Source organism: Trichosurus vulpecula, chromosome 1, assembly GCF_011100635.1.
Source record: "Trichosurus vulpecula isolate mTriVul1 chromosome 1, mTriVul1.pri, whole genome shotgun sequence".
NCBI lineage: Eukaryota > Metazoa > Chordata > Mammalia > Diprotodontia > Phalangeridae > Trichosurus > Trichosurus vulpecula.
This window is the reverse complement of record NC_050573.1, coordinates 392,642,751-392,931,108: the sequence shown is the minus strand read 5'-3', so window position 1 is coordinate 392,931,108 and position 288,358 is coordinate 392,642,751. Positions and strand designations below refer to the sequence as shown.

Here is a 288,358-nt window from a genome sequence, read left to right as displayed (position 1 = left end):
ACAAACGAACCAAGTTGTGCCTTATGAGAGTTACTCGTGTCAGGCAGATTGAGATTCCAGTAGTTGGCCTATGAGTAGAGATAGTTCCAGCTAACTCCCCTGAGGAGTCGCTTGGGTCAGGGAGGGAAGTATTTTAGTACTTTTGAATCATCTTCATCTCCTTCTCCCACCCTTGACCAGAGGAGGACTTCATGGACAGCGAAGATCCAGAGAACCTCCCTTCGATGTCCTAGTATTGTCCCTGGAACAGCTGACTGCCATTTCTCAGGAGCTGAGGACAGACTGGATAAAGATTCACACTTTTTGAGTACCTTTGACACATATATTCTCTAACCTTGAGTCCACTGTCTCTGGACTCTGTATATACAGATGGGAGCTTGTGCTACAGACTTTTGAGGCAATGTTTCTATTAACTGTTCTTACTATACCACCCCTTTCTAAAAGCTACTTTAAAATAAAAATTAAAAGAAAAAAGCGAAGTAAGGCTCTGATAAATTTGCTTCTGCTGATAATCTAGTTTCAGGAAAGAGGGGAGCAGTCCAGCAAGGGCTTGTGAGCTATAATATCACACAGACAACCACTCAAGGCCACCCATGGGACTTTAAGAGGTTGTAGTGGCCATGCTTGGGCACCTGCTCATCAGGATGATTGGGTATTGGGATAAATGCCTCAGAAATGTGCTATGCTTACTGTGGGATAAATAGTACTGACCAGAGTGATATGTGGTTTCCTATTCCCTGCTGGGATTTCTCCACACAGGACACTACTGCTTTCATTCCTCTTTCCTTGGAGTTTTGCCTTTTGGGTGTTGGGTGGTTTATGTTCTCCCTGGGACTTTGCCTTAGGTTTCCCCTTTCATGTCACTACAAATGGTTTCCAGTCTATTCACATGTTCTTGTGCTGACTTCTCTAGTGAAACTTCTTTATGTATACATTCAGCTTCTGGCCATGACTTTGATCAGTCTTGGGTTGAATGAAAGAGCTTGCTGAAGTTTTGTGTTGCATTTTGAGAGTCATTTGAATGTAGTGATCTTTTAAAGAATTGCTGGAATAAAGGTGGGAGAATTGGGCTTCTTTGTGATCTTATCAACTATTATATTAACCAGGAATTTCTATTGTGGTAAAAAAAATCATGGAAAATAATAAAGATAGTCTAGACCTGGAGATGCTAAAACATCGGCACAATTTTTGGAAGAGAGAGAAGAGATTGGAGTCATTAAATTATAGGTCAATGAGTTTGGCTTTTATTCAATTTTTAGGATGAATTACTAAATAAATAGTTAAAAGTTAGAAAAGGATGTGGTGACCACTTAGGGTCTGCATGGATTCATCAAGAACTAATCATTCTTGACCTTACTCCCTTTATTGACAGGGTAACTAAACTGGTAGATCACAGGAATTCCATAGATATATAGATATAATATGTCTAGCTTTCAGCAAGGCATTTGACATAACTTCTCATGCTATTCTTATAGACAAAATGGAGGCATATGAACTAGATCTCATGTTGATTCAAAATCGAGTGACTGGACACAAAAATCAATGAAATGATGAAAACCTGAAGGGCTCAAATAGAAACCCATTGGGATCTGTCCGTGGTCCTATGTAATTGTACTTTATCAAATGAGAACATCTGAGTAAAAATACTTTGCAAACATTAAGGTGCTATCTAAATGTTAGTTATTATTAGCTAATATTACTAATGATTAGGATGAAGACATAGACAGCATGCTTATCAAGCTTAAAGATAATTGTAATATCCAAGTCACAAATGAGCAAAAGTAAACCAAAAAGGCATCTATTAGATAACAGAGTGAGGGTCAAAAAGTGTCTTGTCAGGCTAGATTAATAGTTTGACCCTAGTAAAATTAAATTAAGTAGGGAAAATATAAAATTCTACACCTGAGTTTAAAAAAATGAACTTGTCAATGGCATGTTGGGAGGCAGATTGGCTAGAAAACAAACAGTTCATATGCAGATCTGGGAATCTTAGTGGACTACAATTTCAATATGAGTCAAGAGTTTGACATAGCAGACAAAAAACTTAATTATAATAGCTCATATTTATGTGGCACATTCAAAGATTAAGATGTCAAAGTAGTTACTTTCCCCAAACAGCAGCAATCTAAAAAAAAAACTCTGAAAAAAGAGTGGCCATATACAGACTAATTACAGCTGTATTGCGAGATTAGAAGTTAAATAAGATTTTTTAAAAACCCCACCAACACCATATGAAATAACATCAGTGGACTTTGTCAGAGCTCCCTAACCACAACTGTATAAGCTGGGGCTATTTTACAGTTGCATCAGTTGTGTCAACTGAGTCTCAGAGTTTAACGGACTTGCCCCCCATGGTTAGACACTATGTGTCTGAGATGGGCTTTGAAACCAGGACTTCTTGATTCTGAGTCCTGTGTTTTCTTCATTCTGCCACACTGCCATACTGAGCTTAGAAAGCAGTAAGAGAGGCAAACTGTCTAGAACAAGGGAAATGCTAGTACCTCTGAATTCTTCCTGATTAGGACACATCTTAAGTATATTATTTAGTTCTGAACACATTTTGGAAGGACATTGATGAACTGGAGTGTTCAGAGGATAGCAACTGGGGTGGTAAGGACCGTGGACACCATATCATAACAGGATCAATTGAAGGAATGAGGAATGCTCACACTGGAAACAATTAGGAAGAATATGGTATGAGGAGTTTTCAAGTATTTGAAAGACTGTCAGCTAACAGAAGGATTAGGCTTGGTCTGCTTGGCCTCAGGGGATGTAACTAAAAGTAGAAATTGCAAATAAACAGATTTTGGCACGATATAAAGAAAGACTTCCTAATTATTACAATTGTTGTAGTTGTTGTTTAGCTGTTTCAGTCAAGTCATAGTGATCCTACATGAGGTTTTTTTTGCAAAGATATTGGAGTGGTTTGCTGTTTCCTTTTCCAGATCGTTTTACAGATGAGGAAACTGAGGCAAACAGGTTTAAGCGACTTGTCCAGGGTCACACAGTTAGGAAGTGTCTGAGGCCAGACTTGAACTCAGGAAGATGAGTGTTCCTGACTTCAGGGCTGGCATTTCATTTACTGTACCACTTAGCTGCCCCCAAATATTATACTCTAGGTGGCCAGATGTGAAATGGGCTGTCTCAGAAGGGCTTTCTTATCACTGAAGGTCTTTGAATGGATGACCTCTTGTGAAGGAGGGTTGTAGAGGGGAATGCTGTTCAGGTGTATCTGACTAGGCCATCCCTCAGGTTTCTTCTTCCAACTCTAACAGTGTTAGAGTCATCAATGAGGTCATCAGGTAGAATGCAGATAAAAGAACTAAACTGTAATCAAATTGGATGTTATTTATAATCAGATAATATTTATAAAAAGGCACTTAGTAAAGTGTCTGATATAGAGTAGGCAATATACAGATGCTTATTCCTTTCCCTTCTCCTAATTGTGTATGAATAGCTCGTCAGGGGAAAGATGATTTGTAGGATGCTTGGATTTTTCAAGTCATTTCTAGTACCACTACTAGAGATTATATAAGACTTGGGACTTCTTCACCCAGCATCTTCCCTCTAACTGTGCTGTGCCTTACTAACTGCACTTGGAGTCAGTCCACTGTGAGTGGTGTGTTTTTCTGTGAACCACACACATGCACACACACACACATATACACATATATACATATACACACACATATATACATACATACACACACATATATATATATACACATAAGTACACATATGATGGTGAATGTGATAAAAAAAATCTTGATCTTATCACTAGATTGTTTACATCGTGTCAACGTTGATACACTTGAAATCAGAAGACTTGGGTCTAAGTCACGGTGAAGAGGAGAGAGGGCTGTATTTTGAGTCGGAGGATCTGGATTCAAATTTAAATTCTACTTCTGCTCCTTATTTCCTGCAAAACACTCCTCCCACCTCTCTAAGTATAACTTTTCTCATTTGTAAAATGAAGGGATTGGATTAAGGGATCTCTAAGGTCCCTTTGAGATAAAAATTCTATTTTTCTACTGGCTCTAAGGTCTTGGTCAGTTTCCTTAACCTCTCTGAGCCCAAGTTTCTTCATGTCCCAAATGGGAACAGTAATGCTTGCACTGTGATCTAACAGGATTATTTGGATGATCAAATGAGGTAATGCATGTGAAAAGAACATTCTAGGCGTGTCAGCTATGATTATCAGCATCAAGGAGATTTAATCAACAGATTTAGTTCATTCCCTCAGTTCAGTGTCCTTCCCATGACTTTCTCACTAGTACACAATTTTGCACGTGTCTCCTTCCATCAGTTCTGCCAGGGGCTATATACCCCAAGAAAAGGCCCATTCTCCCTTTATGTGACTTCAAGATAACTGGAGAATGAGAACAGTGAATTCCCAGATAGGAAAATGCTTTACCTAGTTCCAAGCAGGTGGAGTGGGCTTTGCTGCCGTTCCTGGCCTCAACAACCCTTATTATTTTGATTTTTAAGGTTCTTGGAACTGTTAAAGGGACATTGTGTTTGCTGGGAATGAGCTATTTCTGAAAAATATCCCACCCCCCACCCCCCATGTGTGCCTTTTGTTAACCATATGTTGTCTTCTCATTCCAGTTTCTGAATCTAAATGTGGGCCTCACTCTGTAAAGGGAAAAGATACATAGAAAAGGCTCAAAAGATACAATTCGCAATCATAGCACCATTTTCTAAATGAAAATGCATTGAGAGAGGAAGTCAAGCAGAATGGATGATAGAAGGTTGGTTTCAGAGTCAGGAAGACTTGGGGTCAGGCATGGCTTCTGACACATGCTGACTATTTGATCTTGGCAGGTATTCTAACTTCTCAGGGCCACAGGCAACTCTAAGGTGCACAAAAGATGCTGATTTCTATTGGTAAAGAGAGTCTCCTACAGCAAGGAAATCATAGGGGGCATGTAGATGGCACAGTGGGCCCTAGAGTCAGGAGGACCTGAGTTCAAATCTGGCCTCAGACACTGTATCACCAATGCAATATTCACAGTGCCTATGGGGGAACTATGAATACTATGAATATGCTGGCATAGTTCTGAATTGCAAAACATAACAGACTCTCTATATGGAAGATGGAACCAAAACATTTATTCAAACACCAGAAAGCCAAATCCTAATGCCAGAAACCGAATCCATATATACATTATCACTGTAGGGAGGACCACCATCCCAAAGCCTTTCCCCTGCTCCAGACTTCCCACAAACAAAAACTCACAGTTAGCTGCCTGCTTCGTGTCTCTCCCTCAGCTCTAACTGCTCTGACTAGCTTCCTCCATTCTGCTCCACCCTTCCTGTTCCACCCATTCAGCAAGCTTCTCCCACTGCAGGCTTTATGTGACTTAGGCTTCCATGTGACTTAAGTAGGTCACATGGGCCTATTAATGGATGGGGAAGATCTTCAAATTAAGCAAAAATATATTAACAATACAGACACTTACTAGCTGTGTGACTCTGGACAAATCACTTAACCTCAATTGCCTCCAAAATCAAAACAAAACAAAAAAGAAATCACAGGTCCAGAACAAAGAGAAAATGCATTCAGAGGCTCAAATGAAATAATAGAATGTATGCAAAGCACTTTGAAACTTTTAAGTGCAATATAAATGCTAATTATTATTATTTCACTTTTATAGCATAGAGCACTGAAACAGGATATGTGACTTGCCCATGGTCCCACAACTAGTAAGTGTTAGATCCAAGACTCAAATTAAGTCTCCTGCACCTGACTCCAGCAGTCTCATCCACTTATTTATTTATTTTGAACATTTTTTTTTCAGTTTGATAGAAATTGTTGGTTTTTTTTAAATTTTCAGTTATAAATTCTCTTCCCCCTACTTCTTCCCACATCCATAGAGATGGTAAGAAATATTATACCCATTACACATATGAATGCAAAAAATATTTCTACATTAACCATTTAACATTAATTTTTTAAATTTTTTGAGTCCCAAATTCTCTCTTTTCCTCAGACCCCTCACTCACCCACTGAGCAGACAAACAATATATCAATTATACATGCGATGACTCCAGTAGTCTCTAGCTTATACCAACATGTCTGTGATTTAATTGTATAAATCTGAAGCAAGACTAACTGCCTAGTGACATGGATGAAGGTGTGTGGGTTAAACAGCTCATAATACAATTGTAATTCTGACCCCCCTATTTGGCATCCTTGGCTGCAGTGATGGATTTATGTTTGGCTATTATTTTTTTTTGAGGGGGGAAAGCAAGGCAATTGAGGTTAAATGACTTGCCCAAGGTCACACAGCTAGTAAGTATGTCAAGTGTCTGAGGCTGAATTTGAACTCAGGTCCTCTTGACTCTAGGGCGGGTCCTCTGCTCACTATGGCTGTTTCTTCTAAAGGTTGTGTGGTAGAGATATGTTTCCATGCCATACTTCTCAGGAAAAATCAAAGTCCAATCCTGTATTATGTAGGCTAATGGAGAAAGTTCTAAGCTTAAATACTTACAGATTCATTATGCAAATACACAGTCAAGTACATGGTACCTGGGTTGGTGCTGAACAATTCTAGCAATAAATCTGTGTGGAAAACAAACTCCCGAATTTGAAACTATTTGAGGAGATGGTTTTATAAGATTAACTCTTATGCACAAAGAATAATGGAAGAATTACTCTGGGATTGCTCCAAGACACTACGGCTTTCTCACTATCTTCCAAGCCTTAAAAGACCCAATTTTTAAAGAAGTCTTTTTTTTTGACAGATCCATCATAAAGCACATAAATTTGGTTGATGATTAATTTATAAGCATTGGGAACTGATCACTTAGTGGATCTGTTTCAGGGCTGCAAAGGAACAGGACAGAATTAGTCAGGAGAGGCTAGGTCCAGATTTTAAGACAAATGGGAGGGGATAGAATTTGCTATAAGATGGATTGTTAAGTCCAGGAAAGTCAGTGAAGGCAGAAAGAAACAGGAAATCACTATGAGTCTATGTAAGGCCTAAACCCTGTGTCTCCCATCCACCCTACAAGAGGTAATAGATGTTGATTCTGTCCAGCTACTCAAAAGAAAGGGAAAGTGACTGGAAGATGTGGGCAGGCCAACTTTTAAGTTCAGAGGGGATTAGTCTTAATTTCTCCTTTGAACTCCAGTGGCTTAACTCCAAAAGCCTACAGACAATCTTTACCTGAGTATCCTACCAGCCCCTCAAATTCATCTCCCCCAAAGAACTCAAAGGATCCTAAATATAGAGTCGGAAGGAACCTCAGAGGCAATCTTGTCTAACTCCCTCACTTTGTAGTGCAGGAAACCAAAACCCAGGGAAGTTAAATGATTTGACCCAGGTCATAAGGACAGAAAGCAGCAGAGCCCAGGAGCTCTGACTGTAGAACCAGTCCTTTGCACTGCCCCCATGCTGTCTCTAGTAATTTAATAAATGTAACTGCTTCAGATTGGGTTCTGATGAAGGAATCCTTACTATAGAAAGCTTAATCATATTTCATTTTCCTGAATCTTAACTCTTGGCTAATGTTCACTAGTGTTTTCTCATATTATCCAAGTCCTATTTGCTGTCTATCTCATAATGGCTTCAAAATACCCCTCATCATCATGGCGTTTTGTGCTAGGTCTATTTCATAGGTTTATCTCTGTTCTCAGTGGAAATATCTTCATATTACAAAGTGTCAGAGCAATATTGTTTTGTGGCAAGATAAACACTCTAGGAATTAGGAGTCTTGAGGTCTAGTCTTGATTATACCACTATCTCTGTGCATTTGGGCAAGCCCCTCAATCTTTATGGGACTCAGTTTCCTCCACTGTAAAAGAAGGGAGTTGCATAGATGATTGACAGCTCTAGCATTCTATAACACAAGATATCATTGTCACCCAAGAGTTATGAACTTGTAGGAAAGATACCAACCCAAAAAGCAAATAATAAATAGAACAAGAAAAACAAACAAATGAATAGAATGGTCTATATGAGGTGGGAAGAGCTATTGAATGAGAAGGTGTGAGCAGTTTTTCTGTTTCCACTAAGGAGAGAACAAGTGGGCCCAATCTTGAGTTACAGTAAATGGAATTTAGATGAGATTTTATAAAGGTCTTCAAGATACTGCAGCATATTTGTTCCCAAGGACATTTTGAAGCTTCCTTCTCTGGATGCTGTAAAAAAGAGAGGGTGGGCTTGTTATTTTTAGGGTAAACTTAGAAAAGCAACCTTTTAAGATCTCTTATACTATATAGGATTCCCTCCCTATATCTGCAGCCACTCATGGATGACTTCCATCTAGTCCTCACTGAAGAAATCATCAAACCTCTTTCAGGATGTTATTCCTGAGGTGGCCCTCCTCCCTTAACTTCTGAACCTTTTACCAGTTAATCCACAGAAACAATTAAACATATCCCTAGGGAACTATGGATCTCTTGGAATATTGGAGTCTTAACAAGTTTAACAGGTAACACTGGCAAAAATAGGGAACTTAGTAAAAAAGTAGATTTCAGGAGAAAGATGGTAAGTTCAGGTGATGAGTTTGAGTTTGAGGCACTGATCAGATTTTCAGGAAGAGATATTTGGCAATTTGGAAAATATACTTTTAGAGTTTTAGAGAGAGGTCAGGGCTAGAAATACAGATCTGAATAGCAATGATAGTTGAAATTACAGGAGCACAGGAGATCACCAAGGAAGAAAGTACATAAAGGAAAAAAGGGGGCTAAGGAAAGAACGTTAGAGTAATGATTACATTGGGAGGAGGAGTCAACAAAGGGGACAGAGAAGGAAAAATCAGAGAATGAGTGGGAGAACTAGGAGAGTACAGTGTCTCAAAAGCCAGGAGAGAAGAGGGTATTCAGAAGGATGGAATTAGAACTCCAAAAGATGAAAGAGGATGAGATAAGGCAGCCAGATTTGCCAATTTCATGATCTTGACCTCAAAGAAGGATATTTCAATAGAGTAGTGAGGACAAAGGGGAAGGTTGAGTTTGAAGAGTAAATTGAGAGGTGAGGAAGTGAAGAAAGGACATCTTTATTACTATATGAAGAAATTTGGCAGTGAACTGGAGACAAAAATAGCAGCTTGAAATACCTAGTAGTTTGACAGGGTCGTAAGGTCAAAGGGATGATGTTTTGGGGATGAAGTGTCAATAAAAGATGGTCCTCATCGAAAACAAAGGATCAACAGCAACAACAGCCAACAGATGAAGCCAGCAAAGGGGGAGCAACTAAAGTTGAGGGAAAAACAAGTCTTAGGGTAGAATGAGAGCAGGGGCATAAATACAAGGATTGGCCAAAAGGCTAATTGACAGAAGAGGATAGAATGGATGAAAACAGAACATTTAAGGTTGTGAGATGAGGACTTGTGGGAGCTTGTGTTTGGCCTGGATACATCCAAAAAGCATGAAAGCAGGCTGTCAGCTGTGAGTGTGGGGGAAGAGATGGGTTTGGGGACTCATTAGAGAGAGGGTTTGCAATAGACACTGTGGGGAATTTGGAGGAATTCGACATGTGGTGAATAAAAGGATGTTGAAGCAGCACTGAGTTTATAACTCATAAATTTATTATGTTTGGAGTCAGCCTGGTTTCATTATTTTCTCTAACAGCACTCAGCAGGCCTGCTGGAGGGTGGGGGTGGAAAAAGTGGCTGTCAGATCCATAATAAGTTATCTCAGGAAACTCAGATGTCCTCAGGACATCCCTAACCTTTGAGGCTGAGGTCAATTACAGTAGCCCGTGGTTCTAAATGGTACCACACATAGGCTGGGCTGGGTGATCCCTGTGGCTGACCCTCGTGTCAGGTATTTTGTTTTAAAAAGTCCCATAAGATCATAGATTTAGAGCAGAAGGAACTTTATACTTATTGAGTACAACCCCGTCATTTTAGAGATGAGAACTTAAATGCCTTTCTCAGTGCCTCACAACTAGTAAGCATCTAAGACAGGCTTGAACCCAGGTCCTCCTGACTCCATGTCCAACGCAACTAACCACAATTCTTCACTGTCACAGCTTTCCAGTAATTGGCCTAATGGATATATGAACTCATGACCCCCAATTTAAAGACCAGTGCTCTGTTCCCTGAATTATGAAGACAAGTATGGAATTATTGTCATTGGTCACCAGGAAGCAGTGACAAGGAGTATTTTGTGTAAATTGCCCATCTGGCAGGGACCTCATAGTATTTGCAATGGAGAAGGATTGGTTTCAGATGGAATTCTATGTCCATTCCACTATATCTGTCCATGCCCTTGTCAGCTTGTACTATTGCTACATACTTTGGAGTCCACTGTCCGGTTGAGGCATTGAGGTATGGGCAAGAAACAATTTGAGAACAAACAAAGTCTCTTGGGAAGGGTTGAGTTGTATAGTACTGGCTGTAAGAGTGATAGGAGTTCAGAAGAAGAAGGCACCAGTGAGGACTAAACTGGTTGTAGAGTTCATGGAGGAAGAGCATATTAAGAGCCTTAAAGGATGGAGAGGACTTGGATGGGCAGGGAGGGTTTTGAGTAGAAGGTATAATGAGAAGAAAGCTGCCACAAACTTGAAGATGTAAATGCCTTACTCAGTGCCTCACAACTAGTAAGCATCTAAGACAGGCTCGAACCCAGATCCTCCTGACTCCATGTCCAATGCGACTAACCACAATTCCTCACTGTCACAACTTTCCCATAATTGGCGTAATAGATATATGAACTCATGGTGTGCCTATACGTATTCATAGGCTTTTGTTCTGACCAACCAAGTATCCTCAGCAGTGTTCAGAAGCCCAGGAAAGGAGGAACTGTAGTTGTATGTGACAGGCGTTTCTGAGACAGGGCTAGCCGGGGTAGAGTTTGCCAAAATTTCTTATTTGCAACTGAAATTCAGGACTTCTACAGACATTCTCCTGCTTTAGTATGATGTGGGAGGAGGAAGTAGCTGACAAAACCAGTCTGGCAGCCTGGGTTCTAATCCTGCTTTGCCACTAACTTGCTTTGTGAGTTTAGATAAATTGCTCATCTCCTGGAGCTTTCCTTTTGTCATCTGTAAAATGAGAGGCTCCCTGATCTCTCTTAGAACTTTTTAAATGCTGAGAGGCTGCCCTGGGCATCCATATTCTAAACCTTCCTCAGTTTCTACATCACTTTTTGCTTTATTGGAACAAATACTTAGGTAAAAGACAGATTTGGGACAAAGGAGCATAAGTTCTTTTTCTCTTCAGAGAGCCCACATCCATTGGTAATAATGGAAACCAAGGGAGCCATTTTGGAAATGAAGGAAGTGGAGAGGAGGAGGAATGACAACAGAATTTACTGGAGACTGTTGAGATGGTATAGTAAATGACCAGTTCCCTGTCAGTTTAAACTTGATTTCAATGAAATGAGACACTGGTAGGTGACTCAACAGTTAACAAAAAGCCATTTACTTACAGTACAGTATAGAAAGGCTATCTAAGGATACAAATTTGAAGGGCCCTGACTTAGTACATGTGGGCCTTTGTGTGCCCTAAGATGACCAGGAAGCCAAGTCAATAAGGCCAGAGACCACCTGCAGACTCCAGGCTGAGCCTTAGTTAGGCCTCTGAGTCGATAAAGCCTTGGGGATAATTTCTTTGCCTTTTAAGGTAAGACGTGAGCCTAATGCAGGGGCTGGTGCAGGGAAATGTAGGTAGATGGTGATCCTGGTATTCAACAACAAATTAAACTCAATAAATGTGTATTATGCACTTACTATATTCTGGATCCTGTGCTAGTTGCTGGGAATAGTATGATCAAAACAACCATTTTTGACCTCAAGTACTTTATATTCTTCTCAGAGTGGGAATGCCCATAATAATATAGGGTATCCCAAAAGTCTTCATGCAGTTTTAAGTTTTAATAGCTTAAAATTTTAATAATTTAATAGCTTAAAAGTTTTAATAGCTTTAATTAAAAGTTTTAATAATTTAATAACTTAAAAGTTTTAATAGCTTAAAACTGCACTAAGACTTTTGGGACACCCTATAGCTAACGTTTGTATATTACTTTAAGGTTTACACAGCATTAAATAGCAAGACAAGTAAAATACAGGGCAGGGCATCAAGGGAGCAAGGGAAAGAACACATGAGGAATCACTAATAACTGGAAATCAGAATTGGAGATCAGAGGAGGCTTCCTGGCTGAGCCTTGAAGGAGGATAAGAATTCTCAAAGGTGAGGATGCATAAAGGATGAATTCCAGGCATGAAAGCTGAGAGACAGCATGGCTTACATAAATACAAGGAGGTGGGAGATGGAATGTTGGGTTTGGGGAATAGTTAGTGATCTTGTTTAGCTGAAACAGAGAATATATGAAAGTATGTACAACCAATAATTACAATACAGGCAGTTCTGCTTTAAGTGGGCATATGTTTTCCTAAAAATCAGGGAAGCATGCCAAATCATGCCATAAAAACCACAGGACTTATGGGGGAAATGGGGTTAGTCCCAGAGGAAGCCACTGCAGCCAAGACAGCTTCCCATCATGATCTGAACAGCAGACAACACCACACAGCTACCCAGTGATGGGCATACAGAGGATCACTCTGAGACTGAAATAGGAGACCTATGGCAGGGCCTTTTCCATGAGATGCCTTGGGGGCTTCTGCCAGGCTTTTCTGGGGCAGATGGTTCAGAGGTGAAGGGGGTCAAAGGGGTCAGGTCATTTTTGTGTCTATTCTGGGGTGGGGGGAGTCCTGGGGATCTCCCTCTGTTTCCTTCTCCTGCCTCTCAGGGCCTCTATCTCTTGCTCCCCTCCAGGGGTATACCCCTCCACCTCCAGTTCTCAACAGCAACCCAGGACTACTCACCCCCAACCTGTCTGTAGAGATTACCCACCTGATACATTCTGGCTATCCTGGTGTAGTTTTCCTCAGAAATAAAGTCTGCATTAAGCCAGAGCAAAATTTGAGTTATGCTCAAACTGCTTTCTAATATATCAATCAAGTTGGAACGACTTCTCATTTTCAATACAAGCATTATAGCAGAACTGTGTGTACTTCAATGTCTGGAGGATTTATAATTTCATTGGGATGGCTGTTCCCTTCTGTTTCCAGTGATTACAACCTTTCTGTAAATTAGGAGATGGTCTCCGGGATTTTCTGTGGCAGAAAAAAATCATCACCCTGCTGTCAAACTGAGGATGAAATTCTTCAAACTAACTAAGCTGGCCTTCAGACAATAGATAGATGTGCATCCATCACCAGGTCCAATTACAATAATTCATGTCAGTACTTTCTTAATAACGGCACTGGAAAGTGGGAAGAAATATTATTATCCTTATTTTATTGATGAAGAACTGGAAAGAACTCTGAATTTGGAGCCAGAAGATTCAGATTCAAAACCAGATTCTGTTGTTTTCTATGTGGCTTTGGGAAAGTCATTTAACTACTCTGGGCCTCAGTTCCCTTATCTGTAAAACAATTGGTTTGGAAAGTCATACATCTTAAAAAGCACTGTATTTAGAAGTAATTTTGGAGGCAGAGTACAAGGGTTTCAATCCCAAGGTATGTCACTTATTTCCTGTACGACCTTGATAAAAATCACTTAAGAAAGGTATCATGAAAGACTGGATAGGCTGCTGAATTTAGTATCAGGAACACCTGGGTTCAAATCTTACCCTAGATGCTTACTGGCTATGTGATCCCAGGAAAGTTTTTAAAAACCCTCTTGGTCTTAGCTTCTCACCCATAAAATGGCAGGCATGGAGTGGGGAGGATTTGGTCTGGATGGTCTCTAAAATCCCTTCCAACTCTGAATGCATTATTTTATGACCCTCTGACAGATGTGTGCCTTAGTTTCTCCATCTATAAAATGAAGAGATGGAATCCATGTCAGACTGGTGGCTTAAAACTCCAAGTATGGGAACCAGAACAATTGGGAAATGTTTCACAAAATAAACACAAACATAATACAATATAGATAATTTAATTTGTGATTTTCTAATGTAATATGCTGCCTGCAGAGATCTATTTCTATTTGAGGTTGATGACATCCCTAGTATAAAAGACTTCTAAGGTTCTTTTTTTGCCATAAATCTGTGATCCTAAAATTCTTTGATTAGATTAGCTCTAATCCCTTGTAGTCACTTCTAGCTCAAAATCCTATTATTCAGTGAAACTGGGACTCGGAGAATGATTTACCTATGATCCTACAACTAGAAAATTGGAACTAGGGTTCAAGCCCTCATTTTCTGCTCTAAGTATAGCACAACACTTTACTGTACCATCATGTCCTCCCCTCTGCCTCTCCCTTTCCTTCTCTCTCTCCTTGTTCCTCTCCGCTCTTTTCCCAGAGCTTGATTGTACATTGGTGTATATTGTTTGAGGTCCTGTCTTCTTGACTAGCTTTTAAGCCCTCTTAAAAATATTTTATTGATGATGGGCTTTTTTTCACATCACTGTCCCTTCTCAATAAATCCCTTCTTTTCTCCATCGCTTGTTGTAATGCCTGACTATGGCACAGATTATGATAAAATATGCAGGTAAAATAAAAGAAAAAGGAGAGTTTGCACCAGCTTTCTGTGGTCTGCAAACAACGCCAAACAATAGAAGGGCTGTCATGATAGAAATGGAACATCTTTTAGCAGTATGGTTCGAAGCTTGCAGTTAACAACAAGCAAACAAAACAAACACATTGGTCGGTAGCAAGGTAGATAAAGGACCCAGAATCAGTAAGACCCAAGTTCAAATCTGGCTACAGGCACTCATTGTGTGACCCTGGGCAAGTCATTTAACCTCTGTTTGACTCAGATTCCTCATTATATAAATGGCTGCCTCCCAGGGTTTTAGTGAAGATCAAACTAGATATTTGTATAGCACTTCACAAACCTTAAAATGATAAAAATTATTCTTGTTACTACTGCTACATGTTCCTCATTTCATACCTATAGTCTACCACCTCCCTGCTGAGAGTCAGAAAGTATGCTTTCCTATCTGTCCTCTGAAGGCATAATTGGTCCCTGAATGGATTGCAGCTCTTAGTTCCTTCGGTAATGTTTTCTTTTCTATAGTTAAGTTGAAAGCAATGTGAGTTTGACTACAGTGAAACTGATTTAGTGTGATTATAATGTGATACCAGGTCACATTTAATGGGAGCCAAAATTAAACTCATGTGATGCATGGAGCTAGTTGAGGCTTTTAACATGGCACTACACCATCAGTCCCCACTTATCTGTTGTGTTATGTGGATATGACATGCTGCTGTGTACCATCAGTTGCGCTAATTATTGTCTTTTAAAAGCCTTTAACAAAATAGTCAAAAGGAAGAATACTTGAGATAGAAACTCTGCAAGTACAAAGAATTAAGGTTTGGGGTTTTTTTTCCTAATTACCTTAGAGCAAAAATTTGATGTAATTGAACTGCCCAAGCATGGTCATAGTAATTCTAAAATAGAAGAAAATGTTGTAATGCCTGACTATGGTACAGGATATGATAAAATATGCGGGTAAAATAAAAGAAAAAGGAAAGTTTGCATAAGCTTTTTGTGGTCTGCAAACAGCATCAAGCAATAGAAGGGATATCATGATAGAAATGGAACCTCTTTTAGCAGTATGGTTTGAAGCTTACAGTTAACAACACATTCCTCTTAGAAGAACAGCCATTCAGACGAAAACTGTTTATCTAGGGCAGTAACAGAAAATGGAAATGAAGTGGGCAGTGAAAAACTTTTACTGAAAGTGTTGGTTAGTTCAGTCAGTCACTTTCAAAATCAAACCCAATTGCATAATTACATAAAATAATTGGAGAGGTAGCCAGTGTGGCTAAGGATACAGCAGCTAAATGTCCCAATATTTTGAAGAAAATAATCTAAAAAGGTGGATTCACTGATGAACACATTTTTAATGTAGGTGAAACAGTACTATTTTGGAAAAAAAGCATGCCCTCTGGAACTTACATTTCTAAGAAATAGAAAAGTAAACCCGGATTAAAAATGTCTAAGGATGACCTAGCACTTTCATTTGGGGGTAATGCAGAAGGGGATTTTAAACTGAAACCAGTGCTTCCTTATTGGTCTCAAGATCCTTGTGCTCTGAAAGGCTACAATCATCTATCAAATTCTAGTTCTTTGGTGGCTGAATAAGAAGGCATAAGTTACTTAAGCTGTTTTTGAATACTAGTTTTCATTTTAGTTCAGCTGTTCAAAAAATATTGCAAGGACAATAATATTGCATCTAAAGGATTCCTGACTTTAGATCATGCCCAGGTCATCCAACTGTTTTAACAACCCAGCCAGCAGCTTCTGTGGGGGCGTAAGATTCCCCCCCCCCCCACAGCCAGCACTTAGGAGGTTGCCGGCACCCAGGAAGCTGCCAGGATGCCGGGAAAGCACAGGTTCTCTTTATCTGCTTAAACAAGGAAAGCACAGTGAAGGGGTTGACCAGCTTACTTTAATCCAGCATTCAGTTAGCATACAGACAACATTCATTTAGTTCAGGGGGAAAAACGCCAGCATTCAGTTAGCATTCAGTTAGTTCAGGGGAGCAAAGAGACAAACATCAAGAGACATACTTCAGGGGAAAAAACCAGCACCCTGAGGTTCAGAACTTCATTTAGTTTGGGGGAAACAAACCAGCAACCCGAACCTCAAAACCAAAATACAAACAAATTACAAATATCAACAGACAGACCCAATACAATTCATAGTTACCAACATCTGGGCTCGGCCTGAGAGCAAGGGCTGGCCCAGAGTCACACTTGCTTGCCGCTGCTCCCACACCAACCGGAAAAGGAAAAAAGGAATCTTGAAGCTGTCCTCTCCCATCTTATAGAGTTTTTGACATCATCAAGTGCCGCCTGAATGACCAGAGCCGATTGGTTCTTGAGCTGGCCCCTCCCCCTAGCGTAGACCAGGTTAACACCCAATAGGGTGTGGCTCTGGAGTTAATACCTCCCCTCAGCCAGCCCCATGACTCATCACACAGGAAGTTCTCTGATTCCTGGCATGGTTGCTGGGCTTCCTGCCCCGGAAGAGCAAGCCACAGCGTCCAGAGGCTCAATGAGGTAAGCTGAGTCATTCAAAGAAAACAAAGGCCATTCTGGTTACATTCCACCCCTCACAATGTTCTAGGATGCACAATCCAATCATAATTTAAATTAAATTATATATCCTAGAACATTGTGATCCAATTATGCAGGAAACTAAAACATATCATTCACAATAAAGCAAAACATACTGGTGTCTCAGGCAACTCTCTCAACCTGTATGTTATAGAACAGTTGTCATTGTGCATGGAGACTCATTGTGCATGAAGACCACAAGCTATTCATTGGCTACATTGGTAGCCAATAATACCAATAAAGTCACATTGGGGATCACACACAGACAAATACACAAATATTATATAAATATATTTATATATACATACATGTATACATATATATGTGTATATATATACATATATATATATATATATATATATATATGTATATGGAGAGAGAGAGAGAGAGAGAGAGAGAGAGAGAGAGAGGACTGGGCATGGAGTCAGAAAGACCTGAGTTCAAATCCACCCTGAGACACTTGCTAGTTGTGTGATCTTGGGCAAGTCACTTAACCTCTGTTTGTCTTAATCCACTAGAGAAGGAAATGGCAAACCACTCCAGTATCTTTGCCAAGAAAACCCCATGGACAGTATTGGCATGCTATGTTCCACAGGGTCTGGAAAAGTTGGACACACTTCAACAACAATATACAAATGCATACATACAGAAACATGTGTATATATGTATTCACGTGTTTATATGTGAGTATGCACACATGTGTGTGGTTGTGTATGTGTATATTGACTGTACCCACATGACCTAGATAGATAGATAGATGGAATCTATATCTATCTATCTTTATCATGTGGGTATAGTCCATCATATAGGGAAGGAGAAAAGTCCCTTTTCTCTTTTCTATTAGTTTTTCCTCCTCTAGTTGAGTGTCCTGTGATAGACTGCAGCCACATGACATGAGTCTGCTGGTTTTCTAATTGGTCCATAACACATGGCCTTTTACTATCCTCCATCTGTCCAAGATTTAATTATCTGACTTTATTTGCTGCCAAGTGTAAATAAAACAGGAGTTTCAAACAATTTTCAAATTCAAGCCCAATTTGAAATGATATATTAATTCCATTCATGTGTATGAGTGTGTGTGTGTGTGTGTGCATGCATGTGCATGTGTGGTGTATTAGAGAGGGATCTTGGAGCAGCAACACTATTACAACTAATCCCTGGTGTAAAAGCTGAGGAAGATTTTGGTTACTGTAGCAGTATGTCTAGGCTGGCCTTGGTTATCTTAGAGCCTCTCCTCACACAGCATTTCTATTAGCCTTCCATGGTAACCGTGTGCCTGCAATGAAGTAGAGAAAATGCCCGCACAATGCACGAGGGCAGCTTAGACTCCTCTGAGCAAATAAAGCCCAGGCATTCTGTGGAAAAATTTTGAATCTAAGTACGCAGGTTTCTGTATTCATCAGAACCAATTCACATCATACTTTATGGAATCTTGAATCTTACACAATCACAGAACAGATGGGCTGCAGCCATGATTCTGTACAAACGTAAATCATTTTTTAAAAATGAAATGGGCTTGAGAAAGACACACCAGGTGCAAATTTCCCATGATGGTTGGGTTGGGGGTTGGGTGGGAGGGGACAAGTCAACTCAGGGAACTCTCATTATTTGCTCAGCTGGTTGTACATGCCAGTGTTTTGAGAAAATCTATCCCACAGTCTCAAGAACAAGCAGGAGTGGTAAAATGTGCTGCATGGTCTCCTCTTTCTTTCTCGGCCCCTGTTCAGCAGCCACCAGCAGGGGAGAAACCTCAATATTTCTTGGACAAGGTCCAGGAAGGCTCAAATTCCAGATGCTTTTTTAATAGTGTGTAAAATTCCATCTACTCACATACGTTCAAATGCCCGGTCACGCTTAGCCTGGGACTGGAGGGACTCAAGAAACAATATTAACTGAAAATGGCTCTAGCATTTAAGACTTTGTCCCAACACACACACACACACACACACACACACACACACACACACACACACCCTTAGACCCTGAGTTTGGTTTTTCCTTAATGATTATGGTGCACTCTGCAAAATCATGAAGGTGCATGCCTACAGCTTTCCTGTGTCAGTCTGTGTTTCTTACAGCTCTGGAAAAGGGGAAAGGCTGCAGGAGTTGCTAGTTCTCTAGTGCAAAATGAAGGGTATAGGATGTGGGCTGCCCAGAGAACAAAGGGAACCCAATGGGCAAGGAATCCAGAGACAGTGTCACACATCCAAAAGAAGCCAATCAGAGGCCTGGTGTGCAGGCCAGCCCCTTGCCTGCGTGTGTCCAGTGCTCCACAAAGCAGCATTCTCAGTGAGACCACTTTGACTCATATGAAGAATGGGCACCGTCCTCGTCAATGCTTTTCTCCTGTGGTTTTTTACGTCAGTGGTTCACAAACAGAATGAAAAGGAAGAATGGATGGCAATTTCTTACTTGCTTGCCGAGTACTCATCACTGAAGATTTAAAAGGGTTGTAGATGAAAACCAGTTTGATGAATAGTGATAGCCCACAGTCCTCCAGGAAGTAAAGAGCCATTGTTATCACCCCATTGTACAGATGAAGCAGCAGAAGAAACAAGGCTTGCACACTCAAAGCCTCTCTTTGTGAAGCACATGTTTAGGGAAATGCTGCTTCTGGGTTCTGGAAATGACATGCTGCGATAAAGCACAGGGCTTTTGTTGTATCTCAAAGGGATTCAGAATAAGATTAAATACTTATGAAAATATTCAATCCTTCTACCTCACACTTACATTAAAAGGATTACTGGGAGCTCCAGAGAGAAGGAGAGTCTTTTGTGAAGGAGAAGGATATTACCAGTGCTGCTGATTCAAACATATTGAAGATGAGAGGAGTATAGGAACACTACATTTATCCAAAGTTGCAGGGAAGAAAGGATTCCCTTTAAGTGAACTTTCCAGCAAATCGAATATAAGCTCCTTGAGGGCAAAAGCTGTTTTCCATCTTGGTCTTTGTGTCTACAGTATCTGATACAGTGCCTTGCACGTAGCAGGCCTGTAGCAAACACTTTTTAAATTTAATTGAATTTGGTTATTACTTTTTCTAACTCAGTAAATTAATTTTTGGTAGGTTAATTGGGATGTCATTGAATATATTAATTAGTTTAGGTTAAATTGTCATTTTTATTATATTTGCCCTGTCTACTCATGAACAATGAATATTTCTCCAATTACTTAAATCTGATTTTATTTGTATAAAAAGATGTATGTTCTAAAATACTTACAGCAGCTCTCTTTGGAGGGGCAAAGAACTGGAAATTGTGGGGATGCCTGTCAATTGGGGAACGGCTAAACAAGTTGTGGTATACGATTGTGATGGAATACTGCTGTGCTATAAGAAATGAAGAACTCTGATCTTAGAAAAATATGGATAGACTTGCAAGAAATAATGAAGAGTGAAATGAGAAGAACCAAGAGCATATTGTATACAGTAACAGCAATATTGTTTTAAGAACAACTTGGAGCCCCTAAGTCATTTTGTCTATTATAGTTACCCCAGTTAACTACAAAGGACCTATGAAGGAAGATGTTATTTGAACTTATAAATAGATGTATAGAATAGTTTTACGTACACACACATATTTGTGTCTAATGGTAGCTATCTCTAGGGTGGGGAAGGGGGAAAGCAAGAAATAAAGGGAAAAAAGAAAGTTACATAACTTTATTATATTTCTAAAAGTAATAGCAAGTTGTACATAAAAGATTTGCAGTTTCATGTGCAATCATCTTTTTTTCTATTCTACCATGGTATAGAAATGCTTGTCTTAAGTTCAGAATAAAATGAAATTTTTAAAAAGAGATAATAAAGTACAATTAAAATTTTAAAAAATGAATTGAATTTATTTATATTATATTGCATATTTCTTGAGTACCCAAACTCTTCAATATTGATTATTAGGTATTACGCTGTGATAGTGAAGGAGTTATCAAGGCATATAGAGCAATTAACCCTATATTGTTGTTGTATTGTCATTTAGTAGATTAACTCTCCATGACCCCATTTGGGGTTTTCTTGGCAAAGATACTAGAGTGGTTTGCCATTTCCTTCTCCAGCTCACTTTACATATTAGGAAACTGAGGCAAACAGGATTAAGTGACTTGCCCAAGGTCATATACTTAGTGTCTGAAGCCAGATTTGAACTCAGGTCCTGCTGACTCCAGCACAGGCACTATATCCACTGCACCCAACTGCCCCAATCCTACATTAAAAGACTCCTAACTGCCTATCAGTTTGCATCTGCTTCTCACAATTTTTTTTACTTTCTCCCATACCGTCAAACAGCCAAGCCATCACTTCTAGTTGCTGTCAGTACACTTGTTTCTAGTAGCCTTCTCCTCTTTCCCGAATCCTTACTTTTCTTGTTCCCCACAGTAAATCACTTCTAATTTACTGCTTCTGATCTCCTGTGGGCTTGGAATCCAGTTTGTGCAGTATGTTAGATCTAATAGTCACGAGGCCTTGAAAAGAGTGCCGGATTGGGAGTCAGAGATCATCCGTTCAAATGCTGGCGCGGCCACTTCCTGCCTATGTGACCTTGTGCACAAGGTCATTTAACCTCTCCAGGCTTCAGTTTCTTCAACTGCAAAATAAGGGAGTTAAGACTAGGTGACCACAAAGGTCTCTACCAGCTATGAACCTAGTCTCTGTTCATATGCTTTATGACACTGATATTTACCATTCAGGTGAGTTGTTTTTTGTTCCTTTTGGATCAGAGGCTGACTTCCAAATTGTTGATGCTTCCAGAAAGGTGATACCTAAGTGAGGTATTAGTTTCCCATCTTTGCCCTTCTGTGCCTTTCCCCCTGCCACCTCATCTTTCTCTTGCTCCTCATAAGATCCTTGGATATGTTTGTTCCTTGGAACATCGAAGTTCAGAAGCCTGGCAATGGTGCAGCTTGATAGAGGATCTTTTGAGCTATTCTCTTCTGAGTAATGTACACAATCTGTCATTGTTAATGATTAAATCTTCAGGCCATTGATGTTATTTGCAAAACTTCACTCTTTAGTGAAATCCCTTATTTGCAATCAATTTATGACAGTTAAAAATAATCATTGCAAAACTTCACTCTTTAGTGAAATCCTTTATTTGCAACCAATTTATGACAGTTAAAAATGTGGAGCCTGTCACAAATGGAGAGTATGATCTTGACTCCAGAAGAGAAAGTCAACTAAAGAGAGCAGCAGCAGCAGCATACTCTCCCTTAACTAACAAGCTTCAAATCTGAATCTCCTCATAGAGAACATGGAAAAAAGAGCTGAACTAGGAGCCAGAGGACCTGAATTCAAATCCTGACTTTTCTACTAATTTTCTCTGTGACCTGGAACACATCACAAGATCACAATAACCAAATGATAGAGTATTTCTGAAAGATCTTTACAAAGAATCTATCATTACACAAAAGTATTACAAATTATCTTCCATTCACCATTGAGGCAGTATAGGAAAAGAGAAAAAGCAAGAGATTGGGAGCCAAATCCAGGGGTGTTGTGAGGCTCAAATGAGATAATGGATGGAAAGCATTTTGCAAGACTTAAAGTGATATATAAATAGCAGTTATGATTGTTACTACTAGCCCCTAGTCCTCCGGTCTGCAGTCTGGTGGTGACCACTCTCTGAGCCTTCTACTGCACTCCTGCTGAGCTTAAGCCATGTTTGTAGAGCAACGCAGGGGGCGATGGTCTGTTATGATTTGTTTTCTCTAATACTGTCAGGTCTAATAACTGACTCTAAGACAGGGAAGGGAAGAACCTGTAAACAAGATATGACTACAAGTTTAATCTGCACTATTGATATTATTTCCATCACCTTCTTAAATCTAAACAATCAACAAAACAATACATCAAACCCTGATTTGTAGTTGGCAGATTTCTGAGGTATAAAGGTTCATGCTGAAAATTTAACATTTGGGGTTCGGCTGGCTCCAGCACCCTCATGGCTACAGCCTCAAGGTGGATTGAGAGACCTCCACGAAAAGGTCCTCTATAGATAGGAGGTGTTGTTGTTCAGTCATTTTCAGTCATGTCTTACTCTGCATGACCCCATTTGGGGTTTTCTTGGCAAAGACGTAAGAGTGGTTTGCCATTTTCTTCTCCAGCTCATTTTACAGATGAAGAAACTGAGACTAACAGTGTTAAGGGACTTGCCCAAAGTTACACAGCTAAGAAGTGTCCAAGGTCAAGTTTGAACTCAGAAAGATGAGTCTTCTTGACTCCAGGCCTGGCACTATATCCACTGAGCCACCTAGCTACCCTATAGCAGCGTTATGTTGGATCAAATGAAATGAGAACCTTGATCTTCTTAACCATGGTCCTGATCTTAGTGTGAGAGTTATTTTCCTTTCAGGCCATAGTATATAATCAAACTATAAGCTCCATAGGGACAAGGATTCTTCCTTTCTTCTTTTCTTCTTTTCTTCCTTCCTTTCTTCCTTCCTTCCTTCCTTCCTTCCTTCATTCCTTCCTTTCTCTCTCTCTCTCTCTTTTTCTTTCTTTCTTCCTTTCTTTCTCCTTTGGCTCTATAACCACAGTACACAGCAGTATGATGGCAAATTATACGTATTCAATAAATGCTTGTTTAATTAAATTGAATTGATTTAAGGCATGAGCCCAGGACCAGGTTGCTACAAACGAAATAATCTTTTTGGATAGAAAAGCTAGCATATTTGTCTTTGAGAACTCCAGAATTGAGGAGCTCTTTATTATGTGATTCATGGTTGACAAAGATGAAAATTTTTCCTATTGCATTGCCTGTGCCTAACCATCTGTTTGTACCTGTCTCCAAGGCATAAACTTTCTCCCTAAAAGAACTACTCAAAATGATGACTGTGTATAAAAAAGAAGACAGAAGCAAGGGAAAAAAATGTAATGTGGAAGAACAAAAGAAGAGAGATTCTTGAGGTATGAAGTCTTTTTCCAGGACAGAGGCCACAAACTTTTTTTAATATTTTGATTTTGAGATAGAATCATAAAGTCATAGAATCTTGGTGTCGGAACACACCTAAAGAACATTATGTTAAATCTCCAAGCAAATGCATTAATCTCTTCTATATCATAAACTTGCAGATGGAAGGAGCCTTAGAAATGATGCAAGTCCAAATATCTTATTTTACAGATGAGGAAACTAAGGCCTAGGAAGATAAAGAGAGTTGTTCAAGGTGACAGATAGGAAGTAGCAGAGGCAAGATTCAAACTCAGTTTCTATAACTCCAAATTCAACACTCTTTTTTAATGAATCACACTGCACCCCTGGAATGTCTTCAGCCAATTTCTACTTGAACACTTCCACTGATGGAGAAGTTATTACTTCAAGAGACAGTCCATTCCACGGTTGGATATCTCTAATTGGTAAGCAGTTCATCCTTATACTGAAGTAAAAATTGTCTTGCTATAACTTTCATCTATTGATCCTAGTTCTTTCCTCTGGAAAGAAGTAAATAGTACAATGATTCTTTCTCATAATAATCCTTCAAATATTTGGAAATCACTATTATACCCTCACTAAGTCTTCTCTTCCATAAATTAAGCTTCCTTGTTCCTTCAACCATTCTTTCTATGACATGATTTTGAATTCCCTCCTCTAATTGTTTGGCTTCTCTGGATGTTATAAACCTTCTCAATATTGTTCTTAAATGTATGGCCCAGGACTGAACTACAAACCTCCAGCAGAGAGAACAGAGTCACTATGTCTATCCAAACAAGAGTCCATTCCCTTTTCCCCCAAACCTCCCCTCTACCAAACTTCCCAAAGACACCACCATTCTTCCAGTGTCTCATTTGTAACTTCATAGTTATAATTACACACACACTCTCTCTCTCTCTCTCTCTCTCTCTCTCTCTCTCTCTCTCTCTCTCTCTCTTTCTCTCTCTCTCTCATGACTTGCTAAATGTTTCTGTTTCTATTTCCACACCATCTCATATCCAAACTCAGATCATCATCTTCAGCACCTCATTACCTCTTGCCAAGACTTGCAAAAGCCTCTTGTTTGGCTTCCCTTCCTCAAGTCTTCTGCACTCCAATCCATCCTCTGCAGCTGCCAAAGTGATTTTACTTAAGCACAAAGCTGACCACGTCATTCCCTCAACAACAACAGCAAAAAAAAAAAAAAAAACAAACCTGTGGTTATTCCCTACTGCCTCCAGGATTAAATGTATATTTTTCTGTTTGACTTTAAATCCCTTCACAACCTGGCCCTCACCTCATTATATACATTATATACTCATTATATACATTCCCATACTCTATAATCTAGCCAACCTGGACTTCTCTGTTCCTCCATCTCTCACCTCCATGCATTTGCACTGGTTGTACCCATGCTGAGATGCACTCTCTTCTCACCTCTGCCTCATTCTTCTCATTCTTCAAGACACAGCCCAAGCAATACTTTCTACATGAAGTACTTCCTGATTCCAACTGCTGGTACCTTCCTCTCTAATATAGTTATTTAATACTTATTCTGTATGTATGCATAAGACATACATGCTGTTTCACCTGATAGATTGTAAGTTCCTTGAGAGTAGAGAGGGTTTCATTTTTTGTATTTGCATACCTTGTCATTGAGTCATTTTTTCAGTTGTGTCAGATTCTCTGTGACCCCATTTGGGGTTTTCTTGGCAAAGATACTGGAGTGGCTTACCATTTCCTTCTCCAACTCATTTTACAGATGAGGAAACTGGGTTAAGTGACTTGCCCAGGGTCACATAGCTATTATGTGTCTGAGGCCAGATTTGAACTCAGGAAGATAAGTCTTCCTGACTCCAGGCCTGGTACTCTATCCACTGTGACACATGTATTTGTACCCCTAACATATTTCTTAGCACAATCAAGTCTCAAAATCTCTCCCAATTTCTCTTTTTCTTAAAGACTTTGATTTAAATTTTTCTTAGGCCAAGGCCATTTGTCATGAGCTCCCTCACCTCCCATTTTCCAGACATCATAGCCTCTTGTTTGCTAAAGTACTTACTAAAGCTTCTCTAATCTATTTGCTGATAGAGCACGGTGTCCACCACGATGATTTCTGATTCTGATTTCTACTAATTCCTGGACCTTTAGAGTCAAGCCATAACATATATGTGACATGAATTTAATAAAGCTTATCTGTGGCTGGTCCCAGTTCAATAGGTTAGAGCATGGTATTAATGATACCAAAGACAGATTCAAGCCTCCTACCTCCAGGCTGCATCCCTCTCTCTCTGCAGATGACCTCACATCCTACTTTAATGAGAAAATGGAGCTCCCTTATCTCCACTCCTTCATACCTCAAAGTCTTTCACCCATCCTCTCCTATGTCCAGTTTTAGTGGATTATGTGGCCCTTTCTTCTTGCCAAGGCTAACCTTATCTACTCTTCCTCTTTATCCCAGTCTGAGTTCTTCTTATACAGATATCTAGCTGTATATTCAGCACTAATCCCTGTCCTGAACTTCTGTCTCAACCAAGTATAGACACAGTGATTAGCATGTAGTAAACACTTAAATTATCTGTTGATCTGTCTGTCCTTCAGTTTTTGTTCCCTTTCTCTGTCTCTGTTTCTGTTTCTGTCTCTCTCTGTCTCAGTATCTCTGTGTGTGTGTGTGTATCTTTCTTTCTCTCTCTGTCTCTGTCTCTCTGTCTCTCTCTTAAAATTGTCCAATCTACAATAAAAGAGAATGAAGCAGAGCTCTGAGCCAATGGCATTTTATTAAAAGGTCCCCTCTAATGAAGTGGACCTCAGATCTTCCTCACAATCTGAGATGCCGCCTTCTTCCAGGACCTTGTTTTTATAGGGTTTGGTACTCAAATATGAAAAAGAGGCATAGTAAAATATAGAATCTCATTGGTTGATACGCCTTGCTCTTGAGAGCCCCAAAAAAAGACATACCAGCAGTGGGGTCACAGCTTGAGTGAAGCATGGGGCACCTCCACTGACTAAGTAGTCATAAGATGTGTATAAGATGGCCACCTGCTCCTACTGGACAAGAGAGAATGTGCCAGAGGTACAAAAATAAGTTGGGGGACTTTCCAAAGTACCAAGATATACCACTCATGGAATTTGAATAAAACAGGATGGTGGAGATATCTTTGTCAGCATTCCTGTGATTGCGCAAATGAGTTTCATAACTAGTGAACAAGTGTGAACATTACATTAAAGTTTGAGGCCCACTATAAGAACCTACCTATCCCTACTGATTGGAATAGAGTAGGGGTCTCAAGAAATTATTTCTCACCTTTCTCTCTCTCTCTCTCTCTCTCTCTCTCTCTGTCCCTCCCTCTTTTTCTCCTTTCTCTCTCTTTCTGTGTCTTTCTCATTTGCATTCTTTCCGTATTTACTTGGTATTTCTCAGCTGCCTACAAACATGCCTAGATCCCCACTACCCTTAAAACATACCAATCCATCAAATATCCAATCTCTTCCCATGCATCGCTAAACTCTTAGTAATCCACATTCACTGCCTGCAGAACCTCACTGCCCATTAAGTCAGCAATTCTTCCAGTCTTGCAAACCCCAAAACTCTACCACATATATTCTCTCAAAGATCACCAATGAATAATTATTAAATACAATGATCATTTTCCAATCCTCATCTTCCTTGACATTTCTGCCGTATTTGACAACACCAACAATCCCCTTACTGAGTAATTTCTCCTCCCTTGGCTTCTACTTGACTCCTACTTCCTGACTGTTTTTTTTCTATTTTGGATTATAAGATCATATGCATATAGCTCTAAAACTGGAAGGGACCTTAGAGGCTGCCCAAGCCAACTTCCTCATCTTACTGATGAGGAATTAAGGCATTTGGAGGGTAAATGTCTTGCTCGAGTTCATATACATAGTGGCATTTGAACCCAGGTCCTCTCATTTCAGACCCACTGCTCTGTTTCTTCATTTCTTTCCCTGGTTCCCATCTTCTTCCTGCCTTTTATCTTGGGTTGTCCCCCAAGCTTCTTCTTTTTCTTTTTTAAAAATCTGAACTTAAACACCAAAAATACAAGAGCATTTCCATACACAGAGCAAAACACAAAAAGATGATTCCTATGAAACCACAAATCTCCATTTCATGCCACTTGCTTTTAAACAAAAGTATATAATAAATCCTGCATGTTGCTTTTCAAACTATCTTTTTTACTTGGGTTTTCTTTTGTCCATTAAAAGAAGATTAAATGGCTTTATTTTTATCATCACTATTGCTAATCCTCCTTTCTTCCCTGTTGAAAAACAAGAAAAAGGAAGGGGGAAAAACAGCTTGTAATAAATAAGCATAATCAAGCAAAATAAATCCACACAGTGGACTTGTCCAAAAATATATCTTTCTGTACTTTCTGCACTGTGTCAGAGGCTCAATTCAAACTTCAGTGTTTTCTGAGAAGTTCAAGTTTCTATTCTCTTTATTTTTATTTTAACCATTAACACCATAAAAGACCATTTTTTACACACACAGTAGAGCACAGAAAGGATTCTTTAAGAAACTGTGAATCTCAATTTCATATTGCTTACATCACATCTCTGACAGGAAGTAGACAACATGCTTCATCATGCATCCTCTGGTGATATGGTTAGTCATTGTATTTATCAGAATTCTTGAGCCTTTCAAAGTTGTTTTTGTTTTTTTTTTTTACTATGTTGCTGACCTTGTATAAATTGTCCTCTGAATTCTGCTTATTTCATTGTGTCAGTTGATACTGCCCAAAGATTCTCTGAAATCTCTTTTGTTATTCCTTGCTGAGGAATAATATTTAGCTACATTTGTATGCCATGACATGATCAGCTATTTGTTTATGAGGCAATCTAAGTTTCCATTTAGATTCTTTAATTTTCTTCCTTCTACCTTAAATTCCCCATTCAGATCAGGAAGTTGGTTTTACTTGTGACTATTCCCTTCCTAGTATTATCCTCCCTCTTAATGCACCCCCCCCCATTTCAATTTGAGGTATTTCTATGCCAAACTCTTTGAATAAATGTGTTCATGTGTGTTTGTGTTCAACCATTCTTTATCCATTTCAAATAAAAGAATTATCTGATGCCCACTCCCCTGCATTGGTAACTAAGGTGGGGCCAATGAAGGGAGGTCTGATTATATCTTGGCTCCCAACTAGGCTCAAAACCCCTAGCTACTAGGTGCTGATGTGGGCGTGAAGCCCCCAAGGTCCTAAGGGGAATTGCTAAGACCAGAGCCAGTAGTAAGAGCCTGAGTTCTGGTCGCTCGGAGAATGTTTGATGATGGCTAAAGAGTGCATAAAAAGCAAAGACAGAGCTATTTGCTTAGGGCTCTCACTCTTGGTGGTGTGCTGATGTGGAGACTCTGGGCAGCTGTAGTTAAGAGCCCTCCAGCTTGCAAAACCAGCATGTTTGGACTTTGTTAAATTCTGGTAACTATGAATTGAGATTTGAATCAGACAAGGTCTGTCTGTTGATGTTTGTAATTTGTTTGTATTTGCTCTGAATTTCAGGGTTTTGGCTTTTTCCCCTGAAATACGTGAATGATATTTGTATGCTGGATTAAAGTAAGATTGTTAACCCCTTAACATTGCTTTCCTTAGTAAAGCAGATCAAAAGGACCTGGGCTTGTAGTGTTCTGTGTGCTGGTTGTTGTTGGTTTTTCACCCCCACAGCAGCTGGTAGCCGAATTGTTGAAACATCCCCCCACCCTTTCTTCCATGTAAGCATAGCTATCTCAAGAACCTCAATTATGAGAAAATAGCAAGTTTCTTCCTCCTTTCTACACTAGCATACTCTCCCTTGTATCTTACCTTTTCTTTCCCCACTTGAAGCCCCCAGAAAAGAACCAATCCATACCCAGGACCTCTGTTTTTCATATTGAACTATTGCCTCAATATTCTTTGAAGAAATTAAGGTTCTATTGTACATAGTAACAATAACATTGTGCAATGACCAACTTTGATAGACTTAGCTCTTCTCAGCAATACAATGATCTAAGACAATTCCAAAAGACTCGTGATGGAAAATGTTATCCACATCCAGAGAAAGAACTATGGAGTCTGAATGCAGATCAAAGCATACTATATTCTCTCTTATTTGTTGTTTCTTCTTTCTCATGGTTTTTCCCTTTTGTTCTGATTCTTCTTTCATAACAAGACTAATGTGAAATACGTGTAATATGATTGTACATGTATAGCCTATATCAGATTGCATGCCATCTTGAGGAGGGAGGAGGAGAAAATTTAGAACTCAAAATCTTATAGAAGTGAATGTTGAAAAGTAAAAATAAATGAATAAAATTTTTTAAAAAGAAATTAAGGTTCTAAAGGAATACTTGTTTCTTCTCCCACTATTAAAATGTGAGCACCTATATTATGAAGGCAGAATTTATGATTTCAAAGAGAATCATATATATGTCTGAATGGTTCAGAACTGCAGGAATTCTCTAAGTAGAGGGCAGAAGAATTAAAGCATTTATTCAAGCTCCAAAGTAGCAGATCCACGAACCAGTGTTCCCATTTTGATATCCTGGTCAAAAGCTTCCAGGCCCAATAAGTCTGCCTCACAAGAGTAACCAGGAGGTTACAGAAAAACATGATGGCATTAAACCAAATCATATTTGTGCTTTCCCCCTCTGGTAAGAAGATTACCTGCTGGCCTCAAGCCCTTGCTCAGCACTCCCCGGTCCACACCGGTCAGCCCTGCTACCAGCAGCTCCTGCTTCTTCAGCTCCTTTGGCTTCATCTTCATCTTCGGCTGTAGCTGTCCCTGTTACTGGCTCCAACAAGTCTCAATCTCCAAGCTGTTTTCTCACATCTTATAGAGTTTCAGATGTCATCAAGCATCATCTGAATGACCAGAACTTAGGCTCCTGTGATTGGCTCTTGAGTTAGCACATCCCCTTAGTTAGCCCCACCTTGGGCCCCACCTTAGTTCCAAATCCACACCCACATAGGTTTTACACCTAATAGGGGTTTGGGCCTGGGGTTTAGCACCTAGTAAGACTCAATGAAATACACTGAATTATTCAAAGGAAACAAAAGCCAAACTCTTCAAGGGCACTTGGTTGAACTAAGTGCTAAGAGCCCATTTTGTTCACCAACACAGCACCATATCATATAGCACTACTTACAATTGCTCAAATAAATTTTTCTTTTTAGGTTTCACTAAACTCTTATGGTTTCCACTTTAAAATTCCTTCTCAGTCTTTTCATGAAACTGAAATTTGTTTATTTTGTTAAAGGTCTATTTTCCCCCTGTAGGATTATATTCAGATTTTCCATATGATTTATTCTTGCTTGTAAGTGTTCTCTCTTTTGCAATACTCTATTCCAAGGTCTTCTTTCATTTATACAGAAACTACTAGGTCTTGTATGATCCTTATTGTACTTCCTTGGTACTTGAACTGCTTCTTTCTGGATAATTACCATATTTTTTCCTTTGATGTGGAAGCTCTATATTTTGACTATGGCAAGCCTAGGACTCTTACTTTTGAAGTTCTTTCAGAAGGTGATCTACTGGATTTCTGTCTTCACCTCTGTTTCCTTGTATACTTTTAGAGTCTCTCACTGGTCTTTCTTTTGTCCCTCTGTTGCTACTGCTGTCATTGCCTGTTGCATTTATTCACTCTGCATTCTGTTGTTTGGGATGTTTGAGGAGCAAACATTCTCTTCTGTCCTGCTTTTCTTTCTAAAAATGTTTCACTCTTTTTTATTACTGAATATCAATCTTTTTTTGTTTTGTATAGTAAAGCTCAGATTTATAGGGCAGGTCACCCTGGACTGCATCCTGACCTCCATCATTCTATAGAACATGTTATTCCGTTCCTTCCTCCTTTTTCTAGTGGGTGTGGAATAGTCTTGAGTTATTCAAATCTCCTTTCATTTGTATTTAAAAGTCTTTCTCTTGATGGCTTGCAGATATTATTATTTCTGAATTAAATTGTTAAATCTAACCACGATATATCTTGGAGTTTACAACCTTGGTTTTTTTTTTTTTTTCCCTGAAGGTGTTCTGTGAATTCCTTCATTTGGAATTTCATTTTCTACATTCAGAAGTTCTTGGCATTCCTCTTCTATAATTTCCTTCGTTATAGTGTTTAGGTTTTTTTTGTCCTGTCATGTCCTTCTGGGAGACCTATGATTCTTAGGTTGCCTCTATGCATCTTCTCTTCAAGATCTGTAGGTTTTGCTTATATAATGAGCAAATTTTTTTAATGTCATTGTTTATGGCTTCTCTTTTTCTAGGCTGTCCTTCATTTCTTCATATTTAAATTCCCAATCAACTGCTCTCTTTTGTTTCTTTTGTGAGGCTTGCCATTGCAGATTCAAGTTTTTCTATTCTGCTCACCATTCTTGCTGTGCAGGACATAAATTCTGCTCTTATAATTTTTATTTCTCTTTTCTCAGGAATGATGTTTTGTGGTTCCATGTTCTTTTCAAATTCAACAAGGTCCTCTGTCTCATAAAGTCTTGAATCACTTTCCCTTATTTTCAGTATTTGTTCACAGATGTCTGAACTTATTTACTAGATCTGGAGGCCATATTTTCTTCTTTTGTTTCTGTTTTTGCTAATGATTTATCTGGGTATGTTCAAGGAGTTTGAGTTTTCTTCTTCCTGAAATCTTTGGTACTTTCAGCCTTTCCCCCCCTTGTTTTCCTTATCATTCACTTTCTGACTCCCTTTCCACTAATTGTAGTTTCTTTGGGGGCTAGATCTCAAAGTGTCTCAACCTCCTCCCACACTGAGCAGTTCACTAACTTAGGTCTCTGCCCCCAGCTGACTTTTGGGTAGTCAGAATTGGCCTCAGCTGGGTACCATGGTCTTTGCCTCAGGTTTAGTGGAGTGTTGCACACTCCCCACATGCACAATGTTCTCTCTTGTTCACCTGTCTCACTCCCTCTTTTCCCTAGGTCTCTGGCCAGGCACCAGTAGTTCAGAGTCTGTTTTCCCCAGCACTGGTGGTTAGGAGCTTTTGCAGCACTGCTACTTCTGCATTTCAGCTGCTTGAAGACTTCTGAAGGTCTATGACCATGCTGGCTGTCAAACACCAAGCAAATTCTGCAGCATAGACCCAGGTTTTCCACAGAACTGGAAAGGGGGTTGGGGGTGGGACTAAGGTAAAGGGGCAGGTTTTGATGTAAGCCTGTGTCATATCCTGGGTTCTGCTAGTACACCTCACTGTCAGTAGCATGGGAGGTGCGAAAGAGGTGCTGAGTGAGCTCAGAGTCAATGAGCATTAGTTACTGGGGTTTTTTTGCCTTCTTTTGTATTCTGGATGTCCTAGACCAGAGGTAGGGAACCTGTGGTCTCAAATCCACATGTAGCCCTCTAGGTCCTCAAGTGCCATCCTTCGACTGAATCTGAAGTTCACAGAACAAATCCCCTTAACAAAAGGATTTGTTCTGTAAAACTTGGACTCAGTCAAAAGGCCACACCCAAGGACCTAGAAGGCCACATGTGGCCTCAAGGCCATAGTTCCCCATCCTTGTCACAGACTTTTGAGACAAATGCAGGTGCTTTATCTTTGGTGCATAATTTCTGTTTTGGACAGGTTTGAATGATAGTAGGGATCAGAAAAAATGTCTAGTCCAACATATTGTTACTCATATGACCTGGAAGAAATATAATAGCCTTCTAATAAGTCACTTTGCCTCTAGTCTCTCTAATCTTTTCTTCATACAATTGACAAAATAATATTTGTGAGGCAAAGTTTGAACATATTATTCCCCTATTTTTTAAAAATAAAATACAAATTTTCACTGGCTGCCTGTTGCTGATAGCATGCAAAAAATTTAGCCTGGTATTTAAAGTCTTACAAAACCTAACTTCAACCTTCTTTTGTATTCTTAATTCACATTACACCCCCTTCAAACACTTTATGTCCTCACCAGTGCAGACTACCAGCTGTTTCCCTCAACTCAGAAAGCTAGCTCCTACTTGTGCACAGCTGCAGAGACTATCCATCATGCCTGCAATGCACTTCTAGGACAAGCTCAGGTGTCAACTTCTCCCTGAAATTGTCTCTAATTCTCCCAGCAGAAAATGGTCTCCCTCTAAAAATTTTCATAGAGTATTTTATGTGACTACCCCTTTCCCCCATCGCATACTAGTTCCTTTCATACTTAACTATGCATAATTTATATCCTTCAAGTAGAATGTGAACTCCTTGATTCCTGTAAATAATTAGGAAGCACCTACTGTGCTTCAACTATGGAATAGCTAAACAAATTGTGGTACATGAGTATAATGGGATATTACTATATTACAAGAAATGATGAATAGAGAAGCATGGAAAGAACTACATGAACTGATGTAGAGTGATGTAAGACAAGCTAAGAAAAGTATACACAATGACTACAATGTAAATAGGAAGAATAAAAACAATATGATAAAAATGAATGCTGTAAAATTACAAAGAACGAGCTTGGCCCCAAAGAAGAGGAAATATACCACCCTTAATTCCTTTTCAGGATGGTTGGTAAGGGTCAGGTTTTCTCAATGAATTGATGCATTCTGCTAAATTTTTTCTCTTTCTCTTTTTAAAAAAAGATTCTTTGTTGTAAGGGATAGGTCTCTGGGAGGGAGTAGGGTTAGGGATATAGGGGGAAATCTAGTTGATAGAAAAATATATGAGTAAAATCTATTTTAAAAAAGAGATTTTCATTCAACATAGGAAGCAGTGATGAAAGGAGCTACAGTGTTTCCAGTATCTATCATTTCATCAATATGGATGCTCCTTTCACCAAAGCAGATTGTAGCCTCCAGCCACACCATTACTTGCCCCCATAACTTAGTGGATATTTTAGAATTTACTAAGGCTAAAAAAAATCCATCACCTTTTAACTAACCTAGTGATGAGGCTCTCTGACCTTAGCAGGGCTGGGCTTCAGACAACAGACCTATAGGCTGTCAGCAAAACCCTACTCAAAAGTCTTCCCAGAGTGGAGGTCCCTGGCTAAACCTGCACCCTGCTGCCAAGTCTTTGAGAACTCAGAGGGATGTCTTTGCCTTGTTAAGAAAGTGAAGTATGAATCCAAGAGAAGGATAGGTTAATGGCAAGTATAACACAGGTATATGCATTGCAGGTGAGGATTATGTAATTTTTAAATCTTTGTATCTCCAGTACCTAGGACAGTTCCTTGTATCCTGTGAGTGCTCAATGGGTATTTGTTATGTTGAATTAAACCAATAGCCACATCCTATTGATTCATATTCAGTATACAGCCTACAAAAACAAAGCAAAAACAAACCCAGCTCTTTTTCACATGAATTTTCATTCAGTCACCATACTGCTGCCATTATTTTTAAAAATTTATTTATTTTTAGTTTTCAACATTCACTTTTATAAGGTTTTGAGTTCTAAATTTTGCCCCCCTTCCTCCCTCTCCTTAAGACAGCATGCAATCTGATATAGGCTATACATGTACAATCATATTAAACATATTTCCACATTAATCATGTTGTGAAAGAAGAATCAGAACAAAAGGGGAAAACCACGAGAAAGAAAAGACAACAAAAAAAGAGAAAATAGTATGCTTCTATCTGCATTCAGACTCCATATTTCTTTCTCTGGATATGGATAGCAGTTTCCATCACAAGTCCTTTTGTTGCCATAATTTTAAAAGATAAGAGCAGAACTTCATATTTACCCCTAATAAAATTCAATGATGTTAAAGCCAACCCATCTTTCCAGTATTTCTCTCTAGACAGAGCTCATTGGATGCATTCAGATTCCCAGCATGGTGTTTGGCTTCACTGGGCCTTTTACTACATTGTTAGAAAAAACAGTAGAAACCACTTCACCAGGTTTTCCAGAAGTTAGAAGCAGAGCTACAACAAAGAGAAACACTGAACTAGGGGCAATAAGACCTAGGAGTAAGGAGACTCCATCACTAACTCACCAGGTGACTGGGGAAATCATTTTGAATGGCAACATATTAAAGTGGTTAGAGGGCTGGACTTGGAGCTAGGTGAGACCTGGGTTCCAATACTGTCTGACACCAGCCACATCCAAGCCACATAATGTCACAGAACCTCAGTTTATTCATGTGTGAAATACGTTTAGTAACGTTTTTTACATTAGCTACCCGACAGGGAGGTTGTGAGTATGAAATGAGATAATATGAAGAACTTTGTAATTCTTGGGGCAGCTAGGTGGTGCCATAGTGTATAGAGTGCCAAGCCTGGAGTCAAGAAGACTCATCTTCCTGAGTTCAAATCTGACCTCAGACACTTACTCGCTGTGTGATCCTGGGCAAGTTGCTTAACCCTGTTTGCCTCCGTTTCCTCATCTGTAAAATTAGCTGCAAAAGGAAATGGCAAACCACTCCAAGTATCTTTGTTAAGAAAACCCCAAATGGGGTCACAAAGAGTTGGACATGACTGAGAAATGACTGAACAACAAATCCTTGAACTACTAGTACTTGTTACCTAATGATAATAACTAGCATTTATGTTGTACCTACTATGTGCCAGATACTGTGCCTTTAAGCACTTTACAAATAATATTTTATTTGATCTTCACAACAACCCTGGGAGGTGGGTGCTATTATCATCCCCTTTTTACATGTGAGGAAACTGAAGCAGATAGAAGTTGTGACTTGACCATGGTCACACAGCTAGGAAGTATCTGAAGGTAGATTTGAAATCAGGCTCCCTGACCCCTGGCCTAATGTTCTATCCACTATACCACAACAATAACAATTATAACTCATATTATATAGTCATCTTCTTTATTATATTGTTATAATAATTATTAATATTAGTATATAATTAAATATATGAATATATAATTTAATTAACTTTTATTATATTAATATTTATATTAACATAATAAATAGGTTACTGTATATTTAATATATTAATAACCATATATAATTTATTATATTTAATAATATATTGTAATTGTGCTGATATATAATATTATAGTTATTATATAGTATTTTAAATTTTAATAGTGCTTTCTTCCCAACCCATGAAATAGTACAAATTTTTTATCAGGTCCCATTTTACTAATAAAGAAATAGAGTCTCAGAGATGTTAACTAAATTAATGCATTAAAATAGCTAGCAGATGGTGAAGTTCAGACTCAGGCCCATGTCTCTTACCTCCAACTCCAATGTTCTTTTCAGTGTGTCATTTTGTCTCTCTAGGTTTGTGTCTGCATCTGTATAATGAATGAATTTCGACTCAATGATCTCTAAAATACCCTCTAGGACCATGATCCTACAATTCTAGCTACAGGCTTATGATTTTCTAAAGACCTGGAAAAGACCTGCATACCTCTACAAGAATCTAACTCAATACACCCAAAAAAAAAAAAAAAAACTTGGGTTTTTCCTGTTATACACAGTCCTGTATCCTCAGCTGTCTTTATTGGAACCCTCTTGCTGGCAGACAGGTTTGCACAGCTGTCCAGGAAAATTGGCTCAGCAAGGACACTCAGTTTGCTCATTGGTTCTATGCACAGTCAAGTGCATTGTTCTTGGGCTCTGGGCCACACGCAATCAACATCTGACAGGAGGAACTAAAAAGTAAGCAGCCACGCCTAACCCTGGGAAGAGCCCAGTGAAAAGGTGTGCCCTACACCTGGGATGCCTCTCTATTTAGAGCTTAAGCAATTTCCTTCTCATTCCCAAAACCGTGAGCGTGCCTACAATTATCTGGCCATTACTGTGCATCCCAGCCATTTAGTCCCTCATTTCACAACCACCTTCTTCCTTCCATTGCAAGCCATCACACCATGCCTAATAAATCAGTCAATCATTTCACGCATGTATTAAGCACTTACCAGCTTCCTCGAGATGGTAATCATCTCACTCTCTCCTTTTCACTTTTGCCAGAGAGCCAATCACTAAGGTTCTAGTTCTGTCTCAGTGTCTTGTTCAGACATGAATCTGGATTTTTAAAAATATTTGTAGCACCTGTAGGGATTAGAGTTGGAAGGAACTTAGAGGTCATCTGGTCCACCTCCAACTTATTATTAGAAAAGAATGGGAGGGTCCTATGTCAAAAGCATCAGATCATCTATAGCAGCTCTTTTCTGGTGACAAAAAAAATGGAAATTGAGGGGATGCCCGTCAATTGGGGGATGGCTAAGCAAATTGTGGTATATGATGCAATACTATTGTGCTGTAAGACATGATGAACAAGACACTCTCAGAAAGACTTGAAACACTTGCATGGGCTGATGCAAAGTGAAATATGTTGTGTACAAAGTAATAGCAATAGTGTAGGACGATCAGGCGTGAATGACTTCACTATTCTCAGCAATACAATGATTGATCTAAGACAACTCTGAAGGACTTGGGATAAAAAAAAAGAAATGGTGGTGTCTGAATACAGATTGAAGCATATTTTATTTGCTTTCTTTATTTTTCTTGAGGTTGTTGGTTTGGGGGTTGGTTTTTTTTTGGTTTATGTTTTCTTTCACCACATGACTGTTATGGAAATGTTTTGCATGACTACACATGTATCACCTATGTCAAATTGCTTGTCTCCTAAATGAGGGCTTGGGGAGGGAGGAAGGGAGAGAATTTGGAATTCAAAATTTTAAAAACAAATGTTAAAAATTGTTTTCACACGCAACCAGGGAAAAATAAAATACTAAACATATTTTTAAAAGCATATGATTATAGAGTTAGGTCTTTGGAGATTATCTAGTCCAGCAGCCCACCCAATACAACAATCCCCTTTATAGCCTAAAAATAATATCTCATGTTTATGTTGCATTCACATTTATTAGCACAAAATGCTTTCTTCACAACAACCCTGTGACATAGACTGTACAAATATTATCACTCCCATTTCACACATTAGGAAGCTAAGGCTTCAGAGAAGGGAAATAATTTCCCCATGGTTTCATAGGAAATAAGTGGCATAGCCCAGACTTAAGACTTAAGTGCAATGCTTCTCCATGATACTACAAATGCCTTTCAACACTCCTGACCAGGGATCACCCAGCCTCTGTTTAACATATCTCCAATAGCACAGAACAAACTACTTTACCAGGTAGGCAAATTCCGGGGAACCAGAGAGGTGAAATGACATAATTTCACCTCTCTGGGACTCAGTCTCCTAATGTGTAAAATGAGGCAATTGAACAGCCACCTTCCAGCTTTAAATCTATGGTCCCATTATCACCAGTAATGAATGGGATTTGCAAATGAGATAACATCTTACACACTTGAAAGCACCATAAAAACCCTAGCTTTTATTAGCTATTAGATCCAGCTTTAAAACTCAAAGTTCTTTGATTGCAAATTCATTGCTGTTTGTTCTTCTACTCTCTCAGTACACCACATGGTCAGAATTTGCTTCAAAATATCTTCTACTATCATTTCACTGGCCTACTGAGAAATAAAACTGTTAGCAAGGCAAGACAAGAATTATGAAATTATCCCCTTTGAGTGGATCGGTACTTTTAGCAGTTGCCTGGATTGTTAAAGTGCCGCATCGAGTCTCAAACCCACCTCTGGGTGAGTCTTGTGATCAGTAGTAGAAGTCATCCTCCATTTCTTCCATGGGGCTTAGTGACATGTAATTTACTCCTACTATGATTTCACTGCAATTCCCACTTCTATTTCTTATGTTTCTACAACATATATACTTATGTTCTTAACATAAAAAAATACTTTACCACCAGTTCTGTCTGATCTGTTGCTTTTAAATAAGGCCTACCTTTTCATTGTCATTTTCCAGTCACGAATATCAATATACCAGGTTTCAGGGAAACCTGTGAGGTTACATTTAGCTCCCTGCATTAAAATTTCAAGGTCCTTATACTCATAAGTTTATAGAGCATGTGATCCTAATTTTACAGATGCAAAAAATGAGGCTCAGAGAGAGTTTGCAGTTTTCTCACAGTTGCCTAAGCATGATATATGTGGCAGAGCTAGGATTCTAACCCAGGTCCTCGAACCCCAAACCCACGATTCTTTTCTACCACATTGCCTTGATTACTCATATTCTAATCACTGATGTGCAGACATCATGGCATAAGGATATATGCACATGTATGTATATATACACACACATATGTATATATACATGCCCATTTCATGACTTATTATTCTGCCAGGAGTGTATGGGTTGTTCAGGGAGGACCCATACCTCTGGTGTGAGGGTTTGCCAAGCCCTTTCCAGAGCTGCTCGTTCACCTTTGGTATACACCTGTCTCCCAACTCTCGCCTGGGGCTCGAATAGCACGTGCAGCAGCCACACCCAGGTAAAACCATCTTGGCAGACGGGCTAAACCAGGTAACCAACATGCCTCAGACATGTCAGTGAGTTAGGGGAATGTCCATGCAAAGCATGTGACGACTTCTTCCAGTAGAATGGGAGGATGAGAACAATTTGTTCCCAGGTCAGTTGTCTTAACTTTTGTCTTGCCACTGGACTTAAACGACTGGAAGAAAGAGTGAGGCTGACAACTTTGTGCAACTCTGCCTCACTTAAATCCAACTCAGATGCAAGTCAAGACATCACCCCACGATGTCACTGGTCTTCTTTGAAAACAAAGGACAAACAACAATATACATACCAATATGTGTATATATGCCAATCTGTAACTAATACACTTTACTTGCCTTTCATGTGTATAAAATGGGTTCTTTTAGTTACAAAGGGCTTTCACATATATTATCTCAGACTGTAAGCTTTACAAAAACTGTGTTCTATTGAAATTATATTCTTTACAATGCTGAACACAGTACTGTGCCATTAACAAGTGCTTGAAAAGTATTTATTAAGTCGAATCAGAATATCTTATTTGAGCCTGAAAACACCACCACCAAGGTGGCAAAGCAGATCTTCTTAACCAATTTTGTAAGTCAGAAGACTGAGGCTTCCTCGTGTCTTAAAACTGTCTCCTAATCAAGCAGATGAAGCCAAGTTAATGGATTTTTCCTAAGAATCAGACTTGGAATCAAATCTGAGTTCTGTCTATCAGCTAAGTAGATGAATATGGACTAGACTATTGACTTCTCTGGGTCTCAGTTATTCATCCGTAAAATGATGGCCTTGAACTAGATAATTATTAAGATCTATTTCATTTCTGTGATCTGTGATCATAGCTATTTTACGCAAGACATGCATGGAGAGAAGTTTCCAAAAATAATAGAAATATTACACTGACCTCCTTAAACTGTCAGTCCTCAGGAGTCATTTTCCAGGAGCCTTCAGGGAGAGAGATTTGTAGACAATTTATGAGATCAATATATCACTTGATCAACCAGTATTTCTTAAGAGCCCCTACGGACGGAGTGCTGTGCTACAGGCTGCATATACAAAAGCAAAACATCCCTGTCCTCAAGGAATTTAAATTCAAATAGGAGAGAGAACACATACACAATACAAATATGTACAAAACACATAGAAAACCAATAAAAAGTAGTTTGGGAAGGAAAGATACTAGCCACTGGGGGAATCAGGATAAGGTTTCTTGTAGAGGTTGGTACTTGAGCTATCCTGAAGGAAAACAGAGTTGGAGGTGGTGAGGTAAGAGGATATTTTAGGCATAGGGGACAGACAGTGCAAAAGCAGAAAGGAGAGATGGAATACCATGCGTGAGGAGCAGCAAGTAGGCCAGCAAAGATGGACTGCCTAGTCCAGGGAGGGGAGTAATGTTTAAGACGATTGGAAAGGTAGGATGGAGCCAGGTTATGATGAGCTTGAAATGTCCAAAAGAGGGATTTCTATCTGATGCTAGAAGTAATAGGAAGTCAATGGAGATTACTAAGCAGGGCGGTAAAACAGTCAGACCTTCACTGTAGCAGCATCAGTTTGGCAGCTGAGTAGAGGATGCATTGGAGAAGGTAGAGACTTGTGGCAGGGAGATCAAATACAAGGCCATTGCAATGTGCAAGGTGAGGGGTAATAAGGGTTGAACTAGGGTGGTAATGGTGTGAATGGCCAGAATGGATCAGATGTGAGAGATGTTATGGAGTTTGTGCTTGTTGACTGAGGTAGAAATGACAAGTTTTGACAATTGATTGGATACCGAGAGTGAGTATGGATTAGGTATTGAGGATGACACTGAAGTTGTGACTATAAGGTGTTGCCTTCCACTGAAATAAAGAAGTTGGGAGGAGAAGATAATGAATTCTGCATTGGATGTATTGAGTTGGAGGTGCCTATGGGACAACTAGTTCAACGTGTCAAATTGACAGCTGTTGATATGTGAATTCTACTCAGGAAGGTAACTATGGATGGATGCATAGACCTGGAGTCATCTGCATAGAGATGATAATTGAGCCCATGGGAACTGATGAGGTTATCACAAGGAAAAATGTAGAGAGAAAAGAGTAAAGGTCCCAGGACAGTCTTAGGGGGCAGAACAGAGATGATGATCCAGCAAGTAGACAGAGAATGAATGATCAAATCAGTAGGAGGAGAATCAGGAGAAAGCAGAGTCATGAAAACCCAGACAAGGTAGTGAAGAAACAGGGAGGAGGTGTCAGTAGTGTTTTAGTGCCATGAAGAGGCCAGGAAGGGTGAGGACTGAGAAACTGTCATCAGATTTGGTCCTTAAGAAATGGTTGATAACTTTGGAGAGAGTGATGATGAAATCAGAAGCCAGTTTGCAGAGAGTTTAGAGGAAAATGATAGGAAAGGAAGTGGAGGCAACCTAGGTAAACATCATAATGGAAGAAGAAAGCAGAATTGGAGTGGAACATTACAGGGGTGGAACTGAGGTGAAGGGGGGGTGGGTGGTCAGGTAGCAGCACCGTTTGCTCTTTGACTATTTGGAGTTCAGTATCACATGGTTTGGGAGGGTAAAATGGAGTGGTTACTTTACTAATGATTAGGGAATGGGTCCATACAGAATATTACTGGATGAGAGAAACTCCATTGATGAAAACAGGTAGGTGAAATGTTTGAAATTTCTTCTTGGGGAAGCTTTGTAGTAGAGTTTTGTAGCTGCAAAGGCAGCTAGATGGCTCAGTGAGTAGACCCCTAGGTCTGTAGTCAGAAAGTTGTTGTTGAGTCATTTTTCAGTCATGTCCAACTCTTCCTGACTCCATTGGGGTTTTCTTGGCAAAGACATTGGAGTGGTTTGCCATTCCTTCTCCAGTTGATTTTATAGATGAGGAAACAGGCAAATAGGTAAGTGACTTGCCCAGGGTCACATAGCTAGTAAGTGTCTGAGACCACATTTGAACTCAAAAAGATGAGTCTTCCTGATTCCAGTCCCAGTGCTCTATCCACTGTGCCACCTAGCTGCCGAGTCAGGAAGACTTGAGTTCAAATCCAGCCTCAGACACATCCTATCTACGTGATGCTTGGTAAGTCATTTAATCTCTGTTTGCCTCCGTTTCCCCAAGTATAAAATAGAAATGATAACAGTACCTACCTCACACGATTGTTATGAGAATCACATGAGATAATGTGTGCTTAGCACCGTGTCTGGCACATAGTAAGTACTATATAAATGCTTATTTCTTTCTCTTTGTATATCATAACTACACCACCTCTGAATTGCAATGGCATAACAGTGGTATAGAAAAAGGTAGAGAATATGGAAGTCCCTTCCCCTTCTGCCTAGCAACAAAGAAATCGATCTCTGTAAACAGCCTCTTCATTCTCTTCTGCCAGTTGTTATCCTCTGTCAATTTACCAGCTGTGAGAACTCACAAGTTTTTAAGAAACTTCTCTGGTGGAGTAGGAAAAGTTTTTAATTTAGTGGCTCCCCATCACCTCCAGGATCAAATATAAGACTGTCCGTCTGGTTCCTAAAGCCCTTCATAACCTTTTTCCTACCTCTCCAGTTTTAGACTTGACTCCTCTTGGGTCCTTGGCTCCTTGTTGTTCCACATACACAATAGTCCAACTCCCAGTTCCGGGCATTTTCACTGACTGTCCCCCATGCCTGGAATTCTCTCCTTCCTCTTCTTTGTCCATGGCATTTCTGGTTTCTTTGAAGAAGCAGCTATAATCCCACCTTCTATAAGACGTGTTTCCTAGTCTTGCATAATGCTAGTTGTTCACATGTTTTTTCACCTGTTAGACTATGGAATCCTTGAGAGTTCTTGCCTTTCGTTGTGTCCCTAGTAGGTAGCACAGAATCTGGCACGTAGTAGGCACTTAAGAAATGCTTGTTGACTTGACTTGAAATCAAAGGATTGGAGTTAAATCTCTGCTTTACCACTTATTATCCACATGAACATTGGCAAATCATGTCAACTCTTGGGCCTCAGTTGTAAAATAAAAGATTTAGGTAAACTCTAAAGTCCCTTCCTCATTTATATAACTATGAGGCAAAAGCAGGAGAAAGCATGTACTTGTGTTACACCATAGCTTCATAGATTTAAAACCACTAGAGACTTAATGGATTAGAAAACTAAGACCAGTGGTGTGCTGCTACATGTTTAACAACAAGCCATTGGGGAGGGAGTTGGAGGGAGAAGATGTATGTCACACACTTTTAAATTTAATCTGAATTATTAACATTTTCTCCATTATTTCAAGTCTAGACATTCAACAAAACAATAAATCGGGCCCTGATCAATCAAAATTTAACCACTGTCAGAGTAAGTAGTCAAATAGTAAATGGAAGAACCAGGATTCAAACTTAGGTCTTCCTATTCTCTTGATTTTAAATCTAGTGCTCTTTCTACTAAACCTTTGCAGCTCAACAAAGGTTGATTGCCTTGGTTTGATCTGATTGGCTGAGATTGCGTTTCCAATTGAAGAGGGAGAATTTCAGGCCCCTGCGCTTGTAGTGATAGCTGATTTCTCCTGGTCTCACTGTGGTAATAACTCTGTTCATGATTTATTAACCATATTCCTAGTGGCTCCAGAATGCATTGGGTTTAAGAATAGGACCCTACTTAACTGCTGCTGATGGCTGAGACGATCTGCGCTTTTTTGTTTCTGCCTTGCTGTGGTGCAAGGCACCCAAATGGATATGTAAAATAACACAAATAAATTACTGAAAGCTGATTTCATTACCATTGTTTATTCTTTTTTGTTATTTACCTATTTTGTTAAACCCTCTAAGTCATTCTTCATTTTTCCCCTATCCTTCCTAATTTGGAACCCAAAGCAAATTTGGTGCACAGGAAATTGCAGCTTCAATGAGGACATTTAAATAACATTTAAATATTAAATGTCCTATGACAGAGCACCTCTTGGGCAATGGCATGAGTCAGAGTGGTGGGGGATGGGAGAAAAAAAAGGTGGCATTATTTCTTTCAGAATAGAATCATACTAGATGGCTGACCTGGAGATAGGAGAGTCATAGGAGAATAGATTTAGAGCTAAAAAGTATCTTAACCCTGTAATCTAACCCTCTAATTTTACAGGTAGGGAAACTGAGACTCTGAGAGGTTGAGGGGCTTGGCCAGGGTCACACAGCAATTAAGTATATGAGGCAGGATTAGAACCTAAGTCTTCTTGGGTCCACATCCAGCACTCTATTCACCATGTCACGTTGGTCTCTTGCCTTGGCATGTACTTGGATGTGGTTCCCACCCTGGTCTTCATGCCCTCCTCTCTGGACCTGCTGTAGATCCTTGTCTAGTCTGTGGTGATCCCTCACTTTGGCCCTGATGGTGAGGCTTGGCCAGTCCCAACCCATCATAGTCAGGCTTCCTCAAACAATCAATCTCCTACGATGGTAATGAAATCAGCTTTCAATAATTTATTTGTGTTGCTTTACATATCCACTTGGGTGCCTTGCACCACAGCAAGGCAGAATCTCTGTTATATTTCTGTCATTTCATGCAGGCTGACCTTAATACTAGTCATCAGTCTCTTCACACGGAGCCCAGAGGTGAGGCAGGATTCAGGAATGTGAATGTGGACTAGGGTGTGTAGCAAGGCAGGAGGCAGGCCAAGCAGAATGAGGTTAACTCCTTTGCTAAAGAGAATAGGCCAAACAATGAACTATTGAAACCAAGGACTTGGCTTTGATCACTTTACAAGTGGAATCTAGTTCCCATGTTAGAGCAGTTAGCCCAGCTCAATGACCCTAAAAATTCTGAATGGTCCAAAATGGTTCTCCAATCACCAGGCTTCTCAGCAAACAGGCAAGTTTCCAAAAATGGAGCATCCCCAATGTATTCCTGTCCTGGAAAGGGTAATGCCTTTGTATACCTAAGGACAACAACCCCTATGAGTTGCCTCTATTTTTGTGAAATTCTTAAAAGCAACACTTAGTGCTATAAAAAGAAATGCCAAAGGGTTTTTCAGCCATAAAAGAATAAAAATAGGTGACATTTTTGTGGGGCTTTCAGGTTTGCAAAAGCACTTTACAGACTTTATCTCATTGGAGCCTCTTAACAACCCTGTGAGAGAGAGAGGTACAAAAGGTATTATCTCCATTTTACAGATGAGGAAACTGAGGCTCAGTGAGGTTAAGAGACTTGCCTATCATGACATAGTATCACAGCATTTGAACCTAGGCCTTCCTAACTCCAGATTCAGTGCTCCATTTTAATACACCATAATGCCTCTTTGAGAAGTAGAATGGCTTTGGTTCATTTGTTACTCTGAGTTTAGGAAAATTCCCCCTCTGGGCATGTAAGTCAGCAGTGTAAATCACAATTTAGGAGTCTTGATCATGTGCACATCACAGCAGATTATGTGATTCACATGTGATCAGATAACCGTGTCACTCAACTACCAGGAATTTCATTCTCTCTGGCCTCCCTAAGGTTTTGTGATTCAAAAGAACCTTATCTGACTTGTAAAAATTCAGACTACACATTGCTCATTGGATGTCTATCATTCCCTCCTTCATTTGACAAACTCATTCCTTTATCTGCTGCTCAAAATTTTTCACCTAATCCCATGGTTCTGTTTTTTCCCCTTTCTGTAAGTATGGCACAACCCATTTTACTGTGCTATTATCAGGGGACTGTTAGAAATTTCAGCCAGCAACTCCACACCTCTGACCCTTGCTGAATCTGTAATAGGCTGCACAGCTAAACTAAATACATTTAATCTTATCTGAGGCTCTTTTATTAAAATGCCTTGTCAACCAAAAACAATTCATTGTCCAAAAATTAGGAGATGGCTGAATAAACTGTGGCATGTGAACGATCTGGCCTCATGAATAAAATACTGGACTTGGCATTGGGAAGACCTGGGTTCAAATTCTACCTCTTCCATTCATTAGTTGTGTGACCCTGAGCAGGTCATTTACCTCTACATGCCCTAGGAATCTACCCGCCCAGTATCTACCTCCTTAATCATAGGATGATCTCTCTTTGTTGGTAGAAGGCGTTCAGTATTGGGAAATAAAACATTTATGTGTTTGGGTATGATGAATGTAGTGAAATAATATTGTGGCAACAGAAAAAGGAACAAGTTCAATTCTATAAACATTTCTAAGGGACTATAATATGCAGAGTACTGAGCCAGGTCCTTATGTTACAAAGAGGGGAAAAAAGTCTCTGCCTCCAGAAGAGCTGACATATTCTACTGGCTTGGAGTAGGGGTGGGGAGGAGATACACCATGTGTACAGAGAGAAAGGACTGCCCCCTGGGGAGTTCAGGCAAAGCCTCCCTCTGGCAGGAGGTGACATCGAGCCATGCTGTGAAGAACTATGCAAAGAGATGCAGGATCAGAACAATATATACACGACCATATAAAAGAACACACACAATGACTGTAGCAACAAAACCCAAGGAAAAGAGATCAAAAGGGGATATAGAGGGGCAACTAGGTGGTGCCATGAGTAGAGGACCAGCCCTGGAATCAGGAAGACCTGAGTTCAAATCTGGCCTTAGACACTTGACATACTTACTAGCTTTGCGACCTTGGGCAAGTCACTTAACCCCAATTGCCCTGCCTTTCTCCCTCAAAAAAAGGGGGATACAGAAATAAGATGTTTTGGTATTCTTTTGTCGAAGTAAATCTGCACTTTTTTTAAAAAAAGGATAATAATAACGTTATTGTTTGGTCATTTAGTTGTGCTCTTCGTGACCCCATTTGGGGTTTTCTTGGCAAAGATACTGGAGTGGCTTGCCATTTCCTTCTCCAGCTCATTTTACAGATGAAGAAACTGAGGCAAATGGGGTGAAGTGACTTGCTCAGGGTCACACAGCTAGCTGAGGATAGATTTGAACTTAGGAAGAAGAATCTTCCCCAATCTAGACTTGGTGCTCTAACCACTGCGCCATCTAGCTGCCCTAGCTGTCATTCATATGGCATTTTTAGGTTTGCAAAGTACTTTACAAATATCATCTTACTTTAGCTTCACAACAACCCTGAGGGATAGGTGCTATTAATATCCCCATTCTACAGATAGGGAAACTGAGGCAGATAGTAGTTAAGTGCTCAGGGTCATATACCTAGTAGGAATCTGAGGTCAGATTCAGACTTAAGTCTCCCTGATCCCAAATCCAGAATTCTATGCACTATGCTATCTAGCTGCCATTTAAATAGTTTGAAGTTTGTGGTTCATCTATGGTTTTATTTTTTTTTTACATTTTTATTTGAATTCCACTAAAGTTCTGCTCTAATGTCTCCTGTGGCTTGGAGGTGACCCTGGGTTCCCAAAGGGCATGCCAGTGGAACATATGTCCTGGCAGATTTTACTAAAATATAAAGATTTTAAATAAGGTAACATCTGGAGCTTGAGCACCAGCCCACTCAGTAAGCAGAAGGTCACCCCTAAGCTGACTAAAGGCAACTAAAATATTTCAGGCAATACAGCCTTTAAGGGCCATCTCCTAAATTATAGACTCTAATGATGTTTTTTGGTAGAAAGAGTACTCGATTGAATATAGAGATCCTTGAAGCAAGAGTTGTTTATCTGAGTGTTTTTATTTGCCAGTGGTTATTAAGTTTAATAATAAAAGCTTATTTTAATTAAAATTAAATATTTTTTCTTTTTTTTTCCTTAACACATATTTATGGGATAAAACAAGTATTTCCATAACAGTACAGTAAAAAAGATGATTATACATGAAACTGCAAATCTACCACGCACAATTTGGTATTCTTTTCAAATATATAACAAAATTATCATTAAATAAATTATATTAAATATTAAAACAATAAAGCCCCTTATCAAATTCTGATTTTGGCAAAATTCTGAAATAGGGGAAGTTTGTCTTGTGCCTATCTCTCCCTTTCAGTACCCAACACTTCCCTTTTCCCAAGGCATCCAATGTTCACTTGTTAAACCTTTCTTCTCTCCCAGCAACTTATTTATCCTGAGATATTAGAGGCTTAATCTGTTGCCCTTTTCTCAGGTATTTATATTTTAAAAGAAGACTGTAGAGAGAAAAATTTGCTAATAGTAGAATTCCAGGTATAGGTAGCAAATTTTTTTGGATGGGAGTGGGGCCTGAAATCACATCTTGCTATCAACCAAGAACTCCATTCATCATGACTGTCTCCTCTTACTTCCGTCTCTGTTCTGTTCAACATTTTTTTTCTCTCAGATGATGAGAGATTAATATACTTATTAAATCTTCAAATGACATGGATCCAGCAAGGATGGCAGAATTAGGATTCAAAATAATCTTGACAGGCTGAACTGAAAGCAACAAGATGGAATTTAACAAAGATAAATGTGAAATTCTACATTCAGCTTTTTAAAAAAAATCTGTTCTATACGTTACACATGACTCAAAGGGCCAATTATATGGGCCTCTTTCCTCATTGGTAGGGATTGATTACTGAATACCTACCTTCATGAAGGTGGAGTTGGTAAGAACTAGAGAGAAGAAAGATCCTGGTTCTTCTGGCCTCTATCTTTGAGAGAGAAGATGTATCATTCCAAACTCTTTTCAGGTCGCTAAAGGAAGAAAAAGCTTTGGGAAGAAGCTGACACGTAAAGGAGCTGCCAATCCTTCATATCCTTATCCCCAGCTTTCTATGCCAGAAACTTCAGAGAATTTCCCTTTGGGAGAGATTTGTAACTCCCTCTCTCTTGATTGAGCTGAGTTGTCTTGCTGCTAATGGGAGAGGTCCTTCAACCTGTATTGTCTGGCATATATTCTCATAAATACACTTTCTCTGATTTTTGTGTTGCTTTCAACTTGGACAAATGAGTCTATTTGCTATTTTGCTATGTGTATTCATTGTGGAACTGCCATTTGGTGAGAAGAGAGTCAAGCCATGGATGTATAGCTTGGGGGCCTCTTTTCCCATTTCCTCAATCTAGCTTGAATCAAAAACAATGCTTCACCCCAAATTAACAATATTTAAAAGAACAATTAGATATAAATTCTAGCCCCTTGCTCTGAGGAAGGCAGAGTGGTCAGCCTCTGGCTTCAACCTCCTATCTCCCTTCCTTCCAGGAATCAAAGTCTGCCTTGGAAAAGGGTGGAAGGAGGAGATAGTAGAGATACCTGTTCTTGGCTCCCTGGGAGCCCTAACTAGATGGATCAATGTGGGCTCACATGATCCACATGGGCCAAATGTACTACACACCACACCCTCTGTGCATGGATAATAGGTAGCAAAGATCTAGTTTGGCAGCAGTTCCTGTGAAAAAACTTAGGGCCTAAAAATGACCACCAGTTCAGTAAGAACTGCCAAATTTGAAACTTCAAATGTTAATAATAATAATAGCTAATGTTACAAATGTTACTGTTGAGCCATTTTAGTTGTGTCCAACACGTCATGACTCCATTTAGGTTTTCTTGGCAGAGATACTGCAGTAGTTGGCCTTTTTCTTCTCCAGCTCATTTTACTGAGGAAGAAATGGAGGCTAACAGGGTTAAGTGACTTGCCTAGGATCAAACAGCTAGTATCTGAGGTCAATTTGAACTCAGGTCTTCCTGACTCCAGGCCCAGCACTCTATCCACTGCACCAACTAGCTGCACCAATATTTATATAGTACCCAATATGTCCTAGGCACTGTGTTGAGTGCTGTACAAATATTCTGTTATTTGATCCTCACAAAGACCCTGGGAGGGAGGTACAATTATTATCTCAATTTTACAGTTGAAGAAACTGACTTTGCCCAGAGTTTTAGAGTTGCTAAGTGTTGGAGGCCAGATTTGAACTTCTTGATAGAGAAATAATGGAATCAAGATGTAGAATGTGATATATATTTTTGAACCTGGCCAATGTGGGAATTTATGTTGCTTGACTATACATATTTACTCCAAGCATTTTCTTTTTCTTTTCTTTTTTCCAATGGGGATGGGCAAGATGGATAGCAATAGGATTGTAAAGAACAAAGAAAATAAATGCACTGCAACACCTGCCTCAGCACACATGCTGATGTTCTCTCAAATACCGTAATATCCCACTTTCTCAATGTCCTTAACTCATATGACCTATTCTCCACACACAGGGATGGCCATACACTTGATTTTGCCCTGGTCCACAATTGTCCACTTTCACAATCTATACAAACTATTTTGTAAAAATTTTATTTAGAATTATTTTATCTGATTATAATCCCTTGCTTTCTTTTCTTATTAGCTTTCACTGCCCATTAGAATGTAAGCGCCTTGAAAATAGAAATTATTTCACTCTTTGACTTTGATTACCTTGCCTAGTGCCTGGCACATAGCAGGCGCTTAATAAATATTTATTGATTGACTGTTTTACTCCAAAGCTGGCTTCTATTTACCATGCAATACTGCCTCCCCATCTTCGTCACCAAATGTAGCGTCAATGCTATACCCACAGCAGCTATGGCTGCTATGAATACGCCTGTGCAGTTCTGAATTGCAAAATATAACAGACTCTTTACTGAAGGCGAAACCAAAACATTTATTCAAATACCAGAAAGCCAGATCCCAACACCAGGAAGCCAAATCCATCATAGCAACAAAGACATCTATACATGTTATCAACGTGACTGTAATGTGCAGAGTACTGAGCCAGGTCCTTATATTACAAAGAGGGGGAAAAAGTCTCTGCCTCTAGAAGAGCTGACATATTCTACTGGCTTGGAGTAGGGGTGGGGAGGAGATACACCATGTGTACAGAGAGAAAGGACTGCCCCCTGGGGAGTTCAGGCAAAGCCTGACATTGAGCTATGCAGTGAAGAACTATGCAAAGAGACTCAGGATCAGAACAATACATGCACGACCATATAAAAGAACACACACAATGACTGTAGCAAGGAAAAGAGATCAAAATGGGATATAGAGGGGCAGCTGTACTCAGCTGTACTCAGGACCTATCCTAGAGTCAGGAGGACCTGAGTTCAAATCCCCAAGCCTTCCCTCCATCAGGCCTTCCCACAAATCAAGTTCCCTTAGGCAAAAATCCCTCCCTCTCTCACTCATCCTAGCTGCTGCTCTATGTCTCTCTCTCTCTTTCTCTCTCCCAGCTCTGACTTCTCTGTCTCACTTACTCTCAGTTCTGCTCCGCCCCTTCCTGCCTCACCCATTCAACAAGCTCCTCCCACCACAGGCTCATGTAACTCAGGCTTCCATGTGATTCAGGCAGGTCGCATGGGCCTATAAATACAAGGGAAAGATCTTCCCATTGCATTAACAATACAGATGGCTCCTTTCAAATATATGTTGGGCTGGCATTTGAGAGAAACGATAGACACACTACACAGCTCTAGGAAACAGAGTGAAGTTCAATGGCTAGAAGGCATAAGGAGACAAATTTAGACTTTAGTTGAAGAACATCCTTCTAATGGTGGAGAGTTGTCCAATAATAGAAAGGGTTATCTTAAAAAGTAATTAACTAAAAAATAATCCACCCCATATATCAAGACAAGTTTTGAATGCATATGTAATTTAGATATTAAAGGTTATCTCATAAACAAATTAGAAAAGCAGAGGAGAAATCTTTCAAAATTATGAATAGAGGAAGAAGTTTGTGACTGGACAAGGGCCAGAGAGAATCGTAGAAAACAAAATGAATAGTTTTGATCACATAAATTTAGAAAGCTTTTGCATAAACCAAAATTAGAAGAGAAACAATTAAGAAAAAAATTTTGTAGACGATTTCTCTGATATCCAGGTCACGTCTAAGATATATAAGGAAGTTATTCAAACATATAAGAATAAGATATATAGAAAAAATAGCCAAAGACTTTGAATAGGCAGTTTCTAAGGATGAAATCCGAGCTATCAACACCTATATTAAAAATGCTCCAAATCACTAATAGTTAGAGAAATGCAAATTAAAGTAATTGTGAGGTACAATCTCAAAACCATTAGATTGGTGAAAATGACAGGTATTGGATAGGTTTCAGAGAAGACAGGCATCCTGGTACACTACTGATATAGTTTTGAATTGGTCCAGCCATTCTGGAAAGTACTTTGGGACTATGTCCCAAAAGTTAATAAATTGTGCATACTTGTTATCCCAGAAACAACACTACTATCCCTCTTCTCTTAAGAGACCAAATCAAGAGGAAAAGAACCCACATGGACAAAAATATTCATAGGAGAACTTTTTGTTGTAGCAAAGAACCAGAAGCTAATGAGCTGCCCATCAATTGGGAACTTGCTGAATAAATTATGGTACATGAATGCGATGGAATGTTATTGTCCCATATGAAATTATGAAAGGGACAGTTCTGGACAAACCAGGCAAGACTTGTATGAACTTATGCAGAACTAAGTGAGCAGAATAAGAAGAATAAATTATATAATAATTTGTTGTTCAATTGCATCTGACTCTTTGTGACCCCATTTGGGGATTTCTTGGCAAAGATACTGAAGTGGTTTGCCATTCCTTCTCCAGCACATTTTACAGATGAGAAACTGAGGGAAACAAGGTTAAGTGACTTGCCCAGGGTCACACAGTTAGTAAGAGTCTGAAGCCTGATTTGTACTCAGGAAGATGAGTCTTCCTGACTCCAGGTCCTGCACTCTATCCACCTGCTCCTATAGCTGCCCCTATTTAATAATTACAATATCGCAAAAAACAAACCACCTTGAAAGTTTAAGAACTGTGATCAACTCAATGACCACCTATGATTCCAGAGCACCGGTGATGAGTTCTTTACAACTTGACTATTGTGTAAATAAGTTTAATGTGAAGGCATATGTAGAACCTATATCAGATTACATGCTGTTTTGGGGAGGGGGAGGGGGAGAAAATCTGAAACTCAAAAACTTATGGAACTGAGTATTATAAACTAAAAATAAAAAATAAATTTTAAAAAAAGATAAAAACAAGCTGTATATAACAAAGATTCACAGTTTTATGTGCAATTCTCTTTCTTTTATATTTTCTACATGGAATTGTTCATTTTGTTTTGTGCTTTTAAAATTCAAAATAACAAAATTAATCTTTTAAAAATGTAATGAGCTCACTATTATTCATAGTATTGAAGGACAAGCATTCATGTAACATGCCAAGGGTGCTGGAGCTTTAAGAGGGAGATACGCACAAACACTCATCTAACTATGACAATTAAATTGATGAAGAGTCAAGAGGATTTCCTCTGTCAAAATCACTTCCTGAGAACTCCATGAACCCTAAAATGACACAGGACAAATTCATTGACTTCCTCATTCAGCATTCATTTACTAAATTTGTACAGAGAGATTATAGGACCCTAGAATGCAAAGCACTGTGCTAGGCCCTGAGGTTCTCTGCCTATTGGGAGAGGCAAGGCCTGTACACAAAGAGCAAAAATAACAAGTTAGACAGTGAAAGTGCATCAAGCCAGGCTGAAACCTAATGCTATGAGAGTTCAGAGGAAGGGCACCTTTCTTTCTATTACAAGTATCTGAGTGGGCAGTCCAAGGTAAGGGAACAGTGAAAGGAAATGTATAGGGGTAGTTAAGTGTCAGGGTTTTGCAAAATGGCTAGAAGGCTAATTTGGCTAAATCATGGCTTATATGAAAGAGAGCAATGAAACATAAGGATAACATTAGTAGGGAAATTTAGTCTAGAAGTGAGTCAAAGGATGGCCCCTTTAATCAAAAACTCAACAAAAAAGGGCCTATAGCTTGACATTAAAGGTCCATCATTATGAGATCCCTCCCACCCCCTCTGCCACCTCCAATCTACTTTTTTCTGTCTTATCTCCCACTACTCTTCTTTATACATCCTATGCTCCAATCAAATTAAACTTGTAGCTATGTTTCCAAACATCCTATACTTAATTCCTTCTAGACTAAATTTCCCTACTAATGTCACTATGCCATCTTAGTATATGTGGCCCTCTGTTAGAATTTGTAGTTTTCTGTGGTATGTTGCTCCCTCTAGTGGCTGACTAAAAAATAGCCAAAGTCTCATAAACAGGCTCTCATTTTCTCCCCCAAATTAGTGTTTTCATTTTGCATTGCCTTTTTAAATTTAGAAAGTAAGGTTTAATTTTTCAGTTACTTTTCTTTTTCATATAACAAGTACAAGAAAACTCTTGATTATATAAAGTTTATCTAAATAGGGTACATACTACCCCGAAAGAATGCTTTCCTGTGCTTTTATTTCTTATTTTTCTCAGGCTTTAAAGTCTATGAACAACCAGGCAGAAACACCAGGGGCAGTTTGGTGGTAAAGTGGATAGAGCACAGGGCCTGGAGATAGGAAGACCTGAGTTCAAATATGACCTCAGACACCTCAGACACTTATTAGCTGGACTTGGGCAAATCATTTGACCCTGTTTGCCTCAGTGTCCTCATCTGAAAAATAAGCTGGAGAAGAAAATGGAAAACTACTTCAGTATCTTTTCCAAATAAGCCCCAAACGGGTCACGAAAAGTCAGATATGACTGAAATGACTAAACAACAACTACAGTCTACGAAGAAAAGAAATTCCCTCCTGACATGGGAAGACAAAACACAATTAGCACCTATTCTGACTGTTTCATTTGATACAGCTATCTGTCATCAATACATCATATTTTCCCATAATGAATACAGATATATGTATAAACTTGAAGTTTACAAAATATTTTATGTTCATTTTCTCAGTTGATCCTAATAGTATTTAACATAGGGCTTGGTCCTTAATTAATATTTATTGACTGACTGGGTGAAATAGAAGTGCAGTCTTTCTACCTGTTATGCCAAAAAAAAAATGCCCTGAAGGTAATGAAATACAATGGGATTTCTTCACAAAGATTCTTTATTGATCTATCTCTTCCCCCTCCCCTTTTGTTTTTTGTTCAGTCATGTCCAACTCTTCATGACCCCATTTGGGATTTTCTTGACAAAGATATTGAAGTGGTTTACCATTTCCTTTGCCAGGTCATTTTACAGACGAGGAAACCGAGGCAAATAGAATAAAGAGACTTGCCTGGGGTTACACAGCTAGTAAGTGTCTGAGGCTAGATTTGAACTCATGAAGAGGAGTCTTCCTGACTCCATGCCTTGCCTTCTCTCCACTGTGCTACCTCACTGCCCAAACAATTGAAGAAAGTGAGGTCCAAAGAGGGGAAGTGATTTGCCCAAGACTACACAACTTGTTAATGGCAGAGCCAAGAGCTAGGAGCTCCGGAGGAAAGAACAGCTCATGGGTGAGACCACCCATGTTCTGATTCCTAACAGCATTGTACTGTGCTGGTGATAAGATAGAACTGAAGAATTATAGTAAGAAATCTATGATAATTTTTTTTTACTTCTAACCATTAAGCAGATGCTTTTGTAATGGTTTTGTTTTGTTTCATTTTTTGGCTGGATAGATTTCAAGGGAGAAGAGAGTTTCTAAATGCTGGTAAACATCAATCTTGTTTTATTTATCTACTCTAACTCCTTCAATCAAAGTTTGTTATTTTATCAAATGTAAAATGCAAAAGGGACACCTTGCACACGGTCAGAACTTAAATGTTTGTTGAATGGAATGGGAACATATACGCCTTAATAGTTCATGGAAAGCCAATACATACAAGTTAGGGAATCAGTCTGCCCATTATAAAATGAGAAACACAGAGCTCATGGAAAATCCTGTCTACATCACAGAGGGCTGTTGAGAGACTCCAGCAGGGGAAAGTAAGGGCTCTTTAGAGTATGAAAGGACCCCCATGGTAAAGGGCAAACATTGGTATCAGATTACCATCTCCATCAAAGTCATTACCTAACAGCAAACTGCTGTCATTTCAGGTCCTGATCAGTGGTTCTGTGAGCTTGAGGTCACAAATCAAAAATGGCCAGTAAAATATGATTTTCCATGCTTCCTGCCCTGGGTTTGTACCAACTGCTTATTTCCATAAAATTTAACTACTGTCTGAGACTAGCAGTCCTGTTTACTTTGTCCTTCCCCAGAGTGCAGTGAAATATGAGAACCCATGAGCTCCTCCTCTAGAAACTCAGAATTTTAGAAAGATTTTTCATGTGCCTTCTGCCTTAATGTAATGTCATTAGCTTGTCAAGATGAAAATTTGAAGGAAATTAATTTACTTAAATGAAGATAATTCATAGACTACAGCTATAGTATATAGTCACTCATAGGTGTTCAATATAAGTGCTATTTAAATGTCTACTCTGTACCAGGCACTATACTAAGTGCTGGGGAGTATTCAAAAAAAATGAGTCTCTGTCCTCAAGGAGGTTACATTCTATCAAGGGAAACAACTTGTACATATAAAAGTATTTACAAAATAAATGCAAGTTAAATAAAAGTAAGTTTAGGGAGGAAGAATACTAGCAGTTAGGGAATCAGGCAAGTCTTTATGCAGGAAGTAGGGCTTGATATAAGTCTAAGGGAAGTAAAGGAGTCCATGAGGCAGAGGTGAAGAGTGAGAGCGATCCTGGCATGAGGAACAGCTAGGGTGAAGGCAAGAAGATGAAGAATTGCAAAGATGGTGTGACTAAACTGTGGAGGACAGGAAGGGAAGTAAGGTTTAACGAGGCTGGAAAAATAGGTTGGGGTCAGGTTTTGAAAGGTTTTAAAAGCCAAAGTTTATGTGTGATCCTAGAGAAAATAGGGAATGATTGAAGTTTATTAACAAAGAGGGTGACATGGTCAGACCTGGGCTAAAGGAAATTGCTCTAACAGTTGTATTGGTGATGGGTTAGAATAGAGAGAGACTTTAGGTAGGGATACTAAGCAAGGGGTCATTTCAATAGGTACTATTATACAGTACAGCACAAGAGGTTCTATGGGCCTGAAGTAATACGAGGTCTGTATGAGTAGGGAGAAGAGAATCGATGCAGTTGTTGGGTAAAAACGGAAAGACCTGGCAGTTGACTGGATACTTAGGGTAAGAAAGAAAGCGAGGAGATCAGGATAATGCCAAGGTTTTTAGCCTGCAATACTGGACGAAGGGAACATTGGAAGAAGGGTGAGTTGGGGACAAAGATAATGAGTTCTGTTTTAAATATCTTGAGTTTAGGACGTCAATAGGACATCTTGTCTGAAATGCTTAGTAGTCAGTTGTTAATAAGAGATTGGAGCTGAGGAGAGAGATTGGGGCTAAATATACGAGTCTGGTAAATCACTTGCATGGTGATGGTAATTGACTCTATGAGAGGTGATGAGGTCACCAGCTGACAGAATGTAGTAGTAGAAGAGAGAAGAGAGCCCACAACTGAACTGGGTATGGCCACAATTAAAGAGTGAGATAGGAATAAAGAACCAATAAAGGAGACTGAGAAGTAGTAGTTAGTTAGGTTGGAGGAACACTTGGAGAAAATAGTATCAGAAAAACCCGGAGGAGAAAGGATACAAGAAGAACGAGGATCGTTAACAGTGTCAAGTGCTGCAGAGAGGTAAAGAAGTGTAAGAATTGAGAAAAGAGCAACAGATTAGCCAATTAATATATTATTGATAAATTGGAGGACAATTTTAATTGACTGAACAGAATGGCAGCCAGATAACAAAGTTGACAAGCAAGTAAAAGAAGCGGAGGCAGAAAGTATAGATAATCTTTTTTTCTAGGACTTTGGGAAAGGGAGCAAAGGTATAGGATATAGGATGAGAGCTTCAAGATGATAGTAATAAAGCATTTTTTGTTTTGTTTTGTTTTAGGATGAGAAGAGCTGGGTGTATTTGTAGGCAAGAAAGAAACTAACAGAAAAGGAAAAGGTTGCAGATTGGGGGAGAGGGGCCTATCTGCTGTAATAGATGGGAAGGAGTGAGATCAAAGTATAATTAAAGGGATTGGCCTTAGCAAGGACAAGAGTAAAGGAGAAGAAAATAGGGGTTAATATAAAAGGATTTAGAGAGGCAATGAAGGGGAGAAAAGGGAGCTTATGATAAAATGGTCTCTATGTCCTTAAGAAAGTGTGAGCTGAAGTTGTTAGGTTAGAGGGTAGAGAAGAGGGAGATGTGGAAGGTTGGAGTTGAGAAGAGAAAATCTGAAACAGAGTCTGTAAGGAAAGAGCAAAAGGATTACCTTGATCCAGTTGGAACCCTTTTGAGACTAAAGAATGTAAATTTGTAGTGGATCCAGTCAGCACAGTTTTGTGACTAAATTAGGGCCATTCAGGGAAGTTTAGGTTCCTCTGTAAGAATTCCTACATTTTGTGGCTAAGGCTTCTTCAAACGAATGATGATGAGGTTAGTCAGCATCTGTAGTCTATCTGTGCACAAGACCTTAAGATTTAAAAAAGGGTACTCCATTCAGCCAAACAGGGTTAGGAGGCAAGGAAAAAGGAGCCAGATGTGGTGATCCTCCAAATCTAAATTGGGGTGGTAATGTAGCAGTTCCTAAGATGGCTTAATATACTTTACCTTTTTGTTTCTGAAAAGGCCCATCTTTACTTGCAGAACAGAGCAGTGCTCTCTTTATTAGAGATTCTAAGATGGTAATTAGAGATTCTGGGTAGGGAATATGGTGCTATTGGCTATATCCACTTCCAAATATACACTTTGGTATCTCTGAGCAGAAGAGAAAATTGAAGGGATTGAGAGTGTGAAAATGATTTGTTCTTTAATTTAATCAAGATTAGCTAACAAGAATGGTCTAGAGGGTCAATTTTTCTGTGATGCCTGGTGCTCTGGGACCATTTGTGTGCAGACATTATTTAGTTTTGAAATTATTTATGAAACTATGAAATTGTTTTGAGGAAAAGAGGAAGAAACTTTCTCTGCTGGTTTTAGGGCTCAAAGCAAAAGAAGAAAAGGAAAAATTAACACAAGTTACTAGCTAATTGAAATGGGCTCAAATTTTCCCAAGTAATTATGCCTCTTATATTATCTGGCAAATGTTAAGAGAACGGCCTTTGGTTATATTTTCAAATGAAGAATTAATGGCTTTATAGAGTTATTGCTTTCTTCCTTTGGAGCAGCTAGGAGCCTGGGTGAATACAGCCTCAGGCCTAGAGTCAGGAAGCCCAGAGTTTAAATCAGGCCTCAGACACTTACTGGGCAAGTCTCTTAATCCTATTTGTCTTTGTTTCCTCATCTGTAAAATGAACTGAAGCAGGAAACTGAAGGAGAAAACCCCAAATTGGATCAGGAAGACTCTAAAACAATTGAACTATAACAAAGCGCTAAAATCTTTTTAAATTAAGGTATGTACATTGGTTTTTTTAGACATAATACTATGGCACACATAATAGACTACAGTATAGCATAAGCATAACTTTTTATATGCTGAGAAAGCAAAACATTAAGGTGACTCGCTTTATTGTGATATTTGCTTTATTGCAATGGTCTGGAACTGAACCTACAATATCTCTGAGGTATGCTTGTATAGGGTGAGTATTCTTGTTTGTCCATCATTTTCAAAAAGGAGCAATGACATCATGGAGCGATGTTTTGACTTGTGCATGAATTGGATTTAAGTGAGGCAGAGTTGCACAAAGTTGTCAGCCTCACTCTTTCTTCCAGAGTCATAGAAGTCCAGTGGCAGGACAAAAGTCAGGACAACTGCTATGGCCTGGGATGCAGTGGATGACCTTGGTGTCTCCAATGTCTGGCCAAGCTCTAAGCAGTCCACAGCACCTGCTTCAGCTGTCTTCATGGTCATTGGAACAAATTGTTCTCGTCTGCCCATTCCACCAGGAGAAGTCTTCACATGCTTGGGGTATCCACCTAACTCAAACCTATTAGTTACCCTCATTTGCTGTAAAAATTGTTTCCCAGCATTCTGCTTTCCTTCTCATCTTGATTGCATTGGTTTTGTTTATGCAAACCCTTTTTTAATTTAATATAATCAAAATTATCAATTTTACATCTCACAATGTTCTCTATCTTGTTTGGTCATAAGTTCTGAGGAAGTTTTCTTACCACAGCTACCCTATGGTAGTGATGAGGTTAAAGAAAATGATGAGGTTAGGGAACCATAGGTTTTTAGGGGTTCTTGAGACCTGAAAATACTGACGCACTGAGTCCTGCCAAATGAATTCGACTCAAGCCTTCTCCACCAAAGGAAAAGACAAAGTTTATTAAAGATTCACCATATTGGGTAGCCTGAGCACTTGTGACTCTAATGCCAGTGGGCCAGATTAATCTGAGCTAAACTAGATTGAATCAGCACCTTCATGGAGCCAAGATGAGACTTATACAGAAAAATTGTGGGAGGGATTGGGGGGTCGTCAAGTAGTCTGGGGTGGCTAGAGGAGGGGTTTAGGGAGGGTCTTGAGGAGGAGTCTAAGGAGGATCTTGATGGGACTGGGGTGACTAGAGGTCAGACTCTAGGAGTGAGATTAAGGGTGGGAAATAGCTGAAGGCCACCTGGAGATAATAGAAAATACCGGGCTAGGCTAATTAAAGGGTAACAGATATTTAGGCCTAGCAATAAGGAAATTTGGCCTCAGGTGAAGGCTAGATCAAGTAGAAAGATTCAAGGAGAGTTCAAGGGGCTTTCCAGAGACTGTACCCCATCAGTAGGAAAGGTTAGCCTGTCTGCCAAGATGGTTTTACCTGGGTGTGGCCACTGCACATGCTAGAGCTTCTTGGAGCTACAGAGTGACAGGTGGACACCAAAGGTGGATGAGCAGCCCTGAAGAGGGCTCAATAAGCTCTCACACCAGAGGGGCTAGTCCTCCTGAACACACCATCCACCTAGGGCCAATATTAATGTGAAATCTATGTACCCATGTACAATAATATGTATAACACATTGCACATATATTATTGAACATATGTATTACATTCTATAACATATGTGCTATATGTGTGTAGGGGCATGCAAATATGTGGGGGGGTATGTGAGTATATGTGTACATACACACATATGTTTGTGTAGATAGATGGATAGATAGAGGAGTGATTTTTTTACTATTGGGGAGGCAAGGGAAAAATCAAGGAAGGGAATATGATGACTGTCTGGAACAGATAGGGTAATGATAATGAACAATAGAGAGGAGGATGGAAATTTTACTCAACACCCATTTCGCTAGCTTTCTCTACTAAGGAGAGCAATCCTCAGATTGGGAAGGAGAGGACAAGAGTTAAAACAGAGTCTGAAAGCCAAGGTAAGTGAGGAGACAGTAATAGTATAGCTAGCTGCCCCAAGTCATCAGGTCCAGGTTAACTACATCACAGCTTACTAAAAGAATTTGTGGGTGTGATAAGCCAATGTCACCCATCCTAGAAAAATCATAGAAAACAGGATAGGTGCCTTGGGAGAACAGACCAGATCAAAGGATCATAGATTTAGAGTGGGAAGGAGCCTATGTGGCCCAATACCTTCATGGATGAAGAAACCAAGACTAAGTGAGTTGCCTACTATTATTCTGGACCTGAAAGCTTCAATGAGTTGCCCAGATTCACGTCCAAGTCTTCCTAACTCCAAGGCCAGCATTCTTCGTTATTCTATGATGTCTCTATATCCTAACTTTCCAAAAAGGCAAATAGATTGCCTTCAATTCTCAATCTTTTTGTTTTTTGTTTTTTCCCAAGAAGTGGTAGAAGCAATGAAGAAAACTCTTATTTTGGATCTAATTCTTCTCCTCCCCACAGTTGTTGGGGTTTTCCCATCCAACAATGTTATTGTTCCACACTTGTGATTTCCTTAGTGTAGGTAGCTATGATAAGAAAACCTTCTCGGAATTTATGACCAAATGAGATAGAAAGCATTGCGAGATGTAAAATAGATAATTTTGATTATATTAAATTAAAAGGCCCTTGTACAAACAAAACCAATGCAACCAAGATTAGAAGGAAATCAGAAACCTGGGAAACAATTTTTACAGCATATGTCTCTGATAAAGGCCTCTTTTCTCAAATATAGAGAAAACTGAGCTAAATTTATAAGAATACAAGTCATTCATTAATTGATAAATTGTTAAAGGATATGAACAGGCAGTTTTCAGATGAAGAAATCAAAGCTATCTATAGTCATATGAAAAAATGTTCTAAATCACTATTGGTTAGTGAAAGGAAAATTAAAACAACTCTGAGGGACCTCCTCACACCTCTCCTACTGGCTAATATGACAGAAAAGGAAAATAAATGTTGGAGGGGATGCGGGAAAATTGGGACACTAATGCACTATTGGTGGAGTTGTGAACTGACCCAACCATTCTGGAGAGCAATTTGGAACTGTGACCAAAGGGCTATCAAACTGTGCATATCCTTTGATCCAGCAATAATATTACTAGGTCTGTATCCCAAATATATTAAATAAATGAATGAATGAACGAAAGAGAAAATTCATGCAAAATATTTATAACAGCTTTTTTTGTGGTGACAAAGAATTAGAAATTGAGGGGTTGCCCATCCATTTGGGAATGGTTGAACAAGTTGTAGTATATATAAATTTAATAGAATACTATTATGCTATCAGAATTGATGAGCAGGTAGATTTCAGAAAAACCTGGAAATACTTACATGAACTGATAGAAAGTGAAGAGAGCAGAACCTGAGAACATTGTATACATTAACAGCAGTATTGTATGATGATCAACTGTGAATGACAGCTATTCTTAGAAACACAATTATCCGGGACAATTCCAAAGGACTCAGGATGAAAAATGCTATCCACATCCAGAGAAAGAACTGATGGAGTCTGAATGAAGATTGAAACAGGCTATTTTTCATTTTCTTTATTTTTTGTGTGTGTTTTTTCCTTTTGGTCTGTTTCTTCTGTCGCAATATAACTAATATGAAATATGTTTACATGATTGGACATACATAATCTATATCAAATTACTATCTTAGGGAGGGGGAGGTAAGGAGGGAGAAAATTTAGAACTCAAAATTTTTTAAATGAATTTTTAAAATTCTCTTTACATGTAATTGAGAAAAAAATAAAATACTATTTAAAAAAAAAACAAAACTTCCTTCTCTAATGCAGATGGGCAGGGCAGTTAAATGGTACAGTGGATAGAGCACCAGGCCTGGAGTCAGAAAGTCATCTTCCTGGGTATGAATCTGGCCTCAGACACTTAATAGCTGTGTGAACCTGGGCTAGTCACTTAACCATGTTAACCTCAGTTCCTCATCTGTAAAATGAGCTAGAGATGGAAATGGTAAACCCCTCCAGTATCTTTGCCAAGAAAACCCCCAATGGGATCACAAAGAGTCAGACATGACTGAAAAACAACTGAGGAGCAACACAATTCTTCTATCCAGAACTTGTATAGTGCCTGACACATAGAAAGTGCTTCATAAATACTTACTGACTTAACTACAAGTCTTAAGCAATTTCTTGGTCAAAATTAACTTCTCTGGTTCTTGGTTTCCTCATATGTAAAATGATAGGGGTTGCAGTGGAAGATTTCCAAGGTTCCTTCCAGCTCAAACATTCATTCCTTAAGCTACAAGTGATGCATATACTTCACCACCTCCAGCTCTCTGAGTATAAGACCTAAAGCTGGAAGGGCAGAACTAAGTCAGACTATGGAGGCCTTAAATGCCAGGCTAAGCCTGGATTGATAATTAATAAACGTGGATTCTGCCATTTACCAGCTTATATGATCTTAGGCAAATCACTTAACCACGTACAACTTCAGATTCCTCACCTCTGCAATAAGGGGATTAGATCCGGTGTTGTCTGATGATCTTTTGCTCCAAAGGCAAGCATTGGATCAACATGAATTTATTTCACTACCGCTATTTTTTCCTATAAAAAACAATTCACTTTAGTACAAAGCTGTTCAATTTGCAAATTGCTAGATTGGTTCCAACGAGTTCTCATTACCAAGCAACATTTATGATGCAGCTGCATTATCATGATGCCTGAAATTATATGGTTGGGAGCAGACGCTTTGGGAGGCTTATGCAGTTTGCTAACTTTATCAAGGAAGTCTATGATTCTAGTTAATGAATTGGACATGATGCTCAGTATTATGCCTTTAAAGGGGGTGGGGGCATCCCAACGTTAACACTCAGAAAGGCAGCACGAGCCGAATTTAAAATTTAATCACTGACATTAATGTTCACTGATAATGTGGTACCATTGGACTGCTTTTATATTACTCTCCAATCTTAGAAAAAAAAAGATACAATCAGTTACTTTAGTTCTTTTGGATGGAGGAAGGTAGATTGACCATTAACAGACGAATATTAGCAGCTAAGTGGAATCTGTGGTAGAGCATTTACAAAGGCCATTATGTTTTCCACTGGAGGGCAATCTGTGCTTATAGCTTATAGAGAAGTTTAATTGCAATGCATCCTTCTCCCGTCTCCCACCTCCTCAGGTTGTAAAATCTTTTAATGCTGCAGGGCAGTCATTTAAACACACACACACTTAAAGGTCTGACCTAGATGGAACTGCAGCTAGTAAAGTGGAAGGAAAGCTGGTAGAGAAGGGAAGCTATTTTGCTCTGTTTTGTTGTTTTTTTTTAATTCATTAACAGGCTGGTTTATCTACTTCTCATTCTAGGTATCATGCCTCTTCCCCTTCGCTTCATGGATAAATATAAATAATACTCATCAATTCATTTCACTCTAAATGCAGATTTCAAATCTGGAACAAATATTTAACTAGCATCAATCAAAAAGCTTTTTATGCCGTTTTACCAACATGCAAAATAAACACAGCTCTGGAAAATATTTTTGTTTCATGTGAAATGCTATTCTAAAGCATAGTTATTATGAACACAGGAAGATCTAGTTCAGGGGTGGGGAACCTATGGCCTCGAGGCCACATGTGGTCCTCAGGTACAGCCTTTGTGACTGAGTGCAAGTTATGCAGAATAAATCCTTTCATTAAAGGGATTTGTTCTGTGAAGTTTGTAGTCAGTCAAAGGGCTGCACTTGAGGACCTAGAGGGCCTTGAGGCCACAGGTTCCTTACCCCAGTAGTTCAACTAAATCATCTAGTCCAACCCTTTTATTATACAGAGGAAGAAACTGAGATCTGGAGAGGTGAAGACCCTTATTCAAATCAAATTAATGCAACAAGTATTTATTCAGTGCCTACTATGTGCTAGGTGCTAGGGATACAAAAACAAAAAAATGAAATCAGTTCTTGACCTTAATGAGCTTACATTTTCCTGGGGGAAACAGCATTTATCCAGATAGACAAAATTCATGTACAGGAAATACAATGTACATGGGAGAACATGGAAAGGCCTTGTGCAGGAGTGGCCCTCGAATTGAATCTTGAAAGCTTGGAATTCCAAGAGACAGAGATGAGAAAGGGAAAGCATCTTGAAGTTAGTTAATTAGCACAGAGCTGGGATTAGGACTCAAATTTTTTGACTCCCAGTTTTTTCCACTACATTAGCCTGCCTCTTCATCTCTAAACATTTTGTTTAGGGAAATAGGAGTGTCCCCTCAGTATTTCATTAATAATACAGGAAGCTTTAGAGATTCAGATACTTAGATGACTCGCCATTAAAAGGGATTTCCCTGCAGGCCAGAAGTTAAAAGTAATCTCATTTCATTGAGGGAAAGGAAGAAGCCCCTCTGCTGCAGATGGCCATAGGGAGAGGAGGAATCTCCTCACCTCTGGATTTAGGAGGGAAGTAGGGACTCTATTCTCTTCTAGAAGCTGGGACTGGAACAAGAAGAGATATGTTTCCCATCTTCTTAATTTCCTACTTGAAAACTGGAATTCACTTTTCCCGTGGAAACAATAAGAAATAATTATAACATGTTAGAAAGCTTAGTTTTATTGCACACATAAAATAATTCGGCTCAAAAAAAAACTGGATGCCATCTTAAATTTACAAACAAGTTTATATAATTTTTTGGTGTAATTTTTAACATGGGTGATTCTTCAGTCATTGATTGAGGGCTTAACAGGACAACAGAGGCTATGTGATCCAACCTCTTTATTTTTCAAATGAGGTCCATATAGGTTAAGTGATTTGCCCAAGGTCACATGGTCATTAACCATCAGAGTGGGTCATACAAGCCCAGGACTTCTGACTCCACACTCATTGCTTTTGCCTCTTTATCAGACTTGGAGTTGGAGGATCTCTTGGAGCTCAATTCCGGTGGATAAAAGTGCTTAAAACAGTTTCTGCTTTAAATTGGCAAGTCCTATGGTTGCATTGCAAAGTAGTTTATTCTATTAGGATAACTACAGTTGTTGGGAAGGCTTTTTCCTTTCTTTCTTATCTTGCACTAAAATTTATCCATGCTTCAGTAACTTTGCCATATTCATTTTATTTCTGCTACCTGGAGTTAGAATATGTGGGATGAGCAGCAAGGAAGAAGGATCAGTGATCTCCCATCTTCAACTGCCTCTTTCCCCACCTTTCACTGGGGGTGCTGAGAGCACCAGCCTCATCTAGATGACAGTGAGGAGTAAGTACCAGTCTTAAAAGTATAGTGCACTAGTCTACATGCAAAGGTTTAAAAAATGCCAAGTTGCCAATTCCGTATATGGAAGTGAAAGTGATTTGAGTTCAAAAAAAGAAGCTGAACATATAGAAGACCATGAGAGTGAAGATGTTAGGGATTGTGAAGAAGAAGTCAGTGATGAAAATGTTACCCGTGTGACCTTGAACAAATCACTTCCATTCTTTGAGTTTTGGTTTCATTACCTATAAAATGGCATCCTTGAAATTGTTTTTCCTCCAGTATTTTGATAATTGTATTTCAATATAATTATTTTCCATCGTAAAATCTGTATTTTATTTTATGTATTTAAATACATTATTTTGAGAAGGGATCCATAGGCTTCACCAGACTTCCAAAGGGATCCGTGACATAGAAAAGGTTAATAATCCCTGGACTAGATGACTTTTAAGGTCCTTATCACCTCTACAATTCTTTGATTCTATGAGCCCGTGTGATTGGTAAAAACAGAAGGGCTATGTTAGCAATTCACAAGGAAGAAAATAGACTTTTACTTTAGACAAATCATTATTGCAAAAATTATATCTTATTGCATATTTATTATACATCAATGTATTAAGGACCTGTGATTTCCACGTGGGAATCCCCCTCCATCAATGGAGATTGCATTCTATGAATTAGTAGAAGTAGTAGTGTATATAGTAATAGTAGAATAGGGCAGCTAGGTAGCACAGCGGATAGAGTGCTAGGCCTGGAGTCAGGAAGACTCCTCTTCCTGAAATCAAATTCAGCCTCAGACACTTGCTTTGTGACCCTGGGCAAGTCACTTAACTCTGCCTTAGTTTTCTCATCTGTAAAATGAGCTGGAGAAGGAAATGGCAAACTGCTTTGCCAACAAAATCCAAAATGGGGTGTCATGAAGTCAGACAAGACTGGATGATAACAGAAAGATATTGCTTGAGGCTCGGAGAACTTAAGTGCCATGAGCCATACAGCTCATGAATGTCCATAGCAGTTTGGAATTTGCACCCACTCTATCCCCCTTCTAATTCAAACACTCAGTCCCCTACCTGGTAAGGCTGACTCTCCACTGATCATATATTGATGTATATGGGACAGCACCCAGCTATCCCTGTGCTCTAAATTCCAAGCAGTTAATTTAGGAAAGAAACTTTTGAATACAAAGTCTCTAATTTTCTTATTATATCTAACTTAGTTGTTGAGTTTTTTATTTACATTTTATTACTTTGTGAATCAAACTGTTTGTATCTAAAATTAATGTTGGATCAAATCTCTTACAATAAAAGAAAGAAGCCAACCATCCAGAATTTATCAATCATTTCCTGCAGGATAAATGGAGTCTCATGTTTCTTGCTTATAGTTTAAAAAAAAAATCATTAATCTTGTAAAACTTCCATTTGGAGAGTCAAGTTTCTAATGGCCTTGCCTCCATTTGAGCAATATGATTCCTTTCCTATTTTCTAGCCTTGGACAGAAGATTAAGGAAGAAGCACAAAGGCAGGTGTGTTTTATTTGCACTTCCCCTCATAAACCTTCAATTTAGCCTTTCCCACCTGCTGTTATCAGCACTTGCAAGGAAGCCGGGCTGTCACAACAATGGAGGCATTGAGGAGTCCTGGTGTGAACTACAGTGAAAAGAGAACCACATCTCATTGAAACAATTTTCCAATGTTTTCCATCCAGAGCATGAAAGAAAATATCTCTGTAGAAGTTTGCCTTTTCGACTATCCCCATAATTACAAAAGCAGGGTTGCCTGGTAAAAGACATGCTGGGCTAAAAGTCAGGGCAGTGACCATGAACCAGATGTCTGATACTACATCAGAAAACCAGCCTCTGTGCCTCTGTTTCTTCAACTGTAAAATGGGAACAATAAACACGACTTTACAGGGTAATTTCCAGGGCTAAATAAGATTAGAGATGTGAAGAATGAATGAATATATGTATGTGAGGGTATGTTAGTACACATGTGTGTTACATACGTATATGCATATACATGTGTGTATACCTACATACATATCCCCTCTTAGTTCACTCCCCTGACCTGCACTGGCACACCAACAGGCTGGTCCCTAGAGGGTGGCTGATTATGTCTCTCCTCATGTATCTGGGGGTAACCTTAAGAAGTTACGCTTGTTAGAATATATTAAAATATAATATTAGAATATTATTAATTATAAGCCCCCACCACTGTGGTCCTTATTAAGTTATGCCAGCCAGACTTAACTGACTTTTAGATTTACTGAGAAGATATGGTATTAAAAGTTGGTACAAAGACATTCCCACTACTTCCAACCAGATACGTATTCTCCCCTTACGTATACACATGTATACACGAGGTCCCTGAGGAGTAGAGATGCATATATGTTGAGAACATATATGGCAAGAGGGTACTTCCTGACTCTTGGCTCTGGAGGTCATTATCTCTCCATGGAATACTCATGAAATTTCTCTCTAGTATAGCTCTTTCCTGGGCTGTGAGGATCAATGCGTTTCAAAAGTCTAGTCACATGCTCCACCACAAAGGATCACATGCCCTGAATACTTTTGTGCCTGTCTTTTCCATATCCTTCTGTAGACAGTGCTTTCAGACACTAATGCTCTTATGGATAGTACTATCATGTCTGATTGATGGTGGGACCTCTGAGTCTCCCAAACACACCAAGTTCCTTGTCTACTCCCATCTTAGAACACTTATTCCCCTAAAATCAATAAATAATAAACACAAAAAGACAAAGGCTATGTGCTCATAGCCCTCAAGGCTGGGGTAGGAGGCCAGGCTGGTGACTTTCCCCTACTCAGATTTGTGGGAGGCACTTCAGCTGCAAGGAAAAATACTGAGAGGTGGGTGGGTCACACACACATATGTGTGTGTATGTATATATGTGTGTGTATGTATGTGTGTATACACATACTCATGAATCATCAGTTCTTCTAGCCTAGCAGCCAAAATTAAAGGGCGCGGGGCAGTTCATCATCATGTACCAACGCCTGAGTCACTGTTGCCAGAAACCAGCTCCCCTCAAGTCACCACTTGGTCACATAAACTAAAACCAAGAGAGGAACATATGGTCGTATGTGAAGAATTGCTTTCTATTATTTCACGAGTCTTTTCATATTTCTTTATATTCCTTTATCGGCCTGATTTACATGATAATATTCTGTTATATTGATATACCCCAATGCTTTAACCATTTCTTTTTTCATGTTACTTCCAGTTTCTTGCAGTTACATGTAATGTTGCTATGAAGATACATGAAGATATTTAAACAGATACCTCTCTCTATCTCTTTTTTATGAATAATATTGGAAGGGTATGGTCCCAACAAAGGACCAAAGGGCACAGCCAAGTATTTCTTTGAAGGGACAAGATCAATAATGACGGTTGGCATGTATATAAAGATTTAAAGTTTTCCACAAGCCATACATACGCAACATCTCATTTGCTTTTCACAACAACCCTATAAAGTAGGTGGAACAGATCTTCACCGTTCTATAGATGAGGAAAATGAGACATAACCAAGTCAAGCAACTTGCCCAAGGGTAGCAAGTCCTAAAGGCTGGCCGATGTCTCTTGACACCAACTGCAGCATTGTTTCGGTTATAATATCTGTATCGAAATCATAAAACAACCGTTTTACTGCTCCCACTATCTCTGCGGGTATTTGTTGTTTATTGAACCCCACCAATATACTTGATGCTTTATGGAGCACCAAGTTGGTTAGGATCCAAATCTGGAGGTATATGACTGCAAGGAGGCTGTTAGAGACCATCCACAAAAAAGACCTTTGGAAATTTACTCATAGAAGTACAATAAGAGCCACTGTCTTAACCTTAATTGTACATAATCATGAGATAATTTCTGAAATCTGCCACAATTATATGAGGACACACCTGAGAATCAGAGTTAAGTCTCTCAGACAAAACTGGGATGGCAAAATGAGTAGCAAAGCAAGACTGAATCCTATTTAGAGATTAAATTACTGTGCTTTCCTAGGAGATTCAGCCATGTATCCTTTTGTATGTTCATGTGCATAAGTCTCTATTGATTTATAAGTTATCTTTTAAAAAGCAAGACAGTGTTCAAATTAGTGCCTTAGTTAATGAAGGCAGTTAGATGGTACAGTGGATAGAGTTCTGAGCCTGGAGTCAGGAAGACCTGAGTTCAAATCCAGCCTCAGATACTTACTAGCTCTATGACCCTAAGCAAGTCACTTAACCTCTCTTTGCCTCAATTTCCTCAACTCTAATATGGGATAATAACAGCACCTATCTTGCAGAGTCATTTTGAGGGTCAGATCAGATAAGGCATTTAACACAGTGGCTGGCACATATAGTAGGGGCTATATAAATGCTTATTCCCTCTCTCCCCCCTCAACTGACCCCCCCCCCCCCAACACACTATGTATTTCTTGTCTTGAGGGAAAGTTTTTCATCTGACTCCTGAGCCAGAACTAAGTATCATACAAAAGCCCAAGTATATAATCTAGCTCTTGTGGTTTTCCTACCTGGTGACCTTCAAGCTACTATGGTCCTCTGGGTGAGGGAGGGGCCATGGTCTCCTCTCACCAACACTTGAAGGCTGTGAGCGCACGACCCTGACATTGCTTCTGTCCCTGTTGTGTCTCCTGTTCTTTCCTGCCTTAGGTGAAGGAGAGACAGAAAGACTTTGTGAAGTTGAAGTCTATGGGCCAATGGATTAGGAATGGGAGTTCATGCCCAAATAGGCAGAACACTGAACCTGGTGAAGAGGAAAGCCCCAAGTGACCTACATGATCCAGCCAGCCAGGAAGAGACTTTGTCCACTGACTATGCCACATCTGGAAATGAAGTTAGTGAGTCAAATTCTTTATAGCTACTATAAATTTGAACCTACTCTCTCCATGGACTAAGGTCATATAGCAGAGAGTAGGGCCATGGTTTGGGGGTACACATTTTATACTTTTTGCCACTCCACACATGTATGCATATATGTATTATATATATATAATACACATTCCATAGCATGATAGAAGCACTGGGTTATTGAAGGCTATGGCAGCAAGGTAAAAACTTTGAAGTGTGCTGCCATGCTGGAAAGGCATAGTGATGTTCACCAAGTTATTATCTAAATTCAGAAATGCCTGTCACCCTGTTCACAGAAGGCTGATAATGTATTTGATACAGAAACTTGTGAAGACTACCTTCCAAGTTAAAGAGTGCTTGTAATCCACAGGAAGTGGAAGATGATCCTTGAAATGCTGAAGTATGTGTATCAGGGACCACTTTGGCACCCCCACTGCCTGAAGGCCAAGTGTGCTACATCTCTCCCCTCCCCAGGGTTCTCCAGAACCTTTTTTTGGAGGGGGTAGCCTCTCTATCCCTGGCTTCAGCTCCCACTGATGGCATTCCTCCAATTGTAGTGGTACATCTCCTGTACCCCATTTCTATTTAGCCACTAACAGTCAGATTAGCTTTTACATTGTATTACATTTACATTACAGGGCTGATCTACAAGTTAGTTTTCTCTCTTTCCAAACTGGGAAGAACTACAAATCTAAGGGGTTTTGTGACCAGTCAATCTCTTGCCAGATGTTGTAATACCTTCGTATTCAGTTGTTTTTCAGTTATGTCCAACTCTCCGTGACCCCACTTGGGGTTTTCCTTGGCAAAGATACTGAAAGTGGTTTGCCATTTCCTTCTCCAGCTCATTTGTCAGGTGAAGAACTGAGACAAACAGGGTTAAGTGACTTGCCCAGGGTCACACAGGATCACAGTAAGTACCTGAGATAGGATTTGAATTCAGGTATTCCTGAATTCAAGGCCAGTGTTCTAGCCACTCTGTCACTGTCCTGGGGAACTAGGCTTTGGATAAGACATGTTTTTTTTTAAACAGACAAATGTATCTATTTAACCTTTGTGTCAGACACTATAGCTCAGGTATGCTTCAGGGATTTGTCATCCTTCTATCTTTCAGGTCCTGCCGCAAGCGTCTGAGGAAAGAGTTACAGTCATCTAGTTTTCTGATAACTCCCTTAGCAAGCATGAATTACTGATCTACGAAGTAAGGAACATTTTATTGAAAGACTGAAGGAGGAAAATAGAATCTGTAACAAAACCTGGAAACCAATAGACACACCTGTTCAATGAGTGATCTCTATAAATTCCCAGCCATTCTCTGATCTCCCAAACACACTCTTCTCCCCCTGTAGTTCCCATTGTCCCCAGCAGGTGTCACCAGGTGTTGCTATACTTTCTCCTATTCTGGCTCCTAATCCTGACTGGCACCTCTAATTCAAGCGCTCTCTCTCTCTCTCTCTCTCTCTCTCTCTCTCTCTCTCTCTCTCTCTCTCTCTCTCATTCTCTCTCATTCTCTCTCTCCTTCCCTCCTTCCCTCCCTCCTTCCTTCCTTCCTTCCTTATCCTGTAAAGTTTTCTCTGTCTTTGAGCACTGTCTTCACCACTACAAGATCTTTCCTGGTCTGGCAGCAGACACAATGTTCCCTGTGGTTATGCTTCTAATGATGCAACCAGACCGGAGACTTCCTCTCACTAAAGCTATTCCCCTTTGCAATTGTCATTCTCCACCTTTGGGAAAGTCCCCGTGGCTAACTCTTTGTTTGGCTATGATAACTAGGAACACTCATTCCTCTTATACTGGTATTGTTCAAAATATATCTGAATACCCTTCTTTTTTGGAATTTTATTCCTTTAATTCTAGACCTTTATGAGACTTTAAATTTAAAATTAAATAAAATTAATATGGGTTATACTTCATTTTTACCCCTAAAAATCATCACCCAAATTCATCGCTTCTGTGATTCACCAGGATTTGCTCAGAATGACATAGTTCCTGTTTCTAAAGGTCATGCCTACCTTCAAAGGATTGGGGCCAACAAATATTTATTAAATTGAATTCAAAGTGATTCCCATATAGGAGTTCCAGCTTTATTTCAAACTATGGCAACATCCATAAAACAAGTGCATAACTTCCCCAAGGTGACTAGAACTACATTTATTTAGACATTTAAGTTCTGACATACTTGTTTGAAAATCACTCTGTGTTCCTCCTATGAAAAATGAAAGGGTTCGAATAAATGGCTTCTAAGTTCCCTCCAATTCTAAATCTTTGACCTTATGATCTTATGAACATAACTCATAAACAGGTGTCTCTGTGGAATTCACAAATATGGTATGTGAATAAATGTAGAGAAAAGTTCAGATAACATTTGTTACTCCCCCAGTGGGTAACCAGTTTCAGTTATCAAGTGGGATCATGTTCCAACATGGAGTATGTGCTCCAACAAGAATCACCATAATGCATAAAAAGTAAACAATCCCCACCCAATTTAACTGGTCAATCCAGTTATTAACCGCATATCAATCCAGTACCATCAGCAAAAAAGAAAAAAAAGTCATAGAACCACCAGAGAACAACCTATGACTCTACATATTCAAAATAATTGTGTGATTATTTAATGAGAGATGATGAAAATGGAAGGATACAGTTACAAAGGGATAATTGCTCATATTCATATAGAGGTTTATGATTTACAAAGCTCTTTCTTCATAGCAACTCAACCTGTTATTATTACCCCCAAGTATTACTATGTTCATAATGCCCACTATCATTACTTCATTTTATAGCTGGAGACACCAGGTCTCAGAGAAGTGCTCTGACTTTTCTACTGTCACACATCAAGTACTGTAAGTGCCGTAACTGTCATTGGAGCCCAGGTTTCTTTAGCTACCAGTCTAGAGCTCTTTTCACTATCCCACATATAAATTAGTCTAAACTAGATCTTAGTAGTATGTGCAAGGCATGAGGATCAGTTTATTTTTATTATTAAATCCCTAAAGACCTGATAAAAGGCCATGTGGTAGAGTAGATAAGAGTGCTGGCCTCTAGGTTAAGAAGACCTGAGTTCAAATTCTGGTGTGGGTTGTAATAACTCTTGGATCATGGTCAAGTCACTGGCCTTCAATGCCCCTAGATAACTCTCTATGTCTAGGAGTTTCAGATGAATTGCTAACCTGACACTGGTGGAGGTAGTTCTCCATACTGATGAAATCATATGTGTGGAGCAAAAGGACCTGATCATGAAATAAGGAAGGGAATGAAATCAGCAAAAATCACCAAGTCAGACCTGGTAATGTACCAACTACCATATGTTAAAAAGCTCAAGAATATTTCAAAATATTTCAAGTACTTGAGTATTTGAAAACTCCAATCAAGAGAGACACTGACCAGTACTAATTGGTGGGGATAGTCCTTTGTTTTTTAATTTTAATTTTTTAAAATTTATTTTGTTATGAACTTAATAAAATAAGCAATTCCATAACATAGTAGAATGGAGTGGGGAGAGATGATTGCACATGAAATGGCAAATCGATTATGCACAATTTGCTATTCCTTTTAAATATATAATAAAGTTACTATGTAATTTTCTTTTTTTCCCCTTTTTATCTCCCTCCCCACCCTAGAGATAGCTACCATTAGACACAAATATGTATATGTGATATATATATATATGTATTTATATCTATACATATATACACATATATGTAAAATCATTCTATACATGCTTCTATTTATCAGTTCTTTCTCTGGATGCAGATAGTGTCTTCCTTCATTGGTCCTTTGTAATTAATTTGGGTACTACAATAATCAAAATGACTTAGTCACTCAAAGTTGTTCTTAAAACAAATACTCATTTCAAATACTTTCAAATACTCAAGTACTATTACTATATACAGTGTTCTCTTGGTTCTGTTCATTTCACTCTTCATTATTTCATGCAAGTCTTCCCATGTTTTTCTAAGATCATTGAGCTCATCAATTGGTGAATGGCAGAACAAGTTGTGGTATATAATTGTGACAGATTGTGCTATAAGTCCCTTATTTCTTGACCCAGTTCTCTCTTCTATCTTCTACCATTCAGAAGGTGATTCTGTAGAATGGAAATTCCAAAGGTGTGACAAGTAACAACAACAAAAACTCATAAAAGTACAAGAGTAAGAGAAACTTCAAACACCCACTATTTTAAAAGTTATACTTTCAAAATAATTTTTGTTTATGCCTTTTGTTTTTACATCACTTTTATGTCCAAATATGGGCCTCCTCTGCCCCCTATTCAGTGAACCATCCCTTGAAACAAAGATAAAAGAAACAGAAAATAAACAATTCAGCAACACCAGAAAAGCCTTGACCATGTCTGATGTCATATGCAATTTTCCCCACACACAGTCCCTCAACTCTTACAAGCATCCTTTGACAGTGCCTTATTGCACTATCCAGAAGGCTAATATTTTCTTGGGGTTTTCCACAGGTATCTTTCTGAATAGATTATACCCAGGGTCCCAACTAGTAGGTTGGGACCTTCCAGTTACTCTAGATTCTCTAAGCCATGTTCTTCCTTCCCATTTTCTAGGATCCCCACCAGAAGGGAAAAGCAATGGACAATGACAGCTTCTTCCCTCACAGAGTATTATCAGTGCCACCATCTTTGGTGATCTCAAAGTTTCAAGGATGCATGAGTAGATCCTCCTTTAAAAAGGCTAGGGGGTGTCATGATATACCCCGGCATACCCATGGACAGGATGACCTCTGAGGTCTCTTCCAGCACTAGGTCTACAGCTCTGTGATTCTAGTCTCTGAATTCCTAATAGTACATTTTACAGTGCAGTAATATTTCATTGTATTTATACGCCACATTTCAATAATTCATCTCTTTGTTTCTATTTGGGTTTTTTGTAACAACAATGCTACTTGCCGCTACTGTATGGTCTTACTTGTAGCAATCTCTGCCCTCCAGGATTTCTTTTTTTTTGAGGGAGGATTGCTACAAGTAAGACCAATAACACCAGCATACAGGAGGGCTGTTGCACAAGTTCTTTGATCTGCTTTTCTAAGGAAAACAACTTTAAGGGGTTTATAATCTCACTTTAATTAAACATATGTATACCATTCATTTAGTTCAAGGGGGAAAACCAGCACCCTGAATTTCAGAGAGAATACAAATAGAAAATACAAGCAGAAGTTATATAGACAGAGCAAATAACACGAATCAGCAGACAGACATAGTTATCAGCGAGAGAAACACCAACATCTGGGTTTTCAAAGCCGGGGGGCTCCTTAACGGCTACCCAGAATCTTGTGTGGTCATATCATACAACACTTCTGGTGAGTGAGCCCCAAGCAAAATGCTAACCTCAGAGTATATATACACTTCTTCAGGGTCAGAGGGCATCACAACTCAAAGCCATGTGACCTAAGCCTTCCCATGACTTAAGCAGGTCATCAAAGACTCCTGATTCAAACAAAGACTCTTGATTGAAACAAAGGCAATACTCAAAGGCACTTGATGCCTTAGTGCTGAGAAGCCCTCCAAAACAAAAGACAACAAAAAGTCTGACTTTACTTGCTATTACAGTTTTTTGGTTTTGATTTTTACTACCACAAAGAGCGATATTTTGTATTTTGGTTCATATGCAGGATTGATGTTTCCCTAAATGCTTAGGAGATGCCCTGTAGTTCTGGCTTCTACCACTTCACTCTACTGGAAGTTTTTTTTTTCCCCTAAGATCTGCATTTACCTTGTAGCTCCTGGGTGATAATATAATGAGGATTACATCGTAATTTTCTAATCTTTCTCCCAATTTATCTTATTTCCTTTTAATAGTCATACCTAGATTCTCCATGTGCTATTATAATATGGACTAATTCTTATGTTTTTGATGTTAAGCCAGAAAACTAAGGGTTATTAATCTGTTAGAATATAGGCTCCTTAAAAGGAGGGTTGTTGGATGTTTTTGTATGAGTATCCCCAGTACCTCGTACAATGCCTTGTGCAGAAGTTCCCGAAGTGGGTGATACCACCTACTGGGGAGTGTTGGAACATCAGAGGGTGGGTGGTAGTAGCCTCAGGTGCAATTGGGGGGCTTTGAATAAAAATAAGGGGGCAGTGGAAGCATAAGAAGAAAATTTTGAAAAAACATTTGTACATGTTTCATCTGTTGTATACTAAAGTTAAAGTCGTAGTGATTACATTATTTCCCAAATAAACATACAAAATGCAAGTGGTCAAGTCTGCTGACATGCCTGAATAAGCAAGTGTTGGCAGGCCAGCGTGTTGTGCATTGTGGGGAAGTCCAGCATGCATTGACAAGAATATGTCCATGTAATGACTTGTTTACAAAATGATACTATATGGTTATATGATGGAATATTGCACCATCAAAATTTCAATGCAGGAAACCCCCCCCCACAAATTTATAACAAATTATTAAATGTAAGATGTGTCATTTAAAACATATATATGTTATATTTTTTTTGAAATGGCACAAATTTCAAAAAACCTGTTAAAGGGTTAAAGGAAACATATCGGGGGGGGGGGTACTGAGAATTTTTTTAAAGGGAGCAGTACACCAAATAAGTTTGGGAATCTCTGACCTGAGGCATGACAGGTGTTTAATAGATCCAGCTGCACTGGCTTATGTGATATTCCTTGAAGACAACACTCCAATTCCCATATTTTTGCTTTTGTACTAGTTGTCCCTCATGCCTAGAATGCCTCCTTCCTTTGTCTTCTAGTTTTCCTGACTTACTTCAAGACCAAGCTCAAGTTCCACCATCTACAGGAGGCCATTCCTAGTCCCCCAGTTTCTAGCGTCTTTCTTTCTGAGATTAACTTCCATATACCCTGTGTATTTCTTGTACATACCTAGTAATTTACATGTTTCTTCCCCATTAGGATATGAGATCCTGGAGGGGGGCAACTAGGTGGCGCAGTGAGTAGAGGACAGGCCTTGGAGTCAGGAGGGCCTGAGTTCAAATGTGACCTCAGACAGTTGACACACTTACTAACTGTGTGACCTTAGGCAAGTCACTTAACCCCAATTGCCTTGCCTTCCCCCCTCAAAAAAAAAGAAATCCTGGAGGGCAGAGATTGCTTTTGCATTTCTTTATAAGTGTTTAGCACAGCACCTGACACATAGTAAAAGCTTAATAAATGCTTACTTACTGTCTAATAAGTGTTTGATTGACATTATCCAATGAAAAATTAAGTTTTTCTTTCCATAGATTCATAGAACTATAGAATTTTCCAGCTGGGGGTCACTTTGGAGATCCTTAGAGTTCCCCCCTTCACTGCTGAAGTTCTAGACATGGTAGTCTCTCCTTGTTTTTTTCTACTTCCTCACCAACTCACACTTTATTTTGTAAAAGGTTTTTTATTAAATTTTTTTTCTTGAAAAAGGTTTTATTGATATTTTTATTAATATTTTGATATTATTTATATTTGACATTATTTTATATTTTGATGTTATTTTATTGACATTTAAAGCATATTTTTAAGCCATTTCCCAGTACTTGATAGAATCCTCCCATGTAAAAAACAAACAATACAGTTAAGCAGCACAAAGTAAGCATGTCTGTTTGCTTATGCCTCATTCAACACCTGGAGTCTACTGCCTCTATAACAAGAGGTAGGAGGCATGGCTCCTCATTAAGGAAGGTACTCCCTCCTCCACATCATAGAAATTCTCTCTTCTTTCAAAATGTGGTTGCTAGTACCCTCACTCCCTCTGTATTTAACAATTTTGTATTTAGTCACTTGTGAAGGTGAAAAGACCTGCATTCAAATCCTATCATGAGTGAAAAGTATCAGATCTAATAGAACCAGTCATAATTCTCTCTGAATCTGAATTTTATAATCTGAAAAGGAAGAAAGGAAGGGAGGAAGGGAGGGAGGGAGGAAGGGAAGGAGAGGCAGGAAATAAGCATTTATTAAACAACTACTTTATGTTAGACACTGTTCTAAGTGCTTTAGAAATCTCATTTGATCCTCACAAAAATCCTGCAAGGTAGGTGCTATTACTACCCCCACTTTATATTCAAGGAAACTGAGGCAGACAGAAGGTAAATGATTTGCCCAGGGTCATATAATTATTAAATTTCTGAGGTCCCATTTGACCTCAGGTTTCCTGTCTCCAGGCCTAGTGTTAGATTCGATAAATTCTAATACCACTTCAAGCTCGAAATCCTGTGATTCTCCCGAGCCTAAAATACTTCTCGTATTCAAACTTTTGACTAATGCAGTAAGGTATCAGGACCTGGCTAAACAGAGATAGGAGAACCGTCAGAAGATGGAGGAGGTGTGGTCATTTTGTAATCTTGCCAAGGCAAAATGAGGGTTCAAAAATCAGAGCCTTGTCACGGAAATATCCATCTTGATTGTGATGGTAGGACAATATTCACAATGATTATTAAAATGCAAAATAAAACAACACTAAATGGCCTTTAAGAAAAAAAAAATTTTGAATATATTATCATTATACTTATTCTATAGGTAGGAATATGTATGTCTTCTCTCATTCATTAGAATTTAAGCCGTTTGAGAGTAGACATTGTTCTATTCTTTGTATATTAATCCCCAGCAACTAGCACAGTTTCGGTAATTTTTCAGTCATGTCCGACTCTCCATGTCCCCATTTGGGTTTTGTTTTGTTTTTGCTTTTGGCAAAGATACTGGGGTGGTTTGTCATTTCCTTCTCCAACTCATTTTACAGATGAGGAAACTGAGGCAAGCAGGGTTAAGTGATTTGCCCAGGGTTACACAGCTAGTGAGTGTCTGATGCCAGATTTAAACTGAGGAAGAGGATTCTTCTGACTCCAGGCCTGGCACTTTATGCACTGCACCACCTAACTGCCCCAACCAGCACGGTACCTCACATATTTTAGGCAATTTACTAAATGCCTGTTGATTGGTTTATTAGAGTCATTGCACAGAGTTCAGTTTTGATATCTTTAAAATTGCTTTCTTTTGTATTACTGTGGTCATTGTACATTTTGTTTTCCTGGTTCTGCTTATTTTGCTTCATATCAGTTCAAGTTCTTGGATGGCAGAAAGGGTACTAGATATAGAGTCAGCAGTTCTTACCTCTGAGACTTATGACCTGTGTGAGCTTGGGCAAGTCATTTAACTTTCTTGGGTCTCAGTTTCCTCATCTGTAAAATGGGATTGGATAGATGACCCTTTGAGGTCATCTGGATTTATGGTCCTGTGAACCTAGTCTCTGAATTCCTCATATTGTTTCTTACGGTGGAGTAATATTTCATTATGTGCCACATTTCAACAATTTACCACTTTGCTGTTATTTTTTTTACTACCACAAAGAGTGATGCTATATGTATTTTTGTTCATATATGGGAGGGAAATTTCAATATTCAACTTCTTTGGGGTAAATGTCCAGGAGAGGGTTATTCACTCTTTAATGCCCTATGGATTGCTTTCTAACACTCTGTTCTACTGAAATTTCTTTTTTCAACAATCTCTATTGACCTTGTAACTTCTAAATCACATATTTAAATCACCTAACTGAAAGTAAGGTTAAAGAAAATCTACCCCAACAGATTCGTTTTACATATAATAGGAATATCTCAGTTTTCATCTTCCCCGACCTTTCTGAAGAACCTAACACTATCTCTCCCCCTTTTAGTTTAAATTAAATTTTATTTTTCAATGAACAAACATTTATTTTCTCTCTCTCACATCCCCCCAACTGAAAAGAAAAACCTAGTAACGAATATACATTGTTAAGTAAAATGAATTCCCACATTTGCCATGTCCTTAAACATGTTCCTCCTTCTCCATATTTAGGTCATCACCTCTAGCAAATAGTAGGTAGCATTCTTAAGGATCAGTCACCTGGAATCATGGTTGGTCACTGTGTTGATCAGAATTCTTGAGTCATTCAAAACTGCTTGTTTTTACAATGTTGTTGCTATCGTATAAATTATTCTCCTGGTTCTGCTCCCTTCACTCCCTTCACTCTGCATCAGTTCTACAAGTTTCCAGGTTTCTCCGAAGCTGTTTCTCTCATCATTTCTTCTGCCACAGTAGTATTCTATCACATTCATACACCATAATTTGTTTAGTAACTCCTCCAGTTATGGATACCCCTTTAGTTTATAATTCTTTACCACCATGAAAAAAGCTACTATGAATATTTTCATACACATAGGTCCTTTTTTAATTCTTTCTTCGATCTCTTTTATCCTTTACTTCTTCATATTCTTTCTTCCCTTGGTTTCTAAGACAGTGGTTTCTCCTGGTTCTTTTTCTACCTATTTGGCTGCTCCTTCTCAGACTCCTTCACTAGTTCATCTTCCTCCTCCCACTAACAAAGTGCATGTCCACTAAGTATCTATCCTGGACTCTATAGTTCATAGGATCATAGATTTGGAGCTAGAAAGGAACTTCTTTTTTTCTCTATTCTTTCTTCACTACTCTCTCCATTGATGATTTCAACCATTATCATCTCTATACATGTGACATTCAGATTTCACCAGCCACGTCTCTCCTGGAGTTCCAGTCCTTTTTCCTTCCAAATACAGGCTAAATGTTTCCACCTGGATGACAAATGAAAATATGCCACCAACTGCTGCCTGATCCTGTCCTGTGCTCTCCTATCCTTTCTCAACTCTGTCTATTAGAAAAGGCTTTCCCCTGTACCTGCAAAAAAAAAATTCAATCAAATTTAATCAAATTTTTTTCTCTCAAGGTTAGATCAGATACCACCTCTTCCACAAAGCCTTCCTTGATTCCTCCCAGCTGAGCTCTCTTCCCTCAAATTCTCTTCCAGCCCTTTTAATTTCTTCTTTGCTCTTACCATATTTTAATTTGTATAATACTTACTTGTGTACATACCATGTCCTCTCTAGTTGAGTATAAACTCCTTGAAAGGAAAAGCTATCACTTTCATTTTTTATCTGCAGAAAAAAGTAAAGGATTCTTAAGCAATGCAGAATTGAATGAAGTTCAAAAAAGATTTAGTCCAACCCCACCATTTTACAGACATTAAAACTGAAGACCAGAGAAGTTCAGTGATTTGGCCAATGGCAGAACTGGAACCAGAACTCAAGTCTTTTGGTTTCCATTTCTCTGCTTTTGCCATTTTACAGATTTCCATTTTACAGATTTCCATTGAGAGGTACTCCAAGGGATTCATGATATTAATCAAAGTGCCAGTTTCTTGCCCTACCTGAATTTATAACTCCCATGGTACTGCTTTATTATCCATCATAAAAATATATTTTTAATGAATCATACAATCTTAAAGATGGAAGGAACTGTTGGGTCCTTCTTGGTGAATTTAAATGAACTCCAAGTCTTCTCTTTTGCATTTTTCCAATTTGCTCACCATGCATTATTGCATATTATTCAGTTATTTATTTTTAATCTCCGTACGATCAAATGAGATAATGTACGCAAAACATATTGCAGAGCTCAAAGTGCTATATGAATGTTATCTATCACTTTTATTATTCTATGAGGGTAAGGAATATATCTTATTGAAATTTTTCTTCCCTTCCTCCACTGGCTACCACAGTACAGTACTCTACACGCAGCAGGGACCAAATAATTGAGGTCATACCATATAAAAGTATTGGGGTCCTGAGATCCTGCCATGTAAGCATTCACTGGAGATTTTTTTAGCCTGGAAGAGAGATGACTCGTGGTAAAGATCCAAGATGGAACATGAGAACTATCTTCAAACACTTTAAAAACTTGCCTTCGAATGAAAAAACAAAAGCAATGGCTAGCAGTGGGAGAGAATTAGATTTGATATAGATGTAAGAAAAAGCTTCCTGATGATTAGGGCTATTCAAAAAAAAGGGAGAAAGGGGGAATGTAATCTTTGGCACCAGTAAAAGGAATTTACCTTTCAGGAAATAGGGCAATGAGAGTCATACTCTACTCTTCCCTCCTTAGACTTCATCCAGAGCATTAGGTTCAGTTCTAGGTGCCACAGTTTAAGAACACTGATAAACTGGAAAGTATCCCAAGGAAGTAACTGGGATGGTGAAGGACTTTGAGTCCAAGTCACATGAGAGTATGTTGAAAGAAATTGGACATTGTTTAGCTTGGAGAAGAGAAGACTCAGGGAGGACATGACAGCTGTCCTTGAGTATCTGAAGTGTGTGAAGCATGTGGTTAAAAGATTTGACTTTTTCTGTTTGGCACCAGAAGCAATGGGAAGAAATTGCAATGAGGTAAATTGAAGCTTGACATCAGAAAAAATAATTTTCCTGAAAATTGGAATTATCCCAATGTACAATGGGCTGCATCAGGAAGTAGTGGGATCCTTCTCTTTGGAGGTCTTCAAGCAGAAACTAAGTGACTATTTGTTCAGTTTGTTATAGTGGTGATTCTTTTAGTACATGAGTTGGACTAGATTGATGCTTAGTTATTTTCCTTCTCTTAAACTCCATGAACTTGGAATACTTTGACCCCGAAGAACTAATGGATACTTATTGGAGATATTATAGATGGGATTCCTGTTCAGGTAAAGGTTACTCTTGATGGCTTATGAGAGTCTGTGATTATACATTTGCTGACTTGAACTGCCCTCTGTGCAAGACTCCTTTCTACCATACTGCTTACTATATGAGGTCACAGACTAGTATCATAGCAACAGAGATCATAGGATCATAGATTTACAGGTGGAAGGGACCTTAATGGTCATCCAGTCCATTCCCTTTTTTTGGATGAGGAAACTGAGCTCAGAGAGGTCAAGTGATTTGCTTATAGTCTCAGAGCTAATAAGTGTCCGAGGCAGGAATTAAAAACCTAGATCTTCCTGACACCAATTTTACCACATTATCTGTTATACCATACTACTTAGTTAATTTCTTAATATGTTCCCATAATCAGCACAATTATTTTTATTCACAGCTTTTACAGGAGGCAGAATTATTCTATTAATCAGATTTATTATTTGATTCACCTTAATTTTCTAATGAGGAAAAAAAGTTACAAAAAATGGTGTCATCTGCCCAAGGTCACATGAAAGCAAGGCACAACTGACCAACCCAAAGACCAACTCCTAAGTAGATGGCCTATCTCAATGAATCATACCATCTCTAACCTCACCTCCAACATACACCCATAAAAGAAAAACCAACTCACAAACCTGTTTCAATTTCCTTTGATATTGACTTTTAGCCATGTACTAGAAATCCATTGTTTGCCTTTTGTCATGAGGAAAAAGAACAATATTCCCCTCTTTCACTCCACACCCACAAAAAGTTGGACTTTGGACTTAACAGAGATAAAATCACAACTGGGCAGGTTTTCCTTTTCACTGGAGCCTAGGGAGTGAAGCTGAGTTGAGAGGTCTTCTCAAGCCAGACAGCTTGAGCATAGATGCATCTTTCTTTCCACAATCAATGTGCGTCTGTATTCTGTAGTTTGTTCAGTCAAATGTTTACAACTCAAACCAAATTATAAATGGCCAAGGAAAATGTGTACTTAAAAAGGAACTGTGGGATGAACAAAAATAGAGAAAGCTTGTGCAAAGCAGAGCTACGTGCAAGGCAGAGCTATGCACCCATTAAACTGTATTTTTGTATTTACATTCTTTAAACTGGACTGTGCCATGTTAAGGTGAACCATTGACTCTTCTGCCCACTGTTGCCCAGAGACTGTTGCACTTGGGTAATGCATAAGATATGTAAAAGAAGACTCCAAGGCAAAAACCAAAACCATAATCTTATACCAATAATCACCCCTTAATCTACTAATTTCCTAGCTGTGGCCTTTCACATAACAGGCTGTTATGAACACCCTTGTTTTTTTTTGCCACATCTCCATTTCCAGTCCTTTTTCTGGTGCTCACATTTTTCAAAATTACTATACCTCAACCAACCCACTGCTGATTCCAGGGTGCTTAAGAGAAGATGAGCTCTTTTTTTATTATTAATTTATTTATTTTTAGTTTTCAACATTCACTTCCACAAGTTTTAAATTTTCTCCTCCTCCTTTCCCCCTCCTCCCTCCCCAAGACAGCATGCAATCTGATATGGGCTCTACACATACATTCCTATTAAATACATTTTCACATTAATCACATTGAATAGAACAATTATAATGGATGGGAGAAACCATGAGGAAAACAAAACAAAACAAAAAAGAAAATAGTCTACTTTGATCTGCATTCCAACTCCACAGTTCTTTCTCTGGATGTGGATGGCATTTTCCATCATGAGTCCTTTGGAATTGTTTTAGGTGGAGGTGAGCTCTTAAGGCTCTAATTAACATGCTAAGAGAAGAGTTTGAAACCTCTTTGGCAATGATCAGATCCACCTCACAGCCTTTATTTTAAAAGGAGGCTTATTCCAGGATCTTGTTTTTTAACTCAAGTTTTATTCATCATAAAATTCATACGACTCCTCATCACTGTCAAAACTCTCATCCATTAGCTTGTCCTCATCTGTGTTTGATGACGAATCACTGTCTTCATATATTGCCTTGTCCTCAGTTCCATCTATGGCATTTGAAATGCCACACTTCTTAAATGACTTGACAATGATCTCAATCTTTTTATATATTTTTTTAATTTCATTTTTATTTAATATTTTAGTTTTCAGCGTTGATTTCCACAAGAGTTTGAGTTACAAATTTTCTCCCCATTTCTACCCTCCCCCCATTCCAAGATGGCATATATTCTGATTGTCATGTTCCCCAGTCAGCTCTCCCTTCTGTCACCCCACTCCCCCTCCCATCCCCTGTCTCTTTACTTTCTCATAAGGCAGAATAGATTTCTATGCCCTATTCATATTCTATGCCCTATACCCTGTTTCCCAGCTGTATGCAAAAAAACCTTTTTTTTAAGCATCTGCTTTTAAAACTTTGAGTTCCAAATTCTCTCCCCTCTTCCCTTCCCACCCATCCTCCCTAGGAAGGCAAGGAATTCAACATAGGCCACATGTGTATCATTATGTAAAAAACTTCCACCATGCTCATGTTGTGAAAGGCTATCTATATTTCCTTCCATCCTATCCTGTCCCCCTTTATTCAATTTTCTCCCTTGACCCTGTCCCTTTTTGAAAGTGTTTGCTTTTGATTACCTCCTCCCCCATCTGCCCTGACTTCTATCATCCCCCCTTTTTTATCCCCTTTCCCTTACTTTCCTGAGGTGTAAGATACCCAATTGAGTGTGTACATTATTCCCTCCTCAAGTTGAATCCAATGAGAGTTAGATTCACTCATTCTTCCTCACCTGCCCCTTCTTCCCTTCCAACAGAACTGCTTTTTCTTGCCACTTTTATGTGAGATAATTTACCCCTTTCTATCTCTCCCTTTCTCTCTCTCTCAATATATTCCTCTCTCATCCCTTAATTTGATTTTTTTAGATATCATCCCTTCATATTCAACTCACCCTATGCTCTCTGTCTATATATATATATATATATATATATATATATATATATATATATATATATATATATGTATATTCCCTTCAACTCCCCTAATACTGAGAAAGGTATCATGAATTACACATATCATCTTTCCATGTAGGAATGTAAACAAAACGGTTCAACTTTAGTAAGTCGCTTATGAATTCTCTTTCTTGTTTAACTTTTCATGCTTCTCTTGATTCTTGTATTTGAAAGCCAAACTTTCTATTCAGCTCTGGTCTTTTCATTGAGAAAGCTTTAAAGTCCTCTATTTTATTGAAAATCCATATTTTGCCTTGGAGCATAATACTCAGTTTTGCTGGGTAGGTGATTCTTGGTTTTAATCCTAGCTCCTTTGACCTCTGGAATATCATATTCCAAGCCCTTTAATCACTTAATGTAGGAGCTGCTAGATCTTGTATTAACCTGATTGTGTTTCCACAATACTCAAATTGTTTCTTTCTGGCCGCTTGCAGTATTTTCTCCTTGACCTGGAAACTCTGGAATTTGGCAACAATATTCCTAGGAGTTTTCTTCTGGGGATCTTTTTCAAGAGGCGATTGGTGGATTCTTTCAATTTCTATTTTGCCCTGTGGCTCCAGAATGTCAAGGTAGTTTTCCTTGATAATTTCTTGAAAGATGATTTCTAGGCTCTTTTTTTGATCATGACTTTCAGGTAGTCCAATAATTTTTAAATTATGTCTCCTGGACCTATTTTCCAGGTCAGTGGTTTTTCCAATGAGATATTTCACATTGTCTTCCATTTTTTCATTCCTTTGGTTCTGTTTTATAATATCTTGATTTCTCATCAAGTCACTAGCTTCCACTTGCTCCAATCTAATTTTTAAGGTGGTATTTTCTTCAGTGGTCTTTTGGACCTCCTTTTCCATTTGTCTAATTCTGCCTTTCAAGGCATTCTTCTCCTCGTTGGCTTTTTGGAGCTCTTTTGACATTTGGGTTAGTCTATTTTTAAGGTGTTATTTTCTTCAGTATTTTTTTGGGTCTCCTTTAGCAAGTTGTTAACTTGTTTTTCATGGTTTTCACACATCACTTTCATTTCTCTTCCCAACTTTCCCTCTATTTCTCTTACTTGCTTTTCCAAATACTTTTTGAGCTCTTCCATGGCCTGAGACCAATTCATATTTGTCTTGGATGCTTTTGATGTAGGCTCTTTGGCTTTGTTGACTTCTTCTGGCTGTATGTTTTGTCACCAAAAAAGGAATCTAGAGTTTGAGTTTGAGTCTGTGTTTGTTTTTGCTGCCTGGCCATGTTCCCAGCCAACTACTTGACCCTTGAGCTTTTTGTCAGGATATGACTGCTTGTAGAATAGAGAGTACTTTGTCCCAAGCTTTAGGGTCCAAGCACTGCTGTTTTCAGAGCTACTTCTACTCCACTGGCACCCCAGGCTCTGTCACGGCAGCACTCCTCCTCCCCCAAAAACCACCAACCAGGACTGCAATACACATCCAAGCAGGGCACAGCAAGAGAATCTTCCTTTGTGCCCAAAAAGTGCTCCTTGTACTCCTGCTCTGATCCTCTGCTAGATTCTTCCCACTGTGTGAGCCAGGGACTTGGGGAGCAGCTGTTACTGGAGCTCTGGAAGCAGCCTCAGGAGCTCCCTACTGCTGCCGCGGCCACCACTGCACCACCTCCGCCACCCGCAGGGCTGGTGGCTGGACCACTCTGAACTCGATTCCTCAGTTTCCCACTAACCTGCTCTTTGGCACTTGTGGGTTAAGCAGTCTGGTAACTGCTACAGCTCAATGATTCATGGCCCTGAGGCCAGTTCCGGCCAGCTGACTCCTGGTCTGGTCTGTCCTGGGCTGCACTCTGCTCCCAGCACCATGCGATAGACCCTTCCCTACAACCATCCAGGCTTTCCTGGGCTGGAGGCCTGTTTCCCTCTGCTATTTCATGGGTTCCGCAGCTCTAGAATTTGTTTAGAGCCATTTTTACAGGTGTTTGGAGGGCTTTGGGGGAGAGCTTAAGCAAGTCCCCGCTTTCCAGCCACCATCTTGGCTTTCTCCACCCCACCCCCCAGGATCTTTTTTGCCCTTGGAGGCCCAAGTGTTCAGGAAAGCTGAGAAGAAATGTTCACCAGAATGAAAGGAATGAATCCTATACTCTCACCACAGAGGAGAGCCCTCTATTGATTTAGTGGGGGAAGTGAGAACAAGACATCTCCTACTATTTGGCATCAGGCCACTATATAGCTACTGTAACCAGAAGTCAAAACACAGCTGTGTTCCTGCATGGCTGCCTGGCATCCTCTGGTTCTGAAACCACAATCACCTGGTGCCCCAAAGAAAAGCTTCCTATGTAGCTTTGAGGTCTCCTTATGGACTGCAGAAGTTGCCACCTGCAGAACTAGCAGGGATATGGTAGGTTGGAGTGGAGAATTCAAAGACAATACATTTCCAAAGGGTATTCTGTTGCATCATGTTTAGGGTGACGGATTAAAGCAGGCAAGTGAGGGAAAATAGCCCAGGACACAGACTCAGGAATGCTTCCTCTGCTACACTGGGTGGAGACAGTTATTATTTTGTCTCCTTTATTATTAAAAAAAAGCAATACAAAAGACAATGCTCTAAGGCACAGACTGATTATATCTTGGGAATTATTTGCACAGTTAATTAGCTGAAACAAATGAGTTAAGAAAACAATCTTAAGAGTCCATGTTACCTTGAGAAAAAAGCAAAGAGACAGAAATACTGCTTAACCTGTAAAAAGGTAATATGCTTGGACCCTTCAACCTTCCTATCAAATATCCAGTAAAGGAAACAACTTGAACCAAGGATCAGATTATTGTTCAATTTCAAAAGCACCTGAATGGAGATTAAGTTGGTATTCTTTGATGAGATGTGACTCAAGCAGATAATTAAACAAGTATGCCGAAAATCACTCCTGGTTACTTAGCTGCCCTTGTACAAGACAAAATCCAAGAACATTTTCTAGCTACTGAGTTCGTTCACTTATGGTACTATGACCTGATATGAGATTTGAGGAATCACTTGCTAACAAGTAGGGAAGCAATTCCATTGCAACCAAAGACTTAATCTTGTGGAATAAGACAATAATTTTCAAAAATGACTAAATGTCACTGGTATGGAGAATACTTGCTAAGCTATGGTGGCCACAATGCTGTCTGGCAGGTTAGTGGCCTGAACTGTCCATAGTGGCTTTAGCTCAAAGGCAAAGGTTAAATCTTCCAAGATCCAAGTTTGTGTTAGTTCACACCACTAAAAAAAAGTAAAGACATACAAATACAGAATCTTACAGACTCTATCTGACACTTTCCTATATGAAACCATATAGGAAACTACATTAATACAGAAGGGAAACCCATGCACTTGGAGTCAAAAGATCTGGGTTAAAGAGACCCAGTCTTGATGGCTATTTGCAGAATGACCATGGACAAACTTAATTTCCTGCAAGCCTCAGATTTCTCATTTCTAAAATTAGGAGAATAACACCCACCCTATTACCTCACAAATGAGATCATGTATTTAAAGTGTTTCATAATTGTAAATTATCATGAAATATCATAAACATGAGCCATTATTTTTATTAGAGAGCAAATTAAAGTAAAACTGATATCAGTGTGCACAATTTCTTCTCCATCTCAAATGTTACCTAAGTTCTTTTAACCCAATTTTCCCATATAATCAGGGCCAACCTCAGGCAAAATTGTGGAGACAAAATTTGACTTCGACCCCTCTCAATTACCGTATCATAATAATTGACATTTCTCAAGTGCTTTAAGATTTACAGAGTACTAACTATATATAACTATCTTATCCTCATAACCCTGTGAAGAAAGTACTACAGGTATCGTTATCTTAATTTTACAGTTAAAGAAGCAGGGTGAAAGAAGCCAAGTGACTTATGCATGGTCATATAGCCAGGGAGGCAATTTTAAAAATCAACTATCTTCTCTTCACGTCTCGTGCTCTTACTGCTGCTTCAGCTAGTGCTCTATGCCTTATCTGCCTGACTTCTTCTCTCTGGAGCCTACCTGTCCCAGGACTTCCTTTTCCTTTACCTTCCCCACCCCCGGAGGTGTTACCCCTCCCAGATGCATTTGCATTTTAAAAGGAAAAACCACAGAGGACCAAAAAGTTTTCATGATTCAAAGAAACAGTGGAAGGATTGGTAGAGGGTTTGATATACCAAGGCAGCTAAATATTCCACCTACTCACAGGGGTTCAAGAAGCAGAGACACAGAACACTTTTTAGGGGATGTATTTTCCTGCAACATGAGAGGCTATGTAGTCTAACCCATACCATAATAGAATTTTCTTTAAAACATACTCAAGAGGGGGTTCTCCAGCCTCTTCTTTGGAAACCTACACTGATGGAAAATTGACTACCTCCTAAAAGAGCGTACTTTACTTTGAGACAGCTCTAATTGCCAGAAAGTTTTTCTTTACCACTAGCTCAAATGCAACTTTATGCAACTTTCACTCACTGCTCCTAGTTCTGGCAAAGATGACAAAAGAAGAAAACTATAATTGGGGGAGGCATTGTGGGAGGATAGGCACGTTGGTCCAACCATTCTGGAAAAAAATTTTAATTTTTAAATTTTAAATTTTTTATTTTAAATCTTATTTTTTTTTTAATTTTTAAATTTTTTTATTTTAAATTTTTAAAAAATTTAGAACTATACCCCTAACATCACTAAGTAGCACACACCTTTTGACCCTGAAATATTGCTACTAGGCATTACCTCCCAAAGAGATCTAAGACACACGGAAGAATCTACATGCACAAAAATATTTATAACAGCACCTTTGTCACAGTAAGGAACTGTAAACATCATTTGGGGAATTTCTGAACAAATTACGGTATATGAATTAATTAAATATAATTTCAATATAATAAAAATAAATACAAAGATGAGTATGAAATGTATAATATGAAATAAGTAGACTAAGGGAAAAAATATTTCCATAATGACCACAATGTGTAATGTAAAAGAAAACAAATTTTTTTAAAACTTCAGAATTCTGATCAATGCTATGACTAATCAGATCTTTAGAATACTGATGATGAAACATGCTTCCCACTTCTTGAGTGGTTAACTAGAGGTATAGAATGAGACCTACATTGTCAGATACTGTCAACGTGTGGATGCATTTTTCTTGACTATACTTATTGGGCAGCTAGGAGATGCAGTGAATAGTGCCCCCAGGGTCTGGAATCAGGAAGACTTGTTTTCCTGAGTTCAAATCCAGCCTTTGGACACTTACTAGCTGTGTGACCCTAGGCAAGTCACTTAACTCTGTTTGCCTCAGCTTCCTCATCTGATGAGTTGGAGAAGGAAATGACAAACCACTCCAGTATCTTTGCCAAGAAAACCCTAAATGAGGTCAGAAAGAGTCAGAAGGTCAGTTCAATCAGACAATCAACTGAACAACAATATTTGTTGTTATAAGAAAAGGTTTCTTTGGTTAGTGAATAATGATAAGGATTTTTAAAAAAGAAAAAGTCATCAGCAAAATTAAACATGGAGAAGACAAAAAGATGTTTAGAAGGGACACATATGGTAATTTTATTATTGTTGTTCCGTTCAATCATATCCAACTCTTCATAACCCTGTGGACCATAGCACACCAGGCATTTCTGTCCTCCACTATCTCCCAAAATCTATCCAAGCTCATGTTCATTGCTTCCATGACACTATCTATCCAACCATCGCCTTTCCCTTTTGCCTTCAAGCTTTCCCCACAGTGAGTCCTGTCTTTTCACCATGTGGCCAATGTATTTAAGCTTCAGCTTCAGTATTTGTCCTTCTAACGAATAGTCAGAGTTAATTTCTTTAAGTATTGATTGATTTGATCTCCTTGCTGTCCAAGGAACTCTCAAAAGTTTTTTATTACTATTCTGTAAATGTAATATTCACTTAAAAAAAACTTCATGCAACAAAAGTTCACTAGGTTATATACACTCCCTTTTTTGTTCTTGTCTTGTAAAATATGTAATAAGAAGGAAAATACATATAGTTTTTTCAAAACAAAGCTGTTTTGTCCCCAATAAACCTTTTCTTCTCTAGGCTAAATGCCTCCAGTTCTTTTAACCAATCCTCTCATGGCATGGTTTTGAGTACCCTCACCATCCTGACCATCAACCTCTAGATGTGCTCCAGTTATCAAGGTCCTTCCTGAAATGTGGCACACACAGCTAACTGAACACAATCCTTAAGGATCAGGACAAAATACAACAGGCTTATTGTGAAAATAGAGTTAACTTTTTGGTTACTACCTCATACCGTTGAGTCATATTGAGCTTACTCCTCATTAAACCTCTAGGTCTTTCATTTGGATAATTTTCAAGCCACAACTCCCCTGCCCTGTCCTGTATTTGTACAGCTGACTATTTTTAACCCAAGCCTAAAGCTTTGCATGCATCCCCATTAATTTTTTTCTTTTCATATTTATTTTTCTTTTAAAATCCAGAATGGCTCAGAAGAATAACTATCAAGGAAATTGATGCCCAAAGCAAAGGGTAGAAGATGGAGAAAACAGAATATTTTAGGTAAGTTGAAGAGCCTTATAAATCGCCTTAATTCAAAAGGAATAGCTCCCGACAGAGACAAAGTAGACCCATCACTTCCAATCTAGTTTCTCCTTCTCTAGCAATGCAGCTAACCCTGCATGGGCTATAGATAAAGGAGTCCACCAGTCACAGAAGATCAGTACTTGGCTAACTAGAGGGACCTGTTCCTACTGAGTCTTTTAAAGATTATGCTCCCCTACCCTCAATTTTGTGACATAGTTTTGTGGAAGTACAGTCACTGATGCATACAACTGTGTCAAGCTTTTATAATGATCAGTGAATTCCCACCCTTTTCATGAAGCTGGAAAATAAAGATAGACTAGAGATGAACATTTAGAACTTTTTGTATAATCTCAATTACCTATCAAATGATAATTAGCAATACACTCACTGTTGTTGTTCAGTCATTTCAGTTATGTCTGACCCTTTGTAACCCTATTTGGGGTTTTCTTGCAAAGATACTAGAGTGATTTGCCATTTCATTCTCCAGCTCATTTTACAGATGAGGAAACTGAGGCAAACAGGATTAAGTGACTTGCCAAGCTAGGAAGTTTCCAAGGCCAGATTTGAACCTGAGAAGATGAATCTTCCTGACTTCAGGACTGGCACTCATTAGATTTACACATTAAGGAAAATTATGCATAGAATACTGTAAAAACATACTAAGACTGAAATTTGCCCATTTCTTCTCAGAAAGGTCCTTGTAGCCTTTAGTTTCCAAGCTTCACAAATGTTTTCCAGATTTTTGCTCTAGTCAAAGTCAACTGGTGACATTATTGTTTGACCTCTTTCTGATGTTCCTTCTACTCCCCAGAAGTAGAACTTCCAGAGCCTTCTCACTCAGAGATCATCTTTTCATATGCCATTTCTAAAAGCCCTAATGATGCTTGTTGGAGAACAGATGCAGCCTGCCTCATGCTTTCTATCTTTTCAAGCCAACAGCTCTCTCATCTTACAGATGTCTTCTTTTGGTTTGTTGCACTCGCCTGCTGTAAGTTGGTCTTTGAATTCTTCCATCTTTCTTTCAGTATCATGAATCAATGCTGACAGCTTCTACATGTTCTTTGTTTCTGCTATGTTCCTCGACATACTTCGCATTCTTAAACATATTCTCAATGTCATCTTTGCTTAATCCACTAGAAGACTGGACCACAATCTATTTTTCATATCCTATGCCTGTATCCTTTGCAGAAACAAGTACAGTTCCATTAGTATCAATGTCAGATGTGACTTCACTCTGTGAAACTCCATGTGGGGCTGGTAGAATTCTAAAGTAAACTGTCCAAGGAGCTTATTGTTTGCAGCCATCTTTCTCTTTAATTTCTACTTGTACTTGACCACCAGCAGCTGTAAAAGACACATGACTTTTCTTAGTCATAACAATTGTGTTCATATTGATTAGTTTGGTGAAGATGCCTCCTTAATGTCTCAATGACCAGAAATAAGAGAGTGATCCAGAAGTAGCACACCTGTGACATCACAAGTTAACATGCCTCCCTGAATGGTAGCTCCAATAGCCACAACCTCAGCAGGATTGACAGCTTTACTAGGGGACTGGCCAAAGAGTTCCTGTACTGTTTGTTGAACCTTGGCCATTATGATCATTCCACCAGCTAATATGACTTCTCCAATGTCACTCTTGCTGACTTTAGCATCTTGTACGGCCTTCTGGCAAGGGACAATAGTCCTCCTGTTGAGATCAGAGATGATCCTCTCAAACTGAGCTCAAGGAAGCTTCATGTTTAAGTGCTTGGGCCCAGAAGCATCATAGTCAAATATGGTAAGTTGACGTCAGTCTGCACAGAAAGAGGAAGCTCATTCTTGGCCTTATACTCACTGAAGATCAATGTCATCTTTGGGCTGGTCAAGTCCTGTCTCTCTCTTGAACTCATTTACTATATACTAGAGCAAGACGTGGTCAAAGTCTTCACCACCTAGGACAGTATCCCCATTGGTGGATTTCACCTCAATTACACCTTTCTCAATTTCCAGTATAGAAGTATCACAAGTCCTACCACCTAAATCACACACAGCAATGATTTTGTCTTCAGATTTTTTAAGCCATAAGCCAAAACAGAAACTGCAGGCTCATTAATCACTTGAAGTACATTTAGACAAGATATTTGCCCAGCATCTCTGGCAGCCTTTCTCTGAGAATCATTAAAAAAGCACACACAGTAATAACAGCACTTTTTGCTGAATGTCCTAGATGGTCCTTTGCAGTCTGCTTCATCTTCATCAGCACAAACATATCTATCCGAATTGGGGAATATAGCTTCCCATGGGCTTACACAAGCATCACCATTGGAGGAACAGACAATTTTGGAAGGAAATTTTTTAATGTTTTTCTACACTTCAGGATCATGAGATCAGTGGCCAATGAGATGCTTGGTGGCATAGCATGTATTGTTTGGGTTGGTGACCACCTATCATTTGACCAACATGCCAACAAGGCACTCACCATCTGCTATGAAGGCTACAATTGAGGGAATGGTTCTGGCACCTTCAGCATCCCCCAGCACCTTTATTTGCTTCCCTTCTATTACTGCCACACAGGAATTAGTTGTACTCAACTCAATACAATAATGACCCCCTTGATTGCTTCTGATACATAGCCTTATGTTGAAATAATTTTAAAAGCTTCTGGAGTAAGACCACTCCAGCCATGCTGGCAGAGGCTCTGGAAGGAGGCTCCAACAAGGCAGGTGAGATGCCAGGAGTCAGTTGCAAAGTGGATTGAGGATTCCAGACACCATTAATTTTCATATTATTAGATCTGACTCATCATTCTAGCCTATAAAGATCCTTTTAGATCTTGAGTTTCTCATCCCATGTGTAAATTATCCCTCCTAGTTTTGTGTCATTTGCAAATTTGATAAGCTTAACCTACTCAGAAGGCACTGATCAAAATGTTGAATAAAATAGAACCAAGGACAGATCCCTATAGTTCTTCAATGGAAACTGACTTCCTAGTTGTCATTTTATCCATTCATATTCTTTGCATTTGCTCATTCTTCTAGTTCCCAATCCAGCCAACAGCACTATCATCCTGCCTTTAATTCTTCATCTTCTCCAAAAAATATGATGAAGCCAATATCAAACATCTTGGTAAGATTCAGATATTAATGTCAATAGCATTCCTCTGATCTACTGGCCTAGTGTAGTTGTTGTTGTGGTTCAGTCATGTCTGACTCTTTGTGACTCTATGGACCATAGTATATCAATACCGTCCATGGCGTTTTCTTGGCAAAGATGCTAGAGTGGTTTGCCATTTCCTTCTCCAGTGGATAAAGGCAAACAGAGGTTCACACAGTTAGCAAATGCCTGAGGCCAAACTTGAACTTAGGTAAATCACAGAGTTTGAGAGTTGGAAGAGACTTTATTAACCATCTAATCCAAACTCATTCATGAAGGGAATATCAATTATAACATACCTGACAAGTGGTCATGAAAACTCTGTATGAAAAACCCTCTCTAGGGAGCCTGTTTTACTTTTTAAATCCTCTAGTTGTTAGGAAATCTTTCCTGACATTGGGCCTTTGCAACTTACACGCACCACTCCCGGTTCTGCCCTCTGAAGCTGAATGGATCAAATCTAATCCTTCCTCCACAGGATAGCCCTTTAGATACTGAATGGTACTTATTGTGTCCTGAATCTTTTCTTCCCCAGGCTAAATGTGCCTAGCTCCTTCAACAGATCCTCATGTGACTCGGACTCAAGACAATTCACCATCCTGTTTGCCCTTCTCTAGACACTATCTAGCTTATTAATGTTTTTCTTAATCTGTGGCACTAAAATTGAATATAGTACTCCAGGTGAGATCCGATGGTGGCAGAGTATAATAGGATTATCACCTCCCACTTTATCAAAATCTTTGCTAAAATCTAGGTAAATTGTATCTGCACGATTCTTTTCATTAACTGATTTGTTAATACTATATTCTGTTCGGTATTGCCTGTTCTTGATGAAGCCATCCTGGTTCTTAGTATTCGCCACTTGCCTTTCCAGTTGTTTGCTAATGGGATTATTACTTTCTTGAGAGGTATGCATTTTTATTAGGGAAGGGAATAAGCATTTATATAGCATCTACTATGTGCCTGGCACTATGCCAAGTGCTTTACAAACATTATTTCATTTGATTCTCACAACAATCCTGTGAAATGGGTGCAATTATTATCCCAATTTTACAATTGAGGAAACTGAGATAAATAGTGGTTAAGTGACTTGCCCAAGGTCACACAGTTAGTAAATGTTTGAGGCAGAATTGAATTCCAGTTTTCCTAACTCCAGGCCCAGTGTTCCATGTTCTGGATCACCTAGCTGCCTCTTAAATTCAGGCCCAGATTACATATTTTTTTTTGGCCTCCTACACTATTAAATTATATTGAGTTTTGCAATTGACAAAAAGCCAAGATATTTTTCAGAAAAATACTGCCTATCCATGCCTTTTCTATCGTATACTTGTGAAGTCTGGGTTTTTGTACCCAAGTATAAGACTTTACATTTATCCCTATTAAATTTCTTTTTGCTAGACTCAGTCCAATGCTGTAACTGCCAACATACTTTTGAATTCTGACTGTCATCCATTCTTAGCTATCCCTCCCTGTCATCTGAAAATTTGATAAGTATATTATCTATGCCTTTATCTGACTCATTGATAGAATTATTAAACAGCATAGAACAAACACAAATCCACAGGGGATCTGTTTCCCCTAGAGGCATTGATACCGAACTATTAAAATCTATTGCTCGAATATAGCTATCTATTTAGTTCCAAATGCTATTAGTTTTATTAGTGGCTACTCTATACCCCTTCAATTTTTCCATAAGAAGAACATGAGACTTCATCAAAATCTTTGCTAAAATCTAGGTAAATTATATCCACGGAAGTCTTTTCATTAACTGATTTGTTAATACTACATAAAAAAAGAAATGGGTTGGTTTTGTTCGGTATTAACCTGTTCTTGATGAAGCCGTGCTGGTTCTTAGTATTCACCACTTGACTTTCTAATTGTTTGCTAAGCATCTCTTTAAGGATTCATTTTTTACTTTTCCCAGGAATCAAAGTTATGTTTACTGCCTTATATAGTTTGCTTACTCTTCTCTTTCTTTGTTGAAAACAAAGACATGTGTTCAAAGAAATAGAAACAAAATAAAATATTAAACAGCTCTTCCCTTCTTTCTGTTGTCACTTATCATTTTTCCCATCCATCCCAGACAAAGGTCCAGCCTTTTTTTTTTCTGATGCTCCTTTTTTCTTCCAACATCACTAAAAACTCTACCTTTTTGTTGACTTTAGTGTACCTGGCCAGTCTCATTCTGAGTTTTTCATTCTTATTTTTACAGGACCATGGCACACTCTTGTACCAACTCTCTGTTACCTGATCTTGCTGCCATTTTCTGTACATTCCTTTTTAAAAGAAATCATCTTGAGTCAACTTCCTTTACAGAATTTGAGACCACAGAATCCTACTTCTCTAATTTCCGAGCTCCTAATACCATTCCTTCTAAATCTAGAGGCTATGTCATACTACTCTTGGCTTTCCCAATGTATTACTTACTTCTTCCCAAGACCCTCATCCTTTCTACTATTTATTCTTCTTGAGTAGAATGAGAACAAGAATATTAATTCCCCTTGTTGCTTCCTTTACCTTTTGAAGAATGACATTATTAGCAAGGCAAGAACTTTTATCAACTGTTAAGTTTATTTTTATGATAAACAGCATAAAATAATATATGGAGAGGTTGCCTCGGAGCCAGAAGACCTCAGTTCAAGTCCCGTGTCTGATTCTTGTTAGCTATATGACCTTGGGCAAGTCATTTAACCTCCTCAAGGCCTCTGTTTATTGATCTGTAAAATGAAAGGTTAGACTATATGTTTTTTTATGTCCCTTCCAACTCTATGATGATTTTTCCCATGAATATACTGCTTGTGTGACCTTAGGCAAGTCATTTAATATATCAGTGCTAAAGGCAACTTGCTGAGACTTTAAGTCGCAGAGAAGGTGCTAACCTGCACTGGTGGAAGGAGTTTTCTCTTCCAGGAGTTCCCTATAGCAATGAAAGTACAGGTCCAGTTGATATCTGTATCAGGTTCTTGCTGCTGTTGATATTGTTATTTTTATAGTGAGACAGCCCTATGTAGTTGGTGTTGTTCCTCATTACTATATCATGCTTCACTGGTACTGTAGGTATGAGCTATTTCCTAAAGTTATTGTCTATTTCCTTCTGCTATGGTGGGTGGTCTGTAGTATATACTAAAATTCACTTGTCTTTTCCCCCCTCCATTATTCTCATCCAAATTTGCTTACCATCATGCTTCCCCCACTCTGGTTTTTGAAATTCCTAACATCAATGTTCTTTTTGATAAGCAATGTTACTTGACTACTCCTTTTACTTAACCTGTTTCTTTTCCATAGATTATGCCTTTCATTTCCATATTTTAGTAATAAACCCCCTGCTGTTATCCCAGTGACAGTTCTGTCAAATATATCTCCTTTCATTAACATCTTTAGTTATCTTTGTTTCTTTGTTTTTGTTGTTCAGTCATTTCAGTCATGTCTGATTCTTCTGTGACTCCATCTAAGGTTTTCTTAGCAAACATACTAGAGTGGTTTACTATTTCCTTCTCCAGCTCATTTTACAGATAAGGAAACTGAGGCAAACAGGGAAAGTGACTTACCTAGGGTCATGCAGTTAGTAAGTATCTGAGGCCAGATTTAAACTCAGGAAGATAAGTCTTACTGACTCCAAGCCCATCACTCCACCACCTAGCTGCCTCATCTTTGTTTCCTACCCATACGTAATTCATGCATTTGTGGATTAATCATCTGAACTTACAGGTTATATGGCTCTTTCTGGAATATTGTCTCCTGGAATTATCAGACCTCTTCACTGTTACTCTGTTTCATATCATACATGCTACTTTCTGTGGTATTTATCTTGGTGCTTTTATGTGGCCAATTGTCTTCCTCAAAACCATTTCATTTTCAATTTAGCTCTTTCTTAATCAGATCCCAAAAATTTGCAGATGAACACATATTTTATGACCTCTTACTAGATCACGTTTTATAGGGGAAAAAAAGAGGCTGCTACTAACCAACAAATGAATTCAGGAGACAGAGCTCCTAATTATAGCTCTGCCACTAATTAGCTGTGTGGCTGGGGACAAGTCATTTTTACTTTTATGTAACTCAGTTTGCCCATATGTATAATAAAGAGGCTGGACCAGAAGGTCTCATATGTTTCATGGTAACGTGCTATGACTAGAAGATTCTGTGATCTAGCTAAAGAAGCCACAAGAATACTACCCCAAGTCTGAGTTGTGGAGGTTTGGTGACCATCCCAACTCCTTACCTACTTTAAAATTATGTTAATTTACCAAGGAGTAGTTACATTATTAGCAGACATCTCTGAGTCAACATAGAACACTGTATTTATACTTCTACTGAAAACTCTCCTCTTGAAGGATTTGGTTACCCACTTGCTAGATCAGTTACTTACAATGTTAAGGATTATATTCATTTTGTTCTAAGTGGGGAAAAGGCAAAAGGCAAAGAAGAAGAAGTAAGAAGAGCAAGAGAAAAAGACCCTACCAGCTGTCTCTTTTGTCTTTCTTAGTAAATATAAACTAAATATAAACCACACTGTTGTACCACTTGAGCTCTTTTTACTCTTTTTGAAAACTTTGAATTGGAAATATAATGTTTCCAGCTAAGCCTTGGTGGAAAGACAGGAAGCACAAATCCATTTTCTTAGACTAGATAAAGATTGTAGAATATCTATTTTGTCATCATAAAATACATCGAATTGTATCTGTGTTGTTCTTAGTAACTTTACTGCAGTGAGTGAGAATCAGGATTCAATCCTAGCATTAAGCACTATTGTACTATATATAATGGTGAATCACTGAGTCTCACAATGGGAAGTGACTTCTGAGGCTTTCCAGTGCAAACCATACCTGAAAAAAAATTCCTTCTACAACATACTCAGCAAAGGATTATCTAGACCTTGTCTCAAAACCTCCAGTCAAGGGAAACCCACTGCTGTCCATTCCATCCCTGAATTGTTCTAATTGTTAGGCAGTTTTTCTTACATGGAGTTTAAATTGCCTCTGTAACGTCCACCTGAAGTTCATAGATCTGTCCTTCAAAGCCTAACAGAACAAATCTAATCCTTCCCCGCAGCAGCCCTTTAGTTCATATATATTCTCATGTTATTGTTTTTTTATTTCTCTTCTTCTAGATTGTCTTTCACTTCTGCATATTTGCATTCCTAATCCATTGTTTTCTCATTTTTTTCCACTGCAGATTCCAGTTTTTCTTTTCTGTTCATTATTTTTTATTATGCAGGTCATAAATTCTATTCTCACAATTTTCATTTCTCTTTCTGAACCTCTCAGGAACAATGTGTTGTGATTCTATGTTCTCAAATTCCATGGCCTTTTTCTCATCAAGTATAGGATCATTTTCACTTGTTCTGCATTTATTTTTTATTTATTCGTAGATATCTGAACTTGTTAATTAGATCTGGAGGCCATGTTTCTTTCTGCTGTTAATGTTTTCCCTGTTGATTTATCTGCTTATGTTCAAGTTCTTTGAGTTTTCTTCTTCCTGATAGCTTCAATAATTTTAGTCTTTTCCTCCTATGATTTTCTCCTGTTGTTCACTTTCTGATTCTCTGACTTACTCCCCTCTGATGGTGGTTTTCTTGGGGACTGAATCTCAAAGTGTCTCAGCTTCCTTCCATTCTGATCAATTCATGGTATACCAGCCTAGGTCTCTGCCCCAAGTGACTTTTGGGTGGACAGAACTAGCCCCAAGGAAAAAAATATTCATCTATACTAAAGGAGTAGTTTCAAAAGGGAAAAGGAATCTCTCCATCACTATTGTGTTTGGGGAAAAAACACTCCCTCTGAAATATTCAGAAGTATGAATCAGATGTGTAAAATATAATTTGTAATACACTTCTCCCTTCACTTTTAAGAACAAGTCTTTTTTTTTCTTGGCATAAAATATCTGCAATTGGAGCATGTAGAAAAATTGGCAGCACTTCCATGGTTGTATGAAAATATCTTCCTATGTGATTTGGAAAATCCAAATGATGCTAAGAATAGTCCAAGAGAGACACCATAGTATTGTTGATCCAGAGCCAGCCCTGGAGTCAGAAAGATCTGGATTCAAGTCCTACTTTTAACAAGATTGGCTGAGTGGTCCTCAAGAAGACATTTAATCTTTCAGTGATAGAGAGTTGATATGCTTCAGTGGTGGGAGTTTGCACACTGAGAATAATAAGGAATGAAATCACTTTCTGTCTAGCTATCTGATCATATTGCTTGGGGCTATTTGCTCGATATGTATTCTACAATTCTACATTTTGGTTAGGTATTTGTAGAATATGTTAGGGCTGAAATAAAATGTGATAAGTGAGGCACAGAACAAATAGGGTGTGAGAAGACAAATATCACTAGAATTAGAAACCCATGTTTTATATCAATAGTTAAACATCCTGCCTTACCAAAAGTAAAATGGAAAGTCTGATCCATCTAAGTGGTCCTTGGTTATTCCATAAATCTCAGTATTACATCATATTATTCCCTTTTACTCTAAAAGCATTTTGGGTTTTTTAGGACATTGTCAGTTGATATTTTCAGAGAATTAGTCATTGCCTATCTATGCTTAATATTATAAAGTCTTTCAACAATGTCACTGACTGCATATTGAAAAAGAAAGAAAGGAAATGAATATTGTGACTATAACAATTCAGTCTATATATGGGAAAAATGGATAGCTTATGATTTATGTGTTCTCACTTTTTTTTTTAGTCATTTGCCTCTTCCTGATGAAAGTTGATGGGAAAAAGCTTAATTAATTATAGTTATTTAGTCCATTATAGGTATTCATTCCAACCTCCCTGGACATAGTAAAGAAAAGGAAAATAAGCTAAAAAGGGCAACTATGACTTTTTGATCTGACAAAATAGATATCACCAAGTCAGAGTACTCGATATACCTTATTCATGGGGAATATCTACAGACCCTTCAAACAGTCTTTGTAGTCTCGTTTTAGACATAGTTGTAAGCTATTTGATTCTACATCCTAGATCTATGGTTCTATGATTCCTACTAGCCCCCAGGAATGTCTTTTGTTGGGCCTCCTTTAAGGAACCAGAGTCCTCAGAGCTGAGAGCTTGGCCAGGCTAATGGTATTGGAAAGAGTAAGCTTCAGTCATCTTAGGACACTTATTTGTGTGTAAAATATAATGTTGGGTGTTGATGCTACTCTATGTACACTATATTACTTTAAATAATTGCTCTCCCTAGTAGATTATGGAAAAAATAGAATAGATTGAGAATTTCAGAATAGCCTTTGAGATTAAAAACCATCTTTAAGGAGATGAGCCTGGATAAAGGCACCATGAAATCAAAGGGGAAATGGGGGGGGGGATAGGAAAATGCCAAATTCTGGTATCTAATAATAGCTCACATTTATATAGCACTTTAAAATATATACAATTACATAATCTAGATCTGGAAGGAACCAGAACTCATATAGTTCAGTGCCCTTCATTTTACAAGAAACTGAGACCCAGAGAAAGATATGGCTTGCCCAGGACCACATAGCCAGTACTGTCAGAAGCAGTACTTGAAAGCAATTCTTTTTTACTTCACAACAGTGCTCTTTCTATCCACCAAGATAATTTATTCAGGAAGACTCTATATTGATTAATGATTGTAAAAACTAAAACAATTGAAATAAGTATTCAGAAAAAAAAGGAAAGAAAAAAATTTTTGAATGCTCAAATATGGTTTTCTGTCAAGTAATTTTATTCTTCTTTGTTCAGAGAGGGATAGTAGGAAACACAAACTAATAAAAAGTGCTTATTAATTGAAAAAATAAAAATAATAATAAACTTTTAAAAAATAAAGTGATTTTATAAAAACCTTGCCAGGGATTAGGAGGTATTGGTTTTATTTTATAATATAAAAATAAAATTTTTATTTTATAATAGAAAGTAATAAAATTTTATTTTATAATAGAAAAAAATTTATAATGGAAAATAATAGAAAAATAAAATTCAACCTAAACATACTCTGGGAGTTTTTAAGCAGAAGGAAGCCATGAGAATGTAATCTTTTGTACGTGAGGATGACCATTGTCACAAGACTTCAATACGTGATGATCTTTTCCATTTAAGATTAATTGGGAAATTCCTTGACTAAAAAAAGAATTAGCACCATGAAGTTAGCAAGTAGTTAGGAACCCACAGTAAGAGATGACAAACCTAAAAGCAGGTTGGACAAGGTCCTACATGGTGATGTCATTCTGAAGTATACCTCGAGTCAGTGTATTCCAGGGCTTTTAAAAAAATGTAGCCAGAAGAATTCAGCCGGATGTGTCTAGATGACAAGTTGAGCACTTAATAATATAACACAAGCCAACCCTCCGGTGACTACTTTTGGCAAACAATTTTTTTCCCTATATGGACTGCTAACAATAACAAAACAAAAATCAAAGGAAATGACAGCAAATTTCCAGGCTAAAATAAGAAGCTAGAAACTGACAAATTAAACAATGATTTATATACACATGTAGATATACATACATTTATTTATTTAATAAAACAATTCTAATTTCATTTTGGAAAAGAACAAATTCCAGGATACAAAAGAGATACCACCAGACAGACAGTCAACACTAAAACATCTAATATTTTTTTTCTATACCTTAGTTACATCAGTGATAGACTTTATAAATATAGTAATAATGGATAGATGGAGCAGAGAGTTCCCTCCACTGTGACCTGAAGCAGATATACAGGAATGGGAAGTGCAGAGGCTCACCTGGAATTTGAGAACATAGAATCACAACACATTGTTCCTGAGAGGTTCAGAAAGAGAAATGAAAATTGTGAGAATAGAATTTATGACCTGCATAATAAAAAATAATGAACAGAATAGAAAAACTGGAATCTGCAGTGGAAAAAAATGAGAAAACAATGGATTAGGAATGCAAATATTGTTTTTTTCCACTTCCCTTGACAGCTCAAAACATCCCTTAAAAACTAAGTTTTAGGAAGTTGTGACATCCCAGCATAGTTTGTGGTGCCACGGACCAAATGAGGGAGTCAAAGGTGCCTTTGAGCTCTGAATCTTTGATCCTATGCACTACTAACATGATTCTAGAAGATCCACTTCACCACTCTTGGTCTTCTGTATCTCCAAAATGAAGGAGCTAGATTAATTAATCTCTAAGAATCCCTAAAGGGCAGCTAGATGGTGAAGTGGATAAAGCCCTGAGACCTGGAGTCAGGAAGGTTCATCTTCCTGAGTTCAAATCTGACCTCAGACATTTACTAGCTGTGTGACCCTGGGCAAATCACTTAACCTTGTTTGCCTCAGTTTTTTTCACTTGAAAAATGAGCTGAAGAAGGGAATGGCAAACCACTCCAGTATCTTTCCCAAGAAAACCCCAAAAGAGATCAAAAAGAGTCACAAAGACTGAAAATGAATGAACAAGAATCCTTCTGCCTGTGACATTCTGTGGTCTTTGTTGCTATCCAGTGCACTGAGTCAAAACAGGTAGCCTCACAGAATACACTGAAATTGGCATTTCCTTGTGGTACATCGAAATGGAAGGCACAATGGATTTGGAGGCAGATGACCTGTGTTCAAATCTTGGCTCTCCTACTCACTACTTGTGTGACCTTTGGCAAGTTTCTAATTTCTCTGGGCCTCAGTTTCCTCATCTGGAGACAAAGAGGTCAGACTCAACCTTTAAAATATCTTCTAATTCCAAATATGCTCTAATGCCTGGTCTGAGGCTCATTCAAAAGCATTGGAAAATCATAGAATCACAAATTTACAGCTGGAAGTGACTTTAAAAGTGATTGAGTCCAAGTCCTTCATTGTATAAATGAGGAAACTGAGGCTCAGAAAGCTGGCCCTGGGTCATGCAGTTAAATCCACCATTCCTAGGTTCTAAGTGAAATGATCCTTGGCAATTACATCCTCACCCCTCCAATCCTTTAGATTAAAGAATCCTTCTAGAGAAGCTCTGAGTTGTTGTTGTTGGTGGTGGTGGTGGTGGCGGCAGCAGCAGCGGTGGCAGTGGCAGTGATGGTGGCAGTAGCAGCGGTGGTGGTGGTGACAGTGTTCCTTCAGTTTCAAAGAGGATCAATGACATCACTGGTGATGTGCTGACTTGCTCATGAATTGGATTTAACTAAGATAGAGTTGAGCAAAATCTTCAGTCAGTCTCTCTCTCCCTCTCTCTCTCTCTCTCTCTCTCTCTCTCTCTCTCTCTCTCTCTCTCTCTCTCTCTCTCTCTCTCTCTCTCTCTCTCTCTCTCTCTCCCAGAGTCATTGAAGTTCAGTGGCAAGAGCAAAGTCAAGATGACTGGAGATGGTTCAAGATTCAGTGGATGACCTAGGTGTCTTTGATGTCTGATCAAGCTCTAAGCACTCCACAGTGCCTGCTTCAGCTGCCTTCATGGCCCATTGGAATAAATTGTTCACATCTGCCTAGTCTGATAGGGAGAATTTTCTTCAAATATTCGGAGGTCCAAGGAAAGAACTAGGGCCCATGAATTCAGAAAGGTAGGTTAAATTATCTTCTCTATCAGATGCTTCTAAAATCTATTTAGAATGTTAGGATCCAGTCCTGACATCTGTCTTAACTTCTAGTCTTACATTCACAACTACCCATTGAATATATTTTTTGATGTTGTTGCAAGGCAGTTGGGGTTAAGTGACTTGTCCAGGGTCACACAAGTGTCTGTGTGTCTGAGGCCGGATCTGAACTCAGATCCTCCCTGACTCCAGGGCCAGTGCTCTATCCACTGCATCACCTAGCTGCCTAAGCCTACTGGCTATATTAAGAGAAACTCTGAATAGATAAAGAAGCAAGGAGGACTAAGACCTAGCATTCCAAATATTACTTATGAAACTATGCACCAGGAAGCACAATTATAGAAAGACAAAAGGATATATTTGTCTGCCTATGACCTCCTACCTAAAGGCAAGATCTGCATGCATCAAACACAGTAAAGAAAACATGAGTCAGCACTACAGGACCCCATCATTTGCATGTAGAAAGGTGACCTCACACTGGTCATCAGCAGGAATCATAGTCCTGTTTGTTGCTCATGCTCTAAGAATCTTCTCCTTCCAAAAAACAAAGGAAACGCATGCACATACATACACACATCCAATCTACTAGCACTTGTTAAATGTCCAACTAGTTCCTTCTCCTCCACCCCTCTTTAAATACAAAGCCTCAAAGAACCAGCTCTTCCCCTCAAAACTGATATGCCTCCCTAAGAATTCTAATCGGAAATGAATATTACTGTGGATGACTGGTGACAGTTTGTGGAACTCATTACCACTCAATCCAACTGCTTTGCCATATTTCGGGTGTTTACTTGAAGATATTTCTTCTCTTCTTTAAGACATAAAAATACAATCTTTAGTATTATTATTATCACTCAACATTTACAGAGTGCTAAACACTGCCTAAGTGTTAGCAGCAACGAACGGAACAAACCCAAAGACCCTGTAGATCCAGGGTCCACGTGACTTTTGATGAGGGCTGTTCTGACATATTAGTGAAGTCCACACAGTGAGCTTGAAGGGAAGAAATGACACCCCCACCCTTAAGAGTCCTCTCCAAAAAAAATCTGTCTTCAACAGACTTGCCACTTTGGATGCCTGGATTCATGCCTTTGGGTGAATGCACTGTTCCCTGTTGAAAAGATGTAAATGCTATTCAACCAAGCACCTGGAGGAATGATGCATAAGCAACATCAGTTATTAATGCTTCAAGGTGAACATATTGTATTTGACTTTATCCAACTGACAACAACTTGAGAACAAGCTTTCATAAGGTCAATCCTTCTCTTGGGATATTGCTTGAGCTAGACAGGTCTAGGAACACCTAGTAACTGATTAGTCAGAGGGGCACTTGGAGGCCAAAGAGAGGGGATGCAAACAGAAGTGCTGAAAGGGAAGGGGAGCATTCGAAACCATCTAAGACTCACAAAATGGCAGAGCAGAAAGGGACCTTGGAGATCATCTCTATCCCATTCCCTTATTTAAGATACTGAGTCCTGAGAGACTAAATGAATTGTCTAAGGTTACCCAGCTAACAAGTGGCAGAATGTATGTTTAAACATTGCATTTTGACTCTGTAGGAGCTGAAGTAAGAGGATAGAATTATATGCCCAGAAGAAAGTGTAATTCAAAAAGTTAGTTAGTGATCCCCTGTTCCCCTTTCCCCCTCAATTCAGCCTGTAATCCTTATAAACATAATCCTATATAATAATCCTATATAAACACGCCAAACTTATTTGTCCAAGTGCTGGGATGAGTCTCAGAAATCAATTAACCTAGAAGTGTGATACACTGGAAAGAGCATCAGAGAGCCTGCGTTTGAAACCTTGTTTGGTTACTTACTACCCTGAGTGTGATTTTGAATAATTCCTTCACCTTCTAGGAATTCAGTTCCCTCATCTGTCAAATGAAGAGACTGGAGTAGAGGGTATCCAAGCTCACTTCCAGCCCCAAATTCCATTCCCTTCCCCATTTCAAAAATGAGGAAATGGAGACCCACAGCAATAAAGCAACCTGCCAAGCCTACCCAAGGAACAGAGAGAGAAATGGAAGGCAATCTCAGGCTAGAAGTAGACAGAGCACTGGGCCTGCAGTTAGGAAGACCCAAATTCAAATTCAGCCTCAGACTTTTGCTAGTTGTTTGACCTTGGGCAAGTCATTTAACCTCTTTTTGCCTTAGTTTCTTCATCTGTAAAATGGAGGTAATTATAGGAACTACCTCCCAGGGTTCTTGTAAGGATCAAATGAGATAATAATTGTAAAGCATTTAGCACAGTCCCTGGCATAAAGTAATCACTATATAAATGTTAGCTGCTATTATTATTTTAATTACTGGGCCAAAGTTTCATTTTCAAGTTTTTCGAAGTTTGGCTAAGGTCACCATGCTTTCTGTGGAATAAGGGTGAGCTCTATAGATAGAGCAGTATGATGGCCCATTTATTGTTAAACAATTTCGAGAACTTAAGTGAGTCACAGGAAATGGGTTTGTGTAGTATTTGTGTGCTGGTACTCTCTTGAAATTCATCATCTGGGGTAGGTTTAAGGTGACCTTTTGACTCACTATGTGGAATTAGTATGGTCCTTGACCAGGAAGCCACAATCTAAGTCAGATACCAGAGAGTCCAAATCTAAGTCTAATACTTTTTTAACTATAACTTCAAATTAACGTGAGAAGATTCAAAGCCAGTGTCAACATATACATGCGTGTACGTTTTTAAATACTGAAATTTCCATTGCCCAGGTAAATCTTTCTGCTACCAGTACAAACTAGTGTCACTGCAATTATGATACTATGATGAGTCAGACCTGACAGAAAGGGACATGTGAAAGGCGTGTAACAGAAACACAGCTTACTATACATCATGCTATGAGGTTTGAGGTCCCAAGGATAGAAGTGATTCACGATCCCAGACCTTCCATTGTCATGAGACTGTGTACCTAGGTTCGGGATCATTGTGCCATGAGGGCCACAAAGGTGGAAGAGGAACAGGACAGTCACTGCTGAGGTTTTGTGGCCTGTAGGAGAGGGGGAGGCAACCACCACAGCACATGACTGTGAATGGTCAAGCCCAGCAGTTCCAGAGACCAGAAAAGTGGATAATTTTTGCTTCTTATATACTGCAGTCAAGCAAAAAATCTGTGCCTTCAACATTTACACATCCACTTGACTTATCATAAGATAAATACCTATGGGCCACAGAAAGTACAATGTTGTCGTTTTTAAAACATGTGCATGTATAAAAAGTAACATTAAAGTATATCTTTCTCTGAATCTTCACCCTCTGTTTTTGCCTGTTCCTAGTCTAATCTGTCAAAATCACATCTGCCACGGGCTTGTGAAATTTCCCTTACTAGTTAATCCTTTGGGTTGCGGCACGGAAGGTCTTGAAGGACTAGGTATTAAAAATAAACAGTATTATAAATTATTGTAGGTGGAAAGAAGAGCATTTGGTTCAATGCTAGTGATTCAATCATTTTATTCACTCAGCTAAAACTAAATAAACACTTACTATGTGCAATGCGGTGGCAGCTAGGAGACCTAGTGGGTAGAGCACTGGACTTGGAGTCAGGAAGACCGGAGTTCAAATCCAGCCTCAGAAATTTCCCAACTGTATGACTTTGGGCAAGTACTTAACCTCTGTTTGCTATCTAGGAAGGAAATGATGAACCACTCCAGTATCTTTGCCAGGAAAACCCAATAGACAGAGGTCCACAGGATTATGAAGAGTCGGACACTACTGAAACAACCATACAACAACAACAAATATGCAACGTACTAGGCTTGGCACTAGCAGACACAAAGATAGTAAGGAATAATGGTAGGAAGAGATCATAGGATCATAGATTTAGAACTGAAAGTGACCCAGGAACCATCTAATCCAACTCTTTCATTTTAAAATGAGGAAACAGTCTCAGAGACATTAGCTGACTTGCCCCAGAACCCACAGCTATTAAATGTCAGAGGCAGGATCTGAACTCAGGTCTTCCTGGCTCCAAGTCCAGTACTCTGTGAACTAGAGGTGTCAAAAATCTGAACCATAACACTCTTGAGGGCTTCCTGAATGAGATTAAAATGTAGTTCCTATATGATTTTAGTGGGTTGGGGTATCAATTTTTTAAAAAGGGAATATATCAACATGCAGTTTTCCAAGTTTTCTTATGTGAGACTCTCAGGGACTCTGGGATACATTGTAGGGGCTCCCGCTTTTGAGTGTGACACCACTGCTATATACTATGCATGGATAAAATACAAATTAGCACATAAATACAGAAGAGTGTAAAGTACTATCACAAGAGGAAGAAGCTACTCCAGCTATAGGGATCAGGGAGGAATTCATGGATGACAGCCATGCCTTGATTGGTCTCCTTGCCTCAAGTCTCTTCCTTCTCCCATTTTGCTCTGCACATAGTTGCCCAAGGGGTATTCCTAAAGCATAAATACCACGTCACTCTGCCAGTGACTCCTTATTTATTAGCTCTAGGACAGTGGTTCTTAACATGTATATGATAACAGTCTAGTGAAGCCTCTTAAGAATGATGTTTCTACTTATTTTTTAAGTTTTTCTTTTTTTAATAGTATTTTATTTTTTCCAATTACATGTAAAGACAATTTTCAACATTCATTTTTATAAGATTTTGAATTCCAAATTTTTCTCTCTTCATCCCTTCCCACTCCATCCCCCTTCCCTCCCCAAGCAATCTGATATAAGCTATCCATGTGCAATCATGTAAAACATATTTCCACATTAGTCATGTTGTGAAAGAAACAGAACAAAAGGGAAAAACCATGGGAAAAAATAAAACAAAGAAAGTGAAAACTAGTATGCTTCAATTTGTATTCGGACTCCGTCGGTTCTTGCTCTGGGTGTGGACAGTATTTGAGTCCTTTGGAATTGTCTTGGATTGCCACATTGCTGAGAAGTGCTGGATCTACCATAGCTGATCATAGCACAATGTTGCTGTTGCTGTGTACAATGTTCTCCTGGTTCTGCTCACTGCATTCAGCATCAGTTTATGTAAGTCTTTCCAGGTTTCAGAATGTTGTTTTTAAATGCACAAAATAAAATGCATGGGATTACCAAGCAAACCATCAATATTGAAATTGAGTTATCAAAATACTTTTTTAAAATATATTCCTAGGCCAGGGGTGAGGAACCTGTGGCCTTGAGGCCACCCCTCTACGTCCTCAAGCATGGCCCTTTGACAGAATCCAAACTGAAACATGTAACCTCAGGGCCGCAGGTTCCCCACCCCTGTCCTAGGCCCTAAGTTAAGAAATTCTGCTCTAGGATCAAATATGGTCTCCTCTTTTGGATTTTAAAGCCTTTTGTTCCCTTCATAGAATAAGTAAGAAGTCACTATGAATGTACCACAAGTAATGACTTCATTCCAACTTAATTTTCTAGTCTTGTTCAGTCGTGTCTGACTCTTTATAATCCTTTGGATCATATTTCTATCCATTGGATTTTCTTGGCAAAGACACTGGAATGGTTTGCCATTTCCTTCTCCAGTGGATCAAGGCAAACAGAGGTTAAATGACTTGCCCAGGGTCACACAACAGAGGCTGGATTTAAACTCATGTCTTCCTGACTCCAGACTGAGCTTTCTCCACCACTCCATCTAGCTGCCTCATTTTCCAGCCTTAGGGTACATTATTACCCCCTTCTTGCACCCTATGGTCCAACCAAACTAGGCTTCTTGATCTTCCTCACACATGACAGAACTGCTAGTTCCCAGCTCCCTGCTAGTTCCATGCTTTGGTCTAAGCTGTCCCCAGTGTCTGGAATGTATAACCTTCTCACCTAATAATCCTTAGTTTCCTACAAAGCTCACCTCAAATGCCTCTTCCTCCAGGAGTCCTCCTTCAGCTGCTAGTGCCTCCCCCACAAAATTGCCTTGATTTTGCATATATTTTGTATAAACTCAGATGTGTATATGTTGTCTTTCACCAAAAAAGTGATCACTTGATCTTCTTAATGGCAGAGACTTTTTTTTCTATGTATTCTCTATGCCTAGTACAGTGTGTAGCACGTAGCAGGTGCTTAATAAATGTCTGTTGATTGGTTGATTAATTAGGGACATTTAAACTGTGCCATCAAACATAGCATGTCATCATGTAAGGCTAGAGTAGGAAACTCCAGTAAGAGAGTGAACAGGAACAAAAACACTTCTAGGATCCAACTGGAGGATAGCAATCCTTTGATTTGGCTGGAGCACAGAGTATGTGAGGAGGAGTAGTGTGAGACAAACATGGAAATAGAGGCAGCCAAGATATGTTGAAGAAAGTGAAACCCAAAGAAGAGATCTACCTAAAGCTATGCAAGTTTCTTTTAATTCTGAACTTAACAAAACACCAAAGAAAAATGAGAATTTTTATCCACAAAATAGAACAGAAAATGAAACTGCATACCTCTATCACATACAACTTGCTTTCCCTTCTAAGAATACAATAACTTTGACATGCCACTTTCTAAAGCTGTCCTGTCTATATACAGTAAATTAATGGCAGAATTAGGAATACTTTTCCCCCTGAATCTTTGACTCTCCCCTGAGAAGTAGCCCCACCAATGGGGCAGCAAAATCGACCCCAAAGAGCTCTGCTTCTCCAGATGAACCCAGGCCTCTTTATTTATGGCCCACTGTTCCCCCCACCCCATTCCAGACTACTTCCAACAAATTATCTGTGTACAAGTATCATGTTAGTGTATTATCATTCATTAACACCTTCCTGAACATTAATTGGTCAGATTAGCTTCCCTCCTCTATCTAACAGGGGCTTGAAGGTACAGGATACAAAATAAGGAAAGGTAGAAAGAACAGGTCTGAGTAGATAGTGGGAATAGGGAGCAACAGCTTTGGGGCAACAAGGAGAAAAAAAGGGGGATGCAAAAGCCCCAAAACAAACTATCAGTGTAGACACTGGACTTTAGAATGACCTTAAATAGATTGCAGAAGAATTAAATGCACCACTAGAGAAAAACAAAAGACCCCCAGATAAAAATTCTTAGTATAATTTTTTTAAAAGCCACACATATCAGACCTCGTACCTCAGTACTTTTGTCTTGGCATCTCCAGCACTTGGCCCAGCTCCTGACATGTAGTCGATCACCAATAAATGCTTGTTGCATTGAAATCAATTCAACAGAACTGTGAGCTCGTTGACATGGGCCCTTCTTGTAAGTACTCCCTCCAAAAGGCCCCACATAATTTGGGAAAGTAAAGCAGGCAGTACTATTACGCAGCAGAGATTGACATAATTTTATAGAATGATTTCAGTACTATTCTTTTTATTGTTTCAGTGATGGGGACAACAAATAATTATTCATGCTTTTGCCTCATAAGACTTTCCTTGCACTGGGAGTGTTGCTATTTGTAGAATGAGGATTAGAAAAGCAAATGAAAATTGAAAAAGAGCAGAAATAGATATATGAAAGGCTTTTAAAAATATTTCCAAAGTGCTTTTAAAAATATAATAGCAACCTAATGTTTGTAGGGCTGTGGGGAAAATCGACACATATATCAAAATTGGTTTTATCTTGCTGAAGAACAATCACAACAAATAGCGACATTTATACAGTACTTACTATGTACCAGGTGCTAAGATGTAGATGTTATTAATATTCCTATTTTGTAGATGAGGAAATTGAAGCAACAAGGTTTAAGTGACTCGCCCAAGATCTCAAAGCTAGTAGATAAATCTGAAGGCAGATTTGAACTCCTGTCTTCCTGATTCCAAGCTCATTTACTATCCACTGTATCACCTAGCTGCAACGTAGAACTACATATATTCCAAGGAGTTAACACAAAAAGGAATAGTAAAGTGATTTGTATAAAAATATTCTTAACCCAATTTATGATAGCAAAAAAAAAAATGGGATTGACCCAAATCCCCTCCCTCTCCTTGGGAAAATGCCAAACAAATGATGGGATATTAACATGTTGAAACATTATATAAAAACATTAATAACAAAAATATGTAGATTGTGTCAGTGCATAGGAAGGAAAAAACATTAAACTCAGTGTGAACACACTTGCCTTCCCCTGCCCCCAACTTTCTCCTCCTTTTGACTTTATTATTTCTTTAAGTGACACTCCTCACTCAGTTTCCCATGTCAGAAACTTTAGTCAAGATTAACTACTTTTTTTATTTCATCTCCCCTAACATATTAGTTACCAAATCTTGTCAATTTTTACTTATTTTTCTCCCAATATTCTTTCAATCTCACAGACTAGAAATTTCAAAGTCCTCCTTCAATTCTCCCGTCAACATCCATTCATTTCCTGAGTTCTGCCAATGCCATCTTCCCTCACGACTAGAAGACCATCATACTATTCTAGTACAAGCTGCTCAATATCATCCACCACTCAAGGTCTCTGAACAGGTCTTCCCACCCCCACTTACCGTTACTTCTAAACAGACTTTCACATTGTGGACAGATTAGCCTCTGCCATCTAGTTTTCTCATTTCTCTGGTCAAAAATCTTTTGTGGAGTTCACACTCCTTTTCCTAGCTTTTAGGCACTCTTCCATCTACCACCACCGTGCCTTTCTACCTTTACCTCTCTTACACACAGTGCTTTTGTCAGACTTGACAATTTAGCATCACTAGTACAAATTCCACACTTCCCTGACTTCGCTCTCTATGTTCCCCATGCCTGCAATGCTTTCTCTACTCCACCTTACTTTATTTACAAAATTCCCGACCATTCTGTATTTAAAGTCCTATTTAAATCATACCTCCTCCATGAAGCCTTCCCTAATGCCCTCCATCATTTATGACCTTCCCAAATCTCCTGATGAACTTAGCATGTTTAATTTTATACGATGATTATCTGTATTTGTGTCATACCTAAATCTTATAACTTTATGGTCTAAAGCAGGGGTGAGAAACCTGCAGCCTGCAGGCCATATGTGACCCTCTAGGTCCTCAACTGCGGCCCTTTGACTGAATCCAAACTTTTGTCAAGGGAGTTTGTTCTGTGAAGTTTGGATTCAGTCAAAGGGCCACACTTGAGGACCTAGAAGGTCACATGTGTCCTCAGGACTCCTCACTCCTGGTCTAAAGATATGGAATGTGTTCTATGCGGGAACACTTTTCACCAATAAGATTTAGTAGAGAAATATTAGAGACTTGCTGGAGGCATTTAGAGATTAAAGGGCTTGCCTAAGGTCATACAGCTAGTGCAGCTACTGTGTCAGAGGTGAACCTAGGTCATGCTGACTCCAAGCTCAACCATCTTTCCATTAGGCCATTAAAGCTTTAGATTCTAATAAATAGTATATAGAGTCATAGAATGTCCAGAGCTAGAAGCAAACTTACAGATCATCTAATTCAACCCCCATTTTACAGAGGAGGAAAATCAAGCTGTGGAGCATGAGCAACTTACCCAAGGTCATGAAGCTGGGCTTTAAAATCCTAGCTTCCAAGTTGGTGCTCTTTCCATTACATCATGCTGGATGTCACCACAGAGTAACTGACAGGTCACTGAAACATCACTTAGGTGCACACTTGATGTTTTATGTCTTGTTTCTTTTGAAAAAGATGAGCCATATTCCTTCTGTTTCTGTGAGCTGCCAATTTTCCTAATTTAAAACTATGGACTGAGTGAAAGAAGTTTCAAGGTGTAGCAAAAGTAGTTAACAGATGAATAAAAAAAACAGATGGATAAAAAGACTTCAGAAAATTATTTGGACCCAAAGATTACAAAACTAGATCAACAAATTGCAGTTGGGGCAATAAATTCTTCCTGGAAATCAAAATGAAAAAAAAATTAAAAGCTGATTATCTGAAGCTTCCAGAGATTTTGATTTCAGATAGAGATATGCTTACAATGGAACTTCTTACCTGCAAGTCTAAAGCCAGTCTGAAACAATGGCTCTGTAAGAATTTCCCAGTCAGCCTTAATCTTGACTGGCTGGGAAATTCTTACTCTAAGGAGTTTTTCTAGCGATCCAGTTCTAGGGAAAAGGGAGAGACTGTACTACTTTTTGGAGAGACTGTACTACTCTTTGGAAAGCCTGTACTACTCAGGAGTCTTGCTCTTGCTACTCCTTTTAAAGAATATATCAGAGAAGACCAGGCCAGAGGGCTTGGAGGAGGTTGTTTCAGCAATAGGCATAAATCAAATAATTTTCCCTTTAGAGGCAGTATGATAAGAGTGTTGGTGGAGAAGTCAGAAGACTTTGATTAGAAGCCTGCCTCTGCTTGAATGATGTTAGGCAAGGCCTTCAACCTCTCATCCTATAATGCTATAATCCTATAAAAAATCCTATAAAAGACCCATCTTTAAAGTCCATCCCACACACATGCCTACTTTCTCCATTAGCAGGCTGCTCTCTTACAAGACCATATCCTCTTCTATTTTTCCATCCTGGCTCTCTGTTGAATTTCTGAGGGTTACAGCTAGTGACAAATGGAACCCACCTTTAAACAACACTTGTTCACCTTGTTGATGTCATGCCTAGATGGATAGAATGCCACACCTCAAGTCAGAAAGATTCAACTTCCTGAGTTCAAATCTGGTCTCAGATACTTACTAGCTGGGTGACCCTGGGCAAGTCACTTAACCCTGTTTGCCTCAGTTCTTCATCTATAAAATGAGCTGGAGGAGAAAATGGGAAACCACTCAAGTATCTTTGCCAAGAAAATCACAAATGGGGTCACAAAGATTAAAGCAAGGGTATAGTAAATACAATGACTGAAACACAAATGAATAACCGAACAATGATGCAGTCAATTTTTTGCAGTCTGATAAAGCCTGTGGATCCTTTGTCAGAATGTCTTAACACATATAAAATAAAATATGTAGGATTACAAAGAAAACCAAACTTGAATGAAATTAAAGCTATTTTACTCATGGAAGTTCACATGCCCCCTGAAATCTATGGGGTTCCATGGACCCCAGGTTAAAAACCCCTACTCTAAAGTCACTTAATAATCTCAGCAACAGAGTCCATGGTCTTGTGCTTTCTCACTCTGTCCTTGGTGAGTTTCAGGTGGCTTGCCGAAAGTGTCTCATGCTAGCGACATGAATTGATTTGGAAATTTGCTTTACATGACTCATTTGAAAGCTGACTTATTTGTCCTGGCAGCAACTCTGATACCATTGCAGCTTAGGTAATTCTCTCTTGAAGTTCCCAGATGGGTTTGGACACTTTACATGGCTTTATTTAGAAGCCACCCTTATTCAGTAACCACACCTTTTCCATGCAAGCTGCAGGGGAAAGTAATTAAATTTAATAGAAACAGTGGTTTCTAAAGGAAGGCACACAACGCTTTCTTTGCTTTCGACAGCTCATAATTTCCTCCCGTTTTTTTTTCTTTCCTTGACATTTAGTAAATGAACCATTTGGGAGATAAATTGGTAAAGTAGACAAGAAATAGCTACTCTTGCTGAGACTTTTATTAGAAAGTAGTTTCCTGGATTTTTTTTTCCTTCTGTGATATTGGCCAAGAGAAGAAAGATATGCCTAAGAGAGAGCAGTTCCAGGTATTCAGTTCTGTGTGCTAAGAGTGTGGTCATTTAAGCCAAAGCATCTAACGCCAACGGAAAGGTATTCACACCTCAGCTGCTGCTGCTGTTAAATCTTTCTCACCTTCCCTTTCCACAGATGACTTAGTTTCCCTTTTACAATTCTTTCAGTCATGTGGTCTAGAAGCTATAAAGTCTTCTGCTTTTCTCTTGAAGTCCAATCATTTGTGAGGTCCTGTCAATTTCCTTCCCATGGTCTCTTTCCATTTTATAGGATTTAGAGCTAGAGCTAGCTAGCTAGTCCATTGAAGCAGAGAGGTTGGACTATTTAATTCACTCAGTTACAAAGCTGGGATTTTAAATAGTCTTTATGACTCCCAAAAGGTAGATAGGTGGCTCAGTGCATGGAGTGCCAGCCCTGGAGTCAGGAGGACCTAAATTCAAATCTGGCCTCAGACACTTACTAGTTGTGCGATCCTGGACAGGTCATTAACTCTCTTTGCCTCAGTTTCCTCATTCCACTCCAGTAGCTTTGCCAAGAAAACCCCAAATGGGGTCACAAAGAGTGGGACATGACTGAAAAATGATTGAACAACAAAAAAATGACTCCAAATCCAGTGTTCTTTTCCATATTCCTTATCGTCTCTTCTTGGCACCATCCTAGTGGAGACTGTCACTACTTCTCCTATAAACTATAGCAATAGCCCCCACTGTCCCTCTTCCAGTTCAGTACAGATTCCAGATTAATCTTCTTAAAATAACTTGGATTACTCACTGCCCTGTTTATTAAAAACAAAAACAAAAAAACCAAATGGGTTATTACTTACTGAATTTACTTCAACAAAACCAAATTTTTTAAAGCACTCCTATGCCCAAGTCATTGTGCTAGGCAATGGGTATATAACTCACAAAGAAATAGAATAGTACTTACACTCAAGTAAGTGGACTGAGTGTATACCACATGTGTCACTAATTTGAAAAGTCAAATAACTGGAGAATTGGTGTCAAGATTTTGAGGAACTGTTCAAGTTAGCATTCAGGTACTTAAGTATTCAAGCTACTCTATTCCCTCACCTCAACCTAGCTTTAGTATAATCTAGGTTTCCTAAACTGCCATTTCCTGTTTCTTGAATAAACCTCTCTTTTTGTATCAGGAGAACAATTTATACAATAACAGCAACACAGTACAAAGAAGAAAAAACTTTGAAAACCTTTAAAACTCTGAACATGGAAAGACAAGACCAGCCATGTCTCTAGACAGGATTGATGCTAATCCCACTTCTTAACAGAGAGGTGATGGACTCAGAATGTGGAAGGAGATACACATTTTTGTACATGGCAGTGGTTTGTGTTTGTTTTGCTTGGCCATACTTGTTACAAGGTTCTTGTTTTTTTAATTGGGTGGGCAATGGGAGGGAGAGAGGATAGCAATAGTATTGCCTCCCAAAAAAAGAAAAGAAAAAGAGGACAACCTTTGATAGATTTTTAAAAGTACACAGGACAGTACAGAAGTCCAGAAGAAAACACAGATAAATAAGAATTTTGAAATATTGGGTTAAATTTATAGGTACCTTAATAATAAATATATTATATATTATTATGTACCTTAAATCCTTTTAGAATGGAGATTCATGAGTTGCCATATAACCCTCTTTTTATGTTCTACTTTGTTATGTGGAAATGCTTGGAGCTCTTTGGTATTTGTTAAGTTCAGAATTTAAAATAAACATTCCCTGCTTCATGACACCTTACCTTTGACTAAGGCCTTTCCATATGGAAAGTTGCTTCCCTCTTTTCTTTTTCCCTCTTCATCTATACCTTTTGAAGTCCTACCATTCCTTCAAAACTGATATCAAATGCCACCTTCTACACTGTCTTCTCAGATTCCTCTCCCTTTTCTGAATTCTTATGGCATTTTGGTTTGCATTTCTCTTATAGTGCATATATTCCACCTTTTAAAAAAAGATCTATGTTCAGGCAAGTGTGTGCTAAAGCCAACTCTAACTTTCTCTCAGTTGGTAAATTTTCAGTATGAGCACTTACACCAGAAATAATTAAAAGCTACAAATCAGGTCTTGATTTATTAATTTATTGATTGTGTACAAGTCTTAAGTAATATAGAAAATATTCATAGTGCATATTAAATTTAAAAGTCTTTTATGTTTACAGATGTTTCCTGCCCCCTACTCCCCAAACATTTACTAGTCTATCGGCTTGCACCTGATAACTTCTACTAGAATGCAAGTTCCGTGAGGACGTAGACCCACAGGCCTTAGAATCTTATAACCATATAGGCAACTAAATGAATGTTGAGCACCTGCTTCCTCAACTCTGAGCCAAAGGTGGGCAGGATACAAACAAGTATAACAAAGCAAATCCTTGCTTTCAAGTAGTCTTTATTTATTTTGGGGAGGATTGAGGAGGGAATTGTTGGATCTAGTCCAACTATTTTACAAACGAAGAATCTGAGGCCCTCTAGAGAGGTAAAGATACTTGCCCAAGGTCATACAAGTAACTAAAGATAGAAGTGAGTTCAAATCCAAGTCGGTTCTATAACAAATTCACATGAAACAATAGAAGATAGTATATACTTGTGGGCTATTTGTGTTGTGCGGGTTTGTAGGACTGGTATGAGTTATGTTCGCTTGGCCATCAATGTGAGACGAAAGCTCTTGATTTTGTTTTTGTTATTTTCTACCTTTTCACTCATTCATCCCCACTAGCATTTGGAGTGCTTTGCCATTCTGAGGTTCAACGGTAATTAGAGTTGCAGACAATGCGGTCGCCTGCTCCCCTTCTCTGCACCCCCAACCCCCTTCCCGGGGCTCCCCAGTGGCTAGTATTCCGTGTCTGGCAAATCTGCCTCAGGCTTCGTTGAGGGGAACCCGACAGCATTTGGAAAACTAAAAGCGGGCGCTGCTGTCCCAAGCACTCTGCGGGTTGGGTGGTGGAGGGAGCCGGGAGAGAGTCTAGGTTGCTGGGCCTTTTTTGAAGGCAGATGCGATGTGTAAGCCGAGAGCTGTAGCAGCTGCTGTGGTCCCAGCAAGAGCGAGAGAAAGGGAGGGGAGGAGAAGGGGGCGGCAGTCGCTTCGGGCTGCTAGCCAAGCGGGGTGGGGTGGGCGTAGTGGGGGTCAGGCGCGGTTGATCCAAACGCCCGGGACTAGGGGGGTGGGTGTGGGGGACAGCAAGTGCGCACAGGGTAAGGAAGGGAAGCAGTCTTGATCGCACAGGGGCTTTTCCCTGCTTTTTCCTAGGCCGTATATCCCACCTGGTACCGCTCCACACCCTCCCATCCACCCGCGTCCCCCACAAGGAGGGGGAGAAGACCCCCCCACCTCCGTCTCACTCTCTCCCTTCCCCTCCTTTGCCACAGTCTAGCTGGGCTGCGGTGGCTTCGGCTATAGTGAAAAGGGAGGCACCTCTGGGGAGCGGCGAAACCTGTTTGTCCAGTCCTCGGGAGACCAAGGAGGAGGGAAGGAAAGAGAGGGAGGGAGGAAAGCAGGAGGAGGGAGGGGAAGAGACGGGGGCGGGGGAAAGGCGAGAAGCCCTTGGAAAGGAGGAAGAGCGGCAGTAGCCGCTGTTGCCGCCGCCAAGCCGGACACACGTTCCCCGGGGCCCCGGGCCAGGAGCGGTGCGCCATGAAGTGTTAAGGGGCCCGCTGGGGAGGTGGCCCGGCCGGGGCGGGTGGAGGGAGCTGCGGCCAGGTACGGCGGCGGAACACGCGGAAGGAGCGGCGGTGGCAGTGGGGTGCCCGGTGGATGCCAAAGTTGACTCCAAGCGCCGAATGTCAGACAGGTAAGGAGCCACCGGGGCTGGGAGCGTCCCCCGCCCACTCCCGAGGCACTAGTGTCCCCAGGCTCGGGCCTCTGGAGCTGGCGGCAGGAGGCGGGGACCGGGCAGTGGCAGAGGCCGCGACAGCTGCCGGGGCTGTGGTCCTGGAAGAAGGAAGTCAGTACCAGGCGGGCCGGTGGCGTCGGGAATGCCCCGGCGGCTGGGGCATTCGAGAGAATGGAGCGCTGGGAGACATAATCTTTACATCCTGCTGCTCTGTCCAGGGTGGGAAAGGGAAAGGCAGCGGGAACTCAACGTCTTATTGGGGAGGTTTCTACTCGTTACTTTTTAAAAAGGCGTATATTAGCGTTTCAAAGGCGGTGTGCATTAATCTCGAACGCCGCTGGAGGAAGGACTGGGAGTTCTTTTGGCTGCCTGGGGTGTCCCACCAGGAAGGGCATTTAAATTCGGCTTCCACACATTCATTCCCGGGAGCGCCCGAGTGGGGATCTACGGGATCCCCTTCCTGAGGTTTCGGGAGCTCACAGGAGAGAAAGTTAAGGGGGGCTGCAGGTTAGAGGAATTCCTGGAGGGAAGGACAGGAGAGACACCGATCAGATCCCAGCTCAGATCACAGCGTGGCTGCAAATAATACTCTCCAAGAATGCACTACTAGGTTCGTTGGGAACGGGCAAACTTCATTTTAACAATAATTTATTTTTTTCTTCTCCAACTGCTACGATTAGAAAAGCCCTTACTTCTCTTATCTTAGCTGTTTCTCCCACAGTTTGGAGGTGTAAAACTTTTGCAGAATTTGTATTTGAAACGTAGATCTCTCTAAAACCAGTGGCCCAGGTTTCCCTCGCTAGGTGCTTAGAGTGTCAGGTACACCATACAGTGGGGATTGGACACGAACTGAAGACAGTTGTAGATGGGAAGAGGGCCATGAAAGACCTGTGGAATGTATAGATTACGTATCGTAGGGGTAAGAGGCACAGGAAAATACTTCTAAACTCGGGTCCCTTTCTAACTGCTTTTTACTTCTCCTTACCTTGATCTTAAACTGACATCTAGGGTCATTTTCCCTTAGCTTTGGCCTGAACGGGGTAAAAATGTTCAGAATGTGTAACATACCTTATTTCTTCCTTGATTCGTATCCTTCATACTCGTATGTTATCTATGCAATAGTCATCACGCAGAGACTTTTCTAGCGACCGTTCTATGTGAAAGCTCTTCTACCTCCTTTGAAATAATTGAAAGAAAAGGTGTACCTTTAAAGAGAATGAATCTTACATTAAATGCAGGATTGTGTAAGAAGCAAGCACTACTGTATAGTTGAAGCATTGACTTAGTGTGAGTTTTAGTTTTCTTCATCTTTTAAAGATGACCCCCCCACCCATTGGCTGTAAGTTACTTAAGGGCAAAGACTGTCCTCTTTCATCTTTGTATTCCCAGTGCTCTGCATGGTGCTCCCTAAAGGTATATAATTATTGCTAGAGCTATTGTTGCTGTTGCTATTATAAATTTGTTATTAAATGCTTGTACAATGCATGGCACTGTTGAAGAACTTAGTATGTGATTTAATAATCATTACTTGATTTATTTTCAAACAAAGAGAAATCATGTATGCTAGCAGTACCATGAAGGCTCTTTTGATTAACAGCTTTCATTATATGGTGAGTTTGGGGGAGGAGTTTCTATTTTTAGTTAAAGATCTTGAAATATTCTGGTAATTTGTCAGTTTCTGAAAGTTATGCATATTTTTTGTATGGGATGAAAGAAAATGGTGCCATAGGCAAGCAAGCAATAAATAGTTACTAAGCACCTAGTATCTGCCAGGCTCTCTGCTAAGTACTTGGGATACAAAGGCAAAAAAAAAAACCCACAAAAAACAGTTCTCCTTCTCAAGGATCTCATGGTTTAATGGGGGAGACAATATGCAAACAACTCTGTACAAACAAGACATATATCAGATAAATTAGAGATAATCTCAGAGGCAAGGCACTATGATTAAGGCGCGCTGGGAATGGCTTCTTGCGGAAGGTGGAACTTTAACTGGGATTTGAAAGAGGCCAAGAGACTGAGATGAGGAGAGAGGTCCCTGTAAGGGCTTTGGGAATTACTATTAGGAAAGAGTTTAGTATATTGCAGCTAGATATGCCACTATGAAGGGCCATTATAAATGATAGGACTTCTAGTCATAATTGTAATTTACAGGTTAGCATATGGTGTTACTGTTAATATTGGCTACTCTCAAGGTTCGGCCTCTTTTTTATTTTTAGGGAAAAAACTGTATCTTGTATTTTTTTCTTCTGTTAGTAATTTCATGGTACTTTTTGAAGATTTGAAATAAGCAATATTTTAAAACAAACCCAGCAGAATTCAATCAAAAGGGAGACTTGGAAGTGTTCAAGCCTTGGACTAGCTTGCAATCTCTGGAATCCTACTTCCATAGCATTTTCTGGCATCTTTGATGCAAACTATTGCACATATAAAAAAGTCCTATGTTCAGGGTAGAACAGTGTGAATGACACGACTGCTAGCTAGGAAACTCAGATAGAGGAGTCACAGATGGAGAGCTGGAAGGGACTTAGGAGGCTGTCTAATCCACATGAGATGCTGAAGCCCCAGAAGTTAGGGTATAAAGGTAAAAAGCATCAGGGCCAAGATGGGACTCCAAGCCCTCTTTTTCCAGTCAGGCCCTGCACTTTTTACTATGCTGCTTCAGAACTAACCCAAGGTCCAAAAAGTCCTGAGCCAGTCTTTTTGCTTAAATTCTTGTGCTTTTAAGGTAGATATAAATACATGCATGTATTTAGGTTGTTTTGCTAAACTGGGACTTAAAATAAGGTTGGGATGTTTTAAAAAGTCAACAATCATTTGTTAAATGGGAATACAAAGAAAAACAAGTGTATTTTCAAGTTTATTTTTTCATGGGGGGGGTGGGGAGAACAATCACAAATATAGGTGCATAAATAAATGCATAAAAGATAGATATTGACTAGCTCAGGACTTCTTAACACGGGGTTTTTGTGAGCTTCTTAAAAAACAGATTCATCAACAACTATTCAACATAATTATAAGTGTACAATATAAATATGCAATCCTACGTATTTTATGTATTTAAAAGCATCCAGAGAAGAGGTGCATTGGCTTCCCTAGACTGCCACAGGGGTCGGTGGCACAAAAAAGGTTAATAACCCGTTGACTAAATGAAAGTTAACCTCAGAGGGGAAAGCAGCACCTGAAGGGACTGGAAAAGACCTCTTGCAGAAGGTGGCATTTGAGCTTGAGTTTTTAAGGAAGGGATTCCATGATGTTAATGAGGAGGAATGACCACTGGGAGAATGGAAGACAGCCAGTGCAAACTAAATATGTTTTATGTTTCTGTTGACTTTCAGGTTTTGCACTTCCACAAGCTGGATTAAGCATTAATGATTTGTATATCTTAGAAACCAAAGGGTTTTTTAGCTAAATATTAATGATCTTTATAACTCTGGCTCCTAGAGATATTAATCTGATGATCAACCTCTGCTCTGCAGTCCCAATATGGGTAGGGTTATAGGCCTTGTAAAAGAATTACAGAAGAAGAATGGTGAATAACTTGTTTTTAATGATTCAGTGAAAGTTCTGTAGCATCTGTTTTTATAGTCTACTATATAACTAAAGAATTTTAATTTATCATAAAATTAAAGTGACTATTTGGTAAACTGTGGCCAACCATACTATTGGTTTTTGTTTTTCATTTATCATCTGTTTCCCTGACTTAAAAATTTCCTTTACAATATCCAGGCACTCTATGAATATTTGTGATTCATAGCCTCATTTGTTTTGAGAGTTCTAACACTGAATTAGATCAGTCACTTGCATACTCTTCTCATTAAATAAGATAGGTAAAATTTAGTGTTGCTGTCTGAGGAGCTTCATTGTAGAAGAGAGATCCTCCTCTTTGTTCTAAGAAATATTCTTAAAAATCCCTTTTCCCTTTGCCCATCTAAAAAAAAATACCTGGTCTAAGATGCTTTGAAGTCTTAAAACATGAAGTCCTGGAATTAATTTCAAAGACACTAGGAAGTTTATATAACACCTTTTGTAGAAAGTCAAATTTCAATAATATACATGAATGAGTAAATTTAAGTAGTACAAGTACTCCTCTGCAAGATTAAAAAGACTTTTTGTCATCTAATAATTTGAAAATATCCCAGGAACTATTCTCCAGTAATCAAAATAATCTTGAAGAAATTTCCTCTGTTTTGTCTTCAAGACTTCGCCATTGCCTAAACCTTCTATCGGGTTTCCACAGTTTTAGGATAGTGCTGAAAAAGTTGTAGGGCTTCAATAAATTGTTGATTGATTTTCCTATAAGTCATCAACCCTTCTCATGCAGTAGGAAGAACTTTACAATGTTCTCTGAATAATCATCAGTGAACAACCTTTGTTCTGCAGGTGTCAGGGTGGCACCTGCAGGACTTCCTGCCCTAACATCATGACCTTTGGCCTTGGGTGGTCCCACTTGTACTACCATCCTGAAATCAGTGTCCCTGCTCATGGTGGGAAGGGTACTTTTTCTACCTTGATGTGACCTATAGGTCACATTAAACTGCTGACTTGGTTTATCCATCTTCATCTCTTCCTCCCCCTGAATGCACTCTGTTTAAAAAAAAATGGAGGCATTTAAAGTTACAAATTTGGGACACAAATTAAATACTTAAAACACTCTTTGAAGGGAAAGTACTTTGGAAAGTGCTCCCGCCCCAATTCTACCCCCCACTAGATTACGGCTATCAGAGATCTACTTTGGGAAAGGAAGTATATTTGTGCCCTAATCATAATGAGAAAATAATGAAAAGTCCTTATGTCCCCAGGATCTCTCCTCTTAACACAGATCTACTGGAACTCCAACTAAGGTTGTTTTATTTTATTTAGTAATTCCATTGTCTAAAGCAAAACACTTCAAAAATATAAAAAGTGGGCACATATTCCTCTTATGGAACTAAGATACTATTTTAACATGGAAAATGGCTTTAGATGCTATAACAACAACAAAAATGAGCATTTAAAAATTCTTTAAGTTTGCAAAGTAATATATGTATTCTTTCTCAGTTGATCCTTCCAACAACTTGGGTGAGGACAACAGTTATTTGTTTATGGATGGACTTTATGGATGGAGAAACTTAGGCTCAAAGACACAAGTTGTCCGCGGTCACACAAATTATGTCAGAGACAGAATTTAGAGTTAGATTTCAGAAAAACCTGGAAAGACTTGCATGAAGTGATGCTGAGTGAAATGAGCTGAATCAGGACAACATGGTACACGGTAACAGCAACATTGTTCGATGACCAATTTTGATAGACTTAGCTCTGCTCAGCAATGCAAGGAGCTAAGACAATTCCAAAAGACACATCCAGAGAAAGAACTATGGAGTCTGAATGCAGATTAAAGCATACTATTTTCTCTTTTTGTTTCTTCTTTCTCGTGGTTTTTCCCTTTTGTTCTGATTCTTCTTTCATAACATGACTAATGTGGAAATATGTTTAATATGATTGTACATGTATGGTCTATATCAGATTGTATACCATCTTAGAGAAGGGAGACGAAAAGGAGGGAGAGAAAATTTAAAACTCAGAATCTTATGAAAGTGAATGTTGAAAACTAAAAATAAATAAATATAAAAAAGAGAAAAATAGATTTCTCTTAATTCTAAGTCCAGCATACATTTACAGTAGACTGCCTCTGCTATGGAAATTACTTATATTTGTGCAAATCCGTAGTATCAATTTGGCTAAATTTGGAGCATAATTAGTCATTGATTCTCACTTGATCTCCTAAAGTTCTATCCTTCTTGGTAGTTACCTTGTCACTATAAAAAGACTTCATTTTCCACGCTGAATGCATGTGTAGTCTGACCTTTGGCCAGTCACTATCTGCAGGACTTTCTTTGTGGCATTTTCTCTGTGACTAGTTTTTGTTCCATCTGAATTGTATGGTTTGTTTGATGTAGGTTATTAGGCACTGCTTGGAATACTTTTTCCATCTTTTCCTGTAAGGAGGTTGAACTTTATAATCCTCATTAGCACCAATCAGACATAAACCTCTTAAGTTGGCAGTAAGGAGTCTGTGTTGTCTACTTGTCTAGGCATTTGTATGTTCCAACATTGATAGGATGCTCTCTTTTCTTTTGTTAGCATAGCAATAGGTTGTACTATACCATCCAAACTCTTAACCAGATTCCCAAGAGCCACTGAGTTGTTTTGTGAGAGCTCTTGGAGAATTGGCTGCTCCTTATGGCCAATGAAAATACTATTTGCTCTTTTTGTGTGAGAACAGATAACATTTCTCTTGGATGGTTTAATCATTCACCTACATGGAGGTGGGCAGATGGAGCAGATGATTTCTGGAGCTCCCTTTCTGTTTTATTACTACACTAAACTTGATCTCAGCCAAAAGGTGGGAAAGCATGACACCATGTTAGAAGACAATTACCATGCCTTTTCTGTCCATTATATCTGTGGCAAGTGAAGTATTTTGCATCTACTTAATAAACTAATGGAGTCTTTGACGTAAGGGACCAAGTGGAGGTAGGCAAGTGGACAAAGTGGGCCAGAAACTCTCCATAGTGGGGTAAGATTGGAGCTTTCCTTATAATAATATCTGTATTTAGTGCAAGAGTTGGGCTTTTTTTTAAAGCTTTCATAAGAGCCTTGTGAAATTTGGATGAAACTGACCTTTCTTTTATTAGAATAAACAAGGGCATGCACCTGGAATTGTTTTTACTGCCATAATTTCCAGCAAAATACAAAGCATAGGTAGGCCAAGAGGGAAATTATGTCCCTGTTAAAAAGTTGAACTTAAGAGGAACACAGATAAAGTTGTGAGTTGGCATGTACTTTTTAATTTTATTGTTTTGTTTTGATGATGAACTTACGAAATTATGTCTAGTGACATCCTCCACTGTTATTCATTTAAATAGTTTGTAGCTTTTTGCTATTAAATTTGGTACTATAAACATTTTTGTATAAATATTTGTTCCTTATTCTTTCCTTGATGTGCATTCCCAGTTACTGGTCAGAGGACTTTATTTTAAAATTTTTGTGTATTGTTATATTGTTTGGGGTATAATGTGTAGGCTTGATAAGACTATTTTAGGATGCTTGCATACTCTTTTTACTCTCAATTACTCTTATCTAACTTCCTAATTGACATCTCTAGTTTTGGGCAACCATAAGCAACCTGTAAGCTGGAGGAGAAAAACTTTCCTACTTCTCCATAATGGGCTAAGGGCAGGGTTAGAATGTGAGAAATTAGATTTTGAAGTGGTTTACTACCTGAGTTGGTTATTAGCTGCAAAACAAAGCTGAGTTCAAAATCAGTTTTATGGGGAAAAATCCAACTCCAAAAAAAGTCAGTACATCTAACTTTATCGTCTTATTGTTTTCAGCCCACTCATTTGCCTTTCTTTCCATACAGAACCTATGAGCTGTCTTTCCTTTTAGTGTTAATTTCCTTTTATCCTTTTATTTTTTCCAAGATATCAATTTTGATGTGATTTTTTTCAAATAGCATATCAATTTGTTGGTCATTGCACAAAGCTATTACATTTAATATGCTTGTTAAACCAATATAAATTAATTACTACAACAAAGAGATCAAAAAAGCCCAGGAAGTGCCTTAGTCACCAAACATTTGACTTCACTTTCCAAATGGAAAGAGATGGCTATCTAAGGTAAAACCATATAAGAATATAAGCACATCTGTAAAATCTTATGAAGAAAGATTGTGGATGAAAATGAGCAGTATCATCTCAAATAATGATAAGAGGAGTGGGTAAAATCAGCCTAAATAAAATTTGGCAAGATATCTGACTAAGGAGTTATCCTGAAGGCATTTAAAGATGAAAATGGAAAGAAGACTACAAACATAAGAAAAAAGGAAAAGATTTGCAAAAAAAAAAATATTACAACAAATTGTTGTCTCTATTAAGGATAGTGGGACCACCAAACTTGAACACTGACATCACAGCCCATGAGGTGCTTAAAACAGAAGTAGAAATTCTGCTAAAGAGAACAAAGATGGAGAATGCAGCCATATTGGATCAAACATACATTAAATAGATCAGATGAAATTGTGAGAGCACTGAAGAAATGCTCTACCTATCTAAAGCAGCAGGCCTTATTTGGCTTAAAAAAAAGGAACTGAGAAAACATGAAGTTAGCAGTCTGTATGCCTGCTCTCCTATCTACTTCCCCTATCAATATTTCTATGGTTCACATACATATGAAGTGAAGGAATCAGGCTTTTGCAAGTATTATTCAACAATGACTGAAAGATGGAGAGAATATGACATTTCATTGTCTTAATGTTTGCTGATTTTGAAAAGAATTCAACAGGTTAGAAATCCTTTATGAGCTCTTTTACAACAATTCATCTCCCACCTATATATCAAGATCATTCAAGATACCTCAGAAGATGTAACAATAGAAATAATCAGGATAATAAATATCAGCGGAGGCATAAAAAAAGAGCTGTACCTTGATTAAAAAGTGCCCATCACTGTAAGGGAGGAGATCAGGCACAAAGTCTAAGTCATGAAAAGTTCCTGATGGATGATACGGCCCTCCCAAATTGCTCTTGTTTGTAGGAGACATCCTATTGATTTCATCAAGCCCTATGACATTACAGAGGCTCTACAGTCATGCAAAAGAATTTAGTCTGTCCAAGCACACAAGAAAGATCAAATGGATGAAGAATGTTTTTCCTCATATTTCAACATATATCTGAGCGAACACCTTCTACAACTTTTCCAGTAGTACACACATCCAGAGCAGATATTGCAGTTGGATGATGAACCGGGCCCAGAGTTTAAAAGGAGGAAGAGATTGCTTTTGGGAAATTGTGAAGCATTTTTACTGACCCCCAAACTTCCCATAAACATACTTATAAAATAACATTACTTCTAGAATAACATTACTTTATACACAGTCCTCTCATTAAAATTGCTTATGTCCTCAAAATGAAATTAGAGATATCTTTAGAAAAGAGTTCTCATCCAACTTTTAAAAAATAACTCAAACCTGCTGGCCAAAGATTGAGATTAAGGGAGATACACAGTAGAGTTATAAAGATAAGATAAGAAGCAGCAGTTCACTGAAATGGTCAGGTGAATGAACCATGGGAAAGAGAATCACATTCCTTATGCAGCGCAGCCAAATTTCTTTTGGGGGGCATTAATATGAATAATTTTATTATCTCTCATAAGTGCTATTGAGTATTCTGTGAGCAAATTTTTAAGTATAACACAGACACACTTGTACTTTACAAGACCTAAAGTAGTATAAAAGTCTGTTAATAACCCAAAGGATAAAAGCACATTTTATTTGCTATTAGAAAATCAACCTTCCTTTTATTATTGTTGACTATATATAACTGATGATTTTTCATCAGAATCTTTAATATAAGCAATTCTTATGTTGCTAATTTTCTGTCCTTCAAAATTTTATTATATAATTAAAAGCTTTTTAAAAAGCTTTCAAATGATTTTATATTATAGCATTGAATCACTACTAACATCTACATGTGTGTAAGCAGCTTTATTTTTAGCCAAATATTTGATTATGGTTTACATCTCTTGGATTCATGTTCCCAACTCTCCCCACTTTGATTTCATTCTTTTCTCTTAACCATATTTTTAAAAAAGAGTTCATGAGAGCAATTGCAAAAGTAGCATCTCTACCTTTATCACAAACTACCCTGGCTTTTATCAGCTTTTATAGAAGGTTGAACTTTGAGTTCTCACAACGATAACAATATCACTAAGCTATTTCCCTTAGATGCAATCTTTAAAATAGACAGCTATAGCTTTTTGTTCAGTTTCATTATTTTAATTGGGTTCTTTTGATCTGACTAGCTTGAATAATTTTTGGATGACTCCAGAACAATATGCCAATTTGTATTGTTCAAGTTTCTAGTATTTTTTAATATTTGAGGGTTATTGCATCGGCATCACAAAGAATAAGGCAGCATGTTAGATTGTAAAGACCTGTGAGAATGTTGAGTTTGAGTGCCAGTCCTGCCCTTTGTGTACTGTGTGACCTGCGAGTCACTTGATCTTTCCAGATGCCATTTGCCTCACCTGTAAAATGGGAAATTGGAGCTAGACTAAGCGGCCTCAAACTTTTTAGTGTCATGGACTTCTCTGCTGTTACCTATTGGCCCCTTAATAGTGTTTCTCCTGACGGTGAGTGAAGTGAGCAGAACCAGGAGAACATTGTACGCAGTTAACAGCAACTTTGTGTGGTGACCAGCTTTGACAGACTTAGCTCTTAGCAGTGCAATGATCTAAGACAATTCCAAAAGACTCCTAATGGAAAACGATATCCACACCCAGAGAAAGAACTATGGAGTCTGAGTGCAGATCAAAGAATATTATTCTCTCTCTTCCCTTCCATCTCCCTCTCCTTCCCTCTCTCTACCTCTCTCGGGGCGGGGGGGGGGGGTGTTTCTCATGATTTTTACCTTTTCTGATTCTTCTTTCACAACATGACTAATATGGAAATATGTTGAATATGATTATACATATATAACCTATATCAGATTGCATGCAGTCTTGGGGAGGGGGAAGGGAAGGAAGGGGAATTCAGAACTCAAAATCTTATAAAAGTGAATATTGAAAACTAACAATAAATAAATAATTTTCAAAAATAAAATATAAAAGAATAGTGTTTCTAAATGCATAAAACAAAATACATAGAATTACAAAGGAAACCAAATATGTTGATATGTAATTACCAAAATATATTTTCAAGTGAGTTAATGGACCCTAGAATAAGAATCCCTGAACTAGATGGTCTCTCAGGTTTCTTCTAGCTAGAACAACTCAGTGAACCTACATCTTAAGCAATAAATATAAAAGAAAAGGGGGAAAAGGCAATAATAAAATGAGTATTTTAATTTTATTTCAGTGAAAAATGAACCTTGCCATACTTTAGCGTTAACAATTCCATCAGTTCTGCCAGATAAATTTGGGCTTGCATTCTAGGATGCCATGGCAGCTTTAAAAAAAACCCAGTTTTATTCTTTTTCATTTTACCTAGCTACTTAATAAATGTAACTGTTAGGCATTTCTTTTGGCTTAGGGGCAATGTGAAAAAATTAGTGAATTAGTGGGACACTAAGGATACAGCAAACCAAAATATTTTGGGAATCTCCAACTTAGATTTTTCTCTTAGAATTGTATCCATACTTTATGTATTTGTTTTTGCTGGTATTAATTATATTAGTTAATTAGAGGCAGTGTGGTATAATAGAGTATGTTGGACTCAGAATCAGGAATTCTGGGTTTGCATTCCACCTTAGACCCTAGCTATGTTACTGTAAGTAAGCCACTTAGGGCCTCAGTTTCTTCATTTGTAAAATGAGAAAAACAGAACCTTTGCTATATGCCCCAAGGGGTTGTGAGGAAAGCCTTTTGCAAATTTTAAAGTTTTACATAAATTTGAATTGCTGTTGTGTTCTTTTTTACTTCCAGTTGTGCATTTATCTATCTCACCCCCTAACAAGGCAAAAATATATCAATCACACATGTGAAGTAATGCAAAACATATTTGCATATTAGATATATCACAAAACAAAATAAAGCAAAAAAAGTGAGAAAATTGTACTGCAATTAGCACTCAGAATTTATCAATTCTTTCTCTGGAAATGGATAGCATTATTTTATCCTAAGTTCTTTGGCATTGTCTTGGATTATCGTAGTGGTCAGAGTAGCCAAGTCTTTCACTCCATTGTTACGACATTGATATTACTATACACAATGATCTCCTGGTTCATCTCACTTTACTTTGCATCAATTCATATAGGTCTTGCCATGTCTTTCTGAAACTACCCCCCTCATCATTTCTTATAGCACAGTAGTACTCCATCACTATCCATTGCCACAACTTGTTCAGCCATTTCTCAATTGATGGGCATCCCCTCAATTTCCAATTCTTTGCTACCACAGAAAGAGCTTCTATAAATATTTTTGTCCATATAGGTCCTTTTCCTTTGATCTCTTTGGGATACAGACCTAGTAGTGGTATTACTGGATCAAAGGGTTTTCACAGTTTTATAGTCCTTTGGGCCTAGTTCCAAATAGTTCTCCAGTATGCTTTGGACTGCTTAACTACTCCACCAGCAGTTCATTAATGTACCTATTTTCCCTCATCCCCTTTAGCATTTGTCATTTATGATAGGTATGAGGTGGTACCTCAGAGTTGTCTTAATTTGCCTTTTTCTAATTAGTAGTGATTTAGAGCATTTTTTCACATGACTATGGATAGTTTTGATTTCATATGAAAACTGCCTGTTCATATCCTCTGAACTCCCCCCTACCCCCCCCACACACTCACACACTCATACTCCAGACACTGAGGTCCTTTCTCAAACTAAACTGCCAAGTATTCAAACTCTGCTGCGCCAACGGACTGGCCACTTTGTCTGAATGCCAAACATATGATGGCCTACAAGACTATTTTACAGAGAACTCTCACAAGGCAAGCACTCACATGGTGGTTAGAAAAAGTGATACAAGGACATTGTTAGGGTATCTCAACGACTTTATAATTGATTGCATTACATGGGAGACACTATGTGTGTGTATGTGTGTGTACATAGATATATACTTACCTCTTTGAATGAATTCCAATGAGTGAGATTCAAGAATTGCTCCCTCCCATTTCCCCCTCCACTATAAAAGCTCTTTCTTGCACACCTCTTCTGTGTGAGAAAATTTCCCCCATTTTCCCTCTCTCTTTGCCCTTCTCCCAGTGCATCCCTCTTTCTCACCCCTACATTTTTGGGGGGGATCATTTAAATATAATGAACTAAAACTCATGCCCTGCCCTCTGTTTGTGGAGACTCCTTCTAACTGCCCTAACGATGATAAAATTCTTAGGAGTTTCATGTACCATCCTCCATATGTAAATGTAAACAGTTTAACTTTACTGAGTCCCTTATGATTACTCTTTCATGTTTACTTGTTTATGCTTCTCTTGAATCTTGTGTTTGAATGTCAGATTTTCTATTCAGTTCTGGTCTTTTCATCAGGAATGCTTGGAAGTCCTCTCTTTCATTAAATGCCAATTTTCCCCCCTGAAAGATTGTACTCAGTTTTTCTGTGTAAGTGATTCTTGGTTGTAATCCTACTTCCTTTGTTTTCCATAATATATTCCAAGCCCACCACTTCTTTAACATGGAATCTGCTAAATCTTATGTGATACTGACTGTGGCTCTACAATATTTGAATTGTTTCTTTCTGGCTGCTTGCAATATTTTCTCCTTGACCTAAGAGCTCTGGAATTTGGCTAGAATATTCCCTGAAGTTTTCATTTGGGGATCTCTTTCAGGAGGTGATCAATAAATAGACCCTTTCAATTTCTGTTTTACCCTCTGGATCTAAGATATCAGGGCAGTTTTCTTTGATAATCTCTTGAAATATGATGTGTGGGCTTTTTTTATCATGGCTTTCAGATAGTCCAACAATTTTTAAATATCTCTCCTGGATCTATTTTTTAGATCAGTTATTTTTTCAATGAGACACTTCACATTTTCTTCTAATTTTTTTATTCTTTTGACTTTGTTTTATTGTTCTTAAAGTCTTATGGAGTCATTGGGTTCCACTTGCCCAGTTCTAATTTTTAAGGAATTGTTTTCTTCAGTGAGCTTTTGTATCTCTTTTTTTCATTTGGCCAATTGTTTTTTAAGGTGTTATTTTCTTCAATATTTTTTGTGCCTTTTACCATGCCATTAATTTTCTTTTCATGTTTTTCTTGCATCACTTCTATTTCTTTCCCAAATTTTTCCTTTAGCACTCTTAACTCTTTGTTTACTACTTCCAGGAATTCTTGATGCCTTTGGGTCCAATTATCATTTTTCTTTGAGGCTTTGCCTGTAGCTGTTTTTGCATTGTCGTTTTCTAAGTTTATGTCTTGGTCTTCCTGCTACCACACTAGCTTTTTATGGTCAAATTCCTTTTTGTTGTTGCTTGCTTATTTTTCCCCCAGCCTGCTTCTTTCTTCACCTTGAACTTTATGCTGAAGTTGGGCTCTGCTCATCTGGGATTGGAGACACACTGTACCAAGCTTCAGGCTTTTTCATGCTGCTATTTTCAGAGCTAGTTGCTGGAGATCTACAAGTTCTCAGTGCTTCCAAAGTGGCGTTATCCTGAGAGAAGTGTGGTCACTGCTCTCCTGATCTGCACTTTTGTCTTTGCCCAGGAAGGGCCCCTGTTCTCACACAGCCACAAGTGCTGGTGCTCCTCTTGGCCCTGAGATTGTGACCAAGGTGGATTATAAGCACTCCTCTCTGTCCAGGAACTGTGATGCAGAACTGCTGTGTATGGGCAACAGAGCTGTCTATCAGCTCCAGCTGCACCTAGTGCTAGCAAAGGGTCCCCTGTAATCTCTTTCTGACCAGTTGTCTGACCCCCTTGCCATCTCTGGGCTGAGAACTCTCAAGGCTGGATTTGAATTCAGGCCCTCCTGATTCTCGGTCCAATGCTGTATCCACTGTACCACCTTTTTCTTTTTTTTTCTTTTTTTTTTTGCTTTTTGGCAGGGCAGTTGGGGTTAAGTGACTTGCCCAAGGTCACACAGCTAGTACATGTGTCAAGTGTCTGAGGCCGGATTTGAACTCAGGTCCTCCTGACTCCAGGGCCGGTGCTCTACTGACTGCGCCACCTAGCTGCCCCGCACCTTTTTCATAATGTACAGAAAGGAAATGGCTTAGTATTTCAAAGGTTGTTTTGTAATGTTACATTCTCTATGGCACTCATGGTCCTTGAAATGTTTTGCCACAATTATCATAGTGAAGCAGTAGTATTTTTGTATCATGTCATAGCTTTACATACCACAAGACAGAAGAGGAAATGGTATTTCCCAATGTGATTTTTTTTAAAAAAGGACAATTCCTATACCTGCTTTATTGATCTGATTTCAATTATGTTGTTGCCAGAAGACCTCAGGCAATAGAAATCCTTGCCAGCACTTTGTGATGTTATGGTTGATTTGGAGAATACCAATTATTTTCTATATGGCGCGTTTCCTATTAAATGGAGTGAATTTTCTTTTAAATTATACCTGGTTTTTATAGTGTTTTAAAGTAGGTGGAGTGAAATTAAACATGAAGCTAAGTCTCACTCTTTTCAGCTGCTTTTATGTAGCCATATATTCAAAGCTTAGATTTTACAAACTTGAAAACCTGTACCAACATACCTTTACCTTATAATCTGGAAATTCTTATCCATTATAGGTTCCCAACTTTTAGGAAATTTTGAGACCAATTATTGGGAGTCACAATATGATGATGTCCATGCTAATATAATATGCTGGCAGCAAGATAGATAAAGATCATTTGACCATTTCGCTGTTGGTACTAAGCAGTGGGTAGAGAAAGTGGAAAACCCCAAAGAGAAAACAAAAATTGTTTGCTCGGATGTGATAAAGAAGAAAAATACCAAACCAAAATACAGGCATCCATAGTTTATAAAATAGAGGAAGTGTTCCTCTTGCAAAGTTCTGTGTAAATTAAATCATTTAAAATGTATTTCAGAAGCTTACAGATTCCAGTTCAATCCAACAAATATTTATTAAATACCTACTATGTACAAGGTAACTTGCCAAGGTGCTGACAAAATGAAAAACATTCCCTGCCTTCAAGGCAGATACAATACATATAGTTGTTAACAATATAGGAAAGTATATGTTAAGTGCCTAATAAATGCTACAGACAATAAGTGCTCTTGGAGTTCTGATGAATGATCAGAAAAGATTTTTTTAATTTTTTGAATTAAATTTTTTTTCAATTATCGAGCATTAATTTTTCTCTCCCTACAACTCCCACTACTGGGAAAAAAACAAACACGTAACATCTTTGTAACACATAAGCTTAGTTAAGCAATACAAATTTCCCCCATTGGCCACAACCAAAAATGTGTGTCTAGTTCTGCACATTTAGTCCATCAGATCTGACAGGAGGAAGGCAGCATTTTTCATCATAATTCTCTGGAATCGTGATGGATTGTGGAGTTAAGCAGAGTTTAGAAGAGATTTCAAAGAGTAAGCAGAATTAAAGGATGTGATGTGTTTAGATAGGCAGGGAGAGAAAAGGGAAGACACTCGAGGTTGGACTCAGCATAAGTTTTTTTTAAAAAAGGCACTGACATGTGGAAATACAAGTTATGTTTTGGAGTGACAATGAGTAGACCATTCTGATTCAATGGAGGGTTGTCTATTTAAAGATCATTGGAATATCAAGTTGAAATTGTACTCAGAGTCAAATGATTTCCAGCTAAGAATCCAAATTTTGTCTTATGGACAATGGGGAACCACTAAGGATTTTTGAGTAGGAGATGACCTGATGGAAATCATTCTTAGGAAGCCTTAGACAGTTGAGCTGGTTTCTGGTCCTATTGTGTCGACAGATGTATTAATCCAAAACCAGAACTTGCTTCAGATATCACATGGCTTTTTGGACTAGTTTAGTGATACCTTAATTAAGACAAAAGGACCAGTGATAGAGTTTTTCACTGTAGATCACCTGTATCTTATTCAGTCATTAAAAGTCAGTTTTACCTGGTTGGATATATGAGGAGGGTAGAAAAATAAGTTATTACCTACTCACATTGCTAAGAAAGGACCACTATAAGCAAATTGAGCAGATGTAATCACATGGTTCTACAACGAAGTCCAGGATGGGTCCATGTGGCATGGCTCTTCAGCTTTCATTCACAGGAAAACATTCATCACTTTCCCACTCTTCCCAACACAAATACATCAGCAAACAGACACACTTAGCTCTAAAAGGGAAACGGTTCAACCTGATGGTCTAAAAAGCAGGTTCTCAGCATACTTTTTGGATTTTTATTTCTTTTTTGTTAAACCCCCGGCTTATTGTTTAAAATGGCAGTTATCTGTGTTGCTTTCTATTGTGACTTCCTTGAAGGGAAAGGTTCCTTTTTCTACTGTAGCTTGAAACTCTATCACCTGGATTTGAATCGAGGTTTGTGGCTCAAGTTTGGTTCCTAGGCGTTTTCATTCAGTGTTTCATTTAGCACATGCACAAGGTGGTAGAGCCACTAGACAAGGAGTTCTTTTTTTTTCCAATTGGGTTGTTACATTGTTATCAATTTTCATTCTTTTTCCATATGAGTTCAATAACAGTACCACCTAAAGTCATAAAGAATTAAAAATAACTGAATAGAGCACAAATGTATAACCTAATTGAATGTAGCACAAGTGAATACTCCCCATTTTTTTTTGCTGTTGTGTGTTCCCTTTCTTTTCCCCCCACATATTAGATCAAGCATCATTCCCCCACCCCACATTCACACAATTCCTGCAATCTTTACGCCAAAATTCATCTTGTCCATCCAGTGAAACTCCTCTAGTCATCTCCTTTCCTCAGCACCTTATTTAGAGGAGTTCTTAACCTGGGTTCTATGAACTTGGTTTTGTTTTTGTTTCTGAGACCAGATTTCTCTATTTTACCCATGCTGGATTAGGTCTTTTTACTATTTGGTGTGGGAACTTTAACCTGTTCTTTTCGCATCCTGGCCCAATTCAGCCCTCCTTAGGCAGTCTGGTCCCCTCCCACCCCCATTCTGAGGAGTGCACCTTATTAGTGTTGGACTTGCTGTGAACACCTGATCAACTTAGCCTAAAGGTGATAGGAAGGACCAGGAAAGACATATGAAAGTGGGTTCCTGCTTCTGTGCTACATTGGCTCCCTGGTTACCAGCCATGCTTATGCAGGTAGCCTCTAAGTCTAGCATCTTTGATCCAAAACAGATTATAGGTATAGAAACTCAATACCCTTTGAAGATTTACTAGAGGTTAGACAGTGTGCTGTTGTATAAGCTATCCTTAAAATGTGAAAGAGCCAGCGCACTGGAGAGTTCAAACTGAACCTTAAGTACCCAGCAGCCATCTATTCCAATCTGGTTTTGGCCCTGTTCTGCCCCCCCCCCCCCCGCAATTTTTTGTGGCATGGGATGGAGAGGGTATTTTGAAAAGCTTCAGAGAAGAAGATATGGGAAAGCATATCTCCCCCCTCCTACTCTTCTAAGCCACACCTTCTGTCTTTCCAAGCATTGTTTTCCAAATGTAGACTTCTCTGTCCACTTAAAGTAGTGTTGCATTATGTAATTCATTTGGCTAATGTGAAAAACATTATGCGATTATGAGATTAGTAATGCTTAAGGACTAGGCAAGTGGATTTCTAGGAGAGCAATTGTAGCAATCTACTTGTTTGGTCCTGTTCTTCTACGGTACTAGAGAAACATAAAAAGTCCAGATAACAAGTGTAATCCTGCCTCAGCAAGCAACTTCTAACAGGTTTTGTGTTTTTGGCAGCCATGAATTGGAAGTCCACCTACTGTGGTTCAGTAAAGGGCCAAATTGTGACCAGAATAGGTTAAATTGTAAAGCTGTTGATATATGTAAACACACAACAGGATGTTCCTTACACAGCTGCTCATTAGATTCAGTCCTGATCAGTCTATTAAAAGTCTTCTGAATGTGCTGATTATATTTCTAAGAGTAATTAGATGCTTGTGAATTTTTGTTTTAAAAGAGAAAATGTATTCCCCTCATTTACTGACATTTGAAAACATTTTAATCCATTAAAATATTAATTCAGATATATAATACTAATTAGTCTTATTCATACAATATTTTACAATATACAAAGTGTTTTCTTCACAAAAACCATGAGATATAGGTAGTACAAATATTACTATCCCTATTTTAGGTATTTATATGTAAGTAGTGCAAATAATCCTATCCCTGTTTTACAGATAAAGAAACTGAGACTTAGAAAGGTTAAGTGATTTTCCTGCAGTCAAATGATTAGTAGATTGTAGATAGCCCTGTATACACTTATATCTCTTTATTTGAGTGGACCTTCCTATAGTTTGAGAAGCTTCAATTCTATGCCATTTTATTAAGCCAGGATGGAAAGGAATTCATTTTCAGTTTTTACAGATGAGGAAACTGAGGCAAACAGGGTTAAGTGATTTGCTCAGGGTCACATAACTAGTAAGTGTCTGAGGCCAGATTTGAACTTGGGTCTTCCTGACTCCAGACCTGGTGTTCTATCCACAATGCCATCTAGCTGCCCCCACAACAACAAAGATAGCTCTAGTATACACTATCTCTTTATTTGAGTGGACCTTCCTATGGTTTGAGAAGCTTCATTTTTCTGCCATCTCATTGGTTCAGGATGAGGAAGAATCTCGGTTTAGTTTTCCTGCTGGACATTCCCAGTAACTTCTTTGTTCCATAATAACTTTCAAGGACATTGAGCGACTGACCAGACTGGTACACATCTGAAGGGTATCCAGATGTAGTTAGAATTCATTGGTGGGACATCTTGAAGCAAAATGGGACCTAAAGCTTACAGAACCTCAGCTAAACCAGAGAATTGAATACATTTGAGTCCAATTCTTCTATTAAGATGGCATATAATTCAGCAAGTCTTAAAGAGCAAATGTGTCTTGTAAATGTCTAGAGTACTGGTGCCATATGTAAGTGCTTCATAATTGTTATTTTTTCTTTAAATTTAATTGTTGAATTCAGAATTTGGTATACACAGCTTATTCTGTTGTAAATATAATGGACTAGCTGGTATTTATCCCCACCCCAAAGAGTTAAAGTATAATTTAAAAAAAAAAACAGGATAAGAACTTAATTCTGACACTTCCTTTTACAGTTGTTTAGAGAAGTGTTAGCACAATGTTACACCCTTTGGTGCATTTATGGGAAAAAATCATAACCCAGGTCCAAGATTATTAGGGGGAAATTGTAGTCTACATCTTTAAAAAAAAAAAACAAAAAACCTTTGTTAGGCCTTTTGGGTAATTAAGGACAAGCATTGTAAGCAGCCAGGATAAAGCTTTTGTTTAAACTACTCCTAGTCTTGGATAGTAACACTTGAAGTAAAGTGAAAATAATTTTAAAAAATACTTGCTCGACATAATTTTTTCTGTTACATGATTTGACAAATTATTAGTTCTAAATGTGTCTTATACCAGGCATTCTTAAGTTATTTTGTGTCATGAACCCCCATGGCCGTCTGAGGAACTTATTGTTACAATTAAATTTTAGCTAGCGGTTAATGAAAATAAAAAGATAATTTTTCCCATCCAGGTTCACCAGATTACCTAAAAATTATTCATAGAATTCAGGTTAAAAACCCTTACCTTAGATCTTGATGATATCATTACTGTTAATGGTGGGGAATATGAAAATTAGGGAAGTTAACTTAAATTTTCAAACATGGACAACAAAGTCTTTAAAGAAATGTTGACTTTTTCTTTTCCTTGATTCACCAGTCATACTTTTTCTCTTCAACATTCTTCAGTTGCCAGGGTTTTCTGTTTTCATTGTTTTCCCTTTTTCTTCCTGGTGATAGTGTTTGTTTTTTAGATTTATTCTTTTTTTAAAATTGTACTGATATTTTTTTCTTTTTTACATTATCTTCATTTCTGTATCATCTTTCTCCCTCTCAAATGAGATAGTCATCATCTGTAACAAAAAATAAGACAGAAGGGAGAAAGGAAATGCTGTTCAGCAAACTCAGTGAGACCTAGATCAAGTGTGACAGAATATGCAGTATTCCTCAACCAGAGTCCCCTTCCTAAGCAATGAAGGAATGCACGTAAATTTTCTCATCTCTTCTTTACTCCAAGCTTGGCTCGTATAATTACAAAGTGTTTAGTTTTGCTATTTTTCAAATTTATGTTTTTAATCATGGGGGCAGCTAGGTGGTGGAGTGGATTAGACTGAACACTGGACCTGGAATCAGGAAGGTCTGAGTTCAAATCCAGCCTCAGATACTTACTAGCTGTGTGACCCTGGGCAAGTCACTTCACCACTATTTGCTTCGGTTCCTCATCTGTAGAATGGGGACACATTGGAGAAGGAAATGGCAAATCACTCCAACATCTTTGCCAAGAAAACTCCATGGACAAAATCCATGGTGTCATCTAGAGTCAAGACATGACTGAACAACAACCCAATCATTATGTATATTGTCTTCTGGTTCTGCTTACTTCACCTTGTATCTATTCTAAGTCTAACCTTGCTTTTCTATATTCTTCATAGTCATCATTTCTTACAGCAAAGTAATATTTCATTACATTCATGTACCAAAATTTATTTAGACATTGCCTATCAATGGGTTATCTACTTGGTTTTCAATTCTTTGTTATAACAAAAGGTGCTGCTTTAAGCATTTTGGTACATTTGTGACCTTTCTGTCTTTGACCTTTATGTATAATTTTGTGTATCCGTCTTTCTGTCTATCTGCCTAGTAATGAGATCTCTGGCTCCAAGAGTATGGGTATTTTAGTCAGTTTCATAGCATAATTCCAAATTGATGTCTAAAATGGTTAATTGTTTTCTCACTCCACCACCTGTGTATCACTGCACTGTACTTTTCTTGCCACAGATCCTCCAGAATTGACTGTTTCCATTTTGGTTGTCGTTGCTAATTTGATGGTTGTAATATGAAACCTCAGGGTTGTTTTGATTTGAATTTCTTTTAATAGTGGTTTGGAGCATTCTGGTGACTCCTAATAACTTACAGTTCTTTTGACAACTGTTTGTTCATATCCTTTGTCCACATATCTATTAGAGAATGGCTAGTCTTGGCATTCTAATACAATATTTATTCTTGTTGATGATGGTTCCAAAGCAAGCAGGTCATTTAATCTCTGGTATTAGTCTCATATTTTATTACAAGTGCCAACATTTGTAAAGCACAACAAAACAAAAAACAAATTATAAGGTGTTGAAGGTATGGTGTGGGGAAATCCAGAAGTTGGGTCTGTCTGAGCCCAAACCATTCAAAAGAATGAGGAAGTCCAGCATTCCCAAGGAAGTTGATTCTTCATCTACACCTGGTGACTGAAGGAAGTGTAGCAGATTCTTTTAATAATGATAATTGTACATGTTTATATAACAACTTAAAGTTTTACAGAGGGATTTGCCTTTCTTATCTCATTTGCTCCGTACAACCACCCTGTGCACTCTGTGCTATGCTGTTACTATCCTGATTTTACAGATGGGAAAATTGTGACTGAGAGGTTAACCACCTTCCCCAGAGTCACATTGCTGATGTGTCAGGGGTGGTATTCAAATCCAGCTTCCTGAGTTTAGTACTCTGGGAAACTGACCACATAAAAAGTTCCTTATGGTACATGAACACCAGTGAAATATGGGATTCCAAAAGACGCTGACTAAAATGTTGGACGTTTTCTCTGCCCTACAGCCATCCCCTTTCCATTAGACCTTTATGTAGACTTAAATTATCTTGATAATTTAAAATGACTAATATTTTGATGAATTGAAGTATTTGCCACCTTAAATTTTTGAGATATCAAATAATCCTAGGAATTGACCTTGTAACTGCTGGTAACTCACTACTTGCTTTGTCTGCATTGCAGAACTATTTCAGTGGAAAGATTGGGGGGTGGGGGCGGCGGAAATCTAAGTGCCTTGCCTATAATTATTATTGATATATGCAATATGCTTCCTACCTTTTGTGTACAGTTGCAGTTACCTTGAGATTTCAGATGCATTTGGCTATTAGAGAACACAGTTCGTTCAGAGGTATGCTTCCAGTGATAAGGTGACATACAAAAAAATATACTTGGTGTTACTTGTTTGTAAGGGTGTTGGTACTTTTACATTATGGCTCCAAGATCTAGCTTTCAGCATTGGAAAGTTAATTTAAACTAAAATCTGAAAATCCTGGAATCTTGAGGGGGGAAAAAGATTATAAAATGAGGGTCCAACTAGGTGATCTCTTAGATATTTCCCTGTCATAAATCCTATGATCTCACAACAATGCAAATATTTTTTTCTGAGGTAAGGTCTTTAAGACAGAGAAACCACAGAGGTTTGCTTTGGAGAATGGGTACATTCTTCATGGTAAATTTAAATGAATGGAAAAAAAAAACATTAAGTACTTACTATGAGCTAGGCACTGTGCTAAGCACTCAGAACATAAATAGAATCAGCTCCTTCCCCCAGAGGGCAAAACATATTGAGGAGAAAAAGTTGTAAAGAGAAGAAAAGGAGAGATAATTTTGAAATTTGGAAGCCTAATTTGGAATTGCCTGGGAAATGGTGTGATGGGATCAGGGAAGATAAGGAGATACCTTACTAATCAGAGCCCTGGTCCCAAGGCTTTATTTGAAATGTGGTCCAATCAGTAGGTTAATTGGCCAAAATGATGGCTTTGGTTTTTAGCCATTCACCAGCTCACATTTGTCAGATTGTTCCATTGACATGGCCTCATAACAATAGCAGCTAGCATTTAAAAGCACTTTAAGGTTTGCAAAGTGCTTTACATATGTTGTCATTTGTTCATAGAAACAACTCTGTGTGGTAGGTGCTATTATTATGCCTAGTTTAAAGCTAAGGAAACTGAACTAGAGAAAGGTTAAACATGCCCAAAGCCATGCAGCTAGTGAGTGTCTAAGGTGGGATTTGAACTCTTTTTCCTTTCTCCAAGTCCAGCACTGTGTCATTTAGTGGCCTTCTGGATCACAAAATGAGTTATAAAACATTTGGTAAAAATAATTACCATTATATTGCTCCCATGAAACCCTCTGTGAGCATGGCTGACATTTTATGGAGTTTTATATAATAGTTTATGAAACACTGTTATACCCATTAATTATTTTGTGTTTAACAACAATATTTCCCCACCATTACTGTGTTACTTTCCTTATTTCGAATAAGTGAGGGAAGGCAGGGCAAAGTCACCAGCCTCACTTTCTCAAACTCTGGAGCCATCTGGATTCAATGACCAGATATGGATTGGGACAAACTGGAGATGGCACAGTGTGCAGTGAGGGACCTTGGTCTTTTCAAGCTACATGGTCTTTTCAAGCTACGTGGTCTTTAACAGGTCTCAGTTTGACTGAGGCAGCATCCATTCAGTGATTAATGCTTAATTTTAAAAAATGAGGCAAAGAATGGTCTCTTTTAAAAAAAATAGATGTGGGAGGGGAAGACCTCAGAGTTTCTGGCCAAAACAGAAACAATTTTATTTACATTCATTCTGAGCCAATCAGGGCCCAAACAGTGACCTAGTAGGGCTTGGTCTGGGACGAGTGATTTGGGGTTAAGGCTGGTCTCTAGGAGAAAAAAAAAATTCAGAGATTAAAATTTACATTCCCTTTGGGCCAAGCACCAGCAGGTAAGGGTGTGATACCCTATGTGGAGAGAGAAGAAAGGAAGGAAGAAAGAAAAAAAAAACCCTCTCTCACTTAAATCCAATTCACTTGCATGTCATGTTATCACCTCACTGATATCATAGTCCTTCTTGTACAGAATGATGCTTTCATTCTTTTTCTTTCTCTCTCTTTTCTTTTTCTTTCTTTTTTTTCTTCTCTCTCCACATAGGGTATCATACCCTGACCTGCTGGTGCTCTGCCCAAAGGGAATATAAATTTTAATCTCTGAAACTTTTTTGGTTTTTTGTTTTCTTTTTTCTCTTGAAGACCAGCCTTAACCCCAACTGAGACTTGTTAAAGACCATAGTTTGAAAAGGCCTAAGTCCTTGACTGCATACTGGGCTATCTCCAGTTTGTTCTGATCCATATCAGGCAACTGGACCCCGATGGCTCTGGAAGAGAAAGTGAGGCTGGTGACTTCGCACAGCCCTCCCTCATTTAAATCCAATTCACTTGCATGTCATGGCATCGCCTCCCTGATGTCATGGTCCTCTTCCAGAACGAAGGACAAACAACAAGTAAGCAATTTTGAATAATATTCAATCCAGTGAAATTTCAATATAGTTAAATACTTTAGACACCTCCTTGGGATTTATTTTAGTGTTGTTTGACCTTGAAATATTTGTTGTATATCAACAATGTGTGGTAGCTATAGAGCAGAAAATCAGTAGAGGCATAGCTCCTGCCTGTTGGATTCATACTTGAAAAGTTAACTTATGGAAAATGTTGCAAAACTCTTGAGGGAAAGAGAATGTCAGTGTGGTACATGACCAAAGGACCAGAAAGAACCTTAAGAGGTTATTTGGTTTGTCTATCTGCCATTGGGCAGGATTGTATTTAAAATATCATATGATTGAGAATCTGTTTTTAAAGACTTCCAGAGAAAGAGATTCCACAATTTATGTCCATATTAGAACTCTTACAGCTTTAGAATTCTATGATTCAACCCCACTGATAAACTTTTCCTAGTGGATGAGAGTACTCTCCATAGTTTAGGCTCATTTTCTTAGTGGAAATGAAGAAAAATTGTCCACCTTCCCTCCGTCTTTCATATACTTGAAAGACAGTTATTCAGTTACTTTTTATTATTTACTTGTAGTCATCTTAAGTTAGATGATTCACCATAGGATATGGAAAAGTGAATCTTGAAAATTGATTTGGAATTACCAGTTCTTAAGTATTTGAATCTGGCCCCCAGTCTTCAGAAGGCACTGAACCATATTTTGTCCTTCCTTTCTTTTTTCAATACATACTCAATAAATAAAATTTAGCTATTTGTAGTACTGGTAGTGTTAAAGAATCTTTCTTTATGTTAGGAAATCTTTTCCTGACTTTTTTGTGGCTTCAGGCAAATCTCATAAACTCTCTGCCTCAGTTTCTTTCTTGCAAAATAAAGATAATTATAGATGTCCTTCCTTAACCTTTCACAGAAGGTGGGAGGATAATTGAGATAATAAAGTTGAAATACTTTTGAATGCTTTAAAGGAAGAGCACTGAATGAATGTGAGGTCTTATTGTTGTTAGTTTTTATCATTGGTAATAAAAAAAATTGTGGCAAGCATGACAAATAATAACCATAATGAAGTCTGAACCGGTAATTCGATATAACTCAGTTAAGCCCAGATATTTCTGTTTTTATTTTCTTAGCCTGTATTATCAGCTGTAAATTGAGTTAAATCACAAAGTATGCTTGCTGGATTTGTTATGCTAATGTTACACTTAGACAAATCCTTTTTGTTTACTATTGATAGTATCTTGGAAGAAAAGTGCTATACAAATAATTGTTATTATGTAACAAGTCATATTTACTGAGTCTTGGGCTTCTTTTGAGTTTTGAGTTTGTACTGAATTTATATTAAATCCCTCACATTAAGGAGCATTCCCTTTTTATTCAGACCATAGTGATAGATGTTTGCAAAATAGGGCTAACCTTTCCAAATTGATGTTTTTAAATGTTATTATTTGGCTGCCTATAAGTAGAGTCTCTTGTTACAGGTAGAAGGACTGATTAATATATCTTTAATGAAGGGTAATATTCCATTAGGCCATTTGGCCAGGATCACAGACAATATGGCATGAGAACTGGAAAACAATTTATTTTCATTAGTGTTTCAATTTTGGTGCCTTCCTTGTAGCTGTTGGGAGCTGTGAAAAACATGAAAGGAACTTGTGACACCCGTTAGATAGCCCAGTGGGCTGTAAAAAATCCTGCTCCCTCAGGAGTCTATACTTTGATCATCACTAACAAAAATGATAGGTATGTCAATAAGATCTGTAGCTGAAGCTGCAGTTGAGTTTAAGAGACCAAAGGCATTATTTATTTTATTTTCTTAATGCTGACCACACTTTGAGAAAGTCCCTTTCTGGGGGTATTGTCAGAATCCATTTTGCTGGAGTAATTTTTTTACCCTTTAAAATTTCACTTTTCTTCCAAATTCAAGCTATAAAAAACCCCAACATATTTTTTGAGCATCGCTCAGTGCAGTAGATGTAGTCCAAGTGTTGGAATATATAATAATTAAAAATTACATAGAACTTTAAGCTTTTAAAAAAATTTTACATGAGCCTCACAATAGCTCTGAGAAGTAGGTACTATAGATGTCATTTTTGCCATTTTATAAATTAAGAACTCAAGATTGAGTTGTTATTTAGTGATGGTCACACAGGTGTTAAATATCACAGGCAGGATTTGAAAGAAGGTCTTCCTGAGACCAACCTTGGATTTGGAGTCAGAAGACATGGGTTCAAGTCCTAGCTCTGCAAATTATTAGCTCTTTGCCCTTGGACAAATGAATGTCTCTGGACATCATCAGAAAAATGGCAATATTACTTGCATGACCTAGCTCACAGGGATGAAATGGAATGGAGTATGTGAAGCACTTTATAAAGCACAAGGCACCTTTTAAATGCAAGCAATCGTTCTTGAAAAACACAAGTTTCATTTTTATTTTTAAAGGATTATAAAATATTCTAGGGGAACTTTCTACTTAGTGGAAGCTTGCACTAAATCTTTTGTAAATAAACAATCTTGTAATGTGAATAATTGCCCCTCTGATTTATGTATTTTAGATTGAGAGATTTCATATGATGTATTTTCTGGAAGTCTTTAGTCAGAAGAATTCTCCATACACTTGCGTTTGCTGTGAAGGATGATTTACATTCTAATTTTTGAACAACCTTTTCTACTTCATGTCTTGTTCCAAGTATCCTGGTAGTAGTTCTTCCTGGTTCTTTTAGTATAGGAGCATCACAAATAGGTCATAATTAGATATGACTTTTTGTGGGCAAGAAACCTATTGGTTTAGTATCTCAAATTTTTATAGCATAGTGATTTACTCAAATTCCTTTTCATGGTATTGAGGTGATCTTGAGTTAGGATTCTGCTCATTGAATACACATTTTAGTAGAATTTGCCACACTTTGTGAAGGATGAAGTTATCATTAAGACAAATATATTCATCAACTGATCTCCTAGAGAAAGGGGAGAATAAGAGAGAGTGAAGAAGAGAGAGAGGGAGAAAGAATGGGAGAAGGGATAGAGAGAGCTCTATCTAGCACTTATGCAGATAGACAAGATCCCTGTGCAATACCATGGATTATTCCCTTAATGCTTTTCATATGTCTCATATAATAATTCTTTGTGTCTAGACAGTCTGTAGTATACCATAGTATCATGATAATTTTGCATCTCTTTCTTTCCCAGTTAATACTTCTACTGTATTTTCTGCCTTGGTTTCTTGGAATTTCTCATATAAATAATTCTTTTTGCCAAGACAGTTGGGGTTAAGCGACTTGCCCAGGGTCACACAGCTAATAGTGTCAAGTGTCTGAGGCTGGATTTGAACTCAGGTCATCCTGACTCCAGGACTGCTGCTCTATCTACTGTGCCACTTAGCTGCCCCATTAATAATTCTTAATATACAGTGTAATGTCATGTAATACTCTTCCCTTTTATTGATTCTGTTCCTTTTGGAACAAAATCATTGCTCTGGTAAGCCTTATTCCTTTTGGACTAAGGTATATACCATTCTAGAGCCATCTCACCAAGTATCAGTGAAACTGATGAGGTCAATAGTAGAGTGCTTGGGGTAGGGTGGGGGTGGGGAATCAGAAATGAGTGTGAACCTAGGTTCCTTAGATCTGTTCTGCATTCCAGGGTGACAGGAGAATAGAACTTTGAAAATGATTTTCCCCCCAGGAGAAGAAAGAGAATGGTATTCTTCATTTTAACATGACAATTCTAACAAAGTTAGGCTCTTGGTCACATTAGGGAACCAAAACTTCTATTTTAAAAATCTTCCTGATTCATTTTTTAGGATTCATGCTAACAACTTTGTTCAACTGCCTCTTGATGCTAGGTTCCAACTCTCTGTTCTTTCTGCTTTGGAGCACACTCTATTAAGGGATATTACCTCTTTGGGGGAAAAATAATAAGTGTGTGTGTGTGTGTGTGTGTAGAGAGAGAGAGCTAAATATATATGGTTTAGCACTCATAGACATTCTTTTCCTGATGTGATGATCAGAGAATGGAAAGAACACTGAAACAGAACTGTTGGAAGTAGTACGAAAAGCCATCTACAAAGATGGAAGGTACACAATACACCTGCAAAGCATCTCAACAGTCCTGTTACGCTAGGGTTCAGCTTTTGCTATAGTTCACACATGAAAATCAGTAGCTTATTTGGCTTCCTTTCTAGGTGGTTAAAAGTAAAGAAATCTAAACACAATCCCCACTCCTCTCTCTGCAATTGAAAGCATTTGTTGTATGAGGAACCTTCCCCAAGGCCAAGCATGGAATGTTCTGGCTCCATTACTGATTGCTGCCTCCCCCTGCCCCTTCCCCAATTCATTCTTGAGATCTGCACAGAAATCTCTAATACCTTTTGTAAATAACTATTTTATTCTTTTCATTTTTTGTTTGCATCATATTTGAAACACTTATATTATTAATTTGCATCTGAATCATTCATGTTCAGCATTATTTTAACCATTAGTCATTACAAAGAAAGACATATTTGTGTTTTAAGTAAAACTGGTAGGAGGGAAAAAGGACTGTTGGTTAAAAGAAATACTTTGTATTGGGAAAGATATCCCCTCATCTAAATTTTTTAAATTGTCTTTTCTGTACAATAAGACACACTGAAGTGGTTCCAGTAAAACCAGTCTCGTCTTACCTCTGCATACCTTGGAAGTTACATGGGGTTCTCAAAAAATATGCCAGCTGAGGAGCTTTGATAGGTTCCACTCAAAAAACTGGATGGATTAGAAATAAACTGTTGTGTAAGGACTAAAGTCCAGAGATGCTTAGCACCACATTGGCTACTGTAATAAACCCAATAATTCTCAAAAAATCCTTCTACTTCATTATAAAGCAATTGAAATTCAGGTCAGAGAATAACCACTTCACTGAACAATTAGATATCTTTAAAGTAGTGAAATCCTGGGCATCTCTAAATATAGGGACCTCTTTTTGGTGAGAACACCAGGTATTAGGAAAAGTCTCTACATACCCACATTTAAAGAGGATCACTCAGATGATGTTATTTAAAAGCAGTTCTATTAACAGCACAAAATACTGGTCTTCTAAATACATTTCTCATCCTAAAATGCTCATTTGTTTAATTAAGAAACTTCCATGTATGTATTTGGTGGCTGAAAATAGTTTTCCAAACTCTTGTACCAATTTTATTTTCCTGTTGACCTTTCAGTGTCTGTGTTTGCTTTGAATTGGTGATATATTAAACATGACATAGCAAACAGATGTGTTCAGAGTAGCTTTATTTAGATTAATGGAAAATATTTAGAGAAAGCAATTAGGAAAAATATGAGAGTCAGGTTTTTTGACAAATAACTTTCTATACTATGTGATGCTTTGAACAATTTATTTTCAATTAGTGTTGATATCATAAGTATGCCTTACCTCGGTGATTTGATACTTAGAAATGATGTCAATAAATGTTCATGATGCTAAAATGTGGGATGAGCATGGTCAAAATCAATTTTTTTTAAATAGCATACTTACATTAGAAATATTTCTTGACTTTTTAGCTATCATTGCATGTTTTTCATGAAAGGAACTATATTTCTCTTCCTATGAATTGTCAACCAATGAGCTTTATAATTGCACTTTGTCTTGTACCATATGATTAATTTAAACTGTTGTAAAACATTAATCTCTAATATCAGAATTATGAGTTTGACTTTGGAAAAACCCCATGGGATATTTAGAAACCTCTTTTTTCAGACTGAGATGGTAGATAGGTTGACATAAATTGAGTTGGTGAAAGATAGTATTGAATAATGAATGTTGTATATGTTTGTTTACAGAAAGAGAATATGGTGGGAATTTGGGGCTCTTTGGCTTTGCCTCTTTCATAGTGAAAAAATAGTCTGCTATTTGCATAGCAGGTATTTATCTGAATTGCTATGCAAAATCTTCCCTTCCTGAATGTAGTTTTTTTGCTGGTTGTCCTTGAGCAGGGCTGAAACATCAGCAGCAAAGTTACTTACCTTATACAGTATTATTAGAACATTTTAAAACCAGATACGTTTTAATCAACCTATTGATTGCAAGTGCCAATGACTACAACAATATTTGAAACAGAAGGAACTCTAACAAATACTTTGCAATCATGAATCAACTGAACAAATCAGAGAGATAATACATTTCATAACTAAAACAAGAATTCTGTATTTAGTATCTGAAATAAGAGTTCCTTAAAACACTAAAAATTACAAAGTAGTTCATTAAATAGCTTTCTTGAAAGCTGCCAATACAGGAAATTTAGGGACTTCAGACCACTAATACATAATAATTGCTGAGCACACCAATTTGCTGAATGAGGGAATGTAGATACAAATCAATTATGGTCCCAAAGGCAACAGTTGCTTCCTTGTAAAAACATCCTTAACATTTTCTGACTGCCCTTAAACCCACTTTCTCTCTGCTCTATTAGGAGTTGAAGCATCACTACATAGACCAGCAGATAATATGTATCCTAGCTGTATCTATCTGGTTTGCCTTGGTATGCAGCCTTCCAGTTACCTGAGAGGCTTGATGTTAAACTGTTCGTTCTCATCTTTGTTCTCCATCTAGGTAGAGATGGTGCTTTTGGTGCCATCTGTGACTCTTTACTTATATTCATTCCCTCCCAAAGTTTCTTTTTCCTAGCTTGACACCATAAGGAGCTTCCAATTCACTCCCTTGCTTGTCCTGATTATTATCAGCTTGAAATTTGTTTTTCTGAGCCCTTGAAGTCTTGACTTTTGAAGTGTATGTGTGTGTGTGTGTGTGTGTGTGTGTGTGAACGTTAAAAACCCTTGTTCACTCAGAAAGATTGGGGGGGGGGGTGAGGGCAGGGTGTGAGGATTAGTTTTATTTAGCCTAGAATGAGAGAAGACTGAGGAAAGATTTTTATGACAGTCCTTCAAGTATATGAAGGACATTTCCTATAGAGGATCCAGACAGATTACAATCTGGATTTCCCTGAGGGCAGACAAGAAGGGAAGAGGGCTGCAATGCTGGATTAGGTTTGGTAGAAAGATTGCCCAACAGTAAATTAACAGTTTCTACTAACTTACTAACGGTTAGGATATATTGCCAGAGGATGCTGCTATAGAAGCAGCATGTTTAAAATATCTTCTCTTCTGGTGATACTATGATCATGAGTGAGCCTAGACACAAAGCTAGCTCTTATTTAATTCAATCTACCACACTTTGGGGATGGGACATGTTATATACAGGATTATTTCCTAAATGAAAGTTCATCTTTAATCCTCATAGGCACCCAGAGTCAGCACAGCCAGGCCAGCCTATCATCCATTTGCTATGTACCTATTTTCACTAAAGGCTAGCACTAGAAGGGTCTTCAGTGAAGGGGATATGTGCGTGTGTGTGTGTGTGTGTGTGTGTGCATGCATTTTTTTGTTGAGTTTCCACTCAGGCTTCTGCAATTTCTACAGTGCTCCTATAATTTAATATGACCATCTAGACCTTTGGATTTTTGTTCAAGACCGACGTTAGCCATGGTTTCTGTGTTTTGACTTGGAGGAAATGGATATATAGAGAATTTACAGTGCTTGGCACATAACAGCCTCTTAATAAATGCTTGTTGATTGATTGAAGGCACTTATAATTCTCATTTAGATGTAATTCTAAGTTTAAAACAAAATATTAATGCTGAAAAGTATTAATTTCCAATTCTACTGTATGACTTTTAGGTGTATTGCTACAAACTTGTACTATCTCTTGCCTTGATTTTAGTCTTAAGAGTTAGAGCCAAGACCAATGATGCAGATGATCTAACCACAGAGAGATTAAAAGGTTTAAACTTTTGGCTTATTTGATTTAACGATTTAGCATTTCAATCTACCTGGGATGTATAATCCTTTTCCACTCCCTGGAAGATTGTCTTCATGAGCTAAGGAAGGGATTGAAGCAGCTAAGTGGTTTAGTGGATAGAGCACCAGGCCTGGAGTCAGGAAGACCTGAATTCAAATCTGACCTCAAACACTGCTAGCTATGTGACCCTGGACAAGTACTTAGCTCTTTGCCTCAGTTTCTTCATCTGTAAAATGAGCTGGAGAAGGAAATGGCAAACCACTGCAATATCTTTTCCAAGGAAACCCCAAATGGGGTCATGAAGAGTTGGACGTGACTGAAATGTGACTGAACAATAACAACAAAAAAGGAATTGAAATCTAAGGAAATTATAGTCATTGGGCTGTTTTCTGCAACCTAAAGAAATGCTTTGGTTTATTTGCCTAGTTCTTTCACAAAGTTGTTTCCAGGATCCTTCCAATTTGGATGTGCAGGTGCAAGAAATGGCACATATTATAGTAGCTCCATATGCTGCTGCTTATCAGTTAGTTTAGATTGTTTTGAGTTCTCATTTTAATGTAGCATATTGAAGAAGTCAGGGCATAGCAGGCCCAATTGTCTCCCCCTTGATATAACCTTTAAAGAACAGTCTTATTTCTGACAGCTTTTAACTTTGGGAATGGTTGAATTTCTTAAAAAATAGAGCTTTGTGTCTGTTGTAATTAGCTAATCAGTGGTTCAGAAAGGATATCCCCTCTTCATCCCATTCTTGAGACAGGAATAAATCATCCCAGACCATTGGTCATCTAGCCTTAATAGTTAAACCCACTCAAGAAGGAAAATTCACATATTCCCTGGATAATCTCTTTTAGAGTTTGGTAATCTATCCTTCAGGAAATTATTAGCTACAAAAAACCTAAATTCCCTGAAGTGGTTAGTATAAGTCTTTTTCTTCAGTTAAAGAGAAAAAAATTAAGCTTAAGAAGAGAAGTTACAAATTTCTTATACACTATTTTATTTTCAATGATTCTGAAAGCTAAGGAAAAGTCTTCAAATGTCAAACATTTTAGTTTATTCAATTAATGAATATTCAGTGCCTATTATATTCAGACAATTTTTAAAAAAATGTAGAGTCAACAGAATTCCTAGTTAGCATACATTTTAGAAATTAATATGTAACTTTATAATGGCCTTGCTTAAAAAGTTTAATAATGACATAAATTGATAGGAATACATTGGGTTCCAAAGTCAAGAGACTTGAATCAGTCAACAAACATTTATTAAGCACCTACTATGTGTCAGGCGCTGTGCTAAGCACAAGTATTTAGCCTGAATGAGCTTTGATCATAGCACTGGTATTAATTAGCTATACAACCCAGATAAAAGAGCCATAGAACTTCAGAGATCCCCAATAGGCCTCAGTTTCATTATTTTTAAAATGAAAGGATTGGATCTTGAAATCTCTTCCCTTCCCACATAAAATTCCATTCTGATCGACAATGAATTCAGAGGGTGTCATATGGTTTGTTTGCATTTTCTCTTATGACTGCAGAGAAATCTCAGTCATATCTTTGAGATTCTAAATTTGGGAATGGTTGAATTTTTTAGAAAATAGAGCTTTGTGTCTGTTGTAATTAGCTAATCACTGGTCCAGAGAGGATATCCCCTCTTCATCCCATTCTTGAGACAGGAATAAATCATCCCAGACCATTGGTCATCTAGCCTTAATAGTTAAACCCACTCAAGAAGGAAAATTCACATATTCCCTGGATAATCTCTTTTAGAGTTTGGTAATCTATTCTTCAGGAAATTGTTAGCTATAAAAAACCTAAATTCTCTGAAGTGGTTAGTGTAAGTCTTTTTCTTCAGTTAAAGAGAAAAAAATTAAGCTTAGTAAGGCCAGTAGACTAGCCTCCCTTTTCTTTTTAAAATGTCTGCTTTTAAAAGCTGTTACCATAGGGACGGGGTAGGGACTGAACCTCTCAATTGCATTGGTATGAAGAGTTCCCAGGTAAGGAAATGCCCTTTGTCAATGCAGGTAGCTGCCCTCTATGCCATCTTTGATGGCTATCTAGAACACTAAGATGCATGTGTTCATGGTCACACCAGCAAGTATGTATAGGAGGCAGGACTTGAACCCTGGTCTTCCAGACTTTAAGGCCAACTTTAAGGCCATGTACTGCCTACTGTTGCAGTAAACGACCATTCATTTTTTTTTCTCAGTGTTTGATATTGCACTACAATTGTTTTTCATTTCTAAGGAACTTACTACCTGTGTGACTTTGGGCACAACCTCTGGGTCTCAATTTCCTCCTCTCTAAAATGAGGGGTTTGGAATAGAGAGCCTATGAGATCTCATATATCACTTTTGGGGAGAAGAGCATTAAATTATTAGAGGAAATATTTTAGAAACTTTTAGGAGAATTTTTAGTTGGCTCAAAATGTCCTTGTGGAGGACATGGTGAGTACCATCAATGGAAAATCAATAAACAAAGAATTGGTTTTTGGCACTTATAGTGCAGAACAATCCATTTGGTTTGGTTCTGCTGAATTTGATGTCTTTTCTCTGTCTGAAGCATCAATGAGAAAAAGATAATCCTTTCCCCCACCTTTAAGTTGGAGAACAAGAATATTCAAGAAAAGTTTTCCCAACTGCAACTTGTAAAAGTCTTCCAAGGAATTTTTTTTCTAAGCTCTGTTCTTATTTGTGTGTGTGTGTGTGTGTGTGTGTGTGTGTGTGTGTGTACAGTTATTCAGTTGTGTCTGACTCTTGGCGAAGATAATAGAGTGCTTTGCCATTTCCTTCCTCAGTGTGTCCCCATTTTACTGACAAGGAACAGATGCAAATAAGGGTTAAGTGACTTGCCCAGGGTAACATAGCTAGTAAGTGTCTGAGGTCAGATTTGAACTCAGTCTTCCTGACTCCAGGCCCAGTGCTCTATCACTGAGCCACCTAGCTGTTGTGTGTGTGTATACAAAAACACATATGTGCGTATATGCATATATGCACATATACACATTTTTTTCTTTAGATTTCTGGCATTAAATCATTTATAGTGGGTGTCTGAAAAGAAACAATAACTAGCACTTTATATTTTGCAAAATGCTTTGACTATTATTTCATTTGATTCTTACCACAACCCTGTGAGCTAAGTGCTATCATTATCCTGATGTTATAGTTCAGAAAACTGAGGCTGAGAGGTCAGTCACTTGCCTAGTATCTATCTTGAAGCTAATACGTGTCAGAGATAGGGTTCAAACTTATATCTTTCTGATTCCATTTCCAGCGTTCTATCTCCACTGTGATATCCTATTCAATAACTTTACATTTGGTAAGGAGGACCTCAAAGGTGACCTAATCTAAATCCCTTATCTTACACACAAGGAAACTGAAGCCCACAGTAGTTAAGTGCTTGTTGCAAGTTCCTGTGATTAGTAGTAAGATTAGGACTAGAACTGGCCCCTAAACTTGTGCCTCTCTGCTCAACCTGCTTCTTGCTTCTAATTATAGCCTTCAGGACAGCTGCATTTAACTTGGCAATTTACTTGATCTGAGAATAGACTGACTGTATAATCTATTCACATAGAAATCATATACAAATGACTCCCTGACAGCTGTGTCTATAGATAGGAAAAGTTCTATCTACCTTGGGAAAAGCTTCAGAACCCTGTGACCTTAAAGATCAGGTGGGTCTCTCCCATCTTTCCTAATTAAAGAGTTGAGAGGTTATCAATCCCAGAGAGCAAAAAGTCTTGGAATCAAAATACTCTTCTTTTAGTTATACACTTACTTTTAATATCTTTACTAGTATTTCTGGACGGAACAAAGTGCAATTAGAATCATACAGTGAGGACTGTATAGATTATGCCTATTTCTTTTAAAGTATTTGGCTATTATTTTGGCATTTCTTTTTATGTACTACTATAGCATAATGATAATTCCTTTATATGCTACTATAGCATAACGATATTTTATGATTTAGAGAGTACTTTCATCATAATAATACTTTTACTGTGGAAGATGTATTATCTCCTTTTTATAAATGAGGAATCTGAGAACAAGGTGGAAGGACGTATACAGCTTTTGTAATTGATAAATGGGCAACTCAGGGCCAGGTGTGGTAGTGGAAAGATTGTTGGAGTCCGGAAAACCGTTATTCAAATCCCATCTCAGCTACTTACTGACTAGGTGATTCTGGGCCAATCACGTCACCTCTTTCAACCCAAGTTTTCTCATCTCTGGTGGTGAGGATCGAATGGGATAACAAATCACTTACCCTCTGAGATGCCTCAGTTTCCTTCACCTGCAAATTGATATGGTTGGACCAAATGATCTTAAAGTCTCCTTCCAGCTCTAAATCTATGATCTTATGGACTGCTCATTGTTCCTCATATGGGAAGAGATTGACTTAAAGTGACAGACTTCTCTTAAGCAGATATAAAAGTGTGCTGATGTGCAGAGGGAGGTTACTGCTATATTGAAGTATGCAGGCCACCGTCCCCTCTCCTAATGGAGCAGGGTTATATGGTTATTAAGTGTCTGAGGCTAGATTTGAACTCAGGTTTTCCTGACTCCAGGCCTGGCACTCTATTCACTGTGACACCTACCTGCCCATTCCATGTATAGTATTTTATTTTACTAAAAAAGAGAGTATGGTTTAGTGGAAAGAGCATTAGACTTCCTTTGGCCCTCAATTTCTATAAAATAAAGGTAAGGATACCTTACATACTTGTCTATTCCTTTCTCCTTTACTGCGTTATTTTGAGGATGAGGCCTCTACTATTGTACAAACATCTAGATGGCTTAGAATATATAGAGAGCACTAGGCCTGGAGTCAGAAAGACTCATCTTCATGAGTTCAAATTTGGCCTCAGATATATGCTAGCTGTGTGACTCTGGGTAAGTCACTTCATACTGTTCAAAAATGATCTAGAGAAGGAAATGGCAAACCACTCCAGTATCTTTGCAAGAAAATCTCAAATGGGGTCATGAAGAGTTGGACATGACTGAAAAAAGACTAAAAAAAAACCCAACAACTGGGGATGACAATAGTATCTACCTCCCAGAGTTGTTGTAAGGATAAAATGAAATACTACTTATAGACTTCTTTGCAAACCTTAAGGTGCTATATGAATGCTAGCTATTATTATGAAATAGGGCAATGCACCTGAAGATATTTTATAAATTGTAAAATGAAATATAAATAGCAAGTTTTATCTTAAAGCATAGTTAGGTTAAGCAAGCTTTTGTAGTCTAAGAATCCCACACCATTTGTAGTTATGAAAGTAATTTTGGAGCACAACTCCTGCCTGGAAAAGGCTCACACATCCATTCCTTTGTGGTGCCCTGCTGGTGGTCTGGAGCCCATTGGGGAATTGTACGGGGAGGAGAGGTTGTTCTGGGGGATACAAGATGATAAGCAATTATTAGATTCCCGAATGATCAGTTAATAGGAAATTGTGAGAAGTATAAAGGGCTTACGCTATCAAAAAGAGTGCTTTCTATGAGGGAAGAAAGGAGAAAATGTTGAAAGTTCAGGCTATGGTATCTGCAACTTTCCCCCTAAGTGTTATAGTACTTATATATATATATAAGTATAATATTTAGGCTATAAGAAGTAAATAGAACCATGAAAGGATCAGGTGTGCTTGCAATGTGTTTGTATATTTGAACATAAAACTACATTGAGCTCTCCATGTACACAAATGCGCTTTTACTCACTTGTTGATAAACAACTGGAGTCTATTTTTGACCGTCCCGTATGGAGTATCTCTCTTGGCAAGATACAAAGAGTATATTGTGACGTAGGTGTCAGGTGTAAATAAGGTTTCTTTTTCTGAGTTTAACACTTTAATGATTCTGCAAAATCCAGGGTTTGTTCCTCATTGTATGACACTGTCTAGAAAGTAACTTTTGTAGGCAGACATTTAGAAAAACATTATGGAGGCTGTGAGAAGTTTATCCTTTACTCAGCACATCTGAGAACAGGTTGGTAATGGATACATACCACGTTGCTTTGTTCTGAGCAGCTACTATAGTAAAATATTTAATGTCCTCTCACTACTAAGGTGACATTTTCCTGAGTACTACACACCAATAGGTCACCATCTAGGCATTCCTCTCTTTATCAATGATTCAGTAAATGAAGATAAATGTGAAGGCTTAACACTGGTTGCCAATGGCACTTCAAATATTTCTAGTAATGTCAGATTATTAATTTAGTACTAATAAAGTGTAATTTTAAAATCTAAAGTGTCAAGCTAGATTTTCTCTGTTCCCTAATCTACTCACTTTGTGTATGCTATTGTATATTTCCTGAAAGAGACTAAAGGGTTGACTCTTAAGAGCTGGATAAAACCTTCAATATGTAGTCTTATCTTTTTTTTTGAAAGGTAGCAAACTATTACTAGATTCTCTTTAAAATGCAGGGTAGACAGTGCCATAATAATCAAACTACCAAAGAATTACTTTACAGAGCTAGTAAAAATAATAACAAAATTCATCTGGAGGAACAAAAGGTCAAGACTATCAGGGTAATATGGTGGGGGCGGGGGGAATATGAAGGAAGGGGCCTAGCAGTCTCAGATCTCAAACTATAATACAAAGTGCCAATCATCAAAACAATCTGGTGCTGGATAAGAAATAGAGTGGTTAATCAGTGGAATAGATCAGGTACACAATTTACAGAGGCAATGAACACAGCAGCCTAGTTTAGGTTTGATTAAACCCAAAGATCCCAGTTATTGGGGCAAGAACTCATTATTTGACAAAACTGCTGGGAAATCTAGGAAGTAGTCTGGCAGAAAGTAGGCATAGACTAACGTTTCAAAGTGGGTACATGATTTAGATATAAGGGGTGATATAAGCAAATTAGAGAGGCCTGGGAGAAATTATTTGTCATATCAACAGATAAGGGAAGACTCTATAACCAAACAAGAGACGAAGAGATTCATGGGAGGTAAAGTGGATGAATTTGATTACATTAAGTTAAAATTTTTTGCACAAACAAGATCAACACAGTCGAAAATAGAAGAAAAGAAGGAAATGGAGAGGGCAGATTACAGCAAGTTTCTCTGATAAAAGTTTCATTTTTCAAATATATAGAGAATTCGGCCAAATTTATAAAAATAGGAGACATTCTCCAACTGATAAATGGTCAAGGGATACAGATAGGCAATTTTCAGAGGAAGAAATTAAAGCTATCAATAGTCATCTAAAATGCTCCAGTACTTAGGCAATACTACCCTATTTTGAAATTAAGAAGGCAGTGTGGTACAGTGAGAAGAACACTGGATTTGGAGTCAGACCTTTGAGTTCAAAGTCCCAGCTTTAGCACTGACCCAGACCTATGTCATCTCAGGCAAGTCATTTTACTACTTGGGACCTTAATTTTTTCTCCTGTAAGATAAGGAAGTGGAGGGATTAATATCCCTTATAACTCTAGAGGAAAGAATATTTACATGGTAAATCATCTCTGAATTCTATAACCTGCCTTTAAACCCAATCAAAGTTATTTTAGGATAATTTTCCAGTCAACCCTCTCCCCAGCCCTGCCCCTTCCACGTACACAATTGAGTGTTATAAATTCTGACTTTTTGAGGAAATGTGCCCTTTCCTGAGTTTGTTAAAAGAACCCAGTTGTTTTAAGGAAGCTAAACTGTTATCTGTGGTATAAAGAAGAGGGAATTAGCTTTTAAGGAAAAGTGAATCTTGATTTGGGAGGTAACAAGTAGGGGAAAAAACATCAAAGCAGAAAAATCGTTAGATTGAAGCCTCGGAATTTTCCTAGGACAGTTTTTCAAGAAAGGAAAAGGATGATAGGTTAAATTGTTCTGTGTTCCTTTTAGGATAGATTCTTTCCCTTGAAGGTTTTACAGTTGCTTTATCTTAAATGACTTGTCCAAGGTCAGAGAGAGAGAGAGAGAGAGAGAGAGACATGAAAAGTAGAAGTAAAAACCTCCCTGCTTTCAGTTGTTGTATTGGTGGACCATTCAAATGAAATATATCTATCTGATCTGAGTCAACCAATCAACCAAACATTTAAAAGCCCAAAGCCCACTCCTTTTTGAGGGTGCTCATGGGACTGAGTGGGATCATGCATATGTTGAAGATAAATTTCCTGAAGAATTCAATTCTTCGTGACTGATTTTTTTCCCCTTGGAATTTAAATAAGAATGTTGTTAATGCTTTTGTCCATAGTGCAGCTATTAGTATATAAGGTTTGTTCAGATTGGCATAAAGTAAATCTTTTCATTTGAGGAGTCTGTCCTTATTTGTATTAATTGCCTTTTATCATTATCTTAAATTCTTCATTGAAAACATTTCTAACATTTGAAAATTCTCCTCTTCTCTTCCCCCCCCCAAAAAATAGGATAAAGGGTTTGCTTTTGCATAATAAAGTAGAGAAATAGGAAAACTTGGAAATTTCGGCAACAATTATATTGCCCAATTGCAAATGCCAGCAATGTCCTTTCCTTTGGGCACATGCCTGGTAGTATTGAACATCATAGACCTCCACCTGGAGGGACTGCAGACTTCAGCTGGTCTGACTTTCTCATTTTACAGATGAAGAAGCAACATATAAACTCAAATGCTTAGTTTATATGCTATAATATTCATCTTTTACTCCCCCTATAATGTCTGGAATTAAGTGACATGAAATGGCACAATGTCTTTTAGAAATAAAAGGAAAACAGTTCCTTCTTAAAGGGAGCAAGTTTAGTAACATACACTGAGCATTTTCAAAACAGGGACAAAGGAGAAAAATATTTGAAAACAGGTGATGGGAAGAGTACAGGAGATGGTGATGGAAGAACAGAACTTCCTATAAGTAGGAAAGGTGAGAGAAGGGTTTATTAATAGGTTATCTTTTCATTTACTTAACAAAAAGCTTGAACATGTTTACGGAAAGGCCACTGGGCTAGAAGCCAAGACAATGGAAATCTAGTTCTGGCTACATGCTCTATCTGTGCTTTAGTTTCCTTATGGAAATATAATATCATATCTCATGGGATATTGTACAGATTTAATTCATTTATTTGTTTTAATACTTTGAGATGAAATGGGCTCATTTTGTAAATACCAATATGAATCTTTAAAATATACCCCATAAAGTTGGATTCTTTCCCTTGCAGGTTATATAGTTGCCTTATCTTAAAGAATTTATTCTGGGTCACAAAGAGACATAGAAAGTAGAAATACAAGCCTGCCTCCTTTCAGTTGCTGTATTGGCAGATTGTTCAAGTCAAACGTACCAGAGCTGAGTCAACTAATCAACAACCCAGCATTTATTAAACACTTGTATACCTGGCATTGTACATAGTAATGTAAAAGTATGACAGGCCTCACCCTCAAGGAATTTACGTCCTAGTAGAAGGAAATAGCATGGTCATAGAAAAGTGAAAACAGAATAGATGCAAAATTAATACAGGTTGTCATGAATAGATGGATGATTACTTGAGCAATCAGGAAAAAACTTCTTGAAGGAAATGGTTCTCTTATGCTTCCTTTCATCCTGTATAAGAACTTGATCTGAACCTTGAAGGGAGGCAGTTGGTCTGTCAACAAACATTTATTAAGCAACAGTCATGACTGATTGGTGTCTGTGAAAGGCCAAATAGCAGGTAGACCTTTGAATACAAGTAACCCTAGATACACATAAAAAATACTGTATCCCATCTAAGCCACATGTAAGAAAATCTTGATTTAAAAATGAAAACAAAACTATGGGAATTATAAAGCAAAACAAAACAAAAAACCCAAAACCAGAAAGCGAAACCAAGCATTTATTAAGCGCTATGGTAAGTGTGGGAAATGCAAATGCAAACAAAAAGAAAGGCTGGATCTGCCCCTAGTTTACATTCTAGCAGTGGAAGATAACATATATAAAATGGTAGCTGAAAAGTGGGAGAAGAGAGAGGAGTTACCTGAGTCTAGAGAATAAGGGAAGGCTAGGCTGGGCCCTTTCCCCAAATGAAGGTTCTAGGAAGAACTCACCAGTGGGAGAAGGACCCTGCAGGAGCAGATGAGTCATTGTGGCATATTCCAAAGAGTCGGAGATGGCTGATTCTGTACCTTTTCCCAAAATGGAGGTTGTGAGAACAACTTATCAATGGAAAAAGGACCCCCAGGAATAGAATAAGAAGGCATCTGAAGTAAGAGGTTATAAGGGACAGGTATGAAGAGGCAAAGAGTCAGCTTACAGAAAGGCATGGAGGTAAGAAATGGAATCTTGTAGGCTAATTTGGCTAGACCATACAGGACATAAGGACAAATAATAGGTAAGCAGCCTAGAAAAATAGGCTAGAACAAGATTGTAAAGGTCTGGCAAATGAAAGAGTTTTATTTTATCCTAAAGTCAGTGCAGAACCAGTGAAGCTTCTTGAGCAGAGGAAGGGACATGGTCAAGCAGTGCCTCAAGCCTGTACCTTAGGAATATTGACTAGGCATTTGTGTGAAAGATGCATTGTTGTGGGGAGAGATAAATAGAGCAAAGTCAATTAGGAGATTTTGAGAGTAGTCTAGGCCAGAGCTGATGACTAGGGTAATGGTAAAATAGGAGAAATGTTGAAATGGTATTGAAAAGATTTGATAACATTAGCTATGGTGGTAGGGGTGATAAGAAAGAAGTATTTGGATATGAAATTCCTTAAAGAAAACATGTAAATAAACAGCCATATTAAAAAAGTTCCCAATCATTAATAATAGAAATGCAAATTAAAACAGCTCTGAGGTTCTGTCTCAGATGAGGATGGTAGAGACAAAAAAGCAAAATGGAGGCTATTAGGTTCAGAAGACAGGCATACCAGTGCACAGTTGGTGGAACTGTGAATTAGTCCAGCTTTTCTGGAATGCAATTTGGAACATTTCTCCTATCTATCCACAACTGACTTTAGGATAAAGTAAAACTCCTTCATTTGCCAGACCTTTACAATTAAAATTATTATTTAAAAATTCAAATAGAGGTATAACATATATGTAAAATATATGTCAGATGTTCTTGAGACCAACTTTTACTTTCCTTTTTTTTCTTTAAAGAAATTATGTTATCTTTCATAAGTACAAATCGTTAGCCCTCAGGACAATACCAAACTCAAAGAAAAAGGGCTATAATTGATATTTAATCACCATTATATTCCATATCCAAAGTGCACACAGTGCTATCCAACTTGGATTACAAACTCTCAGAAGACAAACTGTTCCCACCCAAGCTTCACTCTAAGTAGATTACAAGGCAGCCATTCAACTACTTGTAATGGCAACCACAACAATATTGTAAAGACGAACAACTTTGAAAGATTTAGGAACTTTTATCCACACAATGACCAGCCATGATTCCAGGGGACTCATGATGAAATATACTACCTACCTCCATTAGTGTTCAAATTAATTTTACTTGACTGTACATGTTTGCAACAGGTTTTAGGTTTTTTCCTATTCTTAGTGGGGAGATGGCAGAGGGAAGTGGGAAGAAGCATTGTTTGCATGTTGTTTTCTTCATTAGACTGTAATCTCCTTGAGAGTAGTGTCTCTCTTTTGCATTTTTTTTTTGTATCCATATACATAGCACAGTAGGGACAGCTAGGAGGCACAATGGATAGAGCTCCAGGGCCTGGAGTCAGAAAGACCTGAGTTCAAATCCAGCCTCAGATACTTTCCTAGCAGTGTGACCCTGGGCAAGTCATTTAACCCTGTTTGCCTTAGTTCCTCATGTGCAAAATGAGCTTGAGCAAGACATGGCAAATCACCCTAGTGTCTTTGCCGAGACAATCCCAAATGGGGTCATGAAAAGTCAGATACAACTGAAATGACTGAATAACAATCCATAATGATTATGAGGCAGTAAACTTTTCCTCCTTTACTTGGCAAATTGTAATCCTAGGATCAGAGGTTTAGAGTTGGAAGGGATCTTTGATCCGTAACAGATATATTTGTTAAAGTACTGGAAAGGATGTGAGATTTACCACAGATAAACACACACTCCAAGACACGATTGTCTGTGCCCTCATATGTATATACTCAGTCATTTATCTGCCTTCTTACACCTTACTCCCCTCCATGTGATACACCATTCAGTGAAAATATCTCCTTGCTCTTCCTCATGCACAATGCTCAATCTTCTGACTGAGCATTTTCTCTGATTGTTCCTCCTGCCAGGAACTGCTCCCCTGCCCACATACATGCACATCTTTGTTTTGGCTTTCCTGGCTTCCATCAAGTCTCAGCTAAATCTTCATGTTCAAGAAGATCTTCCCAGTCCTATTTAAACTTAACGCTTTCCCATTGAGACCTGTCGTTGATTAGTCATTTTTCAATCCTGTCTGACTCTTCATGACCCCATTTTCTTGACAAAGATACTGGAGTGGTTTGCCATTTCCTTCTCCAGCTCATTTTACAGACAAGGAAACAGAGGAAAACTGGGTTAAGTGACTTGCCCAGGGTCATACAGCTAGCGTCTGAGGCCGGATTTGAACTCAGGAAGAGGAGTCTTCCTGATTCCAGGCCCGGTGCTCCATCCACTGCCACCTGTAGCCTCTTTGAGATTACTCCTCACTACATCCTGTTTATATCTTGTTTGTACATAGTTGTCTCCCCTGTTATAGTTTGGGTTTTTTTGCCTTTTCTTTGTATACTTAACATTTAACAGGAAACTTGGCACATAGTAGGAGCTTAATGCATGCCAACTGATTGATTGAGCCTTTGTAGTCAGTTGATTATTTTTGAGATTTCTAGCTCTTTACCAACCTGAGCATAGAGTGAGCCACATCCCCTCTTCACTTGAAAAAAAAAAAGAACCCTTCCCCCACCCTTTCTTTCTCAGTACACCTTTTTACCAAAGTACTTATTTCCTATAAATCTGGACCAAAGCTAGAAATAGATTCTGGGAGAAGAGAAAGCCATCAGGTTGACATTTATTCACTGAGGCCAAGTTGGTATTTCTTTTTACAGAGTTGTCCTTGATCCTCTATCAATAGACTGATTCTTCTGGCATTACAACTAATCCAACTTGAAAGACTTGTCAGAAGCAAGATGCTATTATTATTATCATAGAGGTTTTGTTTCCAGTTAGGTGTAACTTACAAAACATATGCCTATATAGTGTTCCTTAAGCCTGATTATAACAGGAGCTATGAAAACATAATTATAGAGGTAGTAAGAATGGAATTAAAATGGGCCATTGTCCTTAACCTGTTCACAAAGAAAGATGCAGTCTGGATTTAAAAACAGCAATGCTATTTTCTCCTTTCCCTTTTCTTATCATAAAAGCCAACTGTGGGTCCTAAGCTGTGACTCACCACGATAAATGTTTTGGAAAGAAAAACATTTTGGGAATACCCAAAAGCTCATGTTTGGGGATAGTATCTATTCTAATGTTACACCCTCTTGTTCACTTTGTTTCTGAGTTTTCTGATCCAGAAATCCATAGTGATTAGCTCATGAACGCAACCAAGACTCACCAGCCTGACTCTTTTTTGTCACCAATGGGTCATAAATAGTACTCCTTTTGTCTTAATTTTAAAAAAATTTTCTTTTTTTAATTCACTTTTAGTTTTCAACATCCACTTTTATAAGATTTTGAGTTCCAAATTTTTCCCCTTCCCTCTGTTTCCCCCTTCCCAAAATGACATGCAATCTGATATAGGTTATACATGTACATATTTCCACATTAGTAATGTTGTGAAAGAAGAATCAGAACAAGAGGGGAAAACCATGAGAAAGAGAAAATAGAAAGAAAGAAAATAATATGCTTCAATCTTCATTCAGACTCCATAGTTCTTTCTGGATGTGGATAGCATTTTCCAACCTGAGTCAGTTTTATCTGTGAACATTTTCTAACCCAGAAATAAATTAAAACAAAAGGGAGAAATAGTTGTGTATATGCAATATAGATTGTCTCAACAGCTTAGTGCAGTTTAAACTATTAAAACTCAATTTTATTTGCATGTTGTCTTTCAGTCACGTCCAACTCTTTGTGACCCCCTTTGGGGTTTTCTTGGCAGCAGTACAGGAATGGTCTGCTATTTCCTTCTCCAGCTCATTTTACAGAAGAAACTGAGGCAAATAGGATTAAGTGACTTTCTCAGGGTCATACTGCTAATAAATATCTAAGGCCACATTTGAACTCAGGTCTTCCTGAGTGCTTTATCCCGTATACCACCTAGCTGCCTCAAGTTTGTTTGTATGTCCTTTTTCATATTCTCTGGTTTGCTTGCTAGGAGTCTGATTTAGGGTTATTCTTTTGTTAATGTTTTCATTAAAGGGTTGCAAGAGAAAGTAAAGATAAAAGTGGAAAATGGAATGAAAGTAAACAAGATGAAGTTCCTTGTGGTCATACTAGAGAGTGGGCCAGTGGCCAGACCCAAAGAGTAAATATTAAATGGTGGATGTCAGTGAAAGGGGTGGGGGAATAGAGCTGTAAGTGGAATGCCCCATGCATCTGTATTTGGCCTTGTGCTGTCAAACATTTTTCTGAATGATTTGGATAAAAGCAAAGGTTATGTGCTCACCACATTTCATGTGACTCAAATCTGATTGGAATAGCTAACATGCCAAGTGACAATATGTATCTAAAAAACAAAAAGAAATGAGCTGAACCTAAGTCTTAATACAGTTTTAAGATACTAAGATTTAAAGCTTTTCTTAGATTTTTTGAATGCCTTGTATATAAATAGTTTTAGGGTGAAAGAGAAATTAGTCCTGTTCTTCTTGGTTCCAGAAAGCTGAACAAAGAGTAATTGGCAAAAATAGGAGAGGCAGATCTTCAGAGTCTGCCTGTGTGACCTTAGGCAAATTCTTTACCTCTCATTGACCCAGGCAACTGTGCTAGGATTATAAATTGCAAAGAAGTTCCTGATATGCATTAATAGTGAAAGTTCTTCACCAGGAGCTCTCTCCTCTAATGAAATTATAGGTCTGGTTAAAAAATAAACTATTAGGTGCAAGGCAGTATGATAGGCTGTAGTAACCTAAGGACCTTGCTTTGAAAAGCCTTATAAGCTCCTGGACCCATACTCTGCTGCCTCTGGGCATTGGAGGTTGCATTCAATGCAAAATCATCTGCAAACAAAAAGGTCACACACCAACTGTCCCTCCACTTTAGTCTTTGCTTGTAGCCTTTTCAAGTTAAATAGTTAGCCATCAGTACAGCAGCTAACCTTGATGCTGTTTTACTCTGAGGCTGAGATACAATGATATGGATCAAATCTGCTGCTTGTGCTAATTTTGTCCTGACAGTCAACACCAAAAAAACCAGAGGTTCTCCACCAACCAGCACTGCACCATCCATACGTGGAACCATCAGTTATAGCAAATGGGGCAATTTTGAATGCTGTGGATAAATTCACTTACCCTTGCAGTATAATTTCCAGGGATTGCTACATAGGTAATGAGGTTGACACACACGTTGCCAGGGCCAGCTCAGCATTTGGGAGAGGCTGAAGGAAAGTGTGGTAAAGAAGATGTATTGGGCTGCCTACCAAACTGAAGCTCTACAGAACAGTTGTACTCAAATTATTGTTGTATGCCTGTGAAACCTGGACAGTCTACCAGCGCCATGCCAGGAAACTGAATTGCTTCCATTTGAAGTGTCTTAGGAAGATTCTGAAGATCACCTGGCATAAGGTACTAGATATAGGTCCTCAATCTTGAGCTGAACCGCCAAGCATTCAAACTCTACTGCAAAGAGTACATCTCTGAAGGGCTGCCCACATTATTTGAATGCCAAATGTAGGTTTTCCTAAAAGGCTATTTTACAGAGAACTCACACAAGGCAAGTGCTCACATGGAGTCAGAAGAGGCAACACAAGTACACTTCCAAGGTCTCTCAGAAGAACTTCAGTATCAGTTGTGAGATATGGGAGACATTGGCACAGGACTACCCAGCAAGACATGTCCACCATCAAAGAAGGCACTGTGCTTTACCTGCAAAGCAGAATCACAGTAGCACAAAGGAAATGTGAGATGTGCAAATCTAGAGACATCTCCATCCCAAATGTTCAAATGGACTATTTGTCCCCAACCTGTGGGAGAACCTTATGAACTCATATTGGACTGATCAGCCAGTTGAATACACTGTACCCTGACCCCAACATCATGATGTCATTGGTCCTCTTCAAGTACAAAAGATGAAAAGCAACAATCTCCTGGAGGAAGGAAACAGTGTATTATATGTATACAAATAAGTATCATACAAGGAAAACTGAAGTGAAAGAAAGCACTAAAAACCACAGAAGACTCCCTGGAAGAGGTGGCTGAGCCTTGAAGGAAAATAAGAATGACAATGCAGATCAAAGCATATTATTTTCTCTTTTGTTTTTTTTTCTTTCTTGTGGTTTTCCCTTCTGTTCTGATCTTCCTTCACAACATGACTAATGTGGAAATATGTTTAATATGATTGTGCATGTATAGCCTATATCAGATTACTTGCCATCTTGGAGAGGAGGGAGGGGAGGGAGAGAAAAAAAATTTGGAACTCAAAATCTTGTAAAAGTGAATATTGAAAACTATCTGTACATGTAATTTGAAAAAAATAGAATGCTATTAAGTGGAAAAAATAGAATATAATAAAAAAAAGTTTTATTCATGCCTTTTTTGACTAATCAAGCTTTTATTATGCTCTTGCTCTGCTAGGCACTGTCCTAGGTTCTGGGCTTACAAATACCCAAACAAAAGAGTTCTTGCCTTGAAGGAATTCACATTCTAATAAGGGAGCAAACACATAAGCATAAATTAGATAAAAGACGTAAAATAGATATGAGATGGCATTGGAGGGGAAAGCACTAGAAGCTTGGAAATGTAGGAAAGATCCCAAAGCAAGTGCTTGAGTTGTGTCAAGAAGGTATGAGGTATTCTCAGGTGAGCATTTCAGACATAGAGGACAACCAGTGGAAGGCACTGTAATGGTAGAGGGGCCAAGTGTGAAGAACAGTACACAAGCCAGGATGGCTATATGATAGTGTGTGTGGCAGGGGAAAATGTGTAATAAAACATGAAAGTTAGGAAGGGCCCAGGTTGTGAAGAGCATTCAGTATCAGAAAGAGGAGTTTTTATTTGATTTTGGAGGTAACAGGAAGCCCTTGGAGTTTACTGAGTAGGAAGGTTATGTGGTCCCATTTATACTTCAAGAAAATCACTTTGGCAACTCTGTGCAACATAGATCATAAGAGCAGAGATTTTTGGAGTTGGAAATGACTTTTGAAGGCATACAATGCAACTCTTTTATTTTACAAATAGGGAAACTGAGGCATTGAGATTAAGTGACTTGGCTAAGGTCACACAGCTACTGTTTGTGGTAAGATTTGAGCCTAGGTCATATTTCCTGGTCATGTATGCTCCCTGAAAATTTCTTCTCCCCTCATTGATAATATGGTTACCTGTGGTAGCATATATCCCTGAATATAAAGCGCAATTTTTCTTGTCATTTATATATGTTGTTTAATTAAATAGCTCTTTTTTTTTTCCTTAAATAATGTGTCCTTTAGTTTGCTGGTAAAAGAAACATAGTAGTGGGGGATCATGAGCTAACGGATGGAGTAACTGATGACGCACACCCACATTAGACCTCAAACCTGGCATAGTGTTCAGGGGGCTGACATATGAGGAAAGGACAGATGCTATGGCAATATTATAAGGGCCGTTTTATCATTGAGGGGACTGAGGCTCAGAGAGCTTGAGTGACTTACCCAAGGTCTCGCAGAAAATAGCCATCAGCACCAATTTAAACTCAAATTTCTCAACTTCAAATCCATCACTCTTTCAACTATTCCATGTTGCCATAACCCATATTAACAATTATAGATGGTTCATCTCACAATAACTTCACAACTGGGTGACTACATGAAAACCCTACTACTCCCAAATTTACACTTCTCAGTGGTTCAACCTGTTCTTTCAGACAACATGATGATGTTTTCTTTCTCTTGTATTTTTTAAAAAATGAATTTCAGTATATATAGTGTGTAATATTGGATATATAACATTTTGTAAGCATTTAAATAATGCTTTAATGTTTGTAAAGCACTTTATATACGTTCAATTATTTCATTTAGCATCTTCCTGAATTTCTCTCCTCCTTCCCCTACCCAAAAAGTCATCCCAATATAACAATAAATTAAGAGGAAAAAATGTAGTTTCCCATCATCTAAATCTGACATTCTCTATGATGTTCCATGTCCATAGTCACTCGTCTTATCAAAAAGGAAGGGAGGTGCATTTTCTCCTATCCCCTCCACAGCTGATCTTGGTCATTATAATTCCGCAAAGTTCTGTTGCATTTGATCATTGTGGTTGTTGCTTCCATTTACATTGTTGGAGTCTTAGTTTTGTTGGTTCTCATGATATTTTTAAAGTTCATTTCCAGGCTGGTCTGGACCAGAAAATAACTGCAGTATCCTAGCTCACCGAATTGTTATGAGACTCAGATGAGATAACTTGTTTATGAAACACTATATGCATGTCATTTATTGTTGTTACTCAGAAGAACAAAAATGTTTAAAAGCATGGACAAGACAGATAACAAACCTTTTAAAAGACTCATGCCTAGATATACTTGCATCACTTTCATGTTGAATTTAAATGTCTGAACAAAACTCAGGATTTGACAGTGCTCCTTATCAAATGAGTTTGCAGTTGAGTACAGATAACCAAATTATAGCAAAAATATGATGGATCTGTGATCACCTTAGTAAGTCATGTTGATTTAACTGGCTATGTAACATAGGTAAATAATGACAGTCTTTTTTTTATTCTTTCATAGTCTAAAGACTGTTACAAAAAGGATTTTTAAAAAATTTTATTTATTTTATTTTTGATTTATGAAATAAAACAAGCATTTCCATAATATAGTAGAAAAAGATGATTGCACATGAAACTGCAAATCTATTGTAATACAACTTGTTATTCCTTTTAAATATATAATAAAGTTACCATGTAAATTAATTTATTTTTTCTTCACTCCCTTCCCCCAGCCCTGAGATGGCTACCATTTGACACAAATATGTGTGTGTATACACAACATATATGCATGTGTATGTATATGTGTATAAAATCATTCTATACATCAAAATAGAGGAATTCATTTAAAGATGCTCTCTATATTTGTGTACAGGTAGATTGTAGTATAAGTGTACATGTAATCATAAATTTGAAAGATTCAAAGGTAGAGAGAAGAGGATGTTAGAATGGCGATAGAGAGTGTCAGAGGTAGGAGTGGGGTGGGGAGAGAATTGATTTCAAACACATAACTTTGATACAATACAGCTTTCATTCTTTTATTTAAAATATTTTTACTCCCCTAAATTATAGACTAAGCTCATTAACCTCTTTATCATAAAAAAATTAGTAGATGTAAACAAGGAATTGCTTTTTATTCTTATTTTTGTGTAAATTTGAACCTTTGCTTGAGTGATATTTACTAGAATTTGAGAAGGACAGGCTATTATAATGGAAGTGAGGTGGACAGAGCTAGAGTTAACTACAAACTGAGCAACAGTAATACCACCCTCTTAGTTTTCTTATTTTTCCTTTCCTTTTTTTTAAAAAGTAGGTAGTTCCTGATTGCCAGCAGAATGAATAGGGAAAGAGACTCAGAAACTACAATTGAGGAGGACTCTCAGCCCAATGATGAAGTCGTTCCCTACAGTGATGATGAAACAGAGGATGAACTTGAAGATCAAGAACCTTCGGTTGAACCAGAGCAAAACCGAGTCAACAGAGAAGCAGAGGAAAATCGAGAGACAATCAGAAGAGGTAACAACACGAGGGTATGAGGATTGCCCAAAGCATGGGTAAAAGTTGTAAACTTTTTAATAGTGCCTCCCCCATTCCAGCTACACTCAGGACTTACAAAAAGTCCATCCAGTCCAGCCTACATTTGCAATGGCCATTTTCCCCTTCCTTCTGCCCGCTCTAGAGACCTCTTTTGACCATTAGATTGTAAACTCCTTGAGGGCAGGACTGGGTTTGTTTTTTTTGTTTTTTTGCCTCTTTTTGTATGCCTAGCACTTAGCACAGTCCTCAGTACATAGAAGGCACTTAATAAATGTTTATCGATTGATTGATAATGGTTAGAGGAATTTAAGGACACAAATTGGTCCTCTGGAGAATACTAGTCTGTATTTACTAGTAATACAGGAATATTGGGATCTGGGTAAGCAGTTTAAAAATGTCAAATCATTTTTATTCATGAGCCAAGTAATCTCAGCCAAAGTAACCAAATCCCACAAAATGAAGAATAGAGTCAGATGTAAAACATTGAATTTGAAACTGCTTACTTTTTGCCAAAGGAAAAATTATATAGATAGACAAAATAATGACAAAGATGTCTGATTTGCTCTGTTTACCCTTCATCTGTTTTCTGCCCATAGATTTATAAGGTCTCGTGGTTATTTTTCATGCTTATCTAAGGGTTGCTTATCCAATGAAATCATAGGGTCCAGTTCCTATCCCTTTTTTTTTTTAGCATAGCTTGAATCAGTGTTGTGTGTAAACAATAAACTCTCAGCAAAATCTGTTGAATGAATCAAAATGCTCCAGAATTATAACTTTTATGGTAGTTCTAAATTAACCATGGAATATCCAATATCAATCTTGTACACTAATTGTTCTTTGAACATTTAGCAAGTTTTGAAGGTTTTTTTAAAACAATTTTGATGTTAGCTAATACAGAGAAGTCTGAAGACCTGGGTTCAGATCTTTCTTGGAATTTTTTAAAAACATTGTCCTAAAATCTAGATGCTACATCTGACAAGGACCAGCATGATCAATTTATACTCATAGGTGTCAGTTATCAGCTTTAATCACACTCCACTAGAACTGTTGAATGGTATAAATTTATAATGTCCTAAGACCTGGGACTTCTCTTTTCTTAGTGGCCCAACCTAGGGTTTTTCCCCTACCATTTTTTTTCTTTCCATTAGAGTGGCCAATGTACTAAAAATGAATTCAATTGCTACTATCTTTTGGCCCCAAATTCTTGCTAAGTTATTGATTATCATGCAATATTTTTCATATTATACATTATGCAACATGTTTATAATCTGAATGTAAGGGGTCATAATTTTGAAAGTGGGTAATCACAAACCTTTAACATAAAATGATCATCGTGCAGTTTCTTTGGAGCTTTTAGCAAAATTCCTTGTAGAGTGGATGCTTTCTCCAGTTTCCATACATACAGAACTAACTTGAGTTATTTCACTACAATGTTTTAAGTCTCCAACACGTAGTACACTGAGTTGAACTGACTCTGAGAATAATTAGTGACCTGTGGTTAATTTGTACTTTTTTGGAGGGAAGAGGTAATTGCAGCTTTCTGAATCCCAGGAAACTCTATCAATTGAGGCATTGTAATGCAATAGAATAATTGATGAATTTGATAATAGAACACTGGGGTTCAAATCCCAGTGCTGTTACTTAGCTATTTGTGTTTCTGAGTGACTTAGGCAAGTTGAACTCACTGAGCCACACTTTTCTCAGCTGTGACATGAGTAAGTTGGATTTAGATCATCAATAAAGTCCCTTCATCTCTCAGTCTAAGAAAGCATTACATCAGTGTTCCAAAGCTTAATCAGACAGTATCCAATCATAGGCATTTAATTGTCCCCTGTTTTTCACTATTAGAAATTAATTCACTAAGACTATATTAAAAGCTTTATATAGTTTCTAGATATAGTTTGAAGAATGGCATTTTGAAGTCAAAAGGGTATGTAACTTATTGTATGTTGCTAAGGGAGTCTGTGTTGTCCCTTGAAAAGCATGCTGAGTCAATAAAACAAAGATTATACATGGTGACTAAATGATATTTATACCAGGAATGCAGGGATGGTTTAGCATAAAGAAAACTATTAATATAATTGATTATATCAACACAGGTAACAAAAATCACATGATTATATCAATACATGCAGAAAAAGCTTTTTGACAAAATACAACACTCATTCCTATAAAAAAAAACATTCAAAAGCATAGGTATAAATGGGTTTTTCTTTAAACTGTTAAGAAGCGTCTATTTAAAACCCTTAGCAAGCATTAAGTCTTCCCAGTAAGATCATGAGTGAAACAAGGATGCCTGTTATCACCAATATTATTTAATATTTTATTGGAAATTCTAGGAATAGCAATAAAAGAAGAAAAAGAAATTGAAGGAATTAGGATGGGCAATGAGGTAATAAAATTATCCCATTTTTGCAGATAATATGATGATATACTTGGAAAATCCTAGAGATTTAACTAAAAAGTTATTTGACTGTAGACTGTATAAGATACCTAGAAGTATACCTACCAAGACAAACGCAGCAACTATGTGAACATGTCTATAAAACATTTTTATGCAAATAAAGTCAGATTTAAATAATTGGAGAAATGTTTGTGGGTGGGCAGAGCCAATATAATAAAAATTATAATTCTACCTAACATACTTACTCAATGCCATCCCAATTGAACTACCAAAAAATTATTGTATTGAGCTAGAAAAAATAATAAAATTCATTTGAAAGAACAAAAGGTCAAAAATATCTAAGGAATTAATGTAAAAAAATGTAGAGGAAGGAGATTTAGCAGTACCAAATCTTATATTATAAGGCAGTAATATCAAAACTATCTAATCCTGAAAAGGAAATAGTAAACCACTCTAGTATCTTTGCTAAGAAAACCCCAAATGGAGTCACAAAGAGTTGGGCATGACTGAAAATGACTGAACAACAAAATTCCTTATTGGGAACTTTCCTATGTGAGTGAAATCACAGATCCAATTTCTTTGAAATTTAGAATCAGTATACATTTCCAGCATATATTAGATGTCTTGTAGATATCCCAGTCATTGGGTCTAATATAAAGAACTCATTTTCACCAAACCTTCCTTTCTTCCCAACTTCCCTGTTACTGTCAAAGGAACCACTATACTCTAGGTTATCCATGTTCATCAGTCAAACTTACCTTAAAAATCCACCTCTTTATTTCTACCTTCACAGCATCCCTTCTATGTGTCTCTTTCTCTTTACTCACACAGCTACAACCCTAGTTCCAGACTTCATCACCTTTTACCTGAACTATTGCCTTCTTTTTTAAAAAATTTTTTTGTATTTTATTTTTCCCCAATTACATGTAAAAATCATTTTCATCATTTATTTTTAAAATTGAATTCCAAATTCTCTCCTTCCTCCCCACCTCCCGCATTGAGAAGGCAAGGAGTTTGATATAGGTTATACACGTGGAGTCATTGCAAGAGCCTTCTGATTGGTCTTCCTGCCTCGAGTTCTTCCCCATTCCAATCTGGCCTTCCCTCATTTGCCAAGATAGTTTTTCTAAAGCATAGATGTGACCTTGTCACTCTCTTGCTCAATGAGCTTCCATGCTTCCCCTGTTACCTCTAAGATCAAATATAAACCCTTTTGGAGGGCATTTAAAACTGTTCATAACCTGAATATTTCCTGCCTTTTTGGTTTTCTTACACTTAATGCAATTCCATTCAGTCAACATCTCAGAAACACTAGTCTACTTGTAGTTCCTCTAATTTGAACAAGACTCTCCATATTGTATCTCTGTGTCTTTGTACCAACCATCTCCATCTCCTCATCCCCACCTCTTGGTTTCTCTAGCTTCCTGTAAGTCTCACCTACTCCAGGATGCCTTTTCTGGTCCTTCCCTTTTGCCTTCCCTTTTGAGAGTGCCTTCCTTGAATTCTGGAAATATGGTGGGCCTGTAGTCATGAAGACAAATTCAAATCCAGCCTTTGACACATTCTGTTGTTTACTTGATGTCTCCACACATTAGAATATGCACACCTTGAGGGCAGGGACTGTTTTTCCCTTTCTTTTTACTCCCAGTCATTTACTTGGCACATTTTTGTTGTTGTTGAGTCGGTTCAGTAGTGTCCAACTAAACACAATAAATTCTTGTTGACTGACTAAAAAAGCTTTAGATTTGGAGTCTTAGGGCCTGGACCCTGCTACTTGTCAAACTTGATGGATGTTAGTTTCCTCATCTATAAAATGAGGGAATTAGACTAAATGTTCTCTTAAGTCCCTTCCAGTTTTTAGAGCTATGATCCTATCTACCATGTAACTATAAAGTGCTGAGAATCCATAAGGCATTTATTTCCCTTCTTGGCTTCAGTTCCCTTCTGAATTTTGCTATAAATGGCAGCTTCCTCTTACTCATTATTCCCCATCACCTTATTGAGGCTACTGAAAACTATAAAACAAATCTGTGTGTACTTTTGTTCTAATTATTAATTTCATCATTACTACAGCTTTCAGACTTTAGATTATTAAGTCAAGCAATATGCTTTCAGTTGTGTGTTTTTGTTTTAAAGCATGAACATAAAATGGAAATGTTTTAGAGCTATCATGAAAAAGTTAATCAAAGTTAAAAGAAGAGTTGGAAGAAAAACAAACTGAAAATGAAGATGGCTCTCAGTGATAAGAAGCTGAAGCTAGCTGTCAGCAGAATCAGGGTAAAGTTGAAAAAACCCGACAAGCTAAAAGTTTAGTTCCAGGTGATTGCCCAGACAGATTTCTTCCTCATTCTTTTCTGCACTGTAATATAGACATTTTAATACTTGTGACTGCTACTGATAAAGTACTTTACATCTATTGGCTACTTTCTATCTATTGGCACTAGAGTGAGTGGCTAGGTGCATTTATTTATCTTTGTACTTTGTTGTTTAGGCCACACAGTCATATAAGTTGGTTAGGAATCAGAGAATGAATCTAGGTCAGTTGCATTCAGAATTTAATAGAAGCACGTAGTGGAAGAAAACTATCAACTCTGTTTTTTTCCTGGGCATACAGAGTCTATGTGTTCCAGGACTTGGGTTGACTATGTGACTTGTAAAGGACAATTAATTCAGAAGACTGCCCACTTTAATCCATGGAAACTCAGACTTGATGTTGCTTTGGCTTTATTAAGTGGTCAATTTGACTATTTGTTTTCAAACTTAGCTTTACTTGGAGTTTTTAATTCTGTTTTCCAGAACAACCCTAGATTCTGGTGATTTTGTTACTTATTATCTCCTACCTCTATCTCCAACATACAAACATCTGTACATATACATACACACACACACACACACACACACACACACACACACTTCACATGGGATGAAAGCACATTTCAAGAAGTATCATGGCATAGTACAAGGAGAGCCAGATTTGGATCCAGGAAAACAGAATTCAAGTTCCTCTCCCGACACATACTGGCTGTGTGACCTCGAGAAAAACTCTTTTCAGAATTCTTGGCAACTTTCTCAGGCTATGTTCCAGAAAATGTGCAGCCCTGACTTGGTAGAGGGAATTGACTCATCTGATAGTTCCTATTCCAATGAAATCATAGTTCTAGTTCCTAGCCTATATACCTGTGTGCTAGTATGTGTATACAAACTACATAATATTTATATGTGTATACACATATGTGCGATATTACACATATATGTATAGGAGAGAAGGTCATATTTGTGTAGATAAGTATTTAGGGTATTTTCCCTCCCTGAATGTCATGACCAAAAACAGTCCTGCTCTGATATCACTTTGCTTTTTTTTTTGACAGTTTAAGCAGACTATAATTTTATACACAAATTTAATAAGCCAACAAAAATAGAACTTCTTTATGAAGAGTCATATGTTGTTGAATAATTAGAGATTAGAGCAGGCTACTATCTTTCTTAATTGTATTATCTTGATCTGAGTCAACAGCCTTTGGTTTTTTAAAAAATCTTTAAATATGGGAGCAGAATTAAAATTTAGTATAATGCAAAATGGTTTAAAAGAACCAATGGAAATTAAAGTGACTTTTATTGTAAACAGGTGTAGGCATAGTATAAGCACAAGCCAACGAGAGAGAGAGAGGGAGAGAGAAGCTTGTGAATTTTATTTATGTAGCTTCATTTTGAGTTTACTTTGAGATCTATAAGGGACCAATTACAAATGAATAGAAATATTCTCCTATGGATGTAGTATCTCCTTTTAGATTTGCAGGATATACACTAGAGATACACAAACTAGCAGTGAAGTTACTTGAGAAAGAAATAGGAAGATTATTTTCCTGATTCTTTTAAGCTAAAGATATCTGATGAAACTGGGGGTGGGGTGGGGTCTGAGAATGCAGTCTTCTCGTCAGCTGTAGAAGAATTCTCATAAATTCTCTTGCTGTTCATTAATCTTTGAAGGCTGTATTTTGTTGAGCAGTAGCTAAATATAAGATGGAAGAATTGAAATTAGTTCTTGTTAAAACATGGTTTCATTTTTTTAGAAATGTTTCTTCTCTAATTTCTCTAAGTTAGAACATAAATGTGATTAAGTGTCTCAGTAGTCAGGGAAGATGTGAGTTGATTATGTTGGGGGAGACATTTTCAGGGTGCCATGCCATATCAAGATTTTGGAGGTGGGACCAGAGAAGAGGTGAATTGGCAAAGCATATACTGTGCTGCCTGGCACTCTCTCAGGTATTTGTAGTGATCAATGTATACTATAGAGAAAAACAATTTTGAAACACTTGAGAACTCAAAGCATGAATCCGTTACTTGGCCACTTTCTCCAGACTGTCTCTGGTTATAACTCAATATCAACTCCTGATTCTATCACTTAGGAATTGTTTGACTGAGGGTGAGTAAGTTCTTTAAGCCTCAGTTTTCTGATCTGCAAAATAAGAATATTAATAATACCTCAGTGAAATAAAGTATTTAAAGTCATTTGAAACCTCTCATAGTATTATTCAGTTTCCTGGAAGTCTTAAGCTTTGCTTAAAACTGCACTAAGACTTTTGGGATATCCTGTATAATGCCAGCTATTATTATTGTTTCTATAATATAAGGCTCAAAAAATTGACTTTTGGAATGGATGGGGATTTTTTTCCCAAGTTATCCTGAAAATAAAACATGGCATTCCTAGCATTACTTTCCTGTAATCTCTTTTACCAGCTGTACACTATGGATATCATATAGGAAAATCTCATTGATTATTTCTTTTTCAACTTGACAAACATCCATAAACAAACTATTCAATACTAAGTGAAGAACATAAAAAGAGAGCTTCATAATAAACCATAAGTCTCCATCATGTACAGGTTCAGATTTTTGGTATAATTTGGATTTCTCTTGGTAGTTCCAACACTACTCTGCTTGTCTGTAATCTTCCTTCAGAATTCTTTTCTTCTCCCTTCTATTTTTAAAAAATCTTATTAATTTAGAGTTAAAGTTTTTTTATTACTCATAATTCAAATCTCAAGTAATTGTCAATTTAAAAAATGATTTATTAGGTCAAAAATTTAAGTAAGACTTTGAGAGGAATATCTAAGAAAATTTTCTTAAGTGGGTAGTAGGCTTCTCACTGGAGGTCTTTAAGAGAAGTGATTATGTTATAGAGTAGGTTCTTATTTAGTTATGGGTTGGATTAGGCAATTTATAAGGTCTCTCAAAGTTTGAGATTCTGTGATCTATGGCACTAAGTGTGGTAAGTACAAAAAGCACTGAACTAGGTCTCAGAATACCTGCATTCTCGTCTTAGCTGTAACAGTCACAAGTTGTGTGACCTTGGTAAACCATTAAACCACTCTGGGTTTCAGCTTATTTTTCTTCCTTTTTTAAAAATTTCATTTTATTTTCAGGTCTGCATTCTTTCACCCTATCTTACCCCCCAATCTCCACTGAGAAAGCAAGAAAAACAAAAACCCATTACAAGCATGTATAGTCAGGCAAAACAAATTGGTCATGTTGTGTGTGTGTGTGTGTGTGTGTGTGTGTGTGTGTAGTGTCAGTCTGCATTCTGAATATATCTATCTGGAGGTAGGTAGCATGCTTCATCATTAGTCTTTTGGAATTACTGTTGGTCATTATGTCCATCAGAAGTCCTAAGTCTTTGATAGTTGTTTGCTTTACAATATTGTTGTGGTATACATTGTTCTTCTAGTTCTACTTACTTTACTTTGTATCGGTTCATTCAAGTCTTCCCATGTTTCTTTGAAACGTCGCCTTTATTATTTCTTATAACACAATAGTATCACATAACCTTCATATACCATAACTCGTTCAGCTATTCCCCAATTGATGAGCACTTCATCAATTTCCAATTCTTTACCACCAAAATAAGGACTGCTAGATTTTTGTACATATGGGTCTTTTTCCTCTTTCTTTGATATCTTGGGGTAGAGACCTAGTTACAGTATTGTTGGATCAAAGAGTGTGCATATTTTAATAGCTTTTTAGACATAGTTCCAAACTACTTGCCAGAATGGCTAGACGAGTTTGCAGTTCTACCAACAGTACATTAATGGACCAGTCTTCCCACAGTACCGCCAGCATTTGTAATTTTCTTTTTTTTTTTTTAAATCAAATTTGTCAAGATAATGAGTATGAAGGACTACCTCAAAGTTGTTTTAATTTGCATTTCTTTCAGCTTATTTTTCTGTAAGGTTAAGCATTTAAACCCAAACCTTATTCGAAGGTCCAATCTTCTTTCTATATTATCTATACTATACAATTCTTTATCATGATTCTATTCAATAGAGAAAATCCCTGAGGACATTTTACTTGTCTCTTTAGAATTACTTGAAAGTATAAAATTACATTCTGTTTTTTTTTAATTCTATAATCCATAATTTCGACTAATTCAAACGGGTCTCTTCCTCTGATTCAAATGAGTATCATTTTACTATATCCTGTCAGTCTTAATAGTCCGCAGGTGATGATAGTATTTAAAATGAAGCATCTAATAATTAAGCTTTAAGCCTATCACCACATCAGCAACATGACATTGTTTCTCTTGGAACTATTTCAGTCTGGTTGTGAAATCAGTAAGGTGAATGCATTATTTTACATGGTGAAATCGATCTTTTCAGAGAAGCAGTAAAGGCTTGCTCGTGAGGGTGTGTATCTAAATGATCTTTTTTTTTTAACTTAGAACTACGAAGTGATAAATCCAGACTATTAAAATTCATCAACATAGAGAACCTATGAAATCTGGAACTGAATTATGTTCAATATGTGCCCATTTCTTTGTATAACTCATAAACTGAAATTCTGCTCTGACTGCTTTAAGGCAGGCCTGCACTACATTCTTGCAGCCTCCGCAAAAGCAGCCCAAGGGCTATAGGTTGTATAGGCCTGCCCAAGGGTATTCGGACTCTTAATCACTTCTTAAAGGGCCAGTGAGCCCTATTAACTCTATCTGGGATCATCCTTGGGGCCTGAGAATGACCTGAGCCATAGTTACATCCTCTACATTTTTAGAGGGCCCCCCAAAATCCTTGGGTAGGCCACAAGGACCCGCAGGCCATAAGCAGCACAGGCCATAACATAAGCAGCCCGCAGGCTGAATGTTACCTAGGCCTGCTTTAAGGTATTTGGGGTTTTTTAAAATTTATTTAATTTGATATTTATCTATTTAATTTTTTCATTTATTTAATTTAATTTATTTTATTTTATTTATTTTTCTTCGGGAGGGGCTATCCTGTTTCACTTTTTTAGTAGGAATGTTCTAATTGACAGTCTATAAAAGGCATGATTTGTTATCTCAGACTACGTAAAATATGTAGAGGAGGCATTCAAACTTAGGGTTCTTTTTGTAGGTTACATCTCAGGTGTGCTGTTGAAGGATGTAGATGGACATCTGGAATACATTGAGTAAAGACCTATAGCTAAATGAAAACTTAGTTTGTGCCTTCTTACTCTCAATTTTGTACCAGTGTTGTTTTGGGTTACTAGAGTCAGAAAAGTCTGTATATGTAGACATTCCATACTGAATTGCTGCCAAAAGGAAAGCCACCACTTCCTTTGTATAGTAATTGGTCTTAATCCTTTTTATTCCACTGAATTTCATACAGAAATTTGTTGTGGTAGCATCTCCAAAGCTCCAAAGTCAATATTTGGAATTGTAGAGTCTTAGGGTTATAACACAGAAAAGGGCCATAAAGACTTTACAATTCTATTCCCAACTTCCTTTTTTGTTTGTTTTGTTTGGGATTTTTGTAACTGAGGAAACTGATAGAGATGAGTTGACTTGCCCAATATCACACATTTGTAGAATTTAAGAATTTGTAGAATTTGTATTTGTAGAATATGAGTCTCTTGACATTGAGTTCAGTGTTCTTGCCATCATATCTTGCTTCTTTTAAGATGAGCAAGGAATTAATTTTTCCATGGATAGCTAGAAAGAGATCCTGTTATGTAGGAGTAATTTACCAATTCAGATCTGGAAAACCCAGACCACTGGAATTAAACTATAAAATATATTTAATGATAATTACTATTGATGATAACACTAATAATGCTAATCAACTAATTAGTTAATAATTAGCAACTAATTAACCAATAAAACCAATAACAGTGCTTTTTGTGGTTACAAAGCAGGCGTCATTTGGTACCCTCACCAACCTTGTAAAGGAAATAGTGCAAATATTGTTGTCCTTCCCTTTTTTTTTTTTTGGTTCAGATCTGTGGTTTCTTTGTTGGTGGTTCTCTGTGAGTAAATTCTTTCTCCTACAGATCAGCAACTGCTTTCAAGAGAAGGGTTCTTAATTTTGTGTGTGTGTCATGGACCCCTTTTGTCTGGTAAAGCCTTTGGACCCCTTCACACAATAATGTTTTTGAATCTATAAAATACAAAATACTGAATTTTAAAGGAAAGCGATAATTTTAAAATAGTTGCCAAGTTCAGGGACCCCAGGTTAAAAAGTATCCATCTTACAGAATTTCCTGGGGCCACATAGAGATTAATGACTTGCACCAGAGTCACATAGCCAGTATGTGTCAAATGTAGAATTTGAAACAGGTTTTTCTGATTCTGAGGCCAGGTCTGTTTCTTCTGTATCATACTGCATCTCACTCTCATTTTACAGATAAGGAAACTGAGACTCAGAGAGTTTTTGAGTAAATCAAGGGCACACAGCTTAATAAATATCAAGGGTTGAATTTTGAACTCAGATCTTTCGACTTCCAGTTTCAAGAGAATCAGCATAATATAGCAGAGAGAATACTGCACTGGGGATAGGACAAGTTGGATTTGAGGCCCACTGTACTAGCCACGTGAACTTGGGCAAGTTATTGTACTTCCTTGGACCCCTGTTTGAGCATCTGTTAAATGAAGGGTTTCAATGAGATGACCTTTAGGTCCCTTACAGCTCCAACACACTATGAATAAGGTGGAAATGTGTTACACTAGAAAAGAAAAGAAAACTCCTAAGCTCTAGGAAAGTAGAATGCAGAATTGGGTTGCATTGGAGACCCATTGTGGTAAAAAAAGAAAACATTGGAACTTATCTTTATTATTTAATTCAACAAAAAAATTGAGCTTAACTAACTTTTAATCTATGAATTGACCTTGGAGACCTCACGTGGTTCCTATGGCAAGTAGTCAGATATCACATATAGCATGTGAGGTATCCTGAGAGAAGAGTGGGATTTTGACAATATGAATGGTTAGACAGTGGCATTTTCACCCATTCATTTCCTTTCAGTGTGTTGCTATGCACTGCACTTTCTGGGTGCCTGGTTAGTGAATTTATGAATTATATTATCTAGTTTTAGCCAATCTAATCCTGACAAAGTAAATGATTTTAAAAGATTCGTGAAAATTAAATACTAAATAAATGCAAAAAAATGGGGAAAAAATTCATGAAAAATGAACAAAAACAAAACCAGTGATCTGAAGAGGATAATTATAATGGGAGCACAAACAAACAAGATGACAGAGCTGACCCTTCTTTCTCCTGGTCCTTGTATTAGTCACATCACCTGCACTGTAGGCTAAAATGTCAAAGAGATCTTATGCTTTTCTGTGTCCTGGACCCTTTGGCAGGCTGCCAAAGCCTAAAGCAAACCAATTATATTGAAATACATGTCAAAAACCAATTTTTAAGTTCATAGACCACAGGTAAAAAATCCCTGATCTCGTCAAATTGACAAAAAGATCAACAAATTTTTTAAATTATTAAGAATGTTACTAAGAATAAGATTTATATCTCATATTGTGATGAACCTCACCCCACACCTATACTGAGACTTGAGATATTGTGAAACCATCTCAAATAAAATAATGGTTAAAAATTAATATTTTGTTACTGAAAATGATGTCACAGAAAAAATAACTAGCATTTCTGTGCACTTAAGAAACTTGGAAACAGAATTTTCTAATCTGTTTAAAAATCTCCCAAATGAAGAGTTTCAGTGGATCTTTGAACACATTTATTAAAAAACATAAGTGTGCAACACTTTCTGACTAGTTTACAAGAACAACTGATTCACAAGAGGGAAGATGAAACTTTACTAGTAGGATTGTAGTCAAATCTCTGCAATATTTGTGGTTCAGATTAAAAAATGAATCTCATGATTAGCTAAGGACAGCCAAGTATACACTTCTTTCATTTAGAACTACCTATTTTGGTGCAGTATCTTTTTTAGCTGTTTCAGCCAAGGATCAAAATGAGCTCCCCTTAGAAGCAGACCTTTGCATCACTATATCTTAAAGGGTTTAACCAGCATCTCCCAAAAGAATGAAGCATATTCAATCCCATTGCTTTCATTTTTTCAAAAAATAGTATTTTGGTGAGAGCAGTAAGGTTTTTTTGTACTACTAAATAAAACGTAAAATAAAAATTTATTTTAAAAATATGTTTATTTTTTAAAATTTGTTTTTATTCATGTTTTATAGAATATGATATTACTGATATAATACTTTGTTTTAACATTGAGAAATGTTAAGAAACAACATTCACATTTGTTTCCTATAGGCCAGTTAATAAATGAGAGCATTTTCTTTGTAATAAATGTTTTGAATTAAACTTTAAGAACCATTTACTTTGCTGTTGAGTGACACTAGTCACGTTATTTGAAAAGAAGTGGCCATAACTGGCTTGCTGGTAGATTTAAGTTTATCTGCTTCTATGGACTTTCTTTCCTCAGCAGAATTACAATTAATAAGATAATTAAAAATCTATGAGATTTCTCTGCACATCTCTATTTTGCAAAGATTTAATACTTTGGGAATAGACATCTTAGAAAAATAATTTGTACAGTATAAATAAGGTAGTTAACCCAATTCTTTTTTTAATTTCATTTATTTTTTTCCATTAAAAATTTCTCACCCTACCACCTACCCCACCAATTGAAAAGAAAAACAGAATTCTTCCAATAAATGTGCATAGTCAAGGAAAAATTAATTCTTGTATTGTTAATGTCCAAAAATATGTCTTGTTCTTCATCTTGGGATCAATGCTGCTTTGTCAAGAGGTGGGAACATAATTCATCAAAGGTTCTCTAGAGTTGTTATTGACTGACTCTCTTGGAGAGGGCAATGGATTTATTCAATCTTATGCCTCTTTAACACCTTCTTGATTGGTTTAGGAACCTATGGGTCAGTTATACTAGGACCTCTATTTCACTGTGGCTCTCACCTATCAGTTGTAGATGTTGGAAGAAACTGACTTAATAAAATGATGTCATTTGCTTTTATTCAGGTTGGCTGTTTCTTTTGTGTGGTTTGTTACCTTTCCTTGATTCCTCTACTCCTAGCCTCCCCCAGTTTCTTCCTTTTTTTTAACCTTCATTTTCTCTTGTCTTTCCTTTCCCGTTTCCTTGGCCTGCTTGCTTCTCCAGTCTTGACTTCTTTCCTTCTCCTTAATCTCCATCCTGAGGACCACAGTGGTCAAAATGACTTTCCTAAAGTCATAAAGATAATAAGTAACAGAGCTGGGATTTCATTCCAGTCTTCTAATTCCAAAGCCATAGTGCTTTCTGCTGTACCACACTGCTTGCCCTATATCATAAGACTTCTTAGGTATGACAAATCTGCTACATTTTTATTATGTTACAAACTCATAGAATGTAGAAATCCTTTCTTTAACATCTTATACCACAAATCAGCTGTAATGAACACCCAAGAACTTAATAAGTAATCTTTGTTAATGAAATTTGTCCTCTACTATCACTGTGTTCTGGTGTTTCAATGTGGTGTGGCGGTTAACTTGGGTTTTTAAAGGCAATGTCAATAAAGCATAGATGTGTATAGGGGATACTAAAGTAGAAAGGCATTGAGTGTGGTCCTAGGAATGAATTGCATGTACACACATACACACGTGTATATACGTATATGTATCTGTGTATACACATACATTTCTACATATCCCTCAGTTGAGGGACCAGCCTAGCTAATTGAAAAAAGTTTAACAAATTGGCCATGTCATGATAAAAGTATGATAGAAACTGAGGCACAAAATTTTGAGCATGTTCAACTTATTAACAAGGCTAGCAATTGCCAATAAATGAGATCCAAGGCTCCTCAGTAGCCAGGAATGGGTCTGATAGCCAGAGTACCTCTTTTATACAGTTGAAAAGGTAGGTTATATAGGGTACCCAAAATAGTCCAGTGTTGTAAACTAAACTGAGACTGTGATTGGTCTGACACAAAGATAGAGAGTGGGCTTACATTTGGCTTGACTCAGAAGGGATTTCAGTACCCATGGAAATGGGAAAAGCATAGGGTTGACTAACATCCTCTGGAAAGTCTTGTGATGGGCAAGCATCCTATGACCAGGTGGGTTCACATCCCTTCATGGTCAACAAAAGCTCACAGATTTAGAATCTTTGTGGTCAGGCTGTAGCCCATAGGAATAGGGAATTTAAACTTTTACAAACTCTACCATTGAGGTCTATACAATCAAGTCCAAATCTGATCCATAAATATTGATACACTGATTAGATACAATTCTCAATCAATAATTAATACATAATGCAAAATAAACTGGGGTATCAGATTTTTCAGCCACCACAACTTTTATGGATCATGTGTTTAATCTTAGAGGGTTTCTGATCTGGGTAGATGCAGAAAGAGTAGTAACATATATGAAATCATGGATTCTTGAAGAATTAAGGTGCAAAATCATAATGATTTAATAAAATAGAGGAGTTGTAATCAGACCTAATTTGTCATTCACTACTGCCTGACTCTGGACATTAAAGATCAGAGAACACTAATGACCATGAAAACACAATGATTATTAACATCATCAGTTGGTTGATGAGATGAACAAGTCCACTTTTATCAACATCTAACAAATTTGTGGATATCTAGACTTGTGTTTTACTAGGCATAATGAAGCAGTAAGTCACTAAATGTTTAATAACAGCTCTGCTAAGCATTAGGGATTTTAAAAAAGAGAGATAAAAGAGAGGCCCTTGCCTCAATGAGGTTGCAATCTAATGAGGGAAGAGAACAAGTAAAACATGAAAAACAAGCTATATACAGGATAATACAAGAAATAATTAAGAGAGAGGGAAAATACTATGTTCAAGAGGGATTGGGAAAGGCTTCCTGCAGAAGATAGCACTGTGTTTTTGTTCATTTTTATTTGTGTCCAACTCTTCATGACCACATTTGGGGTTTCCTTGGCAAAGATACTGGAGTGGTTTGCCATTTCCTTCTCTAGCTCATTTGACAGATGAGGAAACTGAGGTAAACAGTGACTTGTCCAGTGTCAAACAGCTAGTAAGTATCAGAGGCCAGATTTGAATTCAGGAAGATGATGAGTCTTCTTGACTCCCCTGCACCACCTAGCTGCCCTGGATAGGACTGTAGGGTAAGACTTAAAAGAAGCCAGAGAGGGTAGTAGGCATTGAGGAAGAGGGAAAGCATTCCAGGCCTGGGAGACATCTAGAGAAAATGTCAAAAACCAAGAGATGGAATGTCTTGTTTGTGGAACAACAAGGAGACTAGTGTCACTGGGGGAAAAAAGCTATGTGGCAGGGAGTAAGGTTTAGGAAGATGATGAGTTATGAAGGGTTTTGAATGCAAAATGAGATTTTGTATTTGATTTTGGAGGTGATAGAGAGCCACTGGAGTTCAAGCAGGGGACTGACATGGTCAGAACTATGCTTTAGGAAAATCACTTTGACAACTGAATAGAAGATGGATTGGAGTGAGAAGAGAGAAGGATATTGCATCAGTACAAAGGTGAGGTAATGAGGGCTTGGACCGGGGTGATGGCAGTGTCACAGGAGAGAACATAGCGTATTCAAGAGATGTTACAAAGATGAAATGGACATGTGGTAACAGATTGGATATGGATGGTAAAATATAGCGAGGAGCTGAGAAGGACACCTGGGTTTCAAGCACTAGGAACAGGAAGGGTGGTATTTCCCTCTACAGTCATAGGAAAGTTGAGGACAGGGGGAGGTTTTAGGGAGAAAGATAATCAGTTTTGTCTTGGTCATGTTGAGTTTAAGATGTCTGCAAGGCCATTAGAGGGGCAAAATTGGAGGTCAGTAGAGAGGATAAGGCAGAATAGTAGATCTGAGAATCGTCAGTATTGAGATGGCAATTCAATCCTTGGGGGCTGATGAGATCACCACGTGTAGTATAGAGAGAGAAGAGGACCTGGAACAGACCTCCGTAGGATACCTATAATTAGAGGGTGCGATCTGGATGAGGGTTCAGCAAAGAAGATGGAGAAGGAGCAATCAGATAGGAAGGAGGATAACCAGAAAAGAATGGTGTCCCAAAAACCTAGAGAAGAGCCTATCAAAGAGGAGAAGGTGATCAGTAGTGTCAAAGGCTGCAAAGAGAGTAAGGAGAAGGAAGAATGGAAAAGGCCATTGGATTTGGCAGTTAGATTATCGATAACTTTAGAGCAGGGGTGGGGAACTTGAGGCCTCAAGGTCACATGTGGTCTTCTGGGTCCTTGGGTGAGACCTTTTGACTGAGTTCACGTTTTACAGAACAAATCCTTTTATTAAGGGGATCTGTTCTGTGAAGTTTGGATTCAGTCAAAAGGCTGCACTGGAGGACCTAGAGGGCCACATGTGGTCTAGACACCGCAGGTTCCCCACACCTGCTTTATTTAGAGAGAGCAGTTTCAATGGAATGTTGAGCTTGGAAGCCAAATTGTAAGGGGTTAAGAAGAGAGTGAAAGAAAGTGAAGGCATCCATTATACACTGCTTTTCAAGCAGCTTAGCTACAAAAGGCAGACAAGATATAGGACAATAGATTAGAAGGATCAAGTGAGGGTTTTTGAAGATGAGGGAGAAATGGACATGTTTGTAGACAAGGAAGGTGCTTATAGACAGGGAGAAATTGAAAATTAGTGATAGGGAGTGACAGAGGAACAGTCTACTGAAGAACTTGAAATGGGATGGGATTATTTGAGCAGGTAGAGGTATTACCTTCATAAGGAGCAAGGCCACCTCATCATGTGGAATGGGTGAAGGAGATAATGGCAGAAGGCATGTGTGAGAAGAGGCAAATGGCACAAATGTCACAGCAAATAGCCTCATTTTTTTTCTGTAAAATATGAAGCAAGTTTCTCAGCTGAGGGTGTTTGTGGGGAGGAAGCCGTGGGAAATTTGAGGAGGGATAGAAAGTTTTGAAAGATATACTGTGGAGAGTGGAATGAGTTTATAAGTTAATTGTACCTGTTCACTACTCACCTCCCAACTTGGAAAGTCCCTAATCTTTCTTCCAATTAGAAATTAGAGTATCTGATAGTGTAGACTAGCTAATTGTTTTCTTTTAATTATTCGGTCTTATTTGATCAGTTTTTAATGTAAAAAAATTCTATTTTCCCCTGAATTTGGGATCCAGTTCCAAAGCTGAGGAAACATGGTCCCAAATTGTTGAGCACTTGGTTTGCATTGCTTAATAAATTGATATTCTGAGGAGCTTAAAATAAAGCTAGGATTGCCTAGCAATAGTCAGGACCCAATTGATGCTGTGTAACATTTGTAGTGGATCCAGTCACAATGGTTATATGATGTTTTTCACCTTTATTCACCTGTGCAGGAATAAAGGCAGTGGATTGTGGCAGTGAACCAAGGCTGAGGCTTGGTAGGGTACAATCAGGGAAATTATAAGGGGGTTAAGGACTCAAGAGAAAAGGGTAGTATGCAGTTGAATTGGTTCATCAAAGAGTCAAGATGGAGTAAAGAGGAGACAGTTGCTAAGGCGGAGAAGATAGCCTGGGAAAGAATTAAAGAGTCAAGGGTCATGATTGGATGGAGAGAGAGTAGGGTTTGGTAAGAGAAGGCAGAGAGAGAGGTATAAAGCCAGTAGATGATGTTCAGGTAAGTGGATTTTGGAATTCTTGAACATGAAGGTAGTACATTCATGAGTGATGGCAAGATCAAGGGTATAATCATCTTTATGTGTGAGGTGGAGTGGAGGAGTAGATCATAGGAAGGGAGAAGGCTAAGGAACAGAATGTTTATGATATTTGAGGGAGAGTCAGTATGTATGTTGAAGTCCCATAGTAGGAGGGCAGGAATTGGTGAGGAGAAGAAAATTGTGAGCCACATGTATTGAGGAAGGACGAGGAGTGATTTGGGTGTCTACAGGCAATTGCTACCAGGAGTTTGATTGGGTGGTAGAGAGGAATAGCATGAATCATGAGAAAGGAGAAACAAAACCAAAAAGAAAAAAGAAAAAAAAGAGAGCAAAAAGTTTGCCTCAATCTGCATTTAGACTCCATAATTCTTTCTCTGGATGTATATAACTTTTTTTCATTTTGAGTCTTTTGGAGCTGTCTTTGAACCTTGCATTGATGAGAGGAGTCAAGTCTATCAAAGTTAGTCCTTACAGATACTGTGTCTGTAATCCTGTATAATGATCTCCTGGTTTTGCTCCCCTCATTCAGCATCAGTTTGTATAAGTCATTCCAGGTTATTATGAAGTCCATCTGCTCCTCATTTCTTATAGCACAAGAGTATTCCATTACATTGATATACCACAACTTGTTCAGCCATTCCGCAATTGATGGGCATCCCCTTGATTTCCAATTCTCTACTACCACAAAAAGAGCTGCTATAAATATTTTTGTACATATGGATTCCTTTCCCACTTGTATGATCTCTTTGGGAGATAGCCCTAGAAGTGGTATTGCTGGATCAAAAGGTATGTACATTTTCATAGCCCTTTGGGCATAGTTCCAAATTGCTCTCCAGAATGGCTGGATCTGTTCACAACTCCACCAACAATGTAATAATGTTCCAATTTTCCCACATCCTCTCCAGCATTTATCATTTTCCTGTTTTGTCATTTTAGCCAATCTGACGGGAGAACTGTGGTACCTAAGAGTTGTTTTGATTTGCATTTCTCTAATCAGTAGTGATTTGGAGCATTTTTTCATATGCCTATAGATATCCTTAATTTCTTCCTCTGAAAACTGCCTGTTCATATCCTTTCACCATTTCTTAATTGGGGAATGACTTGTATTCCTATAAATTTGGCTCAGTTCCCTGTATATATTAGATATGAGGGCTTTATCAGAGATACTGGTTGTAAAGATTTTCTCCCAATTTTCTGCTTCCCTCCTTATCTTGGTTGCATTAGCTTTGTTTGTACAAAAGCTTTCAGGACATCTGGGTGGCACAGTGTGTAGAGCACTGGCCCAGGAGTAATAAGGACCTGAGTTCAAATTGGGCCTCAGACACTTGACACACTTACTAGCTGTGTGACCTTGGGTAAGTCACTTAACCCCAATTGTCCTGCCTTCCCCCCTCCAAAAAAAGATAAAAAACCTTTTCAATTTAACATAATCAAAATTATCCATTTTGCATTTTGTAATGCTCTCTATCTCTTGTTGGGTCATGAATTCTTCCTTTTCCCATAAATCTGACAGGTAAATTATTCCTTGCTCTCCCAAATTGCTTATAGTATCAGTCTTTATTCCTAAATCATGAACCCATTTTGACTTTATTTTGGTATACAGTGTGAGATATTGGTCTATGCCCAGTTTCTGCCATACCATTTCCCAATTTTCCCAGCAGTTTTTGTGAAATAGTTAATTATTAGCCCAGAAGCAGGATTCTTTGGGTTTTTCAGAGTAGATTGCTATAGTCATTGACTACTGCGTCCTGTGTACGTAACCTACTCCACTGATCCATCACTCTGTTTCTTAGCCAGTGCCAAGTAGTTTTGATGAGGGCTGCTTTATAGTACAATTTAATATCTGGTATGTCTGGGCCACCTTCCCTAGCATTTCTTTTCATTAATTCCCTTGATATTCTGGACCTTTTGTTCTTCCAGATGAATTTTGTTATTATTTTATCCAGCTCTGTAAAATAATTTTCTGGTAGTTTGATTGGTATGGCACTGAATAAATAAATTAATTTAGGTAAAATTTTCATTTTTATTAGATTAGCTCAGCCTAACCACAAGCAACTGTTTTTCCATTTATTTAGATCTGACTTTATTTGTGCGAAAAGTGTTTCATAATTGAATTCATATAGGCCTTGGGTTTGTCTTGGCAGGTAGACTCCCAAATATTTTACAGTATCTACAGTAACTTTAAATGGAGTTTCTTTTTCTAGCTCTTGCTGTTGGGTTTTGTTAGTAATATATAGGAATGCTGAGTATTTATGTGGGTTTATTTTATATCCTGCAACTTTGCTGAAGCTTTTTATTATTTCAAGTAGTTTTTTACTTGATTCTCTAGGATTCTCTAAGTAAATCATCATATCATCTGCAAAGAGAGATAACTTAGTTTCTTCTTTGCCTGTTCTAATTCCTTCAATTTCTTTTTCTTTTCTTATTGCCAAAGCTAACATTTCTAGTAGCAAATTAAATAATAGGGGTGATAATGGACATCCTTGTTTCACCCCTGAGCTTATTGGAAATGCATCTAGCTTATCCCCATTACATATAATGCTTGCTGATGGTTTTAGGTAGATGCTATTTACAATTTTAAGGAAGGCTCCATTTATTCCTATGCTTTCTAGTATCTTTAATAGCAATGGGTGTTATATTTTGTCAAAAGCTTTTTCTGCATCTATTGAGATAATCATATGGTTTTTGCTAGTTTTGTTGTAGATAGGATCAGTTGTGCTGATAGTTTCCTAATATTGTACCAGCCTGAGTATTTTAACTCCCCAGCCTTGACCAGTGAGCCAAGGGGAATAAATGAAGTTACAGCCAATACTGGAAAGTGTGAACAGGCAGCGAATGTTATCAGTGGGGCAGCTAAGTTTCACTAATAGAGAAAAGAGAAAAGGAGAAGGAGAGGAAAAGATTTAGGATGCAGGGAAGTTTGTTGCCAATGGAACAAGTTTTCTAAAAGGTAGAATTTGTGATTATTTGTCCTTCATTCTTGAAGAGGACCGTGACATCATGAAGGTGATGCCATGACTTACAAGTGAATTGGATTTAAAGTGAGGGAGGGCTGTGCAAAGTCTCCAGCCTCACTTTCTCCTCCAGAGCCATTAGGGTCCGGTGGCCAGATATAGACAGCCTCCTTCCAAAAGGCACAGTGGGAGGGGGAGGGTGGTGTTTTCTTGGAACTTTGGGGTAGGAGAGTTGAAGGGGATTTGAATAAGGAATATGGGAACAAGTCTTTTCAATCTTGGCCCTTTTGCCTGTGGGGAAGGGAAAATATGTAAAAAGAAAAAGTCTGAGTGACCTATGAATTCAGAAGTGTAAACTTGAAGCACCAAAGGAATTATTTCAACCCATATATGTACCTTTTTCTAGGTGACTCATGATTGATACATTCAGAGATGCATGGGATTTTCCTTACCCTTTGTTTTCTCCCCAGTGTCCATGTAAACAATGTTTCTGGTTACTCAGGATCAGTCTGTAAGTCCTGGTTGTACCTCAAATGTGCTATATAGTATGTTCTAGCATCAGAACAAAAGGTACCTATGTCCTAGACATGCCTATGTCATCAAAAATACTAGTAAATTAGAGCTAGTTAATTTCCCTGTGAGTTCAAACTGTATCTGTTCCTTAAATCTTAAGCAACTTGAAACAGTATGATCATTCAAGCTATGCCCACTCATTTATAGTTTTTAGGTTTTTTAATTCAAGAAGCATTTATTAAGTACTTTCTTTGTATGAAGCACTGTGCCAGACACTGGAGAAAAACATAGTAAAATTATCCCTACATCGAAGGAGTCACACTGTGTTGGAGTAGGGGTGGCAAAACATTTGATTAAAAAAATTTTTACTCTCTGTGTATGTGGGTATACATGACTGTTTTGCTGCTAAATCTATTGTTGAGCTTCTTTTTGTGTGTCTTTATATTTCATGCTAGAAAATAAGCTCTGCGTGGGCACAGAAGATAGATTTCTCTGTGATTACCAAGCATTTGGATACTGAGGCTAAAGTGTTCAGTGCACCATTGGTGCTGTAGTAAATATTTGTTAAAGATGGCCAGCTCTTTTAAAGAACCCAACATGCAAGGGATCTTTTGGCTATATTTACTGAAGGGCTTATACTCTAGCAGTTATCCCTGAAAGCACAAAGAAAGAAAGGAATGGAGTTATGGGAGGAGAATGCCATTGATCAATCTGCCAGCTAGCTGTAGGTTTCTTTTTTCTGAAGTAGGTCAGACAGATAAGGGGGCACACAGGATTATTGCTCAATTAGGTATTGGACAGTTCGTTTTTTTTTAATTGGTAGGCAAAAAAAAAACCCACATCTACATATCAGTAGAGAATTATAAGAGGGGAAAAAAACCACTGGTCTATTTTTTTTTCAGACTCCCAGATTTTTTTTTGGATGATATAGGGACAGCAGTTGGGAATTAATGCTGTTTTAATTGTGTGTTAAACTGTGTCCAAATAAGAATGAGGTGCCTCCTAAGTAGGTGTGCTTATGAATGTAAGTGCCTATAACCAGATGAGTCTAAGCTGTAGGTCAGGAAGTGGGGGTCATGGTGGGGAAAGGGAGTCAATGGAGAGAACCAGAGCTACTGCCATTAAGAGAGAAAGAACTCAACAAGTAGCCATGAACTTAGTTACAAAGGACAGAAGCAGAGGAACCAAACACTAGAACTAAAACATGTGCCATCCCAATAGGGACTACTAAATTCATTAGGTTAAAGAACCCCCAGGTGAGGAAACTCACTACCAATGCATGTTGTCACCTCAACAACCTTAGAAAATTGCACAAGAGCAGTGGTGTCAAATTCAAATTGTGGGCTGCATATTGACTAAGAAACCACACAGATAGATATACATACATGTATATACGTGTGTGTATATACATATATATATATATATTTTATTACTACATCCATACATTAAAATCAAATAGTAACTACATTTTAATCTGATTCAGGCCACACACACTTAGTGTGAGAGTTGGCTCTGAGAGTTGAAGTGAGTGGCCCAGTGGGTATCAGAGGCAGGATTTGAATCCAGGTTTTTCTGATTTCAAGGCAGGCTCTCTATCCACTATGCTGCCCTATTAAAAAAAAAAGAAAAGGGACATAAAAAAGTACCAATAACTAGTTAGTCATATGCCTACTTTCCCTCAACTACCCCTACTAAATCTTTGAGGCTAGTATACTGTTTCAACAATTTGGCTAGCAGCTGCTGTGGGGGTGAAAAACCAACAACCACCAGCTCACAGAACTCTGCAAGCCCAGGTTCTTTTGATCTGCTTTACCAAGCAAAGCAAGGTTAAGGAGTTGACAATCTTACTTTAATCCAGCATACAAATACCATTCACTTAGTTCAGAGGAAAAAGCCAGCACCCTGAACTTCAGACCAAATACAACCAAATTACAAACATCAACCGACAGACCAAATACAATTCAGAGTTACCAAAAGCATTAACATCTGAGTTCAGCTACAGGGCTCTTAACTACAGCTGGCCAGAGTCTCCATGTCAGTGCACCAAAAAGGGTGAGAGCCCTGAGCAAATAGCTGTGTCTTATCTTTTTACACAGTTTAGACGTCATCAAACGTCACCTGAGGGACCAGAACTTAGGCTCCTTTGGTTGGCTCTGGTGTTAGCACCTCCCTTCATTGGCCCCACCTGGGGCCCCACCTTAGTTACCAATTCACACCCACATAGGCTTAGCACCTAATAGGGGTTTGGGCCTGGGCCTTAGCACCTAGTAAGACTCAATCAAAGACACTGAGTTAATCAAAGGAAACAAAGGCCAAACTCTTCAAGGATCCCCAGTACACTTACACACACCCTTTGAGGACATCCTTTTGGACTTTTGGACTAAATAGATTGCAGCCTAATACTGATGAAGAAGGGGTGTTAAGGATATCACCAGAGAGATGTGAACAGAAGTGGTCATCTAGTAAGAGCAGGGGAGAATAAATGGAGAGTTCATGTGCTCCATTGAACAAAAAGTAGAGAGTTCTAGGGAAATGCTCCCAGCACATTCGATGGGCTCCCTTTGGAAGACTAATGGGAGGGCATGTATTGGAATAGGACAAGATGAAAAGACATGGTTGCTTTGCAAGATTTCTCTCTGGAGGGACAGAATTACTGATCCACCAAAGCATGGAAACACCTGACAATTACAATGTACTGTGTGAGTACTAATAAGGGAATCAAAGACAGAAAGAAAAAAAAACACAACAGATTTCCTACATACCAGATATTTCAAATTGTGTTACTCTTTCCTTCCTTGCTTTTCTTTTCTTTTTTAAATTTTATTTTTTTTATTTCAAACTTAAGAAATAAAACAAGCATTTCCATAACATAGTAGGATAGAATTAAGATGATTGTACATGAAGCTGCAAACCTATTATGCACAACTTGCTGTTCCTTTAAAATATATAATAAAGTTATCATGTTACTTTCTTGGTTTTTTTTCTTTTTTCTTCCCTCCCCAGACCTCCCCACCATAGAGATGGTTACCATTAGACACATGTATATATACATATATATATATATATATATATATATATATATATATATATATATATATATATATATATATGTAAAACCATTCTAAGACAGCATCTTTCTTCATATGTCGTTTGTAGTTAATTTGGGCATTTATAATAGTCAAAATAACTTATTCACTCAAGGTTGTTCTTTAAACAATGTTGCTGTAACTGTATACAATGTTCCCTTGGTTCTGCTCATTTTGCTCTTCATTATTTCATGAAAGCCTATCCATATTTTTCTAAGATCATTGAGCTTATTATTTCTTGTAGCACAGTAGGATTCCATCACAATCCTATACCACAACTTGTTTAGCCATTCCCCCATTGATGGGCAACCCCACAATTTCCAGTTCTTTACCACCACAGAGTTGCTGTAAACACTTTAAAACATATACATTCGGGGCAGCTAGGTGGCGCAGTGAGTAGAGCACTGGCCCTGGAGTCAGGAGGACCTGAGTTCAAATCCAGTCTCAGACACTTGACACATGTATTAGCTGTGTGACCTTGGGCAAGTCACTTAACCCCAATTGCCTTGCCAAAAAAAAAACAACAGAAAAAAAACATATACATTCTTTCCCTTTTTCATTTCCATTATTAAAGACCTTATTCCTTCCTTTCCTCACTATGACTGAGAATTTTTTTCCTACCTCTTTCCAGTTGGCCTTCCAGGTAATCTCTAAAATGCCAGAGATTTAAGATCTTCTTTTTGCCTCACACTATTTCTACAAGCTGAGCTTTATAGGAGCAGTTGTCTCTGCCCTTTCTTTAGAAACAGACTCGTTTGGCTACTTGAGTAGCTATAAAAAGAAAAAGCTTAAGTATCTTAATTTCGTTACCTACTGTATTGGCAGCAATTTTACAGTAGTTTGATACTTGGAAAAGGAAAACACTGGCTCTATCTCATTTCCTACCTTCTAAAAAATCAACAGAAGGCATGAAACTATAAGGGGAGAGTGTGTTTTGTTCTGTTCCTGCTTTGAGGAAGGGTGGAATCACCTTTGAAAAAATCTAACTGCCTGACTTGCTTCTTACCTCCTAGGATTTCCAGAAATGTCTTAGGAAAACAACTTTGTCCCTAGGGTTTCATTAAGGTCATAATCCAGTTCAACCTTGGAAAAAGACTTAAGGAATCTATTCCTATTCAGTCCAACCGGAATCCAACATTCTATCCAGGCAAATGGAACCTTACTGTTACACAGCCTACTTATATGGGAAAAGACAACTCCATCATAATTTGAAGTGCCTTATTCTGCCAGAAGGGGAAAAAGTCAATAGGAGAAACAATTTTTTTTATTTTGGGGGGAAAAAAATTCTGGTATTTATTCATTCACAAGTTCAACAAATCTTTATTTGGTACCTATTAAGTGTGAGGCATTGGCCTATAGATGTTACAAGAGATTTTTTTTTTAAGTACTTATGTTCTAGGAATTTTACAGTCTAGTAGAGGAAATAAAGGCCAGCTAGATGGCATGATGGATAGAGCATGTGGCCTGGAGTCAAGAAGACTCAAATTCAGTCTCAGACACTTATTAGCTGTGTGATCCTGCACAAGTCACTTAACTCTGCCTCAGTTTCCTCATCTGTAAAATTAGCTGGAGAAGGAAATAGCAAGCTACTCCTGTATCTTTGCCAAGAGAATCCCAAATGGAGTCATAAAGAGTCAGGCATGATTAAAATGACTGAACAACAACAAAAATGATGAAATAAGACCCATAAATAATAATTATATTACTAGTGTGTATGTATATATGTATATACAGTGTCCCATAATTCTAGAAAGGCTTTAATAACTTAAGGCTTTTAAGTTTTAGTAGCTTAAAAGTGCAGTAAGATTTTTTGAATACCTTGCGCATGTGTATGTATGTATGTGTGTATATATATATATATATTATGTGTACATATGTGTATATGTGTGTGCCTACATGTGCTTAGGTGGAAAATAAATGCTATAGAGGGAGAATGATTGGGTGAAGGTGATCAGGTAAGAAATGTCAAGTGAAATAACTTTATAGAAGAGATGGAATTTTAATTAAGTGATACCTAATGTATACTACATATATGTAGTAATCAAACTGAGAACACAGAGGGAAAACAGCTTCTAACAAGCAATAAACTCCACAGAAATTTGCCTTTAAATATATTTTGTTAAATCTTATACATCAAGAAGAAAGGAGGAATACTTTGCAAAGCAGGTTGAAAGGTTTAAGATATACTAACCAGGGAGTGGAGGCAGCTGGTGGTTCAGAGGACAGAGCACTGGGCCCGGAGTCAGGAAGCTCTGAGTTCAAATTCAGCCTCAGGCACTTCCTAGCTGGGTCACAAAGGGTCAGATGTGACTGACAGGGCTGAACAACCACAAAAGCCAAAAAGTGAGAGGGAAGGTAATGAAGTTATAAGGAAAACTCCCCAAAGTTTAGGTATGGGAACTGTTTGCAGGAATGTAGCCAAAAGTGCGTTAAGTACCTAAAGTGAGAGTAGAGAGATGTGTGATGATGTTAGAGCTGTCAGCAGGCAATGTTTTATGTGTTAAAGCCCAAAATAGTATTATCCATGATTGAAATTTCAAAAGGAACAATTAGTCAAAGTGTAAGACCTTTACTTTTGGTGTACTTGAAAACTGTATGCACCAAAGAAATCTGGAGAGAAAAAGCAAATTAAATGCTAAGAGATGGGCTTTTCAGCCCCTTGTGATTCTGGGTACTATCACCACGGTGGATAAAGTTTTGCATATGAAGTCTAGAAGTCCTGGGTTCAAACTAGAGAAGTCATTTACCCTTTCTGACCTCTAGTTTTCTCAAGAGTAAAATAGGAGTGATAACAGCACCTGCGCCATAGGGTTATTGTGAAGATTAAATGAAATATTGCATGTAAAGTGCTCCGCAAAGCTGAGAGTACAATATAAATTTGGCTATTATTGTTACCACAATATATTTGAGAGATTTATTCAAATCTATTTGTTTAGTCATTTCAGTTGTGTCAGACTCTTCGTGAGCCCATTTTGGGTTTTCTTGGCAAAGGTATTGGAGTAGTTTGTCGTTTCCTTCTCCAGCTCGTTTTACAGAAGAGGAAACTGAGGCAAACAAGGTTAAGTGACTTTCCCAGGGTCACACAGCTAATAAGTGTCTAAGGCCAGATTTGAACTCAGGAAGATGAGGCTTCTTGACTCCAGGCCAGGCAGTCTAACCACTTCGCCACCTAGCTGCCCTGCATATTGTATAAGGCCCTATAAATGAGTAATCAAGTAAAGTAGTTGTGTACAATTTGTTTTTTGAGAGATTTTGTTTCATTGTTTCTTCCCTTTCCCCTGCCTTTTTTAGACTGTACGTGGCAAGTGAAGGCAAATGATCGGAGCTTCCATGAACAGCCCCAGTTTATGAACACGAGGTTCTTTTGTTTAAAAGAGAGTAAATATGCGGTAAGTTGTCTTTAACTTGCAAAAGTGTCTTTTAAGTCTGTGTTTGTTCAGTATCAAATAGTAAGAGTCTTTACAGTGATCATCTGTAGTTCTATGGAATGTTAATTTTTATTCCTCTTACCACTTTTAGTTACCTTAACAAATAAATGGGTATCAACTGGTAAAATTCTGTGGGTTAATTTCTCCCTTGCCTTTGTATTTCTGTATCAAGAAGGTAACGGATTTATAAAAACACTGTAAGGATGAAGTACCGGACTTGGGAGTCAGGAAGTCAGACATTTATTATCTGTTTGACCATGGACAAATCACTTAAAAACTCTTTCAGACTCGGTTTTCTCCTTTCTAAAATAGAGAAGTAGGGTTGTTGTAAGGCTCAAATAAGATAATATATGTCAAGTACTTTGCATCTTTTAAAGTGCTATATAAATGCTAAATATTATCATTGATAATAAAAAATGTAAAATTTGTGTTTGATTATCATGTACAGTTTGAAAAATATTTTCATTGAGTAGTTATGTAATAGTAGTAGATATATCTAGTGGTAGTAGATATATCTATTTCTATTATTTTTTCCCTAGTGATGAATTTCGGTATTTAGTAGGGGGTTTTTAAACATTGTAACAACTATTACTTCCCTCAATCTCATTGAAATGATGCAGTTTGTTATAGTAGAGCGTTAGACTGGGAAAGATTCATTCTAGTCCTAAGTTTGATACTACCTATGTAATGTTAGTACAGGACTTGGAAATCGAGGAGGCCAAAGTTTCAAGTCCAACCTCAATACTTACTTGTTAAGTGGTCTTAAGCAACTTAAGCCTCATTTTCCTCATTTGATAAGTGAGGATGAGTAAGATTATTACTGGCTATATCTTGAGATTGTTGTGAAGAAAGCACTTTTGAAACTTTAAATACTGTGTGGACATGAGTAGTTATTCTCTTTACTGTTACTAATGAAAGGCAACATGGCTTAGTGGATAGAGCGCTCACCTTGGAGTCAAGAATACCTGGTTTCAAGTCCTATCTTTGACACACACTAGCTGTGTGAACCCAGGAATGTTATTTAACCTCCTACTACCCTGGGCTAAGACTATACATTGCAGAGCAATTGCATTGGTAGGCAGAATTTCCTTGTCAAGAATTCCCTATGCTAATGAAATGTTACCCATTCAGACCAAAAGAGAAATTATTTATAACAATAATATAAAATTTTATAGTCTTTGATCTTAAAGGTTATGTTACATGATAGTCCTCACTTTAAGCTTTCTGGGAGTCATTTTGCACATGACAGAATTAAAGCAAGTTTAAGAAATCCCACTATCACATTCTGGCTGGTAAATGTTACTGTCAGAATTAAAGTAATGATGCTAATAAGCTAAACTTTTGTCAATAGTTTTTGTATAGTATTTTATTCCTGGTCAATATCAAATTTGGAGAGGCATAGGTGGTAGCAAATGAGTGATAATACTTAAAATGATTCTTCTTTTTTCTAGAATAATGCAATTAAAACCTACAAGTACAATGCAATTACCTTTTTACCAATGAACTTACTTGAGCAGTTCAAGAGGGCTGCCAATTTATACTTCCTGGTCCTTCTTATCTTACAGGTAATAATACCGTTTGATATCTTAAATCTCTTATGAGTAATGATTGTTCAATAGTGTTTAAGTTGTAAAAGGGTATAAGATAAATGGCTCCAAGAATTTGACTTTTTCTTTATTTAAGGGAATGGTACCATAGTGCCTCATACACCATAGGAGCACAAATGATTACTGACTGATTGAGAAAGGGGAAGAAAAAAAAATATTTGCACAACTCTCTAATTCTGGCTTCTCTGATATGAAGGTTAAAACTGGTTGTCCTAAAGTTCAACTCAAGTCAACAAACATTTACTAAGAACCTACTCTGTATGTGCAAGGTTGGACACTGGAGATATAGACAAAAATAGTTCCTGCCTTCAAGAAACTAAGATTCTTCTTAAGGAGATAAAGAGGGCAGTAGGGCTGAGCAAGAAATGATACTTCAACAGAATGATCATATAAGCTAGAGAGGGAAGGGATAAAATGGAGATCGAGATAAAGTTCTCTTTTATTATTTGAGGAGGGAGGGGTATGTATAAAATAGAGCCAGATAGGTGGCATAGTAGATAAGAGCACTTGATTTTTGAATCAGAGAAACCAGAGTTCAAATCCAGCTTCAGACACTTACAGTGTGGCTTTGGACAAATCACTTGAACTCTCTGTACCTTCTTAGTTTACTTCTCTATAAAACGGGGATAATGATATCACTGACCTCACAGGGTTATTGTAAGGCTCAAATGAGATAACATATGTAGAATGCTTTTCAGACTTTAAAGCAGTATATAAGTGCTAACTTATGATTATTATTGTTGTTATTATTTTACAGGGTGTCTTAAGAGTCTTAATGCAATTTTAAGTTTTAATAGCTTAAAACTGCACCAAGACTTTTGGGACACCCTGTGTAATTATGATGTATAATATTCATTGTTTTTATTATTCTTGCTTAGAACTGTAATGACTTTTGAGACAACTTGTATAGTGGGTACCAAGAGTCTTTTACCAGCATGTCTTCAAGAATTCAGTTATGAACAATTACTTAAATCAAGTTTCAAATTTAAAAAACGAATTCATAGAAATATTATATATCTTACAATACACTTTTTTTTAAAGGCAATTCCTCAAATATCTACCCTGGCATGGTATACAACATTTTTGCCTTTACTTTTGGTGCTGGGCGTCACTGCAATCAAAGATCTTGTGGATGATGTTGTAAGTTTTTTTTTTAATGCTAAGAATTCTGTTGGATGTTTTCAGTCTACGATTTTGTAGCACTTTAAATATTAGGATTATTAAGGTATCATTTATCCTCCTTCCTTCTATTCCACCCGAGGCTCGTCATAGAATGGATAAAGAGATAAACAATAGGACATGTGAAGTTATCAAGGATGGCAGGTACTGTAAAAATCATTCTCTCTCTTTTTATTCTATAAAATAGTCTAAACATTTAAATTTGATATAGCTGGAGGCTGATGATAATTAAATGATGGCCAATGTACCAGTAAGGTTGTTTTTGTGCAAAAGCTTTAAAAATGGGGCAGCTAGGTGGCGCAGTGAGTAGAGCACCGGCCCTGGAGTCAGGAGTACCTGAGTTCAAAATCCGGCCTCAGACACTTGACACATTTACTAGCTGTGTGACCTTGGGCAAGTCACTTAACCCCAATTGCCCTGCCTTCCCCCCTGCCAAAAAAAAAAAAATTAGGAGGGGAGAAAAGAAAGCCCTTTGAAAATGGCCTCAATTTGTGCGTGTGTGCGTGCGTGCGTGCGTGCGTGTGTGTGTGTGAAACAAGACATGGAAGGAACCATTGCTTTTATGTTTTTGTCTTTTGAGTTACCTTTCCACAGTATCAGATGTTAACGTGAAGATACCTATTAGTAGAAAAGCACATGTCTAGACAACAACTTTTTCCACTGGTTGTAAATCAGTGCATTACATGTTAGCAGTAAGAACAGTTCTTGAATGATTGTGTTTGAAAGGTATATTTGTAAGTCATTTATTTAGAGCTCAGAATGGATTTTCCCACAGGAAAATTGTTACAAGTAGCGATGAGGTGATGGATTCAATATGCAGAATGAGATGTACATTTTCAGATATGGCCAATATGGAAAATTGTTTTGTTTAACTATGCATATTTGCTACAGGAAGTTTTTTTCCTTTTTTTTTAATGGGAGGGAGAAATAGAGAAAAGAAAATAAATGTTTGTTAATTGAAAAAAAAGTTTTTAAAAAAGTGATGATGAGGTTCGCAGACTAGTCCACAAAAGACCTTTTTTTAACCTATATAACTGAAACTCTTTTGAAATAAACACTAACCCTGAGACTACCATCTCATCCTTGGAGGAAAAGGGAAGTTAGAATCTTCAGTAGCAGCTATGAGAGAGAAGGTTCATTTTTGAGTTGTTAATAAGTCAAGTATTTATAAGTCAAGGATTGCCTGTAATATGAATTGCTCTTCCATATCTCCAGTGGAATATTAGAAACATAGTTAGAAACAGGTGGTAAACATGAAAGAATTGATTTGTTCATTTGTAGTTTTAAAGATCTCCTGAATTCTAACCCAAGATTTAAAACATCTAAGTGTTAAGTAGCCATTTTAATTTAGAATATTCCTTGATCCCCCTTTGCTATTTCCAGACTCTCACTCTGCTGACATCTCTCAGCAAACTCTTCTGTTTTGAGGTTCACTCTCTCCAAATTTATTGACAAATCTAGGTCCTTTTGGCTATCCCCTTCAATATTCTCCAGCAAATGTCTCCTACAGTTACCTCTTAGCTATCTCTTATCATCAGTCTCTCTCCCTATTGCCTACAAACATGCCCAAGTCTTCTCCATCCTTAGGGAGAAAAACTCTCTAGAACCTACCATCCTTTTAACTATCATCCAACATCTCTCTTCCCTTTCTCAGCCAAACTTCTAGAAAAAATTGTCTACACTCACTACTTCTATTTGTATTTCCTTTCCTCTCATTTTCTTCCCTTTGTAATCTGCTTTGTATTCTGACCTTATCACCCAACTGAAACGATTCTCTCCAAATTTACTAGTAATCTAGATATTCAATCCAATAACCATTTCTTACTCTTCATCCTTCGTGAACTCTGCAGCATTTAATATTGTTGATCACCCATTTCTCCTGGATACTTGCTGCCCTCTGGGTTTTTGTGATGCTACTTTATCTCGGCTCTCCTCCTATCTGTCTGACCACTACTTCTCTTTTTTGTTGTTGTTGTTGACTCATAATTGATATCATGATTAGGCTTTGTCCTGTGCCCTCTCTTCTCTCTCCATATAATCTCTCATGGCTCCTGGCTCACTAGACAAAAGTGGTAAGTGACATGAGATTGTAGGTTCAGTGATATTATAAAGTAGGCTGTAGAGGGATAAAGAATGGAAATAAATAGCATGTCTACTTGCTAAGACAATGTGGAGGAGGAAGAACAGAAATAGAACCTGAAAAATTGTAGCTCCTTAAAAATCCATGAACAAAGTGTAGAGATTCCATAAGCCAACCCTTATTGTGGCCCCTTCATTAACACTTTGTTACAAAATCTAAAGATGCCAGCTTAAGATAAGCTAATACTGTTTCCATGATTTTGTATCTCTGACACCAATAAAATATATTTTAGTCCAAAACTGAAAATTTTTCTGTCATAATTCATAGAATGCCAATGCGTTTCAGAGTCCTAGATATTCCCAATATAAATTCCAAGTTGCTTCTATATATTTTTAATATCACAATTTTTGTAACGTGAATATTTAAAATTGTTAATTGTTAATATTTCAAATGCTATTTAGGTTCAAAGTTGCAAAGTGGAAAGAGGTTCAAGTTGGAGATGTCATTCGTCTGAAAAAAAATGACTTCATTCCTGTAAGTGAACAAGTTTTCTCTATTTCATCCAAATTTGCCTGAATCTGTGACCTTTGGTATAGTTTCACTTGATATTTAACGTGTTAACTTGTGTTTATTGTTTTGAATAGGCTGACATTCTCCTCCTGTCCAGCTCAGAACCAAACAGCCTCTGTTATGTAGAAACTGCTGAATTAGATGGGTAAGGATATATCTTTTGAAAGTTCATTTCATTTAAGCCACTGCAGTGCAAATACAGCACATTATTTATATACATTTATATTTACATATACATGTGTATATTGAAGTCACCTGTTCCAAGAGTGTCATGTGTATTGAAATGGATCTTGAACACGGAGTTGAAAGATCTAGATTTGAGTTCCAGTTTTGCCACTTTCTAGCAATGGAAACTTGGCCAATTTGCTTCATCTTTCCAATCTTCAATTGCTTCATCTCTAAACTAAGGTCAGAATCATAGAATTCTGTAACTGGATTGGACCTCAGCTATCTTCTAATCTAGCCCCTATTACCTAAACAGGAATAGCCCAAACAACATCTTCAACAGTTAGTTGTTTGGCTTCCTCTTGTAGACATCCAGGTATAAGGAATCGACTTCTAAGACAGCCCATTCCACTTTCAAACTGTTAAATTATTAATAATTTTTCTTGTATATTGAACCAATTTTTGCCTCGATGTGACTTTCACCTTGGCAAATGTAGACCTATAACCTCACTTGTTTTTCTAACTCTTAAGTTGAGAGGGTATCATGAACAGAGGACCATCCTTGGAGTCAAGAAGATCTGAGTTCAATCCCTGCTTCTGATATATACTAGTTGTGTGTTTCTGGATTGTCACATAACCTCTCAATGTCCAAGGCTACTCTTTCAAGACTAAAAATTATAGACAAGTTGCTGATTTACATAGGTAGATAACATTGTTTAATGGGAGTGCTTTATATAAATGAAATCACAGGTCCAGAACCTCTCTCCTGCCCCCAAAAACCCTTTTTCTTAGTGAGATAGTTTATGTTGTTATCAAAATTTCATTTTTGAGAATATACTATCCCTCTTGAGTTAATTTTCCCTCTAGGCCCTCAGGCATCGGGATACTTTCTCTGAAATCTGAAACCCAAAATCCTAGAGTATATGTGGCAATCTCCTCCTTATCTATCATCCTATGACCAGTTCCTCTCAAGGCTCTGGTCATTTTTCTATCAACAACAACAACATATTCTTTTTTTTAATTAGATTTTTTTATTTTTAGTTTACAACACTTAGTTTTACATATTCTTGAGTTTCAAATTTTCTTCCCTTCCCTTCCCTCTCCTCCCTCTTCCCCCCAAGACAGGATGCAGTCCAATATAGATTCTACATAAACCTTCGCATTAAACTTATTTACACAATAGAAGATATTCTTTATACATTTGAATGAGATCCACACTATAATTTCTATTTATTGCTTCCTTTGCTTTTTAAGGAAGAAACAGTTATTAAGGAAAGCCAGGAATTTCCTAGCTGACCTACCTTTAGCAGCAAAGAGTCCTAGCAGATATCTGTGTAGCTAAAATTATTTCTCACTATTGTGTCTTGCCCTCCTGGTAACCAGGATGATGAAAGGCCTTGAGTCCATGTCAAATAGAAATCAATTGAAGGAACTAGGGATTTATAGTCTGGAAAAGAGAAGGCTCAGGGAGGACATGATAAGCTGACTTCAAGTATTTGAAGGGCTGACAGATGAAAGAAGAATTCCACTTGTTCTGTTTCACCTCAAAGGGCAGAACCAGGAGCAATGGGTGGGAGGTGTAGAGGGGCCACTTCAGCATAGGTGACAGGAAAAATATTCTAACATTTATAGCTGTGCAGAAATGGAATGAGCTGCTGCCAAGCAGGCTCTGTAACAAATGCTCATTTTTTTTTCTGTCTGTTTTCTGTAGTGCATATTCTATATAGAGGCACTCCCCGAACGTGGGAGAGGCTGAGGTGACCTGTCCAGCTCACTCTGTAAACTTATCTCATTTTTAAAAATTATTTGTAAAGTAATACTTTATGTTGGGTTCCTCCTCCTTGGAAATTTTTCTTCAAGCAGAGGCTGAAAGACCACTTGCCAAGACATTACAGTGGAGATTTCTTTCAGGTGTGGATTGCAGTAATGAGGTCCCTTCCAATATTAAATTCTGTGATTCTGTGATCCCGTCTTGTCTATCTCAGAAGGTCATTTGGAGGATCAAATGAAATAACATATGTGAATAATTTCAGTTCTTAGTAATTGAGTAGAAATCTTTTGAAAAAGATACTACTGCTACTTATAAAACATAAAAAAATTCTCATGACCTTCCTGTTAGACTATGTTAAGGCCAATTAGCCACCTGCCTAATAGGCAGAACTAAATGAGCTAATATTTGTGGAAACTATGAAATAAAATCCTGAATGAGGGGTGTTGCTAGAAGGTAAAAAGCATATTTCATTGCAAAGTTGTGTGTTTTTAGTGCCCTTCCAAGCTTTCAAAATGTATCATATTTTGGTTTGGTGTAAATGTGAAGTTTCATGGTTGACAGATATACTCTTACCTTCTCAGGTCAAGTGGGCCAAAAAGAAAATTATTTAATTTCTAATGATGATAAGAAATAACTGAATTTCATTTTTGAATAGGGAGCCAAACAAGCCCCATCCCAATTATATACCTAATGAGTGTGGCAAAATATTAAGAGTTTAGTTTACGAAGGTATACTCAGAGTTTGGGACAAATAGGAGAAACAGCAGCCATCATTAACCAAGCAGGTAGGTGGTAGAGAGAAAGTTGCAGTTGACTAACTGGTGAGTCTAGGGAGTTAATAGTTTGAAATGTTCAAATGTTTATCCATATACTAGCCCAGAGAAAGCTATTTACAAAGGGAATCAGGTATTTAGTATGCCAAAGATTTGGCTCCAGTTCAGTGAACCACTTATTTCTCCCCTCTCCAAAGCTTCCAATTAAAATTGGAATTAGAAAATAGGACCACTCCAAAGGACTTACGATGTAGAATGCTATCTACATCCAGAGAAAGAACTATGAAGTATGAATGCAGATTGAGGCACACTTTATGCTTGCCTTTTTTTCCCTTTTTTTCTCTCTGTTGTTTTTGTTTTTGGGGTTTTTTTGGTTCTATTTCTTCTTTTTCATGATTTATTCCATTGGTCATAATTCTTCTTCACAATTTGACTAGTATGTAAATAAGTTCAATGTGAAGTTATACATAGAAGATATATTGGATTCCATGCCATCCTGGGGCGGGGTGGGGGAGAAAATCTGAAACTCAAAATTATGTAGAACTGAGTGCTGTAAACTAAAAATTAAAAATCTCTAAATGAAAAAAAAAAAAAAGAAAACAGGACCAGACCTAGAGTACATAACCATGTGAGCCACTGGAAACCTGCCAGTTAGAACACTGATTACTGATTCTTAATATAGAAAGAATATGACTAAGTAATGAAATAATGTAAGGTTTTAAATAATTTTTACTGCTGTTTTCCTTCATGAGGGAAGTTAATCCAATGAATTTTTTTTTGTTTTGACTTTTTCCTCTAGAGAAACAAATTTAAAGTTCAAAATGTCACTTGAAGTAACAGATCGATATCTCCAAAAAGAGAGTGCATTGGCAGCATTTGATGGTTTGTACAAAATAGCTCTTCTGGCTGCAATGTTGATAGATAATTTCTATTTCTAAAATTTTTAAAAATAGTAAATTTCCTATGAAATGCTACGTTTAAGCATTCACATAGGTTGAAATTTTTCTTTTCAATCTAGGTTTCGTTGAATGTGAAGAACCAAATAATCGACTAGATAAGTTTACAGGAACACTATTCTGGAGGAACACAAGTTACTCTTTGGATGCAGATAAAATTTTACTGCGTGGCTGTGTGATTAGAAATACTGATTTCTGCCATGGCTTGGTCATTTTTGCAGGTACTTTATTTTTTCGTGTCATTTATAGCCTGAAGTGAATAATAGAAATGAAGCACAAGGTATTTCCTCCCTGCCTGTTCAACATCAGAAACACAAGATTGAACACATATATAATTGCTATTTTTCATATTTTGACCACATTGAATTATGGTGTCTTTTTTAGGAGCTGACACCAAAATCATGAAAAACAGTGGAAAGTCAAGGTTTAAAAGGACTAAAATTGATGACTTGATGAACTACATGGTTTACACGGTAAAATATTTTTATTTTACTGCACAAAAAGCTAACCTGTTACACTAGTAATTTTAAAAACAATATTAGCTCCAATAATCAGTGAAGGACAATGGAAAGATCTTTGGGTTTGGGATCAGAGGACTTTGGTCTCATGCTCCATCTCTGCTGCTTGCTATCAGGGTGAGCTCAGAGCGGTTAACTTCACCTCTCAACTCCAGTTTCCTTATCTACAAAATGAGGGGATTGGGCTTGATAACCTCAAAGATTCCTTTAATTCTCAACATATGATTCTTTGGAGAAGAAGCTCTGTGATATGATCAGTATGGAGTTCACCCTATTTCATGATCCAACCTGTACATGTTAGTAGATAGTCTTCCTGAGTTGCCATGGCCAAAAACATTCATTACGTGTTGACCAACCTCCTTGTTAGGAGCCTGTCTAAACTCAGTACAGACAATATTGGACCTTTAATTAATGATAGCTAACATTTCTGTAGCACCTAGGACGTACCAGGTACTATGCTAATTAGGCACTTTACCAAACTGGCTCATTTAATCCTCACAACAACCCTGGGAAGTAGATGTTATTATTATCCCCATTTTACAGCTGAAGATAGTGGGGTAGATAGAGGAGAAGTGACTTACTCAGAGTCACACAACTAGTAAATATATGAGGCTGGCTTTGAAATCAGGTCTGCCTGACTCTAGGCCCAGAGCTCTATTCTCTATACTATCTAGATGCCCTATCCACCAAACCTTTCCAGATTGGGAAGAGTTTATGCCTCACGGGTACAGCTTTTGAGAATCTAGGGTCACTTCTATTAATGCAGAATTATATTTCAGTAAAATTTTATTTATAGGGGCATCTATATGGCTCGGTGGTTAGAATGCTGGGCCTGGAATCAAGAAGGCCTGAGTTCAAATGTGACCTCATTTAACCTCTGTTTGCCTTAATCCACTGGAGAGGAAAATGGCAAACCATTTCAGTATCTTTGCCAAGAAAATCCCATGAACAGTGTGGTCCACAGGGTCACAAAGAGTCAAACATGCCTAAACAACTGATCAACAGCAAGAGTTTTGTTAATTATTTTTGCAGACAATTTTTTTGGCGGTGGCATTGCAAATCAGATACTATTAGTAATCGTTTAAAGAAACCAAGTAAAATCTTAAAGGAAAGTATTCTAGTACTGTTTTGCTTATTTTTATTTCAAACATTTATAAATAAAGAAATAAGCAAAGCTTTTTGAGTAGACAGGACTAGGAATCTAGCTTGGACCCACTCTTGGTCAAAGGAAGATCCAAGTAATACGTGTAAACATGTTTCACTTTCTAGATTTTTGTTGTCCTTATACTCCTTTCTGCTGGTCTAGCTATTGGACATGCTTACTGGGTAGCACAGGTTGGTAATTATTCTTGGTACCTGTATGATGGAGAAGATGAAACACCTTCATATCGTGGATTCCTTAATTTCTGGGGCTACATCATTATCCTGAACACCATGGTACCCATCTCCCTCTATGTCAGGTAATGAATTCTCCTTTTTGTTTCTTGCTTTACGCTTAATGAGAAGCTATGCAACTTATTATTAAATGGGCATTTATACTAATTTACTTGTGCTCTCTCATGACGTAGAAAAAACATTTTTTCCTCTATGAAAAATCCCCCAATATGTGGAGCTTTGAAGTATATTCATAATCAGGCTTAGGAACTGAAATCAGTGTTGGGTGAGAAGGTTGCATTTCTTACCTCTTTTGCGGGGGGGAGGGGAGGTGTTTTTCTTCGTCCCTCACTGAAACTTTCTAGTGTCTCCTGCTCTTGTACCAGGTTCCTAGACACATACTATTCTGAAGCACAGCTCTCTTAACCATGGCTTTGTAAGAGCTTTATGGTGGGGATGACCTTTCCACTCCTTGTTGTTTCTCACGTTTGTAGCTCCTTTTTCACTTTGACAAATATTTACTGCCTCTTTTCCCACCTTTTGATGTAGTGTTAAGCAAATGATTTTTTTCCTCGCATGCCTTAAGAAACTACAAAATATCTCATGCCTCTGAAATAATCATTGCCTTCCTTTGGTGATTTTCTTGTTTTGTTTTTCTTATTTCCAAAATTCCCTCTTTATGTTAGGTTTGTATTTAATGCTTTTGGGCAGGGTCTTATTGTGCCTTGGGTTTACACTTTTCTACTTAGAGCATAGATTCCTAATGTTTACTATAGTGCCTGGCATATAAAAATTAAAAATATTAAAAATTAAAAAATGTTTATTGAATTGAAATAACAAATAGTCCAGGGACAGATAGGCATAGTGCTTTTTAATTAGATGTGATGATATTTGTCTTGTTTTATATTTTACCGTATGTAATTACAGTCATCCTTTTAATATGAAATAAAGCTCTGAATCAGGTTTCTGTATCGTGGGAAATCTAAATTCATCTCTGGTGTGATTGTTTGGGAAGATATTTGTCTACATTTTTTATGGCTTTGTGTAGTAAGTACTGCAGATACATTAAATTCAACAGTATTTATTAATTGCCTACTGGTGCAGAGCACACCATGGTAAGCACTAAGGGAGACAGATAGAACACAGTCCTCTAAAAAAAATCACGGCCTGGGGCATATGGCATAGTACAAATTGCAGAAACAAAATGGGTATGCACAGGATTTGGTGAGAGAGACAGAGAGAGAGAAAGAGATAGAGACACACAGAGAAAGAGAGAGAATGAATCCTACGAAATGTTCACCTTATGAGAATATATGAGTTTTCTATTTTTCTGAAATTAATTTTTGCTTCTTTCTCAGCAATTTTAGTCATCTTTTTCCTAACCTCTGATGGTTCTGAATGCTTTCTTGTTCCTATCCAAGATGTACTTAAAATTCTAGACTCTGTAAACCATTTTAAAATTCCCTTACTGTCTTTTATTTCAGATATTTTAACCTTGGTGACACTAGTTTTTGAAGGAACTTTCCTTTTCAGCTCATAAATCATAGTTTAGTCCTTACTTATCCCAAGGCTTTTACACTGCTGCTCTGTGATATGATCAGCTCTACTTTGCTCAGCCCATTTGAGTTGAGAAGTGGCTTATCCAAGATAAATTGTCTTAGATGCAGTTTGAGGGAAGGAAGAAGGAGCAGAGATTGTCAGCCCTTCCAGTAATACTGTGGTGATGGCATTTCTTGGTTGAATGTATGTGACACTAAGAGGAAAATGAAAGTTATTGCCCTATAGCTAATCAGTCAATCAAAAAGAATCTGTTGAGTGCATACTATATGCCAGACAATATGATTGATGCTACTGATACAAAGGAAAAATGAAACAGTTCCCATCCTCAAAGAGTCTGCAGTCTACTAGGGGAAACTATGTACCTATACCATCCTATCAATAACCGTTTTTTTTAAAAGCACTTTTTATGCCCCCCACACACATGCCAAGTGCTGGTGATACAAAGAAATTTCTGTCCTTGCATTCTAATGGGGAGACAACATATATATATATAAACATATTATATATATAAACATATATATATATAAACATATATATATATAATATATATGTATATATAATATATGTATATATAATGTGTGTGTATATGTACATATATTGTGTATGTGTATATATATATGATACATACAAATATATAAAACAAATTAAGGTAATCAGGGTAATATTAGCAAGTAGGTGATCAGAGAAGTTTGATAAAGAAGAGGGTGTTTGAGCTGAGTTTTAGAAGAAATAAGAGATTTAGGGAGACAGAGGTGAGGAAAGAATCTATGCCAGGTGTTGGGACAGCCAACTAACTCACTTCCACCAAGATGAAAGATAGAGTACTAAATATGGAGAGTAGCAAGAAGACCATAGAAGAGGAGATGAAAGCATGAACCAGGCTGACCCCTGTGTGAATAGAAAGAAAGAAACCAATGGATGTGATGCTATGGAGATAGAAAGGAAAGAAGAAAACTCAATGTGTGCAGTTTGTATTTGAGCAATCCAACAAATGTTATTTCTTTCTTTCTAGTGTTGAAATCATTCGTCTTGGACAGAGTTATTTCATAAACTGGGACCTACAAATGTATTATTCTGAGAAGGACACACCAGCAAAAGCTAGAACAACCACGCTCAATGAACAGCTTGGACAGATTCATTACATTTTTTCTGATAAGACAGGAACATTAACCCAGAATATTATGACATTTAAAAAGTGCTGTATAAATGGACAAATATATGGTAAGTATTAGCCATTATTTCACTGAACATTTGTGGATTATGTATTGTGGATAGAGCTCTAGGCAGCACTGGAAATATATAATAATAACTGGCATTTAGGTAGCATTTTAAGTTTCACAAAGTGCTATGGCATCTTATCTCTCATTCAATCGTCACAACAACCCTGCTTATTATTGTCACTTTACAAGTGAGGGAATTGAGGCTGAAAGGGGGTAAGTGACTTGCCTGTGTCTCACAGTAAGCATCTTAGGCCAGATTTGAACTCAGATCTTCCAGATTGCAAGACTAGTGCTCTTGCACACTGGACCACCTACATGCTTCTATACAGAGTAAAATAAGAGGTAAGAGGGAACTTGATAGTACTATAATCTCTTTCTTGCTCTGAGTTTCAGCACCCACCCAGGAATATGATGCCACTCACTGGCAGGTACAAGGAATAAGCAGGTAGTTGAGTTTAGTTAATAATATAACACATGATACTCCAAGTTTACACATGGGTTTAAACTTTTCAAAGCACTTTTATACAACTCAGTAATCCTGAAAAGTAAGTAGAACAGGTATTCCTATTTTACAGATAAGTAAACTAAAATGAAAAAAAAAGTCAACGATTTGCCCAAAGGTGCACAGATAATGAGTAAACAAAGCTGAGACGCTTACGACCTCTGTGTCCAGTCTCACAGACTAGTGTTATTTCTGTTATACTATATTGCTTTCTGTGGCCAACCCATTAGACTGAACAAAGTCTTGTGATGTTATAGAAAAAAAATTGTGATCCTTCAAGATGGTTATAAGAAGAAATAGAACACATAAATTCTAACAAAACCATAAAACATATATAAATCACATGATAAAAAATGGGGGAAAATTATATATATGTGTGTGTGTGTGTGTGTGTGTGTGTGCGCATATATATATGCATGTGTATATATATATATGTGTGTATATATATGTGTGTGTGTATGTGTGTGTGTATATATGTATGTATATATATTGCACACAAGTGCCTATTTACCTTGTGATTTTAATACTTGCTTTTATTTCAGGGGACCACCGGGATGCATCCCAGCATCCCCACAGCAGGATGGATGTGAGTTCTTTCACTTTCTTTAAGAATTGTTTGTTGGTGACATTTTGCTTGCAAACAAATGTTAGCTTGTCAATATTTCTGTGTGTTTAAAAATACATTTAAATTACACAATGATTGTTTTCTAGGCAAAAATAAAAGTAACTCAGAATGAAAATTTAAGCTTCATTGAAGCTCTTAGACTGGCATTTTCATATTCAGCATTTTTTCTTCCCTCTCCCCAGGAAGTCGATTTTAGTTGGAATACATATGCAGATGGAAAGCTTGTGTTTTATGACCATTATTTAATTGAACAAATCCAGTCAGGGAAAGAATCTGAAGTTCGACAATTCTTCTTTTTGCTTGCAATTTGCCACACTGTCATGGTGGATAGGAGTGATGGTAAGTAAGCATTTCACTGGTATAAAAAAAAGAGCCTGAAAATTTATTATCTACTCTGTAGACCTCATATTGAAGATTTAAATGCATATAAATGTCATACACAGCAAGTTTCTCAAGAGATTAAGTAATCAAAAATAATGATTGAGCTCTTACTCTCTCTGTAAGATCTAAAGGATTCCAAGAAATATAGGATTGAAATCTTTGAGTTTAAAATCTACCCTTTTCTTCAAACCTTCATTTCTAAATAAGGTTACATTTAAGGACTATTTTAGAGTTATGACTACTGGTTGTCTAAGATCACATTAGGAAATTTAAAATGTACTCTTAAAATTATCCATCATTGACAAATGGTAGCCATTTGAAATCCTATTATGGACATGATAATATAGAGTCCTGGTGTGAGGAAAGGAGCAAAACCAGTCCCCTTGCCTCTTTGTGCTCAGGCGTAAGCTGTGTTTATTTGTAAAATATTCTCACTTTCGTGCTTTAATCAATATAGCCAACAAAAACACTTCAGTGTTTACTTGTCACTGAAATCATTTATCTGCAATAGGTCATCAATCCTGTGAAAAGAAGTAAGTTTAAATGCTAAATAAATAGCAACTGGGTGTGGTATCATTCCATGAATTCCAAAGAAAACCATTCTCAAATGATGAATTTAAGGAGTCTAATAAAAACTGCTTTCAGAGTTCAAATTGAGGTGGAGAAATGGAGAAGGTTTATCAGAGATCCTGGTGGGGAATGGTACAGTCAGAGAAGGAGAGGTTAAAGTGTGTTTGACTGGGCATCTCCTCACAGAATAAGGACAAAGTACAATGTCATAAAGCCACCTGGCTTTGAATAATTGATGATACTTTAAAAACCCACACACAAAAACCACCTATGTGGAGTTTCCTCTTTGGTGGTTATGATTCATTCTCAAAGGAAGTGCACAATTCTGTAAGGATGAGGGTGGAGGTCTTTCCCATATTTTACACTAAATTCCCTAGGGCAAGGGTGGGGAACCTGCAGCCTCCAGGACACACATGACCCTCTAGGTCCTCAAGTGGGGCCCTTTCACTGAATCCAAACTTCATAGAACAAATCCCCTTAATAAAAGGATTTGTTCTATAAAATTTGGACTCTGTCAAAAGACTGCACCAAGGACCTAGAAGGCTACATGTGGCCTTAAGGCTATAGGTTCCCCACTCCTGTCCTAGGGACTTTGCATAGTGAAATTAGAAGCCTGAATAGATAGTAATAGGATTTTTCTCTCATTTCAAACTCAGCATTTCTAGAATGAACTCACTATTTTCATCCAAATTCTGTAATTTTTTAATTTCCTGTTTCTGTTGACTGATACAACCACACTGTAAAGCTGAAAAAACCTGGGGGGCATAATGGAAAGAGCACTGGATTTGGAGTCAGCAAACCTGAGTTCAAATATTAACTCTTCCTTTTACTACCTTGTGACCTTGGGCAGATCACTTGACCTCTGCCGGCTTCAGTTTCCTGAGCTATAAACTGAGGGTTTGGACTAGGTCAGGGATCTCCAGAAGTGGGGTGGGGTCATAACATATATTTAATCAGCTAGTCAGAAATTGAGAAGACCATTTCTAAGACTCTTTCCAGCTCCTAGTTGATGATCTTATGATCATTGACTCTTGATTCTACCTGGGTCCCCACATTCTATAATCTAGAAAATCCCGTTTGCCTTCACAGTATCTCTGACCTGTCATTTCTGTTTTTAGTGTTACTTCCTTAATTCTGGCCCTTATCAATTCTCTCTGAACAATACTGCTAGTTATCTTATCTCTTAACTCTCCATACCTCATTCTATCTTTCACATTGCAATTAGAATCACCTTTCTGTAGTACGAATCTGAGTATAGCAATCCTTACTCTATCTTTCCAACCTCGACAAATACTAAATACCTTCCAGCATTCTACATTTCAGACAAGCCTGGCTATTCATTATCCTAACTGCCATATCAGTCAGTTACTTAGTATTTATTAAACATCTGCTACATGTGAGGCACTGTGCTAAGTGCCTTTTTGCTTGTTATCTTCTATTCTTGCAATGATTTCTCCTCACATAACCACCTATTAAAATTCTTCCCTTTCTTCAAGATCAAAATCTGGTGCCATCTCTTCCAGAAAACCTTCCCTGTTGCCTCAAGCTATAAGCTCTTTCTCTATTCTAAATATAAAATTTAATCAAATTCAATAGAACTTTACGAAAAGCCTACACATACGCAAGACGTTAGCGATACTACAGTTATCCCTTCCACATCATGATTTTCCCCATCGCAATTTCAACATATCTTGGATTGGCATAAAAACTTAAATGGAGTTTAGTGGAAGGCTCAGATGACATATGAAGGCCAGCAGATGACACAGAAAAAGTTTAGAAACTCAGAAATGCATAAAATATATGTATAGTATTGCAAAATATCAACATATTTTATCTTTTAATACCAAAATAATTCAGACTTCTTCACTGGTACAAAGGGAGGGCCAAAAAATTTTACACATATTTTCCAGATTGTGGTGGGCATGGCACCCCTAACTCCACCATGTGGAAGGGATAACCATACAACAAAAACAGTCCTCACCCTCAAGGAGATTACATATATTTGAAAGGATATAACATGTACACTATTATTGAAGACAGGATCATTTGAGGAGGGAGAGAACAGATAAGACTTCAAGGAGAAGGTGTCACCTAAGATGAGCTTTAAAGCAAGAGAAGAATTCTGAAGGTAGAATCAGGGAGAAAAATGCTTTCTAGGCCTGAGGATTGTGTCCTGTATGAATGTAGAGAAGTAGGAGATGGAGAGTCAGATGTGGGGGGAACAGATGGTCCTGTAGTTTGTAGGAATTGTGGGAGAGATGATGACCTCAAAAGGAAGACTGAGAAAGAGGGGTCAGACCTCTTTTTTTAATATATTTTATTTTTCCCCCAATTACAAATTAAAACAATATTTTTAGCATTTTTTTTTAAAGTTTTGAGTTCCAAATTCTATCCCTTTCTCCATTTCCCTCTCCCTGAGATGGTAAGTAGTTCAATATAGTTTATATGCATGCAATCATGTAAAACATTTCCATATTAGTCAGATCTCTTTTTGAGGAGGTCCTGGAGAGGAGAACCAGGAGAGAACAGTGTTCCAGAAGCTGAGGGGAACAATTGTATCTAGAAGATCGACCAGATAGTTGTCAATAGTGTTGAAAGTGGCAGAAAGGCCAAGTATTAAGAAAAAAAAAAACTATTGCATTTAGCAATTTAGCATGATCCTTAGTAACTGTTGAGAAAGTAGTTTCAGTAGAACAATGGAATCAAAAGACAGACTTCAACTTGAGAAAGTAGAGCTAGCACAGGTGACTCTAGAAGTCGTGAATGAAGGGGAAGAGATATATGGAACAGTAGTTTGAGGGGATGGGAGGGTCAAGTGATTTTTGTTTTTTACAGAGAAGCTTGAACGTGTTTGTAGGGAGGGAGCCAGGAGTTTCAAACCACTCCAAACTTTCCCTATTGATTTAGCACAATATAGCTTGTTCCTTTCCGTGTCACTTGCTAACTGATGGTAATATCAAAATAAGGCCACCAGAAGGTACAAGAAATTATATTCTTTTGTATCTAGTGAAGGGAGCCCTGGTTCTAGAGGTAGAGAATTTTCCTGTGTGTTTTTTAGCCCTTTCATTTGAAAGAGGGAGATAAGTAATAGTTGATCTTCCGTGAGGCATGAATCAATATTCCTATTGGAATCCAAGCCCTCTGAAAATCAGAATCAGGTATTGACTTGAGTCATATTTTACTAAATATGTTAATACAACTCCTTTCACTTAAGAGCCCTCAACAAGTTTAAAAAAAAGATATACAGACGTGGTATGAAACATTTCACTTAATTGATATCTGATACATGCCTCTGATGTGTACATGCATTCATTCACTCCTGACATCTTCTGGCTTCTTCTCCACCCACGTTCTGTAATTGTCTTTCTCTTCCTTACTGTGTCTCAGTCTCATTTTTTCATATCTCTATCTGCCTCTGTCTCACTCTCTCAATATCTCATTCTAGGGCAAATCAACTACCAGGCAGCTTCTCCAGATGAAGGGGCTCTCGTCACTGCTGCCCGCAACTTTGGCTTTGTCTTCCTCACAAGAACACAGAACACTATCACGATAAGTGAGATGGGAACAGAAAGGACATACGATGTTCTGGCTATTTTAGATTTTAACAGTGATCGAAAGAGAATGTCCGTAATTGGTAAGTCTCACTCAAAACCTACTATTCGAAGGAATACCATTAAAGAACATTCTATAATAATTTATGTACCCATAGTCTAATTCAGCTTGATTCCATGGTAAAAGCTTGAGTTGTGGGAAATTTCAAGTCCTCAACTGAAACAGGTTAAATTTATATTTTTTCCTTCATTCTTTAACTTTCTAAGACACTAAATTTCAGAGAAGATTCTGACCTGTTTTGTTAGAGATTTTCCTCATTTGAGAATTTCCTATATCACTGTAGGTCCAGTTGCTTTTTGTATCTTGTGTATTACATGAACCTCGTTTACATCTCATTTACAGTTCAGTCTGTTGGATGTTCTTTTTAGCAAACAAATTCAGGACCCTGGGTATTGGCCTTGAGCATGTAAGATGATGCATAGAAAGAGAACACAGTCTTTTAAAATATTGTTACTGCCTTAAATGGCATTTTGGAGGGAGCCTCTGGGCTCCATATTTTTATTTAAACATAAATATTTCTATTCTACTCCATACAAGGGAATGGCAAAAAAGCAAAGGACCTCCACTTGGGAACAAAATTGTGATTGGGAATCGAAATGTATAGCACCCCCACACACACACGGAAATGGTGCTTTGCAAGAGAAAGACTTACTAAGCAGAGAACAGAATCAATAAATCAGCAAACTTTATTGAGCACCTACTATGTGCGAGGCATTGTGCTAGGCACTGAGGATCCCCAAAGTGTAACAGTCCCTGCCTTCGACAAGTTTACATTCTATCTCTAGAGAGACATGTACCTATGTAAATATATGCAAAATAAATACAAAGGAGTTAGAGGGAAACGGTGCTAAAATGGGTCAAATACCACATTTACTTCCACTTACCCTAGAGATATTGGATTAATATACCCAGAATCCTCTCTTCTTGTTTTATTAGATACTCAAATCTAATCATGTAGTAATTTGCTCAATAAGTACTTGGTCAGTACTGATCATCTGATGAACTTGCTTGTCGACTCCGTGGCAACGCAGAACAAATAAAGTGCTTGGACTCTGTCATCAATTAACGTAGATTTATTTGCAGGAATAGGACACCCATAGAAAGTTAATGCCAGATAACAATAAAATATATCATAAGGCAATAAATGATAATCCCAAATGATTGTTGCAAATAAGTTCATAATAATCACCGTGTCCTGGCACAGTCAAGAAAGACTTCAAGAAGGAAATGAGAACCAAGTTGGGTCCTGAAAAATCGGAAAGCATCTATCACATTCACTTTACTAGTTGTATCCTATTTATTTAAATGGTTTGCTCAATTCTTTGCGGGCAAAAGTCCTTGATTATTTTAACAGATTGATAATTCTTTAAAAGTCATTATCGGTGGTGTTAACCTTAAAAGATCTTGATACTAATGCTTTTTAATAGTGACAATTTAGTGAATGTGAAGTGTACCTCAAAGAATATAGCTGAATGCTGTATTTTCTTTCTCATTAATAGTAAGAACACCAGAAGGTCATATTAGGCTTTATTGTAAAGGCGCTGACACTGTTATTTATGAACGGCTGCATCCAGTGAATCCTACCAAACAAGAAACACAGGATGCCCTGGATGTAAGTCTTATTTTTTATCTTGATTTGATAAATTCAAGCAGTCAAGTTAAACTTCATCTAACACATCCATCATTCAACATTGTCTAGTGGAAGAAGCGTCAAACTAAGAGAAGAAAATGCAAGTTTTGTCTCTCTCTCTAGCTAGCTACATGGGAACATCCTACCTTTCCAGAGGACACCTTTGTTTGCTATTGTCAGATGATGATTAGAATCAATGTGTTAATTCAGCATGGTCACTCAAATGAGTCACTTAACCCCTCTGCACCTCCAGTTCCTAAGGCGAAATAGGGTTAACATCACTTCCATTTCACCCACTCCAGGCATAATTTACCAAGGCAGTGTATATGCATTGGCTATAAGGCAATGAGGCTGATTTTTTTTTTAAATTATCATATAAGAATTCATCCAGATGAATGTTGCTCCTTTAAAAATAGTCATTGTGAAAAACTATATACTTACTATATTGATGCTACTGTTGCCCTCAACCATTTTTGGAAGTTCTTCTTTGGAACTGCATATTTTTATTCTCTGTGGTGGTTGCAAGTTTTCACTCTTTAAGAGTGATTTTTTTTTTAAACAAACAAAAGTCATTCATGGCCAAGCCTGGAGAATAATGTTGGGGATTAAACTAGGTAGAAAACCTTAAAAGTTGGAAAGGACAATCTAGTCCAGCCTCCCATGAAAGATATATCTTATATAATGTCTTTGAGAGGTAGTCATCCTGCCTCTGGTTGATGGGGAATTCACTATTTAAAGAGAGAAAATATTCCATTTTCCTATTGTTGTTTTTTTTTATTCTGTTTTTCCCCAATTATATGTAAAAAAAAAATTTTTTGACATCAAGTTTTGAGTTCCAAATTCTACCTGTCTATCCCTTCTCTTCCCCCTCTGTTTAGATGGTAAACTGTAAACGTAAAATGTTCACTCATGTAAAACATTTCCATGTAAGTATTTTTTTCTTTTGTTAGTCATTTTCTTTGTTGGTTTTTTTGTTTGTTTGACTTTTCATATTGTCCTAATAGTTAAAAAGGTCTTCCATATAACTTTTGGGCATGAGTAAATGATAGACTGGAAATCCATTGTTCCTAGTCACCACCCCACCTCCCCCCTCCCCGCCCCCCACTTTTGGTCAACATATATAACTTTCTCTCCTTCCAAAGCCTTTCATATGTTTCAAAATAGCTATCATTCAACAAACAGGTTGGTGAAAGTTGATTAAGCTCATACTGTATCAAAAACTGTGCTAGGTACTAGAGATAAAAACATGAAACAAGACGTGAGCCATGCCTTCAGATGTGGCAGGTCAGCCATAAGAAAAAATATATAAATTCATCTTCTCTTCCTCAAGCTAAATACTCCCAGTATTTGGGATGTTTTTCATATAAGAATGCACAGATCCTTCATTGTTCTGGGTACCTTTTTTTAAAATAATACACTCTAACATAAATTTTAAGGGATTGGGGAAGTGTCTCTGCCTGGGATTTTTATCAGAGTAGGTAACACCTCTATCCATCCTTAATACGTGGTGCCCAAAATTGGGCACAGTATTCTTGTTGTAGTTTGACCAGTACAGAATACAATGATACATCTATGATGTAGACACTATATTTCTCATTCTTTCTCAATTTCAAATGTTTGTAGTCAGTAAAATTATATCTATTTCTTTTTGTGATCTTAAAATCATGATATTTTCTTGGGTGATTCATAAGCTGGCATTTAAAGGATTTCTGAAATTTTATGAGTAATGATAGCTTCATTAGAATAATTATGTAAATTCTCAAAGTGACTATTTTGAAGGATGACAATTCTTTGGATGAATAATATATGGTGTGCACATTAAAAATAATCCTTAATTCAATGTCACATCGTACATTTGAGTATTTTGAAAAAAGTTACGTACAACAAAGTATTATTGATAACCATTAACATTAGCAATATCTTTACTCAACATCCTTGAATATTCAGCTCTTAAAACTGAGCTCAACTGAAGATTGTATGTAAATTTTTTATATATAATTCACATTCAAAATAATGATGATTTTAATCTCTTTGTAATGGAAAAACTTCTGGAATATTTTTCCTTCCAATTTTACTTTAGGGAATACTCAAATAATGGTTTCATATTTGATTTGAGAGAATGTCATTTAGTTTGGGGTCCATGTGCGGTTTCCTTGTGGGTTTTATAGGAATATATTATCAAGATTTTTTTCTTTAAAACATCATTTTGCCCCTGATATATCATTGCAAATTTTTGGTGTTCAGTTTGGTGGAAGTAATAGTCTATTATGTGATAGGAATTTTTTTTTCAGGAATATATATTTAAGACAAATTTTTAATGGAATTATTTTAGCATTTTGTTTTTTCACTTCAAAATTTTCTTTAGCTAATTTGAATAGTGGAAGAATGCTGGGTCCTGAAGAGTTTCTTTTTAGAATAAAAATGTCAGTGTGTGGCAGTTTTAAAAGTGAAGTAAATTTTGAGACATATGCTTAATCTCATCTACTAGCTAGTTTGTACATAATCTATATTGTCTCATAAAACCACCACTTGAATTCACTTACTTCATTACTGCCAAGTAATATTTCAAATATTCTCAAATAAAGTAATTATTTGTGTCCTTTTAAATAAAAACAGATCTTTGCAAATGAGACACTTAGAACATTGTGCCTTTGCTACAAAGATATTAGTGAAAAAGAGTATGCAGAATGGAATAAAAAATTCATGGCTGCCAGTGTAACCTCGACTAATCGAGATGAAGCCCTGGATAGAGTTTATGAAGAAATTGAAAAGGATCTAATTGTGAGTGTTAACTTCAGTAATTTTTCCTATTCTTATAATAAAGGTAGTTATTGTATTAAACTTTTCATTTTCTGTTCAGCATGTGAACAGAAGGGATCATTTCAACAACTTGAAAATAATGGGATGGAAGTAGTATATTTAAGCTTAGTTGCCATCATCAAGGAAAGAGTAAAATTTCTGAGCTAATTAGGGAGTGGGGAGGATACTAATCGCACGGCTACATTATGTTTTTCTTCAAATATTTTAAAATACAATTTAATCTATATTTTTACTAAAATACAAAATAAAATACCTATCAAAATTGAATTTTTACTTAAAATAAGATGTGCTTATCATTACATAAATGTTATTGCATGAGTGGCAAGGTTTTTATTCTTGCAAATCAGTTTGAACACTAGAAAATAATATTGTTCATAACTGAGATTTTAACTTGCAACGACTGATGATGGTTTATGGTATTTATGGTATTTGTTTTTCCATCCTAAGGCTAGTACGTAACATACATTAATTATTTTGTAGTTAATGTTCAGGGAATTTGGTAATTTCAGTTAAACTATAGTAGTATAATTTTCACTTGATATATGTTATGGTCATCATCATTAATATATTTTGTGCATTTGTCAGTAAATGTCAGTAAATGAAATTGCTCATATGGCAATGAAAGCAGTGTGCATGTGTACATGTGTGTGTGTCTGTGTGTGTATAATTTACTATGAACATGGAGTATTAGCCAGCCCTTTGGTTAATATCAGATGTTAGCTCACTCTTGAACATTAGCTAATGCACATAATTCTTAATTCATAGTTTGATACTTTTTGCATTCAATCAGGTTATTTCTATTTGTTTCTGAACAATTATTTTTGGATTCTACAGTTGCTGGGAGCTACAGCTATTGAAGACAAACTACAAGATGGTGTCCCAGAAACCATTTCAAAACTTGCGAAAGCAGACATTAAGATCTGGGTGCTTACTGGGGACAAGAAAGGTAAGTTATTGTGTGTAAAAGTGAATTTACATATTCAGCATCTAGTTTATGACTGGTGCCTTTCCCTTTGCTATCTTTCCATTTATATCATGTCTAGATCAATTCTCTGAAACTCAGAGTGTTCCCTAAGTACTCCATCTCACACTGATCACTCTCTTTTCTTAACTCCCCAAACCTCATCTGTACCACACAGTTCAGTACACGATACCTGCTGCTGTAATAGGGCATATGCAGAGTTCCCCTGTTTCCTTCTTGCTGATCACCCCGCCAGTGTGCCAATTCAGCACTTAGGAGCTTTGGCCATGATGAAGCAATCTTCTTATTGGCCAATAAGCATGAAGAGCCAATTAATCTTTTAAAAAGGAATGAAAAGGGAGTTTACTACTACTTTAAAAAAGGGAGTTATTCTATCTCTGTCTCTCTTTTTCTCACCATGTGGCAAGTGAGTTTCCCTTAAGCAGAAATATTGAATTTCCAACATATGGTAGGTAAAGCACATGTCTTGCATAAGCAAGCCTGAGCCTGGGTTTTCAGTTGCCTCGTCTCTATTTTGCTTTTTCCTGGTTCATACATGGCTGCCTGTGAGTAGCCAGAAGCTTTGTCATCCCCAAAACACCCAAGGCCTGAGCCAGACCACACTGGTTGATCAGAAACAAACAGGTCAATTGTTTGAATACAGACTGAGGCATGTTCTTTTTTACTTTCTTTCTTTCATTCTTTTTCTTTCATTAGAGTCTTCTTGTACAAAATGACTAACATGGAAATGTTTTACAAGATTGCGTATGTATAAACTATATTTGAATGCTTACGATTTTAGGGAGGGCAGGGGAGGGACAGAGGAATAGAATTTGGAACACAAAACTTAAAAAAAATGTTAAAAATTGTATTAACAGGGAATTGGGGGGAAACTATACATAATACACACGCACACACACACACACACACACACATACACAGGTCAGCTCTTCATATACCGTACAGTATGACACTGTAATATTCATCTAGTGCTGAATTTTATGGGTGTATGTGTAACTATTTTGTGTGAAACAACACACTTGTTGACTAATAAAGCACCTTGTTGTTTTTCCTTTAAAATTACCCATTTCATAATTCGACTAAAACCTTTGCAACTAAAGAATGACCAGTTAATTTAGTTCAGTTTTTATTAAGTGCCTACTCAGTGCCAGGCACTGTGCTGGGGGCAGGGAAGACAAAAACAACAATAAAACAGTCCCTGCCCTGAAAGAGACTGACCTCATTCTGTTGACCTTTTAACTATTAAAAAGGAATTGATTAACATATAGACCTTTCATTCAGAAAATTTCTATGATTATAGTGGAAAGAACACTACGTTTTAGGTCTGAAAAATGGAATTCATATCTTGGTTTTGCTACTTACTACCCATGTGAACTTGGGCTAGTTGTTTTATCTCTTAAAGCCTCTAAAATGAGAGGGGAGTCATACAAGGCAATTTATTAAGGGGCAAAAAACAACAACCCATATCTCTAGATCCTGTATTCCTGTTAACTCTCCTAATCAGTGTATTTCTCATTTTGGACTTAAGTCTTAGTATCCATACCAAAAGGAAGGTGACTGAAAAGGAAAAAAACCAAAACAACCAAAACTATTTTCTTACATAAGAACCCTAAGTAAGATAACTAGGATCAGAACATAGTGGCTTGTTAATCGACTTTTTACCTGAGGCCATGTAGTTGACATAGAGATTTAGAAATAGAACATTTTTTTCCTTTATCATAGAAATCTTAAAAAGGCAAATTTTAAAACTTTACTTAAATTCACAAAATTCTACCTTCCAGGGACTTTTTTCTTATTATATGTACTTCATTCATTGCTCCTTATATTAGGTGAGAGTATGTATTTCATTGTATACTTGAGATGTGTGTATTATTTCAAATTTTGAGAATTGTTGAATAAGAATACATTTTCCATTTTTATAGGTAAAATTCTATCATATAAGCTATGGTTAGTGTTTTTTATGTCCTATATTTTAAAGGGTAAAGGATTTTATGTTTCTGAATACATTTCCTTTGGCTATTTTACAAATTTTCTTTCCGTATAAAATTGGCATAGCAAATTCTCTTTTAAAGTTGTGCTCAGGCTATATTCATCATTTGAAAGTCATTATTACTTGGAAAAGTCAATTTATATTCAAGTCATAAAATGACTTGGTAGGAATATCTTTTGACTTAATGTTGTCCCATTGTAGAAACGGCTGAAAACATAGGATTTGCTTGTGAACTTTTGACAGAGGACACTACAATCTGCTATGGTGAAGATATTAGGTAAGTAAAGAGAATGCATTCTGGGATACTTAAAAATGTCAAATTAGAGGCAAATCAAGAGTAGTTGATAAGAAGGCAAGTGGTGGGGGAAATTGGGTACAGAATATATACCTTAACGCAGGGTCAGGCAGTGGAAATTATTCAGAGTACTTAAAAGATTATGATTAGTTTAAAGCCAATAAGCTTCACTTGGAGTTTATTAGAGCAAAATCTGCCTTGAGATGCTTTTTCTTTCCCTTTAAAGGACATTCTTCCTAAGTGGGAGAAAGGAAGTCAGTCTAATGGATTTCTTAATACCTTAGTGTAAATTAACCTGATAGCTTTTCACTTAAAAAAAAAAGACTAACAAATATATCTCTGATTGGGTTATGAGAAATGTTTTGTGAGGAGTGGGCAGCTCCTTGAACTATTGAGATAATAAGCACATGTCATCCTCACAGTCAAGAACAGGTCTGGTTTCAAATGCCATCCTGAAGCTGAAATGCTAATTAAGCTGGAATGGAAGCATCAAAAATTATTCATGCTAACTGCTGACCTTTAATGAATCCCCAGAAACAGCCTCATTTTGTTAGGCAGATTCAGATATTTAAAAGGGGGGAAAAAGCACTAAAAGATTTAGTATATGCAAATGTTACTGATAGTCCCATTTACTGCCAAGCTGGTTCGTTAGATACCCGCACATGGTATAATAAACCCAGAAGAAAAAATTTAACATAAAATTATATGTCTTGCTCCTGAAAGATAATGGGGGAAATTGATTATCATTATTAGTCCTGCTAAACGTGGTAGAGTTTTGTAGAGCACTGTATTAGGATGCTAAACTAGACAAGCAAAGAGTTATGAGATTAATTATCTATATAGATGGGGCAGCTAGGCGGTGCAGTGGATAGAGCCCTAGGCCTGGAGTCAGGAAGACTCATCTTCTTGAGTTCAAATATGGCCTCAGAAACCTACTACCTGGTGGTAAATCACCTTGGGCAAGTCACTTCACCCTGTAGGCCTCAGTTTCTTCACCTGTAAAATGAGCTGGAGAAGGAAATGTCAAACCACTTCAATATCCCTGCCAAGAAAACTCCAAATGGGGTCACAGTCAGACATGACTGAACAAAAACAAAAAAAAATTATATACATAGTTCATCTCTAAAAGAGATGATGAGACTGTTTTTCCTTTGTTTTCCGGGTTAAAAACTAGTATTAATAAAGTAATAAGTTCATAATATGTTTATTTAAAATTTTTTTAGATAATATGGCTAATCTATTAGGCTTATCAGTTTTAAACTGATCACAGACTCCTCCTGAATATTTTACATAATTATCTTGGCATATACAGAAGCAATGTGGTGTAAGGCAGGCAGGACATGCTGAGTTCAAGTCCTACCAGTGACACATACTGGCTGGGTGACCCCCATCATTTAAACTCCGAGTGTGCCAGTCAGTGCTAAAAATATTATAAAAGTTGTCATTCTCCCTTATCAGCTAAGGGAGTCTCAGAGGAATCTCTCTTCATCAGTGAAATCATGGTTTTGAGAGAAAGATATATAAACTATTATACACACAGGTATGTGTGTGTGTGTGTGTGTATGTGTGAGAGAGAGAGAGAGAGAAGAGATGAGATGAGACGAGACAGAGGAAGAAGAGAGAGCAAGCTTTTTTTTTCCTATCATGATCTTACTGACCTTTTATAAGTCATAGTCTTAATAAATGAAAATTCAATCTCTTTTTTGAAGGTGGTTAAACTTGAACCTTAGGAACCTTAGATGAATTTTTGCAAGTGGCCAGTTTGATAATTTAATCCTGACACTCAAAGTATCTTTTCTTTCTCCTGGGTATAGATGGCAGCTGCCATATGTGGATATTCCAGGTAGTCCATGAAAGCATTACTCCTGTACAGTGTACTAAGCATTGCATAGGTAGCTGTTGCAGGGAGTTGGGCCCAGTTGTAGTCTGCCCCTTTCTTCCTCTGTCAGATATTTCATGGGTCTCTTAATGAGTCTTAGTTATCTCATGTTAACAGTAGTTTATAAATTAAACATAGATCATGGATCACTTGTTGAGAATTTGGTTCAGGAGAGGAGTTGGAGCTGGGGAATGTGGGTTCTAGTCTTGGTTCTGTGGCTTGGAACAGGTCACTTTATGAACCTAAGGCAGTTTCTTCATTGGTAAAATGAGGAGGTTGTCCTAGATTGCTGGGGAGTGTAGAAGCAGGCTGGATAGGAATCACTAGGGTTGGGGGTTTTAGTTTCTGCCCTCACATTTACTAGCTTTGTATATTTGGGGAATTATTTGACCTCTCTGGGCTACAGTTTCTTCATTTTTCAAAAGAAGGTTGGAATTGAGCTAAACTTCTACCTTCCAGTTCCATTCTCTGAGCCTATAATAAAGGAAATTGATTTCTAATCTATTTAATAAATAGTCAGAATACATGTCTTTTTTGTACTCTTGTAACTCTTAACATGGAATAGTTAGAAAAATGCTCAATTGGTTATCAAGAGAGGGTTCTAGACAGCTCTTCCTATAAGTAACTTTGTGATCTTGACCAAATCATTTAGTTTCTCTGAGCCTCATTTACCTTATCTCTAAGATAGGGAAATTGGACTAGCTAAAGCTAAAACAGACCTTAGATCCTAAAATTCCAGAATTCATTTCTATATTAGGTTTACTATGTTAGTCTACTCAGTTACTTATTATATATGGTACTGTTACAAATTCTTCAAAATAATACTGATTATTTGTATATAAATGGACTTCTAGTCATTTCTGTACAGTTTTCTCTCCAAATAAGTTTAACTCACAAGGCTCTGTTGGTTAGCAGACTGACCCTACTTGATAATGAGGGACTGGTGCTGACTATTCCGTGCTCAGCTGTCACTAAACAAAGGATACTTTTGGGGGCAGCCATCATGCTTTCAGAGGTGGCTTTCAGAAAGAAAGCTGCTTCTATTCCCTGGGCCCTTTTTGTGAATGGGAGCTCGGCCTTGTTAGTCAAGGCTGTGGTTTGTGAATTTGTCCAGGAAGACTCCTGTGACTTCTGGTGACCCCACCCACTGAGAACCTCTACCTTTACCCTTTGATGCTAAGTCTTAATGGAATTAAATCATACAAGAATGACATAGTGGAGTTAAAATTACTGAAGCATGGCATCATTGTACAAAGTTCTTTACTCATATCCTTGGAAGCAAAAGCCATGAAAGCCAAATATTTAAAACAATCACCACATGGCAGACTCTTTTCGCCCTGTGGCCAAGGCAAACAGGAGTATAAAAAGACAGTGTGCACACTTAGATTCAAACCCAGCCATTATCTGTAGGCAATGGCTACAGAAACTTAGGTTTAAAAAGAACAGAGGTCAGATACTTAGTTCCAAGCCTCTGCTTCCTGCTCCTACTGGAAAGGAGGAGAATTAGCAACTCAGCTCTGTTCTCTGCTATCTGCGTGCCATAGGGCCGCATCAGCTCCTAATGCTGCTGCTTTTCTGCTCAGTATTTACATGAGCAAATTCAGAGGGTGAGGGTCTCTGTCCTGTCCGGAAACTGGGGAAGAACACACGGGAGCCAAATGCTATCACCCCACCCTTCTCAGTCCTTGCTGCTCTTTTCAAACTTTCATGTTGGCCAGGTCCTATGTCACTTCTCTGAAACCAGGGATGAGAAACCTACAGCCTCGAGGCCACATGTGGCCTTCTAGGTCCTTGGATGTGACCTTTTGACTGAGTCCAAGCTTTATAGAACAAATCCTTTTATTAAAGGGTGAAGTTTGGATTCAGTCAAAGGGCCACACTTGAGACCCTAGAGGGCCACGTGTGGCCTCGAGGCTGCAGGTTCCCCACCTCTGAACTAGGCATTCTTGTTTCCTTGTTCCCCTACCCCACCCCCCACCCCAGGATCTTCCTCTTCTGTTATGCTGGCACAGGCTCAAACCTAATCACACATTGGTGAAAAGAAGGGTGGGAGTAGGGGAGACATATATAACTAAGGGCCACCCTGTTAGATCCTCATTCAATCCATAGTTCTTTTCCTTACGGTTCTGGGAAAAATTTACCCTCTGCTCTATTTTCCATTGCTTTGCCCAGACAAATACACATCCAGGAGCACAGCAGCCTCGGAATAAGATAATCAAATCTCAATAAGATGATGTGCCCAAGACAGCATTTTGAACTGCTGAGTTTAGTTCCTAGAAAGCTTTAAGTTTAAAACTCGTGCTTATTTTTTCCCCCAGTGCTCTTCTACACACAAGGAGGGAAAACCAAAAGAATAGAGCTGGGGTTTATGCAAAATTCTCTCCTGCTGTGAATGAACCTTTCTTTCCGACTGGTGGAAACCGTGCTTTAATCATCACTGGTTCCTGGTTGGTATGTATCTTTAAACTGTAGAGAGTAGCCATTTGGGTTAGTTTTTCCTTATTTTTTTTTATAAATTCTCCATTGTTCATTTGAGGCAACTAAGTGGTACAGTGGATAGAATATTGGACCTGAAGTCAGGAAGATCTGAATTCAAATTAGGCCCCAAAGAAAAGATGCCAGAAGGCACCTTCCTCGCAGTGATCAGGGAATCTGATGACTGTAGAGTATTGTCTAGAATACTGCACTTTGTTGATATGTTGGTTACCTTTGCTGAACTTTTTCCTTTTTCTCTTTTTTTTTTTCATTTTAGAGGGGATGGCTTTCTGGGAGGGAGTTGGGAAAGGCATACAGTACAATATATTGATCATATAAAAACAAAAGATTTAATAATTTTTTTTAAACAGAGGGAGATTTTAAACAGATATAAACAAACAAGAGTCTTTCTGATTTAAGAGGGTTCTCTCCCCAGGTCTGCAGGCAGTGTAGTGTAAGAAAAAAATTATTGACTCCGACCATTCATTCCTGGTCCTATAATTGTGGTCGAGAGTAGCAGGTTCTTGAAAGCCAAGGTTCCTTGGCTAACCAAATCCATAGCAACAGAACCTAGAACTGAACTCATATCAAGCCCAAGGATCAGTAGGAAAAAAATTTAGGCAGAAGAGGAGAAAAACCTGGGAAAGAAAAAGGCATCTGGTATTGTAGTTCGACCCATGTCCATGAGTAGCGGCATTTTGGGATGGACCAACTTGAGAGCCCAAACGCAAAACTAGAAAACATAATAATTGGACGCAGGAAGTCATGTGATAAGGAGCTTGGGGTCCCAGGTTCAAAAAGACCTAAAGACCAGAGGCAAAGGGGGAAGACTGTTTTTAAGCCATAAAAATATTTACACTTTGTCAAACTGATATATTTTCCTTTTGCTACTCTACCTTCATTCTTCCTGCCCTAATCAAACAATCAATCAACGAACATTGATTTAGTGCCTAATATGTGCCAGGCACTCACAATCCTGGGGATCCAAAGGGAAAAATGAAACCATTCCTTCCCTCAAGGAGCTTCCATTCTATGTCAGGGAAGACAAACATGTATACATGAGTATAATTTAAGGTAATTTGGGTGGCGGGGGGGGCGGCCAGGCGTCTAGTAACCACCGCAAGATCATGAGAGACTTCACGTAAGAGCTGGTGTTTGAGTGAAGAAACGATTCCGAGAAGCAAAGGTGAGGAAGGAGCACATTGCAGGCATTGGAGACTGCCAGTGCAATGGTATGGAAAGAGGAAATAGAATGTGAAAAAAGGTAAAAAGGCCGATTTGGCTGACTCTTTAGGGGAATGTATATATAATAAACCATAAGGTTTCCTTTTTAGTGGTTTGTGCTATATTCCTTTTTCTAATGCATGACAGATCAGTGTGCTAGGAGGTTGGTGGGCTATTAGACAACCATGCCACCTCCTTCTGCTTTCTTCCTTATTGAGGCCCAGGAAAACTAAGATAAGTGATGGTAAAGGAAACTCAGAATACATCAGCTGGCCAGGCCCTAGGTTAGCCAGCAGGGAGGTAAAGTGGTGTTACAAAACTGGGAGAAATTAGTAGTAGACTCCTGTCTAAGGCCTATAGCCACAAATGGTTATACTCTCTCGACATGATCCTGAACTTTTTCCTAATAAAGACTTGCTTTTGACGTTCTTGAAATCTTCTATTAACAGTGACACTAATGAATATATTTCCCTAATATTCAATGTCAATTTAAAAATTCTCTTTCTTAGGAACTTAAAAATGTGAACATTTCTATATCCAAAAAACCAGAATGAATAAGAGCTTGAATCTCTATTATGTACAGCATTTTAAAAGTATATATTAAATATTAAATCTAATACTAAATAGAACCTACCAACACTTCTCTACTGAACCTCTTTCTGTTTTCATCTGTGTATTTTTAAATGTTTCAATAATAGCTCTCCCTTATAACAAATAAGTCAAGTAAAACAAATTCATGTGTTGACCCTGCCTGAAAATGTATGTCTCATTCCTTTCCCTCAAGAGGTGGAAAGTATGTTTCATCACCAGTGTTCTTGAGTCATGATTTGTTATTGTACTAATTGGAGTTCTTAAGTCTTCAAAAGTTGTTTTTCTTTATGTTATTGTACATGTTGTTCTCCTGATTCTACTTAATTCATTCTGTGTGAGTTTAAGTCTTACCAAGTCTCTCTGAATCCATCCTTTCTGTGATTTCTTTGAGTACCAAAGTGGTCCACTACGTTCAGAAAGGAAGATTTGTTAAGCCATTCCCCAGTTAGTGGACACTAATTTTATTTCCAAATAAGCTAAGAATATTTTTGTACTCAGTGGGTTCTTTTTACCTATCTTTGACCTCTTTGGGTGTATATGCATAGTAATGATGTTATTTGGTCAGAGGACACATTTTAGTGGTGTTAGGGGTATAGTTCTAAATTGTTTTAGAATGACTGACTCAGTTCACACATCCACAAATAGTGCATTAGGATACCTTTTCTCCCATTGGTCCTTCAAGAATTATCATTCTTCCTTTTTGATGTCTTTGCTAATCTGGCCCCTCCTTACTTCTCAGAACTCTAAGTGGACATTTCCAACTGCTGGTTAGACATATCCACCTAAGTGTCCTTTCAGAATCTCAAACTCATTATGTTCCAAACTGAATTAACACTATCTTACCTCCAAAACCTCCCCTACCTCCTAATTTCCCTATTCCTCTTAATGTCACTACCATCTTCCCAGATATCCAGGTTTGAAACCTTGGAATCATCTGACTAGTGGCCATTCCCTGAATATTTGTACTTTCTATTGCTCTGCCTTTGTTCAGGCTGTTCCCATGACCTGAAATAGCCTCTCTCTTTCTCTACCTGCCACCATCCTCTGCCTTTTGAAATCCTTCAGAGTTCAGTTCAAGGACTAGTCCTTCCATGAAGTCTTCCCTCACCCACACACTCCAGGTAAATTGGCGTCTCCCACTTTTGGACTCTCATAACACATTGTCTTTTGCTTTTTATCTGTATTTCTCCCATGCAAATATCTCATCTCACTTTAATTATATGGTAAGTCCCTTGTGAGAAGGGAATATATATTAATAATTTTTATATTCCCATCAGTAGCTATCACAGTATTTTATACATGACAAGGTTTTGTTCTAGGTTGTTGAATGAATGAGCAGAAAGGATTTTCAAGATTAGAGGAGATAGGTTTTGTTGGAACCCAGGATGGCATTTGTTATTTCCTCAGGAGCAGTTTGAACAAAGGCTTAGAGATTGGAGGTAAAACACAGCTTGGAAAACATGGAGAAATATAACCTGGCTGGAGAAGAGTTTATGTATGAGAGTTAGAAAGTAGCACCCAACAACAAAGGAGAGAGCGAAGAGATTAGCTAGTTACGCTTTGAAGCACAGAATTAAGAGGATGGCTTTGATAATTTGGGCAGTGATCCTCTGATTACAAGCTTGTGAAGAATATGGTTGGAGCAATACTTCAAAGATGATTTTTGGAACATTTATTGACAATGGAACACAGGTGGATGAAGTACCATAAGCAAGATGACAGTAGACCAGATGGGAATTGAATAGGCTCCAAATGAGGCATGCAATTAGAATAGAAAGAAATGGGCAGATGTTCTCTGGTTCAAAGATAAAAGAGATTTCATCACTGGTAAGATTGGCTCTTCTGAAGGCTTTAGGTCAGTGCCCAAGCCTAGCTTCCATTTTAGCTACAAACACAACGGGGCTATTGGGATTCTAGCCAGTATCAAAGATCATGTCCTGGGTAGTAGAAAGTCAGGGCAAAGTGATGTAGGTTCTGAGATTAGTACACAATTAGAATAGCAAAGTACCAACAGCATTTTGGGGAACGCAGGAACCCACGAACATCATTCCAACAAAAATGTTATATAGCCTGAACCTACCTAATTTTATTCCTGTCTGTAACGCTTTCCCCCCAGGTACATACTGAATTATTCTAGAAAACTAATAAAGGCTTTTCACTTTAATTAGTTTAGTTTTTAAGCTGCCTTAATGGAAAATGAAATAAAAGAATGAAATGTTGGGTTGCCCTTATTGTTCCCTCCATTTCTTTTTATTCATGGACGTTATTCTCATTTATTTCGTTCCTTCCTATCTTCTCATAGTTTTCATTTGATCTCTATATCTTCATTTTGGTCTTCCTTTTCCCCTATAGCACAGAGTTGTCATTTATCTTTTAAGTTCTGCCAACATGTATCCAGTTTTAGTTATTGCCTTTTTCCTCCTCCCTCTCATTCATGTTATGGGCCCCTGTAGTTTGCCCATTCAAGGTCTTTTTATCTACCTGAAAACCTCCACTTTAAGGCTATTGCACATATGAGTTCGCCTTGGTACATAATTAACCATTGACCAATTCCCTGATGTCATTGTCAGATAACACTGGTCAAAGGTGAGCAAATTCTTCCTTCCTTTCTCTATACTGAGTAGGTTTAGAATCTGTTAAATGATAATACAAAGTTTGAATGCAAGTTTTAACAAAAATACAAGTTGGAATAATTTTTTCCTGACATCGCTGTAATAAATAATTATAACAGCCAATGTTGGTTATACATTTTTCCGGTCTTGAAGATATTTACTTGTGTATGTCAACTATGATTAAATCTGGGACTAGATTGGAGGTGGTTCCAAAGATAAATATTATCCTCACAAAAATATTCTTGTTTAAAACTGAAAGCACAAAACATAGAGGGTAATAGGTGTATAATGTTATAAATGCTGTCAGACACAATTGAAGTATTGATCGAGGTATTGATTTTGCTAAACTTTTTTTTTTTTAAATACTTGCTGCATGGAATGGCTTGCTAGGTGGGGAAGGGCGAGGAATGTGTTTGGAGATGAACACAATGTAAAAGCATAAGATAACAAGAAAAATAATATTTTTTAAAGCAAGTGTTAGCTTCAAGTTAGCAAAATGACTACAATATGTACTTATCTTCTCTTCGTCTCTTTGCTGTTCTATGAAAACATGACGTAAAATAAGAAAAAGACAATGTCAATGGACAAGGCAGCTAGGTGGTGCCATAGTGCACAGAGCGCTGAGCCTGGAGTCAGAAAGACCTGAGTTCAAATGTGGCCTTAGCTGTGTGACCCTGGGCAGTTCATTTAAACTCTGCCTCAATTCCTTATATATAAAATGTGGCTAACAATAGCACCTCCCTCCCAGGGTTGTTGTGAGAATCAAATGAGAAAATAATTGTAAAGTACTTAGCACAGTGCCTGGCACATAGTAAGTGCTATTTAAATGTTAGCTACCACCATCATCGTTACTATTATTGATTTTTATAATAAAGTTCATATCATTTTCTTAGGTTCCTAGAGAGAGGTAATCTTAGAGCAAGAGGCAGATTATTGTTAAATGTTAACCTTTTTCTCTCTGGCACCATAGAATCAAATTCTTCTAGAAAAGAAGACAAAGAGAAGTAGAATCCTGAAACTGAAATTCCCCAGGACAGAAGAGGAAAGACGAATGCGTACTCAGAGTAAAAGGAGACTTGAGGCTAATAAAGAACAACAGCAGAAGAATTTTGTTGACTTGGCATGTGAGTGCAGTGCAGTCATCTGCTGCCGCGTCACTCCCAAGCAGAAGGCCATGGTCGTGGAGCTTGTGAAGAAATACAAGAAAGCCATAACACTGGCTATTGGGGATGGCGCCAATGATGTGAATATGATTAAGAGTAAGTAACACACCCGAAAGTTGTTAGGAAGGCTTATTCTGTGAGGCTGTAGAAACTCCCAATGAAATGATCAGAAAATTATTTTGGAGATTTCATAAGTGCCATTCCCATTTCTAACTCATGGAATTCAATGCATTTCTGTATACCTTCTCAATGTAAAATATTGAATTTACTTTTTTTTCTATACTTATTTTTCAAAAATATAATTGCTGAATTGTATAAACAAGGTCAGTCGAAGAATGCTGGTAATGAAACATACCCTATTCCCTCTCAGTAAAGAGACCTACAGATGTGAAATGTGGAATATACTGACCAACACTATTTGGTTTTGCTTAAATGCTTTTTTTTTTACAACAGAAAGTTCATTAGGGCAGCAATCTTAAGGGACAGTGGCCATGATATTTTTTAAAGGGCGATAATTAAACAAGTATATACAGATAAGTTTATATGGATAAGATACTTCAACGTGTGTGTGTGTGTGTATATGTGCATATATACATATGGTATATATATACATATGTGTGTATTATACATACACACACACACACACAGTATATGTGTGTATATAAAATCTTTCACCACAGCATTCATTTCCTATCTGGAAACTCTTTAATGCTTTATGTGTCTTTTGGATCCTCACTATTTATTATGTGACCTATTGTAATCCGAGTCAATTCATTTGTCTTTAAAATAAAGTGGTTGAATTGGATGAATCCTTAAAGTCCTTTCCAATTCCAAAATGTTTTGATCCTATAAGTCTATAATCCTATTATTTGGGATGATAGAAGTCCATCTGGGACACCATATAAGAGGAATTTGTTACTGAAAAGAGCCTCATTATCATATAGTCTCACTAAAAGTATTGACATTCCATAAAATATTATAGAACAATTCCAGGGAAGTTTTGTCCCAGATCTTCTCAATTTTCTTTAAAGACTGTCACTTAAAGAACTGGGCTAGAGAAAAAAGATAGTAGAACCAGTGTTAAACTCTGTCAAACCAAAGCCAACACTACAATCTATATTTTTGTTTTGTGATCTCATATTATAGCTACAATTGAGGTCATGAGCCAGTGTAGTACAGTAGAGAGAGCCATGAACATGCCATCAGGAAATTTCTTCTCTGATTTTAGTTTGCTACTCCCTGTGTGAACTTGAACAAGTGATTTCCCCTTTTCAGGCCCTCGGTCCCTCCATATATACAGTGAGGTTTAAGGACCCTTCCGGTTCTATGATTTTATGAATAAACTAATTTAGGACTTGTGCGCATGGTATATGTTATCTTGCTAAAAGTTTAATAGTAATTATTTATTACTGTTGTTTTCCCTTCCAATCTATTTGATGACTCATACTTATATCTCTTTCTTTTTCTAGAATCTTCTACTCTTCCTCCTCCTCTTCTTCTCAATATATATTCAGACTATGTTAATTTCCTTGACAAGAGTCTGCTGTATGATGTATGCCTTATTACTGTTGTCATCTCATTGACTTTTGTATCTGCCTCCCCCTCTAGTTCTATTCCAATTCAGTTTCAAAACTCCAATACGAGTTTTGAACTCGTATTTTCACAACTCATGTGACATTTGTTACAATGACTAGGGCCTCTTTGTTTAGGCTCTCCACTGCTATAGATGGCACATGAATGGTTTGGACAGTGGCACGGATAATGAAAAATGAGGGGCAGCTAGGTGGCACAGTGAGTAGAGCACCGGCCTTGGAGTCAGGAGGACCTGAGTTCAAATCCAGCCTCAGACATTTGACAGACTTACTGTGTGACCTTGGGCAAGTCACTTAACCCCAATTGCCCTGCCTTCTCCCCTCCAAAAAAAAAATGAAAAATAACAGATAGGCCACACATTTTTTACATTTAGCTTTTCCTTTATTTTATTTATTTTTTTCCTTTATTTTATTTATTATTTTATTGGTTTTTTCTTATTTTTATTTAGTTAGTTAATTTCCTTCATTTTTGGCCTAACGTAGCGATGAGTTTGGAAGTCACATGTACCTAACTTTTAGATTTCTTCTAAATTTATGAGCCTGTCAACAATGTACCATTGTGATATCTTCCAAATTTGTTTATTTTGGTTCAGCAGCAAACATTTATTAAGGTCTGCTATGTTCAAGACACTGTGTTAAGGTGCTTGTTATACAAAAATAGCATAGGCCCAGGCCTCACTCAGAGAGCTTCCATTTCTACATTCAAGGCCACTGCTCCAGTGTAGACATCATTACCTCTTATGTTGACCATTGTGATCGTTTCTAGCTTTCCTTTGGAGACTGTTTTTGTTTTTCAATTAAGCCAAGAGATTTTTGTTTGGTTTTATTTTACTTTTGGTTTTTGCTCCAAACTTAGCATTTTAATTGTTTGGTTCAGGCCAGTAATGAGGCCATTGAATCTCTTTGGGCTTAAGTTCACTTATCTTTAAAACTAGGCAGTTAAAGTGGACAAATCCTTAAAGTTCCTTCAAACTCTAAAATTTTTTGATTTAAGTCAGTCAAGTCACATATGGGTGATACTTGATTGTGCAAATCCCCACCACAGTCTTCTTTGTAACTTTGTGCTATAATTAACCACATGAAATAGAAGATATTAAATGCAAACTTGATAAAGTCTGTGTTATCTAAGGAAAGGCTGTTAACTTTTCCAGGAATATATATATTATCTAAAATTAAGTTCTTGGAGACACTGTTGTTTTGGAAAGAACCTTGACCATGGAATAAGAAGATATAGACTGGAGGGCTAGCTCTGACACTTGTTAGATGTCTGGTTGTAGGCAACTCATTAAACTTTTCTGACCTTCAGTTTCCTCATCTGTAATATGGGGGCGATAATATTTATTTATACTGCTTCTTTCTTCCACCAGTCTTAAAGCCATAGATCAAAAAATGCCTGTCAACTTGTTTAAAATTCAAGTTTCTTTCTAATTTAATGATATGCTACATAGAAGAAAATAGGAGCTAACAGGATGTAACTAATTTAAATATCCTTCAGAGTAGCTTTACCAAGTCAAATAGCCAGTTAAGCTGGTTTTCTGTTTATCAAAGTTTCAAATCAATTCAAAACTTGGAATTGATTTTTGAATCTCTTTTGTGGCTTATAATTCCACTCAGGTTTTGACTGTCTCCTGGAATTTTTTGCTTTTGCTTGGTCATTTCAGTCATGTCTGGCCCTTGGTGACCTCATTTGGTTTGCCATGTCCTTCTCCAGCTTATTTTACAGATGAGGAAACTGAGTCAAACAGGGTGAAGTGACATGCTCAGGGTCACACAACTAGTAAGCATCTGAGGCCAGATTTGAACTCAGGAAGATGAGTCTTCCTGATTCCAGGCCAGGCATTCCATCCATTGCACCACCTAGCTTTCCCCCTCCTAGACTCTAGGAAGCGATTAATTTGCTGTGTTCCATTTTCCCCTCCTTTTTTCACTTCTCCATTATTTTTCATCACTATAGTAACTTCTTAATGCTTAAATGCTTAAGAAGATCTGTGATAATGTCATTTTGGGTACTCCTTCAACAAATGCAGATCACAACCTCACTACACCTTAGTAGATGTTTCCTTGTAAGTTTTCTGGGATCATAGTAATTGCCACCAGGTAGCCTAGTCCTGTCAACAAACATTTAGGTGCTTGCTCTGTGCCAGCACTGTGTTCAGCACTGGAAATACAAATATAAGCAGAAAGACAAACGTTCTTGTCCTCAAGAAGATTATGTTCCAATGGGGAAGACACACACATAAAAGGAAGCTGGAAAGGAAGAAGGGAAGAGGGGGAAAGTACCCACACAGGAGCATGATGGAGAACATCTGGAGAGTCAGGAGTGGAACCTGAAGAGTAATGATGACATGACTGGGATAGATGTTTTCCTTAAATTGGAGGTTTGGGAAGGAATCAGACAATCGGAGGAAGGGGCCACAAGAGTGGAGTGAGCTTCTGGTGAGGAACCTATCCATATTTAGCTACATTGTCTATGTCACAGCACAGTCTATTTGGGGGCTAGTGCTCAAACCTTTCCAGCATGGGAAGGACATCACAGAGCATTTACTCCACTGCTCTAGCACTGAAGTGCCCAGAATCACTGAGTCATCAGAACAAAAGTGTTAGAGGCTATTGGCTAACACTACAGTGAGGGATTCATAATTTTCTCATTCATTGACCAGAAAAGATGACCTAATGACTCTTAAAACGGTAAAAATATAAGGTCTTTATCAATTTTATTCCTGACAACTTTTTAAAATAACCTCAGATGGCCAGGTTTTGCTGTTTTTCAAGTCTCAGAACATCAAGTATTCGATTCTGGGTTGAGTTCAGAAGAAGCTACAGGGGAAGAACATCATTATACAGAGATAAGATTCAGGAGAATAATTGTGCCATTAATTTTATTTATCCAAAATATAAGGTCGTATTCCATTTATGTTATTTTCTGCTCATTTTTGCAGTTTTAGGGTATGGGTGGACTGGAGGTTGGCCATTTGGTTGGTGTTTTTTCTCTTCTAATATGTCCATAACCAAGATATCTTCTTTTGTATTTCTCTCATTAGCTGCCCACATTGGTATTGGCATAAGTGGACAAGAAGGCATGCAAGCGGTCATGTCTAGTGATTACTCTTTTGCTCAGTTCAGATATCTGCAAAGACTTTTGTTGGTCCACGGTCGATGGTCCTACATCAGGATGTGCAAGTTTCTCAGATACTTCTTCTACAAGAACTTTGCATTCACTTTGGTTCATTTCTGGTATTCCTTCTTCAATGGGTACTCAGCACAGGTAATATGAGATATTTGTTTTTTAATTATTGTAAATTTTCAGTGACTGCAGGTTACTGCTAAGTGAATTTCCATAAAGCCCTAAGTTGTTGATAATTGCAACTACTTTGACTGTTGAGATTATAGTAGTTCATTTTCATTTTGTTAATTGTCTCTTTTGGGGGTAGGGATGGGTATTATTCTTTACAATTGAAGCATGTTGGACTATATTATTTTGGCCTCTTGTACCCTCTATCATGTTTCTGATAGTTTTTAAATAGTAGTTTATTTAGGCTTTTTAATGAGTTTGTTCCCAGTTTAATATAGACCTTATGTATATATGTGTGTGTATACTTAAAATCTTGAAAATAGAGGGAAAATAATTCAAGTTTACTTAAATATAAGTATAGTTATGGAAATATTTGCCTAGGAAAATATAAAAATGGAAACCTCTCTAATATCTTTGTGCTGTTATTAAGTCATAGTGTTACCATTGTTGGGGAATTTTCATACTTTTGGCCAGTCTTTGTCCTCTGTTCCTGCGTGTGTTCAGTTGCACAACATTCTCCACGTTCAATACTCATAAGGAAACAGAATGGCATTACAGAGAGTGTTTAATGTATTAACAGCAGAAAAATGAATATCTCAACTATACTTGATCCAATGCCATAGTTTATTTCCTTTGTGCTAATCTTTATACTCACCAGGATGCTTCAGAAGACAAAAAATTATAAGCATGATAGAGGTCAAAGAGGTTCCTTTCTCCTGCCTTTTGGCAGAACCACACAGAATTCTTTATCTTAAATTACTTATCTTTCAATCAGTAAATAAATGCTTATTAAGTGCCTACTGTCCTACTTTCTAAGCACTGGGGACATTGAAATACAAGTCTCTACCCTTGTATAGCTTACTTTCTATTCTGGTGAGAGAATTTCAACAATTGGCTCACTCCTTATCTCTGAAGAATCTTTTCATACTATAAAATCCCCTTTTATGCAACTCATTTTTGTAAACATTTGTCAAGATGGCAAAGGACTGACTAGTTTAAAAAAATATGTGTATACATGTGTGTATATGCTCACAACACACTTTTAAACTTTAATATAATTCTTTTTTTTTGCAGGGGGGAAGGCAGGGCAATTGGGGTTAAGTGACTTGCCCAAGGTCACACAGCTAGTTAATGTGTCAAGTGTCTGAGGCCGGATTTGAACTCAAGTACTCCTGACTCCAGGGCCGGTGCTCTACTCACTGTGCCACCTAGCTGCCCCTAATATAATTCTTAATAACATTTTTATGAATCCTACTATATTGATAATGGAAAAAATGAAGAATATCAACATGTTTAAAATTATTTGGGTATATTGTCAATTTTACATATGATCCAGTTTATGGAATAACCTGTGCCCTTACCCATTTTACGGAAAGAGACTTACTGAATTTCTCTTTTCTCGAATAATAGATTTGACTAAAATTTATGTTGGCAACACGTCTCTCCCAGGCCAGAGAAACCCTTATTACTGTTTCTTCCCATTAGCAAAATGGGATAACATATAGTTTAGGTCTACTGTGTTTCTGAGACAGTGTGAATAATAGGCTTGAAGTCACAAAGTATTGAGTCCAAATCCTTCTTCCTACTTATGATACTAGCTATGTGAACATAAGCCAGTCACTTACCTCTCTGAGCCTGCTTTCTCACCTATTAAATGGGGTAATATTACCCATAGTGCCTCAGAGTTATGAGGAATGAATGACTCAGTTGATGTAAAATGCTTTGCAAACTTTTAAAATGCTATCTAAATATCTGTTGTTATTTTCACTTCAGACTGCTTATGAAGACTGGTACATCACACTGTACAATGTACTGTATTCAAGTCTCCCCGTGCTGCTCGTTGGCTTGCTGGATCAGGTATGACCCTTGATTTGTAGAATAAGACTTATATAGAAGAGCTTGGGCACATTTGGAAAAAGCTAAAATAATTTTTAAGAATTTATTATTTTAGTTTAATGCATTAAGAGTGATTATAATGCGGAAATGACAGAGGAGCAAGGATCACCTCTGTTCCAGGCTTTCGTCTCACTGTAAAGTTGAGGACGAGGCACTGAACATTATCTGTGCAGGAAATGTAAGTTAACATGTTACCTGTAACAGCTTTTTTTCCCGCAGTTTATTGCTGCTTTTATTAACCTAGTTGAATTGGGTTTTGATTGCAGAAAAGCTTTTTAATTTTATATAATCAAAATTGTCATCTTTTATGGTCATTTCTATTCATTGTTTGGTTAAGAATTCTCCTACCTATCCTTAGTTGTGCAAAGTGCCTCCTTCCATTCTCCCCCTTTTTTTTTAAATTATGTGACCTTTTATATTTACGTCACATCCATTTGGATATAGTATAAAATAGTGGTGTCAAACTCAAATAGAAACAGATTCTTGACACTGAATGCTAACTTAGAAAACTGTAAATTAACATTATGTTGCATGGTAGTTAATTTTGTTAAACATTCTCCAATTATATTTTAATGTGAGTCTGAGTCACTGGAGAGTTTTTCTTGTGCATACATCTGAGGACTGGGGGTTGACACCTTTGGTATTAGATATTTATCTAAATTTAATCCCAGAAGCCTTTTCATCTTGATAGAATTTTCCAAAGCTTGTACATATCCTTCTCAAATCCCAACTCTCACCTCCATTCCATGATGAAACACTGAAATAGGGCATTACTAGAAGAATTTATGTAGGTTATCTTGGAAGAACGCATAGGTAAATCTGGAAGGGACTGGAGACACCTCAAGTACACACCCAGTAATAGACTATGTGTCTGCCATCCAACTGCCAGCCAAACAAAGCATGGAAATTCTCATCACCAAAATGTGTGGCATTTTTTGTTTGTTTTGGTTTGGATTTTTGTAGTTATGGATATGTATGAAATAGACAAAAAGGAAAGGGACAGAGGGTATTTTCAAACAAAAAATTTTAGCTTGTGTACAAATAAAAATGTAATCTTCATTATATTTGACATGTGACCTATGTCCAACAATCACTGAATTGACAGACTGCTAGAGGAACTGAACCATATCCATATCAACATCCTCACTATAAAATTAAACCAAAAAAACCTAAAGAAATAGTAGCTAAAGGGAAAGGCAAAGTATAGACTTTTTTCAGAAGGGGGAATAAAGTAGATGGAGGAATTGGTTTGATTACACACCTACCTAAAAACAACAAGAAATTCGATTAATGGGGATGGCCAGTTATTTCTCCTAAAAAAGGAATTCCTCAAAGAGGTATTGCTCTTTATGAGCCTAAACAAAGAGACTACCATGAAGCTTCCTGCCATGCATGGGAACTCTGTTACAGAACAACCCTGATCAAAGGAAACAAAACCAAGAAAATAATGAATGATTAGTACAGTGGTTTCAATTAGGAAAACCCAAAAGCAGTGGAACTTTGAACTGCAATGAACATTCTCAGTCTTTGTGAATGGTGGGTACCACAGTTGCGAAGTATGGTATCTCCACACGGTCAGATTCTTTGTCGGTGGGTTCGGATTAAATATTTTCCTTTGTAACCAGGATGGAGTTAGTTAAGGAGAAATGATAGTGATCTTTATATTTTATGACAGTAAAACCTTTGAATACTGTAGCAGGTTAAAGAGCAAATAATAAAAATGTGTTTTAATAAAATTCACAGCTCTAAAAAGGAAACCATCTATCATATATGTGTGTGTGTGTATATAAATACATATATATATATATATATAAAGTGCCCATCAATTGTGTCCCTGCCCTGGGCACTGTAATGTTGCTTTGGTTTCCTTTGTGCCCAATGGCTAATATCTCTTATTTTATTTTTCTCTTAAGGACGTGAGTGACAAGCTGAGTCTTCGCTTCCCCAGGTTATATGTAGTAGGACAGAGAGATTCGTTGTTTAACTATAAGAAATTCTTCATAAGCTTGTTCCATGGAATCATAACATCATTGATCCTCTTCTTCATACCATACGGAGCTTATCTACAAACCATGGGGCAAGATGGGGAGGCGCCTTCAGACTACCAATCCTTTGCTGTTACGGTTGCATCTGCCCTTACAATAACAGTCAATTTTCAAGTAAGCAGATTTAGTTGAATAATTTCTGGAATAATTTGGCTGATTTAGTTGAATAATTTCAACTAGTTGAATTACATATGTTTATATAATAATATGTGTTTATGAACAATAGGTGTTTATATATCACATCTATGCACATTTTTGTATCTTCATGCATGAACTTCTATCTTCTCTCCAACTTTCTATACTATGAATATAATTTTCATCCCTTTTTTCCCCAGACAATTGAGGATGGTAAGGCTGATTTGGGACTGAAGAGCCTTCAAATCAATTCCCATCCAAATTGCTAAATTCTAGACCCATCTATTCTTTCTTTCTTGAAAGAAAGGAAAAGCCCTGACCCTGGAGTCAGAAGATCCAGGTTCAGCTTTAAGTTTGCCCCTTTGCTAGTTGTATTAAGTTTATTCATTTAATATCTCTGAGTCTTAGTTACCTCTCCTGAAAAACAGAGATAATAATACCTGCCCCACTGACTTGCCTGATGGTTGTGGGGATCAAGTAAGATGAGGCAGATAAAGTGCCTTGCAACCTTCAAGAACTTACCTAATGTAAGTCATTATTATTATTGTTCTACTAATCCTCAAATGAGTGCTGTTTTCTCTTTGGTTTACCAACAGATTGGCTTAGACACTTCCTACTGGACTTTTGTGAATGCTTTTTCCATTTTTGGGAGCATTGCTCTTTATTTTGGCATCATGTTTGACTTTCACAGTGCAGGAATCCACGTTCTCTTCCCATCTGCTTTCCAGTTCACAGGTCAGTTCTTTCTACATTCCCAACATAAATTATAAGAAAGTACCCCTTTTTTCTTTTAACTTCTGATAGGAATAAATTCTGTATATTGATGTATTGGTCAGTGGTCCTAGAGATTGTTTCCTTCTTTAAAAATCAAGTTCAGGGGCAACTAGGTGGTGCAGGAAGTAGCGTACCGGCGCTGGAGTCAAGAGGACCTGAGTTTAAATCCAGCCTCAGACACTTGACAAACTTACTAACTGTGTGACCTTGGGCAAGTTACTTAACTCCAATTGCCCGGACTTTCCCCTCCCAAAAAAAAAAAATCTAGTTCAAGGAAAAAAATAAAAATCTACTTAAATTCTAAGGTTCTATAAGAGATTTGCTATAAATCTCTTTTTCCCTACGTTTACGCCGAAATTTTAACAAGTCTTGTTTGTTTAGATCTTTGTTTAGATCCAAAGTAATCCCAGTGACAGACAATTGCCAGAAACTGCTCATTACATTTATTAAGTAATTACAGGCACTGTAAAAATTAAAGTTAAAAAGACCATTCTATGATTCATTTGAATTTACAATCATAACACACAAAGCAATAATCAAGCAAAATTAGCCATAAGGGATGCTAATTTTTGCATCTAAATTGTTTGTTTGGATCAGATTACTAAGTTTATTTCTGAATTAGTATTGTCATTTGCCCAGACCTAATAAATGTTCATTGGTGTTTCAAAATAACATCTGACCAAAACTATAAATCAGTCCTTTAAAAAAAAACCCTAATGAAAGAACTTAATTTGATTTTCCCATTTGTTAGTACAACACAGGATTATTGTTATTCTGAATATTTTTCAATTATATGGTCAACTCAGTTCTATCCATAATAAGAGACCAATATCGTGTGTAATCTAAAAAACTTTATAAAGTATGTTTTTTCCCCAGAAAGGCCATGGAGGGTAGGGGTAAGCACATTTACCTCTTACTTTTCTAATTTTACTTTGCTGGGGCTGATATTCATTCACTTGTGTTCCCTAAAATTGTGTTGAGAGCTATGGGAGTTTGGGGGGGAGATATGATCCTGGTTTCAACAAATAAACTCTGCACATTCCACAGTCATGAATATCCAGGAGTTAATTCTGGTTTTTAGATATTATTATCTAAATAATAAGGATGAGGATGTCATTGCCAAATGACAGGAATTTATACCTTTCTACTGTCATTCTTCATAGGAACTGCTTCAAATGCCCTGAGGCAGCCATATATTTGGTTGACCATCATTTTAACAGTTGCGGTGTGCTTGCTTCCCATTATCGCCTTACGTTTCTTAAGTATGACCATCTGGCCGTCAGAAAGCGATAAGGTAAGTAGAAGTATTATCCTCCTTTAATTCAACAAGAATTTATTAGGCGTCTATTATATGCAGTAAGGGCAGCCAGGTGGCACAGTGGATAGAGTGATATCCTGCAGTCAGGAAGATTCATCTTCCTGAGTTCAAATCTGGCCTCAGACACTTACTAGCTGTATGACCCTGGGTAAGTCACTTATCCCTATTTGCCTCCATTTTCTCATCTGTAAAATGAACTGGAGAAGGAAATGGCAAATTACTCCAATATCTTTGCAAAGAAAAGCCCAAATGGGGTCATAAAGAGTTAGACATAAATGAAAAACACCTGAGCACCATCATTATATGCAATGTACCATACTAGGTACTAGGGATGCAAAGAGGAAGCAAGACAGCAGATACCCTTAGAGAGCTTATAGCTGAATAAGGGGGATAATATAGGCATATAAATAAGTAAAATGCCAGGTATAATGTGATAAGTGCATGGAGAGAGAGCATTATGCACAGCAGGACATATCAGAGAAGGTGTCATAGAAAAGGTGGCCCTTAAGCTTGAAGGATTTCAGATGGCAGGAGTGTAGGAGACTTTTCCTGGGATATGCACATGCAAAGAGGCTGGAGAGGATAGGGCAAGAATATATGAACATAAAGGAGTCCAGTTTGATGGAACAGGTGAAGGTAAATAGTTTGAGGTAAGGATGGAAAGACAAGTTGGAGCCAGACTGTGGAGAGCTTTGTCTGCCAAGCCAAGACATTTATATTTTATTGGTAGGTTATTTGGAGCCACTCAAAATGTTTGAGCAGGGTATTGAGGGGAACAAACTCATTCATTAGAAAGATTCTCTCTAGTAACAGTGTGAAGTTGGTTTGAAGAAGACTAGGAGACAGACCATTGTAAATCTGTTGCAATATTAAGACAAGATAGAATGAGCCTGGTGGTGTGTGTATGTGGGGTTGGGGAGAATAGAGAATACGTAGATTCAATGAAATTTAGGAACTAATTAGCTATGGGGAGGAAGAGGGAGAGGAAGGAATGTGGCAGTGTAACAGCAAGACTGAAAAGGGTCAGAAAAACAGAAATTCAATGGAATTTAGGAACTGATTAGCTATAGGTGGAGGTGGCAGGGAGTGATGAGAAAAAAATAAGAGTCAAACATGACAGATTTTTTTTTGCCTGGATGGCTGGAATGAAGGTTGTCCCAACATCAATAAGTTAAGTTTGGAAGAGGAGTGGGCTTGGGGAGGAAATCTCCCTTTCCAAGTGATTCCTCTCCATCTGCCTACATGTATTCCTAATTTTTAAAAAGAGGGCTTTCCTTTCCCTTCCTGTCTTTCTCTACCCCTTCACTCCTAAACTTATAGAGAAAATCATCTATATAGTATACCTTTATGTCCTCACCACCTCAGCCCTTCACAATCTGGCTGCTGTCCCCATCATTCCAAGTTGCTCTCTGGAAAGCCAGCATTGACCTCCTAAGCACCAAATCCAATTGTTTCTTTGTTCCTCATCCTCCTTGAGCTCTTGGCAGCATATTCGACACTGCTATATGTCACTTGAGTCTACTGAATTTGCTGCGTCCTCAATGAAGGAGGTACCAAACTGTCCTGGTTCACCTCGTACATTTCTGCCCACTCTTTTAGTTTTCTTTCGTTATTCCTTCTCTTCTTTCTATCTCCTTAAAGTGGGTTTTCCCCAAGGTTCAGTCCTTGTTTCTCTTCTCCTCTTTCTGTACTGTCTTCTTTGCTACTATTGTTCATTTGCTTCATTTACAAGTTGTAGTTTCAATCTCCCCACCCAATGCAGATGACCTCCTTCCTGTGCTCTAGAGCAATGTGGTGGCTCCCCACAACTACAAACTCAGTGTAGCCCAAAGCAAGATTGATATTTTCTTCTTAAACCTTCTTCTTGTTCTTACTTCACTATTTCTGTCAGACACACCACAATTCCCTGAGTCTCCCACATTTTAAATTGGTATTATTTTGACTCTTCCTTCTTTTTCCACTTCTCCAGGCTCTTACTGGTTTTTATGCCTTGCACCTCCATAGCAGCTCTCATATTCCCCCTCTCTATTCCCAGTGCTTCTACCTTGGTACATGCCTTCATTTTCATCTACCTGGACTATTGCAGCTGATCTCTATCAGACCATCCCCCCTCTACTCTGCCTCACTCCCCTCCAGTGCATGCCAGAATAATCTTCCTTATAACCAGGTCATTCTTCTGGGGGATAATGTTGGGCCATAGATAGAACATTAGGTAGAGAGTCAGAGGACCTGGGTTCAAATCCTGGTATACCATTTACCATCTGCGTGACCTTGGCCAGCTCATTTAACCTCTAAGGGCTTCCCTTTCATTATCTGAAAAATGAAGAGATTGGACTAGATGATCGACAACGTCTCTTCCAGATATAAATCTATAATCTCATGGTATGCTAAAAAAAAAATCCAATGACTCCTTATTAACTACTGAATAAAGGTCAAACTACTTTGCTTGGCATTCAAAGCCCTTTACAATTTGTCAGGGTTCTTATCTTTCCTATCTTGTATTGTTCCCTTCCATATAATTTATACATTAGTCACAATAGTCTACTCTCTGCCCCAGAACACATCCTCTCCTTTCCATTGCTTTGCCTTGGTTCATGTACTGTTCCCTGTTCTCAAATGGATTCCCTTCCTATCTTTATCAGGAGAATTCCTACTGCTCCTTTCAAGCTCAGGTCAGCATCACGTTTTCTATGAAGACTTCCTTGATCTCTGTCTCTCCACTGTTAAAGAATTTATTTCTCCATTTAACCAAGCTTACCAAGGATTTTTTTTAACCTGCGTACATAATGAACATCCCCACAGGAGTCATAGCCATGCACTTCCCTGAAGAGCAATATGGCTGGTCAATTTATATTACTGTTGGGTTGAGGAGAAAAGAGATAAATTGGAGGTAGTTCAGTGGTTCAGAACTGAAAGATGAACATTTTGCTCTTAGCTGAAAATTGGTGCTTATTACTATTACTTATCATCTGCTACTCCGCTAACTTATGCAGGAAAGTTATTAACAACTCACTTTTTGGGTCTGATATACTGGCACTTTCCAGGATACAAATGTGAAATAACACATTGGAAAGATGAATGATTTGGAAGAGAATCATACAATGCTAGAAGGAAGTACAAAGTTAGGAAATTGATGAAGATATGGTCAGTGGGCCGCAGTAACCAAATGGTGATTGGCACATACTAGGAACAAGTACTGCAAGTCAATCAGGTGCTTTCCATTGTCCTGCCTAGGGACAGCATTCTTTCTCATAATAACACATTTCCCCATAGTTTCTTCATGTTGACATTACCTGGTCTAACCCTCAGGTCTTTGTAGTGATGTCAGTTTCTCTAGAACTACAGCTAAGACATTCCTAAATTCTTGTTTCCACTCTGTAATCTTTTGTCGCTTTGACCTCACATAGTGTTTTTTTGTGTATGTGCTACACTTTTTTAAATGTACTCATCATGTAATAATTCATTTTCTAGTCATCTGGGTTTGCTATCGCTCTGCTAGACTCTGTAAGGTCCAAGAGGGCAGCAACCATGTCTTACAGCCGCAAGACTGAGTGTACTTTAGGCACTTATTTGAAGAATGAATACTTGAGTTCAAGTTTTAAATATGTTACTTTTGCAGGGATGACAGTACATACCCATGGAGTTATCCAGCAGACACTTGGAAATATAGGACTGAAACACAAGGATAAATTCAGTCCTGAAGAACAGGGAAAACCAGATCATATTTGAACTCAGGGTTGAAATATACATACATATATGTATGTGGTAAGAGCTGGAGATTCAATGAAAGAAAAAAAAAACAATCCCTGCTATAAAGTATTTCACAATCTAGTGAGGGAGACATTATGCAAATAGCTATATAAAAACAAGACATATACAGGATAAACTGAAGAACAATCACAAGAGTTCAGAAGGCACTGAGATTAAGGAGGAATAAGAAAGACTTCCTGTGGAAGGTGTGACTTTAGCTGGTCCTAGGAGAGCATTCAAATGACCCATCTGCCTTAACCTCATGCATTCATTTCCTTGTTGCAGATTCAGAAAAGTCGGAAAAAGTATAAAGCAGAAGAGCAATGGAAACGAAGGCAAAACGTGTTTCGACGGGGAGTGTCGTCTCGTCGCTCTGGTTATGCTTTCTCCCATCAGCGGGGATACGCTGACCTCATCTCCTCAGGACGTAGCATACGCAAAAAGCGATCTCCATTGGATGCAGTAATTGCAGATGGAACTGCAGAATACAGGCGAACTGTAGAGAGCTGATGCAGATTTTTCCATGGAAATAGTTTTACTGGAATAATTGCACAAAGAAAAAAATATATCTATATATTTTTTATGACCGACTCTCAGGACTTTTTTAAAATTTGAATTTGACACAAGAATATTGAAGATGAGCGACCTTTATACATGAAAACCTACTTGGTTGGGACTATTAAAAATTAAGCCAAGTATGGGTATTTTTTTAATTCCATTAGTCAAACATTAGACTATATCATGAAATTATCCAAGATATTTGTTACTCAGAGGATTTATTTTTTAAAACCTTAAACTCATAGTGATGTGACACTTGAAACAGCAAATTATATATAATATATACATTATATATTATATATATATATAGTTAATACTGATGATATGTAACAAAATTAAAGTTAATGTCTCCTGTCAGTAATATTCAACGTGAATAACCAAGATGTTCAATAAGCTCTCTAGGCCACTATATTAATGTGAATTTTTACTCAAGAGGATACCAGCAAAAGAGTGTAATTAAAAATTCCTTATCTGGGAGCTGAGGGTTCTGAAGGCCTCTGCAGAGTCATAAATGGGCTTCATGGTTTAATGCTCTCCTTGCTTTTTGAATGTTTGGTTTAACAAATTGGTGCAATCTAAAAAAAGTCCATTGAATCTGGCACATGTCTCCTTTGCTTCTTTTTAGTGCAAGTCTAGTAGAGTACATTATAATAATTTTTAATCTTCTCAAAGCATGCTGTTTAGGAAACCTCCTAAAGTACTACTGTAAAAACCTTTTTTTTTCCTAAAAAGAAAATCTATGGGTTTTTTTTGTTTGCAATACAACTATGTAAATGTGGAAAATAGTGATAAATCACCAAGTATTTTGCAGAGCTTTCTTTTGAGAAGGAAACTTTTGTGCCTACCTATATATAATTATAAGTATTTTTATAAGGGAAATGAGTAACAGAGACCTCATTCTTTTTCACTCGGATGTTCCTAGAGCTACCTTGAGAAAAAGGAAAGGATGTTATTAACCACATTTCGAAGGATATTAGTATGTGTTCATTTCAAACTCTCATTTTAGTTTAATTATGTGAAGCATCTTTTAAAGAGGTAAAAACCTTATTTTTGTCCAAAGGCTTTCCTCATTCTGTCTAGAATATGCACTAGTTTGTTTTGCTAGTGAAGATATAAATGTGTTTCACCAATACTGCCCTCTACCAACACGCTGCTACTCAATGTTAAAAATATCTGCCTGTCATGTTAATTCCTTTTAAGGAGCTTAAAAAATGTATATAGTTCTTCCAGGTGCGACAAGGGAATGTATAGTTCTTCATTTTGTGGAAATAAATTAAAGAAAGTTTACAACTTTTCCTTTATCATGTGAATAAAAAGGAATGTAAAATTCACTTTTTTAAACAAAGGTAAACTGAGTGTATAATTATGTCAATTTTATATTTCTCTTCTGTTTTGTGGTGATTGAATGTGGGGAAGATTGACAATGCGAATGTGTCAAAGACTTATACCGTAGGGTGCAATATTAACAATCTTAATATGCAAATTGCTTTGGAAAATGATTTCCTTTTATCTGTAAATCTGAGATTTTATGTAAATATTTTGTTTAAAGAGTAATAAATGCTTTAGTAGTATATCTTGGAAAATAATCATCTTTTCACAGATGTATGAAGCTTTCACAGATTATGAATATAGAAGAAGGCATCTGATGCTTGGATGAGTTCTGTGAAGTATGGTTCAGAAGGATGAGGCTGGAAATCGGAGGGGGAGTTTAGAGTTTCAATGCAGAAGTGAATATACTATAAGACAATGGAGTGGAAGGAGCAATCGCCTTGGAGTCCAAGACCTGTTTATGAACTCCCGGGGTTGCCCTTCTACCGGCATGATTTTGTGTAAGCTGCTAACTCTAGCTGGGATTCCCTCTTCTCTGAGATAAAAGTGATGGTAACAGCTGTGGCTGGCTACCTCCAGGTAAACACAAGGCACTGAAGCAAGTTGGATTGATTTCAAAACACATATTCTTAATGGGATTCAGTAGTCAGCCAAGTGAATGATATATTTGCCAAGAAACAAACAAGTTTATGGCTTCAAATGACACACACCAAAAAATGTCTAAAAACTGAGTGGTACTGTGAGCTCATTAGTAGAAATAAGATGGGAGCAGACCATTCTATGCCACGTGAAACAATGGAATTAAACACACATCTACCATGCACCTGCTGTGTGCAGGCCCTAAGGATAGAAAGATTTTTTTTTAAAAGCCTAGATCATACCTTTATGTTGTAGTAGTCACTAAGCTATTGAGTTAATGCTACGGAGTGTGTGTGAATAGTTGATTATTTTTTTTCATCTCATTTTACAGCCTTCCATTTAACAGCAGATGTTTATCTAAGTGAGGTTTTTTGTTGTAATTAGGTGGCCACAAACTTCAAACATAAAACTATGTATCCTAGTACAATTTATTGAAGGGTAATTCTTATAGCCTAGAGGGCTGGAGAAAGGGAGGTGGAGATGATGCAAGGCTTCAAGTCCCTTTCTCAAGGTGAACCTGCCCCTAGCTACCTGGAAAAACAACTGCAATGTCAGATCAACTTGATGGGGTGCAACAAGCAAGATGACTCCCCAGCTTCCCCTTTTGATATTGGCAAGTTCCCATCTGTGGCATATGTCAGTGATGCTTCACCAGATTTCCTCACTTCCCATGCATTCTAGAGCAAGCTCATAGAGGGGCAAGGTCCATTTCCAGAGTTATGGTTTGGGATCTTTGAGCACTGTAATTGGTTGAGGGGGTAAAGACAGGAGAAAAGAGGATAAAGAATCCAACTCATCTTATGGCAGTGTAGAATGGTGGAAAAAACACTGGATCTTGGGTCAAGGGACATGGGTTGAAATCTAAGCTCTGCTACAGTAGCCTGTGTGACCTCAGGCATTTCCTCATTTATAAAATAAGATTGTAGGTCCCTTCCAGCTCTAAAGCTCTGGTCCTATAATGAAGGCTGGGCAGAGCCAGGGGAAGGAAGGGATTTGTTTTTCTATCCCCAGCTGTAGTATAATGCCTGGTACGTAGTAGGCAATAAATGCTTGTTGATTGATTAAGGAAGACTCAGCGGAGGAAATGGCAACTGAGAGGGAAGAAAGGATTTCAACCAAGAGAAATGAGGGAGGATGTAGAGGTGGGGGAACCCTGGGTGTGGGATACTAAATATAATGTTAAACTTTTTATATTTTGTTTAATTTTGTGGACTATTATTCTTCTTTCTTTTAAAGAATGGCTCTCTTATAAGAGGATAGGAGAATACAGTGAGAATAATAGATGATTTGCTTTTTAAGACCCACAAGATTTGATGTAAAAAAATGTTTTTCTTTTGGGACAGTTTTCCAGGTATGGGCACAGCTTCACTGAGGCAGGAGAAGGCAAGATGAATTTGAAAAGTCCAGTTTGTTTAGAGCAGTTCATAAAGTAAAGTGATGTGCGATCAAGCTAGAAAGATAAAGCTGAGTTGAAATGAAATTGTGGACATCCTTCAATGACTGTCTTAGGAGTCTTGTATTTTAGGCAGTGAGGAGCCACTAATGTTGGAGCTAAAGAACTAAATGATCAGACCTGTGCTTTAGGGACATTAACATCAATGTGGAGGATGAATTGGAGAAGAGAAGAATCTGGATACTTGAACAGTTAGCTATTATAATAATATAGGCAAGAAATCATTAAAAACCTGATCTAAGGTGGTGAAAATTGAGGCAAACAGAGTTAAATGACTTTGCCCATTGTCGCACATCTAGTGGCTGCTGTGTGACCCTGGGCAAGTCACTTAACTCCATTTGCCTCAGTTTCCTCAACTATAAAATTAGCTGTAGAAGGAAATGGCAAACCATTCCAGTATCTTTGCCAAAAAAAAAACCCAAGTGGGGTCATTAAGAGTTGGATATGACTGAAAAAACAATTGAAAACAACAAGGCGATGGGGGTCATGTGAATAGAAAGGAGAGGGATGATGGGAGAAAAAATGGATGGGAATTGGCAAATAATTAGATAAGGGGAAAGAGGGTGGAGTTAAAAATTCTGATGATTTGATTCTGGGTCACTATCAACAGACATAATGCTATGGACAGAAAGAGTTAACTTAGAGGAGGGTCAGGTTTTTTAAAGGGGAAGGAGAATTATGAAACCCTGAAGACCCACATTCTTGTTCATCCTTTGTTTTTGAAGAAGACCAATAACATCACAATAATGGAGTGGATGATGACTGATGTCTTGACTTGGTGTGCATTTTATTTAAGTGAGGCAGAGTTTCACAGTTGTCAGCCTCACTCTGTCTTCTAGAGTCATCGGTGTCCAGTGGTAAGACAGAAGTCAAGAGGAATGGCAATGGTCCAGGATGCAATGGGTGACCTTGGCATCTTCTATGTCTGAACAAGCCCTGAGCGCTCCACAGTGCCTGTTTCAGCTTTTCATGGCTGTTCTCATCTGCCCATTCTACTGGGAGAAGTCTTCATATTCTTGGATAGGCATCCCCCTAATTCACCTAAGGGGGTGAGGCCTATCAGCTATCCTCAACCTTGTTTGGCCCATCTGTCAAAACAACTTTACCAGGGTGCAATCTCTGTGCATACTACAGCTTCTTGGAGCCACAGGTGAGAGGTGACAGGCAGACACTAAAGGTGGATGAGCAGCCCTGAAAGGGCTTGGAAAGCTCCCTCACCAGGGGTACTGGTCCTCCTTGAACACCCAAGTGTGAGTGAAACCTAGCTTAAGTAGCCACTCTCACAGAAATTTTGAACACTAATGTTCTATATTTATTAATAGGCTTACAGAGAATTGGGAAGCATTTAGAGGAGTGAAAATCTTTGGTGGAAGTTTGACTTTAATGTGATTTTAACTGTCACTCTGAGGGAAAAAAAAACACAGTTAAATGTCATTCTTGGTGAAACTAAAACTGAGTTAATTCTTCCTCTGGAGAAAAACAGCTCACATTTTTGGGGGGAGGAGAAATTTTGGTATTGGACAGCTAGGTGGCATAGTAGATAGAGCAACATCAGGCCTGGAGTCAGAAAGACCTGAGTTAAAATCTGACCTCAGACACTAAATATGTGACCCTGGGCAAGTCACTTAACCCTGTTTGCCTCAGTTTCTTCATCTATAAAATGAGCTGGGGAAAGAAATGACAAACACTCCAGTATTTTTGCCAAGAAAACCCCAAATGCGGTCATGAAGAGTCAGAGACAACTGAACTGACCCAGCAACAATGTTGGTGCTAGGCAATTGGCAGTCATTATGGACTAAGGATAATCCTTCCAAGTTTTAGAAGTGGAATGACATGAGCAAATAAGATCTGGGTAGACAATTGTGTAGATGAGAGCAAAATTTAAAAAAACATGTGGCCAAAGTGAACTGGAAGGGGGACTAGGCTAAACCTGCAAATGGGGTAAGTGGTGAGAGAATTCAGACCAATCTTTCCCCTGATTTCCCAGAATATGGAAGTGTGATTGGCTGTAATCAGAATTATAGCCAAAAAGTTTAAATGATTATTCCTTTATTATTTGATGCTGTCAACAAACCTCAGGGCCAGTAACAGTGATGATTATTTTAGCCAGTTCAGTATGTGAGACTAAAAGACGAAAAATAAACGAGATGAGAACAAATTTCCCTGATTTTGTAGAACAACGTGGGGCCTTGAGCTGATTGGAGAGAATTTTGTAATATTATTCATCTCTGTGTAGTTTCAGAACATACTTCTCCTATGTGGCCTTTTGAGTTAAGAGAGATTTTTTGAAAAAATTAACAAAGTGATGAATAAATAGCAGATAGGTATTTGGGGGAGGGGAGGATTGATAGGTTTATCCTCATGGGTACTTGAAAGGTTTGGCTCACATCCAGCCTCACACACGCATACCCCCCAAGGGTTGATCCATGAGTGCTAAGATCCCACCTCTATTTTGAGATTAAACTATGTTGCTTTCACACCTGATCAACCCTATTATTTAGTAAAATATCCTGTCATTGGATTGAAATTTGCATTTGGGGACTGAGTCTGGTATCTATGCTTGAGAACGCAATATTGGCCATATCCTTGCCCCTAAAACAGAAACAGCTATATTCCATTGTAGATTTGCAACAGAGATCACGCTATCCCACCCACCCTCCACAAAATGCAAGCCTGATTTTTTTTTTTTGCAATTTAACTGAGATAAAGCATTGTAAACCATGAAGCACTATAGAAATGTCAGTTGGCTAATTTTTTTTTGTTTTGTTTGTATATACTACATTTAGTCTAGAAGTTGCTATGTTATTCACTAAATGGCAGTCAAAGAGTGCCACCTAGTGAATAGTTCTTACAGTTTGTTCAGGTACAAAAAGTAAAGATTGATGTTACCTGTGGTTAGAAAAATACTCATTTAAAAGATTGTCCTACAATCCAGTAGCAAATGGAATACACGCTCATGGAAATCTCAGTATATTAAAAGCTACTATCTTAGCAGCTATACAAGCAAGACTTGAGGAAATTACAAAATAGCTTCTAAAAGCCCTATCAGAACTTTTATACTTGCTAAAAAAAAATGCTAAATGGCATAAATACTGTTTTTAGAAAATAATTTTAGAAGACTAAAGGGAAATTCATTTTAGATGAAAAATTGATCCAGTAAGAAATGGAAATTGGGACCTCTGTTAAGGAAACATTACAGAAATAAGTAGTTTTTTAAGATCAAGAGGAAGAACAGTTTTCATTTTTGTATTTATATCCCCAAAACCTATCCCAGTATCCTGTAGGGGCTTAACAAATGTTTGTTTAATTGACCTAGATATAAAAATTAAAAGCAAGGTGCATTTAGAATCAATTTTTAGACCTATTCATCTCTTAATGTCTTAAAAGGATAAAAATTGAGGCTATCTGAAACACCAGTGAAGTCAGAAAAAAAGGACGTGTGGTTATAAATTGAACTTATACTTCTCCAGCTTGATTCACAGAACATGCTGGCCTAGATAAAGTATCTGCTGGTTTATCAATGTTCCCACCAGGGTGGCAATTACCTCTAGCTCCCTATCCCCTAGGCCTTCCTATTGATGATACTTAGAGCATCAGTGATGTCTCTCAGCTCTTGATTCTTTCTCCTTTGGTACATGAGGTCATCTACATGAGCTCCAGAGCCTAGGGGTAATGCAACAGAGGCCCCTGCTACCTTATTCAAAACATTTTCGAGTAGTAATTTTAATTTTTTTTCTTTTTTGCCTATCATTGCATAATATGATTTTCTTAGTGTGTTACTGACATACAGGGTATGCCAAAAATCTTAGTGCAATTTTAAACTTTAATAAACTTAAAACTGCACTAAGACTTTTGGGACATGCCCTGTATTTCAAAAGGAGATGTTTTAAAATTAGAAGGACTTGAGGAGTATGATAAAGATGAGAAGAAATCTGAAAAATGTTATTTGAACAACTAAGGATATTTAGCCTAGGGAAGAGAAAACTTAATTCAGACATGCTAAGGAAGTTATATCACAGGAAATGCTGAGAGAGAGAGAGAGAGACAGCAGTTATGGCTGCTAATAGCCGCCTTCGTGATGGTTAGGCTGACTTAGCTATACTGTGAGTTTGTTTTGGGGAAAACGCCAGCAGGGGGGTCAGAGAGGTTTTGGGATGGTGAGGCTCCAGGCTGTGAGATTATGTATGGAATGTTTTACTGCTGTGATAGATAAGATAAATGGCTTGTGGGATATGGTTCTCTGGTATCTGAATAAATGGTTTACTTCTGCCTTCTATGTGGAGAGTCTCATATATTTGTGATACAGAACTACATAGGCGTTTTGACAATTCTCATCTACATTGTTATTATTGCCTTACTGTTATACCAGTTCAGCATGTACACAGCATGGTCAAACTAATAAATTCTATAGGTGCAGCTGGCCACTGTGTCAGAAAGAGAGTTTTGCTAGGGCATGCTGTCCTATTTTGCTAGAGAAAAACTGCTAGGGACAGTGTTTTGAGGCTAGGAAGAGATGTGATTTTGGAACTGGATGTGATTTTGGAACTGGTATCCAAGCACAGGCACCCAGGCACCCCATCAATATGATCACATCCTCCCACAGGTTCACTGTAGGGAGTCCACCTGAGATTCTGGCAGCCCTTTTTATGCTTTCTCTTGACAGTGGGAGGATTCCAGTGGGGAACTTAGCCTGGGTACTAGTTATCCCTCACTCTTGTCATGTGATCAACCATTGTTATGTCCTTTGGCCAGTTAGAGATACCCTAGTTGGTCCTTTTGTTCATTTCTAGTTCTAAGGCTGTGCCTTAATAAAGTGCAAACTGTTGTGAGTCAGAAAACTTGGGTCTTTTGTAACTTGCCAACTTTGTGACCATATCCCTCTTGGGGTTTCAGTGTCCCCATCTGTAAAATGAGGGGTTGGCATAGACAAGCAGTATAGTTTTGAAAGCTACATGCTTCAATTATTATTGATGTTAAAAACAAACTCAACATAATAGAGATTCACAGGTTTATGTACACTCCCCTCTGTTCTACAACATATAGGAAAATGCTGATTTTGATTGAATGTTTAATTTCAGAATTTTAAAAAAAATACATAAGGGTATTGCATCAGATCTCAATGTGCCTTTCTAGTTCTAACATTCTTTTATTTATAATATATGCAAACTGGTTGGCTTCATAAGTGCCAATGATATACCTTGGATACACACTCTAGTGAGTATGGAGTGTGGCCCTGGCTTTCTTAAAGAGAAGACTTCAGTTGTGTTTCATGATGACTCCTGTGGAGTCATTTGTTTCAATTTGGTTAATTTTAATTTTCAGGGAGTTATTTTCTTGGGTAATGTTTTTTCTTTAAAATTTATTAAAACTTTTATTGAAATAAAGCATTCTAGCCCACAATTTTAAAATAATAATAATGTAGACATTACCCTTATTATAAATTCTACATAACCAATTGATTCTCAGAATGCTTTCCTTAAATTTTGCTTAACTTTTTAAAAATGTATTTACTGTTTTATTTTTCCCCAGTTACATGTAAAAATTATTTTTAACGTTTGTTTTTAAAACTTTGAGTTCCAACACTAATGCATTGTTGGTGGAGTTGTGAACTTATCTAACCATTTTGGAGAGCAATTTGGAACTATGCCCAAAGGGCTATAAAATGTGCATACCCTTTGATCCTGCAATATCACTTCTAGGGCTGTATCCCAAAGAGATCAAACAAATGGGAAAAGAACCCACACATACAAAAATATTTATAGCAGCTCTTATTGTGGTAGCAAAGAACTTGAAAGTGAGGGGATACCCATCAATTGGGGAATGGCTGAACAAGTTGTGGCATATGAATTTAATGGAATACTATTGTACTATAAGAAATGATGAGCAAATGAACTTCAGAAAAACCTGGAAAGACTTATATGAACTGATGCTGAGTGAGGGGAGCAGAACCAGGAGAACATTGTACACAGTTACAGCCACATTGTGCAATGACTAACTTTGATAGTCTTGGCTCTTCTCAGCAATGCAAGTTTCTAAAACAATTCCAAAAGGCTCATGATGGAAAATGCTATCCACATCCAGAGAAAGAATTACAGAGTCTGAATGCAGATAGAAGAAGCATACTATTTGCTCTCTCTTTTTTTTGTTTTGCTTTTTTTTGTTTCTTCTTTCTTATGGTTCATTCCATTGTTTATAATTCTTCTTTGTAACATGATTAATGTGAAAATATGTTTAATGTGAATGTAAATGTAGAGCCTATATCAGATTGCATGCCATCTTGGGGAGAGGGGAAGGAAGGCAGGGTGAGAAAATTTGGAACTCAAAAGCTTGTGGACTGAATGTTGTAAACTAAAATATATTTTTTTAAAAAGACAATAAAAAAACTTTGAATTCCAAATTCTCTTCTTCCCTCTCTCCCCACTGCCCTCATTGAGAAGGCAAGCAATTTAATATAGATTATACATCTATAGTCATGCAAAACATTTCCATAATAGTCATGTTGTGAAAGAAAACATAGATTGGGTAGGGTTTTGAACCTCCTATTCCAAGCTCTTTCTGTAACTTTCTTCTATATCTTTCTATTTTAATCAGCCTCATTTCTTTTCCCATTTTGTTGTCTACCACTCTCATTTGCTTTTTTTATTTTAGAAAAATGTAATATTTTTAGATAGTATTTTATTTTTCCCCAGTTATGTATCAAGAAAAATTTTTAAGCATTCACTTTTACAAGTTTTTGAGTTCCAATTTTTCTCCCTCCCTCCCCTTCCCTCTCCTAAAAATGGTAGGCAGTTTGATATAGTTTATACATGTGTTGTTGATGGGGTACAGGCTCCGGGAGCCCCCTTGAACTCTCCTTGAATCTTCCCACTTGATCTGGCCTTTGCCTAAGGCCATAAGCTTTTCATTATCTTCGGCCCAAATCTCTACCTAGCCTAGCCCTCTATTGTCCAGATACTTCCCACCCTAGATCTTATCAAAATATCTATGACCAAATCTGTTATCCTTAAACTAGCCTAAGCCCTACAGTGTCTGTTATCTCCACACTGCTTCTGGCAGCTTCCTACCCTGAATCCCATTCCTGGAGTCTGACCTCACCCTAGTCACCCCAGTCCCATCCTTAGACTCCTTCTCAAGACCCTCCCTAAACCCCTCCTCCCATCACTCCAGAACCATCCCTAGATCCCTCCCATAGCCTTTCTGTATGTAAGATCCATCTTGTCTCCATGAAGGTGCTCAGAATCTGGCCTGCTTGTTAGAATGGTGAGATTTCTTAAGATCTACCCAGTATGTCAAACCTTTAATAAACTTTGTTTTTCTTTGGCTGTGAGAAGGCTTGGGTTGAATTCATTCAGCAGGATCCGGTGTGTCAGTATTTTGGAATCTCGAGCACCCCTAATCTCATCATATGGTTCCCTAAACGTCATCACTATCATGTACAAATATATTGTGAAAGAAACAGATCAAAAGGAAAAAAAGAACCATGAGAAAGAATAAAGTAAGTGAAAAAATATGCTTCAATCTGCATCAGAGTCCCTCAGTTCTTCATCTGGATATTGATAGCATTTTCCTTCAGGAGTTCTTTGAACTTCTCTTTGTGTTGCTGAGAAGAACTGAGTCATTCATAGTTGATCATCACACAATGTTGGTGATACTGTGTACAATGTCTTCCTGGTTCTATTCATTTCACTTTGCATCAATTCATAGAAGTCTTTCCAGGTTTTTTTTAATTCTGCCTGTTCATCATTTCTTATTGCACAATAGTACATTCATATACCACAGCTTGTTAAGCCATTCCCCAATTGACAGTCATCCCCTCAATTTCCAATATTTTGCCACCACAAATGGGGCTGCTATAAATATTTTTGCACACGTAAGTCTGAAATATGTTTAGTATTGATATTGCTTCATTGTCTGTGGTATTTTTTAGCAAGATGTGGTATCTTTCCTTATCTCTTTTAAATAAGTCTATTTTTACTTGTACTTTGTCTGAGATCAGGATTGCTACCCCTGCTTTTTTTTTACCTCAGCTGAAGTATAATAGATTCTGCTCCAGCTCATTACCTTTACTATCTGTGTGCCTGTCTGCTTTGAGTGTGTTTCTTGTAGACATATTGTAGGATTCTGGTTTTTTATTCACTCTGCTAACCACTTCCATTTTGTAGAAGAGTTCATCCCATTCACATTACAGTTATGATTACTACCTGTTTATTTCCCTCCATTCTATTCTTCTGTCTGTCCTCTCTCTCCTTTCACCCTTTCCCTCCTCACCAGTGTTTTGCTTCTTTCTACCACCTCCCCTGATCTGACCTCCCTTCTGTCAGTCCCCAGCCCATACTTTACTTGATCTCCTTCCCTCCTACTTTGCTGTTGAGTAAGATAGATTTCTATACTCAACTGATTGTGTATATGATTCTCTCTTTGAGCCAATACAAATGAAAGTAAGGTTCAAGCAATGCTCAGCTCACTGCCCACTCTCCCATCTTCCCTTCCACTGTAATAGGTCTTTTGCGCCTCTTCATGGGAAATAATTTACCCCATTCTACCTCTCCCTTCCTTCTGCATCTGATGTATTCCTCTTTCTCATCCCTTATTTTTTTGTATGTCATTCCCTCAAATTCACCTTATACCCATACCTTCTGTCTATGTATATTCCTCCTAGCTATACTATTAGTGATAACAATTTTTAAGAATTACAAGTATCATCTTCCTATTTAGGGATGTAAATAGTTTAGCTCTACAGAATCCTTTATGTTTTCTTTTCCCTTTACCTGTTTATGCTTCTCTTGGGTTTTGATATTAGAGGTCGGATTTTTGGGTTAGTTCTGGTCTTCTCCTTATGAAACCTTGAAATCCTTCTATTTCATTGAATGACCATTTGTTGCAACAATGCGGCTAGCAGCTGTTGTGGGGGTGAAAGACCAACACAAGCTCAACAATAAGAATGCTGCCAGCACAGGTTCTTTTGATCTGCTTTACTAAGGGAAGTAACATTAAGGGCTTAACAATCTTACTTTAATCCATCATATACATATAAATTCACTTAGTTCAGGAGGAAAAGCCAGGAACCTGAACTTCAGAGCAAATGCAAACAAGTTACAAACATACACAATATAAACAGACCAGATCACAATTCATAGTTACCAAGAGACCATCAACATCTGGATTGACAAGCAGGGGAGCTCTTAACAACGGCTGGCCCAGAGTCACACGCCACTCCTCCTATGGCTCAGAGCCCCAAGCAAACAACTCTGTTCTCTCTTTTTGTACAATATTTAGACATCATCAAATGTCATCTGAGCAACCAGAGCTTAGGCTCCTACTATTGGCTCTGGTCTTAGCAACTCCCCTTAGGGCCCTGGGGGCTTCCTGACTCTCTCAAACTAGCAAAATAGTTTGCTAACCAGTCTGGGGCTTTGCACCTAATAGTAAAAGGGCTTGGGCCTGAGCTTTAGCACCTAGTAAGACTCAATCAAAGAGACTTAATTAATTTATCATTCTAAAACAGTAAAAAAAAAAAATCCCACCTTAATTACCAATATGCCATTTTTTTCCCTTGATGCATTATACTTAATTTTGCCAGGTAGGTGATTCTCGGTTGTAGTCCTAGCTCCTTTGCCTTCCAGAATATCATGTTCCATGTCCTCCAATCCATTAATGTTGCAGCTGCCAAGTTCTGAGTAATCCTGATTGTGATTCCCCAATATTTGAATTGTTTCTTTCTAGCCACTTATAGTAATTTTTCCTTGCTCTGATAGCTCTGTAATTTGACTTGGAGTTTTCCTTGGAGTTTTTATTTTGGGATCTCTTTCCCAAGGTGATTGGTGGATGCTTTCAATGCCTATTTTGTCCCATGGTTCCAGGACATCAGGGCAGTTTTCCTTGATAATTTTTCTAAAGATGCTATCCAGGTCCTCCTTTTGATTATGGCTTTCAGGTAGTCCAATGATTCTGATATTGTCTCTCCTGGATCTATTTTCCAGGTCAGCTTTTTTTCCCATGAGGTATTTTACATTTTCATCTGTTTTTTTCATTCTTTTGAATTTGTTTGATTGATTCTTGATGTCTCATAGAGTCACTAGCTTTGACTTGCCCAATTATAACTTCTAAAGTGTTGTTTTCCTCAGTTATTTTTTGTGCTCTTTTCTATTTGACCAATTGTACTCTTTAAGGAGTTGTTTCCTTCAGTGGATTTTTGTATCTCTTTTTCCATTTGGCCAATTCTACTTTTTAAGCAATTTTCCAAGCTATTGACCCCTTTTCCCCCCATAATTCTCTTGTATCATTCTCATTTCTTTTCCCATTTTTCCTTCAAACTCTCATATGATTCTTAAGCTCCTTTTTGAGCTCTTCCATGAGTTCTTTCTGGCATTGAGACCACTTCTGGTTTTTCTTTGGGGTTTTGCCCATAGGTGTTTTGACGTTGTTATCCTCTTCTGAGTTTCTGTCTTGGTCTTCCCTGTCACCATAATAACTTTCTATGGTCAGATTCTTTTTTGTTGTTTTTTGCTCATGGAGAAGGCGGTGGGACAGCTTTTACCTTTCTTTTAAATTTGAGCTCTGTACCCAGGGTGAAAGGGGCACTATCTCTGGTTTCTTGTGCCAGTGGCTACAGGCCCTAGCTCTTTACCTGGTATTGCATTTATGTTGCCCTAAGGCCCCTGGGGGACCCTTATATCTGGTGTTGTGGTGTTGTGTGTTATATCTGAGGGAGTGGGCTGGGGGGAGGGGGTGGCTAGTGCTGCTGGAAGCTATAGGGCTCTGGCAGCTTACCTGGTGCTGAGCTCAGGTCCTGGTGGTGGTGTCTGGCATGTGCTGAGGCCCAGTATGTTGTTTCTGTGTTTCCTTGGGGCTACACTGAAGTATGTTGAGGTCTGGTCACTGGAGGATGCCTGTTTGTCTGGGGCTCCCATTTGCTTTTTTAAGCAAATCCTTTAACTCCTTTTTAAAACCTCTTGCTTTTTCTCCTCCAGGAATTCTGGCTGGACTTGTACCAAGCTCCATTTTAGTTTGAGTTTTAGTTTTTGAGTCATTCCATTCTTCTAAGTTTGTGTCTTGAGCTTCTCTGTTACCACAACAGCTTTTTTTTTTCTTTTTTGGTGGGATTCTTTTTTTGTTTGCTCATTCTTGGACTGGGCTCTATGCATTTTTAGAGATATTCTCTGGGCTCAGCATCTGTCCTGTTGGGTACTTCTGCTGCTTTCTTAGAATGTTGAACTTTTTGTTATTCCAGAATCTAAGAGAGAGCACAGGCCAGGGACCTACAAGTCCCTAGTGCTCCCATCTAGAGTGAAATCTGTTCACTGTCTTTCTGGCCTCAGCTCTGCAAATTCCTGACTCAAATTTGAGTCTCCTGACTTGCCTCTGGTTAGGAGTTTCAGTAGACTATCGATGGACTCAGCCACTATTACCCTGCTGGAAGGCTCTGTGGATTCACAGCAACTGAACTGAAGGTTCCCCTTGGGTTTGAGGTTCTTGCCCTGGTTATTCCAATGCAGGCTTCAGCCTAGAGCTCCTGGGATCAGAATCACACAGTTTCCTTTTGCTTCTGAACTTGTTCCTTGATAAGTACTAACTTGTGTCCCTAGTTGTGACCATTCCTCTCTAACGACCATAAGGGTGCAAATCTCCTCCTCGGTCCACTCTAGATCTGTAACTCAGAATTAGGTAGTGAGAGACAGGGCTGGCAGATGGCACCAAGTGCTACACCCTGTGCTAGGTTAGGGATTTTCCTGGGACTTCTTGTCCCTGTACATCCTGCCCTTATACCAGCTCTTGGCCCTCTTTCAATCCCTGGGCACACCCCATCTACATTCCACAGACCTCTCTCTTTTTTTCCCTAAGCCAACCTGGTCTGGAAAATGACTCACTATTGTTTTCCCCCACCTTGGATTTCCCAATCAGAATTCAGTTTGGTGCATTTTCTAGATGTTTATGTAGAAGGTATGGTAAGGAAGCTGGGCTGTACTTCCTCTTTTTACTCTGCCATCTTGACTTCCTCTGAGAGTATTTCATAAAGGAATATTCCAGTTACAAAGGCCAGAATTAGTTAATTTCCACATCACTCAGGCAGTTACATCTAAGATGGCTTCAGTATTAAGATGTACAGAAAGATATGTTGTCTTCTCCCCCCTCATTTTAATTTAATTTTTTTAAAGCACAAAGACTTTAAATTTTCTTTCTGTTCCAAATTTTCTACCTCCCCAGACATTAAGAAACAAGAAAAATGAAACCCATTACAAATATATATATATATATATATATATATATATATATATATATAGTCATAAAAGAAAATCTCTGCATTAGCCAATTTTTTTAATGCAGGAAAAAGAAGGAGGAAAAAAAATATGCTTCAGTCTACATTTTGAGTCCATCAGTTTTTTGTCTAGAGGTGGATAGCATGTTCCATCATGAGTTCTTTGGAATTGTGAAGGGTCATTGTGTTGATCACATTAACCAAGTCTTCCAAAGTTGATTGTCTTTACAATATTCTAATGCTGTCTAGATTGTTCTCCTACTTCTGCTGGCTTCACTATGCATCAGTTCATACAAGTCTGCCCAGGTTTTTCTGAAACCAACTCCTTCATCATTTCTTACAGCACAATAGGGTTCTATTATATTCATATACCATGACTAGGCTAGACAATCCTCAAATGCTGGGCATCCCCTCAATTCCCTCGATCCCCTCAAAGTTTCCAATTCTTTGCTACCATAAAAAGAGCTGCTATAAGCATTTTTACAAATGGGGTCCTTTCCCTTTTTCTTTGATCTAAAAGAGAAATACAGTTATCCCTTGTACATTATGGCTTTCCCCATTGTAGTTTCAATATATTGAGGGCTGGCATAAGAAATTAAATGGAAATTCGGGAGGAGTTTTGTGGAAGCCACAGACAACACACAAAAGCCAGCGGATGACACAGAAAAAAAGTTTATAAACTCAGAAATGCATAAGATATGTGTATAGAATTGCATAATATCAACATATTTTACCTCTTAATACCATAATAATTTGGAATTATCTGGTACAAAGGGAGGAACAAAATATTTTACATGGATTTTCCAGATCACTGGGGTTCTGTGCCCCTAATCCCTACCTCCCACTCCCCCACCCCACCATATGGAAGGGATAACTGTAATCTTACAAGAAATTCAAGGTATAAAGGATTTTACCTCAAAACAACAATCTTGAAAGACACTTTTCCTTTATTTGTGAGCTTGCAGAAGGTGACTAAAAATTCTAATATGAATTAGAATTTCACTAGGCAGTGAAAAACCGATTCAATTTCTAATTACTGTATGTAACCATTATCATATAACAGGAGTGGAGGAAACAGATATTCCTTCTGCTCCTTAACTGTCTTTACAAGGTGAAGATCCTCTTGAGAGTCAAAGGAAAATAAGGATATCCTAGAACCTCTGTTTTTGTTTTAATTTTTTCACAGTAATTTTAAAAATCAGGTTTCTGATACTAAAGCTCAACAGTATTACAGTCTAGTATTTCGCATCAGGAATCAATTCTCTCTGGTGGCAAGATCAGCCTGTAGAATAGAGGTCAATTTATCAACCAGGAGGGAGTCTTCTTGCAGTTTCAATATAAAATAGCTTTGCAGAACCAAGCTGAGAGATAAATAAGTCTTCCTGTGGAAATCCTATAAGAAATTTATAGTTTTTCATTCCTGCCAGTGTTCTTCCTACCCTTGGCCTCTTAATTTAAGCTTTGTGTTACAAAGAGCAGATCTGGGGGTTCACTAATAGCTTTATAATAGCAAGCACCACTTCTAACAAGAGAGTTTTTACTTTATTCTGTGGAAAATTTAATGAAAAACTTGTTTCATCTGAATCATAGAACCTCTGCCAAAGTCCTGATAAGAAGTTGGACTAGGTCTGTAGGCCAGACCTGATCAGGCCAATTTAGACTGTCAGTTTTAGAATTGTAATGAAAAACACTCATAGAACATGTGACAGTTAACAAAAATGGATTTATTTAGCCATAGTAGGGAAAGGATATTCAGCAAAAATTCTACAATTTAGTTGAGTGTAACAACTCCTGCCTCCTCCTAGTCTGGCTTTTGAGCTTAGACCACCATGAATCTAGAGCCTTGATCCCCTGAGCCAATTTCAAAGATATCTCAAAGATAGCTTCAATACCTTTTAAGGAAATGCTAGCCTACCCTACAAGGCAGACATTGCTCCTATCACAGAAGGACCACAGAATTTATTGGAATCCTGTCCCTAATATGACTGGGTTACTTTTGCAGAAAAATTGGTAAAGGGGAGGCAACTTTTTCAAGAAATTTATTTGTGATGGGGAGGAGAGAAGTACGATAATCTATAGTTAAGGAAAGTCTTTTCTCAGGACTGGGTAGAGTACTCGTCGGTCTGAGCATCTTGAAAGTGGATGAGGAGAAAGACTTGCATGAAATAATTTAAGAGTGAAATGAGCAGAGCCAAGAGAACATTGTACACAGTAACAGCAATATTGTTCCAAGAACAACTTTGAACAACTAAGTCATTTTGAGTATTATAAATACCCCAACCAATTACAAAGGACCTATGAAGGAAGATGATATCCACATCCAAATGAAGGGCAGATAAACAGAAGTATGTATAATATAGTTTTACATGCACACACACACACACACATTTTTGTGTCTAATGTCAACTTTTTCTAGGGCAGGTGAGGAGGAAAAAAGTATACAGCAGAAAACAAGGAAGCACAGAAAAGCAGGGTAGCTTTGAAAATGATGTATGGTATTTGTTACGTAGCTTTCAAAAAAAAAGTAAACCGTGAAATGGAGGGGAAAAAAGAGATAAAGTAGATGAGGAGCTAGAGAGAAAGAAGAGATCCAGAGAAGAGAAAGAAGGTAATTCCTGGAGGAAGGTCTTAAGTACTATCTTTCGGTGTTTGTAGGGGATTTTCCCTTTAAATGAAAAGGAGATTTGATGAGCTATGGTAAATAGGTTAATAACCACTCAAGGCTTTTCATTTATTGCTTTATATATTGGAATAACTTGAATCTATAAGATGAGCCAATAGGGAATTGTAGGGGTAGAGGTGGAGGGAGCTAAAGTAGGCCCTACCACACAAGAGGATGAAAACAAAAGTAGAATAACATTAGTAAGAAGTAGAACACGTCTTACTTTGAGACAAGAGGAAGGAAGGAATTAAGAAGTCCTGCTTTCTATCATCTGTTATCATTGTCCAATTCACACCAACCACTAAGATTTATTTTTTGTCTTGCCCCCCCCAAATAGCTTTAAAAACATATTTTCTTAGCTAGAAAACAATTTTTCCATCCAGTGTTTCTGATAAAGACCTCATTTCTCAAATATATAGAGAATTGAGTCAAATTTATAATAATACAAGTCCTTCCCTAATTGATAAATGGTCAAAGCATATGAACAGACAAATTTTCAGATGAAGAAATTAAAGCTATCTTTATGTTATGAAAAAAGCTCAAAATCACTATTAATTAAAGAAATGCAAATTAAAACAATTCTGAGGTACCACCTCCTACCTATCAGATTGGCTAATATGACAGAAAAGGAAAATTACAAATGTTGGACGAGATGTGGGGAAATTGGGACACTAACGCATTGTTGGTGGAGTTGTGAACTGATTCAATCATTCTGGAGAGCAATTTGGAACTATGCCCAAAGGGCAATCAATGCGCATATCCTATGATCCAGCAATACCTTTACTAGGTCTGTTTCCCAAAGAGATCATCAAAAAGAGAAAAGGACCCACATGTACAAAAATATTTATGGCAGTTTTTTTTTTTTTGTGTGACGGCAAAGAATTGGAAATTGAAGGAATGCCCATCAATTGGGGAATGGCTAAACAAATTGTGGTATATGAATGTAATGGAATACTATTGTACTATAAGAAAAGATTAGCAGGTGGATTTTAGAAAAACCTAGGAAGACTTAAATGATGCTGAGTGAAGCGAGCAGAACCAGGAGAACATTGTACCCAGTTAACAGCAACATTGTGCAATGATCAACTATGATAGATTTATCACTTCTCTGTAATATAATGATCCAAAACAGTTCCAAAAGACTCATGATGAGTCTCATCCAGAGGAAGAACTATGGAGTCTGAATGTGGATCAAAGCATACTTTTTCCTTTTTTTGTTTTTTTGTCTTTTCTTTCTCATAGTTATCCCCTTTTGTCATGATTCTTCTTTCACAACATGACTAATGTGAAAATGTGTTTAACATGATTATTTGTATAACCTATAGCTGTCTTGGGGAGGGGAGAAGGGAAGGAAGGAAAAAATTTGGAACTCAAAATCATAAAAAACGAAAGTTAAAAACTATCTTTACATGTAATTGGAAAAACTAAAATACTATTTTTTAAAAAACCAGTCTTTTTTGTCCTTTAAACCATTCAAAAGCCCGGTTAATTTTGAATATTAGCTTTCCTAAACTTTTTCTTACAGGAGTATTCCCCTCGTTTATATTTATTTTCAGTTATGCTGGTTTCATCTTTTGTACATGTTCTTTAAAAATCCACACATAACTATAATTCTCCCGGTGAAATTACATAATTGCTTTTAGCGCTCTCTGTCTCTGTCTCTGTGTGTATGTGTGTGTCTGTCTCTGTCTCTCTTTTTTCTTCCACATTGGAATCATTTGCCTTTCTTCTAAGACTTGAACCAGTTTGCCTTTTCTGGTCTCAGGTCATACCTGTATTTTCTCTTGTACTTTCTGATATATCTTCTCCCAAAATTTAAGGTAGAAGCTGTGCCTGGTGTTCCTCTCCTTTTCTATGATGAATTATAAGATAACATAATCACTTTTTTTGAGGTTCCTATTGTTTCCACTTAATAGTCAGCTCCTCCTGTTTTGTCAGATCCTTTCTTCGCTTTCTCTACCTTCTGAAAGATAAAATTATCAGGAAGGCAAGGCAAGAATATATTAGGTGCTCTGATTTTTTTCTTTTTTTACAAAAAGTCCTCCAGCATATGTCTGGATTGCTGAAATCTCCTGTCTCTACTATAATCTGCTTCAGTATCAGGCTTGTGATTTGCATAAGGAACTCATTATCCATTTCCTCCATCTGGTGGGGTTGGTCTATAGTGTATACCCACCATGAAATCATTCCTGTTTCTCCCTTCTTTGATCCTCACTCAAATGTTCTCATGCTGATGCCAGATTTATTTTATTTAGGCATAGATATGAACATATTCATTTCCTCAAAATCCTTCAGCCATTTTCCATCACATATCAAGTTAAGTCATTAAACATATCTGTGATTCACTGTGTATTGGGAATCAAGATGGGCTCTTAGCACGTATTCAACCAAGTGCCCTTGAAGAGTTTGGCCTTTGTTTCCTTGATTAAATTAGGAGTCCTTGATGACCTCCTTGCCTCAAGGGAAAGGCTAGTTTACATGGGTTTGAGTGACATGTTTGTGACATCAGAGGCTTTTAGACCAAATGGGTTTAAATCATCATGTGGGTGAGTCACATGTGTGACTCACCTTTGACCCTGAACAAGATATATAAATCCAGAGGTTGGCTTTTTCTTTTGGAGCTCTGAGCTACAGCAGGAGTGGTGCATGACTCTAGGCCAGCCGTTGCTATGAGCTCCCCAGCTTTGATGTTGATGCTTCTCTGGTAACTGTATATTGTGACTTTGTCAGACAGAAATCTATCTGTTGATTTGTGTTTATTTGCTCTATTTGTATTTGCTCTGAAGCTCAGGGTGCTGGCTTTTCCCCCTGAGCTGAGTGAATGATATTTGTATGTTGGATTAAAGTAAGATTATTAACCCCTTAACATTGCTTTCCTTAGCAAAGCAGATCAAAAGAACCTGGGCTTGCAGCGTTCTTGTTGTTGGGCTCGTGTTATTTTTTCACCCCCACAGCAGCTGCTAGCTGAATTATTGAAACACACTGTCCTCATTGATAAGATGATCTCCAAGCACTGTTATGGCCCTAAATCAATCCTATGATCCTAAAGTGAAACACGTATGCTGGATGATAATGTGTTTCAGAATTTAGAAATAATTGAACTACAAGAGTATGACTGATAAATCAATGTCAGCCTAGAATGAGGGCTGTGCCTGGCTCTCTTGGTTATTTGTATCAATAACTTAGATAAAGACATAAATAGCATGCTTATGAAATATTTGCATGACAGGAAGCTGGGACAAACATGTTGGATGTCAGAACTGAGATCCTCAAAGACTTTGATAGATTAAAGCAATAAACCACATTTAATAAGATGAAAATGAACAGGGACAAACATAAGGTCTTGCACTTATAATTTTTTTATTGAACAAATACATCTGTTCATATGAAAATACCTGGGGGATTTTAATAAACTGCAAGCTTAATATGAGTTGAAAAGGCTGTGTGGCATCCAAAACACCTAAATTGATCTTAATACTTATAAGGCTCCCCTCATGAATTTGTACTTTTTAAAAAAAATACTCCAAGAGTCTCACGAAATTGGGATATTTTAGCTTTGACAACAAAGTCTTGGCAGATTAGACTCAATAACCCACACTCATAGGTTTTTCTTTGAAAAAATTTGAAAATTTACAGGAGTATAAATTTAATAAGTATAAAACAAAATATGCATTGATTATAAACTAGAGAAATTTTAGTTTAGACAGGTATAATAATGATTCATTGATATGAGGATTAGCTCAATCAGATAATTGTGAATTTAATTTTTATAATTGTTTTACTTTTTTAAAATTACTATTTTCTTTTTAATATTACCTTCATTTATAAATATCTCTCTTTTCATCTATCACCACTGGAGCCATCCCTTCCACTAAAGAATAAAAGAGTAGGAGGAAAAATGTGTATCAGCGAAACTAATCAACATATCAATTGAGTCTGACAGTTTATTCAGTGTTATGCAGGTCTCCCAATGCAAACTGGGCCATCTCCAGTTGTCCTGGTGAATATCAGGCCACTGGACCCAGATGGCTCTGGAGGAGAAAGTGAGGCTGGTGACCTTGCACAGCCCTCCCTCACTCAAATCAAAGTCAACTGCAAGTCACGTCATCATCTCCCTGATGTCATGATCCTCTTTGAGAATGAAGAACAAACACAGCAATAACAACAACCACCGTAATCTAATACTTCTGGGAGGAAGGTACATTTTCTCTTTTCACCTCTGGGACCAGTCTGCTAAAAAATGAAAATAAAACTCATTATTTCTATCTTCACAACCTTCCTCATACATGTCCTCTTCACTCACATGGCCATCAACAACACTAGTTCAGGACCTCATCACCTCTTGCCAGGACTATTACAATAGCCTTCTACTTGGTCTTCCTGTTTTGGGTTCTTTCCCATTCCAATCTGTCCTTCATTTATCCGCCAAGATGGTTTTTCTAAAGTCTGAACCTATAGTAGTTACTTCCAGAGGGGTTCCAGTGTTTCCTTGGAGTGAGGCTGGTAAAAAGAGGAAGGCCTAGAGATACTTAGTTGGGGAATTGGGGTATATGGGATGTTCATGGAGGACTAGCACCTCTGGTGTGACGCCTTGGTGAGCCCACCCTCATCCAATTTAGTGTCCACCTATGGCTCCAAGAAGTTGGTCAAATAGGGGCCCTGACATCAAATGGTAGCTGTGTGAGCGATACAAGGGAACATATGCAAGAAAAGTTGTGGACACGGAAACAAGATTTGTAAACTGGATTTGTAAGTGAGAGTGAACTTGAGTGACTGGAAGGCTCTCGATGCATTCAGCAAGAGTAGAGACGTTTCAAAGATGGGGTAGGTGAAGAGATTTTGTTCAGTTTTTTTTTCAGCCATGCCTGACTCTTTGTGACCCCATTTATGGATTTCTTGGCAAAAGTACTAAAGTGATTTGCCATTTCCTTCTCTAGCTCATTTTTATTGATGAGGAAATTGAGGCACACAGGGCCAAGTGACTTGCCCAGGGTCACACAGCTGGTAAGTCTCTGAGGCCAGATTCGAACTCACAAAGATGCATCTCCCTGACACTAGGCTACCTAGTGCCACCTAGCTAGATAAAAAATTCAATTTTGAGCATATGATGTTTGAGCTGTTTATTGTTTGTCCAGTTTGAAATATGCAATATATGGCTCACGATGCAGCCCTGGAGCTCAGGAGAGCTGTAGGATGGAATATGTAGATCTGGGAGTCATCTGCACAGAGATGGTAATTGAATCCATGTATGCTGAGGGAGAGCATAGAGGAAAAAGAGAAGAGGGCCCAGGACATAACCTTGGAGTACACCCATGGTCAGGGGCATAACATGAATGATCAGTCAGTAAAGGAGACAGAGAAGGAGAACCATTAATGAACAGTATTCCAAAAACCTGTAGAGAAAAATGTATGGGGGAAAAGAGAGTCATAAATGCAGTAAATGCTATAGACAGGATAGGAAGGATAAAGACTGAGAAGAAGCCATTAGATTTGGCAATTAAGCAATCATTGGTAATTTTGGAGAGAGAAGTTTCAGTTGAATGATATCAAAATCCAGATTGCAAAAGGTTTAGAAGAGAATAAAGAGGAATTACAGGTCTCGATATGGACAGCCTTTTCCTTTTCAAGGAATTGTCTGAGAAGATTTGAGCTGAGAGAGTTGGATGAGGTAGTGCTGTGAAAGCCTAAGGATAAAAAAGGTTTGGAAAACCTGCTGTGAAGAATGAGATAGAGAATCAGTTAGGTCTGGGAAAACTGGTATGAACAGATGCAAAATGAAGGGGACAGAACCAGGAGAAACAACTTGGAAAAACTTAAGCACTCTGATCAATGATAATGACCAGACACAATCCCAGAGGTAATGCCCATTCAGTGAATAGGCCTCCTTAAGAAGTTAATCAAGGGGTGGCCCCTTTAATCAAAACTCAAAAAAAAAAAAATCAAACTGGGAGGGGAAGACCCTCAGGGTTCCTGGACAAAAGAGAAACTATTACTATGTAGTATTTACATTCTCTCTGTGCTAGGTGGGCAGGGACCTATTGTCCAATCTATGAGCTCCAGAGTGAATTGGGTTTAAGGCTTGGTTTTTGAGAAAGAAATCTAGCCAGTAAACCCAGTTATAATCTCCAGGCAGTATCTTAGGTATGCTCTTTGGTACCCTTTCTCTCCCCTTTTGAACATCCCTATATGTCTGTTTTCATTAGAATATAAGCTCCTAGAGGGCAAGAATTATTTTTTTTCATTGTATTTGTCTGCCCAATGCCTAGCACAATGCTTGCCACATAGTAAAGGCTTAAAAAACACTTTCTTCTATTTATGGACGTAACTCCCAGATTTAGAATCCTGCCTTCTCCCTTGAGTCAGGCCCATATTTCTTCTAGCTGCCTGCTGGACAAATCGATCCAGATGTCTTGTTGGAATCTCAAACTCAATATGTATCAAACTGAGCTCATCATCTTGCTCCCCAAACCTACCCTTCTACCTAATTTACCTATTTTGTTAATATTGCTACAGGGACCATCACCAGGCATCCTGACCTATGTCTTGCTGCTAGACCCTGATGGCTCTGGAGGTGAGAGTGAGGCTGATATTTTGCACAGATCTACCTTACTTAAATCCAATTCACTGGAAAGGCAAGATATCATCCTCCTGATGTCATTGATCCTCTTCAAGAACCAAGGATGAACAGATTCAAACAACAGACATCACTACCATCCTCCCAGTCATGTAGGCTTGAAACTTTGAAGTCATCCTCCCTCCCCATCTCCCTCATACCCAACTAAATCACAAGACCTGTCATTTGCCCTATAGTGTCCCTAACATTTGTCCCTTCCTTTTCTCTCTTGACTTTATCAGTTAATGGTAAATCATTTCTAGTTTTTGGGAAGGTAGACACTTTTTATTAGGCAAATGTACCGTTTACCTGTCAACCCAAATTAACTAGAAGGCAGAGAACATAGCAAAACTATAATCTTTAGTCAGGACAAGTTGTTGCCACTGGAGTTCCACAAAGTAGCAAGTACTGGAGAGCCCAAAGGGAGGGGCTAACACTGGGTTTTTATAAAGTATTTGGGCCTAGGAAGAGGGGCTGCAGGTACAAGGGGTTGGGACATTCTATGGTTTTACAAGATAGGTTGTTTTGTGTAACTACTGATAAAGTCCAAGGTGAAAACTTGGGAATTTGGGAGAGGAGAATTTGGGACATTTGAAAAAACAATCTAAGGCTGAGAGTGGTAATATCTGGTCAGCCTGAGGCAATTCATGTCTCTGGGAATGGGGACAAGGTCAGTCACCTGCCTTTGACAGATATATTGCTCTGATGTGCTAGAAAAATGAGAAAATCTTAAAAGATGAAATTTAATAAAGATAAATATAAAGGTCTACAGTTAGATTAGATAAATCAACTTCATAAGTATAGGGTAGGGGATGCCTGGCTAGACTGGAGTTCTTACAAAAAAGATGAGAGGGGAAAGGTCAGTTCATTGTCTACAAGTCCACTACAATGCAACTATGTAGCCAAATAATAATAATACTATTTTAAGACCTTGTTAAGAGAGACATAGTGTTTTTTTTGTTTTTTTTTTTGGAGAGAGGAAGGCAGGGCAATTGGTATTAAGTGACTTGCCCAAGGTAATACAACTAGTGTGTCAAGTGTCTGAGGCTGGATTTGAACTCAGGTCCTCCCGATTCCAGGGTGGGTGCTCGAGACATAGTGTTATGAAAGATGGTGATAATCCTGCTGTACTCTAGCCTGGTTAAACCACATCTGGAATATTGTGTCCAATCCTGTGTGATACATGAATGAAAGTGTCATCTGTGTCCCAAAGTCCACTGGCACAGGATGGAGATCAATGCCCTGAACCTGTGTGAGGGGCAGGGTGGTGTTGGTGACTGCAGAGAGAGGAAAACTCCAGACCCTTCAGGTTCCTGAGTCTCTTCAGATTCTCTCTTCAGGATCTGCGGTCACTTGAGGAACTTCTGAATTCCAGCTTTGAGAGAGAAGATGGACCATGAGGATCTCACCTCAGGTTGCTGAAGAAAGAGACTCTGGGAAGAAGTCAACATGAGAGGAGTTGGCAGTGCTCATCATGTCCCTATACCCAGTTTGCTACAATGGAGGCCTCAGTGAATTTCCCTTTGGGTGAGATGTGGGACTCTCTTGGTTGGGTCAGTAACTTCACTTCCAGTGAAATCTCCTTCGCTATGTTTTGTTTAGCATATGTTCTCATATGTATATTTTCTCTGATTTATTTTGCTATTCATTGGGATAAATGGAGTTTCTTTGCTACTCCCTATGTGTGTTAAAAGAAATCTTGCTTCAGTTCCAGCCCCACCCTGGCCAACGAAGCAGACTACCATGGCAGCAAGCATTGGGACAGAGGCCCAGAATTCAAACTGCCCCCTGCTCTAATAGACAGAAATAATCAATTTACATATAAAATCAAGACAATGAGGAGAAGGGATTAATGCCATCTCAGGCTCCTACTCTTTTATAGCATTTTAGGGAGATGGAATTAGTGCTAAACAGACCACTCTCTCCTGCCAGCACCATACCCTAAGGTCAAGCAAGTTTCAAAGCAGGAGTTGTTCAGACTGACTACATGTATTGGTAATTATGTGGGACTTTATTTTTTTTAACTGTTTTCTCTTTTAGAAATGCCAAAGTAATCAAATGCCTTTGGTTAAGCCTTACTAGGTGCAAAAATGCAGGCCCACACCCTTTTGCTAACTAGGTGCTAAACCTCAGGCTCACACCCTTTTGCTGATTAGGTGTGAAAAGCTCAAAGGTCAGCATTCCTTTGACCTCTCCTCTCGGGGGAGTGTGGATGTGGAGACCCTGGGCAGCTGTAGTTAAGAGCCCTCCAGCTTGTGAACCCAGATGTTGATGGTTTCTTGGTAACTATGAATTGTGATCTGGTCTGTTTATATTGTGTCTGTTTGTAACTTGTTTGTATTTGCTCTGAAGTTCAGGTTGCCGGCTTTTCCTCCTGAATTAAGTGAATGATATTTGTATGTTGGATTAAAGTAAGATTATTAACCCCTGAACATTACTTTCCTTAGTAAAGCAGATCGAAAGAACCTGTGCTGGCGGCATTCTTGTTGTTGGGCTTGTGTTGGCCCCTACAACAGCTGCTAGCCGAATTGTTGCCACACGACACCAGTGGCTGACTTAGCAAATATTCATTGCAGAACCAGTATTTGGTGGGAAGAGATTCAAGCCTTAGATAAAAAGCTTGTGTCTTCCTTTCTGCATTAATAGCAATCAGAAGTTTAGCTTGAACCTGAAAACTGTAACCCCAAGATTAATAACATTTAAAGAAGGAGACAGATATAATTCTAACCCAATACTCTTTCTCTCTGAGGAGAGAAGAAAGGCCAAGTTTCTGGCCTCAATTTCCTGTTTCCTCTACTGGCAGGAATTAAAGTCTCCCAAGGAGGGGGAGGGTAAGAAGAGGCTAGAGATGCTTATTCTGACTCCCTTTGAGCCACGTAACACCCCTATGCTACATGTGGAGGACAGCTTTGCAGCAGAATGCATACAGAACAGGATCACTAAAATAGTGAAGAATTTTGAAGTGATACCATGGGACAAATTGGGGATTTTGCTTGGAGGAGACTTGAGGGTGGGGCCTAATGGGGTGCTTGAAGAGCCAGTCATATGGAAGGAGAATTTGATTTCTTCTGTTTGTTCCCATAAGATCAACAAACAGTGGGTAGAAGAAAATACAGTAGAAAGTGACAATCCTTCAAGATTATTTGAACCCCAATAATATCCAAAGCATCCAAACTGTTTTTTGCTGTACTCTAAAAATGCCCTTTCTGTGTCAGCAACTTCAAAGACCAGATAAGATTGACAAGGGGTATCTTTCCTGTTGGTGACAGGATGTCTGCAACCAGAACAGTGGAATTCTCTTATCTTGATATTCTAGGGACATTTGCATCTTGGGATCATGATCTCTAAATGACACTACCTTGTCAGTTGTCTTGTTGTCTTGTTCAACTAAGAAACTTCCTTTCTTAGGATATGGAGATCATAAAATTGAGTAACACAGACATGCTGAGTTGGGACTAAAAATGTATTTAAACCTTCTCATTCCTTTGTTCACAGTCAGAACTTATGCTCTGGCTCCTTGTACGTACAAGTAAGCTAGCTTTGCTAGCTTTAAGGGAATAAACAATATGAATTTACATATCACCTAGCTTGTTTGCCTCCTTTAACTAAACTTTCAGGTCGACAAAAGCATATTGGTTCTAGAGTCAGACATCCTGAGTTCAAATTCCTTGTAGGATATATATTATCTGTGTGACCACATAATCTCCCTCAGCCTCAGTTTCCTCACCTGTAAAATGAAGGATTGGACCAGTTGGTCTCTGAGGTCTCTTCAAACTTTAAATCTACATCATTATTATACTACCTTAGGGGGCTAGGAGAGATAGGAAAGCAGGATTTGTAATTTTCCCAGATCTCCTGAGGCAAGAAAATAGGTTTGGTTTTTGGTCTAGGATGAGACAGAAAAGAGTTTGTAAAAAGACACAAAAAGTAGAGAAGTCCCACTTGACTTTTTTTTTCTTTTTTCTTTTTTCTTTTTTTTATAAATTTCTTTATTTATTTTTAGTTTACCATGCACGGTTCTACATAGTTTTGAGTTCCAGTTTTTCTCCCCTCCCTCACCTCTCCCTCCCCTAGACGGCATGAAGTCTCATATAACTGTCATGTATAGCTTCGCATTGAATTAATTTATGCACTAGTCAAGTCATGGAGAAGAATTTTGACCAATGGAATGAATCATGAGAAAGAAGAAACAGAACCAAAAAAAAAAAAAAAACCCAAAAACAAAAACAAAAGAGAAGCAGAAAAGGCGAGCATGTAGTGTACCTCAGTCTGTATTCAAACTTCGCAGTTCTTTGTCTCAATGAAGATAGCATTCTCCATCGTGAGTCCCCTGGAGTTGTCCTTGCCCCTTAGGTTGCTGAGAAAAGCGCAGTTTGTCAGGGTTGGTCCTCACGGAATCCATATATCTGTGGCTGTGCACAACGTTCTCCTGGCTCTGCTCCGCTCACTCAGCATTATGTCGTGTAGGTTTTTCCAGGTTGTTATGAAGTCTGCATCATCCCCATTTCTTATGGCACAATAGTATTCCATCACCTTCATGTACCACAGTTTGTTCAGCCATTCCCCAATTGATGGGCATCCCTTTGATTTCCAGTTCTTGGCTACCACAAAGAGAGCCGCTATACTGAAAATCAAAGGAGAGATTAATAAAATTGAAACCAAGAAAACTATTGAATTAATAAATAAAACAAAGAGCTGGTTTTATGAAAAAACCAATAAAATTGACAAACCTTTGGCCAATTTGATTAAAAAAAAGAAAGAAGAAAATCAAATTACCAGTATAAAAAATGAAAAGGGTGAGGTCACCTCTAATGAAGAGGAAATCAAAACAATAATTAGGAATTATTTTGCCCAACTGTATGCCCATAAATTTGACAACCTTAGAGATATGGATGAATATCTACAAAAATATAAACTGCCCAGACTAACAGAGAAGGAAGTGAAATTTCTTAATGACTCCATATCAGAAAAAGAAATTGAGCAGGCCATCAACGAACTCCCTAGGAAAAAATCTCCAGGGCCAGATGGTTTTACATGTGAATTCTATCAAACATTTAAAGAACAACTAATTCCAATACTTTGTAGACTATTTGGGAAAATAGGTGAAGAAGGAGTCCTACCAAATTCTTTTTATGACACAAATATGGTACTAATACACAAACCAGGTAGAGTTAAAACAGAGAAAGAAAATTATAGACCAATTTCTCTAATGAATATTGATGCAAAAATTTTAAATAAAATATTAGCAAAAAGATTGCAGCAACTCATTACGAGAATAATACACTATGACCAGGTAGGATTTATTCCAGGAATGCAAGGCTGGTTCAATATTAGGAAAACTATTAGCATAATTGACCATATCAACAACAAAACTAGCAGAAACCATATGATCATCTCAATAGACGCAGAAAAAGCCTTTGACAAAGTACAACACCCATTCCTATTAAAAACACTAGAAAGCATAGGAATAAGTGGAACCTTCCTCAAAATTATAAATAGCATCTACCTAAAACCATCAACAAGCATTATTTGTAATGGGGATAAACTAGATGCATTCCCAATAAGATCAGGGGTGAAACAAGGATGTCCATTATCACCCCTATTATTCAATTTGGTACTGGAAGCATTAGCTGTAGCAATAAGAGAAGAAAAAGAAATTGAAGGAATTAGAATAGGAAAAGAAGAAACTAAATTATCACTTTTTGCAGATGATATGATGATTTATCTAGAGAATCCTAGAGAATCAAGTAAAAAACTACTTGAAATAATAAACAACTTTAGCAAAGTTGCAGGATATAAAATAAACCCACATAAATCCTCAGCATTCCTATACATTACTGACAAAGCCCAACAGCAAGAGATAGAAAGAGAAATTCCATTCAAAGTTACTGAAGGCACTATAAAATATCTGGGAGTCTATTTGCCAAGACAAACCCAGGGCCTATATGAACATAACTATGAAACACTTTTCACGCGAATAAAATCAGATCTAAATAAATGGAGAAATATCAGTTGCTCGTGGTTAGGCCGAGCTAATATAGTAAAAATGACAATTCTACCTAAATTAATCTATCTATTCAGTGCCATACCAATCGAACTACCAAAAAATTTTTTTGCTGAGCTGGACAAAATAATAACAAAATTCATTTGGAAAAACAAGCGGTCTAGAGTATCTAGGATATCAATGAAAAGACATGCTAGAGATGGTGGCCTAGCCACACCAGATATTAAACTGTACTACACAGCAGCAGTCATCAAAACTGCCTGGTACTGGTTAAGAAACAGGGGTGTGGATCAGTGGAATAGGATAGGTACACAAATAGGTGAAATCAACAAGTTTAGCAATCTACTCTTTGATAAACCCAAAGAGGCCAGTTTCTGGGCTAATAATTCACTATTTCACAAAAACTGTTGGAAAAATTGGAAAATGGTAGGGCAAAAACTGGGCATAGACCAATATCTTACACCATATACCAAAATAAAGTCAAAATGGGTTCATGATTTAGGAGTAAAAGTTGATACCCACTTGACTTTTAAACAGCAAGTCAAGATGCTATTTTCCTCTTCTGAGGTCAAGGTGAAACATAGGCAAGAGAAAGGGTTAATAGCCAAAAAGCTATATAGCTTGCCGTGATCAATTGGAATTGATTGCAAAATGAGCTATTCCTATTCCTCATTGCTTCAGCTGGGTTTGACTAGCTCTTACTTCTGAGCATGATTCTTTATTCTGTTTTTAAAAGTGTGTTTACCCCTCATACTCCTGTGGTATACTTAGGCATGTCTATTTCCTCGTGTTCATTTGTTTGTGTCAGCTTTGGGAGTAAGACTGGAGAGAGTGACCTTTCCTAGTGAAGAGCTGGGATCCCAATCCCACCGGTAGTTAGTTTTTTTCTACCTAGGAGCATAATCATGAACTATTCATATGTTTCCTAATTATACCCCCAAAGGCAGAATTAAAAAGATTGTAGATTTTTCAGTCTTCACCACCAGACTGAGCCTAACCTTTTGTTTCACTGTTTAACTTAAGTGCCTAGAGCATTGGGGTGCTGGGAGAGCCAGAGTGACACCCATCCGATCACTTAAACTCTGCCTGGTTAAATTTTCTGTGTGAGCAATTACCCCCCAGAAATCTGCAATCATTGCAGACCCGGGTTTGATTGTTTTATTGATTATCTAGACTTAAGAAATAATAATGCAGATTACATTTTAAATTGTGTGCATATGGCCCCACCCTCACCCTCCACTCAGGCATTGTTA

The 288,358-nt window shown here is 37.9% G+C and overlaps 1 protein-coding gene and 1 pseudogene across 4 annotated transcripts; one reads left to right on the top strand and one right to left on the bottom strand.

Annotated features, from left to right (window-relative positions):
• Positions 1–94,929: 94,929 nt before the first annotated feature.
• On the bottom strand, positions 94,930–97,390 carry LOC118838905 (annotated as a pseudogene).
• A 25,436-nt stretch (positions 97,391–122,826) lies between these two features.
• ATP8B1 (ATPase phospholipid transporting 8B1) lies at positions 122,827–257,722 on the top strand. 4 transcript variants are annotated; one of them, XM_036761138.1, is made up of 28 exons: positions 122,827–123,031; positions 175,153–175,355; positions 203,530–203,627; positions 205,118–205,231; positions 206,315–206,413; positions 206,535–206,596; positions 208,994–209,066; positions 209,177–209,247; positions 212,610–212,692; positions 212,829–212,987; positions 213,151–213,239; positions 214,554–214,744; positions 217,231–217,439; positions 218,483–218,526; positions 218,748–218,904; positions 222,962–223,150; positions 224,628–224,740; positions 227,375–227,539; positions 228,413–228,524; positions 230,752–230,827; positions 235,043–235,175; positions 240,597–240,885; positions 245,423–245,646; positions 247,447–247,530; positions 249,483–249,728; positions 250,346–250,484; positions 251,687–251,817; positions 255,877–257,722. In XM_036761138.1, exons 2-28 carry the CDS (start codon positions 175,175–175,177, stop codon positions 256,099–256,101), a joined length of 3,756 nt encoding a protein of 1,251 aa, XP_036617033.1. In that variant the 5' UTR covers positions 122,827–123,031; positions 175,153–175,174; the 3' UTR covers positions 256,102–257,722. The 4 variants fall into 4 exon arrangements, with proteins under 4 accessions (XP_036617033.1, XP_036617026.1, XP_036617048.1 ...); XM_036761131.1 differs by having other exon boundaries at positions 175,150–175,355; XM_036761153.1 differs by lacking the exon at positions 122,827–123,031 and adding an exon at positions 123,666–123,683 and having other exon boundaries at positions 175,150–175,355.
• Positions 257,723–288,358: the final 30,636 nt, after the last annotated feature.

Bases quoted from the DNA above. Each gene is read 5' to 3' on its own strand.
- ATP8B1 (XM_036761138.1), top strand. From the start codon at position 175,175: ATGAATAGGGAAAGAGACTCAGAAACTACAATTGAGGAGGACTCTCAG. The intron at 175,356-203,529 runs GTAACAACACGA...TGCCTTTTTTAG, and splicing joins TCGAGAGACAATCAGAAGAG to ACTGTACGTGGCAAGTGAAG. The intron at 218,527-218,747 runs GTGAGTTCTTTC...CCCTCTCCCCAG, and splicing joins ATCCCCACAGCAGGATGGAT to GAAGTCGATTTTAGTTGGAA.